Raw genomic sequence first — 243,793 nt, 5'->3', positions numbered from 1 at the left:
ATGTCCTCTGTGTATGATTCTTTTTATATGTTTTCTGCTAACATTTGTATCTGTGAATGTTTGTGCATGGTGACATTTGTAGAAAGATAAAGTGCGGTGCTGGTCCTCATGTGAATATGGACATGCTTCTGTAACTAATGTTGGTCAGCCTATGGTAGACTACATTAAGTGCTTGGTAACAGCCCACGGTCAGAGAAAAATTAAAAAGGACCTTTATAACTGTTTTATTGAAAATTATAATACACTAGACATACAGGTATGGAAAGCAGTTAGTTTTATAAAGCATCTAAGTTAATAAAATAAAAATAAATAATTAAAGGCTCTTAACACGACATCAGTTTTTAAGCAAAATTCCTCATTGAAATCAATAAGGAGTTCTGCCTAAAAACTGGACAGTATGATATCGTCATAAGTAATTAAAAAAAAACTCTTTAGAATAAATGATGCTTGAGAAAGTCAGTGGTCATTAGCTCTTAATCTTGTTGGAGTGAAATGTCACACTGGTGTCTCATCTTATTTGCAACTTTTTTTTTTTCATGGAACACACTTAGAAATATATTCTTCCTTCAGAGCTGGCCACAGATTTTTGTGTATGTTGTCTCTAATGTCCTCATCCCTCTTCAGAGAAATGGATCAATAAGCTTCCTGTGATGTATTCCCAGATGAGATCTCCTCAAGGAAATAAATTACTTTTTCTTCTTTTTCCCTTTCTTTCCTCCCTTCTTTTTCCCTTTATTCTTTCCTTTTCCTTTTCCTTTTCCCATTTCCTCACCTTCAATCAGTGCTCTGGCTCGTGCTTTCCCCAGAGGTGTCTTGGCATACCAGACCTGGAGAATCAAATAAGTGGTTAGAGGGGAGGAAAAAAAAGCATGAAAGAACATTTAAGTAACTTTTGCATGTATGATGGAGTGTTCCTAACAAAAACCTTATAATCCTGGCTGGCTCGTGGACAAGCTGAAACAAGATCCTTAGAACTCTTGAGAACACCATTATAACAAGAAGTGTAGCAATCCTCTGCTTTCAGAGTCCCTCATTAACATGAACACTTAGCTGTGCCACTTGTGTTGCTATAGTTATGGGAGTGTTAGAACTTCTATGATCAGCCCTATTTCCAAGGGTATGTAACTCTTGTCAAAATTACCTCTGATTGGAAACTTGGCAGTATAAAGAGCATATTTTTTGGTAGTTCTTAAAATCTGTTCAGTTGTTTTTCATTTCAAGGGGAAAGTTAAACAAATCATAATTTTTAAAAAGCTGTTTATTGGTTTCATGTGCTTGTTCATAGTTTTGTGTCTCGTAAATGGTTTTGTTTTGGTTGCTTTGCAAACTTGCAAAGTTCTGGGACTGTAATGGCAACAAGGCCTCTCTGGGATAATTAAAATAATTTAAAAGGGCTGAATTGGTAATATTTGAAATCAGGTGTGCACAGGAAATAACCTTTCCCCAAGCTTGAAGTATGTGCGTCTGTAGTAACAATGTCATGGTCCGTTCTGCAGCTCAAGATGTGACTAGATATTGGTGTGCATGATGAAAAACCTATTCACTATGTTCATCTCTTTTGTTATGCCAGGAATGAATTTGGCTTTTTCCCTCTCAGATGCCTAAGGACCGGTACCCTGGTGTCTTGACTTCTGCCTCTCACCTCAGAACCCTACTTAGGCCAGCTCCCGTCTCTCTCTGCTCCGCTCCATCCACACTTACACCTACACTATCTTCATTCACAATGATGTTGACTCTGTTGGGGCTTGTAGTGTCTTGTGGATTAAATGCTTTAAACAGGTAAACAAAATGCATTAGTAGCAAAATGGCCAACCAGTTGTGGAACAGCTATAATAATGTGACCCGCAATCTAACTCTTCTGATTTAGCTGAATACCTACTCTTCAAACCTCTCTATCTTACCCCCTCTTCTAACTCTGTATTATACAAAAATCCCACCCAAACTTAGGTGGGTTTGAATAATTAGGCTGTACTGTACTTGGGTCGGGGATGAGGAGGGGAAGGGGCTAGTGATGGTGCACATACATTGTGAGCTAGGTACAAACTTTTGAGGCGTTGCACCTTGAAACCATAGGGCTGTTAGACTTCTCTGAAGAAATTCTGCTTGGTGATGGAACTCTTAGGAACACATTATTAAGGACTAACTAAACAATGTGGCAGCACGTGGTAAATGTGAGGGAATATTGAGACCTACTCCAACCCCCTCTCCATATTGCCAGCAAAGGGTTTGCCTTATGTGGCAGCGTGGGGTTAATGATTTACAATGTCATAGAATCATAGAAGATCAGGGTTGGAAGGGACCTCAGGAGGTCATCTAGTCCAACCCCCTGCTCAAAGCAGGACCAACACCAACTTTTGTTGGTGTCATCTATTGTTTCCTTTTCCTTACTTTTGTATATTCAGTTTAATTAAATAATTAACCTGTTTACTGGCATGTCCCCATAATAGTTTCTTCACAGATTCTGCAATGAGTGGAACTGCTCCAAGATATTACTGAAGCCAACCTCTTAGCAAGAATCAAAACCAGATTAGATTTTCTCTAATGAATAATAAGATACACAGGTTTCTGTTTATAAGAGATTTGAACCCTGAAATTTCAGGGCATAAGTCAACAAATGACTTCCTTGAGTTAAGAAAAAACTTCCCCTGGGGGCATGCTGATCTATAATTTTCTTGCACCTTTCTCTGAAGTATCTTGTACTGACTACTGTCAGGGAGAGGATGCTGGACCATTGGTTGATCCAATAAGGCGATCTGTTTGTTTCTATTTAACTATTTTGTATCAAATAGGTGCAGTAAGTAGGTCACTTTTTAAATGGGTGTATATAACTGAATTTAAGAAATCCTATTATCACCATTTTCCATTATTTATATTCATTTTGGGAACAGTGGCAGAATATAACCACATGTCAAATGGGGAGATTCATGTTCAGAGGGAATAGAAATCAAAGATTCATCAGTGTACTAATCCTCACTTTGAATACTGGTTTAAGTTTTAGTCACATCACTTCAAAAAGGACAAAGCAATACAAAAGGTCCAGCAAAGAGCAATGAAAATGATTAGAGGCTCAGGGTATAGTCACTTCCATGTGAGGAGAGATTAAAAGACTTGAATTAATTAATGTGAAAAAGAAAGCTAAGAGTGATCTCTGAACGTTACAGTGAAGGCCATTTTGGCAATCATTTCCCCTGTGCCATGACACAAGAACAGGGGCTGCAGTACGTGACATATAAAGGAAACGGGTTTAAAACAGGTAAAAGGAAATACATTTTAAAGAAGGATCTATTTAATGCAATGAAATCATTGCCACGGGATATTGAGGGAAATATTTGAGCTAGATTCAAAGTTATTTGATTGCTGCCAGCATACTCGGGGCTGTGCCGTTATGTTTGTAGGAATAACATTTGCTGTTTCACTAACTGAGTTAAAAAGTAACAACAAATACCAGGCCTCACACCTCAGGGCATTAGTGGGTTGCCACTTGGAGTTGGGGATGAATGGTTCCTGCTATGGTACAACACTGATCACACCTCGAGGCAAGATACTGGGCAGATAGTAAGGGTGAGCAAAAAGACTAAAATGCCAAATTCAAGTATTCAAGTACTGACCATATTCATAGAGTCAAATGTTTCGGAATAGAAATTGGAGACTGTTCAACTGACTCGGGGAGTGTGTGCACCAAAATGAGATTAGAAGTTAGAGAGAGAGATGTAAATGTCTCATGAGAGCAATCCAGCCAATCAGTGGCTTGGTTTAGACTCAGGTGATCGGTGATCAGTGTAGTTAGAGTCATTTTTATGTGTTGAAGTTGCTGGAAATTCCATACTGCTCGTTGCTGGAGAAGTAAAGAAAGAAAACCAGAGTGCAGCACTGATAGCTGTTAAAAGTTCCCCCTTCCAGCCTACATAGTATTTTATTGTGTGTACATAGGATAAGTGAGAGGCAGAGAGGGGCACTTACATGCTGCTATTGGCTGCAGTGTAAGGGCGCAGTCTGGAACGGTGCAAGGTACTCTCAACATCCATTGACTTCACCTTTGCTCAATACATGATAGGACTGAGCCTCTTGTACAGTGGAGGGGACAGCATGAGCAATTAGTAGACACAATAGACCTAACCCAGTGAGACACTCGGCACCAATCCCATTCAGGTGCAGATACCTTCTAAAAGATGCAGCTTACTACAGCTAGTCTGTAGCAGGTCATGTTTTGGTTGTAGTTAGAGGACACACATGTGGGAGATGCCTGAGAACACTGAAAGGGAGAGTGAAAGTGACATTGTTTACATAGATGTTAATTTCACCTGATAGGTTTCTTCTTCCTCTTTGTACACTGGGTCCTGCCTGGCCAGGGAACTCAGGAACTCAGCAGCTGTCAGCGGCTTGTTAGTCATCTGCCTGAGGCGTCGTTCACTGAGGACAGTTTGCACTGCACAAACGATGTGTCCCTGGGTGAAACCATCGGAAACCTTTGCTAGGCAACTTATGTTCAAAGATTTGGTGACAGCCCCTCCATTCTGCAGGATGATGTGTTTCCATAAGACTGTTTATCACCAACAGAAGAGGGAAGAGAAACCCGAAAACATGTATTAAGGAGACGGAAAAGCAATCTGAGTGACTTGGCTAATTCCTTTGAACCTAAAGTTCTTTCTGAGAAGGAAAATGAAAATATAGGACATCAGTACAATCAGCAAACCAAAAAGATTTGATTTTATATATATATAGATATTTACATTTGCACCCTGTACATATGGGGGAAATACACAATTAAACTAAGCATATTTTAATCTACTCTGTATATATCCATGTGTGTCTGTATATATGCATAAACGTAATTTGGCCAGATTTTTAAACCAGGGTGCCTAAAGTTAGGCACTTACATCCATGGCATGAGTTTAATAGGTGCTGAGCAGGCAGCTTCCACCACAGTCAATGAGAGGTACAAGGGCTCACTACTATGTTTTAGGTGTCTAAGACCCTGATCCTCCAAAGACTTGGGCACACGTTTAAAATGATAGGTGTATGTCTTTACAGGTGTAGGGCTATGTCTGCAAATACTACGGTGCATTAATCTCATGCCTTTGTCTTTTAGCTTGCAAACTCTGGAGGACAAGGACCACATTTTTAGAAAGTGCCTAGTGCTTTGTGGGTGCCACAAAAAAATCTTAATAAATAAGACTAACATCCTTCACCCTTTGTATGGGAACGCATAGATCCCAAAGGCATGCTGATTACAATCTTTATCAAGATTTTACAATCAGATGTCAAGAATTATAACATTCATAAACCAGTCGGAGAACACTTCAATCTCTCTGGTCACGCAATCACAGACATGAAGGTCGCTATCTTAAAACAAAAAAACTTCAAATCCAGACTCCAGCGAGAAACTGCTGAATTGGAATTCATTTGAAAATTGGATACTATTAATTTAGGCTTAAATAGAGACTTGGAGTGGCTAAGTCATTATGCAAGGTAGCCTGTTTCCTCTTGTTTTTTCCTAACCCCCCCCCCCCAGATGTTCTGGTTTAACTTGGATTTAAACTTGAAGAGTGGTCAGTTTGGATGAGCTATTACCAGCAGGAGAGTGAGTTTGTGTGTGTATGGGGGTGGGGGGATGTGAGAATACCTGGATTTGTGCAGGAAATAGCCCAACTTGATTGTCATGCACATTGTGTAAAGAGTTGTCACTTTGGATGGGCTATCACCAGCAGGAGAGTGAATTTGTGTGGGGGGGTGGAGGGTGAGAAAACCTGGATTTGTGCTGGAAATGGCCCACCTGATGATCACTTTAGATAAGCTATTACCAGCAGGACAGTGGGGTGGGAGGAGGTATTGGTTCATATTCTCTGTGTATATATAAAGTCTGCTGCAGTTTCCACGATATGCATCTGATGAAGTGAGCTGTAGCTCACGAAAGCTTATGCTCTAATAAATTGGTTAGTCTCTAAGGTGCCACAAGTACTCCTTTTCTTTTTGCGAATACAGACTAACACGGCTGTTACTCTGAAACCAATCTTTATACTACCACAGATTCCACAGATTCTTAAACATGTCTCCCTAGAAAGTCTTTTTAAAAGTATTTTCTTTGTCTGAAAAGTAAAACAAGTGAAAATAGTGACTTAGACAAATTGCATATAGAGGATTGAAATTGTAGTAGTGTAGCATGGCAGTGCAGTTTGTGCCACGTGAGTGATCTGTGTCTGAAGACACAGTATATGGCATAATAATATGCATGGGGAGAGTTACAATTATGAGACTGTTGCAGCATCTAGTAATAGTCTTTGTGTAAGAGAAAAACTGCTTCACCTTTCCTTCTACTGTAATGTAGATATTATGGACTTTTACTCATAACCACTGACTTCGTTTTTCATTCTAGAAAACAGTGTTCTTCAACTTGATTTATACCTAGTCTCAATAACTATTGGCTGAATCACTGATTCATAATAGGGAAATTGATACATGCAGCGGTGAACATTTATTTTGTGTTTCCCTGTGTTGTGCAGTGTAGCTTCCACTGCAGTCGAGGATCGTGGATAAGAAGAGAAACTGATGCACATCATGACTAATATCAGATCTCCAGATGCAATGACTGCCATTGTGTGTTTGCTGTACCCATACTGGGTATAAATGAAAGATCTTGTGCTGTAGAAAAGTAGAAGGGTTACAGGCTACGTGTGCAATGTGGGCAGCTGTAATTATCAATGTCTGGTGTTTTAAGGCTGTTAGAAATCAGCTATAAAAATTCGATTTGAGTCTCAAACTGGGGGACTGGCCATGATAGGTGCTGAGTTCCTCATGTGAAGGAGTTAATGGGGAGTTAAGGGTGCTTGGCACCAAGAAAGTGCTCTAGCATGTTGCAAGATTTTCTACAGTTTGTCAGTCTGATCTCAAGAATAAACTTACTGTTTGGTGAAAATGTGTGTGATGATTTTAAAGGGGCAGTGTCAAATAATTAAGGCCCAAATTTTATGCACCTTAAAATTTAGACAGTGGTGACTTTTCTTTGCATGCTCAGATTAAGGATTTAATCCCTTTTGGTTGTAACTCTCTTTTGGATTCTAAATTAGTGATGAGTAATAAAATGGCGGTTAAGCCCCCAGCGGCTGATCTGAACTATTCAAACTCACTTTCTTCCATCTCCCTTCTCCACATCCTAGTCATGTCTCACTCCCCTAATTTAAGAAGAGCCTTATCTGTTATTAACTTGTCAGGGCTGCAGCATGCATGTCCTACTGTTGTTGTACAGTCTGGTTCTGTCTAGAGGCTAGTGTTCTATCTGTACTATGGAAATGATGGCATGTGGGACAGAGTTGCAACAGAGTAGCCCCTTAACACAGTTAAAAATTTGCTGTTTCTTGCAGCAAACTGCAGTGAGCAAGCTCCTGAATACAATGCTGGACTTCCCAGAGCTGTAGTATGAGTTGGTAATATGGTGAATGTATGATGCAATCCTGTGTACTTTGCTTGGGGCACAATCATGTTGTAAATAAGTGCCCCAAAATGACTAATTGTGGTACAGCTGGGACTTAAGTGGTTTGTTTTAATTCTGTTTTAATTCTGCCTGGGACTTCAACCACAAGTGATAAAATAGTATGAAGAAAGTCTGTTGTTTTAGCAATTGTGAGCAGCTGAGGTGCTTATGCTAACAGCCCCTGGCTCAGATAGGAGGGGATTGGTGGCAGGATATCCTCAGTGAGGAGTTTGATGAAAGATCCTTAATTTTAGACCTCTAGTTCACCACAGCACCTCATTCCAGACTTTTTCAGGAATGCAAAGGGAAACTGATTGGCCTATTAAGTTCCCTGGGGTCTGTAATTCAACCCAAATTGACCTAAATTAACTTAAATAGCTTTCGCAGTTTTGAAAGTCACTAAGTCTGGGCTCTTCTGAACCATGGGGAAGTGATTTCAAAAGATGAAAACACATAATTGAGAATGCTCTGCTACCAGTCCGTTCCCAGTTCGATCAGGCACCTATCAACTTACGTGGCTCAGCTGCTCACAGCTGTGCCAAGATATCAAAGGAAGAGAGATGATCTTACCAATAGCTAGTGGGACTCAGGAGTGAATGATGGGGAGCAGATTGCTGTGGAGTTGGGCAAGTCTTTTAAAATGTCTTAAAAATGTCAGTTTGATTCTGGTTTGTGGTTTTAAACTGTGTGAGTGCCCACAGAATTGATAGCCACAATGTATGGCAATGAATAGGTAAATAACAAGCAACTTTAAGATTTCAAGGAACCAAAACTCCAGGAAATTAACTGTTAAAGATAATACTTTGTTTTGGGTGTCTGTGTGGCAACGGGAAGAGTTGGGGTGCAGAGAAGTCTGAGATGACTGGAGGGCTTAAATCTTAATTGTGACTTTTCTGGCATCTGCCAAGTTTGCCTTGGAATCTTAAACTTGATCTATAAACCTAAACAAAGGATTTTTGATAGTGATAAAACACAATATTCCAAAAATGAAGCAGTTTATGAATAGAACCTAAATTATGTTCTTTAAAATGTGGAACCCAGTTAGAAATCATAGCCGTTCAGACTCTACTTCCTGTAAAAAGTTGGGTTAAAAATCAAAATGAGCACCCAGATGGGTTCTGGTCATTTATAGAGCCAGAAATAATAGTCCAAGTCCAGATTCAATGTATCTCAACCCCAAATACATAACGTGAAGTACAGCCACAGGAGAATAAAACTTTTTTCTTCATTTTTATGAGACTGATTTTGTTTTAACTTGTCTTATACCATAACATTAACTGAAAATTTCAGGTGCCTAGGTGCACACAGTGTGTGAGTTCAGGTTAAATTGTGTTTTGACAAAAGCCAGATAAAGGGATCCCTCCTGTGGCATGTTCTTTTTTTAGCATGTTTTCATATAAACAGCTGATCTTGTTCTGCCATGATGATTTAATATACTTGCCAAATCTTGAAGCATAGTCTGGCCTGGGAATCAGAATGATTTTTTTGTAAACTTTGCAGAAAGGTCGGAGGTCAGCATCAAAGGGACGTTTGGTAGTCCCCACAACCAGGACTCTGTCCTCTGCTTTCAAACTCTTCAGGATTTTGGGGAGATTCTTTTTCAGACGTTTAGGTTCCATCTTCAGGAGCAGATACATATATGGAAAAAAGTGAAATGTTAGCACCCATCCTTTAGAGTTAGGCAGGTGAAATAACTCCTAAAATAACACCTTCTGAATGCTCTATATAAAGCTTTATGGCTCTCTGTTGTCAGAGGTACACTTACATTTACACTTAGTGTAAAGAGAAGAGATACTCAGCATAAGTGGGACTAAGTTAAGCTTTTGCCTTCTGGGTCAAGTCTGCCTATTGCAGGTTGAGTCAGCACTTAATTTCTATTACGAATTCGTGATTTCTTTTTTGAATTCCTGTGTTTCCCTGTTTCATCTGAAGGCCCTGACTAATGCAAAAGAACGAAGGAGGAAGATAGCTTCTTTTTTTTTTTTTCTTTTTAAATCCCTTAATATCAGCTGGATAATATCAGTGTACTTGGTTAACTTCAATACCAAGAAAACTGCTAGGATTTGTAATGTTTGCTCTTGTATCTTGGAGATCTAGATTTACAAACAAGCAGCTGTGTTTTCAATGAGATAAGTGGGTTTCTCACATTCTGCCATGATTTTTGCTTAGCAAAGTTCCAAGTGCATAAACTTAAACACTTGGCTGTGTAAACTTAGTACTTATTTATTTGCAATAGTTTGCAGTCATATTTCATCATAGATATTATATCACTAGTTAGCAGGGCCCTGCAGAGGTTATATGTTGCTGTGGTCTTATTGTATCTTTAAAATTCAAATAAACTTGATGCATGTAGATAAAAAATAATCAGCTCTGCAAAGCAATGGATTGGGGTAAAAATTTTAAAAGGGCCTAAGTGATTTGAGAGCCTAAGTTCTATTTTCAAAAGACACTTGGAGCCCAATATTTAAAGGTATTTAAGCACCCAAAGGGATTTTCAAAAGCACTTTGGTGCCTAACACCTATTGAGGTCAATGGGAGTTTGGTGCTTAGATACTTTTGAAGTTAGTGCCTAAATACCTTTAAAAATATGGCTTCTGGCATTAGGAGCCTAAATCTATTGAAAGTCAATGGGTCTTAGGCTCCCAAGTCACTTTTGGGTCTTTTGAACATTTTACTTTGTCTTATTGTTTTTACTGTATGTCAGGCTGCAACATGGGAGACCTTAACTTAGCTCTGGACTCAGCCTTCCATAGTGCAAATATGGAGGAAACTATGTACTCTGAGGTATCTGAGCTTCAAGGATGGACTATATCCTGCACTGTGAATGCCCTTGCCAGGCAAAGTTTTTCATCTGCTTGTACCAGCAGTTGCTGAAAGGAGGGAAGTGCTTATTCTTTGGATTAAAGAGTACAAAGGAGGAGAAATTAGAAATGAAAGAAAACTCTGAACAATCAAGGGGAAGAGGAAATATCCTTTTCTTCCAGTTTAGTTAGATAAAATATATATATTCTCTCTTTTTCTAAATCATTCTTCAAAGTCACACTGAGAGTCTAGTTACTAGATTGCCAATTGCTTAATAATATTAGAACTGACGTGTTAGTGGGCAACACAGTTTAGTGGTCTGAAATAAGGACTTCAGACACCAGCCTCCTGAGTGCTTTACCCCAGCTTTGCCACTGGTTAGTTAGGTAGCCTTTGGTGAGAGATTTCACTTCTCTGGCCCTGTTCGTACTAGCCAGAGTATCACTGAAAGCACTTTTTAAAATAAAAGTTTGTGCTACCGGTGAGGACTGGCCACACACAGTTGTGTTAAAAAGGGTGTGTAGCCAGTTCATACTGGCAGCACAACTGCCCAATATTTAGGGAGACATTTGGATTTTTACTTGCCTATTTTATAAGGATGTTGGAAGGAGTCCTTAATGTGAGTAAAGTGTTTTGAAAATGAAAACTGTTATTTGAGAGAATTATCATTATTAAATGGCACTAATTAGGCTCCAAAATTAGCACTGCGCTGAAATAAATGGTACAGGTTAAACTATTGCTGCTGATTAGAGATCCTAGTTTATAGGCCACTAATACATCCCTTCTACTGGAAAGGGTATCTTGGCAACAGGAACTGTCAGATAATTAACAAAAATAAAAATTCTCCTCTGCTCTTTTCCCTAGTCTTTGTGCTAAGTCCTAATTCAGCCATTACATTCTGAGCAATCCATTTTTTGGTAGAGGTAGTAGCTTTCTGTATTTCCACAGATCTAGAGTCAGTTACAGTGAGAGCTCATACTGTCAAGATGTAGGAATCTTGATTTTAAAATCTAAATGACTGTACTAGTGCCAACCTCCCACCCCCCATCAGTGCCTACGTTCGCATCCGCTCCAGTGTGGAGCCTAGAAAGCCATTTTGGCATTAGTGTGTCTACAGCTCCTGTTGTATATTTGAAAATAATATTCGACCATTGTATTGTAGGGATATATCCTGAAAGCTAATAATACTCCCATTCACTTTAAAAGAAAAATGTCTGTAGCAAGAAAGGCCATTGAACAGGGGACCCAGGGTTTCAGCTGTCTTCCAAATCTGGATTGGAGAAAGTGGGGGGTATTGTGAAGGTGCCCCAGGTTTCTGAAGAAAGACAGTGACTATTGCTTGCACCCCCAGCAACTGGGTTACCGTGACAGATTTAATACTTGACTATCTGGCTGTCAATTCTGAAAAGGCAGGAAAGGGCTGACCTGAAAAGAGGAGGGCAATGGAGGCCAGTTTTATAATGGGCCTTCCACAAAATAAAAGGTTTTCTATTATCACAATCTAAGCCATTGTGCCAAAATCATTGCCTGGGGAGGTGTACAATTGGCTCTCAGTGACTGTGTATGTATCCAAAGGCAGAATTTAGCTTACCATCTCCAGCTACCTTTCTGCTTTCTGTTACCTATTTTCCTTGATTCCTCTTTCCCTATGCTGCCATTACTGTTGGGGGTTCTCTAATTGAGGCCTGCTCAGACTGCGTGTTAATGCTAATCGGAGGAACACAGACTCCTTTCGCTGGTTCAGAATGTTGGATACAGCTTGTGTTATTTGTGTAACAGTGAGACTAGAGACAAGCGAGCTCAGCCATGGAGCCCATCTATTTTCATCAAGGAAATATGTGAATTTCTACTACGTGTGAACAGACCGGAGTGCAATTTATACGACTGTCCCTAGCATTGCATTTTGGAAGTTATATCAGAGCGAAATTCTGTCCTCGGATGCACACAGACTGCTGCTAAGGAAGCCAGTAGACAAAGGCTATGAACACTCAAGGCAATATTTGTCCCACAATCTTCGTTACAATAGCAGTTGCAACCAAGATTTGAGAATTAGGGAATTATTTGCTTTCAGTATGGTACGTCAGCCACCAGAGGGCATCAATCACCACATACATAAGTCATAAAATAAGTACTCTATACAGCTTGTGAAATGACAGGCTAATTCAAGACAGTATGTCGTCAGTATCTTAAAACTATTGCATTTGTGTCCGGACAAAAAATATAAACTGCCTTATAAAAAAAAATTAAAAATGGTTCAGTCTGACATAGAATCAAAAGAATCAATGGGGGCTAAAGTCCTGAAAGCTTTGTGAATTGAATGAGTATGTCCCATGTGACCCTGTTTGCTGTTGCACAAGTTGCTTTATATGAAATGCAGTGTGTTTCTGCATGTTTTTACTGTTCTTTACTAGTGGGAAATTGCTGGTTATGGGAAGGAAAGAAAATAATTAAAACAGGAATTCCAGGAGGTAAATAAAAACCTGTAAACTTAACTGTTTGACCTATACTCTTGGTTTTTACAGTGCAGATTTGTCCTTGTTCCTTTATTATTGATAAATAAAGCTGAATAATTTAAGCTCGTCTTCAGTCTTAGTTTCTTCCTTTGTATTTTTTAGGTCTTCCATTTTTCTTTCATTGTTATTTCTCTTGCTGTGCCATCAGCACTCATGAGCACTGGGCAAATTACTTTTAAATAAGGCCAGTTTAGGTGATTTCTTCAAGAGCTTGTGAGAGGTCATGAGACTTTCTTTTAAAAAGTGAAAGTGAGGCAAGCTATTATAAAGTGAGCATTGGCAGGTCTGGTCGTAGTGGTACATGTTAAGCTGGGAAATGCCCCTGTTTCTTTGGGTCAGGTCTACTACGGTATGTGAAATTATTATAGGTTTAGAAATCAAACAGGAGCCCTTCACCTCTTTTTCAGATTTCGGCACTCTTTTGTAGAATGTTTTTTCTGTGTCTCCGATCCAGATGACTGAAGGCTGTAGCTGCTTAGCCACCTAGGAGAAATGAGAGGAAATATATGAAGTTAATTAAAATGGCTAAATTTCAAACCTGCCCTGCCTGCGTTTACTGTTATAGTGGCTATATCTCACCAAATCAATTCCCTGCCATTTGCAGGAGCCTTGGACATTGGTGCACCTTGGTCCCTCCTAGTCTCTGCCTGTGGCACACAGTAGTTTAGTCTCCCAAGGGCGGTACTGCTTTTGTCTAATCCAGGGATAACTGGTGGGGTAGAGTGGCCTGTGATGTGCAGGAGGTCAGAAAAGATGATCTTTAGTCATAGATGAACTCTGACTCTACATCCACGTTTAGGGATCAAAGAAGACTGTTTTCTTCCCCCAGAAGTGCTGAGTGCTTGTAGCTGCCATTGGCTTTATTGCTGAGCACTTTTTGGCAAATCATGCCTCTTTTATTTAGGAATCTAACGTAATGTACTGAGATGTGGCTTGAAAATTTTGGCCCATATGTTTATCTCACAGTAATTGCACAATCTCCTGGTTTAAATTCGATACCAAACTCCTAGTACATTGTCGTGACATGCTATATATTTTATTTGTGCAACAGGAGGTCTGTACTGCAGCGTTACATGATGTAGTTAAGCAAAATAGGCTGATGTGAAATGTCAGCATTCAGAAGGCATTGCACAATTAGCAGCTTAGCTAAGAACTAAGACAATATATTAAGATTTGGTGCACATATTAATGTGCTTTCTACATCAAAACTTAGATGGACTATACCTCTGGCTCACAGCAGGATGGCAGCAATGCAGCAGGCTTTTTCACAACTGCACTTCCTATTGCTATAGTAACCCTAGTGGTTTAGGAATTCTGCTGCCAAGTATTAATCACATTGCAGTTGTTGCTGTCCGAGCTCTGTTAGATTGCTCCGTGACGGAAGTGCTGGCTGTAAATTGTAACTAGGATTAGTTTTTCTGCCGTGCTCTTAGAATCATAGAATATCAGGGTTGGAAGGGACCTCAGGAGGTCATCAAGTCCAACCCCCTGCTCAAAGCAGGACCAATCCCCAATTAAATCATCCCAGCCAGGGCTTTGTCAAGCCTGACCTTAAAAACTTCTAAGGAAGGAGATTCTACCACCTCCCTAGGTAACGCATTCCAGTGTTTCACCACCCTCCTAGTGAAAAAGTTTTTCCTAATATCCAACCTGAACCTCCCCCACTGCAACTTGAGACCATTACTCCTTGTCCTGTCCTCTTCTACCACTGAGAATAGTCTAGAACCATCCTCTCTGGAACCACCTCTCAGGTAGTTGAAAGCAGCTATCAAATCCCCCCTCATTCTTCTCTTCTGCAGACTAAACAATCCCCGTTCCCTCAGCCGCTCCTCATAAGTCATGTGTTCCAGACCCCTAATCATTTTTGTTGCCCTTTGCTGGACTCTCTCCAATTTATCCACATCCTTCTTGTAGTGTGGGGCCCAAAACTAGACACAGTACTCCAGATGAGGCCTCACCAATGTCGAATAGAGGGGGACGATCACGTCCCTCGATCTGCTCGCTATGCCCTTACTTATACATCCCAAAATGCCATTGGCCTTCTTGGCAACAAGGGCACACTGCTGACTCATATCCAGCTTCTCGTTGACTGTCACCCCTAGGTCCTTTTCCGCAGAACTGCTGCCTAGCCATTCGGTCCCTAGTCTGTAGCTGGGCATTGGGTTCCTCCGTCCTAAGTGCAGGACCCTGCACTTATCCTTATTGAACCTCATCAGATTTCTTTTGGCCCAATCCTCCAATTTGTCTAGGTCCCTCTGTATCCTATCCCTGCCCTCCAGCATATCTACCACTCCTCCCAGTTTAGTATCATCCGCAAATTTGCTGAGAGTGCAATCCACACCATCCTCCAGATCATGTTCCATTCCACTTCTTTAGGTGAAGCTGTTGCGACTGGAAAGGGGGATGTAAATATCAGAAGCTTTTACGCATCGTGCTAATGTATGATTAATGACCATTCCAGGATTTACAGCCCATGTACACTCACTTGGGATGTGGGAGACCCACGTTCAAGTCCCTTTCCAAAGTAGACAGAGCAGGGATTTGACCGAGGGATTTCCCACATCCCAAGTGATTGCCCTAATGATCAGGCTATCAAGTACGACTTTTTTTTTTTCCATGTAAAAATTTGAAAGGTCTCATTTTCACTCTGCACTGGAACAAAAACAATTTTCAAAACCTTAAATTTTTTTTTTCTGATATGGAATTGTTGTTTTCCAGCCAGCCCTAGAAATAAACATTCTTTTGAAAGTACTCTTAGCTTGGGTTTAGGCATTCCAGCTGCACTAAACAAACAAAAAAAACCACTAGAAAGTAGTCATTTTAAGTGGATTTCTAAACGTATGCTTGCCCTTTCTCACTGTTGATGGTTCCAAGAGGAAGTGATGCAATTTTAGACATGCAATACTTCAGTGGAAATAATCCATCAATTCTGGAAAATATCCAGTGGTATCCCTCAGTTTGGTACTTGACTAGAACTGTTTTACCTGAGGAAATGAAAATCTTCACTAATATTGGAAGGCATGAGCTAAAACGTTGAGTTATAATACTGAAGATTTATTTAAAATAAAGAGACTGGATGATAAATGACTATATGTGAACTCTGCCAAAATTGCATGTGTGCAGATAGGCAGATATCTGCATCTCTATTTACCCGTATGTATAATTAGAGAGATGAAGTGTGAAGAGTGATCAAAGAGCATATGGAGTAAATAACCTGGATTAATGGCTAAAGGTATAAAATTATGCAACAATAAGGCCACGTGGTCTTAAATTTCAAATAATCTGGTTTCTACATTTTCACAGTTATATTTTGGGCACCTCGAAACTTTCACACACATTGCTGGGATAAATTTAGAAGGCACTCTTGAAAATTTGGTCTTTATTATTTTGTAGCAGAATGGCAGACTTTTATCTTTATTGTATTGGAGCTGAATGGCAGATTTGGGGATGCAGGGCTCTTCTGCTGAGTCATCTTGTTATCAGGTATTTGAGACCTCCAATGTAACTATTGCTGAGTCATACTAACAGGTAGATTCTGTTAGCTCCAATCAGGGTATGAGAGGAGTTGGGTTCTCTTCCTCAGGAGGCGAGGGAATGAAGGCCTGGGACAGAGGTCATACATTGAAAAACCTTATGTTTGGCCAAGCTTGGGGAAGAAAACTTAGGCTGGAGTCTAAATTGTTAAGTTACCGAGAAAGTCAAAGCTCCTTAAAGGGTTCAGACAGTATATGTATATAGTCTATTCAGAGAAGTGCGGGAACGCTGCTTGCTTGCATATATTGCTTGGAGGGTTAGACTAGATGGCCTTTGTGGTCCCTTCTAACCCTATGGTTGTATGATAAAGCACCTTTTATCCAGAGATCCCCAAATCCTCAGCAAGCTCTTCACAACTAACAAACCTTTTGTCATCTAGCACTTTATGGTCCCCTCAGGGCTAGCTTGTGCTCCAAAGCACAGAGGGAGCTCATGGACTGCTCTTTCCATACACCCTTGAGTATAAAGCCAGGGAGACCACAGTGAATGGGAGTTTGCGGAGGGATTGTGCTTTCCCTGGGGTGGAGGGTTACCTCCCGGTCCCCTACTCAGGACTGGGGCTAATTGCTACAATTTAGTCTTCTATTAATTTAGTCTAATTATAGGATATGCACATACACATCAGCCCACCCTACAGATTAGATTTTGTTGCCTGATATACAAGGGGTTTTCCATACTTCTTTCATTTAGGGGTCTGTGCTGCTGTTGCTATATTTATGTGTCTCCCATTAGTTGTTCAATCACTTGCTGCAATGGGTCACTTCGCCCTTAATACTTACACTAATTGCTAACATTAATGCGAAGAGGAACTGCATGTGAACATTGAAGGGGGACTAGTTCCTTATGGATGTTTTTGCTTTCCAAGGTAAATCGGTTGTACTAAGCTGATAGTTCAGTCTTTCTGATGCCCAGGGAAAGGTTACGGGGAAAACATGTTCCATACCTGTTACCCGACATAGTGGATAATGCTCTGCAGTTCATGTGGAGAACAAGGGTGGGGATTTCCAAGAGCACCAGGCCGTGGTATAACTCTGTTTCCTTTGAAGTCAATAGTGAACTCCCATTTACATCAATGGGAACAGGATTAGGCTAATGCCGAGTTCTTCTGAACATCCCCTGCTAAACATGGTATGTTGTGTATGGACACACTCACTTAAGTTGTACACAACATCCTGTTCTTTTGCGGGTATTCTCTGGGATCCCACTATGGCCTTTTCCTCTAGCAAAGAAGGCTGCCTCCGAATCCCCATCTCCTCAATATTGTTTCAGCAATGGGGTTGTTAGAGAGGTCTGAGGCACTTGTCTTCCTTCCTCAGATGGCTCCAATGCTTAATTTGGGACCTGTACCTGTTACAGCACTTTGCACTGCTAACTAGGCTATGGGTCCACTTTTATTCTAAATAACATTTACCCTTTTTCTTTCTTTTGGTACCCCTGTTCCTCTTTTCTTTGCTATATTTCCCCATGGTTGAAGCTAACTGAAAACAAGGTAGAGAGTGAACCTAGTTTCTACCAGCTCTTGAATAAAGCAGATGCTTCAATGATCTCTGCTTTCTAATTCACAGCAATGAACTGTGAAAGAACAGAGGAGCATAGCATGGAGCAGCAGAATTCCACATATATGCTAATATGACATGATCCAACACACTGCTTTTGTCCTAATTAAAAAAAAAAAATCAGACACCCATAATCCATTGGTATCTAATTTAAATTGTTGGCAGATACAGAGCAGACTGTATGTTCCCCTGAAAGTGCTTTATTTGAATTATCCATGGGTAGTTTGAATCCATGGATAATTAAATGCACTGTACATAATTAATTTATAATTGAAATTTTATTAGCATTGCTGCATTCAACAATTTGTTGAAGTCACCAGCAGATGGCTCCTTAACCCTTCTAATACTGCATTAAGTTAGCAACATTTGATAAAAATTGATCTTCACTGTAGTTTCAGCTACTAATCTGATGTACATTTATGACAAAAATGTTCTTTTGCTGTAACTCTTGCTCCTTCTGTCCATCTCCATTCATCAAAAATGCATACAATCTGCATGTGCTGATCTGACTTTGTGTTTTTCATGGCAAATTCTCTTGCATGTGCCCAATCAGGACTAGGTTACCCTGCATTTCTGAATTAAAGCAGAACAGAAAGTAACTACTAAGTGGATTTTGTTAGGTATAATGGGTGATAACCACCGTGGTTCTGCCGCTCCATGGTTCTGTTGTCAACATTTTGTCTTAGAGCTATTATTTCAGTTACTCTCCAGACTGCTTTGGTTCATGTTTGGAAGGAACGATATAACTGCAACTGTAAGAAACTTAAGCTAAAATTTTCAAACTTGGGTGCCAATAAGCACTTAATGCCACACATGGGCACCCAAATAAACTGCCTGATTTTCAGAGTTGCGGAGTATCTATAGCTCCTCCAAGCTCAAAGATTCCAGCCTTAATTTAAAATGAGAAAATAAAGTTAAGTTTCTGCAGAAATTGACGGTTCAGTGAAAATCAGCTCAGTCCAGCCCCTGATCACTGTATTTTCTACAGTTGCTATATTGATAGCACAAGCCTAGATAAAGCACTTGTGAGATCAAACTGATGAAAATCATAAATAAATATTTGGTCCAAATGTGTGAGGTTGACTAGAACAAGTAACAAGTAGAACAAGATGTCAGTAAGAATGTGGAAAACATAAAATTGAGTTCCTTTAACAGATATTGGTTTTACAGATAATATATTTTGGCTTGCTATAGAGACAGTATGATAATAAAATCCTCTAACAGATTGACTTTTATTACATTTTAACTTTAGGAGATAAAAAAAGATAAATCTGCTCCCTTCCTTTGAAATGATATTATACATTTATTTCATTGGATATTTGGCAATAATCATCCTTTCATGAATATAACCTTCTCACAGGTTTTCCTTTTAGGCAGGCTTCATTGCACCATGCATAAGAGAGTACACCTTCTGACTGTTAGAATAGAAGTCTGATCAGTATTTCAATCAGAGTAGGGAAATATTTCACAGCAGCAAAATGTTTAACAAAATTTGCTTTTTACCAACATTTTAGGGTAACTTCTTATTGATCTTTTTCCGATTTCAGACAGACACAACACAAATGTTCTGAAAGGACTGATTTATCTTTGCCTTCGGCTTTGGTAAATTTCATAACCAATATCCTTGTTACTCAATCTTCCAACACTGATGCTGTTTGAAATAGAATGCAGTATGTTTCAACAGAAGGAGCACTATTGTGTCCACTCTTCAGTCTGTCTGGCTTTGTGTCTGAGCTAAATTGCTTGTGTGCACACACATACAGCCTGTATTTCCTCCTGGCCACTTTTCCAACCCTTTAGTCTGATCAGTACTGTACCAGTAGCCCTTTCTCATCAGTGGCTCCTTGTATGATGCCTTTTCCGTGTCCTGCTGCCCTGGGAAAGATGTTAGGTGAGGTGTGTCTGTACTTGTGATTAATCTGATTGCTGCCCTCTTCAGTGTTGTTGCCTTGCCAGTTATATTTTTTGCCTCAGAGTTGTGGCTTACAAACTACCTACATTTTTATACCTCCATGCCTGAGAGAGTTATGTCTTATAGCTTTTTCCCTTGTTCTTCTCTGGATTTGTTGCTACCATTTCTAGGCGGCCTCCACTAACCTTTTATTTTGTCAGATAAATCAGACTCTTATTTCTCCCACGGAAAACTTTGTATAAGGTACAGTTTGCTGAAGCGCTGCTCATGTATTTAAACAGCATCAGTAGAAACAACTGAGGCCCAGCTCAGCTGGCATAAACGGGTAGAGTTCCACTGACATAAGTCAGGCACAATGTATGGAAAATGGTTATATGCAGAATACTCCCCATGTATGTTGGTTTCTATGTGAAGCAGTTGCGCCAGAACTGGTGGTGGTGGGGGGCAGCGGGACATGGCATGTCCACTTTTTGCTGGGGCAGACCCCGGCCCCTTTCCATCCTCTTCCCCCTGAGGCCCCAGCCAGGCCAGCGTGGAGCCCGGCTGGGGAGGGGAATATGGGCAGTTGTGGGGTGCGGGGGGGCTGAGAGTAATCCCCAGCCCATGTCCCCACCCCCGGCCTCCCCGCTCGGCCCAGGACAGGTGGCAGGTCTGCGACTCCACACCGGCTCACCACAGCTGCCCAGGCGGCTCTATCCCCGACCCGGCTCCAGCTGCGGGGGAGGGCCTCAAAGCCGCAGCCCAGTCATGGTAAGAGCTGCGGGGGCAGCTGTGGATCCTCCACCTGCCCTGGGAAGGGAGTCTGGGGGGCGGAGACATGGGCTGGGGGTTGCTCTCGGCGGGTGCCCCACACCATGGGCAGGTGGAGGGTCCCCTGCGGTTCCCCCACAGCTGCCCGTGCAGCTCTTACCATGGCTGGGCTGCAGCTCTGAGCCCTCCCCAGCTGGAGCCGGGTCGGGGAGAGCCGCGTGGGCAGCTGTGGGGAGCCTGGTTTCCTCCATCTGTCCTTGGTGGGGGGGCCCAGGGGGCTGCTTTTGGCCCCCCCCACCCCGGAGGTGGGGAAGATGGGCTCCCCAGCCCCTCTCCAGCTTCCAGCTTGACTGGGGGCGGGATCTCCAGGGGAACAGGAAGGGTGGGGGTTTGCCCTTGGGGGAAGGAGTGGGGCCTCAGGGGTGCGGAACCCCTGGTTCCCCACTTTTGAGAAGGATCCGGCACCCTTGACGTGAAGAATCAGATTCATTTCAGGCACTACTGGGACGCCGTTCAATATCAGATGGAGACCCTTCCTCTATACTCTGAAACAGATCATTGTGCTATAGGACTTCTCTGTGAGAACACACGTGCTTATTTTTTGACACTCACAGCTTCCTTCAGTAATTGTGGTGTTAAATATTAATCACTCATATGTTTTTCTGGAAAGACAGAGTGAAATTTCAGTGTTTTTCCAGAAAGGTAAATAGGTCATTTCCTCTAAATTACATTAAAAGTGACAGTTTTTAATACCTTGAGTCCCTTTTTTGTCAGAGCTGGTTTGTATCTTGCAACAGAGCCCTCCAAAAATAATTATATGAAAAAAGGATTTGGATTTTTGCATCTGAAACAAATTAAAGTCTCATTTTTTTTCCAACGTTGTTCTCTTGTCTAAGATGTCTCCTGTGAAATAACTGCCATCAGTTCAATTATGGATAGAAAGTTTCCTAATGGTCATTTAATACTCTCTAGAGTTTAATTTAGTTACCAAAACTCTTTTTTGTTTGTTGAAGTGATTGGTAATCAAGAGTTCTAGGTTACTTCACCTTCATCATAAGGCGTCATAAATATATATTTAGTAAATCTCATGGTTTAGGAATGGTTACATAGATCATATAATAACATGAGAAATAACTATTGCAATGTTTCCTGTAATTTACTTACAATTATAAGTACACAATCTTTATTTTGTTTGGCTAACTATAAATAAGTATCTTTGGCAATACAAATGCCTTCTATGCCAGTCTGACTAGGGCAACAGTTGCTGTTGCATGCAAAATTTATAATTGAAACTATCTGTTATTGAGACCTGTGAATCTACACACAAAGAAAAATGTAACGAGGTGAACTATTATGTGTCAGACAGTGAGATTCAGAGAGCTGTGAATATAAATACCACATGTACGCTGCCATATACTGAAATCTTTTATGTCAAGAATTATACTGTGAATATACTCTTGCAGTGATCAGATACATTACCTGTGCATATACGTGCAGTGATCAGATATTAGTCTACCATGGAGAGAGGAAGAAACCTTTGGTAGGAACAAATAAGCTTCCCTCCTCATGCATTGTGAATGTGTGTGGAGAACAGAGGGAGTTTGCCCCAGAGTTCGGTTGGAGGGATTTCCCACAGAATGTTTTTGCCTTTCACGTGTCTGTGAGCAGTAAATACAACATTTGAAGAGGCTCTTAGAAGGAAGACAATGTGGATAGTGAGCGATCAGCTGTTGTGACCTGTACGGGATGTGCCATGTTTGTCTTTTTCCCAGAAGACAGAAGCGACTTTGTCTGTACGAAGTGCAAGCTGGTCTCCATATTGGAAGACAAGGTTAAAGGACTAGAGACCCAAGTATCAACCCTGCGTTGCATCAAAGAAAATGAAGATTTTCTGGATAGAAGTCAGCGTTTGGTACTTCAGGCACAGCATGCTGAAGAATCAGAGAGGGCAATGCAGAACGGGAAGAAAATTGGCAGTATGTGACCTCCAGAAGAAGAAAGAGGAGAACCCATGTACCCCCAATGCAGATAGAGGTAAGAAACCATTTTCAGGCTCTCTCCACAGATACTATGGAGGAGAACGGTTTGGAAGAGTTATCTGAGGGAAGGGATCAGAAGGAGACCCCACTGACTGGAAGGCATGGGATGCATTGTCCTCGGGATCGGGGTTCCATGACCACCATTCCCAAGAGGAGGAGATGGGTGGTGGTGGTCGGGGATTCCCTCCTAAGGGGGATGGAGTCATCCATCTGCCGACCAGACCGGGAGACTCGAGAAGTGTGCTGCTTGCCTGGAGCTAGAATTCACAATGTGATGGAATGTCTGTGTGATGGAGTGTCACAATGTGATGGAGTCAAGCCCTCAGACTGCTACCCCTTCCTACTTTTCCCCAAGGGCACTAATGATACTGCCAAGAATGACCTTGAGCAGGTCACTGCAGACTACGTGGCTCTGGGAAGAGGATAAAGGAGTTTGAGGTGCAAGTCGTGTTCTCGTCCATCCTCCCTGTTGATGGAAAAGGCCCAGGTAGGGACCGTAGAATTGTGGAGGTGAATGTGTGGTTGTGCAGGTGGTGTTGGAGAGAGGGTTTTGGATTCTTTGACCATGGGATGTTGTTCCAGGAAGAAGAATTGTTAGGAAGATATGGAATCCACCTAACAAAGAGAGGGAAAAGCATCTTCGCAGGCAGGCTTGCTAAGCTAGTGAGAAGGGCTTTAAACTAGGTTCGCTGGGGGATGGTGACCTAAGCCTGGAGGTAAGTGGGGAAGTGGGACACTGGGAGGAAACACAAGGAGGAGGGTGCAACAGGGAAGGCCTCCTGATTCATACTGAGAAAGTAGGGCAATCGGCTAGTTATCTTAGGTACCTGTACACGAATGCAAGAAGCCTGGGAAACAACCAGGAAGAATTGGAAGTCCTGGCACAGTCAAGGAACTATGATGTGACTGGAATAACAGAGATTTTGTGGGGTACCTCACATGACTGAAGCACTGTAATGGATGGGTATAAACTGTTCAGGAAGGACAGGTGGGGGAGAAAAGGTGGAGGAGTTGCACTGTATGTAAGAGAGCGGTATGATTGCTTAGAGCTCCAGTATGAAACTGGAGAAAAGCCTGTTGAGAGTCTTTGGGTTAAGTTCAGAAGAGAGAGCAACAAGGGTGATGTTGTGGTGGGTGTCTGTTTTAGACCACCAGACCAGGAGGATGAGGTAGACGAGGCTTTCTTCGGACAACTAACAGAAGTTTCCAGATCACAGTCTCTGGTTCTCATGTGGGACTTCAATCCCCCTGACATCTGCTGGGAGAGCAATACAGCAGTGGACAGACAATCCAGGAAGTTTTTGGAGCATGTTGGGGACAACTTCCTGGTGCAAGTGCTGGAGGAACCAACTAGAGGCCGTGCTCCTCTTGACCTGCTGCTCACAAAGAGGGAAGAATTGGTAGGAGAAGTACAAGTGGGTGGCAACCTGGGCAGCACTGACCATGAGTTGGTCGAGTTCAGGATCTTGACAAAAGGAAGAAAGGAGAGCAGCAGAATATGGACCCTGGACTTCAGAAAAGCAGACTTTGACTCCCTCAGGGAACTGATGGACAGGATCCCATGGGAGGCTAATATGAGGGGGAAAGGAGTCCAGGAGAGCTGGCTGTATTTTAAAGAAGCCTTATTGAGGGTGCAGGAACAAACCATCCCGATGTGCAGAAAGAATAGCAAATATGGCAGGCGACCAGCTTGGCTTAACAGAGAAATCTTTGGTGAGCTTAAACACAAAAAGGAAGCTTACAAGAAGTGGAAACTTGGACAGATGACTAGAGAGGAGTTTAAAAATATTGCTTGAGCATGCAGGGCTGTAATCAGGAAGGCCAAAGCACAATTGGAGTTGCAGATAGCAAGGGATGTGAAGGGTAACAAGAAGGGTTTCTAGAGGTATGTTAGCAACAAGAAGGTGGTCAGGGAAAGTGTGGGACCCTTACTGAGGCAACCTAGTGACAGATGATGTGGAAAAAGCTGAAGTACTCAATGCTTTTTTGCCTTGGTCTTCTCAGACAAAGTCAGCTCCGAGACTGCTGCACTGGGCAACACAGTATTGGGAGGAGGTGAGCATCCCTCAGTGATAAAAAAACAGGTTAAGGACTATTTAGAAAAGCTGGACAGGCACAAGTCCATGGGGCCGAATCGAATGCATCCGAGGGTGCTAAGGGAGTTGGCTGATGTGATTGCAGAGCCATTGGCCGTTATCTCTGAAAACTCTTGGAGGTCCCAGACGATTGGAAAAAGGCAAATATAGTGCCCATCATTAAAGAAAGGGAAGAAGGAGAATCTGGGGAACTACAGACTCACCTCAGTCCCTGGAAAAATCATGGAGCAGGTCCTCAAGGAATCTATTTTGAAGCACTTGGAGGAGAGGAAGGTAATCAGAAAAGGTCAACATGGATTCACCAACAGCAAGTCATGCCTGACCAACCTGATTGCCTTCTATGATGAGATAACTGGCTCTGTGGATATGGGGAAAGTGGTGGATGTGATATACCTTGACTTTAGCAAAGCTTTTGATATGGTCTCCCACAGTATTCTTGCCAGCAAGTTAAAGTATGGATTGGATGAATGGACTATATGGTGGATAGAAAGCTAGCAAGATTGCTGGGTTCAATGGGTAGTGATCAATATCTCAATGTCTAGTTGACAGCCAGTATCAAGCGGAGTGCCCCAGGGGTCGGTCCTGGGGCTGGTTTTGTTCAACATCTTCATTAATGACCTGGATGATGGGATGGTTTATACCCTCAGCAAGTTTGTGCATGACACTAAGATGGTAGTGTCTACCACTAAGAGAGGTAGATATGCTGGAGGGTAGGGATATGGTCCAGAGTGATCTAGACAAATTGGAGGATTGGGCTAAAAGAAATCTGATGAGATTCAACAAGGACAAATGCAGAGTCCAGCACTTAGGATGGAAGAATCCTATGCACTGCTACATGCAGTGCATACTGCATAGTGCATAGGTGCATACACCTATTCGACATTGGTGAGGCCTCATCTGGAGTACTGTGTGCAGTTTTGGGCCCCACACTTCAAGAAGGATGTGGATAAATTGGAGAGAGTCCAGCGAAGGGCAACAAAAATGATTAGGGGTCTGGAACACATGACTTATGAGGAGAGGCTGAGGGAGCTGGGATTGTTTAGCCTGCAGAAGAGAAGAATGAGGGGGGATTTGATAGCTGCTTTCAACTACCTGAAAGGGGGTTCCAAAGAGGATGGCTCTAGACTGTTCTCAATGGTAGCAGATGACAGAACGAGGAGTAATGGTCTCAAGTTGCAGTGGGGGAGGTTTAGATTGGATATTAGGAAAAACTTTTTCACTAAGAGGGTGGTGAAACACTGGAATGCGTTACCTAGGGAGGTGGTAGAATCTCCTTCCTTAGAGGTTTTTAAGGTCAGGCTTGACAAAGCCCTGGCTGGGATGATTTAACTGGGAATTGGTCCTGCTTCGAGCAGGGGGTTGGACTAGATGACCTTCTGGGGTCCCTTCCAACCCTGATATTCTATGATTCTATGATTCTATGCTTGGGGACTAACTGGCTAGGTAACAGTTCTGCAGAAAAGGACCTGGGGATTACAGTGGATGAGAAGCTGGATATGAGTCAACAGTGTGCCCTTGTTGCCAAGAAGACTAACGGCTTATTGGGCTGCGTTAGTAGGAGCATTGCCAGCAGATCAAGGGAAATGATTATTCCCTCTATTCGGCACTGGTGAGGCCACATCTGGAGTATTGCATCCAGTTTTGGGCCCCCCATTACAGAAAGGATGTGGACAAATTGGAGAGAGTCCAGCAGAAGGCAATGAAAATGATTAGGGGTCTGGGGCACATGACTTATGAGGGGAGGCTGAGGGAACTGAGATTATTTAGTCTGCAGAAGAGAAGAGTGAGGGGGGATTTGAAAACAGCCTTCAACTACTTGAAGGGGGGTTCCAAAGAGGATGGAGTTAGGCTGTTCTCAGTGGTGGCAGATGACAGAACAAGGAGCAATGGTCGCAGGTTGAAGTGGGGGAGGTCTAGGTTGGATATTAGGAAAAACTGTTTCACTAGGAGTTGGTGAAGCACTGGAATGGGTTACCTAGGGAGGTGGTGTAAAATATCTTTAGAGATTTTTAAGGCCTGGCTTAACAAAGCCCTGGCTGGGATGATTTAGTTGGGGTTGGTCCTGCTTTGAGCAGGGGGTTGGACTAGATGACCTCCTGAGGTCTCTTCCAGTGCTAATCTATGATTCTGTGATCTTTTCCTTTCTGGAGAAAGCCATTCTGAATCCATAATCTCTCCTGGGGATTCTGGCACTGGGAAAGGGAGATCTTGTTTTTTTTTTTCTTCTCAATTTTAAAGGATTCCTCCTGGGGCTGTAGGTTTGCACCCTTTCTCATCGGAAATGTGAAGATCATGGAATAAAGAACAAATTGGGCCCTGACTATGTCCTTAAGTAAGGGGTCTGGTTACATTCATAATTAATACAGAAGGTTTAATTTCCAAGCCCACCATATATTATCTTATATTTTTGTTCCTGTAATTCTAAGCTAGAATTTCTTTTTCAAAATGATAACTGCAGGTAACCAGAGAGCTGTGTAGCAGAGAACAATTTGTAGTGACTCCTGTGCAAGAAATATACCTCCAACAATAGCGAGCATTATTTGACTACACATTGCATCTCAAAGAAATATTCCTGATTGAAGTAAACAGAAACACAGAACAGAATTTTGTTTTATATAATGCTTTTCATGGTGACATGGAAAAACCTTCTTGTATCAAGTGATTTCTCTTGGGACATTAAATCCTCCACAGTGGTGAACATATTGGTTGTCAGAACATTGTTTTAAGGAAATTTGAAAGCCATGAGACTTGTTTTGACCTTGGACAGCTGTGCTTTCTTTTTGGTGTACTCTAACTCTGGTTCTTGGCTTTATTTTAAACGCAGAGCAACTGGCTTGTTGAAGATCTTCTCTTTGAAGTTGAGAAAATGGGCATAAGGTGATTTATCATCCACAAGGGGAAGGGGAATGAAATGTGGACATTTCAAGGGCACCATACACTCTTATGTCTTACAGATTCATGGATTTTAAGGCCAGAAGGGACCACTAGATCTTCTAGTTGGACCTAATATAAAATGCAAGCCAACTAATTTCACCCAATTACCCCTGGATTGAGCCCAGTATCTGAAAAGTGGAACTTATTTAAAAGAAAGTAGGATATGATTCCACAGGAGTTTTAAGAGAAGAAATAAAAAACACACAACAGACTAGTGAGAATCAACTGTCAAAAAGTACAGTACCTTGAACACCATGTGGAGCATCATTTGCAGACCACTCTTGCCTGGGTATTTCCTAGCAATGTTAGAGGCAGACAAGTTGAAGAGATTGGCTCCTGTTTCTGTGCAGATGGCATGCACCAGCATTTTCTTTCCTACCCCTGTGGGCCCAGCTAGCAACAAGGCCTTCACCAAAGGAGCCTTCTCATGTACTGCTTGAGAACCTATAAAAAGTAATAAGGCACTATTATTGCTTTCATTTAAGTCTGCCATAAATGTAATGGTGAATGATTCTTCAGTTTTTCTTCCTGATAAATATTTCATAATGTGAACTCTTCATCTCACTAACATAGAGCAAGTGGTGTAGAATTCACTTTACAGCTGTAGAATACGTTAGCCTTTCTTCGTGGTAGGAAAACCAATAGTACTGAACTTATTTTAATTGTGACTTTTAGCAAAATTCTTCCCCGGTCCAGGGTGACCGTTTCACTTTGCTTAATATTGGATATGGGCTGTAACAGGCTAAGGAGCATTGAAATGAAAAGGAGACACACAGTTACATGCAGAAGACAAGCCTGACACCATGCACAGTACACATCTGCCTTCAATTACACCTAACTGTTAATTGACTGCCTGTTGGCTGTCAGGCAGATGTATAGTTGTAGGTATACCTGTGGTCTAATTTAAAAGAGGAGACAAACATTCTGCCTCAGAGCTGTTCCCCACTTCATAATTGGAAGGGGGAGGAAATTCCTGTCATATGTTAAAATAGCAGAATCCCTTATCTGCGCCAAAAATGACACTTTCCAACTTCCATAAGAAAACAAACTAATTGGAGTATTTTCCTGATCAGCATTCTTCTGTAATTTAAAACCAGATGTCATCATCAGTCTTTCTTTTGCCCCTTTCTTCCCTCACCACCCTTTTTTTGGAAAATTTTCTCTTTATAATATTTCTGCTTTTAGTACGTGTGGGAGAGAGTCTGATCCCTTGATTGTAGGAATGGAATTTATCTGACTGAGCTGGGTGATGACAGCACCCAGGGGTGGGGTTGCTGTGAGTGTTGTCAAGTCATCCTCCAACAAGGAAAGATTAAGCCCTATATAGAACTCTGCTACTTCATTTATGAGGAGAGGCATAGTATATACCCATTTAGTGGCTAATCTGCTTTTTGTTCTCTACTTTTTTAGTTGAGACAGTGCAGATGCTGGGTTCCTCCTCTTCACTTGCTCTGACAGGGAGGATGATGACCAATCACCATCCAAGATTTCACTGCTCTCTACAGCTCTCTCCTTTGCTTCTCCAGTTTAAATGCTTCGGATCTGAAAGAAATGAGGTTGCCTGTTCTACTTGGATAGTCGGATCAGTGAGTCTTGTCGAAACCTGGGCTTGGAAAGCCCAATGGGGAGGGTGCCTGCACTGTCTTAACAGAGCCACAGAAAGCAATTTCGCAGATAAGGGGCAATATTTTGTGGCTCTGGCTGTGACTGCACAGATTGGGTTCTGTATAGTGGCATCCTATGGAAAGCCACCCTAGAGAGGGAGAATGAGAGACTGAAAAGAGGGAGCCTGAGGTCATGAAAAGGAAGGGCCAAGCACCTCTGACTCCTTCACAGCTTCCAGTGTCAAAGGCTGGTAGCCACCCCAGACACTTCTTTGAGGAGAACCTCTCCTTGAGGTGAACTTCTCTCCCTTCTAAGCAAGCTGAGCTGTTTTCTGCTGCATTTCTGGACGTTGTTTCAGCCACTGCTTTGCTCCACTGGCTGATTGGAGAGTTCCTCAGTGAGAGAAGGGAAAAGTGCTTAATGCTCCAATGAGAACGTGCTGCTGCAAGAGGTGCAGGTAAGATTTCTCGTTGACAGCCAAGTGGTGCAAGATGCAATGGCACAGAGGTTATCTTCCTCTGCATTGCTCATTACTCTTAGTGAGGGATGGACTGGAGAAAGGAGATGTAGAGAGCTGAGAAATGCTGAATGGTAGTTGTCATCATGCCTGTCAGTGAGAGGCAGGACCCAGTATCTGTGCTGTCACGGACAAAGCCACAAAAATATTTGTTAATATAGTATGGTCAGCATCCCTCATAATAGAATTTGGAAAGTAGACAGTAAACTTAACAGCAAACATATAAATTGCCTCTCCCTTGATGGTCCAATAAAATCAGTGCCTTTTACTTGTCACATAAAAACATGCCCTTATCTTGATGTAGTGATTACCACTCCAAAGTAACTTGAACAGTTATGCCTCTCATCACGTGCTGAGGGTTTGCAAACTTTCTGTCTGCCAGCTAATTGGTAGGGGGAAAAAGTCCAGAAGGTGAGAGCCCTTTGCGGGAGCTTTGCCAGTTCTGGAAAAGTTCTATTCCAGGTACTAAGAGCAAGAGAATCTCCGACTCCTGCAACCACCACAGAAGGAGAGGCGATTGTTTAGCTAACCATGCTATTAAAAGTAAAAACAAACCCATCCATCAATGTGTTAATGTGTTAAAGTAGCCAAATAAATTACAATGAACAAAGTATTAAGATGAATGTCATCGTAAGCCTTTATTCCAATACCATGAACCATGCAGTGAAGTTACCAACCTCTCAGGTTATATGAATATTTTTGGTCATTTAATACCAATTTACTACTATTATACATTGATTATAATGGAACAGTAGAAACCCCTCGAGAGAAATGTAACTTCCATTAGAAAGTCTCCTTTCAGCTGCTTATAATTTTCTCAGATTCCTTTTGGGCTGACATTTTCTCAATCAGGTGAATATTTTTGGGAAAGCTTTTACTTACTCTCTCTCTCTCTTGCTCTCACTTTCATACAATGATTAACTAGTTCTGAGGCCAGTTAAGTAAAATGTCATCCATAAAATACCACCCAAAGGTGAAATTATTCCTGAGACTTTTTGGCTTCAGGCAATATATTTTTAACACACATTTACAAATACAGCCTATATTTGTTTTACTGGTTGAGGGTATTTTTCCTCTCTCTCATTTTCTCTCCAATTAATGGGAGGAGGTTTGTGGGCCGCTCTTACCTTGGCAGGAACAGTCTTTGGGCTTGATTACCCTAGAAAATTAGTTTAAAGCATGACCTTGCAGTGTAGACAGGGATGTCATGTTTATCTTTGTATCAGCTGGTTAAACCTATGGTTCTAGTAGAGTTAGCCAATGACCAGCTGACATGGTCTTAAAGTGAAGGTCCCTGTCTACGCTGACTGCAAAGTTCCATTTAACGTAATGTTAGAACTCAGCCTTGAGGAGTCAACTAATACAACCTAACTTGCTCCTGAAGGAGAAGCCCTTTGAGGGAAAGCTCTCGCTCCCTCTTTTCCAAATTCCCATAGTTGTAGGATGGGAAGAGTCTTCTGTATGGTGCAGCCTGCTCCCCATGGTGCACTGTGAGCCCGTGCAGAGGGGGCTGGCACCATGAAATGCACATGGTGTGTTCCAGTGTGTACAGAGAGAGCAGCCCGAGCACAAGGATTGCATTTGTCCCTGGTCTTTGTTAAAGGCACACAAAAGGGAGGGGAAGGAGAAGAGAAGGCTCCCTGCTCCCCTCCATCCTAACACCAAAACAAGAGCCAGGGACATTCTGGCCTGAGGAGGAACAAGTGGACTGAGTGGCAGAGAATGAGGCTACATAGGACTGAGTTGGCTGGCCGAGGACTTGCCTATCCTCTGACAGAGGTCTCCCAAAAGTGAAAACATTATGAAATAAAACTATAAATAGCAGAAGCAAAGCCCCTTTATGTAGTAAGTGCCTGGATTCCTCATGGCTGGCCTACAGTCATCCTGTCAGTCTTGAGAAAAATATCGGGGCAGACAGTATGTTTAAAAAACCCAACTAAGCCTTGTTTCATATTAATAGTGGCTGGCATTTAAAACTACAAGGACATTTAAAAGTGCTCTCTTTCAGCTATCTGAAATCTACTCAGGCTAATTCCTTAACTGTTCACCTTGTTTGGTTCCAAGTAACATTAGCCAGCTTGTAAAAGGTAAATTGCAGCCTTAGCCCTTCCCTTAACTTGATTGATTTTAACCACTGGAGCTTGTTTTAGCTATTATCTTTCCCATGTGATTTTCTTTATATGCTGCCATTCACAAACTATTAAAATGCAAACAGAGATGGCAAAGAAATGCAATACCTGACAATAGCATGTGCATGCTCTTTTATACACTATTAAAATGATATGGCCTTCACTGAGAATGCTTAATTGAAAAACAATTATACTGCAAAATGCTTTAGACTACAATCAATCAAGCACTGTCAAAGCTAGTAAAAATGTATGTTACTGGCAGGAAGCAAACCATCATATTCTGCCCTTTAGTAATTTTTGCTGTGCTCTTACCTAATGGCAATATTCCATACAGTGCTATTAGCTGTCTGACATCTGTGAGAGAGGGCATTGGCTCTATATCTACCAGACGAAGCGTAGTCCCCAGATAGCTGTACTCGCCTGCAGGGAGGAAGCATGGGCTTAATAAATGTGACACTGTATTGTTATAAAATGCATAATTCAAATAATGAAAAACTACCACGGAATACAAATTTTGCATGCTCTGAGCAAACCCAGTTCTGTCAGGGGTAAGGGACTCAAGTAGGGGAATGTTGCCATGGAATACAGGCCTAGAAGGAAAAGGAAGTTAAGCATACATTCCTGTGCTGACTCTCCCTACTAAGCAGGTTGTGGAAGGCATTCAGCAGAGAAATAAGTCTTAAATAACCTTTTAAAGAAACTTTGTGGTTCACAAAAGAATCATTACTGACACCATAAATCACATCAATAGCAGAGAATTTGGGGAGTTGAGATGTCATATTTTTGGAATCACCAATGAACCAAGATGTATCTAAGGGATTTCAAAGGGGGAAAAATATATTGTTTAAAAGGTTACTTAATTTTTTTTCTGAATGCTGCCTGCCCCCATAATTCCCACCACATCTTAGTTAGTGGGGACACTCTGCACTGCAGTCTGTGTTCAGTTCACTGTTTGTTTTTTTTGCATCGCACTTCACCTTTTTTATTTAAAAGTAGAGTGAAATGCACTGCTGCAGACTGAAGCAGTCTAAAGCTAGAGTCCTGCCTCATCTTGTTAGAGAGCTGTAATCACATATAGGACATAATGGGACAAAGATCCAGAAGGATGGGACACAAGCAAGAAAATTAAGGCTACGTCTACACTGGATCTGTAGAGGTAATTTCCAGCTTGATGCATGCAGTAGATGCATGTTAGCTCACGCAAAATAGCAGTGTAGTGATGGGCTGGGCTAGCCGCACCAAGTACATTCCTAGGGTTTCAGACAAGATTGTACCCATGAAGCTAAGACTACGCTGTGAGCTGGAAATGTCACCTCCAGCTCCAGTGTAGACACACTAATAGTGCAGGAAAAATACATTCAAGAAGGATTAATTTCTTTAGCATAAATAACATGTTCTGTACCGAATACTATTTTGTATTTTGATGATGATAACTTCCAAATAGGAAGGAAGAACATCCAGCTTGTCTGGGATAGATGTAAAATTAGGTATAAAATGAGAGAGATTTGAGAGATATAGCATAGTCATAGTTTGGGCAAGGAGATGGACAAGCACTGGCATAGCCTCCCCTCCCCCTTTGAGGGTAAAATTCATTTCAGGTTTTATCTTTTATTTAAGGAGAAATCAAAAGAACTGGCTAGAAATTAATCTTCAGAGATTTAATTAGAAGGCATCAAAGGGTTTAATTGCAACTGGCCATAAATCATGATGGATATTCTCTGACTAATTTAGATAAGGTCACCAAGAAAATTAGTTCAGCAATGTCGGTTTGTCATAGGGACGGACGTTTCAGAATCTTTACTCATTGTGTGGCTTCTTGCACATTTCTGCCCTTTGTCTTCTCCCCAAGAACGGTGAGTGAGAGAGCGACCTTTCTAGGATTTCAGGACTCAGGGCTGAGGGGCACTCATTTATTTCTCTATGGGCCATAACTCTAACCTTGCAACTTTAAATGTTGCTTTTGACTTGATATAAAGCCAAAGATTTTAGGCCTCGCTCCTGGGAAATGCTAAGTACCGTTTGCCTCACTCTGACAGTGCAAGTGGGACTTAAAGCTGCCGTAAATGAAAAGCTGAGAATTCCCTGAACGTGAGAGAATCTTCTGCTGGGGCAGGGCTGGCTTTGACAGCTGTATGCCTCCCCCCTGCCTACCCAGAGTAGGGGCTATGTGGGGATGTGCTGGATATGAGCACTCTGTGTTACAGTGATCCCCCACCCAGTGTAATGGCTCCTAGGAGGTCAGTGCTGCTTTTATGTAACTTAGAGCAGCCCTGAGGCCACCCTAAGCTATGACAGGAGTCAAACTGACCCCTGAAAGCTTCAGGATCAAGGGATTACAAAGATGGCTCCAAGCCATCATTGCCCCCCCCCCCCACCTCTCCAGTTGGTGCACTTGAGGATTTGGTGCTGAGTATTTTATTAAAATTGTGAGAGGATGTTTTGATTTTTACAAAATTCTACAATGTTACCAGCCACTAGCTAGCCTATTGCCCAAGATGGTCTTTCAAAGTGTCTGTGATGGAAATGTCTGTCAGCCATAAACGACCTTGGGAAGGACAGCTGGTAGTGGTTGGGCGAGTGCAATAATAATGAAAAGCTTCCATTACTACTCTCAGCACTCTATGCTCTTTAACGAGTATGCAATGAATAGAATACCAATACCAGCTCATTCTCTAGAGTGGGCAAGCACTCTGTTGGCAATAAGTGCTGCTTTTAACAGTTTATAAAAACATGGCACTTACAGCCGATATGAAAGACTCCCATTTTTCCTGCTTAGATATATACCATATTAATGGCCAGATGCACTGTACGTGCTAGGTACTGACAAGCTCTTTAATTGTGGTCCTTCAAATTAGTGGGTTTTCCCCCTGATATATTGCAGCTTGTTCAGTTTTAGTGAATGTCCCAAAACAATCTCAGAGAGTGTATCAAGCCACTGTGAGATTGCATTTCTTCTCTGAACACTAGCCCCATTGCACTCAGATCTTTCTATGGTGCTTTATCTTGGGGTTTTCTATTTGTGTATGTGAGGCTGTATAATATTGGCTACTATTTTATTTTCTGGAAAATATTTTGGACACAATATAAAACACCATGCCGCTATGCCTTCAGGTTCCATTGTATTGCCTAGCTCCATAGATAGGCACTTCAACAGTACAAATTGTAGATACCGAGCACCTCTGAAAATCAGGCTTCTGTTGATTTGGGTGCCTAACTTTACACACTCAGGTTTAAAAATTTTGTCCCAGAATCTTATTGAAATTGCAACTGTACTTCATTTCATCCTTGACTTGACTGGTCATAGCGATTAGTGAACCTTGGAAGGTTTGCATGTTTCATCAGATAAAACATACAAACACTTGGATGTTCCAAATCCAAATATCTTTGAACTGGAAAACTCCTAGGAAAAGGTTTTCCTGAAATCTTGGTTATGTCTGGACTGTAAATAACATGAGAACAGCTTCTTACGATATTTTGGTACTTCTCTTTCTGGCACCTGACAAATTCAGGAATGACAAAGTAGTGGCATGCAAACATGTTTAAAAATGCAGAAAACAAACCCATATTTCAAATCTTAAAAAGAGGGTTGAATTTATTCTGACTTGCATTTTTGGTCAACTGTTTCATTCAATCTATTTCATCCATCTTTTATAAGCAGCCAAACTGGAGTGCACTATGGATGAAGTGTTCTCATAATATTCAAGATATACATTAGCTCTGATATGTAAGACATTTAAAAATGTATACATTACCAACATAATCAGAGAGTTTCACTGTCTTGGGCTTTATTAGTAATCCTTCTTCTACTAGTTCCTTGTACAGAGAATCAATGGTCCTACAGACAAGATACATAATTTCAGAAAATTCTAGAGATCTGCAAAAACAGTCCAATCCGTCAGTAACAAAACTAAATGGAACATTTACACATCCTTAGCTTTATAATATATAATTTTTACTGACCAATATATAATTTGTTGCTGTGAATATTTAATCATTATTGACTTTTATGTGGCATCTGTTATTTGTTCTCCTTCCCCGTTAAGTAATAGTCCTACACTTTTATTTCCTTATATACCACATGATTTCTTATAGCAGTTATGACTACCTATTTCCAGGTGATGAAGATCACTGACTACTGTTGTACTCATTCATTAATACCAATTACTGAGAAATTATTTTAAAATCCGAATAACAGCATATAATGTTATGCTTCTGCAATTAGTAATTCATTAATCTTCCTAGAATTTATTCTGTTTTCAATAGACCAACTTCCACTCCTTTAAGAACATCACATCGTTTATTATACTGGATCAACCAATGGTCCACCTAGTTCAGTATCCTCCCTGATGGGGGCCAGAGCCAAATGTTGTAGAGGAAGGTGGGGAAAAATCATGAAGTGGACAATTATGGAATAACATGTTCATTGAGGAAGTTTCTTCCTATCTCCTGTCAATTTGTGGGTGTCTTTTGCCCTAAGAAATGAGGATTTATACCCTTGAATTTTTTTATCTGTCTAATGTAAATGTGGATTTCTCATTATCTATGTAACTGTCCAATCCTTTTTTCCCCCTTTGATATCCAGCTAAACTCTCGGCATCAATGATATTTTTTGACAGTGAGATCTACAGATTAATTAAAATTGCTTCGAGAAATAATTCTTTGCACACTATAAGTATATTGCCTTCCATTTTAATTGAAGGTCATCGTCTTATATTTTGAGGGTAAATAAGAGTGCCTAACTTGACCTTCTCAAGATCTTTCAATATTTTGTATACCTTTAACATCATCTCTTATTCATCTCGTCTTCAAGCTAAACAGTTCCAATCTGTTCAGTGTCTCATAAGGAAGTCTTTCCATGCCTCTAATAATTTTGGTCACCAATCCTAACTGAGGCATTTCAGTACTACTAAAAAAATACAAATATTTAATAATAGGTATAAGTTGGCCAATAATTTCATGTCTCGTGTGTTTTCAAATAGACATTTAATTCTAAATGTTTGATGTCCACACAGTGCATAATTAATACATAAGCAGTAATAAGGAAATGCAAAATTTAATGTGCCTACAACATTAACGCTGCCACTCGGGTTCTTGTTTTCATAGTTGAATGTGTAACGTGATGATTTTTATGTTAGGTGTATATCACAAAATGTTCAGCAGGCATAATGTGGACAAATAGCACTGCTGTAAGAGCCATAACTCCTGCATTATTATTTTAAATGTGCAAATTTAATGATGCATGAACTGAGTCTCCTCCATGTGGAAGTGTGTTACGCTCAGTCCCTTCTATCAGTTGAAGCCCCTGTGTTTCTCTACCACGTAACAACACACAAAGATAGACATGAACCCTTTTTAGCTATTTCTGGAATTTTACCCCTTCTTCTGAACAGCAGGCAAGACCAATGTGTGAAACTTAAAGGCCAAATAAACTACCATAACAAGCTAGCTACTAAAAAGCATATCATATAGTATTAAAATAAGTCACTAATAGCATAGTATTATAATAATTACATATTTTCTGAGTAAGCCAAGCCTAATAGGTGTGGCACCCTGTCCCCCCCATAGAGGTGGGTAGGTCAAGTAGACGTTGATTGTGCTTGTTACAGCCTTGGCTAAGAGAGCTGGGTGTTTTAGATCAGGCAGCAGAGCCTCATGCATTAAGATCTAGAGTCCCAAATTCAATCCTTGATGCTGCTGACCCACCCAGAGGCATCAGCATTACAGCTGTATAAGTGTATGTTTATATATGTGTAAATAAGTATAATAATTGTAAACGTGCATATGCATTTAATTGATAGACCCTGGAGCTGCTATATGGTATGAGAGGTCATCTTCCATACACTTCCATGAAATATGTCTTCAACACTTACTTATTTGGCTTAAGAGATTTAACATTTGAAGCCAAAATAAGACACCATTCTTGATCGATTGTATTGCGGTAGTGCCCAAAGGGCCCAGTTGTGCTAAATCCTATACAAGTGAATAGGACTGGATCATAATGCAAGGCACTTCTTTCCACCAGTGCTGAGCATACTTGTCTCTACAGTGCTCTTAGGCCCTGCTGCCTAGGAGCGCAATCTGTCCCTGTTCCACGCTGCTACTAGATAAATTGGTGCTAGCTGTGATAACTCAGCATAGGTTTTGTATTATATGTACATGTGAAAAATGGGCAGCTTCTCAGTAGATGTATCATGTGAATGTTGAAAATGCAGGTGTCAAAACATGGAATTTGCTCAAACCCCTCAAGTAAAATAAACTCTGCCCTCAGAACAGAAATATTTAACAAATTGTAAGGTGCCCTCAAGAATTTATGTTGGTCAGACGAGAAATAAGACTGATCTATGACATGTACTTTTTACATGAGAAACAAAGGCTGCTTTATTGCGGTATTTCACTAGGGCTGGCTACAGCCTCTCTTCTCAGGGACTTTAAATTGGATGGAAAATCTGTAGACATCTGAGACTGCCAGGTGTTCCTGCACCTGCTGGTGAGGGGCTGGGGGAATAAAAGTAAAAGGGTCTCGTTAAAGAACTGGGCCCAAGAGCCTGCGAAGACTTACATGCATGCTATGTGTATGCACTGTGAGTAGTCCTAATGGTATCAATGAAGTCTGGGTGTTGAAGTACATGTGTAAGTCTTTACAGGATCAGGGCCTTGGCTTGTACAAACTACTGAAAACAGCATAATTAAAGGGAAACATACACAGCACAGGTCATTATTGTACAATGTACACCATCAAAGCAGCATTTGTTTTGTAATGGGTAGCACTACAAACCTATCAGTCAAGAGGTCATGTAGCATTTACAGACAACACAGAACAAATTTTACTTTGAAATATTGCAAAGAGACTAAAATGAACATTTTGCAAATTCATGATGGGTTTGTTTTATTTCTAGACGTCTGTGGATATTTATAGCTGTTATCCAAATGGTTCTGTTTATTGTAGGGTTCCTCATGAGTGTGAGGCTGTTGGCACTGGTAGGTTGAAATGTAAACCTACCAGTTCTGACACTGTCCTTTTGTAATTAAACAAAACAAAAAGGGTTTGGCAGTGTGGCAAATATAAAGGATACATAATTTTGTCACAATGTAACTCTCAGGATGAACAGGTGCATTCTTTACCTGTCGGGAGTCAAATCTTTCTCCTTCTTTTTCTTCCCACTTTTCTTCCCTTTTTTCTTTTTCTAAGGACCATAAATGTAGACAGTAATTAATGACATAAGTAGTTGGGATGTAGAGCTGAATGCTATTGGAACTGATACGAAGGCCAAAACTTGCCGATCCAACTTTAATAAACCTAAATATGTCAGTATTTGTATTTTCCACTATCTATGTACTTTTATGTGGTCCTCACCAATATAGTATCTGAGGAATAGATTGTATCCTTGCAGCACTCTGTGAGATAGGGAAGTACTATTTCCATTTACAGATGAGAACCTGAAGCACAAAGGAGACCAAGGGTATGTCTACACTACGAAATTAGGTCGAATTTATAGAAGTTGATTTTTTAGAAAGCTATTTTCTACAATCGATTGTGTGTGTCCCCACACTAATGCACTAAGCGCATTAAGTCAGTGGAGTGCATCCACAGTACCCAGGCTAGTGTCGACTTTTGGAGCGTTGCACTGTGGGTAGCTATCCCACAGTTCCTGCAGTCTCTGCCGCCCATTGGAATTCTAGGTTAAGCTCCCAATGCCTGATGGGGCAAAAATATTGTCGCGGGTGGTTTTGGGTACATGTAGTCAGTCACCCCTCCTTCCGTGAAAGCAATGGCAGACAATCATTTCGCGCCTTTTTTCCGTGCGGGCGCCATACTGCTTTCAGCAGATAGTGCAGTAGGACTGATATCCGTCGTCGTCATCCACCACTTCCACTGTCACTCTGCTCTCTTGCTCTCCTGATGCTATGAATGCGCCTCGCAGGTCCTCTATATGACTGTTGTCATCCACCGCTTCTGCTGGCACTCTGCTCGCCTGGTGGTCTCACAGAGCCGCTTCTGCTGTAACTCTGCTGGGCTGCTCTTGTCTCACCATACCACAGCAAGCATGCAGCCCGCTCAGCTGTTGTGCCCTGGCAGCAGACGGTGCAGTAGGTCTGCAAAACTGGTCATCCAACCACCGCTTCCCCTGCAACTCTGCCCTCCTGCAGATGCCATACCACGGCAAGCATGGAGCCTGCTCAGATCACCGCAGCAGTTATGAGCATTGTAAACACCTCGCGCATTATCATGCGGTATATGCAGAACCAGAACCTGCAAAAGCAGGCGAGGAGGCGGTGGCAGCGCGGTGACAAGAGTGATGAGGACAGGGACACAGACTTCTCTCAAAGCACAGGCCCCGGCAATTTGGCCATCCTGGTGGCAATGGGGCAGGCTCATGTAGTGGAATGCTGATTCTGGGCCCGGGAAACAAGCACAGACTGGTGGGACTGCATACGTCTGGGATGATTCCCAGTGGCTGCAAAACTTTCGCATGCGTAAGGGCACTTTCATGGAACTTTGTGACTTGCTTTCCCCTGCCCTGAAGTGCAAGAATACCAAGATGACAGCAGCCCTCACAGTTCAAAAGTGAGAGGCGATAGCCCTCTGTAAGCTTGCAATGCCAGACAGCTACCCCGTCAATCAGGAATCAATTTGGAGTGGGCAAATCTACTGTGGGGGCTGCTGTGATCCAAGTAGCCAATGCAATCACTGAGCTGCTGCTATCATGGGTAGTGACTCTGGGAAATGTGTAGGTCATACTAGATGGCTTTGCTGCAATGGGATTCCCTAACTGTGGTGGGGCAATAGACGGAACGCATATCCCTATCTTGAGACTGGAGCACCAAGGCAGAGAGTACATAAACTGAAAGGGGTACTTTTCAATGGTGCTGCAAGCACTGGTTGATCACAAGGGACGTTTCACCAACATCAACGTGGGATGGCCGGGAAAGGTACATGATGCTCGCATCTTCAGGAACTCTGGTCTGTGGGAGCGGCTGCACCAAGGGACTTACTTTCCAGACCAGAAAATAACCACTGGGGATGTTGAAATGCCTATAGTTATCCTTGGGGACCCAGCCTACCCCTTAATGCCATGGCTCATGAAGCCATACACAGGTACCCTTGACAGTAGTCAGGAGCTGTTCAACTACAGGCTGAGCAAGTGCAGAATGGTGGTAGAATGTGCATTTGGACGTTTAAAGGCACGCTGGCGCAGTTTACTGACTCGGTTAGACCTCAACGAAACCAATATTCCCATTGTTATTACTGCTCGCTGTGTGCTCCACAATATCTGTGAGAGTAAGGGGGAGACATTTATGGTGGGGTGGGAAGCTGAGGCAAATCACCTGGCCGCTGATTACGCACAGCCAGACACCAGGGTGGTTAGAAGAGCACAGCAGGGTGCGCTGCTTATCAGAGAATCTTTGAAAACCAGTTTCATGGCTGACCAGGCTACGGTGTGACAGTTCTGTTTGTTTCTCCTTGATGAAAACCTGCCCCCTTGGTTCACTCAACTTCCCTGTAAGCCAGCTGCCCTCCCTTCCCCGCTTTGATCACTGCTTGCAGAGGCAATAAAGTCATTGTTGTTTCAAATTCATGCATTCTTTATTAATCCGTCGCACAAATGCGGGGATAACTGCCAAGGTAGCCTAGGAGGGGTAGGGGAGGAGCAAAGCACCGGGTGCGGTGGGGGAGGAGAGGAGGAGGGAAGGACAAGGCAACACTGCACTTCAAAACTTATTGAATGCCAGCCTTCTGTTCCTTGGGCAGTCCTCTGGGGTGGAGTGGTTGGGTGTCCAGAGGCTCCCCCCGCCCCTGCATTCTTGGGTGTCTGGGTGAGGAGGCTATGGGACTTGGGGAGGTTACACAGGGGCTGCTGTGGCAGTCTGCTCCTGCTGCCTTTCCTGCACCTCAAGCACACGCTGGAGCATATCCGTTTGATCCTCCAGTAGCCTCAGCATTGCATCCTGCCTCCTTTCATCACACTGCCACCACCATTCCTCTTGATCCCGCCACCTCTCCTGTTGCTCCAGCCATCTATCCTCTCGCGCATCCCTCCTGTCCTCTCATTCATTTTGTGCTTTCCTGGACTCTGCCATTGTCTGCCTCCATGCATTCTGCTGGGCTCTTTCAATCTGGGTGGACTGCATGAGCTCAGAGAACATTTCATTGCGAGTGTGTTTTTTTCGCCGCCTTATCTGCGCTAGCCTCTGGGACGGAGATGCTAGTTGCAGCGTTGAAACATTTGCAGCTGTGGGAGGAAAAAAAGGGAGATTAAAATTGAAAAAGACACATTGGCCATTTAAAAAGAGGGGCTGATGTTTTCGGGTTAACGTGCAGCACAAACCCAACAAACCCCCCCCACCCAATTCTCTGGGATGATCGCTTCACCCCTCCCCCCACCACGTGGCTAACAGTGGGGATGATTTCTTTTCAGCCACAGGCAAACAGCCCAGCAGGAATGGCCACCTCTGATGTCCCCTTAATAAAATTCCCCTATTTCAACCAGGTGACCATGAATGATATCACTCTCCTGAGGATAACACAGAGCGATAAAGAATGGATGTTGCTTGAATGCCAGCAAACACCGGGACCACACGCTGCCATGCTTTCTTATGCAATGATTCCAGACTACGTGCTACTGGCCTGACGTGGTAAAGTGTCCTACCATGGAGGACGCAATAAGGCTGCCTTCCCCAGAAACCTTTTGTGAAGGCTTTGGGAGTACCTCCAGGACAGCTTCATTGAGATGTCCCTGGAGGATTTCCACCCCATCCCCAGACACATTAACAGACTTTTCCAGTAGCTGTACTGGCCGCGAATGCATCCCAAGTCTTCCGGGAAAATTAATAATTAAACATACTTGCTTTTAAACGGTGTATTATATTTACAAAAGTACACTCACCAGAGGTGCCTTCTCTGCCTTCAAGGTCTGGGAGCCCAGGTTGGAAGGGTGTTGGCTCCAGGGTGATAAACAGTTCCTGGTTGTTGGGGAGAATGGTTTCTCCACTTGCCTGGTGTGCGCTCTCTTCAACCTCCCCCTCCTCATCATTTTCCTCGTCCCCCAAATCCTCATCCCTGTTGCGTGAGACTCCCTTGCAGGAGTCCACGTACAGTTGTGGGGTAGTTGTAGGGGCACCCCCTAGAATTGCATGCAGCTCATCATAGAAGGGGCACGTCTGGGGCTCTGACCCCGAGCGGGTGTTTGCCTCTTGGGTTTTTTGGTAGGTGTGCCTGAGCTCCTTAAGTTTCACGCAGCACTGCTGCGGGTCCCTGTGATAGCCTCTGTCCTTCATGCCCTTGGAGATTTTTTCAAATATTTTGGCATTTTGTCTTTTGGAATGGAGTTCTGATAGCATGGATTCATCTCCCCATACAGCGATCAAATCCAGTACCTCCCATTCGGTCCATGCTGGAGCTCTTTTGCGATTCCATGGTCATCTCTGCTGATGAGCTCTGCATGGTCACGCCATGGTGGCCAAACAGGAAATGAAATTCAAAAGTTTGCGGGGCTTTTCCTGTGTATCTGGCCAGTGCATCTGAGTTTAGAGTCCTGTCCAGAACGGTCACAATGGAGCACTGTGGGATGGCTCCCAGAGGCCAATACCGTTGAATTGCGTCCACACTAACCCAAATTTGACCCTGTGATGTCTATTTCTGCGCTAATCCCCTCATCAGGGAGGAGTACAGAAATCAATTTTAAGAGCCCACTAAGTCGACAAAAATGGCTTTGTTGTATGGATGGGTACAGGGTTAAATCAATCTGATGCTGCTAAATTCGACCTAAACTCGTAGTGTAGACCAGGGCTAAGTGACTTGCCTAAGGTCCCATAGGATGGCTGTGGTTGAGCCAGGAATTGAATCCAAGTCTCCTGAGTCCCAGACTAGTGCCCTAACCAGTAAACTCCTTCCTGCCTCCTCTTTGTAATGCCTCAGGGAAGAAGTAGCATGAGGTCAGGATAACTAGAGCAGGTCTTCTCTTGGGATTTTCTCGACAGTAACTGAAGCATTATGAGAAGACTACATATTGTGCAAATGGCTTCCTCACAAATTGCAAAACCCCATGGAAAACAAATAAACACAAGTATGGGAATCACATATGCTAGCGCTCTCCGTAGTCATTAGAAGTCACTAGACACAAATATACTTATCAACATAACAATTAACTAAGGACAGCACTTGGTTAATCCATGTGTGTAACACACAGTGAACTTAGAGCTTGGTGTAGTAGGCCCAGTCCAGCAAAGCACTGAAGCATCAATGTGATTAGTCATGTTGAGGTCAATGAGACTACTCCACACATTTAAAGTCAGGCATGAGCTTAAACGATTAGTTTCCTCAACCCTTGGGAAGAAGAGACTATATAACCTCCTACTCATGCATTTATTTATTATTTTATTGAATTATTCACAAACCCTTATGCAGGACTCCAGTTTAAAAAAAAATCCTATCTAGCTATCTGGAAAATGCTGTGGTTCCCGAAATAAATCAGCAATGATTAGAAATGAGTCTGTTATACCTTTCCAAAGACCGGATCATACTTTAGACAATCTGCTGCTCATATCATCTGTTATTGTTCATAATACAATGTAAATAATCTAGACGTACCCAGAGCTATATAGTTAAGAGACAACTGGAGAAAGCTAATATTTGTAATGGACCTGCATTAGAATAATACAAACATATCCAAATATGCAGAACTATACCACAGACTTATTTATGTAAATAGTCCTAGCAGTGTGTATTGTTTTATAGGACAAGGAACGTTACGCAAACATCTTTAGTGACGGCGTCAGAAAAGTATGTATCACACTGTAGTAGCAACTGGGAGATTGTGGAGATACTGGCTATAATGGGTTATTGCCAGTGCTTCTCTAGCATTGTTTCTTTGTATTTTTTAGGAAATTGGAAGAAATTATAACATCATGGGTACTTATTGGGAAGACAAGATGATTTTTTTTCTTTATAAAGACACTGAACATATGCTGAATTTATTGGCCAACTAGTAACTTTTTCAGGGCATTTTCACCAGTAAACTAACTCAAAAGCTTAAAAAAATATTTGTTTTATGGAAAAAATGTGTTTTCCTAATTAACATCACTGTTTCTGGGAAATCTGGCAAGCACTGAGATAAGAGAGAATATGAATTTTAGACTGTGGCTTTCCTACAAAATATATCTTATTGACAGCTGCTTTTACTGTATAGTAAATGCAAACAGGCTAATCAGTTATGAAAACCTATTTGATTTTACCTTTAAATGTGTCCATCTATTCCATCCCCTAACCTATGTGTCCATCTATTCCATCCCCTAACCATCTATTCCATCTATTCCATCCCCTAACCTATGTGTCCATCTATTCCATCCCCTAACCACTTTGTAGGTGTCCCATTTATTCATGGTTATTTTCCACTTTCTTGCATATCCTTTACTGTATAATAAAACTGCATTTAGTTCTGGCTGATCTAATGGTGCCTCATCTCCATTCCTAAGTGGGGTGCACTCAGGGTCTTGTCTCTTTAATGTGTGATCACTAACCGGGTTATGAACAGTTCAGGTGTTGCTGTAAGCATACACAGAATCAGTCTGCAGCAGGATTCTAGAGCACAAGGTGGAGGAGATCTTAATAGAGACACTTTCCCTCCAAGTCAAAATTGCATTGGCCACTTCCCCTTCATTTGCAATTGTACAACGTACCTGTGGAAGGTACATCAATTGCTTATGTGGACAAGTAGCATGGAGAAAGTACTTCCTGGATTTTTTTTAGCTCTCTTTTAAGTGCAGTTCAGGGCCTGGAAAGGAGGGGAGCATCGCCATGTAACCAGCTCTCTCTGAACCATTTGCAAGTGTTTTATGGGCTGCAACTGATCCCTAGATGGCAGGTGAAGAAGCCTTTTCTTCTCATGGAGGGCAGCATGGCAGCATGCTCACTAGCATATTTGTACCATGTCATATTATGCTAACTCACAGGGGACATTAGAGAAGAAGGCAACTTTTTAAAAATGATAGAAGCAGATTCTGAAAGTAATCACAGCAGCTAATGTATCTCCTTTACAGATTGCAAATGATACAGCAATGGCCTTGTGCTACTGCACATTTTCATAAGTAGTGCAGGGAAATGTCTTCACAGCTCTGTACCTAAGCACTGAGTATCCTAAGGCTATGTCTACACTGCCCCGCAGTTCAGACTATGGGGTTGTGCACCAAAGTGCTGTATTTCCCTTGTGTAGATGCTGCCGGTGCGAACTGAAAGGTTCCTAGTTTATACAAGGTAGTCCTGTCTGAAGGAGGATTACATTAACGGGAACTATGAACTTTTTAGTTCATGCCCATGATGACCACACTGGGCAGTTACAGTGCAGCACTTTGGTGTGCACTGCTGTTCACACCCCTATAGTTCGAACTGCAAGGCAATGTAGACAAGCCCTTAGATGTATCTCCAGTCTTTCTGGCTAATGCTACTGTGGTATGTTGCCACCCAATGTGTTATGTCAGAGATCAATTATGAAACCCTTTTGTATTAGAAATATGATACAAGTAACACATACACACACAATCTGAGCCATTTTCTTTCCTCAAACTTTACAGTAGTTTCTTGCTCATTTTTCCTGATCTTTGTTCAATGAATTTGTGACAAATGTTTACAGTATTGGTAAGAATTGACTAACAGTGCCTAGAGAACATGACTTGTGAGGCATAAATGCCCATGAAATAAGAAAACCAAGGGGAGAAGGCAAAGCCAGGACTTGTGTATGCAGCAAGTGTGCTATGTTGGTATAGAGGGCCAGATTCTGATACCCTTACTTGCACTGAATAGCACCTTCTTCCACGGTAGTCCCAATTTCTAAACCTTGCCACTTTTTCTTACACAATATCTCTAAAATCCTGCTTTTCTTTTCTGCCCATGCAGCCAAAGCCCTCATTATTACCACAACTTCCTCTTTTCTGGGCTTGACTGGCACACCTCAAGTCTATTTAGTATGGGTTTTCAATAAGTCACTTCTGTACTTCTGAAAATTTTACCCCTTGTTAAGGTCTTCAGATTACTAGGGCAGCTACATAGGATGGGGCTATTAGAATCCTAATAATGTTGACTCTTGCCTTTGCTCTACCAGCGTTCCCAGCCTGCACCATCCACCAGTCAGCTTTTCTCTCAAACATCTCCATGGCTTCTCCCATGCTGCCCCATATGCATGGGGCAAATTCCCTGATAAAGTTAAAACAGCCAGTATCTTCCTTTAAATCCATCCTTAAAACTCACCTCTGCCCTGCTGCTTACAAACCTAGTCTGCTCATCATGGCTGCACAGATGACAAGGTGCAATTGTGCCTTTTTTCCACCTCCCCACCTCTACAGCCAATTAAAGAAACCCAACCCTCAATCCATTTGACTATTAAGCTGGATCAATTGTTCAAAAGATTAATTTGCTTGAATGTTGCATTCTCATCTCTATCCTCCACCTGTTGGTGTGTTTAGATTGTAAGCCCTTCAGGGGCTCAGGAATGATCTCTCTTCAGTGTTTGTACAGCACTCCGCACAATGGGGCCCGCAATCCTGATGAGAGCTTTTGGGTATTACTTTAGTATAAATATTTAACAGTAATAAAATACTTTCATGGGACTGCTTATGCAGTAAGGCGCTGTTTAGCCTGAGAAGGGTATCTGAGTCTGGCCCAGAATAAGAGGTGATTTGGCTTCTTACCCATCAGGCCCAGCTGATTGATGTATTTTCCTCACAGCCTAATGGCTAATATTCCAAAATCTAATCCACCTGCTCTTTGTCTGTGAGGCAGCGGGTGAATATTTAGGTTCCTTCTGGAACTATTGGGCCAAATGAAACCCTGGTGTAACTCCACAGAAGGGATAAAATAGCCTGTTATCTTCTGGGGGAATGTAAGTGATTTTTGCTCATTTTTCTTTTAGAATGCTAAATGGTATTTAAAAGTCCTGAAATCAATGGCAAGGCTCTGCTTAGAGGTAAACTGTGTGAACTAAGAGGGCTGACAGCTTCCTTCTGGATTTTAATGGGATGTCTGAAAGAATCAAACTTTTAAAATCCAGGGTCATATTTAAGGGCACCTTTGCTGTAATGGGAAAAAAAATATATGCAGCTAAACAGTTTGACAGTGAGAAACAGTCCATTTCCTTACAGTGGCCTTCCCAAGAGTTCAATCTCAATGGTGCTTACACATCTCAGCACATGTAAAGCTGAGCTGCCTCGGAAAAGGGAATTCTGGGAATGATCTATGGCAGGAGTTTTTCCTGATGGATTGAGATCTTTTTTTTTTCTAATTCTTTGCATTTTTTTAACCTCTGACTACTTATTCTAATATGCCACTACAGAGACTGCAATGGGGCTTTCGACCTGCACATCAATTCCTAGTGTGTCTATTCCCTAGTGCCAAAGAGGAATAGCACTAAGATTGGTGGGCTTGCAGTGAATGGTAGTTGTAAAGCAAATAGAAAAAAATCTTTCTAAAAGCTGCAGTAAGAATTCTCAAGAAATATGGCCTCACAAAAATGGAGTGTGCCCCAACAACCCCTATTGAAAAATTTGTTTTATGTCTGGCATCACTTAGTCTTCACTGGCACCATGAAATCTACAAACATTCCCTAGTTTGTATCACCTGCTTCAGAGGCCCTGGCTCCTCTAGGAAAAGGACTGGATGGGTCTGCCAACACTGGCTCTTGATCAAAAAGAAGGGTTACTACTGAATAATTAAGTACTCTTCATCAGCAAGTTGGCAATCTGCTTCCTAACTGCTCCTAGTCTACATTATGCCAATTTCAGAAATCCAAATTCTCAAAAATCCAGTCTAAGGTCCATATGCTTCACTACAGTGACTCAGTGTGTATGAACTGTGGGATATTGTGTACACAAATGAGAACTGAGGTGTCTTAATTGCCATGTGTCCATGCAACTATCCATTTTGTGTGCTGAGTCACTTTAACTGCACGTGCATTTTTGTGCATTGCCTTCCTTCTCTTCAAAGTTACCCCGGCATTTTTTAAATTGGGTCCATATAGTATTCATATATAAATTTTCAAAGATGCCTCAACCTAGCTTTATTAAATTGCCCTTGTAATTTTTTTTGTCAGGTGCAAAGAGCATTCTAAATTTCTAAAAGGGCTGGGATCTAAGTAGAAGTGCTGCCGATAAAGGTATTGGCATGCCCAAACAATTCCAAGAGTGAAACTTCAGCACAAGATTAGGGTTTGTTATTTGCCTTTAGCATTTTAAACTGAAGTGCTGATTCCATCTGTAAATGCTGAATGCCTGTTGTACAAATGTTATCTGGAATTTAAATTCTTGGGTAAAATAAAAGTGCGCATGCAATTCAAAGGAACATGCAATTGTGAAGTTCTTTGCATGCTGTAATGCTGTGAACTACATGTAAACACTATATGTCAGCACTCAAGTTGTACTAGAACATTTCAGAATGCTGTTCTGGTACTTTTTTAGGAGCTGGAATGGTGTTCTGGCACTTCCCTTGGATCTGGGCCAGGCATTCCCTTCTCAGCTGCAGCATGTCAGGCCATCAAGTGCCATTGGCAGGCCCAAACAGGGGGTGCTGGACAGTGGGTCAGCAGAAGGAGCTGGGGACACTACAGCCAGGAGCGGGCAAAGGAGCATAGAGGTGAGGTGGGAGATGTTGGGAGCCGGGTATCAGGGCCACTCAGACAGCAGAACCCACCATGGGGAGCAGGAGTCAGGCACAGCTAGGAGAGGTGGGGGGCAGGACAACTGCAGGGAATCAATCTCCTGCTTCACTGGACCTGGACCTCTCCTAGCTCCTCTACTGCCTTCCTCCTAGCTCCCCCGCTCCCTCCTGGGGCCTCCCACTGCCCTGCATTCCAACCATTCGTTTTTAGGACTCCAGTACTGCTATATTTGCTGCATTTTAATGGGTCAAATACACTAAAGTAATTTATGCCGCTAACATACTTCCTTTTCCTAAATAAATTTGGTTTAAATTCTCCAATGGTTAGCAGAATACATTTAAATAATATTTACTGAAATGCATACATTTGTGTGTCAGTCAGTTCAGATACTTGACTGATTAGACCAAGATTTCCAAAAGTGACTAGTGATTTTGGTTGTCTTCGTTTTTGGGTGTCCATTTGGAGACAACTTAAAGGGACCTGCTTTCTGAATGGAGGATACTCAGTCCATGGAAAATCTACTAGCTCCCAGTCCCATGCCTTAATTACAAGACCATCATATTAATCTGGATCAAGCAGGCTCAGAATATATGGTCTGATTTTCAAAAGTTCAGAGCACCCTCCATTTCCGTTGGCTTCAGCTGGAGCTGTGGTTTCAGAGTACTCTTGAAAATCAGATCAATATTGTGGGGTTGTTCCCTGAGAACGGTTTGCCTGGTCCTAAAACGTAAAATAAAATAAAAAGTATAAGGGTTGGTCAACACTGAAATCTAAAAAAAACTACAAAGAACACAAAACAAAACTGCCTAAGAAATCAGCTTACATGTGAGGTGGTTTTGACCTCTTGTGACCTGAGATTCACCAAACACTCACAGAGGGAGTTTCACTATTGACTTTAATGGGGGTAGGAGATCTTCCTTGGTATTTAGGGGCAGCAAATTGTGATGCATGCTGGCTTCCCCTCCCTTGCTGCACTCACCTTCTTTCCACCTTTTTTCCCCTTTGTCCCCTTTTTCCGTTTTTTGTCCTTCTCTCTGTCCACTGCCAGTTTCAGATTCTTCAGTTCCTGTCGCATCAGCTCATCAACCTATTCAGACAGGCACAAGGTTAAATTTTTTTTCTTAGTTTTTCCATGCTGGAGCCATGCAACCAAAATCACTCTGAGGACAAATATTCAGCCAAACATTTAAGGAAAAGAATGGACAGGGCAGCTCCAAATGGATCCAAGGTCTAGATGTCAGGGCCAGTTCTTACAGCCATAGGGAAAGCCATGCCAGCAAGAACCATTCTTATAAATGTCTTGTTATTATTGTAAGCACACCTGCACTCTGATCTCCTCCTCCACTTCTTTCCGCTTCTCCTCTTTGATCAATTCTGGGTCATACTCCTGGGGGAAATTCCATTGCTCATCTCTGTTCTGCCAAACGTCTGTTATCCAAAAGCAAAGAAAGGGGGCAAAAAGTTATAGAAGACATTGGTTTTCTAGCTGTTGTTGAAAAAACCAGGATGGTTGAAATTATTATTAATTATATAAAAAGAAAAGGAGTACTTGTGGCACCTTAGAGACTAACAAATTTATTTGAGCATAAGCTTCCGTGAACTACGGCTCACTTCATCGGAACTTAATTATATGTATGTAGCAGATGCTAGAGACCCCAAGCAAGATCAGAGCACTATTGTGCTAGGCTCTGAGATACTCAAGGTTAACCTTCTTTGCCTTGTACTGTAGTTCGGTATTGGATTTCAGGGGGATAGTAATGGATATTGAGATTATCACTTATAGGTTGCAAGTCCTAATCCCTAGAGCTTATGTTTTTCACTTGCAACCTTAAGGAGTAATGATATAAAATGAGTTCGACCATGTCACTTTACTTTGGAATCCCTCCACTGACTCCCTCTTGCTTACTGTATCAAGTTTTAAAATGTAGCCTGGGAAAGTCACTAAAATAGCTCCTACCCAAGGAGCATACAGTCTAAAAGACTGACACAGAAAAGATAAGACAAGTTGGGGGACCAGAGGCACAGGTTAATCTAAAACATTAACTCCTCATCATCCTCATTCTTCCTTGCCCAGTTATATAATACAATGCTGTATTAAATACAATAGAATGTGAGGGCATTTGACTGATGTGGGATAATATTTTTGCCTCACAGAAGAAGTGAGTCTTGGGAGTAATTTGAATGAAGATGAGGTGTGGGCCTGGACCACTGGCTTGGGAAGCCATTCCACACATAAGGGACCTCATAGAAGAAGGCATGAAGATGGGAGTGGGAGATGGAGGGGGCAGTGAGGCTGGCATCATTTGTGGGACAAAGGGGAACAAGATGAAAATTGGATCCAGCACATACAGGTGCAGCAGAGCTGGGCAGAACTTTGAAGGTGAGGGCAAGAAGTTTGAACTTTATATAGTAGGCAAGGGGGAGGCGGTGGAGGGATTCCAAAAAAGAGTCATGTAGTCCAACTGACATTACATCACTACTTTTTAATGTTGCATGGGTCAAACACAAGCAATAAGCAGACTACATTTGAGGGAAGGAAAGTGAGAAGTGCAAGTCTATGGCAAAATTTCTGTTTATGATAAAGTACCTAATGATTTTACTTTGTGAATATTTTTATTTTGAATGAAAACTACTTTTTGTTTTCCAGAAAAGTAAACTGAAATTTATAAAGCCCTATATTTGTTTGAATTCTGTGGTATTAACGAAGGAGACACATTAGCAAACGAAACTGCTTATCTCCTCTTTCAATAGATCGAATTAATTTTAAAAGGACAACTCCATACCTCGAGTTTCCCTACATTCCAAACCCTGGTAGTATCTTTATAATGACAGCTTATCTCCAGCAGTATGCACTGATTCAGTTTCCAGATGATTTAAAATTACAGTTTTCTACCTTAAAACATAGACTCCTTTATGAAGCTGTTTTTCATGGACTACTCTTTTCACTACCCTCTGCAGTGTCTAAGACACTATAAACTGAGAAAGATATTCATAGCACTGACAGGAGATCATGCAAGATTTAGTCTAGTTAATATACACGCTGCTATCTACTGCTTCTGAGAATTCTCTTGGATTCCAATTATGTGCAAAGTTTGTGTGGTTTTACACATAGGGAATAGTTTTTGCAGATGAAGAGTCCTAATTTTATAACTAAAAATGGTAACGATTAAGGAGGACAGTGGATTTTTGGTAATAAGGAAAGGAACACAAAGGTATAGACGTCAATTTCTTTAAATGACTCCAGGCCTGTCAAATAACATGACAGATGCCACATAATATTTCAACGGGAAAGGTTGACTTGCCCTAGTTAGAAGGCACGTCCCCCAGGGTTACCCTAGTTTGGAATTTCAGCCTTGGGGAAAGGGGATATTACATAGAAGAGATGTGAATTTTTAAACACTTTCCTGGCTGGGTCAACAGGTTGCAAGTGCTATGTTTTCACAGGAGCATTAAGCTTTAGGTATTTATTTTTCATAGACTAGGCCACACTTTTTATTTTATTTTTCATAATTGTTTGTCATTCTGTGCATGGATTAGTGGGTAATAGGCAGTCCGGACAAATCAGTGACAGCCTCCTTCCTGCATCTTAGCCAATAGGCTTTATTGATATTACTTGGCAACTGGCTGCTGAGGACTAAATTAGTCACTAGGTTAGAGGTCTCTAATTTTAGAAGATAGATCAGTAGCTTGTAGATATTAGATGCTATGTTATTTTTTTCTAGATCAAAAAATGTTTCTCAGTTCTTTTTAAAGCAAGGTCGGAAGGTTAAGGACATTCTGTTTTCACTGAGTGGTCAAAAGTGCACGGTGTTCAATTACATATAGGGCCATTTACCTATGGGAGTGTGTGCATGTTTTTGTGACATGCAGTTGAATCACCTCTTTTTGAAATGCATATAGCTTTCTCGAGATTCATCCTTTTTCTCTGTCTTTATATGGCTGCTAGCAGGCTGCCCTTTGGGCTAACACGGCTGTCAGCATCAGCAGTTACAGTGCACTTGCTCAGACTCAGAAAACTTAGCCTTTTTAATGTACAAAACATTATTTAGTGTTAATATTTTCATTGCAGAGAGCAGCCAGTGATCAATACAGGGGGATGCTTAATCGTCACACTCTTATGGAAACGTTTAACTGCTTGGGGACAGGGTTTGAGATCTTTCAACGTAAGATAAACATGAAGTCATGTCACCACAGCTTACAGCACTGTCAAACATATAGGAAGCATGGTCTAATGGCTAGAGGCCTGTGATGGGATGGGCTATAGGAGACCCAGAGTCAATCCTGCTCCGCCACAAACATCCTGTGTGACCCTGGGCAAATCATTTAGCCTGTAAAATGAAGGTACAAGCCCTGCCCCACAAGGTCTCGTGAGGATAAATACATTAAGAATATGAGGTGCTCAGTGAGAGGGGCCACATAAGTACCTTTAGTAGGTAGAATATCACAAGAACAAATTATTGCTTGTGCCACAATTGAAGTTGTGCAAGCCGTACATTCATGGTGTTCTGGACGAGGTTGCTTTCCTCTTACTACAGCATAAGGGGAGATTGCATATATACATGTTGTGTGTGTGTGTGTGTGTGTGTGTGTAAAATATGTTTTAAGTGGCTATCACTTACAGTTAAGGTTCCCTAGACGTTTCCATTGTAGGCATCTGCTTTTGGTCACTCAGAATAATGCTTACTTATTAGATTGAAATTTTCTAGGCTTATTCACTGCTAAAGGTGAGTTTTCTTCAAAATGTCTATAAACAATAGTCAAGCACTTTCAAGCAAGGGGAGAGTGAAAAAAAATCCAATATTAAAATATTATGGCCTTTTCAGAGTCACTCTACCATCTATCTGATTTGATTCTTGAGATTTTGAAAAATTGCGCTTCACACGTGAGCAGTACATTTTTGGCTAGTAGTAATTTAAATGAGAATTGCAGAGCATACTAAGTGAAGGTAGAGTACATTATGCATATCTGTAGAAGGATATAGCTAGGTAATAAACTATACTGAATCATAGAATAGATCGTAGGACTGGAAGGGACCTCAAGAGGTCATTTAGTCCAGGCCCCTGCACTCATGGCAGGACTAAATCTTATCTAGACCATCCCCGACAGGCGTTTGTGAAGGTTGGTTGTAAATGAGGTGGGGGATGTGCAGTTTGTAGAAATTAATAATTTATTAAAAAGCAGTGAAATGTGTGTGATAATACCCAGAATATTGGTTCAGATAGTCTCAATCCACAAGTGCACAGATAAAAGAAGTGAGGCAAAGCTGAACAGCTCTGGATACTTTCCTGTGAATACGTTCATCTTGGACATACCCATTGCTATCCTTTGAATCTCATTGGAGTTACTGTTCCCTCTCTAATGATTTCTGGATGTGCTAAATATTGGTTAAATCTGAATCCCCGGCTGTAGTTTCAGTTTACCCCAAATGGATTCTAGCAGTGTCTCTTGCCTACACAAGCTCACTGTTAAGTGCTCCTGGAGATATTTTCAGTGCATAGTGTAGTCACAATGTGTCATATAATTTATCAAGACTCTAAACCTACATATTTGGAGCCCTTACAAGTGTATCCTGTTAGGGAGGATTTAAGAAGGAAGGAACATACCTTGGCTACATATACAATTTATGGCAACATGTACACATCTGTTTTTAGTTACACTTTTGACAATTAACTTGCCCCATCAGCTCTCAAGCAGAAGTAATAATAAATGGACATTTTTTTGAAAGGGCTAGCTGTGAGATTTGGGAAGTCTCTCTCCCCACATCCCATCCATATCACGGAGTCAGTACTCTTAATCCAACCATGCATATTAACGTAAATATTTTAAATTATTTAACTCCTCCCTCACCTCTCCAATGATGAACACACCACTTACAAATATATGTGAATGGAGCATGCCATTTTGTATTTCTACCTTTTACACTTGTAGCTGAGGAATTTTTTCAGTACAGCTGTAGACAATCAATGTACACAATTTCTGGGGGATTAACAAGTAGTATTTGGGGCAGCATGGAGCTATGTTGTTCCAGAAGGAGTGCCAGGACACCTTTTGGCCCTCAGGGGTCATTAAGGGAGTACTGTGTATGCTCCCCCTCAAGCCTGGCAGGCAGTGCTAGCCAGCGTGGAGCCATCCCATCTTCTCCCTGCCCCCTATGCAGAGGCTGGTGTCGGCAGCGCTGCTAGCCCTGAGTGCAAGGAGTCCCATTGTTGTTGCAGGATGGGGAGGCACTGCTTGTGCCCTCTGCCTCCATTTTGTGCCTATGCAAGGACAAGACCCAGAGTGGCCCCAAACATGCTTAGCAGCACACATGAGACATTCCTTGCAAGTTAAGGAGCAATTTCTTCTGTTCTCACATCTGTGTATCTCGTGTTGATTTCAGTGGGAGCTGTATGTGTGTATTCAAGGGCTTTGAGCCCTCCTTTGAGTCTTACCATGAAACATAATTTACAAAAGAAATTCCATGAGTTTACAAGGTAGAGGCTGGGCAGTACTCTGCTGATTACAACTAATTTTCAAATTGATAACTTGCTTTTCCCACAGCTGACCTGAGGCAACTCAATGTGAATGACTGCATAACAACAAAGGATTTCAGGCGAGGAATTTAGCAAGTCACTTAACACTGACTGTACAGTGTTAAGAAGAAGAGATTAAAAAAAAATAACTTTCTCATGAGGAGCATAGGCATGGAAGTAGTGACAGCGAAACTCAAAACCTTTACTTCAGAGTTTGGTCTCAAGCTTTCCAAGGTCAGATACTTGTAGCTTATTTGCACATTTGAGGCCTTACACTATGGCTCATGAACCATACTTCCAATTCAGCCTCTTACCTCAAGAGACTCTTGATCGTTCTGGTTGCGGAGTACTGGGGTATGTCTGCAAAGCAAAGAAAAACCTGCACCTGTCCCACGCTCACTGGGCTTGGGCTGCACGGCTGTTTCATTGCTGTGTAGACTTCTTGTCTTGGGCTGGTGCCCAGGCTCTAGGGACCTGTGGGTTGGGAGTGTCCCAAAGCCTGGGTCTAACCCGAGCCCAGAAGTCTATGCAGCAATGAAACAGCCCTGCAGCGCAAGCCCCGTGAGCCTGAGTTGGCTGGCCAGCCACGGGTTTTTCTTTGCTGTGTAAACAGACCCTTGCTAGCTCCTTTGAGTAGTTAGGGTATGGATTGCAGAGCTTTGGATAGGGAAGAGGGGAAAAGGGGACAAGTGTGGAGGATGGGGTAGAACAGAGCTGGCTGAAAATTTTCGAAAAATACTGGAAAATTTCAAACTCTCTTTTTTATCAAAAATGCTGCTGAAATTTTTCATTTACCAAAAGCTGAGTTTTCTGTAAACAACAAAATGGGATGTCTGTTTGAATAATGGTTTTGACTTAAAAAAAGTTGCAAAAAATCTTTGCAGGAAGCACAAACATTCAAATCAACTGCTTTTTGGACAAAAATCTCCATTTTGAAAAGCTCTCTTTCTAGAACCAGTCTTTTCATTCAGAAAATGCTGACCAACTCTAGTGTGGAAGAGTGTGTATCAACAGCCTTGTCAGTGAATGAGAGGGCAAAGAGGGTAAGAAATTTAAGGAATGTGGCTGTAAGCTCAACTGCTAGATAGGGCTTTCCATTTAGTGGCCAGTCAGTACTATATATAAGCACAGATGACTTTTCTGAAATAAAAATAACAAAAAATTAAAGCACTTACAGAAGCACTACAAATACTTTGGGCCAGATTCTGCTACCTTTCCTTGCACTGAGTAGCACTTCGCTTTAATAACTGTCCCCTTGAATTCAAAGCATCTAGTCACAGAGTATGGCCCTGATATTGTACCTATTGTGAGAGCAACTGCTTTGATTGCATATTGTCAGCTATATGATCGGAGCCAAAGGCTTGTAAGGGTACTGGAATCTGGTCCTTGCCTTATGATATCCTAATGTTACCAGAAAGGTCAAAAATAAATTACAGGGGCAGGAGGAATCTCCTTCCAAATTTTACTTTGTCTAAAGCTTGCACTTATGTAATGTTCCATACTTTAGTTTGATGTGACATGGATGGCATCCAATCTAAGTTTAATTAGAGAATGCTCCAACTATGATAATTATCTCCCTCTACTGACCTTTGTATCGGTTGTTTCCTTCCTCCATTATAGGGAGGAAATTACTAGGAGCCATTTTCCATCCCTCCTCTTCTTCCTGTGTGAAGAAAATATAGAATATCATTGTATTAATCACGAGATAGAGAGCCATTAAAAACACAGGGTGACAGTATAATGAAAAATGGGGTCACGTGTTGTTTTAATTCACAAGTGATTATCAAAAAGTTATTTGGTGAAAATTTGTTGGATAAGACCCCTGAACTAAATCATATTTTTCAAGCTGATCATATGGTGGAACTTCCTCCACAGAGATTGGGGCAGTTCATGTTCAAAACCAGTTGGGTCACACTAATTTAAAAGTTGTTAAACTACCTTGCTTTTGTAGTGTAGATGGGACCTTCGAGCATGGCAATCTATTTACCTTCCAATCATTTTTCTTCTTCACAATGTGCTAAGCACTTTGGTGTCATGAAATAAGGATTGCTTTTAAGCAATTAGAGGATTATTGTTTGAGGAAAAAAATGGGTTTTGAGAAGAGAAGTGTGCTGTGAAGGATCATAAAGGATATTGCAGGTACAGGGAATATGGCCTGGGAGACGGCATGGAGGTGATTTTGGGGCAAAAGAAGAAAGGAGGCATGAAAGAATTTTAATCAGTAGAGTGCATGACTTGACAAGGAGGTGGTGAGGACTGGCTGGAGGGGTATGCTGAAGAATAATGCAAGCAAGAGGATTCAAGGGTGGAACTCAAATTCTCTGCTGCTTCTGCTGCACTTCCACCTTCTGCAGGGGCTGAGATTTCTGGGGCCCATATCTGGATCTCCTGCAGTATGCGATATACTGCATTTAGACTATCAGGCCAGCCCTGTTGCATTGCTTTTAATTTTTTAAGTCAAACTTTTTACACAAAATGACATTTAGATGATTAGAAGTTGCATTTATAACAGACATACATTTATATTTTGTTCATGACACAAATATTGCTGTGAAGCATGAAAACTCAATCGCTCCCCATTAATTTATTTAGCCAGTGAACATCATAGCGCATGTATATTCATTATTTCTTTTATCCTTAGGAATAAGCAAAGCAGTCATTTTGATGGCTAACGTCACTGATTTTATACGTTGAAGTAAAGAGTATTTCTATGCCAATACAGTTCAAATATACAACATATTGAAATAGATTTTTTTTTTCAAAATAATTAAGTATATAGAGAACAGCTCCAATAAATATGGGCCTAAATTCTACATTAGCAGTCAGTGTTTTTCATACAGTGTTAGAAAGATAAAGGAATTCTTTTCTTGATATTTTCCCTACATTCAGATGATAGAATAGCTGAGTCAGTGTAGTGTGAACTGTGGTGGGGCACCTTGAACCGGTAATACCAGTTTTAATCCAGCCACAGATACGGGGGTAACAGCTGGATGAACACTAAGCATGTGTTTGAATCTTTCCACAGACTGATCTGCATTCGGAAATCCACACTTCGAGGCTGTGAAGAATCTGAATTGATATCCACAGTGCTGTTTGGCTACATTTGCCTGATCACAGTGAAGAGGTTCTGCCTGTGGATCTCCTTGATGGCAGAATGTTGCTTTAAACTCAATATGGCTGGATGAAATTTGCAGAGAGATCACCACCATATTTATGTCTTACGAGCAGGGGTCAGTACACAGTATATTACTATATTAACTTGTTCCAAATGGTTCAACATATGTCTTGAAAAGTCGCAGAAATAAAAGGCTTGTGAAGAGAGATTATATTGTGCTAGGTTTCTGTTATTTCTTTCTTAGTACCCAATGGGAAACCACATCAACACTTAACAGGGAAGAAAATGAAGTTACTTTGATATCAAATGCATATTTCTAAAGATCACTATCAGACTTAAGGAATATTTAAATCTCCTTCTGGGATCATAATGTTGTTTTCTTAAAAAACTGAACTAGGAACAAGGCCTTGTTTGACTGCGTCACTATGACTTATAGCCTACACTTATTTTAACAAGGTCCTTCTGTTAGAACTTTTCAGAATACTTCTGAACCATTCCAAGATGATTTTTTTTCAGTATTACAAGCAGGGAATAATGTTCTCTTTGTTCTATCTCAATGAGCCACAGAACACCTGATAATAATGGCCTTGATTATTACTTTACAGAGGCTGGGGCATCAGAAGAGAGGAGAGCTACAAAAAATTGTAAAGCCCCCATAGTTCTGTACTGTTGTTTCTTCACAGATCTTCAAAATTTCATACCAAGACTCAACTAGAGCTGTGAGAGGACAGTGACACATTTTTGGTATTGCTGTTTATCTACTGAGGGATACAAAGCAATCACCTTACCTCATGAAAGACTGGAAAGTTGGGTTTTTAAGTCAGGGGAGTGAATTTCACTGCAATCTTTGAAGCTCAGATCTAGCTCAGAATGTTCAGTGGATCTGAAGCTATTTCCTCCTGACCTTTTCCTGGGTGACTTAAAAACTGAAGTATTGTTAGGTTACATTTTTGCAGCATGTGTGGAAGGACCCAGGACACAGACATACTAGGGCTTTGTTTTGGGAGGGCCATTTAGGAAGAATGGGGGAATTAGAAGCAAGGCCTCAGTTAACAGTACAAGGACATATTGGTAAATGCTTCTCAGGCTGAAGGGAACTGCTTAATATCCTAGATTGCATGGCTCTGTATGATATCGTCATTTAACCAGTGTAATTCTAATAATGCCTTTAAACCCTCACTTAGGTAGAGATGTACAATGACTGTTAGTTGATTCTTCTCTTAGGGCTATATTGTGTCCTGCACTGAGGGGAAGGGCAGTGCAGAGGTGCTCTGTACCAGTGTGAATCAGTGGAGGCATTCTGACTTAGTAACGCAGGATGCAGCGGGTATCCTGATAGCTCAGTAGTCCTGGAAGGAGCAGTAGGGGATGGGCCATAGATCTACCCTTCACCTATTGAAGTCTAGTACAGCTATTGAGGCTGTACTTTCCTGGTGCTTGTGTAAAATCATAGAATCATAGAATATCAGGGTTGGAAGGGACCTCAGGAGGTCATCTAGTCCAACCCCCTGCTCAAAGCAGGACCAATCCCCAACTAAATGATCCCAGCCAGGCCTTTGTCAAGCCTGATCTTTAAAACCTCTAAGGAAGGAGATTCCACCACCTCCCTAGGTAACGCATTCCAGTGCTTCACCACCCTCCTAGTGAAAAAGTTTTTCCTAATATCCAACCTAAACCTCCCCCACTACAACTTGAGACCATTACTCCTTGTTCTGTCATCTGCTACCACTGAGAACAGTCTAGATCCATCCTCTTTGGAACCCCCTTTCAGGTAGGTGGTGATGTGCAGGGGCAGAAGTTGAGGAAGGTTACTTATATCCTCTCACAGCTACTATCCCTTTGTAATTAGTTGTTCAATATGAGTCTACAAGAGTTTGAGAAAATGTACTTTTGCTGCTTCTTGCAGATAAAAACTCATTTGAAAAATTACCTTAGGTGGAGGTTATATAACATTTAAAGTTCTTCAGACCATCCACTTAGTATCTTTGACATACAAAGTCAGCTACCTACAATATACTGTAAATGGATGATCCCACGTTACAGTGTCAGAATCTGATAACCTCTAAATTAGAAAGATTGATACTTATTTATTTCACTTAGTTTAGTCTCGTGGCCAGCTGTTTCTATTGTTTCAGACAGCTTGATGGACATTGCCTAAGAAACCCTAGTCTTCATGTTATGTGAGTGTCCCACAGTTAGAGCTAAACATATAACTTCTCTTCAGAAGACTTTACAGTGAGGGAATGTCTGGGCCTCAAGAGTCCCCTCCTCCTAACACTCAGTGATAATGATCACTAAAAGATTAAAGATTAATGGTATCTACAAAAAACAAAAATACTCTAGAAAGTTCACAAGCAACAAAAGTTGCTGTTACAGCAAAAGTCAAAAATTCTGATTGCGCAGCATGATTTAGAATTAAGACAATGCAGCTAAAATCCATCACAACCTTGTGGTTGGCATATCATTTGTCTGGTGTGTTCTTCCATGAACCTGCTATTGAAAAAAGCTCATTGGAGCAACAGAATCTCAACCTTTCAAAGCCTTCAGGGAGGATAGCTTTCTAGTAGTTTTGTTAGCAAAAACATAAATTTGGCCTACAAACAACTTGAGGTGAAAAGAGCTCATACTTTAGGGTCATTTTAAGTAAGTGAATTGAAAAAACATGGCCACTATCTACAGAATCGCAAAACACTGGTTTAAATTATAAAATAAATGGTTTTCAGATAGTAAATTGTACTTAAAAATTAGTCTGAAATATAAGCAAGTGTGCAGATTGGATTGGTAAAATGTTAGCTTCAGGGAGAGAGTTTGCCTGTTTCACAGTGTTTGGATACATAAGGGCAGGCAGAATGCTGGTCTTTCCACCTCTTGAGTGAAAGGGTGTTGGTGGCTAACTTTGCCCAGTAATCCATGCTCCGAAGAGGTCATGCTTGGGTGATAGCCAGCATTCTGTCATCTGCACACCAAGGGTATGTCTACGCTGCAGTTAGACACCCCTGGCTAGCCCGTGCCATCTGACTCAAGCTTGTGGAACTAGGATTAAGGGGCTGTTTAGTTTGTAGCATAGGTGTTTGGACTTGGACTGGAGCCTGAGCTCTGGGACCCCTCCCACCTGGCAGGATCCTAGAGCCTGGGCTCTGGCCCAAGCCTGAATGTCTATACCCAGTGCTTAATTTGTTATGAAAGAGGTGCTGGGGCTCAGCAATATTTTTACATTCATAACTGATGCAGCAAGCCCAGCAGTGCCAGGACTATGAACTGCGAAGCCTAGAGGTCCTGAGGCTCAGTCCTGGCAAGCCCTGGCACAAATTAAGCACTGTCTATACCACAGTTAAACAGTTCCTTAGCCCGAATCCTGCAAGCCTGAGTTAGTTAACATTGGCCAGCAGCAGGTTTGGAATAGCAGTATAGATATACCCAAAGAGGCCTGTGCTTGGTGGAGAACACATCATACTTAAAGCATTGTAACAGCCTCTAAGCATATTCTTTCCCATCCATACCCCTGGAGCCAATCCTCCCACATCAACATTCCACAGGCAAATGTCCTCCAGCTATTGCCACAGATACAGGCAGCTTCACAAACCCCCACCCCAAGCCTCTGGTTTTGGAAGCCTAAATAATGTCTCCATGGCCATCAAACTTAGACAAAGTAAGATGCATGAGGATCTCATCCACTTCCAACCCTCCTGTAAGTGAGGCTGAAGCAATGGTGGCAAGTCAAGTTTGTCTACACGCGGAAACCCAGTGATGCCACATGGTTTGCACAGGCCTGAAGCTTACGCTGCTTTAACAAACTACTGAACAAATTCACATTTTAAAATGCCTTACAGTATCCGTCTTTCCTTTTTTCTCTTTTCCTTTCCCTTTTTCTTTCCCTTTCTTCTTCTTTTTTCCTTTTTCTTTTTTCCCCTTTTCTTTGTTTTTTTTCTTTAGAGCTCCTTCTTCTTCTTTAGCAGCCAGCTCAGCAGCAACCTGGGAGAGAGTCAAAGTAACACATACCATTATCTTTATGTTTTTAAATATAAGGAATATTAAAGTATAGGAAGCAGGATAAGGGATGTTTCTGCCTACTTGAAATACATTTTCACTTTCAGAATGGGCCATGATTTGATATTTCTCTCCGTCCTTCAGTTTCACATTCTTGTGCTTTTTTCATTATTTAATCTCTATTTTCAAAAAGTCACCCATTGCTAAATGGCTGTTAGTTAGTATAAATTGACTGATTTTATTTATTTTACACATCAAAAATGTAATGGTAAGCACTCAGTCTGTGCTCTGGACACCTACCTCAATGGTTAAAACCACAAAATCAGCAAATGATTTCCCATAAATGTAACCACCTCAACCCACTCCCTTTACAACAGCCTTGGAGAAGAGAGGTAAAAGATGGGTTTTGTAGTGTGCCCAGAAGGCTACCACATCTAGGTTTTGGCAGACCCAGGGGGTTGAGAGAGCAAGTTCTAAAGCACAGCACCACTCACTGAGAACACCCTGCCTGGCGCTCCCTTTCATTTACGCTGAGGAAGCTCCAGCTCGAGAACTTCTGTTTATATCAGCGATGGCAATATACTGTAGAAGAGGGGTGATTTCTGAGGTAACTAGGTCCCAAACCATTCAGGGCTTTATAGACTGAAACATCTTGAATTCCACCCAGAGCCATAACATATCAGTGGGCCCAGAAGCAAGAAAAAGATGCATAGACCCCTTCTAGTCTTGGACTCGCCTCAGAATCTGGCTCAGTGTTTCCAAAGCAGATTGGTTTTATATAGATGGATTTTGAGATGTTTCCTTCAGGGATGTAGTGGATGTCTAGCTTCAACATCTGGCTGAATATTGGAAATGGTATTTGTCTGAAGCCAAACACTATATAGGACTGTAAACTCAGAGGTCCAGATTGTCAACTGGTATAGCTCTGTTAAAATCAATAGAGCCAATTTCTGACAGCTAAGGACTTGGCTCATTATATTTTACTAGTTGTAAAGGTGTTGGGTTCTTTGTTTCTTTATGCCATTCTCTCTCCCCTTGCCCCCTTTTATTTCCCACTCTTATGCATACGTTTTATATGCAACTCTTTGCCTTCTAAATCATTCTTTCTATGAGTCTCTCTCTCCCTTTATATTTTCTTTCCTGTCCCCATGTTTTTCATTTTTAATAGTTCCTCTTCCCCACTCCCCTATATTTATTTCTTTACTGGTTCTGAGTACCCTCCATACTCCCTTCATCCCCCTATTTGAACTCTCAGGTGAAAAAGGGGCATCTGGCCCGTGCTTTCCGAGCTGAACTCCCAGAGACGCCAGGAATCATTTGAGGCCTTGCCTCAGGCTTGCCCCGGACAATCACCTCGCTTGTTTTCTCCATCTTGACAGTGTTCCTACTGTCCAGTGTAAATTGGTGGAGGTCATGGCTTTCTAATCTGGTTGTTACAACTCTTCTGCAGTGTGCTGAAATCTAGGACTGCTGCTCATTCCAAAAATACATTGTTCCAAAGCGTCTTACAAGGCACTTTACAATGTGTCATCCTAGACTTCTGTCAGCTGCAGCTACTTTTTGGCTTCAAATAGGTATTGAAAAACTGACTTGCTATAGCTAAATAGAATAATTTCATCCAAAATTCAACTAAATACTTGCAAAACCAAATTCTGATACAGCCATACATGTACAGTAGGAGTAGGATATGCTAAAGAAAGGGCAACCACAAACAAAGAGTAACTATTAATGGAATGCTGTCAGATTGGAAGGAGGTCTCAAGGAGTGATCTGTTCTGAGTCTGGTGTTATTTAACATTTTTATTAATGACCTGGATGTAGGAATAGAGAGCATCCTGATCAAATCAGCAGATGACACAAAGCTGCGGTGTGGGGGTGGAGTATGGGGAGGGGAGGTTGCAAACACTTAAGAGGATAGAGTTAAAATTCAAAGGGATCTTGATAAATTGGAGAACTGGGCTATGGACAAGAAAGTGAAATTCAAAAAGGACAAAGACACTTTGTGCATTTGGTTTTTCTTCCCTAATATAGAATGGGGGATATCAGGCTTGGCAGCAGCACTGCTAAGAAGGATCTGAGAGTTGTGGTGGATCACAATCTCAACATGAGTCAGCAATGTCATGCTGTTGTGAAAAAAGCAAATGCAATTTTGGGTTGCATTAACAGAGGCAAGTCATGGGAGCTGATAGTACTGCTCCACTCGGCGCTGGTTAGGCCTCAGCTAAAGTACTGTGTCCAGTTTTGGTAAATAATGTCTAGAAAGGATATAGAGAAACTGGAAAGGATCCAGAATTGAGTGACAAGGATGATCAAAAGGAGTTGGCAGATGTGATTGCAGAGCCATTGGCCATTATCTTTGAAAACCCATTGTGATCGGGGAAGGTCCTGGACGACTGGAAAAAGGCTAATGTAGTGCCCATCTTTAAAAAAGGGAAGAAGGAGGATCCTGGGAACTACAGGCCAGTCAGCCTCACCTCAGTCCCTGGAAAAATCATGGAGCAGGTCCTCAAGGAATCAATTCTGAAGCACTTAGAGGAGAGGAAAGTGATCAGGAACAGTCAGCATGGATTCACCAAGGGCAAGTCATGCCTGACTAATCTAATTGCCTTCTATGACAAGATAACTGGCTCTGTGGATGAGGGGAAAGCAGTGGATGTGTTATTCCTTGACTTTAGCAAAGCTTTTGACATGGTCTCCCACAGTATTCTTGCCAGTAAGTTAAAGAAGTATGGGCTGGATGAATGGACTATAAAGTGGATAGAAAGCTGGCTAGATTGTCGGGCTCAATGGGTAGTGATCAATGGCTCCATGTCTAGATGGCAGCCGGTATCAAGCGGAGTGCCCCAAGGGTCGGTCCTGGGGCCGTTTTGTTCAGTATCTTCATTAATGATCTGGAGGATGGTGTGGATTGCACCCTCAGCAAGTTTGCAGATGACACTAAACTGGGAGGAGAGGTAGATACGTTGGAGGGTAGGGATAGGATACAGAGGGCCCTAGACAAATTAGAGGATTGGGCCAAAAGAAATCTGATGAGGTTCAACAAGGACAAGTGCAGAGTCCTGCACTTAGGAGGGAAGAATCCCATGCACCGCTACAGACTAGGGACCAAATGGCTCGGCAGCAGTTCTGCAGAAAAGGATCTAGGGGTTACAGTGGACGAGAAACTGGATATGAGTCAACAGTGTGCCGTTGTTGCCAAGAAGGCCAATGGCATTTTGGGATGTATATGTAGGGGCATTTCCAGCAGATCGAGGGACGTGATCGTTCCCCTCTATTTGACATTGGTGAGGCCTCATCTGGAGTACTGTGTCCAGTTTTGGGCCCCACACTAGAAGAAGGATGTGGAAAAATTGCAAAGAGTCCAGCGGAGGGCAACAAAAATGATTAGGGGACTGGAACACATGACTTATGAGGAGAGGCTGAGGGAACTGGGATTGTTTAGTCTGTGGAAGAGAAGAATGAGGGGGGATTTGATAGCTGCTTTCAACTACCTGAAAGGGGGTTCCAAAGAGGATGGATCTAGACTGTTCTCAGTGGTACCAGATGACAGAACGAGGAGTAATGGTCTCAAGTTGCAGTGGGGGAGGTTTAGGTTGGATATTAGGAAAAACTTTTTCACTAGGAGGGTGGTGAAACCCTGGAATGCGTTACCTAGGGAGGTGGTGGAATCTCCTTCCTTAGAAGTTTTTAAGATCAGGCTTGAGAAAGCAAAGCCCTGGCTGGGATTATTTAGTTGGGGATTGGTCCTGCTTTGAGCAGGAAGTTGGACTAGATGACCTCCTGAGGTTCCTTCCAACCCTGATATTCTATGATTCTATGAAAAGGATGGAATGCAAGCAATATGAGCAAAGGTTATATTTAATTTGGAAAAGAGGCCTATATGTGGGGGACATGATAGTGGTCTTCAAATATGTAAAAAGCTGCCATAAAGAGACAGAGAAAAATTATTCTCTCTTGCCACAGAGGGCAGGACAAGAGGGAATGGGTTCAAACTACACCATGGAAGATTTACATTAAATCTCAGGAAAAACTTCCTAACTGTAAGAACAGTAAGACAATGGGACAAACTATGTAGGGAAGTAATGGAAGCTCCTTCATTGGAGGTTTTCAAAAGAAGGTTGAATAACCATCTGTCTTGGATGGTTTAGACACAACAAATCCTGCATCTTGGCATGGGGTTCGACTTGATAACACCTGCAGTCCTTTCTAACCCTATAGTTCTATAATTTTATGATTCTAAGGGAAAAAACAGGAAAAACGAGGAATCCTAATAGGAAGTACGAAAGACAGGTTCATACACAAATGCATCCTAAGAGAGGGTATTAAGGCTCAAATTTGTCAAGGAAAAGCAGGTTATTTCAAAGTGAACAAACATATGAGTCATCACAATCAAGCATTTATTTGCAGTGGTCTTGCTTTTTTTGTTTGCAACATAGGTAATGTAAGCTAGTCCCTTATAACAAGACTAGGGTGACTATACATCCCAGTACAAAGGGCTTTGTCTTATATATGCCTGAAAAAAAAAGCGTCCTGATTTTTCACACTTGCTATCTGGTCACCCTAAACAGGACTAGCATGAAACTCAAAGGAAGAAGATGACATTTCCCATCATGAATGGTAATGTCCCAGATGGCTGGAACTGTATAGAATGTTAGAATAATACTTATAGACCAGGGATCAGCAACCTTTGGCACGTGGCCCATCAGGGAAAGACACTGGTGGGCTGGGATGGTTTGTTTACCTGCAGCGTCCACAGGTTCGGCCGATCGCAGCTCCCACTGGCCGCGGTTCACCGTCCCCAGCCAGTGGGGGCTGAGGGAAGCAGCGCTGGCTGAGGGATGTGCTGGCCGCTGCTTCCCGCAGTCTCCATTGGCAGGGGACAGCGAACCATGGCCAGTGGGAGCTGCAATCAGCTGAACCTATGGACACTGCAGGTAAACAAATCGTTCCGGCACGTCAGCGGCTTTCCCTGATAGGCTGTGTGCCAAAGGTTGCCGATTCCTATTATAGATAATGTTGGAGATTTACTTCTCATGTCAGGTAACCAGTGGTAATGATGAAATACAAGCTCTGTGACACTGATGTTTAATTGCAAAAATACATTTTAAAAATGCTGACAACACAGGAAAAAATAAAATAGGGAAGACAATATATTTCTAAGGCTAAAACAAACATATATAACAGTAAAATATATTTTCTGAAGAATGCCTTTTAAAGATGCATTAAAGATCTCACAGCGGAAAGAAAGGGAGGAAAATAGACATGGCTATACATTGCAGTCATTGGAATCTCATTAGCGGATTTCCCCAAGCATTCAGTATCTTACATTTAATTAAATATGGTAATTTAAACCCCAAGCACCATTCAGTCATATCTTGCGTTTATAAGCAGTGAAGCATTTCATTCTTCTGGATAGATTAACAGAATGACTAGAGTTCAAAATGGGTGTTTATTGTCCCAGCTGGGCTGTTGTATCCAAAACCAACAGAGGTACTCAATATTTCTTCCTAACTGAAGTGGTAGTACGATTCCAGAAGTCCAAACTACTTCCACCTCCTCTGACTGATAACTAAAGGAGGGGGAGAGAAAACCTTTTGTAGTGATAATCACCCATTTTTTCATGGTTTGTGTGTATAAAACATCATCTATATTTTCCACAGTATGCATCCGATGAAGTGAGCTGTAGCTCACGAAAGCTTATGCTCAGATAAATTGGTTAGTCTCTAAGGTGCCACAAGTACTCCTTTTCTTTTTTCTTGAAATGTTTTAGATTGTCCTTCCACTTCTGATGTTGCCAAGGCCTCCTCTTCTGGGATTGATGCTGGAAACCTGAAAACACCAGGTAAGGTTTCTGATACTTGATAGAAGATATTGATTCAGGCCAGAAAAGAAAGACAGAAGTAGTCCCAGAAACCTAGAGGCACATTTTTCTTAGTGTCTTGTCCATTTTGAGGCTGAAAAGACCTTCCCTTTCTAATAGGAGGTCCTCCACACAGGCCTAAAGGCCTTGACTACTCAGGTTGCATCAGTTTTAATTAAAATAAATATTTAAATTGCTGTAGTTAAATCCGTGCAAACCCCTTAAATTGAGCTAGGAGTACCAATTCAAATTGCTGACGCCAGTGTATGAGTCAGGGTGTCCGAAAATCCAAATCCACCTGTAGAAATTGCTTGAATGCTAATGTGCTACTAAGCCACTAATCCTCAGGAAACTGGTTGATTAAAGGCAGCATCTTTCCTGAAGGTGAAACTGGCCAAACAGATATTTGGCATAGACTTTCTGCTCCCTAAATGTAAATCTCTTTGGCATCCTTCTTGATGAGAAGACCTGACCTGCCTTGGACTTCTCATCCCTTCATTGACTGATACCACCAATGAACCAAGAATAAGATGGGGTAGGAAATAATGATGCTGTGGCACCTGAGAAAGGCAATCTACCTCTTAAATGTGGAACTTAGATTTATAGTAATTAATGAAGAGCCAGATTTGCAAAAGTATTTAGGTGCCTAAAGATGCAATAGGTGCCTCGTGGGATTTCCAAAAATGCCTAACTTCCATTCACTCTCCTGGGCCCAATGAATATTTAATTAGGTATACATAGTAGAACAGCTCCAACAGGAGAGATTGAGAGGTACCTGCCCCAGAATACCCCATAGCCCAGTGGTTGAGGCACTCTCCTGGGAGACCTAAATTCAAATCCCTGCTCCACATTATTTCCCCCCTTCCCCCCTCGTTTTTCATGAAAAGCCAGTAACCTGGCCTACGTACCTAACTCCAGGAGGTTTATGGCTGTGAATTCCAAGTAGAGAGAGGCTTCTAACTACTTTGGAGGGGTGGGGCTTAGGCCATACCCCTCTCCTTGGCATTTCCTACTGGGTCGCTCACCATGTGAATCCCTGTCTCCATGCATTGTACAAGGATCCCGGGCCTGAACTCAGGCTTGTGAATTCCACTAGGCAGCAGGGTGCCTAACAGCTAGGTATTGCAGTGCCTAACCCCCCTTGTGAATCCCACCTTCAGTGACTTGCCCAAGTTCCTCCAAGAAGTCTATGATATTGCAGGGATTGCCTAACTCCCAGATTAGTGCCCTACAACTGGACCATCCATTCTTTCTCTTGTATTTGTTGTATGTAATGTACAGACCCCTGTTAATGCTTCTTTTGCTTAAATAAACTAAATTACAGGTCCTTTTATATGCTGAATATTCCTGTTAAGGAATATTTCCATTAAGTGTGACAGAATTAGAAGCCTCAAAATCCCATCATGCTGCTTGCAGTTAACACTTTGGATTCACTCCATTTGAGAAATGAATTCCCTTAGCTATCTTTAAGTTTGTTTTCTCTTGGTAAGGCATGTTTGAACACTGTTTACACTCCAATGTGCATTTACACACAAAACCTAAGCTTTTAAACCTTTAAAAGCAGCCACAGGGATTTGTACCTTGCAGGAATGGATCCAAGATGATGTGTGAGATTCTGTGGGTCTCCATGGACTTTGCAAAGTCTTTGTTTTGAGGGTCTGCCACACTTTGTGATCAATGGCAGATTAACACAGTAGTCTAGTTTTGCAGACACTGTTCAAATCTGGTTTAACTCACAAGCACAGCTAGCTTAGTCCTTTGCCTACTCCCCAGTAAACAGTTGAAACTTTGGGTAGCTTGGTTTCTGTGTGGTTAACTTGAGGTACTTAGGTCCTGATGTTCTGGGGTGCATGATCAGCACCTCTGAAAATCGCCCAAGGTTTCTTAAGTTGGGCACGCATAATTAGTGGGAAAATCTGGGCCTATGTAATTTGGCACAATTTTCAGTCTGTGTTCACTGCCTGAACCTTTCGTGAGCAGTGTGTTGCAGGTCAGGACTAAGTGCATTTGCAGAGCTATAGGAAGCTCTTGTTCTGTAGAAACTCCAGAATCTGTAAAAAGAAAAGGAGTACTTGTGGCACCTTAGAGACTAACAAATTTATTTGAGCATAAGCTTTCATGAGCTACAGCTCACTTCATCGGATGCATGTAGTGGAAAATACAGTGGGGAGATTTTATAGACACAGAGAACATGAAACAATGGGTGTTACCATAGAATCATAGAATCATAGAATCATAGAATATCAGGGTTGGAAGGGACCCCAGAAGGTCATCTAGTCCAACCCCCTGCTCAAAGCAGGACCAATTCCCAGTTAAATCATCCCAGCCAGGGCTTTGTCAAGCCTGACCTTAAAAACATACAGACTGTAACCAGAGTGATCAGGTGAGGTGAGCTATTAGCAGCAGGAGAGCAGGGCAGGGGGGAAACCTTGTGTAGTGATAATCAAGCTGGGCCATTTCCAGCAGTTGACAAGAACGTGTGAGGAACAGTGGCGAGGGGCGGGGGGGAGAATAAACATGGGGAAATAGTTTTATTTTGTGTAATGACACATCCCCTCCCAGTCTTCATTCAAGCCTAAGTTAATTGTATCCAGTTTGCAAATTAATTCCAATTCAGCAGTCTCTTGTTGGAGTCTGTTTTTGAAGGTTTTTTGTTGAAGAATTGCCACTTTTAGGTCTGTAATCGAGTGACCCAAGAGATTGAAGTGTTCTCCGACTGGTTTTTGAATGTTATAATTCTTGACATCTGATTTGTGTCCATTTATTCTTTTATGTAGAGACTGTCCAGTTTGGCCAATGTACATGGCAGAGGGGCATTGCTGGCACATCATGGCATACAACCGCATTTGCTCCAACCCTCAGACAGAGACAAACACCTACACAACACAAGATCTCTATCAAGCGTTCTTACAACTACAATACCCACCTGCTGAAGTGAAGAAACAGATTGACAGAGCCAGAAGAGTACCCAGAAATTACCTACTACAGGACAGGCCCAACAAAGAAAATAACAAAACACCACTAGCCATCACCTTCAGCCCCCAACTAAAACCTCTCCAATGCATCATCAAGGATCTACAACCTATCCTGAAGGACGACTCATCACTCTCACAGATCTTGGGAGACAGGCCAGTCCTTGCCTACGGACAGCCCCCAACCTGAAGCAAATACTCACCAGCAACCACACACCACACAACAAAAACATTAACCCAGGAACCTATCCTTGCAACAAAGCCCGTTGCCAACTGTGTCCACATATCTATTCAGGGGACACCATCATAGGGCCTAATCACATCAGCCACACTATCAGAGGCTCGTTCACCTGCACATCTACCAATGTGATATATGTCATCATGTGCCAGCAATGCCCCTTTGCCATGTACATTGGCCAAACTGGACAGTCTCTACATAAATGAATAAATGGACACAAATCAGATGTCAAGAATTATAACATTCAAAAACCAGTCGGAGAACACTTCAATCTCTGTGGTCACTCGATTACAGACCTAAAAGTGGCAATTCTTCAACAAAAAACCTTCAAAAACAGACTCCAACGAGAGTCTGCTGAATTGGAATTAATTTGCAAACTGGATACAATTAACTTAGGCTTGAATGAAGACTGGGAGTGGATGTGTCATTACAAAAAGTAAAACTATTTCCCCATGTTTATTCCCCTCCCCCACTGTTCCTCACACGTTCTTGTTAACTGCTGGAAATGGCCCACCTTGATTATCACTACAAAAGGTTCCCCCCTAGCCCCCCCCCCGACTCTCCTGCTGGTAATAGCTCACCTTACCTGATCACTCTTGTTACAGTCTGTGTGGTAACACCCATTGTTTCATGTCCTCTGTGTCTATAAAATCTCCCCACTGTACTTTCCACTACATGCATCTGATGAAGCTTATGCTCAAATAAATTTGTTAGTTTCTAAGCCCTGGTCTACACTAGGACTTTAGGTCGAATTTAGCAGCATTAAATCAATGTAAACCTGCACCCGTCCACACGATGAAGCCCTTTATTTCAACTTAAAGGGCTCTTAAAATCGATTTCCTTACTCCACCCCTGACAAGTGGATTAGCGCTTAAATCGGCCTTGCTGGCTCGAATTTGGGGTACTGTGGACACAATTCGACGGTATTGGCCTCCGGGAGATATCCCAGAGTGCTCCATTGTGACCGCTCTGGACAGCACTCTCAACTCAGATGCACGATTGTTTGCCGTTGCTCTGATGCAGGGAGGGGCGACTGAGGACACGGCTTACAGGGTTGGCTTCAGGGACCTAAAATCAACAAAGGGGGTGGCTTTACATCAAGGAGTATTTCAGGCAGGACTTCACGGAGGATTCCAATGAGAAATGGTGCACCTAAGTTATTGTTCTTATTGGAACAAGGAGGTTAGCCTGGCCTCTGATTGATACATGGCTAGATTTACCTCGCTGCACCTTCTCTGTGAGTGACTGCAGTGTGACCTAGAGGAATGAGTCCCCTAGACAGGGGAGGGGGGGAAGCAAATGAGTACAAAACAAGTCTAGTCTATTTCTTGTTTTGATCCACTCCATCTATCTTTTACATCTTTGGCTGGCAGCAGACGGTGCAGAAGGACTGCATGTCATCCACATCTCATGGCTGCTCGGCAGAAGATGGTACAGTACGACTGCTAGCCATCCTCATCTCTTGCCTGCCTGGCAGAAGATGGTACAGTACGACTGCTAGAAATCCGTATCGCCTGCCTGCTCACCATAAGACGGTTCAATAGGACTGACTGCAGGACTAAAGAGAATGACCTGGTCAAGTCACTCCAAATTTAGTCCCTGCGCCCATGTCTGCCCAGGCGCTCCCAGCCGACGTGGCCAGGAGCACCTCGGACACGACGAGAACGGCTACCAGTCGTATTGCACTGTCTGCTGCCAGAAGGCAATGGGTTGCTGCTACTGTGTAGCAATGCCGTACCGCGTCTGCCAGCACCCAGGAGACATACGGTGACGGTTACCTGAGCAGGCTCCATGCTTGCTGTGGTATGGCGTCTGCACAGGTAATTCAGGAAAAAAGGCGCAAAACGATTGTCTGCCCTTCCTTTCACGGAGAGAGGGAGGGAGGGAAGGGGGGCTGACGATATGTACCCAGAACCACCCGCGACAATGTTTTAGCCCCATCAGGCATTGGGATCTCAACCCAGAATTCCAATGGGCAGTGGAGACTGCGGGAACTGTGGGATAGCCACCCACAGTGCAACGCTCCGGAAGTCGACGCTAGCCTCGGTACTGTGGAAGCACTCCGCCGAGTTAATGCACTTAATGCACTTAGAGCATTTTCTGTGGGGACACACACACTCGAATATATAAAACCGATTTCTAAAAAAACGACTTCTATAAATTCGACCTTATTCCGTAGTGTAGACATACCCTAAGGTGCCACAAGTACTCCTTTTCTTTTTGCGGATACAGACTAAGATGGCTGCTACTCTGAAACCTGTCATTATCCAGAATCTGTCTTTCACATTGTAGGTATTACAGTTCAAAGTATTAATTAACAAGTGAACAGAACATTCCATATGGGGTGTATTTGAATGTTTCAATATATGATTACATTAACACGTACACAAATAATGTGGTTCAAGATACCTTGATAAAATATGATGTAACTCTCCAAACTGAGTCTTTCATAGGTATAATGGGGGTATCTAAAGCATTGCTATTTATACCTGTACAAACTGACTGTCTGAATATATGAACTATTTTAGTTTCATGGTGCTGATTAATAATAATTATGATAATTTGTATTGTGGTATTGCAAAGCGTCTCCAGTCAGGATGACGCACATATGTTTGCACAGCAGACAGCACATAATCCCCCTGCCCCATTACTGCCTTCACATTATAAAGCTGAAATTACAGTAATTCAGAACTGACGTTCTATTCTTGACACACACATTTAATTTGCAACCAAAAATCCCAGGAAGCAGATTCTTTCATTTCTTAAGCTTCTGAATGTTGGAAGTAATTGGAGGGATGATGTGATTTCTAGACAGCAACTATAGTGGGTTATTTCTAGTGAAGAGTCATTTATTTAAAAGGATTAATTGCAGAAACAAGTTGTCATTTTGTTGGCAGTAGTATAAAAGCAAAGGCAAAAAACGTCTTCATAGAAGGATATAAAAGACATAGGGGATAAAAATCTGAAACAGATGCAGTAAGATTATATTGATTTTCACCAAAATCTTAAATTATTTCCTTAAGGGACAAAAGCCTCTTGTCAACAAAGAAATAATATATTTTTCAGTATAAATAACCAGAAAAATTCCTACAGGGACACCTTTTGCACACTTTATTTTTAATTATTATTATTAATAATAATATTTTTTATTATTTATATTTTAGCGTAGTTAAATATATGCACAAAATTACCCTCAAAGTACAAAAGCATAGTTTGTGCAGAAGTACCAGGCTATATAATAAAGTCAAATAAGGTCATAGTCATCGAAGGATAAAGAAATATTGAATTTGTACTAATGTAGCAATGGTTTGAGAAATGATAAATTTTCATTTTATTTTCCCTGAAGTGTCTTTATCCAAGGCTTTATCAAATGTTCACTTTTAAATACAATCCTGTCTTCATTTTTCATAGAGTTTAACTTGATAGTAACTGGCCTATTCACGGAAGGTAATACATACAAGAGGTGAAGTCCTGGCCCCATTGAAGTCAATGGGAAAACTCCCATTGACTTATATTACCCAGAATACCAAAGTTGAACAAAAACAGTTGCATAGTAACAGGTTTCAGAGTAGCAGCTGTGTTAGTCTGTATCCGCAAAAAGAAAAGGAGTACTTGTGGCACCTTAGAGACTAACCAATTTATTTGAGCATAAGCTTTCGTGAGCTACAGCTCACTTCATCGGAATGCATCTGATGAAGTGAGCTGTAGCTCACGAAAGCTTATGCTCAAATAAATTTGTTAGTCTCTATGGTGCCACAAGTACTCCTTTTCTAGTTGTATAGTAGTTGTTCTTCCGGCATTAACAGTATGTTGAGTCAGACAAACAGAAGATCCTTTACTTATATATTTGACAGGTAAGTAGGAAATTCATTAACATACGTCAATACCCTCTCTATAGGGCAAACATATTCTGAATATCTGAGAGAACACGGGTCATATTCTGATCGCAATTATACTGATCTTAAGGAGAAAAATGGAGGCAGAAATTATGTCAAATTGGATAATTTTGATAATTTTGCCAGCAGAAATAGGTGTATTTTACTTTTGTATTGTTTTCCTTTAGTGCAGGGAGAAAACAGATAGTAACACAATCTCTCAAACTGTTGTTCCAGGTTTTAGAATTCCTATATTTATAATGTAGTGATGAAGCAGATGCCCAAGAAACATAGCAAAATAAATGAAGATAGGAATTAAAAGCTGGGGAAAAAACATACTCCAAAATCTACTGCAAATCAGTATTTCTTGGTGGTACCATTTCTTGTCATATTTTCTTTTTGTTCTTTTTGTTGGCAGGGGCAGGTCTAATTACCCTCATGTCCCCTGAAGGTATCTCTAATAACAAGCAATACCTGCTGGGCAGCTCCCTGCTGCTTAGAACAGCCTACAAAGCCCTCTTGACTCCAGCATATGTTTCTGCTTTAAAACCTGAAAAACTTAACAAACTGTTTTTCCTCATTCTGTCTGGGACTGAACAACAATGAGGTTTAGATAGACTGGCAGGCTGACCCTAGCAAACTGTGAGCTAGAGTATGCCAAACTTCAGTTTTGGTGAGACTCAGAGACCCACTTCTTATTATTTTCCTTATTCTGAGCAAAGTAACTGACTTTGAGAGCACTCTGCCTTAGGCTAGGTGAGTCAATATTTACACTTGTGAAAAACAGAAATATTTACCATTGACCTATCCCCCGCTCTTTTGTTGGATTTTCCAGAAAACAATTACATTCAAATCATGTTTCATTATAGTTTCATTAAATAAGATAAACAATTGCATGCAGTTAATAAAGACAATAATCTTGAGGAAAGGGAAACTTTATTTTAATAACCAGACATCAAGTTGTATTTTTTCCCTCAGCCCACTAGTAGCCAGCCAGTCTGGTTCGCTTGGTGGGTCAAATTCTACTATCATGTACAGGAGTTCCCAAAGGTTATTTCCCCAGCAGATTCATCATCCAGCTAAGGTCACTTTTGATGGAGGAAATGGCTCTGAGTGCCAACCTCTGCCTTTGCTATACCAACTGAGCTTAATCACATTCTCCATGTGACACCTTGATGGTCAAGGAAAGAGATTACAAGCTGCTTTTATTAGTCAGAGGGGCCAGAAAAGGGTTTTAACAGGCAAAGCAACTGAGAGGGGTTGCAAAAAGGTGTAAGATAAACTAAGCCTCTTCACTCACTTTAACTTAAACCTTTTTATTGGCCAGTGGCAGTAAATTAAAGCAGCTTAAGCCTGGTGTATATTAGAAACCTTTATCTGGTTTAACTAAATATTTTAAAATCAATGTACTTAGACTAGTGCAAACACCTAATGTAGAGGCATACGAGTCCTTACTTAAAATGATTTAGCTTAATTTGGTACTTTACTGATGTGACCTAAACTGCTTAAAACGAGGTTTAAAATGGATTAAATGTACCTACATTGGGGGTTTGCATCAGTCTAATTGAATACATTTTAAAAAATTCATTGAGGTAAACTGGTTTAACTCTTCTAAGAGACTTCTTTGCCCTTAGACTCTCTTACACTCACTTATCAATGTGTAATTACATACTTTACATATCACCTTCAAATGTGGCTTAGTAGCTATATATGCTATATGGGAATGAATCTCTGCTTATGAAGGCAAAGGAGTAATGGAAACTCTAAATTTACTTGCTTAAGAAAGTAAATAAGGAAGTGTTATTTCCTCCTTCTCATAGCACAACAACTGGGGGTCACCAAATGAAATTAATAGGCAGCAGGTTTAAAACAAACAAAAGGAAGTATTTCTTCACACAGTGCACAGTCAACCTATGGAACTCTTTGCCAGAGGATGTTGTGAAGGCCAAGACTATAACAGGGTTCAAAAAAGAACTAGATATATTGATGGAGGATAGGTCCATCAATGGCTATTAGCCAGGATGAGTAGGGATGGTGTCCTGAGTCTCTGTTTGCCAGAAGCTGGGAATGGGCGACAGGGGATGGATCACTTGATGATTACCTGTTCTGTTCATTCTCTCTGGAGCACCTGGCATTGGCCACTGTCAAAAGACAGGATATTGGGCTAGATGGACCTTTGGTCTGACCCAGTATTGCCGTTCTCATGTGCTTTGAATACATACCCATTGCCATCCCAATAACAAGTTTAATTAAAAAATTTTAGAGCAGTGGAGACCATTGCTATAAAATCTCACTTGGGTAGGTGTGGACACTTTTGTTTCTCTTAATTTCAACCTCTAAGCATTTTATCCCCTTTTGAGGGGGGAGAGGCATTAAAATACCTGATCTGGGGTTTTTTGAGAAAAAATAGCAGTTGAACCTCCCTCCTCTTCATTAGGGTAGTCAGGAAACTTGCCTGTAATATGCCTGCATGCAAAACAAAAGAAGAATCAATTAAAATACAATATCTGCCAATCTTGTTATTAATCTGATAACACCAATGTGTTATGGAGAGTCATTCCATCCCATCATACTCAAGATTGAAGGAATAGCATCACCTTCTAAGGCAGATATTCACGCAGCAAATTCATTGTCTTTCTTTTATGTTTGTACAGTACCTTGTCTATGATTGGAGTCATTAATTGCTATTGCAATGAACATAACGTATAAAAATACATCCATTATAATTGCAGGCACTTTTGCTTGCATACTGAACAATTTCTATTTGCACATGTATAAATAGCATCAGATGGACAAACTGGTTCCCTGCATTTGCAATAAATCAACATACATGTGCAAAAGGATTTTCTCACTTATACTACAAACAGTTTTTAGAGGCCAGTTGAAAAATGGCCCTTAGAACCGAAAAAGAAGCATAGATCATCTGTTAGGTTAAATGTTAGGCCACATTTGATTTTACAAACATGTTTTATCTCTAAGATAAGTAAGGATTCATTCAAATTTTTGACTCAGTGAAAAAGTTTAATATTGTATTAGATGCAGCTCCTATGTTTACATAATGCTAAGAGTTTGACTTAAAGCTGATAAATGCCAGAGCATTTGACATTAAGGTGGTTACTGCTTTATTATTAATGCTAGTTGAAGGGAAAAAATGACAATGTGAACTAAAGGTGAAGAATCAGACTGAACTCAACCCCTTTAAGCAATTTACTATAAACGTGTATTACAAAAATGTTTTATTTTGGTATTTTTGTTTACTTTTTATTTAAAAATAATTCATAGATACAAATGGATGTTACTTTCCTGAGAGACAAAAATTCTGTTTCCTGAGCAATAGACTAGGTAGGTTTTCAAAAGCGTTAACTGTGAGAGGCATTTTTTTTTGTTAAAAGTTGCAAAAAAGTCTTTTTAAGATAATTACTGTGTGCTGAATCCAAATATGGTTGTTACCAATCTGTATGTTGTGTATAAAGGCCTCACAAACAAAGAAACATGGAAATGGCTGGAGTGTAAATCTTTATTTTCTTTTGTCGAGGATTAACATACTTCAGCTGGACCTTAATGAACAATACGATGTAATGAAAGTGAGCAAATAATATGCACAACCTTTTTATAAAGCTATTGGATTTCAGTTTCTTATTTGTAAGATGTGCTAGAAATATTTTAATATGTTATACAACCATGAAAGAGCATATTTGCATGGCTCTTATCATTTGAACATTTGCACCTTGAAACAAAAGCATTCAAGCTAATTTAAAGATCAGAAATACAACACATAATCTGAAAACACCCATTTTTAAAACAAGTGAAAATATTTCTTGATTCAACCTTAAGTAAACATTTTAATGCACACAAGTTAAGCACACATCTTAATGTACTATTCCAAGAAACGTTGGTATGCAGTGGCAGATTGAATCAGTCTTATTAGGTCACATATTATGGCACAGCTATTTATTTGATAGTACTGTCCTGGTGAACTGTCATGTACATTGACACACCCTTGTTCCAGTTCTCTACATTTGCAATCTCCTGTACAAACAAGTTGCACTGTCCTGCACCTGCATCACTGACTTCTACACCCCGTTGGGCAGCCACAGAATATTGCCTCCATGAAATCTGCTGGCATTGGTGGCTGTTACATGAGCTGTCCTCCAATTTCCAACCCATTGTATCTGGAGGAGGAAATATAGGATTTTGGGGCAGTGGGCCTGTCTCCAAGCTAGTGACTGGTAGTGAGCTCTCTGCATGAGAACAAAAAGATCCTCACTTGTTGGAGGTAAAGCGTCTTATAACGACATGTCTGTAACAAAATAACATGTGCTTTGTCAGTGCTGTGGACCTCTGGCATGCCATACATTTTATAAATAAACTCTTCTGCACTTTTCACCTCCTTTGAGTCTAGGTCACATTGTACAAGACGGTTAGAAGCTGATGGTGTTGTTGAAAAACTTTACATGAGGTCTTCTTGCTTTGTCCGGCAATAAAAGAAGTACCAGTCAGAGCGTGAAATGGGAGCAGAGTTTCCAGAACAGTGGGTCCATATTGTACTTTCTCACAAATGGCATGAATAGGAAAGTACTTTGGTTCCTTTGATGTACCAGCTTCCATCCAAAGCTGCCTACATGTCATTTTGCTGTAGCGACCCCCACCCAAAAAACCCCTACATCAGTGTCCCTGGCTGTGACAACCACACTGTCAGCACCACTGTGGACAGTGTAAAATCATTCCTGTGTCTGCTTCTTCCTGATGAGCACACACTTGATTAGTGTCAACTATTGCTGTTGAGCACTGTATTTCAGCCTCATCCTGAAATCCACCAGCCAGACTGATGATTTTGTCATACAGTTCTTCTGTCATTAGTTGCTCTTATAAAAATGTTTCAAGGTCCTCCTTATTTTCTGGAAGCTCAATCAAATGCATCCAGTTACTTGGAAGACACACATATTTGACTTCCACCACTCTTCGGATGGGTCTTGTACCTCTTTAGCATTTTTCTGTTGTACCACCCTTAACAGATTCCTTGTAGTACCTGTCAAACACAATGTCTATTCTGTGGAAGTCTGCTCCAGTCCTAAGTACTGTTTTTACAAATGTGCCTGCAAGGTCTCCAAATGTTTTGGATGGCTCCCGATGACTTCCCTGTAGCTTTGTCCCAAAGCTTGTGTATCTGTCCCAAAACAGCATCTCCCAAAAGGGGTAACTGATGGTGGGCAGCTGTCTGTACATCACCAAGTACTGCTTTTGTGCTTGTTCTTAGATCGCCATTTGGATGTGCTAATTGCAAAGGGACAGGCATTAACTCATGTTTTAAAATATGTTGCAAATTCACAATCCTGCTGGCTTCATAGTCTGTGATAAGTTGCTGAAAAATATTTCTGTCTGCCTTCATGCTTGAGGCTTTTTCTTTGACTTCTTTCCCTACCTCATATATCATGAAAAAATTTGGAGCATTATTTTTTGGCAGTGGATCATGAATGTGTACACGTTCAGGTTCTCCCTCTTGTTCCATAAGCCATTTCTCCACAAAGCTTTCCAATTGCATTTGTTGTAGGAGCTATGCCTTCAACAGTGTGTCTTGTATGGCTTCAGCAGCCAGATTTTTTGTTGCAATATTTTGCAACGAAAAGTATGATTCCTACCTGGAGAAAATCTTGAACCTCTGAAGTGTTCATAAGAATGCACTCTCATCTTCTTTGTCACACTGCTTGTTTGGCTTTCTTGACTCTGTAACAGGTGAACCACTCGCTGCTAGGGCACCTCCTAGCTGGCTGTTCTGGGGATTAGCTCCATCCAGGTCTGGTACCCCCTCCGGTTGGCAGTGCAGATGAATGAGCAACCCTCTCTCTTTTTCTGTCTTGGAGACTCAGGGTGCTCTCTCTTCATGGCTTGGCTGTTTGGCTAGGTCACTGTGTGTTTTCCCCTTCTGGGAAGTTATCAAAACCTCTTCATCCAAAGTGGCAGTCTTCTCCCCCACTGCCCTGACTGTGCCACTTCCTCAGTGGGTGGTAGGGGAACCCAGGCCTGCCCTCTACTGCAGGTTCAGTTCAGGCTCTCTCTAATCAGTGACCAAGATCTGCAATGTCCCACCTTGCTGCAATTTTCCTGAGCCTTTTCCTGCTCCGCCTCTCTCAGGATTTTGCTCCATCACCCTTCTGAATAAACTATTCCTTCATGGCCTAGCTCCCCTGGGGTTTTTACTCCCCTGCTGAGTTTCCTTCCTTCTGAGTGTCCTCCTGACATCCAGAGAGTGGCTGCAGGCTCCTTCACTGCAGCCCTTTCCCATTGCCAGCTTCCTGGGTTTATACTAACCCTACCCGTTCCTTCTCAGTTGGGTGGCTTCATCAACGATTCACGAATAAGTTGGTCATCCAAACCAACATGGAACATGACTCTGGTGTCCGCTGTGATAGGGACTCTCAGGTTGTAAGAAAAGGCAAGTCTGCTGAGGGCTGAGTGTTGGCAATGCCTACAATTCCACGTCCTTTCTTTCCTGTGCCATTAAGCTACTCTTGGCTCTGATCAGGGTTCACTTGATTGAACTTCTGACATGATCTCTTGACAACAAAGTTCCTTTGCAGGAACTCCTCGAGCACTTCAGCTAGTAGCTGATGCATTTCTGCAATGCAGGTGGTGTCCCACTTTGTATAATTTGTGTGGTCATATCACATGAAGAATGGCAGTGTACGCTTGAAGGTGAAGAGGTGTATCTCCCAATTTCTTTCTCTCTGGGCATGGGGGAACATGAGCAGTAGGGCCACCATTTCCATGTACTGTCACCAAAACCTGAAGTTCACACTACCTTGACCTTTGGTGCTCAGAAATGTGGATGTGAGATTTCAAACTCTTTCAAGTACAAATGGACGTGATCTCACTATAAGAATGTGACTGATGAGCTTTGACAATATCCTCTTTGCACTCTTGATCGTGCACTGCTATAAACTCCAAGAGTTGTGAAAGAAGCAGGTACCACAGTAGCTTGAAATGTCAGTTTGTGGGCCCGTGTTGCCTTAATGTAAGACTTGCCATTCATAGCTTGCTCTGCAGAGTTTGGACCAAGAACTCCACTTTCAATCTACTGCAAGTCCTGAAGCCTGTGTGTGCTGTCCTATAAGTTCATCCCTCCTAATCATGGAAAAGCCACTCTCTCTACTCTGGTGTGGCCCATTTTAGTTCCATCGGTTTACGGTACAGTTTCATCAACAGTTAGACCCACAAACTGCAGCCCAAGCACAAACATGTGAACATGTTTGTATCTCCATACAGGAGTACTGAGGGTGTCTAGTTTATGGGAAGGAGCTTGACTGATTGGCAAGTATCCAGTGGCAGTTATTTCTGGTTCTGTTGTGTACAACTGGTTGCAATAGGTCCATTCACCTCTTGGGTTCTCATTTTGATATTTAATGATAAAGCTAAATATCAGAAGCTCTTGTCTGCACTGCAGTTTTGCACTGTACTTCAGAGTCTGAGTACCACTCTTTGCAAACATGGTCCTTGAATACTGGTTTAGGTTTACCATTTCTCACGTTGGCTGCTTTGATGGTGTCGATTGCATCAGGAACATTGAGCGTGCTGCTGTTTAGATCATTCAACATTTAGATAAGGGGTAGATTCTCTTTGCCAAGCAGCAACTTGGGTTGCATGGAATATGTTCTTGCCATTCAGAGAAGCATCATTTATGGAAATATTGGTGGCTTTATAGTGAACAAACTTCCTGGGAACCAGGCTGGGGGGGAATAACAGTGCCATTCTCAGCATTCATAGTTTGTATGGTTTTCTCTGCAAGGGCTGTCCCCACCTTTAGGATTTCTTCATAACTAATACTGTGGACAGCCTTATGGGAAAAGCTGAACAAGTTGTTTTGACATTATTGCCTGATGGGAGGTACACCCAAGACCAATATGCTTTGGTGTCCCTTTCTTTCCACCACTCACGCCATATACAATGTCTTGTGCTAAACTAAGCACTTTGAATTTCCCTAATTCTTGTTTCTCAAAGTTCTCTTCAACAGCATCACAGTCAAGGAGAAATTGGCCTTATACAGCAGGTGAAGGAACGTGTACAGCAGCTGAAGGCTATCTGGAGTGCAAGCAACTGCGTCATCCTCACTGACATTGAAACCTTTGTGGCCAGGATCTGACAAAGTATCTCCCCGAATTTTCAATGCAACATGTACCAGTGACAGAAATATGTCGTCTTGGGGCTGGTAAATGCAGATGGCCATCTCATCGTCATGGCAGGAATCCATCGTTTGTGAGATGGATACATATTTATACTTGGATGGAACTAAGAGTGTTCACCTTGATCGATCTCCTGTTGAGAGACAATGAAATAAATCACCCAAGTGAACGTGGAGTTTTCCCTTGAATGATGATCTACGACTGAAATAGGAATGTGGAATTTCAATGCCAGTTTCCTTTGCAAGATTGCTGTAATGATGCCAAAACTCAGATACTTTCAAAATATGGCTGCATGCTGAAGCTCATTTTGAAGCCAAAGTATTGCTGTGCCAGTAACTTTGGTACTCTCATTCTTTTGCATTACAGACCTCATAAATGGGATGTAACAAGTCAGGTAGTACCTGCCTTCAGCAGCTATGGGGTCATTTACTCCAGTAAAGAAACACTCATTTTGTGGTCAAATACAGCTGCCTTCATTATCTGTTCACTCATTTTGAATGTAGTTATGAAGGTAAGTCTCTGTTTAGGGCACGCTTCTTGACAAAACAGGCAGCATCGCCAGTCCATAAGTTTCACAGACCTGGACTGTCTTGTATTACAGACACTGGTCTCTTTACTGGGATCACTACATCTTGCCACATATGATACAACAGTTGCAGATGGTTTTGCTTTCTGTAACCTCTGGATTTTGCCTTTGTCAATGTATTGGGCATAGAAATTTCTGTGCCAGATGACTGATAGTGTCTGTTCTGAATGAAAGCTGGACTCACTTCTGTCAATGGCCTCTCTGTATTTGACATCTCGCAGTTTCTTTCTAATGGCTCTTGCCCTCCTTCTTGTTCATGGGCTTCATGCACATCTTTTTTACTTGATTTTTGGCAAATAATGCAGACACTGTAGGAAACTGGTGCAGCTCTCTTGAAGTTTACTACCAGTTCCATCGTTTACTACAACTTGGAACAATATGAGTGCCATAAACCACCACCTCCTCTAACTACTGTTGCTCTCTCTAGTTGTTAAAAACAAAACAAACAAACAAAAACAAAAAAAACCATCACCATCACTTCTATGTTAATTCTACTCTCCAAAGCATTATTACTATAAAACAAATATTAAGCATGCAAGAAAATGAAAAAATGATTTCACATATTACAGGAAAAATATCATCTGTGTTATGATTAACTTATTTCTACTATTACAGCATATGGATGACTAAATGTTATAGAAGTTGCAACAGGCGTAAAAACCATGCAGTGTGCCCTCTCATTTCTTTATTTAATAGATGAAAAGGACTTGGGCTCGCGGGACTTGAGCTCTGGCTCTGGGGCTGAAAATTGCTATGTAGGTGTTCGGGCTCAGGCTGGAGCCTGAGCTTTGAGACCCTGGGAGGGTGGAGAGTCTCAGATCTTGGGCTCCAGCCTGAGCATCTACACAGCAATTTTTAGTTCTGTAGCCCAAGCCCTACAAGCCCCAGTCAGCTGCCCCTTGCCAGCCGGAGCCATGCCACGGGGCTTTCATCCCTGTATAGACGTACCCTTAGTACGTACTGGCTGAGGGGTTTATTCTACCCTTTCTTGGGGGACAGAGCCCACTGCACATACGGTCCAATATCCATCCTGATGGGCCTGGGCAGCAGTGGAAAACTTCTACTGGGCACACAGCATTTACTGATTCAGAATGGAGCGGCATGTGTTCTGGCCTGCCTGATATGTGCTAAAATGCTAAGTAGTAATCCTCCCCTGCTTCTGTGCAGCTGTACTTGGTAGGAAAGAGGCTCCTTTCTCCCTTTCCCCCAGTGCACCCATGCAATATATACAGGGTGGCGTTTGGCAATAACTGCATATTCAAATAAAGTTTTTCTTTATCTGAAAGATAAGTGACTCCAAAGAAGTTGCTTGGTCTGTTACTTAAATACATATGCACATAAATACTTTTACAGACATATGCTTTATGTAATTGCTGCTGCTGTGTAATTAATTCTAAACTGACACCTGCTCTGAAAATTCTTGGAAACTATTTAATATTCATGACTATAACAGGATTTTTAAATGCTAAAAGCAAGTAAACCAGAATACATGAGATGCTGTGTCAAATTTCAGCCCAGAATGAACTTTTACTTTCTCCCTATTATGAACTTTGGCATGAAAAGGCTTACTATGGGAATCCTTCTCCGTTCCAATTCCATGGTGCAAATGGCATGGCTATGTTGTTAGCTAAGTATTTCAGATGATATAGCAGCAGACACCTCTAATAAGCAACCAACCCTGATAATCAGAGTGGTGACGAAAAGGACATTACTCTGACTCCCACAGTGTTTCCGTCTCAAAGAACTGGGGTATGACGGCATTTATTGCAGGCCACAGCCCATTTGTGGAGCACTGGAGATTAATTGAGAACTTCAAACTACTTGCTGTCAGCAAGATCACTCTTCATTAAGAATTTCTAAAAAAAGTATCTGGTCCATGTTTCCCTCTAGTCTGTTCAGTGCTCAGTTCCCACAGAAATATCATCTGAATGTTTTCTCTGCATGCACAATGGTCTCTACGTCTGGATGACAGACTGGTCTGGACTAAGACCTTTAGAGGCCCTGAGCACTGAAAAGATTATGGTGCCACCACATATATAATTCAAAATAAAAACAATACTATACCGTAAAATAAAATTTTATTTTTTGAAATGACACAAAACTTACATGTATGCTGAAATTAAAATAGCTTCTTTCTAGATTTTCTGATTGCAAAATTCTGGATAAGTTCATCGAAGCTGACTCGATGAAGCATGTCCGCTTCCATACACAATAGGGAAAGTGAATCAAGTCTGTCCTGACACGTTGTTCTCTGAGGGTTTTTTATTCTTTTCAGCTGAGAAAAAGAGCATTCTGCGGAGCAGTTAGTAACCATCAATGTTAGAAAAATCCGTCGTGCGATCTCTGCATTTGGAAATACACATTGTATTCTGTCTTTCAGTATTGTGTCATGAAGATCAATGTGACTGAATTTCATTTTTCCTGTTTCATTAAACTTTGCGCACATATAACAGTGGAACTGCCGTACTTCTCCACAGAGATTCATGTTCAAGTCAACTAGCTTTTGGGAACCTTGTGAATATTGTTCGTCAGATAAGTCCATATCGTTTAGAAAAGAAAATCTACTTGATACTTCTTTGTACACTTTACTTCTTCTCTTCATATGAGCTTCAAGTGTATTAATTATAGCGCAGTAAGTAGATACGTGAAATTTGTCTCTAGGATTCAATGCTGTTTCTGTTGCACTGCTATCATTTGCTTGTTTTTTCCTGATTTACTTGCGGGACTGGGCTTCTTTGTAGTTAGTATCAGGCAAGATATCTTTTGATATGTCTTCAAATCTTTCGAAATCATTCCTCAAAGTGTTCAAGTGGTCTGCTAATGATTGACAGAGGTCTGCACATATTTTCAAATCCAGTTCTTTTTCTTGGAGAGCTTGACTTGTGTGGTAAAAGTGTTGTAAAATTTAATTCCACATGGTCAACATGAATACAAACTCTAGTTCTTGCATCTTGTTCACAATGTTTTCTGCCTCTCATATAGTTTCTCCCTTTTGTGATTGGTCTTCAGCTAATGCATCCACAATCTTTGAGTAGGACTCCAGAATTGCACTTGTTGCCACTGCATGTGCCTCCCAGCGAGTATTAGAAAGAGATTTCAACACACGATCATTGCCCAAATATGTTTTAAGAACTGCCCATCAATATGTTGAGGCAGAGAAAAATGTATAAAGTAACTGGGCTGTTGAGAAAAAACTTACTGCCACCAGACAGCAATCAACAGCACTGCGGCCAGCAGCATTGAGAGAGTGTGCAGCACGTGGTATGAATATGGCATGTTTGTTCTGTTCTAGAAGCTTCTTCTGCATTCCTTGATAACGCCCTGACATGTTGGCAGCGTCGTCATAAGATTTGACCTCTGCACTTCGAGAAATCTATTTTGCAAACTTGGCACAGATAATGCAGTACTTGATTTGCCATTTCTTCACCAGTATGGCTTTTAAAATTGAGGAATATTACAAAATCGTTCAACTGGTTTTCCATCGGTGGGAGACACATATCTTAGTACAACACTCAATTGATCAATACATGAAAGATCAGGTGTAGAGTCGACAGATAAACTGAAGTACCCAACAGTACTTATTTCATCCACAATAGCTGAATGAACTTTGTTGCTCATTAGACCAATGAGTTCATCACATATTGTCTTGGATAAGTATGATGGGTTATCTTTGCCAGCATTCTCATATTTTGAGATATGGCCTGCTAAAAAAAAAAAATCTCATTTTTTTTGGTGCCCCCTGCTTTGCTGGTGCCCTAAGCACGTGCTTAGTCTGCCTATTGGGTAATCCAGCCCTGATGACAGATCACTCGCAAAATACATGGGCCCTATGGCCTTTTTGCATTTTTGTTTGTCAAGGAAAGGGGAATAGTGTCCAAAAACACTGTAGTCAGGTAGGTCTTAAAGTAACCAGTTACATAGCGGGGCTTGGGATGGAAAGCTTATACTAGGGTAAGAAGAATAACATTTTGCTTGTACTAGAGTGAGTAATGTACTCAGGAGAGATACTGTATGAATGTAAGACTTTGAAGAGTTGCAGTGGGGGAGGTTTAGATTGGATATTAGGAAAAACTTTTTCACTAAGAGGGTGGTGAAACACTGGAATGCGTTACCTAGGGAGGTGGTAGAATCTCCTTCCTTAGAGGTTTTTAAGGTCAGGCTTGACAAAGCCCTGGCTGGGATGATTTAACTGGGAATTGGTCCTGCTTCGAGCAGGGGGTTGGACTAGATGACCTTCTGGGGTCCCTTCCAACCCTGATATTCTATGATTCTATGATTCTAAGAGGGACCTGATTCAATGTCAAGACAAAACTTAATGAATGTGGCACTGTTCTTGTTTTCTCTACATTGCACAGAAATGCAAACTTGCTTTACAGCATCTCATAGAAATGTAAAGACCTCCAGAATTGGATGAAGCAACTCTCATTTTTAACTTGATGATCATATCATCAGGCAAGAATCAAAGAAAGCTCAAGGAAAGTAAGAAAGCAGCGGCACGTGCTACAGTATACTATCAGAGTTTCATATATAGCATACAATTTATTTGTAAAACTGTTTAAAATGAATATGATTGGGAGACATTGATTTGCAAAGAAAAGTTTCCTAGTATGGTCACTGGGTGGGATTGGGTTCAGTGGCTGCAGCAGAAGCCAAATGGAAGATGCTACAGATCACGGTTAGGAAGAAATCACTCTCTGTCCACAATATCTGAGGAGACTAGCAGAGGCAGTAACCTAGAGAATCCCTTGTGCTCACAGGAGAATAAGGATTACCACTTTCTAGTCCTTGAGCAGGGACACAGGCAAGATACCTTGTGGCCCCTCCCTCCACATTGTGCACTTGCATAGCGCTGGGCAAAATGAAGCCTCAAATGATCAGGATTTTTCATAAATAAACTGCTTCTGATCAAATCGATGAGTTCTAGAGAGCACCATAGGCAAATATCTTTCCCTCAAACTAGTGAGTCTGGCCCAAGGAACTATGACATGTTTCTGCTGCAAAAGATGGTGCATTTCTCAGGGACTGTGGAGAAAGGGGATCTTGGAAAATGAAATAGGAGGGTGATCTGTAAGAGAGCCAAAGCACTTGAGAAATTCATTTCCTTTCTGGAAAGCAGTGATATGCTTGCAGCAGGAATGTAGTACATTTGGCAATCCTTATTTCAGTGAATAGACTTACAGACACATGCTTCAAAAACAGACTCCAGCGAGAAACTGCTGAGCTTGAATTAATATGCAAACTAGATACCATTAACTTGGGTTTGAATAGAGACTGGGAGTGGCTGGGTCATTACACATATTGAATCTATTTTCCCATGTTGAGTATCCTCACACCTTCTTGTCAACTGTCTAAATGGGCCATCTTGATTATCACTACAAAAGTTTTTTTCTGCTGCTGATAATAGCTCATCTTAATTAATTAGCCTCTTACAGTTTGTATGGCAACTTCCACCTTCTCTGTATGTATATATGTATCTTCTTACTATATGTTCCACTGTATACATCCGATGAAGCGGGCTGTAGCCCACGAAAGCTTATGCTCAAATAAATTTGTTAGTCTCTAAGGTACCACAAGTACTCCTGCTCTAAACATTGGGCATTGTTAATCAACAAGTAAGTTAAAATAGCCAATGAGAAAGTTAAAGCAAGGACAAAATGAAAAAAAGAGGGATCTCTTTGGGTTAAAGAACTGGAAAAAAGGCCTTATGAGATTCATCCATCACTACTGTAGACATCTCCATATATTTTTGTGCTCATCTGCCCGCTTCACTATTGTGTTACTCTTCCCTTTCCAAAAATGATTCCTCTTATTACTTAGATCTGACATACTAGAATGACCTTCTCAGGCCAAGGGCATTAGCTTTTCACCTAGGGACACGTAGGGTGGACTCCCTGGCCCTATTTATGTCAATGGAAGTGACTTCAATAGGGCCAGGATTTTACCAGTTTTGTCTTGGGGCACAAAGTGAAATATGTTTTTGGTTTTAACGAGGCCTGAATGCTTCTTTGACATTACCACGGGAATTGGCACAAATCAGTGTGATTGGAAGTCTGCATTCAGGATAGGCCCAAGAGTTGAATGTCAGTGCACTTCAATTCTGACTTACAACAAATTCCTACCATACATGAGTGAGAAAACAGGAAGATGCACAGTGGATACATTTGCTCTGCTGGATTTAAGTCAGTGCACTTTCATGAGCACTACAATGTTAATATTTTCCTCTCTATTCTGTATTGTTCAAAGATGGTTATAGTAAAGGCCCAATATGGATGTTGATTTATGAGAACACAACATTAACTTAAACATTTTCCTAGTAATAGACTCAGCAACTTACTACCTACTCTCCTTACTCTGGCATGGTTTTACATGTATTATTCTTTCATCTTGGCCAGGACTTCTCTATCTAATTGCATAAAAGGCCCTGCCAGAAAAATGAAAAAAAAATGGTTCTTTTGAGGAAAAGGAATATTTAATTCTTTTCAGGGTAAGAAAGCATGTGGGATTTGTACAAAAGAAAACACAAGAATAATTTCTGTGCACTCTAGGCAGAAGTTCAGTAGTACAGACTACAGCAAATAAAGGACAAAATACAAATAAAAATCCTTTAAAGAAACAAAACCCTATTTGTTATCATTCCTGCCAGTTTCTAAAATCCCACCTGCTATGGGCTCAGTGTAACAACTTACATGGTTTATTTTAGTTTTCTTAACTATGGTATTTTCCTACATTTTCTTGCTTTTTTTGTTTTTCATTTTTTAAAAAATGCTTTGGAAGCTGCTTCTAAAATAAATCACACATCCAAATGTCGCTCAACAATATATAATGCTTAATTTCCTCACAGCACTTGCCATCTCTAATGGTATGGTATAGGAGTGTATTGTGGATAGCATCACCATTTATGATGTAAGGCCCTGAGCCTCCAAATGCTTACATGAGTAACATTATGCATGCAAGTAGTTCAGCTGATTTCAATGGCACTATTCACGTATGTGTTTGGAGCACTGGGCCTGTACTTACTATGGTATTTTTCATGTGATGTTTTAAGAAATGTAAAAGGTAGTGTTACCAGGCCAGCGTAACAGGAATAAAAAGATAAAATACTGTCACAAGGGGGGAGCCACAGACACAAATGGACTGTGTGGTGATTAACTGCCAGTATTTTATTAGATGCAACCTTCCTAGAAGTGCCCAAGAAGATAGTTCTTGAAAGAAAAATTTAAGGAATTTTTCATGATACTTTCTATTTGACCCTCCTATTGGGTCCCTTTCCTCAGTCCCACAGCTAGCAAGCTGGACTTTTGTTGATGCATAACAATACTCCTTTAAGATATGTCTGTGCTTTGAGCTGGAGGTCTAGATTCCAGCTCAAAGAGACATATGCAAGCTAGCTCTGACTGAGCTAGTGCACTAAGAATGCAGTGTAGCTGCAATGGCAATCCAGGATAGCTGCCCCGAGTCTGTACCCATCTCAGACTCTAGGCATGTACTTGCGGCGGCTTGCCACTCACACGGCAGAGCCTACACTCTGATGTTAGTGTGCTAGCTTGATCAGAGCTAGTGCAGGTATGTTTCCTCATGCTGGAATTTACACCTCCCACTTTAAGTGTAGACATACCCATGTCCCCTAATCTTGCAGTGAAATACTGATTCTCTCCCACCAGAGTGTGAACTCTCCATTTAAGGGTAGCTCTGGGTCCAGTCCGTCCCTGCTCCTTCTGGCCCTTCAAGGCCAGGAGCTAGGATGCTAGGACATCAGAGATAAGAAGACCCATGGCATCCCTTTCAGGAAAACCCCCCTCAAAACCCTAATGGTGGTCTTGTTTCCCAGCCTGTCTTTCCCCTGCCAGGAGTTATGGTTTCCTTGGCCCCTAATCACACCAGGACTGGAAAACAATGATTTCCTGTCCCTTGTAATGCCTTAAACAAGCCAGATGACCTAAACCCTTTTCAAGGGCTAAAAAGCCAAACTCATACTGCAAATTTAGACAAAACCAGAGAAAACTATATTAACTTTATGAAGAAGTGAATAGAAATAAAGTGAGATCAAGCGAGATAATCCTTCCCTCTTCCCTGGCAGGGTGTTGCACTTCCTTATGCTCAGTCCTTGCAATACAAAGTTGTCTCAATCCTACTCCCATTAACTATCAGTGATGCCAGATCAAGCGCATTACAAGGTTCTTCACAGTGCATGGTTTTCTACAACCATACATTGTAACTCTCACTCTATTCCAAACAGAATGCAAACTCCATACGCTGGACTTCAGGACTGGTCAGTGTCAGCAGGATAGCCTACTTGTACTTTGTATTTTGGTGAGAGGTTGTGAGAAGAGAGCAAGAGATGTAATTGTGCTGTAGTTTCCAATGGTTTCATTGTCAGCCAATCAGTAACTGCCTTGACAGTGAAGCACTCATCAGTCTCGGGGTTCTGAGAAAGTGAGTTTCTGAGACCTCCCTTGCAAGAACCCCTGGAGAGGCAGAAGACCTCTCTTTGGTTGCCCCTCTAAAACCCACAAAAAAGCATATCCCAGAGGCATTGTTGTTGACGACGATACAATAGCTAATAGTAAAATATATATGCATACTGAAAAAGCAAAAGCAAACCACAGATCATTTGTGGTCCATCCATGCTATCACTTACCTGATTTGAAATTATTCCAGTTTTGGCTGCAGGTTAACGATAATGTCAGAAATTCTGCTTGTTGGGTCTAAACCCTCAGCGAGTAATATCTTGCTATACACCATGTTTCATGTAATTTGCTTGAGTACTCCTTATACTAACTTCAACCCCCGCCGTTCTAAACCGGACTGATCCTGAAGGGTCAGATCCTGATATGTTTGTTCATGGTCCCATTGGCCCTTCAGTGGGACCACCCATGAAGAGAGATGCTCTTTACCTTTTCTCACATTACTGGACTCTGTCCCAAGATTACTGGAAATTGTTTTTGTCCTTTCTATGGGCCAGCCTCTGACAGCAATACTTCATTTGGACTGAGTGCAGAGTAAGTCTTACTGAAATTGAATAGCTCCTATCAGAACCTGTCTTTAATTGTCTGAAGGACTCTACTGTGTTGGAGCAACATGTATGTTGAAGCTCAAAATTCTCCTTAAATTCTCATCTGAACTGATTTACTTTTATCTTCCAGTTCCCTTGAGGCTGAGGTCAAAAGTGCGGAAACTGGCTCCATACAACAGCAGGCCAAATACCCCTGTACTTCCTGAATATAAAAAAACCCTCTCACCCTCAGTCAGACCTATCAACCAGATCTTTTCAATTATATGTGCATGAATAGATCAGTGACATTTCTGTGTGGCTACTAAACTCAAGACGGGGAATAAAACAATTATGGCAAGTCTTGAGAAAGATAACTTCAACCCAAACTAGAAGCTGCAAGTACAATTTTTATACAGATTCTGACAGAGGAAGCCGATAGTACTTTAATACAAGATTCTGTAAAAAAATAAAACACGCAATATTTGAACAAAGCTAGCCAAAAGAAATAACCTACCCACTAACATCACTGATTCTTTGGCAGATTTTAGTGGAATGAGGTATAAAGAGTATATTGATTTAAAGGTTCTCTGTGAGAAGTATTTGTGCTCCTAGTAGTTAAGGTGTTGTCAGCTATGGAAACTGAATACACCGCTTTTAAAAAAAGTCTACAAGCCAGGTAGAGACAGGCAGTTGTAGTACGTCTCTTTGCAATGCCCCACCACTGACCTCCCCTTTGACCTGAAGGGATTACTTTCTTTATGGGCGAATAGTGCAGCCTGGTAGACCCACTTATGTAGATTATAAAGACACTAGTCACACATTGACTCTGTCAGCTCGCTCAGATCCATGACCCTCCACTTCCTATAAAATGTTTTTGCATAAGTTTAATTTCTTTCTCTATCAAAAGGTATCAGATTCGATCTCAACAGAAACCTGACTGCAAAAAGTACTCCAAGTATTTCATGGGTTCATTACTTTAGTGATAGATTTCATGGCCCCAATCCTTAGGTCTTCCTGAACTCCAGTCAAGGCAAGGATGGTTGTACTCAGAGCTGGTCAAAAATTTTCCAGAGGAACTGTTTTTAATACAGAGGGGGTGGGGGGAAGCTGATTCAACAAAATTGAAACATTTCATGGGAATATATAAATTTTGTTGAAATTTATTATGGGAAATACTGAAATGTTTTGATAGTGTTGAAATGTTCCTTTTCACCTTTATTGTTTTTACTTTTGTTAGTTGTATTATAAAAGTCAAAAAGAAATGAAACATTTTGACTTGTCAAAACAAAACTTTTATGGACTATTTTGTTTCATGAAAAATTCCAAGATTTTGACTTTTTGTCTCAAATTGGGAAGAAACAAAATTTTGAAAATTTGGAAATTTTTTGGGGACAGCAATTCTGTTTTTTGGCTAGCTCTATTACACAGTAAATGATGCTTGTGTAACATTAGTAATTCTTAAATAATTATTGCAGTGAAAATATGTTGTCATACAAAGGTCTCTTAAGTTTGTAGCTAAGTTAGGCCTTGTCTACACTAGCAATGTAAGTCGATCTAAGTTATGCTAGTTAAGTAACTTACAGCAACCTAACATGGTGTTTCCACCATGCTATGTTGACAGGAGACGCTCTCCCATTGACATAGCTTCTGCCTCTCATTGAGGTGGATTAATTAAGTGGACAGGAGAGCGCTCTCCCGTTGACTTATTGTATCTTCACCAGACCTGCTAAATCGATGCCTGCTGCATCAATTGCAGCAGTGCCGATTTAGCCTGTTGTGAAGACAAACCCTTGGTGTTATAATGATTGGTCTTATACCCTCCACTTCACTTAAGAAAAAAGATGCTAATGAGTAGGGAGAGTGTAGAGTACATAGGGACTGACAAATTTATAAATGCCATTGGGATAAAAACTTGTCATATGAAAATGCCTGTGTCAATGAAATGAGATCAGAGTGAGATCAGATTTACACCTGTAATTTAATTCATTTGAATTAATTTCAGAATAGAACTACCAGTGTAAGGAAAAGTAGAATCAGGCCCATTGTGTTTGTGATGTAAGCAACACAATATCACCAAAAAAAACTCAAAAATGAAGTGACTTTATTTGATTTTTAACTGTTAACATTGTTTGAAAGTTGGTCTGTGTGGTGAAGATCTCCTTAGGCAGGCCAGAGACAAAGTCACAGATGATGTTTAAGGTGTTGTTAGACTCCCCGTCCCATTTCACTACTAGACCCCTGTATGTTGTTAGGCTGTCTTAGGCCTACTTCAACCCACTTTACCAGTAGGAAAGGTAGTCTACATTGATGTATCTTTATCACACATCATCTTCTGGCTCCTTGGTGTTAAAACAAGATGAGGGCTTGTGTTCTCCATGCCAGCAACCCAATTATGGCTGCCCCATGTGTGGCTCACTATGCCTCTCACCCCTCATGTGCCCACGATCTGGCCCTAAACTTTTATAAAAGACTACATATGGTCAACATCTATCAAGGACCACACTACTGCTCTGGAGAGTGGTTGATTGCTACATTTTTAGACCACTATCATAGTATCGTGCTAATGACGCTATATTTATGGTTGAGAAGACACTTCCATTAGAAGTACTTGTGACATGCAAGAAAAAATTTGATTGGGGAATGAGAATTATAGCAATTATAAACACCAGAGTGCAGAAGAACAGTATATTATTGTTAATTTTTAAACAATCCATCAAGGTATGATTCTTCATATTTTACTATTACTAACATTCTCATCTACTTCACTTCCAGATATCCAGTTCACTCTGTGATCTTCTTGAGTTTTTAAATAAACTATTGTATCATAAATCTGATGCAATTTCATGCATATGAAAACAGACACAGTGACTGAATTTCAGTGTTCATTCCAATTGGTTTTTGGGGCTCTATTTGAATAAATCATAATCACATTAAACAGAATATAGAAAAGGGGACGGAAAACCTAGATTGATATTGATAATTTTTAAAGAGAGGCTGTAGAAACAGTTAATTAGAGAGGTTTAGAGACTGTTGGTCAGTTCTAATTGCAAAATACCTAGCTTTTTAGTTGAAAGTGACTAACATGTGACCCTTAGCAATATAAATTGTCTGAAATCTCTACTTTATTTCCTGTGATTCCTAAAGTGTGAAAGAAGATAGGGAGAAATATTTCAAATGAGTTAAATTAAAAGCCAGTCTCAGTGCAGTACTAAGCCAACCAATTTATCAACATTGCTAATTGAAAAACTCAGTCATCTTTGCAGTCCAAAAAACACATTACAGTTCTGTGATGCCAAGTTCATTAACCCACTCTCCTGTTTGTAAAAGGAAAACTGAGTGCCAGATTTTCATCTATTGGGCATATCTGGGGTATGCGGCTGTATATTCTTCTTAAACTGGCTGACAATTTTGATACTCTGAAAGAATAAGACATTCAATGCTGTTTAGAGCACTCTGGCCCTACCCTTAGTATTGCTTGAACAGTTTGAGGTTTGTCTATATGAACACTTAATTTGTGGCAAGCTGGGATGTAAATATACCTCGCACTAGCCTGCCGCGCATGAAAAGTTCTGTAGTGTGCTTTGCTCCAGTCTGCTTTGAAACAGTAGATTAGAACACACTAAGGAACTCTGAGTGCATGACAGCAGGGTCCACACAGGCACTTAGTGCACATCAGGTTAGTGCGGGGTAGATTTAGATCCCCGCTTGTTGCAAACTGAGTATTCATATAGACAGGTGCTAACTCTCCTGCACATGCTACTATATTGAATTCCGAGGGATTTCATTCAAATCAAGTGCAGAGAATGGGCCCTGAGTTTGACTTCTACAGGCTCTGGTTTAATCAAGTGCCTTTCAAACTTACGTTTAAGATGGAGAGACTATTACAGCTTTTAATTCAGTGCAGTTCTCCTTATCAGAAAGAGTAATTAATCAACAATAGATCTGACATTTATTCCTACATACAGACTTGGAGCTTGGTTGTGCGCCTGGGAATCTCTGCATAAAGATCTTCCTCCTCTTTTTGCAGAAGATTAATGGTCTGTGTCCCCACTTTCCCAGGGTCTCAGCTAAAGAGTTCTGGGGGGTTGGGATTCCTGCACTGGGTGGGGATTAGGGCTAGGGAAGATGAGTTTATCTTCCCAACAAGATCCTTGGTGACTACCTGAGAACTTGGGGTGGTATTACCTTATCCATGGAGTCCACTCTGCAGTGGAGAACTCCACTTTAGGGGTTTCTTCACGGACTGGGGACAGCTGTGGCCAGCTGAAGTCATTGGTGGTGAGGCTCCGGTGGAGCCAGATTCGAGGCACTGTGTTTCTGTGGGGATTGCTCTCTCTGTGATTTGGGAATGCACCTATGGTCAATTCTTGTGGGAAATAGGGTGTGCACTGGTAATGTCCTCCTACAAGAAGATGTGTGAGTAACTATGTCAGATGAGTGATCCCTTCCTGTGGATTAGTGCAGGGTGCATTCTGAGCCTTGGATATTTCTCGAGAGTTATCTTCCAACCTGCACTGCAAACTACCCGCTGTGGTTTCAAATACAGCTAGGCCAATTAATATATTTGCTTCAAATTGTTTATGTGTTAAAGTCTGCCACATAGAGTCTGAATGCTTTGAGTCTTGAATTCTGTAAAGATTCTTAGATGTTGGCAGGGGCAGTGCTGAATACCATGAGCTTCCAAAACCCACTTCCACATTCCAGCCTCCAGTTATATGAGAGAATGCATCATCAGTTCATCGTTTGTTAGTCTGCTGCACAACACTGCAGCCTTATTTCTTCTTTTAAAGAAAATTATGACATCATCAGGAGGTGGGGCTTTAAGCTGCAGGCTCTCTGCAGAGTGACTGCAGAAGAGGATTCTTTACTGCAGCCAGGAAGCGATGATATTTGAAGGGAAAGGCATACTTGCCTGCTGAACTGAAACTGTAAGGGAAGTCTTCTATGACACTGGAGTCAATCCTTGCTTACATATCTCTCAAGCCAAAATCCAATTGCTTCACACATTCTCAGAACTTGGAAAGATTTACACGCAGCACCTACAATGGATCGTTTCTCTAGAGCATACTCCTTATAGTGAAGCACATGACAGAAACTTTCCTGGGAGCAAAGTGTAAGGATCGGACTTGGAAAACATTACCAGCAATAAGAAAAGGAGTACTTGTGGCACCTTAGAGACTACCAGCAATGCATACATGTGAAGAGGCTACAATGCGCTTCCTCCCCTCCCCCGCATTACACTGCAGCCCCAGCATTGAGGCCAGTCACAATTTCAAACTTCACACTCTGTGCACATCTAGAATTGTATGTCATGCTAGACTCCCCAGAAGGGTGTGAGGTGAGAGCTGGGGCATGGCCCTACCGTCTCTGCACCAGCCCGTAGGGCTGAGCTGATGATAGGGGAGCGTATATATGCAGTATAAGAGATGGCAGAGCTCCTGCTGTGACATTTGCTCCCACAGAGGAATCAGGATGTTTTAGGGGATGACTCCTGCTGTGTGGCACCCCTCACCTTCTCCTGCTTCTCCTGTCTTACATTCACAGATACTGGATTTGACATTTTCCAGAAAACCTCTGGTAATGAGACAGATTTCATGCGTGATCAGGAATACAAAATGAGGAAGTAGATTTCCTTTTCAAGACATGAAAGGATTATTTTATGAGTATGACTCTTTAAGGAGGGAGACAGAGAAGGACTTTTAACAGATTTTTGTCAGTGTTGCAGTTTTCTTATCCTACATAGGCATTTTTTCAAAATGTATGTAACTTTTACATTTCAAATCTTTTTGCTTCAGTGAAATTATTTTTCATACTTTGTAGAGATTTTATTAGTGGGACTTAATGCTCCTCTGATTTGCAAAAATAGATGCCAACAAGAACTAGCAATTCACAAAGGCTCATTGTCAATCACTCTGCTTTATGTTAAAATGTTAACTTTTAACATTTCATCTGTGTAAATCCTAGCAATGATTGCAACCACAGACAAAACATGGCTGGTTTATGAAAGGTAATGGCTGCGTGTGTTTAAACTAAATTATTGCAAATAATTAGATTTTCAGTTGTATACGCACAGCACTGAAATACAGTGTGACTCAAAAGCCATGGACTCTGACCTGGATAATAAAAACAACCTTCTTGGTGGGGTTTGTCTAATCCAAACGGATTCTGAAAGGAGTAGATGAGACTCAAATTTCACCCAAACTCTCGTTCCACCCATAGAAATACAATCTTCAACCTTCCCTGTAAACTTGGATTCAACTTGAATATGGGGTTCAGATGAATCAACTTTTGTAGCTAACTTTGCACTGAGAAAAGTTTAAATTAAATGCTTGCCGAGCCATGCAACATACTGTTCATCCAGCAAAGGGTGTTCTAAGGGTGTATGACCTGTTTACAGGAAAAGCTTTGCCTCGCTTAGCATACTCTTGCCAACCATAGGGGGAGACCTAGTTCAGTGCCCTGTCAGTACTAGGCCTGTACCAGCTGTTTTACTGCAGAGTGCAAGAGACCCCAGAGTACTCAGTTATGGGATAACCTAGCCACCCAGGGAAAGTTTCCTGTTAACTTGGGATAGAAATTGCCCTAGATTGTGAGTGTTCAGATCCTGCCCCAAACTCTTGCTTGTTCTCTTAATATTTACAATTATTGCTCTGGATAATTATTAACCATATAAATGCCTAATTACTTTTTGAAGTATTGCTGTGCTCTTGTCCTTATCGTGATATCCGGTGGCAATGAGTCCCACAAGCTAGTTGTGTGCTGTAGCAGTTGGTCTTTATCAGGGGGCAAAGCACTTTATTCAAAGTACAAGCAAGAGCAGAGAAATTGAAGTGCAAGGCTTGGGGAAGATATGTCTCTTGGTAATTTGAAATACCAGGTTAAATTTCCTGCATTTTAGAACCATGAAACAACTCCTGCTATCTCATACATTCCCATTGGCAGTACTGTGAACTCTATGCCATCTCAGATAGAGAGTAACCCAGAGATGTTGTATGTTAAATGTTGAACACGTTATTCGTCTGAAATTTTGTTCTAGAAAACTTGTGATGGGCTTGTTAAATAATCAAAACCACACACCAAAACCACAGACCTTCCCAAATTAGAAATATTTCCCATCAGACAGATACCCAGGCACCCACTGTGGAAAAAAGATTCAACAATTTTATTCTAAACCAAAAATGTTCCCCATAACCCAAGTTACCTCCTGGCTGGCTCTCATCCCCACCTCATGTCAACAAGCATATATTTCAAGATCTCAGACACTATGCAGACAGATACTCTGACTTCTCAAAAATAAATTATATGCAATCAAACATTTCTTTATATTTTAGTTCAATTTTTTTTGCTTGCTGTAATGGATCTTCAGAGGTTTTGAAAAATAGGTTAAACAAACATCTGCAGAGATGATCTACATATACTTAATATTGCGTGAGCACAGCGGGGACAGACTAGATCTGTGGTTCTCAACCTATATACCATTGTGGGCTGCATCCAATACTACCTGTATGGCCCTGAGGGTGTCACATGGGCTGCAGCTGTGTGCTGATGGACCGCAGGTTGAGAACCACTGGACAAGAAGATCTCTTAAGGTTCCTTTCAGTTCAGTTTTTCTATGATTCTGTTATATTGAGGTACTGTTCTCTGTGTTGTGCTGTGTTCTTCGAGTGGTTGCAGACATGAATTCCAGTCCAAAGCTGGACAACGTTGTTTAACAGTTACCTGGCTGTATAAGGGTGGTTGCGCTGCCCTGACCCCTCTTAGTTCCTTCTCTCCACTATGCCTAGAGTCGGAGCATTTGGTGTAGTATTTACCGCACAACTTTTTAATCTCAGCCTGAGATTTTGTTGTAAATAGTTTATAGTTAATTAGTTAGTAGTACCCTTAGTAGTAATTAGTTTAAATAGTTATCCTGGTAGGATGTCCTATCTGCCCTGTCTGTCCTCCCTATAGCAAGCCCCACACACAATGTTTATTGTGCCTAGAAGAATAGCGCATTAAAGACAGCTACTTCTTCTGCAAATCTTTTGAGAAAAGAAGGCCGATGGCAGGGATATAAGCAACACTTTATAGAACGGGCCAGGAGGCGCACATCAGCACAGGGGACCACCACAGAACATCGAGCCAGAGTGAGCCAATGTTCCTCAGCCAGACTCTGCATTCCTGATTCAATCCACCCTGATTGAATTGGCCCTGGTTCTCCACTTGTGAGGTAACTCCCTTCTCTTCACGTGTCAGTATAATAATGCCTGCATCTGTAATTTTCTCTCCATCCATCTGAAGAAGTGGGTTTTTTACCCACGAAATCTTTCACCCAAATAAATCCATTAGTCTTTAAGGTGCCACCAGACTCCTTGTTGTTTTTATGAGCAACTCTGCATTCCTTGGGGATTTATACCCCCGCAACAAAGCCATCATTTTGTGGGTCAGCAACAGCAGCTCCAGTACAGCCCCCAGCAGTATGTCAGACAGACACCTCACCAAGTCTAGGTACCAAGACTACTCCAGAAAGGAGTCACTGTTTCTTCAGCAGGTCTAGACTCTGTGTGTCCTGGGAGCTATAGAGGACTTTATCCCGGTACTTCCTGATTCCCAAGTCCAATAGAGTGATGAGACCAATCCTCAGTCTACATGGTCTGAACAATTACATCAAGTATATGAGATTCCATGTGGTTATTCTGGCTACTATTCTCTCCGCATTGGATCACAACGACTGGGGTACTGCTCACAATCTTCAGAACACCTGTTTCCATGTGGCGATTTTTCAGGGTCACAGGAAGTTTCTGAGATTCCTAGTCACTGGACAACATTATCAGTGCACAGTTCTTCTCTTTGGCCTGTCATCAGCCCCATTTGTCTTTACCAAATATATGATGGTGGTAGCAGCCTGTCTCAGAAGGAGGGGAATTCATGTCTTTCTGTACCTAATTGATTGGCTAGTGAGGGGCAGATCTGAAAAACAAGTCCTCAGTCACATCCACACTGGACCTCTTTGATTGATTGGGGTTGATTTTGAACAAAGTCGACACTGACTCCAACTAAAACAATAGAGTTCACTGGGGCCCTACTAGAGACTCTGAATTCAAGGGCCTTTCTCCCACACAAGTGATTCCAGATGATTTGGCACCTTTGTCTGGACCTCCAATCTCATTCTTTGACCAGGGTCTGTGTATGCCTATAGTTACTGGGTCATATGGCTGCATGCAGTTACGTGGTTCAGCATACGAGACGGCAACTTCGTCCCCTTCAGCCATGGTTGAAGTTGGTCTGTCACCAAGCAGCCAGTCATTGAACAGGTTTGTCTGAGTGCCTCCAGAGATACTGGAGTCTTTACAATGGTGGGCAGAACAGAACAGTGTGTGCCACATTGTTCCCCTGGCCTGGCCTCAGCCAACCAGAACTGTGGTCACCAATGCCTCCACAATAAGTTGGGGAGCACATCTAGGGTTGTTAAAAGTTCAGGGTTTGTGGTTGGAGGACCAGGCCCTCCATATACTCAGGTTTTCAAAGACAAAGTGTCCTTGAGGCGACAACCAAAGTTTTTGTTCAAAGTGGTCTCATGGTTTACCTTAACTAGGTTAATTACTTGCCTTTATTTTTTCTGAAACCACCCTCAAATGCAGATGAACAGTGTTAGATATGAGGCAATGCTCGGTGTTCTCTCTGGAAAGATTAAACCATTTCCTTCATCACCTTGACTTTTTGTCTCCTATGTGGATAGAATGAAAGGTCAGCTGGTCTCCATGCAGATAATTTCCAGGTGGGTAACTTCCTGGATTACCATGGCATATGAAGTAGCTCAAGCTTTACCTCCACAGACGTCACAGGCTCATTTGACAAGGGTCAGTTGACATTGACCTCATTTCTCAGCGATGTTTCAATATTGGAAATGTGTAGGGCTGCTACGTGGTCTTCTATGCATATGTTTACCAAACATTTTGCTATTACCGCAGCATCTAGGTCAGACGCAAACTGTGGGAAGGCAGTTCTGCAATCATTGTTTAGGTAGGTGCCAAGCCCCACTGTTAATATTGTCACCTGAGTAGAATACATATCTGCAACTGCTTGAAGAAGAAAAGATAGTTACTGACCTGTATTGTAATTGTTGTTCTTAGACATGTGGGTGAAGATGTGTATTCCATGACCTACACTCCATCCCCTCTGTATTGGAGTCCCCAGCCTTAGATTCTGGTGTGAAGGAACTGACGGGGGTCAGGACAGCGATGTCCATGGGAAGGCCTGATGGTACAAGTGCTGCCCTGATGGATGTTGCTAAGCAAGGATCTCTGGCTTTGGTGTGTTGGGCACACACACACCTGAATGGAACATGTCTGCACCCACATCTAAAGAACAGCTGCTAGAGTACAGGTAAGTAACCGTCTTTTTTTTTTTTTAACCACCATTAGCCTACTTTATCTATCTACTATTTTAAAAATATGTTCTTTTCCCCCTACACATTCTTCTTTCATCCCTCTTTTCTGATTCTGCCTCTCTTTCTCCTCACTCGCTGTTTCTCTTAATTCTTCACTCAGGTTCTCTTATTAATCTTTGTCACACTTCTTTCACCCTCTAGCCCTGGGCTTCTCCAATCTTTTCATTGCACGGACTATAATATAAGAGCACCATCTCCTTCCCAACACCCTATTATCTCCATTCCTTTGTTCTCAGAACATTTAATTCTGTGAATAGGTCATAGTTTGAGAAATAATGTTCTTGCTTCTCATTAATATATTCTCTCTCTCTCCCTCTCCCTACTTCAGATAAGCCATCTCTTTTCTACACCCAATCACACTTGGACTTACCTCTCCATTACCATCCATTAGATCCCCCAGTCCTCCCCATCTTGCAAGGAGACATTGGTGACATCTTATACTGATGCATTCTGAAATGTCTCTAGCCAACCCAAAAGAGCAACAGACTTTCACAGAGTGGGAAGGGAATTAAATATACGTTAAAAATAATTGCTCCATCCCATGCCCATACAATGTCTCATTTTTCTCATATTGCAACTCACTATAAGCGGGTTGTTTACATGATGCAGCAATGCATACTACAGAGTGTGATTTCTAAAGTGTATTAATGTGCACTAATGTAGCACCCTTACCCTAATGCATACAAGGCAACTTTTAATGCACACTAGCTGGGTCTACACATATCAGTAAATGTGCAGCACATTAGTATGCTTTAGAAACTGCGTACACAGGGCCTTAGACATCGCTAATCCTTTCTCCCTCTCCATCAACTGGCAAGCCCCCAATCCCACATTCCTATCTCCCCATTGTACCTCAATTCCCTCTCCTTCAGTCTGCTGTCACAAAGTGAGAAGAGGAAGAATCAGTTCCTTTGCACAATGTTTCCTGGCTTTCAGTGGAAGACAACTGTCATATCTTTGAGAACTCATGGAGGACAGGTGAGGTCCCAGAGAAGCTTGTAGTCTAAAGGCCCAAAAGTTTGAGCACTCCCTGCAAGGTGCTGAGCTCTCAATTCCAACTGAAAGTACCCTGTAAGATCAGACCTTTGTCTACACTGGCAAGTTTCTGCGCAGTAAAGCAGCTTTCTGCAGTGTGAATCCCGAGGTGTACACACTGCCAAGCCACGTAGTGCACAGAAACTGCACAATTGCAGTGCTATTAAAAAAACACCCTGATGAAAGTCGTACAGCTTTCTGCGCTGGGGCTACAGTGCCGCAGTGCCAATGTAGATACGCTGGTCAATTACAGCGCCATGACTGGCCTCCGGGAGATGTCCCACAATGCCTGTTCTTGCCTCTCTGGTCATCGGTTTGAAGTCTACTGCCCGGCCCTCAGGTGACCAGCCGAGAGCCCTACCCCTTAAATTCCTTGAGAATTTTGAAAGTCCCCTTCCTGTTTGCTCAGTGACACATGCAGTGGTCTCAGCGCATCTTTCCATGTGACCAGGCCTGCTCCACGCACCAGGTGATCCCCTGCTTGGAACAAAGCCGAGCTGCTGGACCTCATTGGCATTTGGGGAGAGGAGGCTGTCCAGTTCCAGCTGCTCTCCAGCCATAGGAATTATGATACCTATGGACAGATTTCATAGAATCATAGAATCATAGAATATCAGGGTTGGAAGGGACCCCAGAAGGTCATCTAGTCCAACCCCCTGCTCAAAGCAGGACCAATTCCCAGTTAAATCATCCCAGCCAGGGCTTTGTCAAGCCTGACCTTAAAAACCTCTAAGGAAGGAGATTCTACCACCTCCCTAGGTAACGCATTCCACTGTTTCACCACCCTCCTAGTGAAAAAGTTTTTCCTAATATCCAACCTAAACCTTCCCCACTGCAACTTGAGACCATTACTCCTCGTTCTGTCATCTGCTACCATTGAGAACAGTCTAGAGCCATCCTCTTTGGAACCCCCTTTCAGGTAGTTGAAAGCAGCTATCAAATCCCCCCTCATTCTTCTCTTCTGCAGGCTAAACAATCCCAGCTCCCTCAGCCTCTCCTCATAACTCATGTGTTCCAGTCCCCTAATCATTTTTGTTGCCCTTCGCTGGACTCTCTCCAATTTATCCACATCCTTCTTGAAGTGAGGGGTCCAAAACTGGACACAGTACTCCAGATGAGGCCTCACCAATGCCAAATAGAGGGGAACGATCACGTCCCTCGATCTGCTCGCTATGCCCCTACTTATACATCCCAAAATGCCATTGGCCTTCTTGGCAACAAGGGCACACTGCTGACTCATATCCAGCTTCTCGTTCACTGTCACCCCTAGGTCCTTTTCCGCAGGACTGCTGCCTAGCCATTCGGTCCCTAGTCTGTAGCTGTGCATTGGGTTCTTCCGTCCTAAGTGCAGGACCCTGCACTTATCCTTATTGAACCTCATCAGATTTCTTTTGGCCCAATCCTCCAATTTGTCTAGGTCCTTCTGTATCCTATCCCTCCCCTCCAGCGTATCTACCACTCCTCCCAGTTTAGTATCATCCGCAAATTTGCTGAGAGTGCAATCCACAGCATCCTCCAGATCATTTATGAAGATATTGAACAAAACCGGCCCCAGGACCGACCCTTGGGGCACTCCACTTGATACCGGCTGCCAACTAGACATGGAGCCATTGATCACTACCCGTTGAGCCCGACAATCTAGCCAGCTTTCTACCCACCTTATAGTGCATTCATCCAGCCCATACTTCCTTAACTTGCTGACAAGAATACTGTGGGAGACCGTGTCAAAAGCTTTGCTAAAGTCAAGAAACAATACATCCACTGCTTTCCCTTCATCCACAGAACCAGTAATCTCATCATAAAAGGCGATTAGATTAGTCAGGCATGACCTTCCCTTGGTGAATCCATGCTGGCTGTTCCTGATCACTTTTCTCTCATGCAAGTGCTTCAGGATTGATTCTTTGAGGACCTGCTCCATGATTTTTCCAGGGACTGAGGTGAGGCTGACCGGCCTGTAGTTCCCAGGATCCTCCTTCTTCCCTTTTTTAAAGATTGGCACTACATTAGCCTTTTTCACGATGCATAACAGAAAGGGGCCATACTGCAGTGCAGGGTCAAAGTGAAGGAGCTGTGGAACGCCTACCACAAGGTGCGGGAGGCAAACTGCCACTCCAGTGCTGCGCCCACGAGCTGCCGGTTCTACAAAGAGCTGGATGTGATACTCGGTGGCGACTCCACCTCCACCGCGAAGGCCACTCTGGATACTTCGGTGGCTCGCATGCCAGTTGAGAGTGGACTGAACCAGGAGGAGGAAATCTTGGATGAGGAGGGTGACCCAAAGCAGAGGGCGACTTGGAGGTCAGAGATGCATGCAGCCAGGAGCTCTTCTCTACCCTGGAGGAGGCTAGCCAGTCACAGCTGTCGGAGCTTGCGAAGCGCAAACAGGAGAGGAGGCCCCTGGTAAGTGGCTTTGATTTTGGGAATCGCTGAAGCGAGTTGTTGGGGGCAGGAGGGTTGCAGAAAGCTGGCTTGTGTCTGTATGATGCATGTACCACCACATGCCTAGTCTGAGTGGTGGAACAGGGTGTTGATTGACTCCCTCACTTCCTGGGAATCTGCCTCAGTGATCTCCATGAAACTCTCATGGAGATACTGGGCAATCCACTGCCATAGGTTCTTTGGCAGAGCTGCTTTGTTTCTTGCGCCATTAAAGGTAACTTTCCCATGCCACTGTGCCGTCATAGCCGGGGGACGACCATTGCTGCACACAGGCAAGCTGCATAAGGGCCAGGGTGGAAGCTGCAGTCTTGAAGAAGACCCTCCCTTGATTCCCTGCTCACCCTCAGCAGCGAGATATCTTCCATAATGAACACAGCCTGTGGAAAATGTGGGGACAGGAATGTTTATAAGGCCCCCCCTTCAGTGCTGGCTCTCCCCAACAGCCACATGCCCAGTGTACAGCAGGGTCCAGGAAGAGTGATTTCCCCTGCCCCTGCAGTCACTTACCATTCTGGGGGTCTTGTGGCTCATGTGTGCTTGCCTGGGGTCAGCCATTTAGTGACAGGTATGTGAATAGTGGCTGTGTTTTAAATCACTGAATCAGTGGCCTGTGTGTTGCAAACAATACTACTTCTGTGAAATGTTGCATTTTGACTTCACAGGTATGACCTTGGGAGCCCAGCCTCCCTCTTTGTTATCGCCGTCTGAACGGCTGCATAGAATTATAAAGCAGCCACGAAGAACTAAAGAAGACTTTCTGCGTGATGTCATGATGCACTCCATGGCCGAAAAACAAGACTTGAAGGAGTGGTGGAACAGCGAGAAGAGGGACCAAAAGGAGAATGCATTGCATCAGAACGAAGCCACGGAGCGGCTCTTAAACATTATGGAGCTAATAGCACTGCAAACCAATCAGCTCTGCGCCTACCCTCCCCTGAAGCTGCTGTCGCTTTCCTATGCTCTTTCCTATGCTCCCCCCAGAAACTGCCAACATACTTAACAACCTCCTGGCTTCAGTCTGTACCCGCTGCATTCCACTCCTGCCCTGTCACCGTGTATTTCTATACCCCTTCCGATTAATGTAATTGGTGGCTAAGTGGTCTGGTGCCAGAATTGGAATATGCATGCCATCTATCGCCCCTCCACATTTGGGAAGCCCATTTGTGCAAAGCCATCCACAATGTCATGCACGTTGCCCAGAGTCATGGTCTTTCGGAGCAGTATGCGATTAATGGTCCTTCACACTTCCATCAAGAAAAGGAGTACAAGATGAGTCCAATGGTCGATTTTCCACTCCAAACTGATTAGCGACCAATCGGTAGCAGTCTGGAGCAGCCAGCTTCCACAGTGCAATTGCCATGTGCTTTTCCAATGACAGGGAAGCTCTCATTCTGATGTCCTTGTGCCACAGGGCTGGGGCAGGCTCATCACACAGTCCCAAGAATGTGGCTTTCCTGATGCGAAAGTTCTGCAACCACTGCTCGTAATCCCAGACGTTCACGATGACGTGATCCCACCACTTAGTGCTTGTTTCCTGAGCCCAAAAGCAGCGTTCCACTGTGATCAGCACCTCCATGAATGCCACAAGCAATCTCATGTTGTAGCTAATATGTGTGGCAAGATCAATGTTGAACTCCTTTTGCCTTTGTAATTTAAGGAATAACTCCACTGCCACTCGTGATGTGTTAGTGAGAGCGAGCAGCATATTGGTCAACAGTGCGGGATCCATCCCTGAAGACCGAAGAATCATAGAATCATAGAATCATAGAATATCAGGGTTGGAAGGGACCTCAGGAGGTCATTTAGTCCAACCCCCTGCTCAAAAGCAGGACCCATACCCAATTAAATCATCCCAGCCAGGGCTTTGTCAAGCCTGACCTTAAAAACTTCTAAGGAAGGAGATTCCACCACCTCCCTAGGCAACGCATTCCAGTGTTTCACCACCCTCCTAGTGAAAATTTTTTTCCTAATATCCAACCTAAACCTCCCCCACTGCAACTTGAGACCATTACTCCTTGTCCTGTCCTCTTCCACCACTGAGAATAGTCTAGAACCATCCTCTCTGGAACTACCTCTCAGGTAGTTGAAAGCAGCTATCAAATCCCCCCTCATTCTTCTCTTCTGCAGACTAAACAATCCCAGTTCCCTCAGCCTCTCCTCATAACTCTTGTGTTCCAGACCCCTAATCATTTTTGTTGCCCTTCGCTGGACTCTCTCCAATTTATCCACATCCTTCTTGTAGTGTGGGGCCCAAAACTGGACACAGTACTCCAGATGAGGCCTCACCAATGCCAAATAGAGGGGAACGATCACGTCCCTCGATCTGCTCGCTATGCCCCTACTTATACATCCCAAAATGCCATTGGCCTTCTTGGCAACAAGGGCACACTGCTGGCTCATATCCAGCTTCTTGTCCACTGTCACCCCTAGGTCCTTTTCTGCAGAACTGCTGCCTAACCATTCGGTCTCTAGTCTGTAGCTGTGCATTGGGTTCTTCTGTCCTAAGTGCAGGACCCTGCACTTATCCTTATTGAACCTCATCAGATTTCTTTTGGCCCAATCCTCCAATTTGTCTAGGTCCCTCTATATCCTATCCCTGCCCTCCAGCGTATCTACCACTCCTCCCCGTTTAGTATCATCCGCAAATTTGCTGAGAGTGCAATCCACACCATCCTCCAGATCATTTATGAAGATATTGAACAAAACCGGCCCCAGGACCGACCCCTGGGGCACTCCACTTGACACCGGCTGCCAACTAGACATGGAGCCATTGATCACTACCCATTGAGCCCGACAATCTAGCCAACTTTCTACCCACGTTATAGTGCATTCATCCAGCCCATACTTCCTTAACTTGCTGACAAGAATACTGTGGGAGACCTTGTCAAAAGCTTTGCTAAAGTCAAGATACAATACATCCACTGCTTTCCCTTCATCCACAGAACCAGTAATCTCATCATAGAAGGCGATTAGATTAGTCAGGCATGACCTTCCCTTGGTAAATCCATGCTGACTGTTCCTGATCACTTTCCTCTCATGTAAGTGCTTCAGGATTGATTCTTTGAGGACCTGCTCCATGATTTTTCCGGGGACTGAAGTGAGGCTTACTGGCCTGTAGTTCCCAAGATCCTCCTTCTTCCCTTTTTTAAAGATTGGCAGTACATTAGCCTTTTTCCAGATATCCAGGACTTCCCCCGTTCACCACGAGTTTCAAAGATAATGGCCAATGGCTCTGCAATCACAGCCGTCAGTTCCTTTAGCACTCTCGGATGCAACTCATCCGGCCCCATGGACTTGTGCACGTCCAGTTTTTCTAAATAGTCCCTAACCACCTCTTTTTCCACAGAGGGCTGGCCATCTATTCCCCATGTTGTGATGCCCAGCACAGCAGTCTGGGAGCTGACCTTGTTCGTGAAGACGGAGGCAAAAAAAGCATTGAGTACATTAGCTTTTTCCACATCCTCCGTCACTAGGTTGCCTCCCTCATTCATTAAGGGGCCCACACTTTCCTTGGCTTTCTTCTTGTTGCCAACATACCTGAAGAAACCCTTCTTGTTACTCTTAACATCTCTCGCTAGCTGCAGCTCCAGGTGCGATTTGGCCCTCCCAATTTCATTCCTACATGCCCGAGCAATATTTTTATACTCTTCCCTGGTCATATGTCCAACCTTCCACTTCTTGTAAGCTTCTTTTTTATGCTTAAGATCTGCTAGGATTTCACCGTTAAGCCAAGCTGGTCGCCTGCCATACTTACTATTCTTTCGACACATTGGGGTGGTTTGTCCCTGTAACCTCAACAGGGATTCTTTGAAATACAGCCAGCTCTCCTGGACTCCTTTCCCCTTCATGATAGTCCCCCAGGGAATCCTACCCATCCATTCCCTGAGGGAGTCGAAGTCTGCTTTCCTGAAGTCCAGGGTCCGTATCCTGCTGCTTACCTTTCTTCCCTGTGTCAGGATCCTGAACTCAACCATCTCATGGTCACTGCCTCCCAGATTCCCATTCACTTTTGCTTCCCCTACTAATTCTTCCCGGTTTGCTGAAAGAGGCAGAGCGCGCAGTACACAAACCGTTGAAAGATGGCGCAAAATGCAGACAGAAGCACAGGGATTTCTGGGATGCAAAGCTATGCATCACAGGGCATTGGGACAGGACCCAGGATGCACTGTGACCCCCTCCGCCTTCCCACAACTCTTAAGTTGTAGGAATCTTTGTTTCCACCTAAGACATATTTTAGGCTCCTCGATTACTTCAAAGTTTTGACATTAAATTAAAGAAATTAAAGAATAGTAGCAGAGTCCTTTGCATATGTTTCAAATCACCTGGTAGAACTGGCAATTGTTTTAATTTGAAGTATAAACTCAGAAGCCTTATGCGAATGTGAAGTGAAATGCTTCACAGTTAGTAATGTTTCAGAAAGCAGAGCTAGTGAAATTATCAATTTCTCTCTGGAGGCCTGACACTGGGCTTCAACTGGTGTGTTTTAGATGCATGCCACAAAGATTTATCTGTTTCACCAAGTATGAAAAATATATGAACCACAGGGCTTCCGGCAGATCCCCCCCAAAAGCCATCAAGCCACCTCCATTAATATCAGCACACTCATAAATTTTCAGAATGCACTGAAGTAGGCAACTTTTGCCACTGCACAGAAGCTTCCAAAGTGTCCCCTGCCCCCTGTAAATCCAGCAACACCCTATAAAGCAGGTTAGCTACACATGGACTGAATTTCACATGACACTCCTTTTAGAAATAGAGGGGTTCACACTTTTAAATTGGACAGGGAGGAGAGGGGTGTCCAAGCAACCAGAAAAGACAACTAAATTTGTCATTGTTTAAATTGCTAACAAATCCAGAGTTTTGACTCCCATCAGTGGGAAATGGCCGGTATAATCATGGCTACAGATTTGGCCTCTTCACATGTTGTTCTTGCTGGGTGAATCATGTGAATCATCTTGCTGGGTAATTTTCATCTTGCTCTTTTTTTCCTGCCCCACAAAAACAATACTCACATTTATCATAATGTTACTTTTCCTCTGTTCAAAGGAACATTACATGGGAAGTTGGGCTATTGATTTTGGCTTCTCTTCTGCTGAGAAAGTCATGCATTTGCACTCCATTTTCTTTGGTCTTTCAAGTCCTCAATATTTCTACCAAAATTAGTACATGTAATAACTAGATACGCTTATGGAAGCTTATTAGACAAGTGAGGGAAGACCCATACATTGCCCATTAGTGTTTACATTTCCTTAATTATAAAATATTCTTAGTTTTACTCTTCCTTTTGTAAAGGAAAAATCCATCCATGTTTCAGCTTAGCAGCCTGCAAGCTCAAGTATTAAGCAGTTCACACCAAGAATAAATTGTCAGACTTTATTTTGAAAATATAATACTGCTGACTCTTCAAGGCCTGCTCCTGGTGGTATTCAGTATCTCCAGAAATATATCCTGTGGTAGAAAGGCCATTGCTCTCATGGAGTTGATGGTGCCTCCTGTGGAAGTTACCATATGGCATGGTATGATTGTCTGATTCAGAGATACAGTGACTGAAACAGGAAGTGGGTTAAGGCACCCAACGTGACAGAGCTGGTCCCCTGAACTGAATTCAAGAAAATGTGCAGGATACCTGTTGATGATTTTATGGTTGCTATGGATAGGCCAATGGGGAGCACTTTGTACTAGTAGTGATTCTTGCCTATGCAAAATCTTAGTTTGTTACTCTCTTGTATCTGAAAATATAGATGAACCTGTTGAGGCTTATCCAAGTCAAAATATAATTAATTCCTCTTGTCTTTTGTGAACAAAGATGTAGCAGGAGTAAAGCCCTCTTTCCTCAGTACTGATGAGGAACATCTTCTATAGGTTCCACTAGAAAAAGCGGAGTTTACTTAATCTCTCAGCAAATGGGAAGGATACCTGAAAAAAGGTGAGGAAAGGGGCTGGAGAGTGACCGAAAGTGGAACTGACTGAACTAACCTCTTCATTTTTTCTGGTCTGTATGGAATAGAATTATTACGGGTAGATGTGTTTAAGAAGTTACCCAGATATTCCCCAAAACAAAAAGAGGTGAGTTACAGGCTTCCAGGTGTATCTTCTAACTCACTGGGTAGCTGAAGCAGGTGCAAAGGATGTACCTGGTTCAGGGAACCGGCAGCATCTTCTGGTGTGTGGATTTCTACTTCTCCAAAACACACAGTTCATGGAAAGACTTCTGAGGACATCCGTAACAGGCCCTGCTCCTGTACCAGCCTTCTTACAAGAAAAATCTGATCCTGTTCTCAAGTCAATGAGAAATTTTCCAACTGCTCTTTAAACAGATCCAGTGTCTTGAATGGAAGGCCCTCAGTTATAAACCTCCTGTGACAGATCATACCCATGGAGCCACAACCATCTCTGCACTGCTATTGCATTTGTCTTGATACACCTGTAGTAACATCCCAGGCTGCCCAGACAACAAGCTTTGTGTCTCTGCCAATTGATAGACAGGACTTAAGGGAGTTGTGTCCTCATCACTTGCAATGATTGAACAGATCTGAGGGGACATGGCAATGGCTTCTTCAATAGCCTTGCTCTGAATTTTTGGTTCTGTATGGGCTGGCACATGCATGTGGTACCAAAGACCTGTGAGTATGTGCCACCATCTCCTCAATCAGAGCGAAGGACATACTGGGAATATTTATAAGCTGGAAGAGTGGGAGGTGGTGGTTTCTTTGAGGATTCAAATCTTGTGTCTGCTGAATTTAAAGGGCCAGCTATCAGAAAAGCAAGCTAGGAAAGGTTCCTATAGAAGAGTAATACTAAATGGCGGACCAGGGGAGGTGAGTAGTGACCAGACAGTTGTAAAGAGAGATGACTGCGATGAACAGGCTGACCTCCAACTTTATCTCATGGCAAGACATCCTCAGGATGTCCAGGTTGCAGCCTGTTGTTAAACAGCTGTCTTTTTTTAATTATGTTTTTTATAGTAAAAATCGGAGAAGCTATTTTGCTATTAGTTGCTTTCTGCCTTTTGTGTACTATCATCCTATTGCATGGGTTATTCATAGCTAGAGCATTCCAGCCAGGGCTGACGATGTGGTGTACCAAGAAGTCAGGCTTTTTTCAGACTGCTTGAAAGAACGGGTATGTCCTCTTGGACCCAGAGAAGCAGTTACTCCAAATCAGGGATGAGGTACAGTGCTGGGGCCACTGCTCAGCATTACTACGGCTCAAAGCTATCTCCATCCCGTGGGCAGGACTTCAGTTGCTGAAGCTGTCATCCAGCACCCTTCACAAACAGTAAAATTACCTTTAGAAAGAGTAATGAGTACAGAATGTGAAATGTAATATGGCAGCCCCAGCCTTACACAAATAAATGCTTTCCCTAGTCTGTTGACTTTCAGTATGAAAAAACTCTTCCTCCATTCATCTCCTTCCCGCCTTTTTCTGTTCCTCCCTCTCTGCTTCCCATGGAGTCCTGTGAACAAGCATCTTGGCATTAATCTCAGCCCAACAAAACAGTCTTATGAAAAAGGAAAATATAACGTGATCACCTCCTATTTCTTTTCTACTCCCCTCTTGATCAAAGGCTGAGCTGGCAGTCAGGAATGCTTAAAATGAATCAATAAAACACAGGAACCGCCTGCTTTAAAATGAGTCTCATTCATTCACAGTGAAGCTCAGATGGTTCATTTTGACAGTACTCAAGTCAACAGGCCGAGAAAGAGGATCTTTCAAAGCTAATCAGTAAAGTATAAGCCTATTATGAGAGCACATTTATCCCTGGCTGCCTCCTTCCCCCAGAAAAGCAATCCCCAAATCTGTGGGAATAACACATAACATGTACATAAAAGTTGCTAATACTTAGCTCCCCTGTTATTAGGTCAGCAATGCCACTGATGAAATGTTCCCTGGAGCACTGAGCCGAGACATATAAATCCTCCAAGAAATTCACAAAATAATTTGTTACAGCTAGAGGGCATAAGATATATTACAGCCAATCCTGTATATTAGGCTCTCCCTTGTGACTCTTGAGGCTATCTCAAGTAATAAAAACCTCATCTTGAGTTCTGATTTTTCATCTTGACTTCCTTCCAAAATGAATCTAAATTCATTATCCCAAGAAATTTGACAAAGGTGTTACTTTTTTTATTCAATGTACACAGGAGCTCTTTCATGTCTTTTGACTGTTTAGTGCTGACTGTAGCTTGGGTTTGCAGTTATCACACACTAAGAGGTAGTTACTTTGAAGAACTACAAGCGAGTGCTGCTGTTGTGTTCAGGGTTGTGGTTTTAGGTTTAAACCAGCAATAAAAAGCATATAAGAAACACTATTTTTCATGTATCAGAGGGTAGCCGTGTTAGTTTCTATCCACAAAAACAACAAGGAGTCCGGTGGCACCTTAGAGACTAAGAGATTCATTTGAGCATAAGCTTTCGTGGGTAAAAACCTCACTTCTTCAGATGTATGGAGTGAAAATTACAAGGGAGAGTGTCTCCCTTCTCTTCATGTGTCAGTATATTTATGTCTGCATCTGTAATTTTCACTCCATGCATCTGAAGAAGTGAGGTTTTTACCTACGAAAGCTTATGCTGAAATAAATCTGTTAGTCTCTAAGGTGCCACCGGACTCCTTACTATTTTTCATGCTGCTTCTGCTCTCCCCACCTTTTTGCAAACTTTTCAATGGAGAGAGAAGAGTGGCAGTTAGTTCATGGTGCACATGCATGTGAAACCCCAAAAGGACTCAATTTGCAGAAAAATGCTTCCTACATCTTGAATAAAACCGAAGCCCTAGTTATGTAACTTCTAATTTCCATAACAACATAAACCTCTGCATTGTCAATGTGATGTGTGGGGGCTTCTCTGGGAGTTGAGTGGCTGAAACCTGGAACAACTGGGAGGGATTTCATTACAGATGCTATTAAGTTTGGAATATTTGTATCCTTGTTCCACAATTCGTAAGGACAGTTGTGATAAATAAGAGACCATTATGCACACTGCATTTCTCTAATGTGAGTGGCTATACTTCTTTAAATGATTTTAAGCTTTTAACAATTACCCTTATTTTCCAGGGTGGTTCGCAGGACCCAGACAAAACAGAAGCTTTGAAATTTTCAAGTAAATGATTCACCCGGCAGAGAGGTACAGATTCAGGCAAATAAGCACACAAATAGATAAGCAGAATGATGCATAGCAGAGCTAAAGCCAGGATCATAAAAGGAAAGAAGTTATAAAACAAGAAATGTAGAATTCTCCAGTAAGACCCCAGTGACAGGGCTACAGCAAAAAACAGACCTTTGCATTTATTTTATTCTGTTGGGAAGGTTTATTAGGACCTCTATCCCCATAAAAACTGTCTTGGATTTAAGAATGACTGACGCCACGCTTGGTCTTTTCTGCAAAGAAAGAGGGTAAATATTTATAGCAGCACTGCCTTTTACAAGTGGGGAAATTCAATATCTGCCCATTGTATTTATAATACAATAACAGCTGTCTTGAAAGACAACACCTGCTAATTGTACGTGCTGTCACACCCTTTGCCAATTGAATATAAGGCATGGGAGGAATGAATAAGCTTGGGTTTTATTTTTTTAGTATATGTAACATAATTTATCAGAAAGAAAAGGACCTTTGTAAACCTTCTTCAGTTATTGGATTTTTAATAGACAATGGAAGATCATAAAATCAATCAAAAGTTTTAGTTAAAGGACAATTTATAAGCAACATTTAAAAGTTTATCTTGTTTCTTAATTTTAAGGCAATTAAAAATATATCCTGGCATGTAATAAGAAACGTAAATCTTGGCACTTCAAATGTTCAGCCTCTGATCAGTGAGGCATGCAAGGAACAGGACACAGAAATTTTTCTACTATTAGAAGGTTCATCATGCCAACAGTTTAGCTCTACATGTTACACAACCCTTCCATGTTTAGAAATCTGCAGATTCTCTTCTTACCTATTTAGATGGAAATGAATATGTCTGTGGGAAGCTTGTTTTGGTCAGTTACGTGAAGCCTCCCATAGAGAGCAAAAAGGAGGGCAGATAATTCATTGTGACTTATGGAGTGGCTGAAGACCACTTATGGAGTGGCTGAAGACTGTGAGTGCCAACCTCAGGGCAGACTGTCAAGAAACAGGGCATGAACCCCAAACTGGTTGTGTGTTCTATACTTAGATTTCATCAGCCAAGTATCAAGTGTGAACTTCTCAAGCATAACCCCCTTAACATGGAGTCACAGACAGTCCCCTTGGGTACTCCGATCTATCTTCCCAGCCAGGCAAGCTGGACTTAGTGATAGATGGTCCTTGACACCAAAAATCACATCAATATTTAGGTTACTCCCAGTCCCAAAGGACCAGTCATCCCAGCTCAAGTGTACCCTAGATCTCTGACCAAATGCTTGTAGCCAGTCCTATAATAAACTAACTAAAGGTTTATTAACTAGGAAAAAGAAAAGAGAATTATTTACAAGGTTAAAGCAGGTAAACATACATATGCAAATGAGATATAGTCTTAGGTTCAAAAAGATGAAAGTAGTTACTATAATATGCAAGCTTTATATGTCCTTTAGGGCACTGATTCTCAAACCTTTTTGGACCAGGACCCATTTATAAACATTGATGGCCAGACCTGACCCAGTAAATATCTTAAGTAGAAAACACACTAGTATTTTGCCCCCAAAATATTTATTATCCACTACATGTAACAACAACAACAACAATGATACTAAGTTAAAGCAGCTCAACAGTCAGAAAGTTAAAAGCAGAAATCAACATCAAGAGGAACACATTATCAACAGTATAATAAATCCTAGGTTCCACTTTATGAGAAACTTGACCTTGCTTCTCTTTGATGAGTTTATCAAAGTTTGGTGTAATTGTAGTCAGCACAATCTGAAGGTTGTGTTCAACATCCAGTCTGTTCCTGCTTTTATTCTTTAGTTGAGTCAAGGCAGAGAATCCAGTTTCGTGCAAATATGTTGTACTGAAAGGCAAAATGACTCCAATAGCATGGAAAGCAAGAGAAGGCTATTCTCCAGGAGCACTGCACAAAAATTGGGGAAGGGTCATTTCGGTATATTTTCTTTGTATATTGCGATCACAAGATAACTCGACCAGTTGAGATTCTTGCTTCATAGGTAGACGCATGTTTTCCAACACAACTTCAAATGGATCCTGTACCCATTCTTCTCCCTTCAGTTGCTCATCTGAAAAGTAATCACAGAATCTTGTGTGTTTAACTAATCTTAGTTAAATGATTACTGATAATTTTCTTCAGTGCTTCTGGGCTAGCAGAATATTTCCATTATTTTGTTTCTAGAGACACGTTACGAAACATGTCCATCCTATCATTTGAAGCATGTTTGTTCCACAGGGAGAGGGTATTTTTGAATGCAGCAATTCTGTCAGTCTACTCAAAGCAATTGTGCCCTCTGCCCTGTACAGACAAATTCAAATCATTCAGCTGATCGAATACATCTCCCAGATATGCAATTCGAGCAAGCCATGTGTTGTTACTGAAGTGCTCTGCCAGGTGACACTTTTTTTCTTTAAGAAAAGCTGCCAACTCACTTTTAAGTTTGTATACATGAGACAACACTTTACCACAGGATAGCCAATGAACCTCAGCATGGTAAAGCAGATGTACATGTGCACTGCCCATTTCCTGACTGAAAACTTGTAAGCATTGTGAATTCCTGGCATTTTGTTTGATGTAATTCACAGTTTTGACAACATCTTTAAGAGTTTAGTGATGCTCAGGTACATGTCTTTAGCTGCTCATGCCTCCCTGTGCAGGAAACTGTGGTCCCACGTTTCACTGGATGCTTTCAAAAGGATTCTTTGAACAGCTCCTGAAAGTTTCCCTACTGGTCACTGAAGCAGCCCCATCATTTGTAATACCAGCACACTTTGACCAGCTCAATCCCACCGACTCCAAGTCATTAGCTAGTGTAACAAATATATCAGCAGCAGTAGTAGAAATAGGCAAATCCGCACTAAACAAGTACTGTTCTTGAAAATCACTTTCCCATACATGCCTCACATAAACCACCAAGGTAGCACAGTTTGAGACATCTGTAGATTCATCTAATTGTAAAAGAAAACAGTCGTTTACTGAAAAATGATCAGTTGTTTGTAGTTTGATGTCTTCTTCTTATATATCGCAAATTCTTCTCTGTATTGTGTCATCGGAAATAGGGATTGTTTTTAATTTTTTTCCAGCTGACTCACCCAACATTTCAGTGCACATGTCAATAGCAGAAGGTAAAATTAACCCCTCAGTGACAGTGCGAGTTTTTTTACATTTCGCAATGGGGTATACAACAAGGCAAGAGGCATGCAATGCTTGCTCCCAGGCAGTAGATACACATTCAAGTGTTTTTTGTGATGTTTCCAAATCTTTGCTTTTTTGTTTAAATAAATCAAGAGGCTTGTCTTTATAGCTAGAATGCTTTGTCTCCAAATGGCTATATAACTTTGATGGTTTTAGGGTTTCATTTGCTAACAGTTTACTGCAGATGACACACTGCAGCCTGTGTTCATCATTTTGGTCCTCAGTAAATGAAAACCCAAACTTTAAGTAAGCAGGGTCATACCTATGACTACTTTTCTTCTCAGGTTGTGAGGAATTCCTACTATCACTTGTACTTTCAGTTGCAACGGGACAGTTTAAAAATTTATCCATTTCACTGACTAAAGACTCACTTTGTGGTTAGTATGCAAATTCTTCACTGGAAGTTTTAGAGAACACTCTTTCCCCATAACTCTTCACATGGTGCATTCAACTGGCTAATCATTTACACTACGAGTGGGTCACTTCCACCCCACTTCTGCTGAAGCCCCTAGCCCTGGCAGGTGCCTCCGGCAGGGCTGAAGGCCCTAGCCCCACCACCCTGCTGGAAGGCAGAAGCCCTGAGCTCCCCCTGCCCCAGTCTGGTAGGTGGAGAATGGGATGGGGATATGGGGGGCTCTGCAAGGCACACTTTAACACTAGTTGTGTTAAAGAGCTGTGGTTTGGCCACCCCTGCCTTATAACATGGGATACAGACATCAGTAAGGTGAATACATGCAGCATCCTACAAGCATTGCAGAAATTCAAAATACTAAAGACATTCATATAACTCTAATATCTATTTCAGCAGTACGAACATATAGGCAAGCCAGAGTGGTTTCCATCTATGCCTTTGTAAGTGTTCAGTGAGGCCCAGGGGACTTGGCATGAGATGGCACCTGGTCTGTCAGCGTCACAATCACAACCACAACCCCCATATCACTGAACCAGATTCAAATTAACTAAAATATTGGGTGACGTCCTGGCCCCATTGAAATCAATGCCAAATCTCCCATTTGCTTCAGTGTGGCCAGGATGTCACCCATTGTGTCTATAGAATCTGATTTTAAGTGTTTATGCATCTCAAACCCGGTTTAGTGATGGGACCCCTTAATGACTGCTATAATTTCTTTTCCTATATTTAATGTTATTCCCTTTTCATTTTCAGATGTTTAAAACTCAGCAGGTACATACACAGGTCTTTTAGGGCCTCTTCTGTGCCCACTGAAGTCAATGTAAAATTTCACCATAGCTTCCATGGGCTTAGGACCAGGCCCTTATCACTTTATTTTGTTGAGATAATGTTCAGTGTACTGCAGATCAATAATGTCCTTTAAAATATTCCAGGTTTTCCATTTAGTTTCACTGCTCATATTCCACATACTCTCTTCCTCAAGCTTTTTAGGTCTGTCTTTTTGAAGACTATCATCTGAATATTTTTGCCTTCACTCTTGCAGATTCTTATGGTCAGACCCTGCCATTCTTGCTCTCAGTGAGTAATCCACCAGCAGCCCCATTGTTCTCAAAGGTACTACTCATTGTAAGTAAGAGTGGAAAAACTGCTCAACACTATAATGCAATGATCATTGGCACCAGTTATCTACAACTTCCAGGCTTTCAACAATTCATACGCACACTTACTGTTATGTACTAAACAGAAACTAAAGGAAGTCATGGAGCACGTAGACACAAGCAGAGCAGGATTTAGAAAATTTGTATCTTAGAAACACATGAAGACTCACTGGTGATATCAGTTTACAGGCAGTCCTCGGACTTATGACAGAACTGGTTCCTTACAATTGCGTCGTAAGTCAGAACATTGTAACTTGGTACTGCGACCTATTCCATTGTAGGACCGAGCGTCATAAGCTCGAAACCTATAGTCGTAAGTCGAATCAGGGTGTCAATGTAGAAGCGTCGTAAGTGCCGTTTGTTGTAACTCGAATGTTGTAAAGTCAAGGACTGCCTGTATTTGTGACAGTTGAGTACCACATGAAGGCACATTGTAGGGAAGTACAACCAACAAAGCAAAATATGACCAGGAATGTAGATGACACAGTTCCTGAAGTTAAACTACCATTTGTCATGTAAATTGGGCAAACAGTCAAAATGGCAAAACATACATTAGTAATCATGAACAGGTGTGCAAAGCAGTTGAAACTCGACTGATAAATCCCTGGATTTGCCATTTGAATCTGAATTTTCTTTTAGTTAACAGATCTCAAAGATTGGTACTGGAGATTAGTAGTATTTTTCAAGCAATTTGTACTTCCTTATTATGCTATTTCACAACAATAATACCATGTTAGAGCTGAACATCTAGAATTTCATCAACTAAAGAATACTTGCCTGAGCTGAACTTGCTCAGAAGTCCATATGTATCAGTGGTCTGAGCTTGCACACACTTACGTAGGTGCTTAACTTTATTCATGTGCTAAGTTCCGCTGAAGTCAATAGGAATGCACACAAGTAAAATTATATATGTGCTTAAGTGTTTGGAGGATCAGGCTCCTTGTGGGATTTTCACACTAGCTATTGGACACTGCCAGTGGCAGGAAAAGGGATCTAAGTACCAGTTATTTGATCCACTCTGTCAAATCCCTGTTCCTTTGTCTGATGGGAGGCTTGACGATTCCTCTCATTCCCTAAACATTCTAACAGGAAGCATTACCTTACACCTTGTAAGTATTCAGATGTAGACACAAAGCTAGGACACAAACTGAAGTGGAGTTTAAACGTGTCCTGAATTTTAATCTCTCTGCCAGATTCTGTGATCCTTACTCACCCCGAGTAGTCCTTCCTCTATGAGTAGTCCAACTGGAACTAAAGATGCTACTCAGAATAATGCTGGCAGAATCAGGCCCTCTAAGGCAAATGCTATTGCTACAGTGCAAGTATTTTCTTTCTTCTCACCGGCACTCAATGAACCACTGGCGGATCTGCTCCTGAAGACTTTCCTTGATGTCAGGACCTTCTATTTCTCTCAGATGGGTCTTGATGGATACCAAAGCATTCTCGTACTCAGTCTCATGTCTCCCCTGGACCTCACACCTCTTGGTTTCCACATTCTGGGCACGTGCTACTGAAGCACTAATCCTTTGGAACTGAGGAGGTGGGTTCTGAAAATGAAAAGGGAGAACGAGATTCAAAATAAAAGGTACAAATTAAAGAAATTTAACGTATGTTGGAATGCTCGGTTGATACTCATGTTCTCTAAGCCTCGTTTTATGTGTGAAAAATTAAAAAAAGGAGAGAGAGAGAAAAAAAGAAAACCTGCTCATAAAAAGTGCCTGGATACACACAATGGTCTATTGTTAGTGTTTCAACCTTAATTAACAAAATTGCTATGTACAAAAACAATCCTTCCAGCGTGGGATCCTGGGATCTCAACGAGACAGGTGAGAAGACTGCTGTGCAGCAAATGCCAACTTTATCCATGTCAGAAGGGTGCCAGAGATTTTTTTAATTGAATTTTCAAATGTTTGGATTTCCCAGTGGTTCTTTTTAATTAGACAGCATTGTTTTTAATTTGTTCAGTTAACATTTTTTATATGCACTGTTTGGTCAGTTGTTTCCTGGTATTCTGTGGCAGCTGGTAAAACTCCTTTAGGAAATCCACTTCCCTTGAGTAAAACATATATTCATAAATAAAAATCCAAACACTGTAATAAAAAAGGAGCTCCCCAAATTTCCCATGATTAGATAATCCTGCCAAGGAGAACTTTAGGTGCTTAGAAGTTAGAATAAAGTGTTACAAAAATAAATAAATAAGCTCAGCTTTCTGATTGATTTTATATATGCATTTTAGGATAGATACAAATGAAAGTCTTTCATTTGTGCAATCGAAGAAGTATGAAAAACATCAACTGTGGGGTTGAAATAAAACTTTACTAGACTTTATTTTCCATTGTGTAAACTGAAAATGTGTTCCTACTGTGTCAGTAAGTATTTTCCAGATCAGTTCCCTGTGCTGTTCTCAAAGGCGACCTACATGAGTAGAAGTATTGGCCAGGGAAATAACATCAGGCCTGGTATTGTGTAGCTAGGCCAGCAAAACTCTACCCTACTGCATCCTGCTCTTATAGATTGCCATAATTGTTTCTGTGAATAGACAGGCTTACAGGTACTGTTTGGTACAACACAGTGGGTATCCTGTTGGAGAGTGCCTTTCGAAAAGGAGATTCTGGCTGGACCCTCACTAGAGGTAATTTTATTTGGAATGATTGTTTATGTCTCAAAGTTCTCTTCATCCATGAGCAGTGAGAAGAAAGGTGGTAGGAGAGAGAACTGGGAGTGTGAGTGGAAAATAGTTGGGGGTGTGAACCCCATGAATGGAGGAATCTGGGGCTATGGTTGAATATTTCCCAGTGAGCAGAGAGGGGTTCTCCTCTGACCCTTCTGAGCATAAGGATTTGAGAGGAGAGAGAGAGAACCACACATGCATTTTTTCTGACCTGGGGCAACTTAGTGTCTCTCTTTATGAGGAATGTGTGTTAGCGTATAGTCTAAACCAGCTGGCCAGGCCTTGGCAGACTCAGTCCATGAACTGGCCTATAGGAGCAAGAGGTGGAGGGCAGTGGGAAAATTCCTACTTTATGAATACAAAGGGCAGCCAGTGGCAGGGAGATCTGCTGTGGCTGCTTCTTGCTGCAGGGACTATTCTGTTATCTCTTGTTAATTCTTAGGGTACTATTTTATTAGAAAGTAACAATATGTGCCACTTATACCAAGGAGAGTGTGAGCATCCTCTGTACGTCTTGATAATAAATGAAAGAAAAAAGGGGGGAAATTATAAAATTTACTTTCATTAGATGTTATGATATACGCTAAGACCATCAGTCCAGATTCCTTTCTTTCTTTTCTTAATATTTCCTAAATTAAATTACAGGAATTACTTATGTGAAAATGGTGTATTTAAATGGGGAAAAAGGCAGCAGTTGATATGACATGTTGCTGCTTGCTTGTTTTCATTATGGAGAAGACGGAGCTAACTCAAATATGAAGGGCCAGATAAGCAAGAATTACAGAAGAGGCGTGGGAGAGAGATTCTGAAATAAGAAGCAACAGGAGCTAGGATAAATGACTACTGATGGATTCATGGCAGTCTGATGTGGTACACACATTATGATTCTGCTTGTGAGTGAAGACTGCAAGGTTTACACATGTCAGAAATACAAGCCAGCTTCTGTTCTCAAGGAAAATGAGGAGAGTGATGAACTGCAATTTAAAAATCATGTAATGCGTATTTGGCTTTTAGTAAAACGTTACATACATACATCCAATAGACCTGCGTCACCATTGGGTTACTCCTGTTGAGATCAATGGAATTATACTGAGGGGGAAAAAAGGGGTGGGGGGAGGCAAAGCACATGGTGAATTAGGCCCAGTAATATGTCGCAGGATCTTTCAAAATGAATTCAGATTGGCTTAAATATGGAAACTAGCAGAAGCACCACAACGAATATTCACACAGAGCAATATATCAACCTAGGTCCATGACTAGCAGGGAAAGGGATTGACACAAAAGGAAAGGGGAGGAAAGAGCTTGTTATGTACACCTTGGCTAAGCAATAAGTAAAATTGAGACATAATCTATATAAAGTTCATTTAATCTTGGTGTCTAAGTACTAATCACAATGATGACAAAATGATAAATTTACAAATATGTGAAGGATATAAACAACAAAGAACAGAAATTAGTTGATAGGGTAAAACTAAGGATGAAGGGATGAAATAAAAAAAGAAAATTAAAGCTGAACATGAAGGAAAAAACTCCTGGCATCGAGACTTACTATGATATGAATAAAGAAAAGGAGTACTTGTGGCACCCTAGAGACTAACCAATTTATCTGAGTAGCTCATGAAAGCTTATGCTCAAATAAATTGGTTAGTCTCTAAGGTGCCACAAGTACTCCTTTTCTTTTTGCGAATACAGACTAACACGGCTGCTACTCTGAAACCTAAGATATGAATAGTCTCCCAAGTGAAGTGTTAGAAACCCCACCACTTGGGTCAATTAAAAAGAACAGTGTCAACTTAACATAAGTGAGTTTTAAAAAAAATAAACCCACTATAGTTTTATATACCATCCTGTTCCTGAGTTCAACAACCAATTTTTTTTTGCGCATTTACAGTTGTATTTCCCTACTTTCTTTAAAAAGGGTTTTTCTTCTACTCTTGCTTTGTGAAAGACTCAGGCAGCTAACAAATGAAAATGACAGACTACACAAGGAAACAGTGCTGAGTATCTTGGTTTTTTACACTAGTCACAAAAGTATGTTGGTTTTTTACACTAGTTACAAAAATTTTAGCTACTTTTAAAACAAAATCTTTAACTAGGATCTCCGGCCTTCTCAAATTGAAATGAAATGAAAGGAAAAATGAATTGAACATTGCCAATGATGATACAGTTGTGAATTAGAGAATAATTTTTTTGTCCTCTTGCTTTATAAAGAAACAAAGCCAATAAGATGGTACATTACTGGAGCTCTGTTTCTGTGGTCCTTAGGCTGTTCTCTTTGTATTGAAAGTTTTGTTTTTTATGTCATCTTAAATGTCACCTGTTTGAGATAGTATCAGGAAACCTATTTTCAAACTTTGGGGCCTACATATGTTCCTAAATCCCACCTAAAGGCCTCACTGACCTTGGAGATGACGCAGCACCTAGAGAACCCAGCAGGGTGAGCCCTGCAGAGTTTTCTTTGCATGCTCCTTTCAAAGAGGGAGATGTTCAGGGGACTACAAAGGAGACATGAGGCATGACATACACACCTAGAGCGTCCCAGGATGCAGGGGAAAGTAAACATTAACCTGATAGAAGGGTTGCCCTGCTTTCGTGGTGACTGTCCTCCAAGACAACATGACTTCAAACAACCCCAGCTACTGCAGTATTCAGATGACAATCTTTGAATACTACCAAACAATATTCCAGATCAATATTCCATTGACAGTCCCCAGGATTCTTAAAGTTTTCATAGATATCATCTATATACTTAATACACATGTTAAAAACAAAAGCCAATTTCTTTTCTATGTTGTTTCTCTGAATGCTTTTAATGTGGTTGCTTTTGACTCCTAGGGAGGTACTCTGCAGTCAGACACTAATAAATACCTTTTCCTTGGGGCAGAAGCATTTTTCCATCTTAAAGAAATTTCTCTGGCCATGCAAAATTCAAATTTGTTAACTCGCCTTATAAACAGCAACTCATTTAAAAACAAATTACAAATATTAGACGGAGACTCTGAATTCAATAATGCACTATAGCCACATCAGCTATAGAATAATGCATCTTAATGAAGGCTTCCCATGTGAATAAACCATTATATTTACAAGCTTTCCATAGTTAATGACCCAGAACTGGATAACGAAACTCACATTTTTAGCGAGGTCCTCTGTCAGCAAAAGTATACATATTAATAATTGATGGTGCTGTAAAAATAGGACATAATATGAAGCTTCCTGAGTTTGTGGGAAAATAGGACTACATGGCCCATTAACTTAAAATGCTTATCTAATGTTTGATGGGCTTTGTCTTTAAAATCCTTGTTTAAATTAATAAGGCAAAATGGACATTTGTCTAAAAGAATGTTTTTCCAACTCATCAGTCACAAGTACACTGAGCGAGATGCTTGCTGTTGTGTTCTTTGTGTTTTCTAAAGAGAATTTAGGTTTTATGAAAAGAAAAAGCCGAGCAGTAGAAGTTCCCTGCATTTTTCAAGGTAAGCCAACATGAGGAAAGCTCACTCAATGGTACGGGTTTCACTTGAGAACTGGCTTGTACAGACCACCGTCTCAAGGTGGGAAAATCGCACTCTTTATGCTTAGTCAGCTCAACAGCTCTTTCCAACACAGGCTGCTTCATTGTTCATTACGAAGCACGTAGAAGGGTGCAGGCAGGCTGAACATGCTTGAGGCTATAGTTCGGCATCTAGGATGCCCCATGCTGTGGAACTAACTGCTCTTCAATTGTTCCATTAAGATTACATTTAAGAGGGAAAATAGTCGTAATTTCAGTAAATAAATATATTTTATTTTATTTAATATTTTAGGACTATCGTGCCTGAAAGGTAAATTTACTGTACTTTTATTATCAGGTATTTTGCTCAGGACACAGTATCTTGGACTCTTTTTGCAGACCTCAAACCACACATTTTTGTGGGATTTCTGCTGTATGGATTCTCTTTTGGATAATTTTCTCCAAAATTGTATTCTTTAAACAGAGCTGTGTACAACAAATACCCATTAAACTAGTAACCCTGCAGGACTGAGCAGTGCATCTCATGCAATCCATAGTGAAATCCACACATCAACCCTGGTTTCAAATAGTCCCTGGGTTCCTATACAGCGACTCCACATTTACATTGTTTTATAATACACTTTTGTAGCAGAAGAGATATTTCTCAGCAGAATATATATTTATTCAGAGCCCGATTATAGGCGCCTTTACTCATATGAGCAGTTCCACTGAAGTAAATGAGGCTACATGTGTAACTGCTTATTAGTCAAAGTAAAGGAGTTCATGATTCAGCCTTCTAGAAGTCTATTCTTTTCTCATGTCAGTTATTCTATTGAATTTTAAACTTTGGTTGTCTGGACATTCTTTTAACAAGCTTACTGTATCATTGGTTATTTAGGGTTTTTCTGTATTTCTCAATATATTTTGCTTGGAGGAATGGATAATAGATTTTAAACAAGTCTCTTATCTTACTAAGCATTTGTTCATAGATCTTCCATTTTAGCACAATACAAAGCACCATATAAATTTATATGACTGAAGTCCCAAATTAGGTACAAAACGGAATCACAAAGCAAAATGTATTACATTCATTAAAGCTTGCCACTATATGATTCACTCCAATAGCTTTGCCAATTAAAGTCATTGTCACATGCATTCAAACAATGGTATTTATTTGTAGTAGGAGGTCTTGGTAGAAAAATACTGAAAATGGCTCAGTTTATGTCATTATGAAACTCACAGTACTTATTAAAAAGATAAAAGGAACATTACATTTGGTGTGGAATTTTAAAAAAAACCTTATTTTTATTCATAATGATGTTATCTTGTACAGTCCTGGTTGTATTTATTTCAGATATTAATCCCAGGCATGCTGCCAAATTTCTTTTACTAAAGATGATAATGCATGTTTTTGATTGTAAAAGCCAATTGTTTAAATATTAGCACAATTTCATAAAAAGAAGGAGCAATAGCAGAAAATAACAGAGATGACTCTGTGTTGCTTTCCAATATCTTACAAGTTTGACACTAAACACATTAAAAAATCACATTAAATCTAGGATAGCATTCTTCAGATTTTGCAAACACATAACTACGGGGAAATAATACAAAACCCCCTTTGTGCTGACTTCTCAAACATAATGGTAGGCTATAAATCAAGCCAAAATAGCATTTTAGATTTAGGTTTAATAAAAACAGACTTTTGGGCACCCTTCAGCTATCCTGTTTATCCACTTCAGGAGCTGGAGAATTATTTTATGCTCTACTTATTTATACAGTTTGCAATATCCAATCAAATTATTTATTTAGCTACAGACTCGAATGTTTACTCAGAAGGCTATTCTGGGGAACACTGATGCTTTATTTTATTTTTTTTTGGACGGGCTGAAATGTTATATATTTATTAGGAATTCAAAGGGTAAAAAATTGTTTGGAAATTCCAGACTGTTTCCTCAGATAGAAATATAACCCTTTCCCAAGCCAACATGCCTAAATTAGGGTATGTTTAGAAGAGGTAAGGAGGAGAGAACATAGTTATTTACTGAAGAGCACATAATGTCTTTCAATTGAAAATCCACATGAAAGGAGGGGAAAAAATCCTCTAAAACTATATGGAAGAGCTGTGTATTAACATATATTATACCTTAGACTCCCTTTGTATAAGAGCATAAATGATTGTATAAAAGCAGAGTGTCAAAGTTGCCTAGCAGAGCACAACATATAAATATGTACATGTCCAACAAATAAGGCCTCAGTCCTGTAAACCGCTTCAGCGTGTGAAGTACTTAACTTCAGTGAGACTGACTCCTTGTGTTTGAAGTTAAAAATGTATTGAAGAGTTTTGCCAGATTGGGGCCAGCATGCATTGCACCTTACAGGATTGAGCCGTTCATCTCATGCAATCCATAGTGAAATCCACACATCAACCCTGGTTTCAAATAGTCCCTGGGTGCCTATATAGCTACTCCACGCTCATATTCTCTACTGACAAGATGCATAGGCTGTCGAGCACCAATTGCTGCTACCAAAGACAAAGCAAATTTGCAGCATGGAAGTTTGTTGAGTTTCCAGAGTGTGTACTTTGGTTTTCCTTCCAGCCCTCTCCTTCTCTGACTCCTCCTCTCTTCCCATGGACCAGACTTGTGTAGAATTAGTCAATTTGCAAATAATTTTTAATAACTTTTTATGTTAACAGATTTTCCTCTAAGCTAGCCTGTGTCTTGAGACTATTGAGTACAGGGGGAGCCCAATATATCCTCACTTAAGGACCAGTCCTATTAGGAGATGGGAATCTCCAGAAATGTGCTGGATACCCTCAACTCTCGCTGACTTTTAGAGGCACGTAGCACCTCACAGGATCTGGCTCTATTCTGAGCACAGCTCTCATTGATTTCAATGGAAGGCACATCTGTGTTAGCAAAAGAATTGATTTAGGTTTAGCATTGTGCTCTGGCTGCTTTGCACCACTTTAGTGAAACAAAGCAGCTGCAGACATTAAGCTAAGCTGGGTTTGTGGCTGCTTTGGATCACTGGACCAACACAAACCAACCACAGCACACTGGTGAATCTGGCCCCTGATGACTGAAGTCTTAACATTAAGCTGTTCTTGAGTTATCGATAAACAAGAGAAATTAGCTACTAGTTTTAAAAAAATCAGAAGCACGGCATATGGCTGGCCTGTAACTTTAGTACGGCTGGAGGAAGAAAATAAAGGTTTCTTCTGGACGAGGCATGTACATTTTCAGGACAATCTAATTATTATGCCAGAGTCAGAGTGGGTTAAACGTAGAATTTAGAATGGAACATTGACTGCTGAATTAGCTGTGGAGCTGCTAATACACAGCTCCATGGCAGGAATATGAGGAAGACCAGGAAGCAAGTCAGGAGACAGTTATAAAGATATATGTGTTCCTGGTTAGGCCTGCTTCTTTTTACAAATGAAGCAGGTTTTTCAGATCATGATTTATCTGAGATTTAGAAAAACGTGCTGAGGGAATCATGCTGTTTCGGTATAAATAATAACAATAACAACAAGACTTTGTACTAGAGCCAAGAAAAATCTCTGGAACATGGACTTCTACTCTGTCATCAAGTAAAATAAGAAATAGGCTCAAACTCAAGAAAACTGACAAAAAGTGTTTCTGTCAGCACGGAGACATAAGCACTGACAGCAAATTGCATGAGCACTGTTAATTCAGAGGCAGTTAGGATGGCTCTTGGACTATCTTTGTGTATATTCTTGTTAGGTCCATATAACTGAATGGCCCAAAAGTCATTACTAATAATTTAAAGTTTTTCGATTCCTTCTGCAAATTGTAAATTACAGTGCTTTATAAATAAGTTTAAAATAATAATTTAAAGTGAATGTATATTTCTTGCAGTATAAGTCCTGACTCATCTGTAATGGACTTAAAATAATAGATGGCCATGTCTTCTAATTTATCTAAGTCTTAAAGTATTAGAAAAGCAAATTCAGCATGTTTACAGCATGAAGACCTGTGATCATTTTTTAGAGGGCTGACATGATCATACATCAAAGGGGCTTGACCTTTGGTGCTCTCTGCTGATCCATCAACGAGATTTGATGCCTGTTTGCTACTTGTTTCCTTTAGAGGCCGTAGATGGGAATGTGACATTAAAAATGCAGGAAAAACACAAATCCTAAATATGAAAACATTGGAAGACAAAGCAGTTTTCATTTCCTCCATCTCCCCCGATTAGATATTTGATGTCAAATAATGGCTCTATAGAGAACAGTGTTGCAAACATCAATTCTATTGCTCCTAAAAAACGGTCAGAAAGTGAAGAATCTGGACGTTGTGTTAGGTTTTAAGCCCTCTTGTCCCCATGAATGTATAGTTTTTCCCATAGGGTATAATATATTGCTGTCTTCACACCCATTATCAGTGTGCAGGCCACAGTGAAAAGAGGATGCAGCTGTATACCCGATCACACCTGTGACCTCCACTCCTCCATCATCTTCTAGAGACTAGAGCCCTCTCTAAGACTTTTAGGTAACCAATACAGAATATAACAGCGAATGATCCCTTGGGTTCTGAAAGGCATCATTTCTAAAACATTTATGTTCACTAAATCTCAGTGTTCCAGCATTTTAGTCCTGCCCCTGCTGAAGTCTAGGGGAGTTTTCTCATTGAATTCAACAGAAAGCAAAATCAGCACTCACTCCTCATCTGCCACAATGAGTGTTCTTTGGAACTGCACAGGAGAAATGTTAGAAAAGAATCCATAAGAGAGGAATTTCCCATTCATCTTCATATAGCTTAGGGCAGTGGTTCTCAATTTTTCCAGACTACTGTACCCCCTGAGTTGTCTTGCATACCCCCAAATTACACCTCACTTAGAAACTACTTGCTTACACAATCAGACATAAAAATGCAAAAGTGTCACAGCACACTGTTACTGAAAAATGACTTTCTCATTTTACCATATAATTATAAAATAAATGGATTGGAATATAAATACTGTACTTATATTTCAGGGTATGGTATATAGAGTAGGATAAACAAGTCATTGTCTGTATGAATTTTTAGTTTATACTGACTTTGCTAGTGCTTTTTATGTAGCCTGTTGTAAAATTAGGCAGATATCTAGATGAGCTGATGTACCCCCTGGAAGACCTCTGTGTACCCCCAGCGGTATGTGTACCCCTCATTGAGAACCAATGGCTTAGGGCACTGGTTTTCAACCAAAGGTCTGGGGCTCCTTGGGGGGCCATAACCAGGTTTCAGGGGGTCCACCAAGCATGGCCCGCATTAGACTCGCTAGGGTCCAGCACAGAAAGCTGACGTCCCACTGCGCAGGACTGCAGCCTGGGGCCCCAAGCCCCAACACCCGAGGCTGAAGTCAAAGCCTGAGCAACTTAGCTTCGCAATGCCCCCTGTGGGGTGTGCCCTGGGCAACTGCCCTGCTTGCTACCCGTTAATGCCAGCCCTGGCTTTTATATGCGGAAAAACAGTTGTGGCAGGAGCAGGTGCATGGAGTTTTTATAGTATGTGTGTGTGGGGAAGGTTCTCTGAAAGAAAAAGGTTGAGAACCACTGGCTTAGGGCAATTCAACGTTCTTTCTGTAGGTTAGGTTTTGAAGAACATTCTTAAGTAATGCTCTTTTTCTGTATGTTGTTGGGGGTAGACTTAGTTTTCATAAAGCAATGACCTGCCTAATTATAACTTCACTGTTGGATAAGAAAATTGTCCAACCCATGTTTTGGGGCAAGCAGAAGGTATGCTTCAATGATGGAATATTGATTTTGATTGTTTTAGATGATATTTTAATAGCTCTAGAGTACAAAAAGTCATGCATACATCTAAAAAAATACATGATGAGAATGAATATTACTGTAAGGGCAGTATTGTAAAAGACTGTCATTTGAACACAGTACCAACAGTGCATTGTTGTAGTAGATAAGGGGACCTGGAGGGCACGGCACTAATACTGTGTCATATAAAATAAACACTACGGAGTGGAGAGGGCCAGGACAAATGCATTTGAGGGAATGGATGACAGCTGGAAAGGTATGGGGAGATTCTATCCCGTCTCCCAGCTAGCTGCTGGGAGCACTATAATTTACTGCACACTTATATTCAGCACCAACAATATGCATAGGCTACTGAGCACCAGTTGCTGCTTCCAAGGACAGATCAAATTTGCAATATGGAATTTTGTTGAGTTTCCAAGGAATGAAGGGAATGGCTTTCCTTCGTGTCCTCTCCTTCTCTGACTTTTCCCATCTTCCCACAGACCAGACTTATGTAGAATCAGCTGCTGCTTCCAGTTGCTTGGAGAAGCTCTATAGCCGAGACATGGAGAGGCTGGGGGAAACACATACTTCCTATTTCTGCAGGGAGGAGACGGTTTACCTTCCCTGATTATGGGAGAGGGGGAAACTCCCCTAGGCTGTCCTTCTATTCTCCACCACTCGTGGTCTAAAAGATCACTGTGTATGTTTATTTTCCTCTTTTGCCTCCCCATGCCAGGAGCTCTGAGGTGCTGTTTTGCCTCTTCCCTCCCACGTGGGCCTAAGGGATATATTTATTTGGCAGCTTTTTACTCCCCTTCCTAACCACACACACAATGGGAGAGGGCCTGCAAAATGGTGTGAGGAGAAGACTTGACAGGTTCAACTCTGCTTCAGGAATAAAGCGTCCTGAGGCATTATGAACAGAAGACCGACTAACATGAGTACCTTGCTCTACCATGCCTGGATCATATCCCCCAAATCCTGGAGCAAAGTCTGTCTGTTTCCACATCTGCAGTAGATATGGCACTAATGTATATCATAAGAGGTTATAGCAGAAGTGAGATTGTCCTACTGCCACACCATTAGTCATTTCATTTGAGTTCTTTGGTCTTAAAGACCTCTTTAAAATATGTGGAGAGTTTTAGAAAATGAATGTCTTGTTCTCCCCTACTGTTAAATTACAAAAATCCAAAGGGAAAACAGAATACAATCTTGAATGCATTTTATATTCTTTGGGAAGCAAAACTTACCATCCCCAGAAATATCATTTCCTCTTCTCTCATTTTCTCTGTTTTCTTCCACTGGGTAAATCCACGCCAAACCTGAATTGTAAACATGACTCTAATGAGATAAATGGGCCCTGTTACTGCTTCCTTTACTGCAGGAGGCACAGGAAAAAACAAATAGAGGAAGGAAAAACAGAATATACAATTGAAGCAATTACTCCTGAACAGGTTGCCATCTGCTGTATTATTTTAAACAAATTCTGAAGTCTGCTCTTCCCCCTCCTTCCAGCACATGTTAAAAGCATAATTGTAGAAAGCTTGTTTAGATCTAGGTCCATTCCTGCTCTCACTGAGCTCTGTGGTCCTGCCAACACACAGGAGTATTCACCATGTGGATCCTAGCTAGAAATGGCCTGCCGCTCAACTTCACACTGACTACACTGTCTCAGTTTTTGCAGGGTTACTTTTTTCTATTTAGGGGCAAACTCTCTTTTGCCCCAGAGAAAGCAGCAAGTTTTACTCCCCAAACACATGAATCACCAGTGATACACTTGGATCTTGGGGTGTGGATCAGAGAGGACAGTTTGGGCCACTGAAATCAGAGGACTGCCCCTGCAGGTCTGTTCCCTTTACTTTTGTTTCTAGTGCTTTGTCCAGTCTTGTTTGGAATGGCCCACGTAATGGGGTTCCAACCAGCTACACAATTAGGCTAATGCCAATTCAGAATGTTCTGTATCATGAGGTTCATTTCTGTTCATGCTGCTCTTGTGAACAAAACACGTTGTCAATTCTGCCAGCACTGTTCTGACAGAAACAAGACTCACCTTTTGAATACGTAGTGCAGCAGCATCCAAATTTGGACCTTTTGCTCCCTGAAGTTTGGCTTGTCTTTCTCTCTTTTCTTCCAGGTAGATTTGCTTCATGAATGTAGCCCTTAGGCGACCCTGCCGAGCCCTCTCAGAAATCTGGATTACTCTAATGACTTCTTCAAGAGGCAAGGGCTTTACGTATTTCTTCTGTGGTACAGCGAAAAACAAACAGATAAATGGGCCTGTTATCAGAACATGTAGATCCCAAGAATTACTTCCCTGAATCATTTTGAAAATTCAGATGTGTCTTTTGTTAACTCTACTTTAGTTGGCAAATTGAATAACTAACAATATCTTAGTGGAATCCATCCAAGACAAAAGTAGCCCCAATGCAGAGAGGGTGAAACCCATACCTCAGGACCACCTAATTTTAGTTTTGACAGTTTGGCATTTTGATAATTGTACCAGGATCTTAATTTTAACCTGAAAAGCATTTTAAGGAGAAAGTGAACCAGACATGCTATAACCATCATACCTTTTGGTAAGGTAGCATTTTGAGGGGGCAAGGAGTTCCTGATGACATGGAGTAAAAAGTAAGAATCGTTCTTACTGTAGTTTCTGTAACAAAGAACTTATCCCTTTTATTTTGTTTGAGAAATAAGCCTAAATATCAGTATGGCTAAATTCTATTAAACTAATAGCTGTATATTGACTTCCTCTTATTTCCCTCCTAAATTCTGAAGATAGGAGCTTCTGGATATGCCCATGAGGTCTAGAGTTCATCTGCTGGAGAGGCAGAATTTTTCCCCCTCTCCTGTTATTGACATCCTCAATTGGATACAGTTCTGTATACAAATATTGAGTTGGGCTCACTGTACTAAATTTTAAACTTGGTTTTCCCTACAAGGAAAAATACATAATCTATGAGTACACAAAAATGATATCCATAAAAGTCCCCTGCTGAACTATTTAATTTTTAATGCATGCTCTTTAACAGTTTTTTGTTACATGCATATGGGAATACAGTAGCTTGTTAGCAGACAGCCAGAATTTTTGTTTGTTAATTAATTAAACATTAATTAAAAATTGTTAATTAATGTTTGTTAGCAGACAGCCAGAATTTCCTGAATGTATATGGTTCACTATGATGCATACTAAAGTGCAGAAGACTCAACAGCAATCTCAGTGGTAGTAGTTGAGCACAGGAAATAAGTAGACAGAATTAACTGGAAGCAGAGCACAGAGCACATATATAAACTGTGTTAATAAAAAAGATTATTCAGCTTTACAAGCCTCACAGGGTGGTAGCATGTCAAGAGAGACCTGCCCTTCAGTTACACTAGAGTACACGATGTGTAAAGTCCTCACTCCCATGTAATCTGGCTCCACACCAGGCAGATTCATCCTTAGTATGTCACTCTTGGTGAGGGAGGTGGGCAGAGCACAGGTAGGCAAACACACTTTAAGATAAAAACGAGGAGTCCGGTGGCACCTTAAAGACTAACAGATTTATTTGGGCATAATCTTTTGTGGGTAAAAAACCACTTCTTCAGATGCCTGGTGTGAAAATTACAGATGCAGGCATATAATAAATAAATCTGTTAGTCTTTAAGGTGCCTTGTTGTTTTTGTGGATACAGACAAACACAGCTACCCCTCTGATACGTGACACTTTAAGATGTGCAGGGATTGAGACTAAGGAACTGCCTATGAATATTTTTGTTAGTTCATTATGAAATGCACAGGAGCCCTCGCTCAACTCCTTATTTTCACTGTCCAGATTAGTTCAACCACAAATTTTTGGTGTTGAGAGTCTCACGTACCTAGTAGGGAAGAATAATTTCCTCCACTGCAGGGTGAAATTCTATGGCTTGGGTGTTGTAGGAAGTCAGATTATATTATCATAGTGATCTCTTATAGCCATAAAGTCTATGACTCTAAATTAGCCAGAATTAATGCACAGTTGTGCACTTTAGTAGTTTAGAGGGCAGGAAAGCTTCCAAAGAGTACTGCACATATGCAGCACTCTATTTGCAAAGAGTCTTAACTCCATCAGCTCAAAACCAGTTTTCACCAGGCTGTTCAAAGACACTTCTCCGCTCTACGGATTGTCTCAATGCCAAATTTCAGTTTTCTTCTCCTAGCTATTGCAGCAGCATAGCTATACAGAAAAGAGCACAGGAATTTTTCAGAATGTTATAAACAATTAAAATGGGAGATTAGAATGCTAATAGTTATGCAACCTTCACTGTGATTTCTGTTCTTGTTATAGATCCTGACTCAGCACAGTACTTAAGCATGTACCTAAGTTGAAATCAGTGGGACTACTTGTGCAATAAAAGTTAGCCATATGCTTAAGTACCCTGCTGAACTGGGGCCATAATGCTGCCCTTCTATTACTTTCACAGCATAAAATGGAGCCAGATTATTTTGCAAAGTTACCATTGTTAATATTGCTCAGATTGAAGACATTCCTTCCTGGTGGAAATGTACATTATGTTTCTTTTCAGTTGTGCTTCACCCATCAATGCAGTTTGATTAAATATATACTACAAAAATATTTCTCACTTCAATGTTTCATTATAGATTGGTATGGGGAAAATGTATCTGCTTCACTCATATGTGTGAAAAAATGTTCAGTTACAAGGTAAAAGGGTAGGCAGATGACTGGATAATTACGGTACCTATGGTATACTAACCGGTTTGATGTCTTGCAATCCAGCATTAATTAAAATCTGAGCAAGGATTTTCTCCCTCTCTCTCAGCACCTTCAGCTTCTCCTTAATAAAATACCTTGGAATAGGGATTTCTATGTGTTCCTAGGGGAGAGAAATATTCATGGGACACTGTTAGAGCTTTGTTTAAAACCATGTTGCTTATTACCTTAACACCTTTCCTTTACAGACTAATTAAGTTGGCCTAAAGATTCTTGAATTTCCAGGAGTGTTGTGTGACTTGACCTATGTAACAGCTGCTGTGCTATTACTTTGCAATTACTCAAGGTCTAAATCAACAACAAAAAATGAATCCAGTTTCATACAGATTTCCGCAGCATTTTTTAAAATTGTGCAATTCCAAATTAAAAAATTAGCAACTATTTTGAACATTTCAGGGTTTGCCGGTATTTAAAAAATGTACAGACAGTGACTTCCACTTATTTTAATAAACTCATTAGTATGATCCTCCCACATTATTTAATCAACCTCTTGGAAAACAAATCAGCTGTATTGCATTGATATTATTACAAGGAATTAATACCAGGTTAATTATCTAGCCTCTTCAGTATTTCTAAGGTGCTTATCCCCTGTAGTATCTAATCACCTCTCAGCATCAAGAATGATTGGAAATGTCTACACAAAGTCTGCCTTTACTCACTTGTATCATAAAAATTACAACTGTCTCACATTTCCATTGATTGTTGTCTTACAGGATTATTCACTGATGCCGAGAAGTGAAAGAAGAGGGCTTCTTTGAGAGACATGCAGAGAAAGAAGAACCCCCAAAAGATCTACGAATTAGCAGAAGCCAAGGCATTACTGAGTAGCACAACTGATTGTTAGAACCTTGCTTATGAATAGAGGCAATTCTTCCAAGAGTACGCTATCACTAGCAGTCCTTAATGGCAAGTACAAATTAATGAAAAGGCATGAGAGAGACAAGATGGGCGAGGTAATATCTTGTATTGGACCAACTAGTTATGGTGCAGAGACAGATTTTCGAGCTCACACAGAACTGAAGAAGAGCTCTGTGTAAGCTTGAAAGCCTAACTCTTTCATCAACCGAAGTTGGTCCAATAAAAGATGTTACCGCATCCACATTGTCTCTCTAATATTCTGGGACTAAACATGACTACTGTGCCGCTGCAAACATGAAAACACATTGACAGCAGTCTCTGTTTTGGATTCCTGATAGACCTGGAACATAATGGTGCCATTAACAAAGATTTTATTAAAGAAATGGCTAAAATATTCACTCAAGCAAATGGACTGTTGCTTTTGTTTCTACAGAACCCTGGCTATCACTTCAGATATGGGCAACAGTACAGTGCATAAGCAGCGAGGTGAAAAGGCATTGGATGCCCACTAAAACAGCACCAATGTCTAGCTAAAGATCCTGGGAGATACTCTATGTTTCTATGCTTTGTGAACTCTAAAGTGCGAGAGTGTGATGGAAGGCTCAAGTGCTAAGGAAAACAGTTTCTGTAAATCAACATCTTACCACATGTGAGTAGCAAGCCCATCTAGCTTTCCTGTTAGTGGCTCCTGTCCTGGAGCCCAGGCCCCCCTGTTGTGGTAGTGTATGTAAGGGAAAGCTCAGGACTGGGTTTGTGTCATGGCATAGAGAGTTTTTGCCTCTTTTTACATAATTGTCTCTATCACAGCAGAGGCCTGATTTGAGAGGTTTTCTGACTACATTGTTGGCCTAGTTTTCTGCTTCTTCCATCTTAATTTTTGACTGCTCTTAATAGCATGCTGTGTCATAAGTTGTTCTCTTGGTTTTCCTCACCTGTTCCTATATGAATATCTCACTTATGCTCCTTTTTTCCCAGAGAAGGGAAATGTATGCACTATTATTTCCAAGTCTGTCTGCAGATTTCTGTCCTGATGGCCCCAGCAATGATGAGATGAGCCTGTTCCATTTAGCAGTTTCAGGGAGCACTTTCTTGCTTCAGACATGAAGCAATGTTTAGTTGTAAAAATCTGAAATGAGATGTGCACTCCATCTCTATGCTGGGAATGATGAGCTACTCCCTAGAATGATCAAGAAATCAACACAACGTCAGTCCCGGACGACTGGAAAAAGGCTAATGTAGTGCCCATCTTTAAAAAAGGGAAGAAGGAGGATCCTGGGAACTACAGGCCAGTCAGCCTCACCTCAGTCCCTGGAAAAATCATGGAGCAGGTCTTCCAGGAATCAATTCTGAAGCACTTAGAGGAGAGGAAAGTGATCAGGAACAGTCAGCATGGATTCATCAAGGGCAAGTCATGCCTGACTATTCTAATTGCCTTCTATGATGAGATAAATGGCTCTGTGGATGAGGGGAAAGCGGTGGATGTGTTGTTCCTTGACTTTAGCAAAGCTTTTGACACGGTCTCCCACAGTATTCTTGCCAGCAACTTAAAGAAGTATGGGCTGGATGAATGGACGATAAGGTGGATAGAAAGTTGGCTAGATTGTCGGACTCAATGGGTAGCGATCAATGGCTCCATGTCTAGTTGGCAGCCGGTATCAAGTGGAGTGCCCCAAGGGTTGGTCCTTGGGCCGGTTTTGTTCAATATCTTCATAAATGATCTGGAGAATGGTGTGGATTGCACCCTCAGCAAGTTTGCAGATGACACTAAACTGGGAGGAGAGGTAGATACACTGGAGGAAGGGATACGATACAGAGGGCCCTAGACAAAATAGAGGATTGGGCCAAAAGAAATCTGATGAGGTTCAACAAGGACAAGTGCAGAGTCCTGCACTTAGGACGGAAGAATCCCATGCACCGCTACAGACTAGGGACTGAATGGCTCGGCAGCAGTTCTGCAGAAAAGGATCTAGGGGTTACAGTGGACGAGAAGCTGGATACGAGTCAACAGTGTGCCCTTGTTGCCAAGAAGGCCAATGGCATTTTGGGATGTATATGTAGGGGCATTGCCAGCTGATCGAGGAACGCGATCGTTCCCCTCTATTTGGCATTGGTGAGGCCTCATCTGGAGTACTGTGTCCAGTTTTGGCCCCCACACTATGAGGGGGGATTTCATAGCTGCTCTCAACTACCTGAAAGGGGGTTCCAAAGAGGATGGATCTAGACTGTTCTCAGTGGTAGCTGATGACAGAACAAGGAGTAATGGTCTCAAGTTGCAGTGGGGGAGGTTTACGTTGGATATTAGGAAAAACTTTTTCACTAGGAGGGAGGTGAAATGCTGGAATGTGTTACCTAGGGAGGTGGTGGAATCTCCTTCCTTAGAAGTTTTTAAGGTCAGGCTTGACAAAGCCCTGGCTGGGATGATTTAGTTGGGGATTGGTCCTGCTTTGAGCAGGGGGTTAAACTAGTTGACCTCCTGAGGTCCCTTCCAACCCTGATATTCTATGATTCTATGAACACTTCCACAGTTTTTCAAGGATGCAAGACTCTTTATGGTTGATTATAAGACAATCCCACAGCCTAACTGACTTCTACCCGGTACGAGGAGGTAAAGGCCTAGCACCAAGCATTAGGCAGCCAAAAGAGGACAGCCTTCATTCTCAAGCACTTTGTAGGACACAACATTGTGAAACAATAGGCTTGTGATATTTGTCCACAAACATCAAGTCACAGATGGAGCCTTTAACCATACCCTACCTTACATAGGTGTAGTAAGGATAAATACATTAAAAAGTATCTGTATAATTACCATAGATAGGTAGATTCCATGTCTGAAGGTGAACTAGAAAAAGGTGGTACACAGATAACTGGAGAAAAATAAAGCTCAAATGCTTGAATGGCATACCAAAAATAAAACCAGTGCACCTCAGAATCATCCATCAGATGTAACATGCCTAAGAGTTAGCAATTCTGAATATTCCTCACTGTTATCATGATTATGCTGGACTACAAGCCCTTCACAACTGATGAAAGTAAGGGCCCTGGTGCAAAGATGGGGGAAGTCCCATCTAGATATATGGAGTTTGTTGTGTGCATTGACCAGGACCTTAGTACTGGAGCCAAGGATGTTACAGAGAAAAATATAGTCAAGTCTATGTTGTCATCAACTGTTGAGAATAGTTCTAAACCAGCCTCCCCAAACATCTCAATGCTATCTTCACTCAGCAGGTACACCATGCCTTGTTAGTTCTAAGGTGGGGCAGAGGGACGAGAATTCGTCTTCATTTTTTTAATACCTGATGTTAAAAATGTTACATTTCAAACTCATCAACTTTTCTCTCTTGGTTGATTTACCTATAAATCATCAAAATACAGTGATATTCATAATTGTGGTTTTTACAAAAATCTAATACATTTTGAGTTATCAGATTCTGAATGATGCCTTTATATTCTCCAATATGTCTTCTGATGGTCAAAATAGTTCTCTGCTATGAATAAAATAGCAGAAAGATGGTTGATTGAAATAAGTAGCGATCACTGTACTATACATATTTATATGGCAAAATAATCAGTTAAAAGCTGCAACATGTTTCATATCTAAAACCCGAAGAACTAATTCTACAATATGTTAAGATACCACTAGGAAATTTCTTTCACATTATAACCAGGATCCAGAAAATAGTATCATTTAAACAATACCTTTGTTTACTTTTCCATTAGAAAGCTGTTACCTACAGTACCCAACTTTGACAACAGGTAGAGTTGTCAGAAACAAAAGGAATTATCAATCAAATCACCATTATTTCTCATCTGGTTTTTATACCTTCAACCTTCAAGGATCCATATTATGGCCATACAGTAGAACCTCAAAGATACAAGCACCAGAGTTAGGGACTTAGCGGTCAATGGGACACCGTGTGAATCCGGAAGTAACCAATCAGGTGGCAGCAGACACACAAAACAAAACAAAAAAGCAAATACTGTACTGTGCCTGTATTGCATCTTAAAGATAGGCACAGCTGGACTGCTTGTCCCCCATGCCCGGAGCCAGCAGAGCAGGAGCAGTGCTGGGGTCTGCGCAGCTTTCGCCCGTCGCCAGGTGGGGGGGACGACACTGTTTTTATGCCCCCCTCGGCTAGGAGGGGGACATACTGTTTGCACACACACCCCCTCCCCCCCCCGCCTGGAGGGGGATAAGCTTGCAAATTCATGCTGGAGCTGAGTAGGGGGCTCAACTGCTGTTGAATCCTGGCCTGGAGTGTCAGCTGCTGGTTCTGGAGCCCAAACTGTGCTTTGTTCAGAGTTATGAAAATTTCAGAGTTACGGGCAACCTCCATTCCTGAGATTTCTGTAACTCTGAGGTTCCACTGTATTTACTAGGGTTGAGGTTTAGTTGGGATGTCCTTCAGACAACTGCTCTTAAATTGGATAGAAGGGTTACTACCAGGCAATCCTTTTCCCTAGACATTGAATGTGGTCCCAGCCCCTTCCTGTCTTGCAATGAGAGGGCAGACTAAAGTTTCTCAGGTGGCAGTTTGGAGAACTAACCACAGGACCAGTCTATTTCCCACCTAGTTTTATCTGTAACCTCTGAGAGAGTCATGAGCTCAAACTGATTCATCTTGAAGCAGAAGGCAAATCAAACTGAACTCTGACATCAGCTGTGGCTTGGTCCTGAGTGGACCATCCTATGTGACCCTACAGTAAAATCAGGGTGGATTTGCAATGTTGCATTATTAACATAGAAGCTGTTATTCTAGCATGAATTCACTTTAGGACCAAGCAGAACAAGTCAGACATAAAGGAAAGACATAACCTTTATTAAAAACTATACATCTTTGATAATATTCCAGACATATTGAAATATAACATATTGATCAAGCAGATTCATTTTTAAAATCATTCTCCCATGTGAAAATCTCACTTGCGAATGAATATATTCTGTGTAGTTATTTTTAACAAAAATACATGACTATGCAGTAAACTAGTGAGCATATAGTAGGCCAAGTTCTCGGCTGATGTAAATTGGGGCAATTTCATTGAAATAAATGGTGCTGTGCCAATTTACACCAACAGAGAATTAGCCCAGTGCTGTTAAATAGTATTGACTTTCTGGTAAATACTAGGCTAGATCCTCAGATAATGTAAATCAGCATAGATTCATTGACATCAAGCGATTTACATTAAAATATAGAATATACAGAATATATTCCTAACTTGCTTATGATAAAAGTATACCTACAGGGGACAGCTTAAGATCTTGCAGGATATCATCAAAGTAATGAAACTCCGAGTTCTCCAGCTCCACCATTTCATTCTTTAGCTCCAGGATACGGCCCATCACTCCGTCCAGCACTTGCCGAATCACTAACCGTTTTTGTGGGTGAACGATCTGGTCGTAGGCAGTCTCCAAGTTACAGAAAATTTGCACATATTTAATGTAGAAGGTGGCTAACATCTGGAACACTGTTATGCGATCCTTCTGTACCTTTAGGAGCTTATCTTCTATCTCCCTCTGGAGCAGACCGTTGAGGGCTTCTTGGGCTTCTGCCCACATCTTATTATAAGTGCTAATTGAAAGGAGAAAAGAATATCTTAGCTGCAGCTATATGCATTGATTAGCACACAATTGGTAGCACAGGTATTGAGTGTCTCTATGACTCCAGAAGTGTGGCTAGCTGACAAATGCAAGCACTGAAGTGCATTTTAATTCCCAAAAGATTTTAAAAAAACTTAGCTAAAATGTATTTTAAAGCAGAGTTACTGAATTAAACCATAGTTCTTTTTTTATTGTCTCTACTAGTAAAGCAGCTTTAGAAATAGGAGTTTCAAAATTATGCTTTAATAAAATTAAAAAGTTAGAAATTCTTGGCGTTCACCACAAAATATAGTTGTAACAACAGCCCCAGTCTAGCAACGAGCTCTGCATAGGCAGACCCCTGTGCCTATGTGAAACTCCACTGAAGTCAATGCAGGATCAGAACCTAAGGCATGTACGTCAGGCGTCACAACCCTTATTGCATGATTCAATGTCCAGTGGTTACAATTTAAAAAAATAAAATGTTAAGCTCTCCTTTTTATTCTCCTGTCAGGAATTGGGCTGCAGCAGCATCAAAAAGGAGTTTAAAGGTTACAATGGTGGTGATTTTTTTTTTCCATTGGCAATATGATGCAAAATGTGGACATGGAATTTATATCACCTGCATCTTGGAAACTGTAGGTTCTGCAAGGAATTGCTTGTATTTCCACAGGCTGTGACAATAACAGCAGGCTTCTCTTACAAGCCAGTCTTTCTAGGCTGGCTGCAACAGCAATGATTGTGGGGGGATCAAGGAAGGTAGTGTGGCCTAGAAAATAAGTGCCTGGTTCTAGTCCCAGCTCTGCCACTGGCCTGCTGGATGACCTTGCATAAGTTATTACACCTCACTATGCGTCAATTTCCCCATCTGTAAAATGGGCATAATGATACTCACTTCCCTTTGAAAAGTGCTTTGGATCTACTGATGAAAGTGCTATATCAGCACTAGTTGTTTGTTTTTTTTACAGTGCCAACATAGAGTATATTGGAACATGCTACTGTAAGATGGAAACTGGAACATAGGAATGGTTAAAGAGGTATTCTAAAAAGAGCACTCAGTCTCAGAGCAATGCTGGAAATCCTGAACTAAGAAAGGAACTGCCATGTACAATGGGTTGGAACTCTGCTTTCACCGTTCATCCTAAGTCTCTCAAATGTTGATGCATGACAGCTAGTAAGGTAGGAAAATAATGTGAGAAAGGACCTCAGATGACAGAATGTATAGTTTTGTGGTTAAGGCCATGGGCTGGGACTCAGGATATGCATCAGTTCCTGGCTCTGTCATAGACTTTCTGTGTGACCTTGGTCAAGTTACTTAAACTCCCTGTGCTTCAGATACCAATATGCAAAATGGGGTTAATAATGCTGTTTTTATCTGTCTTGTCTATTTACACTGTGTTTTCTTCAGGGTAGAGGCTGCCTCTCACTATGTGCATGGTATAGCACCTAGGAGAATGGGGCCTCTGAGTTACTGTAATACAAATAAATAACATGGTTTAAATCTCTAAGGTAAGTAGAAGTGGCAACTAAAAAACCAGACCTGACTCCCTCAGAATTCTGAGGAGATTTGTATCTAAAGCTGAAAGTAAAGTTTTACTTCACCCAAAAACTAAAGCAAGCACCCTGGCTAGAAAACCTAGAGGGATGGAGTTCTCTGTTCCCTCTGTTGGGGAGAAGTGGAAAACTCAGCTCTGGCTAACTTCATTTACATGAATTGTAATATTGTTTACCCATAATTCCACTATTGAGTTTTTGTTGTTTTGGTTGGAAATGTTTGTTTTCATGTGTAAAGGTGATAATAGGTTGTTGCCGGTACTGTGCTCATTAAAGGACATAGAACTGTGCAAGATATGCCATGGGTGAGGAATCACCCTGACTGAACAAGAAACAGACTTTGGTTGGATAACAAAGCTTGGCCTCAACAAAGAGATAGGAAGTTTTGTCTTGAAGAATTCTTATCTAGAGAATAGGGATTTTAACCTAGGGTCCAGTTCTGCACTGTGTTCCCCATGTGGTGATTCCCTAACCTCAGTGAAAAACTCCATAGAGAGGTCTGTCTGGAGTATCATAGAATATCAGGGTTGGAAGGGACCTCAGGAGGTCATCTAGTCCAACCCCCTGCTCAAAGCAGGACCAATCCCCAATTAAATCATCCCAGCCAGGGCTTTGTCAAGCCTGACCTGAGTAGTGATGGAGAAGCAGAGCTGGCTCTGTGCAGAGGCCTCACTGGTAGCAGTGGAGTAGAGTTGGTTCCACAGGAAGTCCTGACCAGACCAGTGGTGGCAATAGTGAGCTGACTTCACAGTGTCCTAGCTCACTCAGCTGGTGCAGGCAGACCTGGAAGCACTGGACTGGCCTAGGTTGCTGCTCATTGGAGACAGATCTGGCAGAATAGTTCTCTGAGGTCTAGAGCTGACAAGCAGAGGAGAGCCGCCCCTGGATATCCTTTGGTTACCACTGAGACTAACTCAACCTGTGAGTGGGGTTTTTAGTGGGTGGAGTTTGTGGTGATACAGGGTTCTGGAGTTCCATAAGCTGGACTGGGAGATGACCAGACTCTTGGTGTATTCATTTGGGTTGTTCAGGTTCTAATATATAAATATATGTCATTGTTTTGTGTCATGTTTCTTTTGGTTGTGTTCGCCTTTTTCCCCAAATTAAAGATTCCTGTGTTCCATATTTCTGAATGACTTTCGAGCGCTTGTGAGTGGGGAAAAAACTTCCTGTAAGCGTGACAAGGAAAGTTTTATTTTTATTTTCCAGAGACAGAAACAAGAGTACTGTTCTGGGTGGGGTTTGAATCATATATCTATTTATCTTAGAGAAGGACCCCTAGTTACATTCAAACTGGCCCTTGTTGCTGTCACTGGTACCTAGCAGAAGGATTATTAACACATTCAAGAGTAAAGGAGCAGGACAAGGATACAACTGAATTATGTCTGTTACATTTTATAGAACCATTTTGGACCTGTTATCTTGCTGGTCTGATTGGGACTGAGAATGCAGTTGTGTATTAATTTTCTGTTGTGATGAAGAGGTCAAGCAGCTGTAACCTGTGTGATTTTGTCATCCATAACTGTGTGGGTTGGAATCTTTGTAAGCCAATCATATTGTTCCCTCATGCCTATGCATTTTATCATACTGAATGATATACTTGCAATTGTAATGAGGCTATGGAGATGACAGGATAATATTTTAGTAAGGTCTCTCATCATGGACATAATGGCTTGAGCTCTCTATATTTGTTTATTTCTTCAGGATATTGATGGGGATGTTCTGACTGACTAGAATGATCAGCAAAAATTTTAACAATTTGAGCCTGCTATTGAATTTACATGCTTTATTTTTTTTTAAAGTGTATACTATACTTTTCAGCTTCAGCAGGAAGCAGCTGGCCCTGCTCTTCTTAATGCATTAACAGCCCACCCAGATATTTCCCCCTTTCTTCCGACTTCATTTACATCCCATTGCACCAAGTGACTCAGTAGATTGCAGCAATTAACCCAGGTGCAAGAGATAAACAAAATAAAACCACTGGGATAGGAAAGATTGGCACAAACAAGAACACCATTAGCTGTGCCCTGACAGCTCAGCCAATTGATCAATGGGGTTTTGTACACTTTCTTAGAATTGGGGACTCAGATGAACGGAAACCAATGAGACTCATGGGGTACTCCAGCACAGAAGAACACAATACGCTGTTGTACTTTCCTAGCTGTGTGTATCTAGAATCAATTTGCAGTGGGGAGGTTATAAATCTTTTAGGATGTCTGGGCCTATAGACTGTACCCCAACTACAGGCTTGATTTATGAACAGTGGGTTTCCTCAGGCTACAACATTTCAAATGCAAGTTGTTTCAGAGCTGACAATAGGCATCAGTGCAACCAAAACTGCCATGCAACTGTCCACTACATTTTACAATAACCTCTTTCTCTCTCCCCAGTCTGTGGAGAATGCCGAGTGTTCTCCCATTGTGCCAGCTACTATTCAGTTTCTTTTTATATTTTTGAATCTTTTTTAAAAAAAATTAAAGCATGTTAACGTAAGGCAAAATAGTATCAGATAAGTGTAAGATAATGACAAATTACTGCAAGCATGTTGTTATGGATCGGTTTCATGTCTGTGGAGATCATGAAATGTTTCTCTGTTTTTTCAGCATTAACATTCAATCTAACGAAAGGACGGGAAGTGTGTATGTGGGGGGAATAAAGTATAAAACATTAAGGAAGAGAAAAAGGAGGGAAAAGAATGACATCAAAACAATGAAGGGCAGATTCTCACATGGTGTAAGTCAGCATACATACTGTAAGAGGCTAATTAATATATATTATCGCTCATCTTAATTAATTGGCCTCTTACAGTTTGTATGGCAATTTCCATCTTCTCTGTATGTATATATATATATATCTTCTTACTATATGTTCCATTCTATGCATCCGATGAAGTGGGCTGTAGCCCACGAAAGCTTATGCTCTAATAAATTTGTTAGTCTCTAAGGTGCCACAAGTACTCCTGTTCTTTTTGCGGATAGACTAACATGGCTGCTACTCTGAATCCTGTCATTAGTTTCTACAGTCATTCTCCCTCTGTCAGAGTGGCTAATGCTCCCTGTGTGCTAGAGGGAGCAACTTCTGTGCTGAGGGGAGTGCCTGGCCACAGCCCAGGGACCATAGGAGAGGTGTGAGGGCCTTGAGCCATCCCCACCTTACTAACCAGGCAGCACAGGGCCCTTAACTCACTTTTCATTTTGCCCATTTGCTACAGTTTTCTTCCCACAAGCTTGAAAGGGCACTGCACCCCTGTCTTCTAGAAAAAGAGGGACCTGTGGTAAAAATGGCTTTGAGCCACCAAGGAAAGAGTGAAACAAAATCCTGACTGCTGACTTTTCTTTTAATCTTAAAGGAAAATCTTTGCTAGTTGTGATATATACTAGGAACTGTCATAAAGACATCATGAAGACTGGCTCCCTTTCCTTCATTATTAGGCAATGGTCATTAGGGTCATATGTACTAGCGTGTGAAGTTATATCAGAAGTGGATTTAACCCATTAGGGTGAAGGTCATAATTATGACCCTGATCCTGCTGATACTCATGCACATACTTAACGTTACTATCCCAGGTAGTCGCATGGAATTCAGTAGGGCTACACATGGTAGTAAAATTAAATATGTGTGTGACATTCCCCACTGGTGTTATCCGGACTGGTGAGCTGCTAGTTCACTCCAATCCTTGACTCTGGGAGACGAGCCTTACCTCGCTCTACTGTAAAAAACCCCACTCCTGGGCTGTTCATGCCCAGCCTCTGGCATGTAAGCTGCTCCCAGCTACTTGCAACTGAGTGACACTAGCCAATATTTCCAGTCCCAGACACAACCGTAGGAACCTCCATCTTGCGGTGTCCAGTTAAATCTTCTGGTCGCTGCAAGCTTATATAAGTTCATCAATTTAACAAAGAAATTGATATGTACCAAGGGGAGCCTCTGACACACTTCAAACCAAATGCACTGCTTCAGGTAAAATAAACAGATTTATTAGCTATAAAGATAGATTTTAAGTGATTATAAGTCAAAACATAACATGTCAGATGGTCAAATGCAATAAAATCAAAATGCATTCTAAGCTGATTTTAACACTTTCAATGCCCTTACAATTTTAGATGCTTCTCACCACAGGCTGGCTGGTTGCTTTTCAGCCAGGCTCTCCCCTTTGATCAGTGCTTCAGTCACTTGGTGTGGTGGTGTCTGTAGATGTAGGTGGAAGAGAGAGGAAGGGCATGGCAAATGTCTCTTCCTTTTATTAGGTCCTTTCCTTCCCCTTGGCTTTGCTCCCTCACTTCCGAGTCAGGTGAGCATTACTGTTGTGTCCTCATGCAGGTGAGTCATTGCATTGTAGCTCCCTTGCTGGACAATGGCTGTTGATGGATTGTTTGACATCCCACCCAGGCGTTGGTTACTTTCCTTGCTGTTGCCTCTGGGGAGCTAATATCTGGCTGATTCCCCCAACTTACAGCATGTGTTAGTGACAACCATACTACACAATTCTCATAACTTTATATGCATTAATGATAGACATATATGGATAGAGAAATGACTTCTAGCAGATCATAACCTTTCCCCTGATACCTTACAAGGCATGCTTTATATGTAAGATCAGGATTATATGAAAATGAGGAATATGGAAGTTACAGCACGCTCCCCCAAGGTATAGAACATCACAATGTGCATGAGTGTTTTCAGAATGAAGGTCTATAATTGTTCCTGGGGCATCCAACATGCTTACTCAGTAGTGGTAGGAATCAGTGTCAGGAGTAGTAGCAATTGCAGTTAACTATAAAGAGTGTAAATGACTACATTCAAATTTTGAAAGTGTGATTCAAGTGATGAGGAGATGCAGGAAGGACGAGTATTTGGAGGTCTAACCTACTCTATATTAAGTGTTTGGGGGGGAACTAATGCAACTGAGTGTAATTTTCATACTTCCAACCTTAGAAGAAGAAGTTCAGGGGAGGGCAAGAGCCCAGGTTCTCAAAGTTACACACACACACACACGAAGTATAAGCAGTACTGCTGATTGCCATAGCAGCTGAAAGGCAAGGAATGTTACAGGGGAAAATAAGCAACACTGAGTAATGGGATGAGAAAAACATATACACTCACTTAATTCCAAAGGCCCTGAAGTGCATTCTGGCAGCATTTATGGCTTTTGGGGTAAAAGAGAGTCCTGCCTTTCTGATCAATGTGTTCCTTTAACTCTCTATGCTCCCGGGGAGAGTAAACAAAGTCCAGATACTAGTAGTCAATCAAGAATACTTTATTAATCATCCAGCCTTTGTGCCATAGTATGGCTTCTTCTAGGTTGAACTTTATTTTTATTACTCAGAATAAAATATGACCTACTCATTTAAAAATGAGGCTTAAAGATACATTTCTGTGGTCAAACTGACACAAAAATTATTTAAAACACTGTCAATTTATTTTACACTTATTTAATATTCCTGTATCGTCTGAAGCCTGACAATACATTTCCACCTGACATTTTGTTTCCGGTGTGGAAAAACTAACTTAAGTGCTGTTTTCAACAAAGCTGAAATTAATCTGGTTATTTTTGTTGCACCAATTCCACATTCATGCTGAAGTGTTTACAGAATTAATGTTAAGCATGGGAGTTGTTCCATTGACTATTTGCAGGATTGAGGCCTTAGTGACTTATGTCAACCAATTTTTGTGAACCAGCAACAATTAGTTAACTTCTGCTGCAAAGCCAGCAGAGGGAGATCAAAATACTTTGGGCCACACTGTGATTTACTGGAAGCTGCAACCCACTCTGTGGGGATGATGAGGACAGACGAGCTATGCTCCAGCAGATGTCACGGAAGATAATTTGGCCGACACAGAGGAGTGCAAACTGCAACAGCCGGGCTGTTACTCCACTGCAGGGGACAGCTCACACTCTGTGCAGTGGCCTTCTGCTGATCGGTATACACAAGCAGAAGTGTGGCTCCCCATTGGCAGACTTCTACCTCAGGGTAAAGGAAGAAAAGCCCCCTCAAGCACTCTCACACAGGGCTGGACACTCAAGTACGGAATGGGCTGGAGATACCTTAAGGACACCAACCTCTTTCTTGGGATATTTTGGCTTTTGATCACAGAAAGAATTAGTAGTTCCTGAGGCCCATGAGAATGAAAGGTTAGCTGACTTCCAAAAACATTATCCAAACCTGTTCTGTTCTAAACCTTTCAATTCCAGTTTTGGACAAAATTTTGGGTCAAACTTGCTCACTATCCCTAAAATTAAGCTTGGTTTTAAAATTCTTCCCAAGCTATTCCAGGATGAGGGAGCATACAGTGGAATGACATGAATTGCCTTAACTATTTCCAGGCCAGTCAATGATTTTCTATAGATTCAGTAGCAAAGGGGCAAAATAAAGGAGGATAAAGCTTGACACACTCTAGTCACCGGAAAAAGTAAATACAGCATTGTTAACAGGAACAGCCTTGCACTTCTACCTTCTCCGATTTCATTCTTCAGTAGTGTAATAGAGTGAACACAGGATAAAAGATTGTGTGGCACAAACGTAATGGGAAACCACAGCAAAGACAAGGAAGCCTGCTTCACTAAACACCAGCTGTAACACTGCACCTCAGTAGCTTTCAAGCACCTGCTCTTGCCCAAACTCACAAGGCTGATGAAAAGATAGTTCTTTGGTCAAAGAAGGGTATTGTGCTGGTGAATTTTAATACAACAGCAGGAATAGAAATTTGAGTAATTTACGTGGAGAAGAGATTACCATATGCTGAATTTTACCTTACCATGCTCTAAGGAGCAGCCTTTTATCTAACTATTGCAGCTTCTCCAGCCTGAGGGCAATATAATGCCCTCTGCTTTGAGACGAGGAGGGAAGCAAATGCATGCTTTCCCTGGCAAAATCAGAAGAATATCCCTGTTGTCTGTGGCTGCAAAGTGTGTAAAGACAGCTCTGCAGTATGACAGTAGTACTGCATCCCTATCAGATAACCACCAGTAGCTATTCCATATCGAAGATCCTGTATTGCATTATGCATGTTGAGTGGATGAATGGGATATGGCTAGCCAGAAAGGGTCCAGAGCTAGGAAGTAGTTGTTCTCCACTGTATGCTCCAGCTCCAAGATGCCTTAATTTACACTGCACTGTACCGGGCACGGTAATGAGATTTATTACAGCATTAACTCCCTCCACACAGTTTCTTCCCCCTTGGAGGGGGAAGTAGTATCCAGCTATGCTGCTGGCTGCACTGCTGTTGCTGGTGAGGGGCGGGGAGGACTGCAGACACAGGACAGGCACTCTGCTCACATGTCCCAAAGTCCGCAAGCGGCCAACATTTCCTATTAATGCTTAGGGTTCATGTATGTAAACTGCTGTACAACTCTAACCCCTTTCACACTGATGAGAATATGGCCTATTTTCTAGCATAACTGTCGTTGTAAATTTCCCCCTGCCAATGTTTATTTTTTTCTTTCAAAGCAGAAGACCATGACCCTTAATCCAGTGACCCTCTCCTAAATGGAACCTACAAACTATTCCAAATTCTATAGGTCTAATAATTATACAACGCAGTCTTTGAATACATGAAGGATGGCAATACAAATTGTTTCCATGATAACAGAATGAACTCCAACATGCAAATATTTTATCTGATAAGTATACTTGATCCCTCTTGAAAGAAATATGATTGACTAAAAAGTAATTTGCTACAAGTGCTCAAGGAATATCTTCATGTGTGTTTATAAAACGATCTAATTCTTCAGTCAGCCAAAATGCTTCTTTAGCAACTACAGTGTCATCTAACTAATTTAAGACACTTCAGTTCTTCATTTACTTCCGGGAGGAAGCACAGGCAGGAATGTCTGTGAGGAGAGGGCTCCTGCCTCATACTGGCAATGAGGGGCGATCAACAGGTTATCTCAAGTGCTTATATACAAATGCACAAAGCCTTGGAAACAAGCAGGGAGAACTGGAGGTCCTGGTGATGTCAAGGAACTATGACGTGATCGGAATAACAGAGACTTGGTGGGATAACTCATATGACTGGAGTACTGTCATGGATGGTTATAAACTGTTCAGGAAGGACAGGCAGGGCAGAAAAGGTGGGGGAGTAGCACTGTATGTAAGGGAGCAGTATGACTGCTCAGAGCTCCGGTACGAAACTGCAGAAAAACCTGAGTGTCTCTGGATTAAGTTTAGAAGTGTGTGCAACAAGAGTGATGTAGTGGTGGGAGTCTGCTATAGACCACCGGACCAGGGGGATGAGGTGGATGAGGCTTTCTTCCGGCAGCTCACGGAAGCTACTAGATCGCATGCCCTGATTCTCATGGGTGACTTTAATTTTCCTGATATCTGCTGGGAGAGCAATACAGCGGTGCATAGACAATCCAGGAAGTTTTTGGAAAGCATAGGGGACAATTTCCTGGCGCAAGTGCTAGAGGAGCCAACTAGGGGGGGTGCTTTTCTTGACCTGCTGCTCACAAACCGGGTAGAATTAGTGGGGGAAGCAAAAGTGGATGGGAATCTGGGAGGCAGTGACCATGAGTTGGTTGAGTTCAGGATCCTGACGCAGGGAACAAAGGTAAGCAGCAGGATACGGACCCTGGACTTCAGGAAAGCAGACTTCGACTCCCTCAGGGAACAGATGGCCAGGATCCCCTGGGGGACTAACTTGAAGGGGAAAGGAGTCCAGGAGAGCTGGCTGTATTTCAAGGAATCCCTGTTGAGGTTACAGGGACAAACCATCCCGATGAGTCGAAAGAATAGTAAATATGGCAGGCGACCAACTTGGCTTAATGGTGAAATCCTAGCGGATCTTAAACATAAAAAAGAAGCTTACAAGAAGTGGAAGGTTGGACATATGACCAGGGAAGAGTATAAAAATATTGCTCGGGCATGTAGGAATGTTATCAGGAGGGCCAAATCGCACCTGGAGCTGCAGCTAGCCAGAGATGTCAAGAGTAACAAGAAGGGTTTCTTCAGGTATGTTGGCAACAAGAAGAAAGCCAAGGAATGTGTGGGCCCCTTACTGAATGAGGGAGGCAACCTAGTGACAGAGGATGTGCAAAAAGCTAATGTACTCAATGCTTTTTTTGCCTCTGTTTTCACTAACAAGGTCAGCTCCCAGACTGCTGCGCTGGGCATCACAAAATGCGGAAGAGATGGCCAGCCTTCTGTGGAGATAGAGGCGGTTAGGGACTATTGAGAAAAGCTGGACGTGCACAAGTCCATGGGGCCGGACGAGTTGCATCCGAGAGTGCTGAAGGAATTGGCGGCTGTGATTGCAGAGCCACTGGCCATTATCTTTGAAAACTCGTGGCGAACCGGGGAAGTCCCGGATGACTGGAAAAAGGCTAATGTAGTGCCAATCTTTAAAAAAGGGAAGAAGGAAGATCCTGGGAACTACAGGCCAGTCAGCCTCACCTCAGTCCCTGGAAAAATCATGGAGCAGGTCCTCAAAGAATCAATCCTGAAGCACTTGCATGAGAGGAAAGTGATCAGGAACAGCCAGCATGGATTCACCAAGGGAAGGTCATGCCTGACTAATCTAATCGCCTTTTATGATGAGATTACTGGTTCTGTGGATGAAGGGAAAGCAGTGGATGTATTGTTTCTTGACTTTAGCAAAGCTTTTGACACGGTCTCCCATAGTATTCTTGTCAGCAAGTTAAGGAAGTATGGGCTGGATGAATGCACTATAAGGTGGGTAGAAAGCTGGCTAAATTGTCGGGCTCAACGGGTAGTGATCAATGGCTCCATGTCTAGTTGGCAGCCGGTATCAAGTGGAGTGCCCCAAGGGTCGGTCCTGGGGCCGGTTTTATTCAATATCTTCATAAATGATCTGGAGGATGGTGTGGATTGCACTCTCAGCAAATTTGCGGATGATACTAAACTGGGAGGAGTGGTAGATACGCTGGAGGGGAGGGATAGGATACAGAAGGACCTAGACCAATTGGAAGATTGGGCCAAAAGGAATCTGATGAGGTTCAATAAGGATAAGTGCAGGGTCCTGCACTTAGGACGGAAGAACCCAATGCACAGCTACAGACTAGGGACCGAATGGCTAGGCAGCAGTTCTGCAGAAAAGGACCTAGGGGTGACAGTGGACGAGAAGCTGGATATGAGTCAGCAGTGTGCCCTTGTTGCCAAGAAGGCCAATGGCATTTTGGGATGTATAAGTAGGGGCATAGCGAGCAGATCGAGGGACGTGATCGTTCCCCTCTATTCGACATTGGTGAGGCCTCATCTGGAGTACTGTGTCCAGTTTTGGGCCCCACACTTCAAGAAGGATGTGGATAAATTGGAGAGAGTCCAGCGAAGGGCAACAAAAATGATTAGGGGACTGGAACACATGACTTATGAGGAGAGGCTGAGGGAGCTGGGATTGTTTAGCCTGCAGAAGAGAAGAATGAGGGGGGATTTGATAGCTGCTTTCAACTACCTGAAAGGGGGTTCCAAAGAGGATGGCTCTAGACTGTTCTCAATGGTAGCAGATGACAGAACGAGGAGTAATGGTCTCAAGTTGCAGTGGGGGAGGTTTAGATTGGATATTAGGAAAAACTTTTTCACTAAGAGGGTGGTGAAACACTGGAATGCGTTGCCTAGGGAGGTGGTGGAATCTCCTTCCTTAGAAGTTTTTAAGGTCAGGCTTGACAAAGCCCTGGCTGGGATGATTTAACTGGGAATTGGTCCTGCTTTGAGCAGGGGGTTGGACTAGATGACCTTCTGGGGTCCCTTCCAACCCTGATATTCTATGATTCTATGATTCTAAGCTCTTATCTTGTGGTAGCTGGACTGTGTATCATTTTGGAGGAACGATTAACACTGTTGTATAGGCAACCTTGTAACACCCTGCCCTGCCCTGATTTAAGCTAAATGATGTTCAATAAAGAATTGTATCAGAGGCTATTTCTTCATTGCAGAGTTAACTCAAAATATATACACTTGACTTAACTTCTCCCGAGTTAGCCTAACTTGAGTGAGAGAAGCCACTCTACAAAATAAAACTCCAGTTGCAAAGAGTAATTAAATTAGCAGCATAGAAAGACAGTGTTAGCAGCTGATGAGTTATACTAACTTGAACTGTAGCCTCGACCCTCTAACAGGCAAGTCGACTTGAGTTTAAAGCACACCCCCTCCATTAGTTTGTGGACTAATCTGTGCGTTGATGGGACTTGCACTAGGGGAAACGTTTGTGTTATAACTCGAATTAATTGCAGTGAAGATGAGCTTTAAGATTACTTCCTAAAAGGGTTCAAACTAGTTCTTACTATGCCTGTTAATTACTTTAAAAGTTGAAGTTCGGATACTCTTAGTGAGAGCTAGAGTGCTAAAAAATAGAATGTAGCCATGGCAACACAGGCAGGAGGGGCTAGCTGCCCAAGGGTGTGCCTGTCACAGATATTAAATACCTACTATGGTGGCTAGCCCCTCCTGCTGCTTGTGCTGTCACAGCTATGCGATTCTTAGCATGCTAGTTCCAGTGGAGCTAGCCCAAATATGTCTCCTTGAGCTGGCAATCAATCCCCCAGCTTGAAGTGTAGGCACACGCTGTAAATCAGGACCCTTAAAGTTGGGCACCTAAAAACGGAGGCATCTGAAATCACTAATCCCCCTTGAAAATTCAGCGAGTAATAGTTAATACGTTGCCTGGAGTGCTTTTACAAAACAATACAAAATAATATTTTCGGCTTGAAAACTAGTCCATTTCAATTTTTCCTTGTTTATATTTTTATATGATTTTCTCTTCTCTCTTGATGGTTGATAATCAACACAAACAGGAAGGGAAAGTGACTAATTATAGAAGATAAACCGTGAAACTGACTATACACAAAGTGAACAAAGTAAACAAACTGGAGGGAAAAGTTTTTCTCTCTAATTCCTCTCAGATAAATTTTAGGTGTTACTTTTAACAATGATATGTTAAAAAAAATAAGACATAAGCATGATTTGCAAGTCGACAAAATGCGGCAATGTCCCCTTTAGCTCCTGGTACTGGCAATACTGCGAAGTAACCATAGAGAAAGGATGGAAACATCTTCCTGGGTCCTTGCACAGCAAGAAATGGAACTGGGTTAATTTATTCATACACACTCTCTCTCTCTGCAACTGGGTTAATTTACACACACACACACACTACATCCAGGTTTTTCAAATGGGTTAATTCACACAAACACACACAAACAGTACATCCAGGTTTTTTCCACTCGGTGAATTTACACACAGATACTCCTTCCCCATCCCACCCCATCCAGGGTTTTCCACAGCACTAAACTTTATGAGCCTGGTTCTTTCCAAACCTGCCTTTCAAACAAACCATTCCCTGAAAGCTCCCCAAACCACCAGGTGAGATGTTTACTTACATGTGCGACATGCTTTCGGCTTTTCCTCTTGTCTTGACCTCACTGCTTTCCCATCCAAAATACCGCGGCTGTGTTTATTGCCGGAGGGGGGTGAGTGGGGGTGGAAGGGGTTGCCTGCCCCTTAATAAACAATAGAAAAGCTGGTGCCACAACCTCTCTCTGGTGGCTCTGATCAGAAGCCACTCGGGAGGCCCCAAAGCCCCATGATTTTGGGCCCCTTCTTGGGGCAGTCTGACCCTGCACTATGGGGCCAGTCTGAGGCTGCTGCTGAAGCCTATCATCACACCAGCATGGTGGCTTTTGTTTCACTCCTTGCAGGTCAGACTGGCTTGGCCCAGGCCTGCTGGAGGCTGCTTGTTGTGCCCAGAACACCTAGTTACAGTGGTTGTCAGCCTCCTCTCCTTCCCTTAGCAACTGGATGCCAAGCCTCCCCGCGCGCCCCCCCCCCACGTCGTTGCTATGGAAGCCAATGGGCCTGCGGCTGCCGCCTATGCCTGCGTTTGCCCTTGTGCTGCAGACTTAGGGTGACCAGATGTCCTCATTTTATAGGGACAGTCCTAGTTTTGGGGGCTTTTTCTTATACAGGCAACTATTACCCCCCACCCCCCGTCCCGATTGTTTACACTTGCTATCTGGTCACCCTGTGCAGACTAGGGTTGCCAACATTGTATTTTGAAAATGCGGGACTTTCCGGGGGCAGAGTACCCTGGGCCCATGGAGACCAGGGGTGGGGTGCCCAGTACCACGGGGCGTGGGGGGTGCTAACCATGCTGCAGTTGAGGAAACCTTCCCCTCCCTGAAGCAGTCGGGCAGTCTTGGCTGTCAGGACCCAAGTCTGGAAGTAAACAGGGCAGCACTGAAGGTCCCGGGTTGGGGGGGGAGTGGAAAGATACACTGGTGAGTACTGACCCCCTGCTGGACAGGGCCCCCTGCTGACTCCAGCCCTTGAGTGCCTCACAGGCTGTGTCTGGCAGGACAAGTGGCCAGGGCTGTGTGCCCTGGAGCTGTGCTGAAGGGCCAGGGTCCGGAAGGGGCTCTGTCTGGCAGTGGGGTGAGTACTCCCGGGGTGTAGCCTCCCTGCTCGCAGAGTCTCTGCCAACATCCCCAGCAGAGGAGCATAACTGCTGGGTGGTGGCTGCTGCAGCAGTGGGGGAGCAAGGTGGGCAGGGAGCTGGTCCTGGCAGCCGAGACCACCCACATAGAGTCCTGTCCGCTTCCTCTGCTGGACAGAGTCCCCTCCTGACTCCAGCCTTTCATGCCCCCCGATAACCTTATTGTGCTTGCCCCATAGTTTGGGAACCTCTGCGCTACAATTCCATTGGTTCAGTAAGTCGTGGGACCGATTCTGCATTACGACATTGTCTAATTTTACAAACTTTAGATCATCGGAAGGTGAGGTAATAATGAAACTGGCTTTGTATAATGATCATAGTTCTAATATGTTGAAATACAGGATAAAAGGTGTCCTGTACTGATTTAGCATGGGACAGGCAATTTCCTATTTAAAAAAGACACGTCCCCCGTAATATGGGATGGTTGGCAACCCTTCTGCAGACTCATGTGTCTGCTAGGGCTGGCAGAGCTGGAGGCTGCAGGGCCCTGTTTTGGTGCCTCTCAGGCCAGGTATGTGGCTGCTCTTTCTTTTCCCTTGAACAATACCAGCCTCCACTCCATGGTGGGGGAAGGGGGTGGTGGTGTGCGCATGGCACGGGGGGAGAAGGAGGCTGCGGGGATGCAGTTCATATACACTCAGGTGGTCTTTGCACCGTACTCTTTGGCTAGCCTGGAGCTCTGCGGCTGGGGCTGGCAGCTGGGGGTGCATGTGTGGGGATGTGTGTGGAGAGAGATGGGGATGAGGCATAGAAGGGAAGGGAGTGCGGTCATGGCCAGTGAAATGTATGTGTGTGTGAGAGCAAGCGCGAGCAAAGTGGGGTGTGTGAGAAAGGAAAGGCGTGGGGGTGTTTGTGTGTGAGACGTGGGAGCTATGTGTGAGGAGTGAGTGAGTGTTGGGGGGAGTTTCTGTAAGAAGTGTGTGTGTGGAGGGGTGGGGGGAATGAGATGCCCTGTGGGCATTCTGTGTGTATTGCGGGAGCATATGTGTGTGACATGGCTGGTAGGTGTGTACGGTATGTGCACATGTACATATACTGGGCAGAGCAACTTTCGAAAACCCCGGGATTAGCGCAATTTCTAAACTATAGCAGTCCAGGGAAGAAAGGTTATTTCAAGGAAGCTATTCTGTTTGTGTCCAATTTTTTCTGCATCAGTGACAGTACAAATATCAAGACTAATGTCTTTGGTGGTTTTCTGTTCACTTCTTACACAGAAAATAGAAACTTTTTTCAATGTAAAACCAAAGGCGTTTTCATATATTTTTTCCAGTATCATTCCTACATAAGTATACTCATAAAGGATTCATTTCAGAGTGGCTAGGAAGTCTGGTAAGAGTTTTGAGACATTTTCCTTCCTTTAATTCAAAAAATGCTATACCTACCTGTCAAGTCTCCATCATTTATACTGAGACTCACTCATTTTGGCTTCATTTTTTAAGCATCTCAGTCAGCAATTAAGGACATGGTAGTGATGCAGAAAGGGAAAGTACATTAAAAGCACTGAAACATTGTTTCCAATACTAAGGCAGGGTTAGAACACATCATTCTGGAAAAAATAGATTTCCAGACCTCTCTTAAAAAAGTAGAAAAAAAGAATGAAAGGACAAGTAGAAGGTTTGGGCACCCACCCCAATTTATTATTTTTCCAAATCAGATGATTCCAGTGTCAATCTTGTGATTTTGGGGAGCTTGACTAATGATTTTGAACAGTTGGGGTTGGAGGTTATTTACATCTTATTGCCAGATAAGGCTTGTAATTACGCCAGTTAATTCCAGAGCAGCTCTGTTGAAACAGTGCATCAGAAGCTGGATCAGACCCTCAGATGTTCTCAGACTCATCCTCATCCTTCTACAGTAAAGAGAGTCTCAAAAGCAGCATCCAACTTCAGACCAAATCTAGTTCATAGTCTTCTTCGCCCCTAGTCATTCTTCAGATCCCTAGTAGTGGATTACTGTTAGAATTCTTGCAGTATATTTTCTGTCCATTAATGTAGCCTTTTTGACAGCTGTCTCTTTTTGCATAATTTCAGAGCAGTTCTACATCTTCCATAAAAACATGTGGGTTTAAGTGCTGATTTGGCCTTAATTCCTAAGCGATATACATTTTTTTCGTAGGGCACAGAACATCTACCATCTACCATCCCTCTTCCCAGATCCCAAACATCCAAGAGAAAAGGAATGACGCTTGTTTAATGAGCAACTAAAACGTATATAAAGCTCAAAATCCTTCTAAAATCCTACCTCAGTATTTTTCTTTCTAAACCCTAAGAGTCTCAAGGAAAATGTTATTTAAAATACTGATAGCTAAATGACTCAAGCGTGCATGTGAGAGGCTAGAAAGTGTGAGTCCTTAAAAGAGAGGTGACCAGATCACTAGATACAAGATGGATTGAAAAAGGCCGTGTTTCACATGCAGTCTGTATAAGTTTCATTATTCAGAAAATTTTCCTTCCAGGGACATGCACAACTCTTGCAATCCCACCCAATGAATGGCAGACATGTTTAAGATGGAGAAGGAGGGGAAAAAGTCTTAGTAGGTGATTGAGCTCTATGGTCCCTTATTAATGATTTGTATTACGTTTGTGCCTAGAAGCCCCTGCAGAGGTGTGGGTCTCATTGTACTAGGGGCTGTACATATTCAGGAGGCAGCCCTTACTTTACGCAGTTTACCTCCTAAATAGATAGGACAAAGGGCAGGAGAAGGGAAGTATTTTTAGTCCCATTTTACAGATGTGAAACCGAGGCACAAGAGGTATGTCTGACTACACTGCATTTGGGAGCCAGCCTCCCAGCCTGGGTAAACAGACTTGCATTAGTGCACTAAAAATCGCAGTGTGGACTTTGTAGCACTGGTGGCAGCTCAGTCTTGCCACCTGAGCTCAGACCCAGGGGTGGGGTGGGCTTCAACCTGGGTGGCTTACCCAAGCCTCTGTCAGTACAGCAATGTCCACAATGCTGTTGTTAATGTGTTAGAGTGAAACAGGTCTGTCTACCTGGTCTGGGAAGCTTGCTCCCAGCTGCAGTGTAGACATACCCAAAGAAATTAAGTGACTTACCCAAGGTCACATAGGAAGTACCTGTCAGAGCTAAGAGTTTGTTTTTCTTTTATGTTTTGATGTGAAACTGAAAATGGAATCATTTGAGTGGAAAAACGTGCTTTAGTGTTACACTTTGAAAAGAAAATCTGATTTTTCCCATGAAAATGAGTCTGGTTATAAACACAAACAGGCAAGTGTTTGAGTGACAAATGGCCCATTTTCCCAGCAAAGATGGCTATTGGACTAAAACCAGGGAAGTTGGGTTTCTACATGTTTTCACTCTGAAAATTAGGGAATAAAGCAAGGTTTGAAAGAGAAGTGGAACCGCGCAGATTGTTATGTATCATTCTGGACATTGATGATCTCATCAAACTGCTCTCTACAGTTTTTACTCTCAATGTTCTTTTTCCACTGCTGATTGGCTGATGGCTCCAGCTCCCTTCTGCCCCTTCCTTCACAGTCTCTTCACTTCAGGCTCAATCCAATTTCCCTCTGTGTCACACTCCATCTTTCTCTCCTCATTCTTTCCTTCTCATCCGGCCTGATCTCCATCCTCTCACCCACTATGTCTCTGAAATACATTTAATACAAACAAAACATACTCCAAAATTATTCTCAGAAAGAACCCCAATCCCTCAACCAAACTAAAAAAAACTCATGGAACTCACATGACCCCTGCAAATCATCACACTGTTCACTCTGCTTGTATGTTCTATTCCCTTTCCCCTGCCCGTTGCTGGTTATGTCTATTTAGATTGTAAACTCTTTGGTGGAGGGGATAACTTGTATTCTGTGGTCTCGTTCCTGCAAAGACTTGTGCGCATGCTTAACTTTATTTGAAGTCAGGCTACTCATAATGTGCAAAATTAAGCATGTGTGTAAGTCTCTTCAGGATCAGGGCCCATGTATGTAAAGTCTAGCATAAGGGGACCTGGAAGTGCTACATATTACCACAGTACAAATACACTAATAATTATAATAAGTTCTTCAAAACAAAAATCATGTCTTTTGCACAGCTCCTGCAGTGACCTCCTCCTCCTCCTTCTCACCATTCTGTATTACAAAAGAAAATAGTCTATTTAATGTACAAGACTTAAATGCAAGGGTAGTTTTTAGAACATATTACTTATGAGTGTCTGTCACCTGTTAGCTTCTTGTAAAAAGAAGTTTAAAAATTCGGCTGGCTAGGAAACTACTTGCCACCATGTTCACATTGGTCTTTGTTGCAAGTTTAATAGGTTACTGGTGATCTTACAAGGAGATCAATTATGAAAATGGAGGCTCTTGTTCCTCCAAAGTCAAACTTCTGGCAAACAGCTGTCCTAAAAGGGGAGCTGTGGGGTGGGGTGGGGGGCCGGGTAGGGAGGGTAGGGTTTGGAGGGGCTGAAGGTAAAGCATGGAATATTACAGAAATAAGTATGCAATTGCAGCTCAGATTTCAAAGCATTTTATGAAGGGCTGGATTGTGCCTTTAGGCCCAGTCCTGAGCAAGGAGTAATTTGTAAATTGTACCACCCCAGCAGGAGCCCCAGAAGGCATTGTGCCTCTGAGACTTTTTTCTCCCCTCTGGCACCAACCCCTAGCAAGGAAGACTAGTCTAGCAGTTATGATGTTAGTCTGGCACTTATGAGACCTGGGGGGTTCAATTTCTTGCTCTGCCACAGACCTCCTATGAGATCTTTGGCATAACATTTGGCCCTTGAAGATCCTTGAAGGCAGCTAAGCAGGGGCATTGAAAATGCTGCCTTAGTGGTGTATGTAGGCACCTAAATCCCACAGGTGCTTAGGTTTACAGCCATTGGTATTTGCAAAGCCACCTAAGTACTGATGCCACACCACTGCTAATGAGCTGCTCGGGGCCTAAGCTCAAGTGACCCCAAAATGAGATTCTCAAACTAGGCAGAGGATCACCTATCTCACGAGGGCAGTTTGATCCTGTAGGCATGCCCAGAACATGCCTAACACCTGATACCTGCCAGCCATTGCACTGGAGGGGCAGCAGCGCACCCAGACAAAAGGCAGCTAGGGGCACAGGGACATGTAGGGCGAGCATGGAAGAGGTATTGAATGTGAGCAGGAGACAAGGAGAGAGGGCTTGCTGCTAGAGCATGGGTTACCTAAGTGGCTGACCTGGCTTAGGTGCCGCACTCCAGGAGAGAATTCATAGATAAAGATCTTGAGCAGAGGGAGGCACCTGTCCCTGGCCTCTCAGCCAAGTGCACCAGGTCAGCTGGCTGGCTTCTGAAAATTCTTTCCTTAGGCATCAAACTCTCCCTTCATTGTATGGGAGCTTGGGTGCCTAGTTTGGGGCTGAAAATTCCCCTGGGCAGCAGGCCGCTTAGGACTTAGGCATTGCAATGCTGAGCAGAGCAACACCAAAGTACCTGTAAGGATCTGGGCCTGAGTCTCTGTGCCTTGGTTCCCTATCTGGGAAAATTAGTACTGCCTTACCTCAACCAAGGGAAGTAAGTAGCCTTACCCTTGTGTGCCTGGACCTAAGATCGGGCAGCCCATTTAGGGAGGTGAAGAAGTGTCTTTTCCCCCTAGCTTAGGCCCAGTCCAAGTCAGAATCTAGCCCAAAGTAGTGATTTAGAGCCTGATTCTTTACCCTTACTCATGCAGGTATCCCCACTGAAATCAACAGGCCAACTCATGGAGTAAATTACTAGGCAATATGAGCAAAGGTGGCAGAATCAGGCCCTTGTATAGTGGGCAAACAGAACAGCCACGTTGCACTCAGCACTGTAAAGAACAGCACTGGACAGGAGAGTGGGTTGTGCAGAACACAAGGGTTATTCCCTAGGCTCTCCAGAAAGTGCCAAGGATGCTTATTCCTCATTCTGGGCATTCAACAGAGGGACTTCCATGGAACAGCCCGTTAGAATGACAGCACCTCCAGCAGTGCAGTTTGTCCCTATGGCCTCCATCTTGCAATAAGCGCCATGCAGACAGATCCCCCCCCCCCCCCCAGCACTTATGCAGGTTCCTCCTGAGGTCAGTGGATGCGTTCTGGGCAGGTGTTCACTGGAGGACTAGAGTCTAAGCAGTGTCAGCTGGATTTGAGTTCAGGCACTAGTGTGCCTGTTCCCCTGAATCCAGATGCAATGGTGCTGCAAAATAAGCTGTAGTGATCAGTTTATGTAGTCCTCAGGCTAGTTGTCCATGCGAGGGAGTGGCTGCTGGCTAACATGAACTACCGTGATCTACAGTAAGATTGATGCTTAGTTCAAGGCTAAGTGAATGGGATTTGACAGGAGCCAGGTCTATTTGACTTTGATACAGTACCAGCATGTTCATCAGACCCAGGCACAGTACATGGAGGAGGAGGATTGGATGAGAGTTAAAAGGTATAAAGTTCAAATTTAATTTGAAGAATTTTCCTCTGCACTTAAATGTAGGAAACTGTTCCTGTGGTTTCAAGTATAAAATGTCATACTTCATAAGGAGTGTGAGTTTTAAATCTCAGCCAGATATTAAATACCATGCCACACTCTACTACTTTTTTGTTAAAAATGAAACCCCCAAATGATGGCTTATGAAATAATTTGCTCAATAAAATTAAAGCCTCTAAAAGAGGTAGTTCATAGTATATATACTCTCTGTTCCCTATCATTAGGAACAGCTGGTAGAGAAACATCTATTGATTTTTATTCTGTATTGAATATTGCTTATCAGCATTCATTTATTTAAACATCTAGGACCTAAATCTTACAGTCAATACAGACTGTAATTAACATAGACCAGATGTTTTTGGTGAGAAAGACATAGAACTAGGGATTGATTCCAGGCTTCTGGCTATTATCCAAGTAATTTGTTAGCAGAGGTTTTAGAAAACTGTTTGGTTTTAACATTTGGCTTGATCCAGCATATTCATAATAAATCAACACAAGTATAGTGTCAGGGATTAATCAGTTCGGAGGATAAAGGTCGCTTTTATATTATAGTGGAAAAGAAATATCAGAAAATTAGAAACTAAATTGCGTTAGCTCAATATGAGCAGTGCAAAAGATTTATTTCGTACAATCCATGAAATAGCGCTTTCAGAATCTGTCATGTTTCTATCCTTTTAATATGAATAGAAACTATATCCATCTCTTTGCTCTAAATAGAGTCACCAGACAGCAGTATTTTATCCTTTTCTTTTTAGTGTTCATGCTAATTATGAATACAGAGGGCAAGATTCTGCCACTCTGACTCTTATTTGAGTATTACCTTACTCCTCAAGTAACCGTGTTAATTTCAGTGGGACTCCTCATGGAGTGAAGTACTACTCAACTTGAGTAAATGTGGCAAAATCTGACCCAGAACCACAATCCTAGCAAGTGTTTTTGATTCTATTTTGCACGCTTTTCGATAACAAATGACGTAAATTTCCAATAAAGTAAATTTTCACATTACATTTCTTGAGCTAGAATGATATCAGATCTTGCAGGTACCATAAACAGTGAGAAAAGAAAAGAGAGCCGTGTGCATATGGACAGTGCTTCAGTCCTAAAGAAAGAAGTCCCAGAGCGCTCTTCTGGTAAGTGATAAAGCCAGAACACCATTTCAGCTCCCTAAATATTTATAGTTTAATTTATTATCAGCTAAAATATAATTTGAAATTTCAACATCTCTTGCAGTCTTGCTCCTTGTAATAATTGTTTTGAAGTCCTGCTCTCTTTGAGTTACTCACTCACATTGATTATTTTCTGGAATCATGTTTGCAAATATCACTCTCACTTTTTGGTGGGGCTAGGAGTGGTTAAAGGTGGAGAAAGCAGGTGAGAAAGGACAATGACTCTCTTTTGTGAGCAGCTGTAGGAAGGAAAGTTATTTACATTGGGTTGGGATTTGTGAAAGTTCATTAAAACAAGATTCAATGAGCTAAAATTCTGCCTAGTGCAACTCCATTGTCTCCACTTGCGCTGGTCCAATATATTTCACAGTATATATATATTTCAGAAACAGCCTTACAAAAGCATTGCTGCCAATAGGAAGTAGATTTTGCTAGTTTGAAGGGAGCATGCTGTGAGCTGTCTTAGGTGAGATCCAGATTTGGGAGCTCTGTGGACAGCATATTCCGCCATTCTTTGGAGCTGTTCAAATGCCCTGAGCGGCTTTGGACACAAATACCCTAGTTCTATCCTCAGACATGTGGGTGCACCTCCCATTGTACTCAGCATGAATGCTTCACCATGGGGAAGTTGAGAAGCATCATGAATGGGATGAAGAGGGCTGTGAAAAATCCATAGTGTTTACTAGGCTGCTGGGAACTTTGGAGACAGATATGCCATCCTCAGTGTTTGGTGCAGGGAGAGTCTAGCTTGTTTTAGGGTAAGCCCTCACAGGATAAATTGTAATGCTTTAGATACTGTATAACTGAATGAACTGTAGTGTAACTAGATTCAGCAAGAATTAATGTTTTACTTATTATTATTTGACTACAGTGACAATTACTGGGAGACAGTGCTGCCTAATGGGTAGAACTGGGGGGTTCTGAAACAATGTGGGGGCTCTCTTTCTGACTGCTGACACTGGGTGAAATTCTGTGCTGCACCTCTTAAAGGTTCACCTCAGAACTCATAGCCCAGTGGGAAGGAGTCTAGGGCCAGTTACAGTATAAACGTACATTGGCATAACTATGTCACTCGGGTTGTGAAAAATGCCCCCCCCCGAGCGCCGCAGTTGTACCGATCTAACCCCCGGTGTAGACAGGCTTCTCCCATCAACATTACTACCGCCTCTCGAGGAAATGAACTAACTGTGCCAATGAGAGAAGCTGTCCTGTCTTCACTGAAGTGCTACAGTGATGCAGCTGCAGCTTATTAAGTGTAGACCTGCCCTAGGGCTTGTCTACACTTATATCTCTGCCATGGCGCAGCTGCATGGCTTAGTGAAGATGCTGCACTGCCAGGAGAGCTTCTCCCATTGGTATAAGTACTCCACCTCCCTTAGAGGCAGTAGCTGTGTCAACAGGAGAAGCCCTCCCATCGACATAGGACTGTCTACACAGGGGGTTAGGTTGGTATTACTGTGTCACTCAGGCATGTGGATTTTCCACCCCGTGAGCAATGTAGTTATACCGACATAAGTTTGTAGTGTAGACCAATCCTAGAACAGTTTTAAGCCCTCTTTCCATACACCTACCATTGCGCTATTCCAAGAGAGGCTCTTGGCATAATTAATAGTCTTGGCAGGGGGAGAAGGGGAGCTGTCTAACAGCAGTGCTGCTCAGAATTTCAGTAGTGATGTCTGCTGTGGTCCCACCCCAACATGTCCCTTCCACCCCAGCTCTGCTGTCTGGTCTGGGACTTCAAAGGGTGTCCTCAGAGGGCATCCTTACACCTATCACTGCAGTACTTGCAGCAGAGGAATCCGTCCCCAGCTGGGTGTGGACTTTTAGGGCCCCTTTATGCCATTCTGGTTCTTTTACCTGGTGTAAAGGAGCTGGAAGGAAGGGAAAGATCTCACCCATTGACTATGCCAAAGCCTTCAGTGACCAGAGAAGTGAATGAAATGTGAGTGTGCACAGCACCTTGCTGAATCTGGCTCTCACTGTGTGCTCTTGAGAGAATCACCACCATTGTGTGCCATAGTTTATCCATTTGTACAATGGCTCTTCCCAACCTAAATTATGGGATTTAGAACCAGATTTGTCACTTACAGTATGTCACTCCCTAGTATGTCCCCAAGCGAGCTAGATTACAGCTAGTTCAGGTAGGTCTACCCAAGCTGCGATCACACTCTGTGATTGCAGTGTTGACATACCATTAGACTATATCTACACTACAGACTACAGCTGGCATAGCTATGTGTGTCAGGGGTATGAAGAAGGGTGATCCCTGACTGACACCGCTGTGCTTTTACTGGTATTGCTTGCTTCTTTTGTGTAGGGTGGTTGTACTATAAACTGGTGCAAAGTGCATCTTTGCCAGTGTATCTGAATTCACACTAGGAGCACTTTGCCATTACAGAAAGCTGGTATTCCTATACTGGTAAAGCACTCCTAGAGTAGACATAGCCACTACAGAAGCACTCCTCTGTTGGCATAGTTGTGTCTACACTGGAGGTTTTGCCACATACCTGTGTCAGCTAGGAGGAGTGATTTTTTTTTTCAAATTCCTAGCTGGCCTAACAATGCCCACAAAATGTTGTATTGTAAACCAGGCCTCAATAGTACCTTATTCCATGAATAGTCCCATGGATTTCAACGGGATAATCCAGAGAGTAAGCAATTATTCAAGGTAAGGAAAAGTGGCAGAATCTAGCCTTTAACAAATGTTTGTAAAGGGCTCTGAGGGCCTCATGTGAAAGACACTAGAGCAAGCATTATTTGATTCTTTGGTATTCTGTTTTCACTGTTTCCATTTTTGTTTTTTCTCCATTCATTTCTTTTACTCCTCTCCACCTTTTTTTTAGTGGCTAAAAGGGAAAAACAGGAGATGTGGGTTGGGAACACCCAAACCCCAAAACAAACAAAAACATTTTCAGTTTGGTTTTTGGTTTCACATTTTGGGAGGGAGGTTCATTTTTTCATAGAAAAATTAGAAACCTTCAGATGTTTCATAGACAATTTGAAAAATTCTCATGTTTTTTTTTTTAAAGAAAAAAATTACGTAAAACATTTTTACTGTTTTTTTCAATCACCTCTAATTATTACTATTGGGGATTTTAGTGAAGCTAAGAGTTGACTGTCGTATGAACGGTGCATCAAAAATGAATATCAACTATTGCTGGGGACTTGGCAATACGCTTCTCCCCCCATTTATTATTAGAATCAGAAATGGGCCTGAGTAAAGAAATCTGGATCAGGAATGGGGGAGCATTCAGAGCTTTCCCAAAGCTTTGTTTGGGACCAGAGGAAGGATGGATCCACAGTTCCAATTTCGGGTGCATCTTAAACTAGAACATGTTATTTCAAAATAGTCATTTTTAAACTCTGCAGTGATAAATATTTTCTTGAAGCTATTACAACAGAATAAGATATGCCAAAAAGGTAGAAAATCAACCAGGTCATTGCATCACAGAATAATTCATTTAAAAGCACTGAATTATTATGAGCTACTGCCTCAGTGATACTGAAACTTGAATGGTGTGTCTTTGTTGTGCTTATCTATCAATATATTAATAGATTTCCCAAACCAGAGGTTTCTAGGTGCAAGCAATGTTAGATGCAGCAACTCCTTCTTTGTCTTGTTGAGAGTATTCTAATCTGAGTTACAGGCAGTGAGATTCATTTGTATGGTGGTGATGAAAAAAACCCTGTGCCTGACTTGTTAAACATTTAAAATAACAAGTGAAAGGGTTAACAACTTAATTAGAGTTGGAAGAACAATACAAACTAACCACACGATGAAGTGCCCCTCTTTACGTTGCATGTGTGTCACTTCCACGTGGAAGTGAGAATGAATTTCTTTCTTCCTCCTGCTTCAACTGTGTGTTCTATAAATAAAACTGTCCAGTGTGAGAAAAAAAGAATAATAACAAGGAACTGCAGTTTCTATGTGCCAGTGGCAGGATGTTTTTTGATTATTCTGTTTCTTGTAAACACGGAGACAGCTTTTGTAGCACAGATGCAAAGGAGGCTGCTGTTCATTGTTTTAACACCTGCTATCCTTTAAAGTGGACCTGATTTCCATAAGCCATTGATAAAATTCAGACTCAGAAACCTGCTATGCACACTGACCTATCACGGATAATTTGATAAACCTCCTGAGAATCTAACATCCGCCCAATTTTATTTATATTTGATTTAGGGTGCTGGGAGGGGAAGGGAAACCTCTTATTTTTCTTCCCTTGTTCTCACAATCGTTATACAAACAATACTTTCAGGCTTCAAGGTGGTGACCTGTGAGAAATAAAAGCAATAGCTATATTTGCTATGCTAGGCTTCAGCCAACTTTATGAATGAAGCCACCAGTTGCATTTTTTTTCCAGAACTGGACCTACTGCTGAGACAAAATGGAAAATTGCATTGCCAAATGGTGTGATAAATGAGTATGGACACAATTTACAACATTCTCCCCTCTAGTGACACCCTTGCAACCCCCACTGGTGTAAACGAGAGTAAACAAGGGCAAATATTTCACTTCATTACAACTGCACCAGGGATGTTCGTGGCTTTGTATTTATTCATCTTGTCCATCCCCTTCCCAGTACAGGATTGTTCCTTATAGTTTACTTAGTCCAGACTAATTCTCAAAGACTCAAGCGGTGGAACTTCCATCATATCCTTTATAGATCTATTTTGCAATATCATGAAATAAATAGCAGCAATAATCTACATGTATATAGGTGGTTTTGTACTGATACATCCCAAACCACTTTGAAAACTACATACTCTCAGAGGTGATGGATCAGTTTTTATAATAGGGGTGCTGAGAGCCATTGAACTAAACTGTAAGCCCTGAATATAATGGAATCCACTTCAAGCCAGGGGATGTGGCAACACCCCTAAGAATGTAAGAATGGCCATACTGGGTTAGACCAAAGGTCCATCTAGCCCTGTATCCTGTCTTCCGACAGTGGCTAGTGCCAGATGCTTCAGAGGGAATGAACAGCACAGGTAATTGTCAAGTGATCGATCCCCTGTTGCCCATTCCCAGCTTCTGGCAAACAGAGGCTAGGGACACCATCCCTACCCATCCTGGCTAATAGCCATTGATGGACCTATCCTCCATGAACTTATCTAGTTCCTTCTTTAACCCTGTTGGCCTTCACAACATCCTCTGGCAGAGTTCACAGGTTGACCCCTAATTCCAGCACCTATGCATACTATACATAGCATGCCATAAAAATCAATTCACCTCTGGGATACCATGACAGCTCAATGGCACATAAGTGTTGTGGGAAGGAGCCTCCTTCAAGGAGGTGAAAGTTACATCAAGGACACCAGTCAAATTTCCATTGTGATGTGGGATTTTTATAGGGTAGTTATACATCTTAATCACACATTTGTGTTTATTTAGGACATTAAGAATAAAATCAGTGATACTGTCAGTATATGTTGATTGTTAAAGTTCATTTTAGGATTGTGTTTCTTCGGGTTTGTCCACACACAGTTGCACTGGTTTAATTTAAATTGGTTCAGCTAAGCCAGTGCTTTTTTTTATGTGCAGACTCTCTTATGTTAGCTTCAAACTGGTTACATGGGTATAACTTGTGCCTATAAATTTACTGAGGCATGTTAAACAGATATTAAATCAGGTTTAAACTGATCACCGCCCACCCACAAAGTTACACCAGTTTAACTAAATTGATATAAAATCACTCCTGTTAGTTAAACCAGGATAACTGTGTGTGCAAACCAGGCCTTTGTTCACACAGCTCCTGCATTCAAGTCTGGTGGAAGGTGGGAACTGGGCTATGGGATCTGATGGATAATAACAGGAGAGGAATCCATGTTACTTTGTAAAGAGGCAGTTTATTTTTGGAGGACTATTTATAACAGTGCTTCAGTCCCCCCACTGACTGGCATTTGGGGACCAAAACCCAGGGCGGTAAGACAGAGGTGAAATAGTAGAACAGGGCAGTGAGAGTCCTGTGATAGGGGACCCTTTCCACAGCTCCACTGAGAGCAGGAGATGCATAAACTTTTCCCAATCTGGGACCGCTTCCAGGAACAAGCTCCTTCACTCTAATGCACACCGCTCCACCACCCACCCATGTCTCTGGCTGGAAGGAGATGGGCACACTAGGAAGCCTACACCTCTTGCCAAAAGACGAGGAAGTCAGATGGTGGCTGTGATTCCATCCCAGGGTCACTTCAAAGGTTTTCTTCCCTGGAAGTGAAGACTGTGGTTGTAATCAATGAAATCCTGAAATAATCACTTTGCTCTACATTTGTGGTGAGGTGGAGACTTAGATCTCCACGCAAGGAGGGTTACATCCTCCCCGTGCACAGCTGATGCAGAAGGCCGCCTGGCAGTAGAACCTTGTTTGCAAAGCTGGTAGTAGGATCTGAAGGAATGCACGGGGTCGCTCATCTGTGCAGGAGCTACCTTCCTGACCTCAAATCTCTAGCCATTTCCCCTGCTATTGAGGCTCAACCACAGCTCACTGAAGGTGAGGGAAAGGCTCCCATTGACTTCACTGAGCATTGGCTGTTAAGCTTAAATTTTAGTTTACTCCCAGTCATCCCATTCCTTCTAGATATACCCCCTTGGGTTGCTTTGAACAGTCCCTTTTCCTCATTGGTGTTTGTACCCTTCAGATGTTCGTAGGCATTTGTCAGTGGCAGAATCTTGATCTATGCATGGAGGGGGCAGATAGGTACCAGATGATATGATCATGTGACAAACAAATATTTACACAATTAAAATGAAAATTAAAATAAAATTACAGCTAGAATTTTCAATTGAGTCTCAGGGAGTTAAGCCCCTAAGTCCCATTGGGTTTGGGTAGGGTGACCAGATGTTCCAGTTTTATAGGGACAGTCCTGATAATTGGGGCTTTGTCTTATATAGGCGCCTATTACTCCCCACCTCCTGTCCTAATTTTTTACACTTGCTGTCTGGTATTCTTAGATTTGGGGACCCTGATACCTTTAGACTCCTCTAAAACTATTGTCTTACATTGTCAGAGGGAAGTCTTAGACCTGCTTATATTTTTTTAGTTTCTTGCGGTTTCTTTAAATTTTCTTTCCCTGGCCTCATTTACAAACAAGACAGAGAAAGTGGACAGAATATCATCCTTAATTTTCCTTATTACATGTAGTTCAAGAAAAATGTCCTTTGCCCATATCCTCTTTTATGGGAAAATCTCAGTGCTTTGCTATGATATTTACCAAGAAATCTTCTAAGGAAAGCTAACCACATGAAATGGTTGGTGCATTAATTTGTCATGCCTCGTTAGATGTCCCTGATGACCTTTCATGGTAATTACACTAGGTCTGAGATATTTGTCTCAGACAGGAAGCAAATGCCCTCTTCAGATCTTTTTAGCCAGGTGCAATTTATACTGTTTTCTACATGGATCATCGGGTGAGTGCTCTGGCTGTACGCTGTCTGTTTGTTCCTTAAAACTATAGATTATTTCTCAGAGGTGGTTTAAGTGGCTGAGTATTTTCACAGAGAATCTGATATGATCTTGAGGAATCATCAGCATTGCCCTTTATACTGTACATCCCGGCCCTTATTCCAGAAATTTTCTATTTTCCAGGAAAACAAATAAATGCATGTTAAAGTCCCATTGAAATTGCACTGTTGTATTTCAAGAATTGGTTTTTAAAAAAATAAACACCAGAAAAAGGCAAGTTTCCTTTCAAGGGATTCTTAGCAGAACTGAAGCCTTGTTCAAGTGGCTTACTATAAATTACAACCTGTTTTACTTCCTGTTCCTGCTCTCTGCAGCTCGCTTCTTAGGCACACCTAATTTTCTGTGTGGTTAAATACAGGGAAATCAGCAGGCAAACAAGAAATGAAAAGTTTTAAAAATAGTCTTTATTTAGCACACTGCTAATTAAGCAAATTTCTGCTTAAATGTATGCAATTATAGTTCAAATACAAACTGATTTTTTTATTAGCTATAAGAAATTAAAATAGCCCAAAATAAACACTGAAAATGACTAAAAATAGAAAATGAAATTGACCATCCCCATTTAATTATGGTCCACATTGTGTGCAAGAATATAAGGTTTTGTCTATTCTTGGTATTCAGCAATTGGCAGCGAATAACTAGTGTAACTGTCGCAGTGCAAACCCCAGATATGCACATGGGAGTTGCTGTGATTTCTTGTGCAGGAGGTAGTTCAACCAGTGTAAATCACAGCTTTCCTTGTCTACACTTGGAGTTTGCACCTGTGCATCTGCAATACAGATGAGGCCTAAGTGAGGAAAGGGTCTAAGCAGCCTCTCTCCCTTGTGCTCTTGTACAGGGGAGCCAGGCACAATTGGAAGGACTCCATGACACTGTGCTATCTCTCCAGACAAACTGGGAGGGTATGTGTGCTGCACAGCTCCACTGAAGTCAGCAGAGCTATGCCAGTTTACATCAGCTGAGGATCTGAACCTATTTCACTTGATTTATGTACAGTTAGGGCAATCTGAACCCTTTTTGCATAACTGTAATGTGATTTGCCCAGGGAGGATTCTGAGTCTGAATACATCAAATGAGGGAACGACATTACATGCCTTCTTTTTTTAAAGTATGTGAAAATCAGTATTTTGCTGCACTCACCTGGAGACTGAAAAAGCACTGGCCTTAAAATGTATTATTGGGCTGAAATTGTTCTGGCCTTAAAGTGTTTATTCCATTTTTGGCTCTATCAGCGAAAGAGAGCAAAAGCAGAGGATGCTAGCTAGGAGATAAATTAATTTTCAAAAAAGCCAGCATGCTGCATGGTATATCTTTTGTTCTGTACATAACAAAAATAATGTGAAGAAACTATAAGGGCACAGTTAGGTCCCATGTAATAGTATTTTACTGATTACACAGAAACATACAGGATACATCTACACTGCAATAAAAAACTAGGGCTGTCAAGCGATTAAAAAAATTAATCGTGATTAATCATCCTGTTAAACAATAATAGAATACCTTTTAAATATTTTTGGATGTTTTCTACATTTTCAAATATATTGATTTCAATTAGAACACAGAATACAAAGTGTACGATGCTCACTTTATATTTATTTTTTGTTATAAATATTTGCACTTTAAAAAACAAAAGAAATCGTATTTTTTCAATTTAGCTAATACAAGTACTATAGTGCAATCTATTTATAATGAAAGTTGAACTTACAAATGTAGAATTATGTACAAAAAACCCCCTGCATTAAAAAAAAAAACAATGTAAAACTATAAAACCTACAAGTCCAATCAGTCCTACTTCTTGTTCAGCTAATTGCTGAGGCAAACAAGATTGATTACATTTGCAGAAGATAATGCTGCTCGCTTCTTGTTTACAATGTCACCTGAAAGTGAGAACAGACGCATGGCAATGTTGTAGCTGGTGTCGCAAGATATTTACATGCCAGATGCGCTAAAGATTCATATGTCCCTTCATGCTTCAATCACCATTCCAGAGGACAGGCATCCATAATGATGACGGGTTCTGCTTGATAACAATCTAAAGCAGTGCAGACCGACGCATGTTCATTTTCATCATTTGAGTCAGGTGCCACCAGCAGAAGGTTGATTTTCTTTTTTGGTGGTTTGGGTTCTGTAATTTTTGCATCAGAGTGTTGCTCTTTTAAGACTTCTGAAAGCATGCGCCACACCTCATCCCTCTCAGATTTTGGAAGGCACTTCAGATTCTTAAATCTTGGGTTGCATGCTGTAGCTATCTTTAGAAATCCACATTGGTACCTTCTTTGCATTTTGTCAAATTTGCAGTGAAAGTGTTCTTAAAATGCACAACATGTGCTGGGTCACCATCAGATACTGCTATAACATGAAATATATGGCAGAATGTAGGTAAAACAGAGCAGGAGACATACAATTCTCCTCCCAAGGAGTTCAGTCACAAATTTAATTAACCCATTTTTTTAAAACGAGTGTTATCAGCGTGGAAGCATGTCCTCTGGAACAATGGCCGAAGCATGAAGAGGCATATGAATCTTTAGCACATCTAGCATGTAAATATATTGCAACACCAGCTACAACAGTGCCATGCAAATGCCTGTTCTCACTTTCAAGTGACATTGTAATTAAGAAGTGGGCTGCATTATCTCCTGTAAATGTAAACAAACTTGTTTCTCTTAGCGATTGGCTGAACAAGAAATAGGACTGAGTGGACTTGTAGGCGCTAAAGTTTTACATTGGTTTGTTTTTGAGTCCAGTTATGTAACAAAAAAACTGCATTGGAAGTTGCACTTTCATGATCAAGAGATTGCACTACAGTACTTGTATGAGGTGAATTGAAAAATATTATTTCTTTTGTTTATCATTTTACAGTGCAAATATTTGTAATAAAAATAATATAAAGTGAGCACTGTACACTTCGTATTCTATGTTGTAATTGAAATCAATATATTTGAAAATGTAGAAAATCTCCAAAAATATTTAATACATTTCAATTGGTATTCTATTGTTTAATAGTGTGATTAATCACAATTAATTTTTTAAATTACGATTAATTTTTTTGAGTTAATCGTGTGAGTTAACTGCGATTATTCGGCATGGACTCTGCTGGCCCATGGAGGTTGAATCGGGCTTGCAGGGCTCAGGCTGCAGGGTAAAATTTACAATGACATTCAGGTTTGGGCTAGAACCCGGGCTCTGAAACTCTGCAAGGATGGAAGGTCTCAGAGCTCAGGCTCCAGATGAACCCTGAATTGCTGCAATTTTTAGCCCCACAGCCCGAGCCCTGCGTGTCCAAGTCAGTTCACCTGGGCTCTGAGACTTGGTGCCACAAGTTTTTTATTCCAGTGTAACAATACATATGGTCTGGTTGTTTCTGGTGGCTTCTAAAAAACTGGAATACAGTAAGTGCCACTAGAGGGCTCAAAAACTATTTAAAGGGATATTCTATATAGTATGCTGAGTTCTTTTAAAAATCTAGACATAGGTGTTACAGTGAGAGAGTCTGGATGCTAAGCTCGTTTCAAAATCTGACCAGGGGTCTAAATAAGATTTGAGATCTTTTGAAAATCTGGTCCCAGGTGCATAGAAATCTGATACTGCACCCTTTTGAAAATTTATCTCAGTGGAAACTGGCTGCAACCTAAACTATACAACCTAAATTATACAGCTTATGCTCAAATAAATTGGTTAGTGTCTAAGGTGCCACAAGTACTCCTTTTCTTTTTGCGAATACAGACTAACATGGCTGCTACTCTGAAACTATACAGAGACACCCTTGCCTTTCTGCGATACAGTACAATGCATACAATAAAATGTATGTACTGGTAATTAGAGAGACAAGCTGGGTGAGGTAACATCTTTTATTGGACCAACTTCTGTTGGTGAAAGAGACAAACTTGCGAGCTACGCAGAGGTCTTCTTCAGGTCTGGTACTGTTATCGGTGTTCATACACTGAGTGGTTCGCAGCATTTCAAAATAAAATAGAACAGAGTAGCTGTTTTGGGTTATGAATTAGTAGAGAGATTAATTTGGATATCATACTTTTCTGATTGTAGCATTTTAAGATGTTACTGCCTCGCTGAAATACTTGTCTTGTGAACAACGGGCTGTTTTCAATTAAAGCACGGCTCTTCGTGTGTCTGTCAACATGGCAAAAAGAAAATCCACAAATCTAATTCTGAGAGTTCAATATGGAAAGGAACCAACAAAAAAAAAGGGCTATTTTAAAAAAAACGTTTTGGTATTTATTAACCTCAAAACATCCTCGTTTTTCAGTGCCAAATTTTGCAAGTAATTAACCTTTCCCCAAAAAGGGTGATGCCACTGCAATGGATTCCTGTCTTTCATGAAGCTGCGAAGAGAGGAACTGAGAACAGGTCCCTTTATAACAATGGAAGATTCATTTTTCTATACAAATCATTCAGAAATAGGCCTGGGACTGCAGTGAAAACATTTGGAGCATGGTTCTTGGTTAGGCATGACTCATCCCGGAGCTACGGTAGTACAGGGGGAGTAATTTATTTAATATGCAACAGTGCTAAGAGGGAGACCTCTCACACCTGCTTCTATGCAAGCTGCTGTCTGGGGACTGGCCACATACTTTCAGGGGAAATAGTAGAGTGTTGCTGAGGGACTTCCATGGAGCTGTACAGAGACAGCCCGATGCTGCAGCAGTGTTTTTTGGAATGCTTATTTGGATCTTCTAGATGTATAGTCTCCTGGCACCTTCACTAGAATAATTAGAACTGGGATTTATTTAACATTCAGTTGTTTAAAATGAGCTGATTATGTGCTGTTCTCCCCTTTTCAGCCTTCAGTTTAGGACTGTACAGGGACTTGAATAAGGAGCTTAAATAGCATTATAACTGTGTGGCCTAAAGGCTCCATTCAGCACTCCATTTTCACTCCTTACCCAGCCTTCCAATTCCTACTGCAGTGGGTTCCTTATCCAAAGGCCTTTGAAGACCATGGCAGGCTTGCCATTCACCTCAATTATTGTTTAGTATTTGTACTGAGGTAGTGCCTGCGAAGACCAATCACTGTGCCAGGTGCTGTACAAATCCAAAGCAAAAAGACAGTCCCTGCCCTGAGAGCTTAGAAATAAGTAGGATGCATATCTAGATCTGGCAGTGAGTGAGAAGAGTGCTGAATATGGCCCCAAAAGCTGGAGTTTATATTTCTAAAGGTGACTGGAAAACAGGAATTAAAAAAAGCTCACTTTTTCCACAATCTTCCCATCCCACTGCCTACTTTTTTGTTCAAATTTTTTGTTCAATTCAAAAAGTAAAAAGAGTTGAGTAGCTTTCTAGTTGGTTGAAAAATGGGAGGGTGAATAACAAATATTTAATCAATCCCTGGACTCTCCACCCCTTGTCTTTTCATGGTCATGTTTCAGACTTTCAGCTCTCCTTTTTCATGAACTTTTTTAAGTGGGAAAAGTGTCACCAGCTCTACACAATGCTCATTGTGGGCCAGAATGTAAACCCCCCAATTCCACTGGTAAGCACTGACTCACGTGACTTCAGTGGGGCTCCTCACATGAGTAAGTGCTCACCTGCGTGTGTAAGGGTGCCACAAGTTAATTGCACATAATTAAATTCACACCTGTCTCACTGTAATATTTATCAAGGCCTGGTCTACACTTAAAACTTACACGTGTGTAGCTATGGTGATCAGGGGAGTGAAAACAACATACCCATTAGTGTGCGGACAAAACTCCCAGTGTTGAGTGCTTCTGTCGGCTTAGGTAATGTCGTTTGGGGAGGTGGTGTTCCTACACTGGCAGAAAAACTCCTTTTACACTAGGGGGCTACGCCAGTATGAACTCTGTAGTTTAGACATAGCTTTAGACACTTTGTTGGGTGGTTGGGGAGAGGAATGCAATCTTAACTGTGCTAGTAACATTTTCTTTATTACGGTATTTACGGATTCAGGAAAGCATGGGACTTAAGCACATGCTGAAGTGCTTTTCTGAATCGGGGCCAAACCGATTTCACATTATTTCTCTTCTCCTTTCTCTCTGCTGCTGCCAGGCCCCACAGGTCTTGAAAATGGGTACATGGAGGTCCTGCAAATCATCACACTCCAATCCTTCACCCAGCAGCTCACAGGAAGCAGCTGGGACTGGAGTCCATGAAGCCCAGCTCAGGCACAAGCCCTGCCCCTATCTTCTGATTGGGAGAGCTCCAAGGCCCCTGATTGGGCTGCAGCCCCTATTTAAGCCACAGCAGGAAACAGAATGTTGTCTGTACAACTGGGCTTCACCCTGCCGTGGACGGCTGGTCTGGAATTTACATGGTCCTGCCTTCTGATCTTGATCTGGTAGTATCCTGACTTGGGCTGGCTCTTGGTAATTGCACCCTGGTTCCTGCCCTCTGGTTTGTCTCTTGATTCTGATCTCCTGGCATTCCAGTGCAGCCTGGTTCCTGGTAATTGGTTGCTGAACACTGGACCATCAGCTCACCCCCCATGCTATCCCCTAGACCAGGCCACTCATGCCCTGGTCCTGACAGCTGCATATTTATTCATTGTAGCTTCTCGACTATTTATTGCAAGAAAAAAATCACTTTATTTAGTTACATGTTGCTGAGGAATTAAGAGTAGACTGTGCAGAACGATCCTGTATTGGCAAGAGGGGAGACATATGACCTAGTCTTTTCTGTCTCGCTTCTACAGTCCTAATTATATTCTAAATGGATTCTTTTTGTTTAGCATCTCCCCCTCTCCCCAGCCCTTCATGAGCTCTTGTCTATACTTTTAGATCTGTCAGTGTGGAATGTTACAAATAGTTGTTGAATGATATTATTAAATGTTAACGTGCTTGGCTGCATTGCACTAATGATGGGGCCTTGGGGATATGTAAATCAATTAATTGAGTGTAATTGATGTAGTAGCTGTTTGGAGGAGCACCTGCAGACAAAGAGGGAGAAATTTGGAAGCAGTGAGGGATGGGGATATTGGAGAGCTGGAAGTCATGGGGTAGAGGTGTTCATTTGTAAAGGATTTGTATTCTACTCTCATAGGAATGTTGGGCCTGATTTGTCACTTTGAGAATCAGTCCCATTGTGTCCAGTGGTTTTGTCCTTAAAAAAATAAAAATGTCACAGGCCTGATTCTTATTTACATGATGGCCCCTTTACATTACTCTGGAAGTGTAATGGAGCCTTAAAATGGGCAGAAATGTAATTTAAAGCTTCTCTACAGCTCATTGTATGAGAATCAGGCCCTACAAGGCAGATGCTACAGGTTGCATAGGAAGAAGCATTTCCTGATTCCTCTTTCTGTCTGTCTTTCCTTCTGTCTGTCTGTCTGTCTGCAGTATTATTTTATATTCTTTTTTCTCTGCTATGCACACATTATCTGTAGAAGCCTGGGCACTATGGGGTGAATTTTCAATGTGCTGCACAGATGGTGCTCAGAGAAATTCTGTTTAATGGAATTTGTGCAAAGAACCTTCTATGCATTACTTTAAAATGTATGTGTAAAGGATGTCTAGACTACTCATTCATCACACTCAGCCTGTGAACTATTCTCTCCATTGCATCTGAGAGTCTAGCGTTTCTTTCTTTGGGACTACTCTCAGACTAATTCCGGCAGTAGGGTTGCCAGTTTTGGTTGGACATATTCCTGGAGGTTTCATCACATGACATAATCTTTAATTAAAGATTAATCTTTAATTCCTGGAGACTCCAAGACAATCCTGGAAGGTTGGCAACCCTCTCTATTAGGGGGAAAGCAATTGCAGAGGCTAGGCTGCACTAAGAGGTAGAGATCTCTTCCTGTGTGTGGCAGGGTCTACTGCCACTTTAAGGGACAGTTTCCAGTTCACAAAAGCCTGGGTATAATCAAGGAGTCCTGCCTTACACTGGGGCAGACTGTATAATGAATGTTGGGATGTTTTAGAGGCTAGGAGCTAAGCTGGTTGCTACAGGTTGCAGGCTCCAGGCCAGTAGCCTGACCTAGGCCCTATAGACTTTGTCTTCTGACTAAGTTTAGTTGCTCTGAAGTAGGAAGGGCCTTATAAACTGGGTTAAGCATTTTCTCCCCTCAGCCTTATGCCTAAGGGAAAAGGAGAAAGCCTCCTAAAACATTAAGGAAGCTAGGAACTTGGTTTGGAGGCCTTTTTAAAGGGACATGTTTGTTTAGTGTGGTGTTGGCCTCTTCTTCTGAGCTCCTGTGCAAAAAGGAATTGAAATTCTAACTACCAAATTACATATTAATGGACAGATGGTCTCTTCCAGCTCATTAAAATGATTAATCTGTGGAAGTGTCATGTCCCCATCATATGTCACAGCCAGATCTGGTGGGGCACTGCACTTCCTGGCAGAGAGGGACCATGGGCCCCTCCACAGGTTTTGTATCATTCTGTAGCAGGAAGTGGCCTTTTAGCCTCCCAGTGGTGATAAACTAAGCAAGGCCCGAGAAGAGCCAATCTTCTGCTAAGTTGGGTAGTTATGTGCGAGGTGTGCCGCTCCCACACACCCCATCTTTTATGAACTGCTTGGCATTGCTGACACATTGGCTGCTAATTTAGTATATGTTAAATTTCAGGCAGTGGCATGGTCACTTGAGAAGAGATGGAGGCTTCAGCAGCTGCAGTGACTAACAGACGGTTATGATACAGTAAAGATGTGTTTCAGGAAATTCAGTGTCCATATGTTTACTAACTAACCCAACACGCATCCTCCAGATGCTGTTCCCTGAACTCCTTTTCAAGCATGTATGCAATGGGAAGGTGAGTCATACAGCGTAGGCAGGCCACTGCATCATCCTCTCTTACTGTGAAGAGGTGGCAAGTGGCTTTCTCTTTGAGGCTTACCTTCACCACTAACATCAGAGGCTCCTCAACCTCTCCCCCGCTTCCCCCAGTTTGGAATGTATGCCTAGCTATACATCAGGAACAGAGCATAGAATGTACAGTTTCCTTTGAGAGAATGAAACATGACCTGAAACTGACTGATCTTATATTTGGTGCCTAACAAAAAGCTTCTCAATAGCCACATCAAGCTAGGATAAGAACATACATATCTGTGCCCACTCAGCCCCAGGCTAATGGCCGTCTGCCTCTTCTGATCAGTCTTGGAAGGTTAGAAACAGAGTTCCTCTCCAGACTGGATGAGGTTTCCATTGACTGCACACAGCTGCCACCAATTCTCCCACCCAAAGCACACTGAAGAAGGCTGCTGCAGAGAAACAGCAGTTGCTCAAAGCTGAAGATGCATGCGCTCCCCAGTGGTCAGAGCAGGGACCGAAGCAGCAGCTTGATTGTTATTAGGCTTTTACTGCCACCCATGCATCTCTGAACCGCCGTCTCACCATGCATTGTGTTACAAAGCTCTGGCAATGGTCACCACGGCCTCTCACCTTCCTCTGTAAAAAAATAAGAATCTGCTCTCTAAGCAGGAGAGATGTGCTAATATACAAAGTGGAACCTTGGCTGGCCATAGACATCACCACCTTCTGGATTTGACCCTCCAAGACTGGCTTGAGGCCACCGTGCCCACGTTTTCCTTGGGAGGCTATGACCCTGGTGGGGAGTTCTTGGGTAGCCAGCTAAGGCAGCTTTGTGGCTGCTTTGCACTTCCAGCGCAGCCTAGAGCAGAGTGGAGGCCCCTATCTGACTTTTTGTGTTTTATCTAATTTTCTTCCAGAGGTAAAATGTGGGCAATGATGACATACAGACGAGCCTGTGGAAGAAGGAAAATAATCTGTATAAACACTGATCCATGATAACATTGTAATGTTTTCTACAGGCTGAAATTCATCTAGAAAAGCAACTCTTCTGAAGCAGCAGCCCTCCCTCCCCATTGCCAAATATCCATTTGTACAGTTTCATAGCTGGCTCAGTTCTGCAGATTCTATTACATTTATAATAAGGCCGATTAGCTCTGATTTGTTTAAGTTATAGTCTGGCTGCTTTCAGCTCATGCAGACACAACACTATTGCTCTGCACAAGAGAATGTGCTGTGGTCACACCAGTCTGCTCAGCAGAGGGGGAGCCATGTTTTATTGCTATTGATGTGTAGCAGATGGGATGGAAGTACCAGGCCCAAGTCTGAAAAAGCAAGCAGAGCCAAGGTAAAAGGGCTGTGCTTATGTGAAACTGCCAGTGCAATGGAGCTTGGGACTGGAGCTCCAGCCCTGTCCTGATCTGGGGCCATGCGGATTTGCTCCATCCCCCATCTCATGTCTGTATTCCCAATATTTGTGAGCGACACCTCCACATTTTCATCAAATTCTCCTGTGGATTACTCTCTTGCAACTCACATCCAGATTCCACATGGAGGTGCAGGGACCTACTGCTTTGCTCTTTGGAGCAGCAGAAAAGCTTCAGTACTTTGTCCTAATAGCACCTGTTTAAAACACTTCAGGATTTGGGCTTTTCAAATCAGCAAGCAGTTCAGAGCCCAAATCTATACTCTTCAGCTGCTCACTGTAACCTTCTGCAGTAAAGAGTTGTCTTTCTGTAGCATGAAAGATGTAATTATACTATCACAGAGTTGCCTCCAGAAAACTGCAAACCATGCCTCCCTCACTGGACTCAGAAACTGTGTTATTTTCTCTATTTTATTCCTCTAAAACTTTCAATACTATTGTTTTTCAGTCTGAGGTCTTTTCTCTGTTCCAAAGAGAGGCCAAGGCAAATAAACCAAAGTACATACACTGTCCATTGGTCCGATTCTCCTCATTCTGGAAGTATAATAGGTGAGTACAGTGGGGTGGAAGTAGGCCTAGATTTCGTTGAAAGCCCATGGAATTCTTTTTCTTTTCATTTTTAATTTTTTTTAAAGAGGTGGTTATTAGAAAAAAGTAGGCAATTAAACCTCAAAAAACTACATTAAAGAAATACTAAAGGTCTCACGAAAGCCCACCAAGCCAGGAAATTTCAAGTTAAGTTTGAAACCCTATTCTCTACTCCACTTTAGTGAGGTTAATTGTTGCAGGGTTCAAACAACGGGTGATCTTACATGCAATATGGACTGCAATACCTAGCCATAAATGTCAAATTGATCCCTGGAACAAGCTGCTGTTTACAATGGGCTCATAACCAGAGTTGACTTTGATCCAATACGTTGAATTAGGATGGAGTTTCAACCTTAATTCTGAATTTCCTGACTCTTGTGGATTTAAGTCAGACCTTTAATGCTAGTTGAATGTCATTTTTTCTTGTGGTTGGATATAATAATTTAGCTCTGTGAAATAATTTGGGATACAGTTTTTATGAAAGGTACTTGGCACAATAAGGCAAAATATGTCAGTGGGCTCAGAAGAGTAGCAGGATCAGGCCTGAAAAACAAATCCTAAGATAAATGTTAAGAACTCGGCACAAATTTATAGAAATTTCCTTAGCTTCAAAGAGCCCTCTTCTGCCCAAGCGCCATTGCACTGGAGAAATTCCCTCACTTGTTGCTTAATGACCTGTTCATATTTGTACTTCAGCAGAACCAGGGAGATTGGCTTTCGGGTACTGGATTAGCCATTGCCATGCGTGAAGCTGCACTGCTGCTGTTCAAGATCCCTTTTTTACTGGTCTCTGTGTTTCAGTCATGTAGTTCAGTGTATTCTATGGTAACTGCACACAAGTGCACTATCCAAGTGGTTGTTGCTGCATGTATTGTAGTGACAAATTGTTAATAAGAGTATTAATTACAAAATTAAATAATAATAATAAAAATAATAATCAAAAAATAATTAAATGATCATGATGACTATTAAATATTGCAGTACCACCCATGCAGCTAGATGCTCTACATACATATAGTAAATGATACTCTCTGTCCCAAAAAGCTTCCATGTCAATGAGCCATAATTTCCGCTGGCTAGGTTAATTTGAGATACAGTAACGCACAGAAACATGGGTTATGCCTGGGATCCCTGCCCTGCCAGGGCAAGTTGGATGAACTGCTCAGTGGCTCAGTTTACCAAGCTGTAAAATGGGCATATCAGCATTCCATTCACCTTTGGAGAGCACTCTGAGAGCATTGGGTAAAAGGGCAAGAGGCCATTTTTGAAGAGAAAATAAAAATGACTTCTTTTCTCATTTGCTGCTGTTTTTATGAGACTAGTAAAACTGTCCCACATAATAGTACAGCACTCATTATTATTATTATTATTTATTTGTATTCGTGCAGGCAATGAAAAACAGTCTTGGTTTAGGAAAAAAACATTTCCACAAGAATCTGAGTTTCAGAATGTTTTCCTTTTTTATGAGGAATTAAACCTAACAGTTTCAGCTCTTTTTACTGAAAAAAAGAAAAGAAAATGCCCATGAAAAATTAAAACAAAAATCAATTTTTAAAAAATTTGATTTTGAAATCTCTGTGACAATATTTACCATTTTCTGACCAGCTGTATTGTGTTACATTGTATTAAAATCTTAAATGATAAACCCAAATATCACACAGTTTGAAGTGGGGAGAGAGACACTGTACCAAATTCAACCATGAGGTAGACCAGTGCAACCTGTATTGAAATTTCACCAGTTTACGCCAGGACTAACTCTCACCCATTTTCTGGCCTGACTTCTTCAATTTATCCTAAGAATACACCTTCAAAACTGGCATGAACAATCCTATATTGGACAGATTTTGTCATGAAGGTCTGTTCTGATCATACATATGTTATTAATACCAGGGTCACTATCATTCTTGGACTTCTCGTGATACAAGGCCCAGTTCAGCTCCCGTTGAGAGGGACTTGGCACTCAGGGGTTAATAGAAAGTTTGTGGAACCTTTTACTATCAAAGCTCATCATCTTTCTAAGGGATACTAACATAACTGACTGACACCAACTAGAACTTCAGTTTGCAAACACTTATGCACATGAATGACTTTATATATGTGAGGTCAGTGAGAATACTTACATGCATAAAGTTACTCGCATGCTGAAGTGTTTGAAGAATCAGGACATACAAGATATCCTTACATATAGAGATCCTACTTCCAGTTAAACAAAACACCAAGCACTGGACCTGCATCTGTTCAAATTACCTTATATTTGTAACCAGCTGTGGCTGGCTGTTGACTGGAATCATGAATCTCCGTTCCCTCTGGCCCCTTCTCTTGTTATAGGAAGTGTTCATTTCCTTCCTAACTCAAGCATACCTAATGTGCCTAGTTCGTATGAGAAAGCTTCATAGGGTGCAATTGGAATTTAGCTGAGTGAAATCTGACCAAGATTGATTTTTCACAAATTGGATCACTAAATTCTGGCAAGGAAACTATCAATTTTCAGCAAGGAAAGGAGCAAATGAAAAGGTAGTGACATAAGGCCTGCACTAAGCCATGTCAGTGAACGGGCCAGTAGATGTGGCAGCATTCTCCTCATTCAAAGTGATGAGAACACCTTCTGTTGTAGTAGGTTCTAAAATTAGTAGTAGGCTAAAATTATTTGAAATGGATGCAATTAATTTTCAGTGGATCGTTTCTGAAAGCCAGTTAGGTTCATAATGATCCCATTGTTGGATTTGTTACTATGTATATTTAAGAAACATGAATCCCCATTCCTTGCTGCATTCTGTCTTGGCACTAAACCTTTGTGTAAGTATCAGATCTTTGGCAGCTACTCACTGACAGTGCTCTCCTCAGATTCTTATCTTCAATATTTCAGAACTCGATGGTGCTAACCAGGTCTCCTTAACCTTAATCTTATATATAAGATAGCCATCTTAAGTTAGAATGACTTCTTTAGAGACAGTCTCATACCTTAACTATGCTTAAAGTATTCGGCTTATTTACAGCCCAGGTGTGATGTGTACAAGACAAGCATTTTTTCAGATCAGGTTAAAACCACCTCAGTTGAAAGCAGCCATAATATAGGGCCAGAGCCTCAGCTGTTCTAAACTGGTGTAGCTCTTTTGACTTCAATGTTGTTACACCAGTTTACATCAGCTGAGGATCTGGGCCAAGACACTCTCTGCTATTTGATCACTCTGAGGCCTGGTCTACATGGCAGTGCAGTGGCTTAATTAAAGTTCTGATTTTTATACTGGTTTTGTTAAACTAGTGCAACTGTGTTTGGACGCTCTTAAATCACTTTAAGCCTGGCTTATAGCAGTTTAGCTTGTGCTGGTAAAATTTACGGGCATAAGTTGTACCAAATATTCATTGATTCATAGATGTTAATGCCAGAAGGCACCATTCTGATCAGTTAGTCTGACCTCCTGCATAACTCAGGTCACAGACAAAACAAAGCGTGTCTTTTTGAAAGACAGCCAGCCTCAATTTAAAGGATTCATATGATGGAGAATCCAACTCATCTCTAGGTAAATTGTTCCAATGGTTAATTACCCTCACTGCTAAAAATGTGCATCTTATTTCTTGTCTGAATTTGTGTAGCTTTAGCTTTCAGCAACCGGATCTTGTTATGCTTTTATCTGCTAGATTAAAGAGCCATGTTCTATCAGACATCTCTTCCTTATGTAGGTACTTATAGCCCATGATCGAGTCTGCAGTCAAGGATATAACCAGTTTTAAATCAATATCTGAGTGTCCACACAGGGGTTTACTGTACCAGTTTAACTAAATCACTTTTTAAACCAGATTAAACTACTATGTGCAACTACGTCGTAGAGATAAGCCCTCAATGTGGGAAGATTGGTAGAATACGTTAACTGTCCATGATACACTAAAGAGGACTTCATTGCAAAACCAATCTGGCAAACCTTGGAACTACTTATTAGGATACTGAACAAACCCTGCTTTCTGAAGGAGGCCATTAGCATGTCAACAGTACATTTAAATCTGGCATTCACATGGATAACGGGATTTCAGTGACCCATCTTGCTTCAATGCTTCATGAAGACTGAGTACTGCATAACATTAATGTATCTGAAGGAAGTTATGAATAACATGGGAGCAGTTTTTGCAATCTGGTGCCTTTTCATGTATTAAAATTAAGAGAGGCATGTCATTTATTAGACTTATAAAACTAAGAGACACAGCTCTTAATTATTTGTTTTGCTTTAAACATTCCCATGTCCTTCTCATTAATTTATATTCCTGATGCCTTTGGCTACTTCAAAAAAGTCATATGTTAAAGTTAAAATGAAGCAAATCTCCATCAATGGCAGAAACGTGGTTTTGTGCTTCCAAATCTCTTTTTCAACACTTAATTCTTGAGTGCAGTTTTTAAAAAAGTAGCTATGGGCCTAGGCTATAAAATTAGGATCCAAATCCAGCTTTGAGACCCACAAAGTTCAAGAGTGTGAGATTCAGCAGTGAAAACATCACTCCCACTGGCCCTTTATGCCACTTCAAAGGGCCAGGGTGGTGTAAAGGGGTCCTAAAAGCTTTGAATCTGGCCAGGGGAGGATTCACCAGGGTCAGGCAGTGTGGAAACAGCCACTGGGCTGCCTTCTGAGGACCCCTTAAAAGCCCTGATATAGGAGATGTTCCAGGAGTGGGACTAGGAGCAGGAGGTGCGTGCTTGGGCAGAGGTGCAGCACTGACTCTCATTTGCAGGGGTTTGGTTCAAGCCCAGATTTGGATCTGATGGAGATCACAATCTTCACATTTTCCACAAATATTAGCAGTCTCCGCAGTGCAGTTCTAGCCTTGCACTTATTATCAGCTGATGTAACCAATGCTAGAATTTTCTTTCTTTCTTTCTTTCTTTCTTTCTTTCTTTCTTTCTTTCTTTCTTTCTTTCTTTCTTTCTTTCTTTCTTTCTTTCTTTCTTTCTTTCTTTAGCAGTGCTGGGGATGGGTGGGGTGGGGGGGGAGGTACACATATCACTTACATCTCAATAAACTATTACCAAGAAATTTTTCTGGAGTCCTGAGTATTATCTTCAGTCAGTTCAGTTATACATTTTTGTATGTTCTTCTTCAGTTTCAATTTTTTTAGGGACGAATAGTCACTGAGAGCTTGATCCAGCCATATGCTGGCCCTGAGCCAGCAAAGCATTTAAACCCATGTTTGACTTTAATGGGACTAGGCCGGGGCTTAAAGCTAAGCACTTGTTTATGAGCTTTGCTGGATCAGGGCCAGAGTGCTCAGCACCTTGCACAATGAAGCCCACACTGGGATCTGGTGGATACCACAGTCTTCCCATTGTCCAGGAATATTAGCAGCTTCCAGCACTACAGTTTCTAGCTCTGCGATTCTTATTAGTTGATGTAATCGATACTCCAGTGCTAGAGTCAATTTCCAATACAACACAGTTGTATGTCTTGCAGCATGGTATACAAGATGTACAAGACCTCTCATGAGCCTGGCTAATTCAGTAGGTAGTGAGCCTGGCTAGCTCAGTGGGTAGAGCATCAGACTTTTAATCTGAGGGTCCAGGGTTCAAGTCCCTGGTCAGGCAATGAACTATTCCCCAAGATCTTAAAAGTCTATCTCTTTTTTGGGGGGGGCGGGGGCAGGAAATAGCTCAGTGGTTTGAGCATTGGCCTGCTAAACCCAGGGTTGTCAGTTCAATCCTTGAGGGGGCCATTTAGGGATCTCGGGCAAAAATTGGGGGATTGGTCCTGCTTTGAGCAGGGGGTTGGACTAGATGACCTCCTGAGGTCCCTTCCAACTCTGATATTCTATGATTCTATTGATCATTGGGTGAATATGGACCTGGTGAAATCAATGAAATCTAGTCTGATCCCCTTCACCTGCAAATAACTGAGACCACCTCCTTCCAAAAACCTCAAAATACTCTCCCTCCTCACCAGGTGTGAACATCTGCCTGTCCTACTCTCCAGCACTTGTCGAGCAGTGGGGAATAGAACATCCTGTAGAAAAGGGGAAAATGGAAGATTTGATGGAGCAAATTTAATACTGTCCCATTCTTTTCCTGTAAGTAGATTTTTATGGGCATTTAGTAACATTCTTTCCCAGTCTTTTAGCTCTAGTTACATCCCTAATTGATGTTGATCAGCGCTGGTAGAAAAAAAAGGGGAGGGGGGGATTAGGAAAATTTTGACTTTTTTTGTCCATCAATGTTCAAAATTTCAATCAGAAATTTCATCAGACATGTGAACTTTGAATTTTTTTCATTAGCCATATTGGCAGCAAGTGCCAGTAGAATTTTGAGATTATTTTAGGATTTAGCAGCTGATCCTGCACTATTAAAGTCAATTGGGAGTTTTGTCATTGACTTCACTGAGTGCAAAATCCCTTAATGACCTTTTGACCAAAGGTGACTGCATTTTATCAAAGTGGCCTGAAGAATCAGCTTTTTATTTTAATTTCATAGATGCTTAAGGCCAGAAGGCACCATTAAGTATGTAACCTGACATCCTGTATCTCACAGGCCATGGATTTATTATATGTTCCCTATTAGCAAAACTCAAGGCACATGCAGTAAATTAAAAAACAAATCCCAAATCTACACTTTTTAATCACATTTGGGCTACTTGAGTAATCCCTTACTTCCCTACATAATCCTGTTTGTCACTGAACTACTCAAGGAATAAGGAACCAATCCGTCTGAGAATCTGGCCCAGTATAAAAGGATACATCTTCTCTCCAAGCAAAGTAAACCCCAACCTTTCCTCCCCTCTCTCCTCTGCCAGGCAAAAACCTTGCACAAGTGATGGGCATAAAAGCCAAATAAATCCATTAACGTATCTTCTGTGCACCATGTAATTTATTGCATCCAATGAATCTATGTAATAAAATCCATGAAGACAGTTGATTTAAGTCTTTCTCTAACAGTTGCTAGACAAAACAGCTTCATACATGAACTAGTTTCTCAATTTCCTTCTTGTATTCTGGTTATTCCTACTCTAGAATGACACCAAAATGGTAGAGACTGGAGCTGGCCAAACAATTTCTAAACTTGAAAATTTGTTGATCAAAATTTGAAATATTGGAAAAAATGAATCTAAAATGACTATATAACTAAAACTAGTAAAGAGCAGGCAATGAGGTCTCTAGAGACAGGATTTTATACAGGCTGGGATAAGCATTCTCCAACCGTCCACCAACCAACACCTTCGCCCCCAAGTAAAACCAAACTTGCTTGGCAGTTTATAGAAGTTGTTAACTTGAAAAAAAAAATCTCTCTTTGCACTTTTTGCTTCCCACTAGCCCCAGAAGTGGAAACACTGAAGTCCCAGAAGAGGCATTTTCCATGGTATTTCTGGGATACCCAGAGACAAAAGAACCAGAAATGTTTTAAGAAAACCTACTGGAAAATTTTCAGGCAAGTTTTGCCAAGTGAAGATGTTTGGATATTTCAGCTAAGCTTTGGATAAAACATCTGAAGTGAAATCCTGGCCTCACTGAAGTCAGTGGGAATTTTGCCATTGGTTTCAGTGGATCTGTGAATTCAATGATGGAATCTGATTCTTTTCATTTACACCAGTGTAAATCAGGAGTGACTCCACTGAAGTCAACTGGTTTGCACTGGTGTAAAAATGATGTGAGGAATTAGCCCCTGGACTCCTCACCTAACAAGGGGTTTAGACTTGCAGTCCTTGCTCCGGCACAATTCCCATTCCCCTTGACTTCAGTGGTAGTTTTCCTGAAAAAGGAATATAGGATCAATCTTTAAACTTTTGAACTTTGTCCTCTACTAGAAACAATTTGAGTCTGAGTAAATGTTGAAGCTTTTTAGATGAATGTCCAAACCAAATCCAGCAGTCCTTATTCAGGCAAAACTCCCATTGGATCCAGCGTAGTACTGGCTCGCATAGTGCAGTTCCAGTATGTTGCTTAGTGGTGCTGTGCACCTGCGTGGATAGAGAATCATAGAATCATAGAATATCAGGGTTGGAAGGGACCCCAGAAGATCATCTAGTCCAACCCCCTGCTCAAAGCAGGGCCAATCCCCGACTAAATCATCCCAGTCAGGGCTTTGTCAAGCCTGACCTTAAAAACTTCTAAGGAAGGAGATTCTACCACCTCCCTAGGCAACGCATTCCAGTGTTTCACCACCCTCCTAGTGAAAAAGTTTTTCCTAATATCCAACCTAAACCTCCCCCACTGCAACTTGAGACCTTTACTCCTCGTTTTGTCATCCGTTACCACTGAGAACAGTCTAGATCCATCCTCTTTGGAACCCCCTTTCAGCTAGTTGAAAGCAGCTATCAAATCCCCCCTCATTCTTCTCTTCCTCAGACTAAACAATCCCAGTTCCCTCAGCCTCTCCTCATAAGTCATGTGTTCCAGTCCCCTAATCATTTTTGATGCCCTCCGCTGGATGTTTTCCAATTTTTCCACATCCTTCTTGTAGTGTGGGGCCCAAAACTGGACACAGTACTCCAGATGAGGCCTCACCAATGTCAGATAGAGGGGAACGATCATGTCCCTCGATCTGCTGGCAATGCCCCTACATATACATCCCAAAATGCCATTGGCCTTCTTGGCAACAACGGCACACTGTTGACTCATATCCAGCTTCTTGTCCACTGTAACCCCTAGGTCCTTTTCTGCAGATCTGCTGCCGAGCCATTCGGTCCCTAGTCTGTAGCAGTGCATGGGATTTTTCCGTCCTAAGTGCAGGACTCTGCACTTCTCCTTGTTGAACCTCATCAGATTTCTTTTGGCCCAATCCTCTAATTTGTCTAGGGCCCTCTGTATCCTATCCCTACCCTCCAACGAATCTACCTCTCCTCCCAGTTCAGTGTCATCTGCAAACTTGCTGAGGGTGCAATCCACACCATCCTCCAGATCATTTATGAAGATATTGAACAAAACCGGCCCGAGGACTGACCCTTGGGGCACTCCACTTGATACTGGCTGCCAACTAGACATGGAGCCATTGATCACTACCCGTTGAGCCCGACAATCTAGCCAACTTTCTACCCACCTTATAGTCCATTCATCCAGCCCATACTTCTTTAACTTGCTGGCAAGAATACTGTGGGAGACCGTGTCAAAAGCTTTGCTAAAGTCAAGGAACAACACGTCCACTGCTTTCCCCTCATCCACAGAGCCAGTTATCTCGTCATAGAAGGCAATTAGATTAATCAGGCATGACTTGCCCTTGGTGAATCCATGCTGACTGTTCCTGATCACTTTCCTTTCCTCTAAGTGCTTCAGTGGATCTGTGAATTCAATGATGGAATCTGATTCTTTTCATTTACACCAGTGTAAATCAGGAGTCACTCCACTGAAGTCAACTGGTTTGCACTGGTGTAAAAATGACGTGAGGAATTAGCCCCTGGACTCCTCACCTAACAAGGGGAGAAGTTCATGTGTGATCCCTTAGGCCCCTATTCTAGAAGAAACTGAGTGCCCTTTACTCCTGTTGTCTTCAATGGGAGTTGAGGGTGCTCAGCACCACTGGGTTTGGACCCTGTGTTAGCAACTGCAATTGATCTCATAAAATGAACTGGAACCACATGGTTTAAGTGGGAGTTCCACGTGCAGAAGGCTTGCAGGTCAGATGCAATATTTCTCTCCAACAGCAAAGTCATTTATTAAGGCTTTATATTTGCACGTCATGTACCTGTTCATTTATTCCACCACTGCATTTTTCACTGTGTGACATATAAATTATATGCTGCAACAATAAAATAATAGAAAGAGTTACCACAAAAAGAAATAAAACTTATGCAGCTCTCCCATCTGATTATTAATTATTATTTATTTATTTATTTATTTATTTGTGGTAGCACCCATAATGTGTAAGCCACTTTCTGGGCATATAAGAAGCATATGGTCCTTCCTCTGAACAGCCTAGACACGTGGATAGTTGTCAGGGAACTAACAAAAGGGATTTTCCAGACAAATCAACAGGAGTAACTTACAAGCAGCAGAGAAGAAGTGGATTTTTAAGAAATATTTAGTGGAGAAGGTAGGAGGCTTATGGATGAGCTCAGGGACATCCAATCACGTATAAGTGGCTGCACTTGTTTGCCTTTGTCTTGAACATGCAAGCAATAGGGGGTAGTGGCGGAGTGCATGGGATGGAGGCAATGCAAAACTTAACAAAGAGAGAGAAGTAGAGAGGAGAACAGATTTATACAGAGCCTTGAGGGAGGTGAATATGGGTGAAATCCCACCCTGTTGAAATCTCTGGGATTTTTGCCACTGAGTTGAAAGATGCCAGGGTTTCATTCCAGTAGGTTAACAAGGATGGGGAGCCAGTGGAGGGAGTCCAAGGGGAGAGAGACATCTTCAAATCTACGAACAAGGAATCTACTCACTTGTCTACATGACTACCATTTATAAACCACGCAGAGAAATGTAATAATCCCTTCCCCCCAAAGCCAACACTAGCTCATCACAATTTCCCCCTAGACTAAAATATGAAATGTTTCCTTTCCGGTCGCTGATCAGATCTATACACCAAACTGTACAAGACCGTGAAGTCCCATTGCACTGCTTTGGCAATGTGGCAAGCCTCAGGCCTTGTGGGAGAAGATGGGGGTAAGTGTTTTAATTTGCTGCAGTGTGATCTGCCATCTCTTTCCGCTAATTTAACATTGCTGTGATTTAAATGCTAGCTAAGGAAGAGACACCGACCATTAAATGAAAGCAGCTGGATTCAGACAGCAGACCTCGCCAGGGCACTAACTTATGTCTGTGTAGAGTGGCTGCCCCGGTGGAGCACACCTCTTTCTTTTTATGACTGCCTCTTTGGGTCTGCCAGAGCGAGTTCTGAGGAGTTCAGCTGGGTACCACCTGGGTCACAGCGTTCAGAAATGGAATCAGCATGGAAAAAGAGAAGCATCCACAGACTTATTAAAATGCATTCTTCTGGCATCCCACCTCACTTCTCAAGCTGACATCCAGCCCACATGCTGCAGAGTTGTGCTTCACTGACGTTCCTTCTCCACCTCCAGTTGCTTACACAGCTGGTCTAAGTGAACTCAGGAAAAACATACATTTCATACAACTATTATCCTGATCCATTTTGCCCACATTGTGTGAGATCAGCAGTTACAAACTGTGCTTAAATACCGGAAGAGGACAAGAGCTACCAATAGTTTGCAGTTAACATTTAAAAAATCTCTTTCACTGTTCCAGGTACCATAGAAAGCTCTAGTTCCATTCAGGAATTAATTCAGGGAAGTCCTATGGACTGTGTTAGGCCTTGTCTACACTACCGGGGGTAAATCGATCTAAGCTATGCAATTTGAGTTACGTTAGTAGTGTAACTCAAGTTGACGTACCTTAGATCTACTTACCATGGGTCCCACACTACGCTATGTTGACAGGAGATGCTCTCCTATCGACTCCCCTTACTCTTCTCATTCTGGTGGAGTACAGAAGTCAATGGCAAAGCGATCTGCGGTTGGTTTAGCGGGTCTTCACTAGATCCACTACATCAACCATTGATGGGTTGATTGCCGCACGTCGATATAAGTGTACACAAGCCCTTATATAGAAAATCAGACTGCATGATCACAGTGATGCCTTCTAGTGAAAACAAAGATTGTTTTATATATATAAAATGTTTCAATGCAGCAGGGAGGGAACTGTACAGAGTTAGTGTCCCAGGTTTGAGAAGGCTGTTACATTTCTCGGTGTTGATTATAAATGGCAGCACTATAGCTGAGTGATATTGGCTTCATCTTCACTGTGAAAGGAGGTGTTTTTTTACATTGAGTCATTAACGTGAGAGAGCTGATTTGCTGTAAAATTCTAAGGGAGACAAGGCACAGGTAGTTCTTGACTAGCTACATCAAGGTTAATTCCCATATCACCCACCAGGGTTCATCTTGACTAGTGTCACTGGGGTTAAAAAAATTACCCCAAAACAACCCCCCAAAACTATATTGCCTTGTTCTCACTAGGGTTTCACACTGAAATAGCTATCTTGAGTTAGCTGTCTCAATGTAAAACCACACCATTTCTCAGTGAAGACAAAAGCTTAGATATCCTTGCTGAAGCAGACTACGTTTTCATGGAAAATTATGCCTGCCATTTTTGAGAGATGTGCCTATTGACAGGTCTCCTGGGATAGTAATATAGGCTGCAAGAAAAAAAGAACTTGAAACAGGTCCAGGTCATCCAGTCTCCCTTACCCAGTGGTGCAGCTCAGTAGATCACTGTATTGTCTTGCCTAGAATCATCATAGAGCAATAAAGAGAGACTTGTTTCCAAAGGTCGTTAATAGTGGAGGAATGTTGCCATGTGTAGTTAAAGTTCTGAATGGCTTTGCATCCCTGACCAGTGCAGATTAATCAGTATTAAAACAGTTTACTTAGGAGTACCTTTCTCTAGTAGCTTCACTGTCACTTACTTGGCTTTGTTTTTAAACACCATCACTACAAGGTACATTTCTTAACGACTATATTTGTAAAGTGAGTTTAGGGCTTGCAAAAGGTATTGGACTGACCAGACATGTAACTGATGCCAACTGTTTATGCACAGAAATCCATCAGAGGGATAGCTCTCTAAACTGCTCTACCAATCTGCGCCATTGCTACATTGGGGGGACCATAATTCAGTCTCCATGAGCATTCTTGGCCTCTCTGATGGGGGCCAGGTTTGAACTGTTGACCTACAGGTAGAAAGCTCAGTATTGCATTACCAGTTCCCTTCAGCCCCCTTCCTTATCTTCTTGTGGTTAGGAATGAACCTATCACCATGTTTCCTATCTATACATCTTCCCCCATATAAAGGATGGACATAACACCTGTGCCTGCTAACATGTCCCTACATTCTTCACTTATTTAGTGACAATAATGCTGTAAGTCCCCTGGCTGGACTGTAAGTGTGGTAAGTATTGAGTTCCACTTCAGAAACATTTAGCTTTGAAAGGATGACATGGGATAAGTACTTTGTCTGCTGCCAAGGACTCACTGTCATCAGAAGTTGGAAGGGTATATTTTCAGAGCTTCCTTTTCCTTCCATAGCAGTTGAGGAGTGTGTGTGGGAACATGTACAAGTTCTCAGGCTCTGGTTTATGTGTACATCTCTCTCTATCCCTTTGTAGGCTATTTTCTGTATTTGATATGTCAACATAAAGCCAGCAGAACTGAAGAATGCATTCAAGTTGATAGGTGTGCACCCCACAGATTTAACTGAAGATCATAACCCACTCATAAACCCAGAGTGCCAGCAACTCTGAACCAGCTCTCTTGCATTGATTTACATTTGCTTTTATTTCTCTGCAGAGGTAGTAATTCTTTAAAGGTACAAGGGATTTGTTAATACAATCGTAAATTATTCTCGTAAATACCTTAAGTGCATCGTGGGAATGCGCCATCACTTAGGACAGCTCATAATTTACTACTTCTCATGTTTTAACAGTGCAATAAAACATTTGTAAATGTCCAGGTGTGCAGGTCCCTAAAGATGTCATCAACACCCGCACAGCTCATATGATACTCCTGCAGGAAAGTGTAGAACAGGCTAGCAGTGATGAGGCTGAAAATCCTGGCCACCTATTCCGGCAATGTGGCGTTAACACAGGTGAAGATGGAGTGAGGGGCAATGATTTTGCTGCATGGGATAGTAGTGGGCTCTCCATCCCCACTCTGTGGAGCTGTGGCTCTGATGCTGTGTGGTAAGATCCCCTTGTGACCCAATGACTAGCCAAGCAGATAGCCATGTGGGAGATAATGTTCCTGAGACAGATTAGTATCCTCTGTGTGTCTCCATCCCCTCCAATGAAGAGGAGGCTGCACAGGTATGGGCAGAGAAGCCAGTGACAACACAGCTCCTTTAGGAAGAAAAGAGATGGCATTGTGGAAAGGACCCCGCCACAAGGTTAGCGTTTCCTTTTATCTTGGATTCTCATGATTGGCCAAGTACAAACGCCTGCCCCCTGTGGGTACATTAGTGGTTAACTCCTCTTTTCCTTACTCAGAGAGGTAGCTAATGGCTCAAAGTAGTTATAATGTTTTGGCCCCACGACCATGTAAATGGGTGTTTAGTTGCCTGCTTATAACCCATGGGCAGCTGTTACACAGAAGGATGGTTCTAAGACCAAAGGAGACCAAAGCCCTGAGGTAAGTGGGAAAGCAGGATACCGGGAGGAAGCACAGGCAGGAATGTCTGTGAGGGGAGGGCTCCTGCCTCATACTGGGAATGAGGGGCGATCAACATGTTATCTCAAGTGCTTATATACAAATGCACAAAGCCTTGGAAACAAGCAGGGAGAACTGGAGGTCCTGGTGATGTCAAGGAACTATGACGTGATCGGAATAACAGAGACTTGGTGGGATAACTCACATGACTGGAGTACTGTCATGGATGGTTATAAACTGTTCAGGAAGGACAGGCACGGCAGAAAAGGTGGGGCAGTAGCACTGTATGTAAGGGAGCAGTATGACTGCTCAGAGCTCCGGTACGAAACTGCAGAAAAACCTGAGTGTCTCTGGATTAAGTTTAGAAGTGTGTGCAACAAGAGTGATGTAGTGGTGGGAGTCTGCTATAGACCACCGGACCAGGGGGATGAGGTGGATGAGGCTTTCTTCCGGCAGCTCGCGGAAGCTACTAGATCACATGCCCTGATTCTCATGGGTGACTTTAATTTTCCTGATATCTGCTGGGAGAGCAATACAGCGGTGCATAGACAATCCAGGAAGTTTTTGGAAAGCGTAGGGGACAATTTCCTGGCGCAAGTGCTAGAGGAGCCAACTGGGGGGGGCGCTTTTCTTGACCTGCTGCTCACAAACCGGGTAGAATTAGTGGGGGAAGCAAAAGTGGATGGGAATCTGGGAGGCAGTGACCATGAGTTGGTTGAGTTCAGGATCCTGACGCAGGGAAGAAAGGTAAGCAGCAGGACACGGACCCTGGACTTCAGGAAAGCAGACTTCGACTCCCTCAGGGAACGGATGGCCAGGATCCCCTGGGGGACTAACTTGAAGGGGAAAGGAGTCCAGGAGAGCTGGCTGTATTTCAAGGAATCCCTGTTGAGGTTACAGGGACAAACCATCCCGATGAGTCGAAAGAATAGTAAATATGGCAGGTGACCAGCTTGGCTTAATGGTGAAATCCTAGCGGATCTTAAACATAAAAAAGAAGCTTACAAGAAGTGGAAGGTTGGACATATGACCAGGGAAGAGTATAAAAATATTGCTTGGGCATGTAGGAATGATATCAGGAGGGCCAAATCGCACCTGGAGCTGCAGCTAGCCAGAGATGTCAAGAGTAACAAGAAGGGTTTCTTCAGGTATGTTGGCAACAAGAAGAAAGCCAAGGAATGTGTGGGCCTCTTACTGAATGAGGGAGGCAACCTAGTGACAGAGGATGTGGAAAAAGCTAATGTACTCAATGCTTTTTTTGCCTCTGTTTTCACTAACAAGGTCAGCTCCCAGACTGCTGCGCTGGGCATCACAAAATGGGGAAGAGATGGCCAGCCCTCTGTGGAGATAGAGGTGGTTAGGGACTATTGAGAAAAGCTGGACGTGCACAAGTCCATGGGGCCGGACGAGTTGCATCCGAGAGTGCTGAAGGAATTGGCGGCTGTGATTGCAGAGCCATTGGCCATTATCTTTGAAAACTCGTGGCGAACGGGGGAAGTCCCGGATGACTGGAAAAAGGCTAATGTAGTGCCAATCTTTAAAAAAGGGAAGAAGGAGGATCCTGGGAACTACAGGCCAGTCAGCCTCACCTCAGTCCCTGGAAAAATCATGGAGCAGGTCCTCAAAGAATCAATCCTGAAGCACTTGCATGAGAGGAAAGTGATCAGGAACAGCCAGCATGGATTCACCAAGGGAAGGTCATGCCTGACTAATCTAATCGCCTTTTATGATGAGATTACTGGTTCTGTGGATGAAGGGAAAGCAGTGGATGTATTGTTTCTTGACTTTAGCAAAGCTTTTGACACGGTCTCCCACAGTATTCTTGTCAGCAAGTTAAGGAAGTATGGGCTGGATGAATGCACTATAAGGTGGGTAGAAAGCTGGCTAGATTGTCGGGCTCAACGGGTAGTGATCAATGGCTCCATGTCTAGTTGGCAGCCGGTATCAAGTGGAGTGCCCCAAGGGTCGGTCCTGGGGCCGGTTTTGTTCAATATCTTCATAAATGATCTGGAGGATGGTGTGGATTGCACTCTCAGCAAATTTGCGGATGATACTAAACGGGGAGGAGTGGTAGATACGCTGGAGGGGAGGGATAGGATACAGAAGGACCTAGACAAATTGGAGGATTGGGTCAAAAGAAATCTGATGAGGTTCAATAAGGATAACTGCAGGGTCCTGCACTTAGGACGGAAGATCCCAATGCACAGCTATAGACTAGGGACCGAATGGCTAGGCAGCAGTTCTGCGGAAAAGGACCTAGGGGTGACGGTGGACGAGAAGCTGGATATGAGTCAGCAGTGTGCCCTTGTTGCCAAGAAGGTCAATGGCATTTTGGGATGTATAAGTAGGGGCATAGCGAGCAGATCGAGGGACGTGATCGTTCCCCTCTATTCGACATTGGTGAGGCCTCATCTGGAGTACTGTGTCCAGTTTTGGGCCCCACACTTCAAGAAGGATGTGGATAAATTGGAGAGAGTCCAGCGAAGGGCAACAAAAATGATTAGGGGACTGGAACACATGAGTTATGAGGAGAGGCTGAGGGAGCTGGGATTGTTTAGCCTGCAGAAGAGAAGAATGAGGGGGGATTTGATAGCTGCTTTCAACTACCTGAAAGGGGATTCCAAAGAGGATGGCTCTAGACTGTTCTCAATGGTAGCAGATGACAGAACGAGGAGTAATGGTCTCAAGTTGCAGTGGGGGAGGTTTAGATTGGATATTAGGAAAAACTTTTTCACTAAGAGGGTGGTGAAACACTGGAACGCGTTACCTAGGGAGGTGGTAGAATCTCCTTCCTTAGAGGTTTTTAAGGTCAGGCTTGACAAAGCCCTGGCTGGGATGATTTAACTGGGAATTGGTCCTGCTTTGAGCAGGGGGTTGGACTAGATGACCTTCTGGGGTCCCTTCCAACCCTGATATTCTATGATTCTATGATTCTAAGAGAAAAAGAAAGACCAGGACAGAATAGGGTCAGCCAGGAGACCATACTTCACTGAGGTGATAGGCTCAATGTCATCTAAAAAGATTTGCCTTATGATTGGCAATAAGCATTTTGCCAAGATCTAACTCCTATGCATTCAGATAAACAGACTTTGTGTCACTCGGTGTGACTCCCAACAATGTTACATTCACTACTTACTAACAACCATTTGGTGGCATGTTTGACATGAGCTAGTGGTCTCCATTCAGGTCCTAGTGAACAGGTTTACACACCTCAAAAATGATTACCCTGACTAATACATTTTTCAGGCAGGCTCAACAAGGAAGTCAAGGACCAAATGTACATGGCAACTGCATTGGCTTTGTGTCCCCATAGCTAGTCCCTTCCACAACATGGCTGAAGCACATTTGTGAGTGTGGGAAGCTCGTACCAGTTCTGCCCATACGGTACCAGTTCTATGACTAAATAGATGATTTCATTCTCCAGAGCTGTCAAGGTGGGATCTATCATCAGCATTCAGTTCACGCTAAGTGTTTTCCTGCTTCTTGGTGCCATTTCCTCTCTTAGAATGCCTTGCTGAGCTCTGCAGCATGTACCAACCGTGTGCCCGGACTAATTTACCAGTTATGTGAAAATTATTTTAAAGAAATGCTACCTTATGTGACTCTACTATGCAAGCTTCGTGAAGGTCACTCTTCCTGTGTAAAGACTCCATACATTATTGATGACTGGGATGCTAAGGGAAGTTGGCCTGTACCGCACTGTTTCATTTTCAGATCTGTTCTTGTAAGACTCTACTCTTCCTTTCCGGTTCTGTTCAAGATCCCTATTATACAGTTTGAACCAGGGTGGGCTGTAAAGTCCTTGTAACTTCTTCGTCTGGCTGCATTCCCTAGTTGAAATGATGGAATAATCTATGCTGATTTCATACAAACATCCATAGAAGCACACTTTTTTCCTGAATGAGAAGGCTCCAGAATTGCTGCACAGTAAGTAAACACACCGAAGTGGTGTGTTTCTCTTACTTGATATTGGGGTTTCTAGTTAATTCTGCTTTCAGATGCACATGCTTAATGCCAACAATTTTTTTGGAGCAATGCATGGCATGGCGGTCTTTTGACAAAACAGATCTTGAAGGGTTGAGATATCAGCATACCACAGTCTGCTTATATTAGCTCATGCAGAACTGGCAGAGGTTATATTGCTCATGGCATAAAATAAATACCAGCCACAGGGGAACATTAATCTTCTTTATGTAGGAATTGTTCATGGCACATTGACCTGTCCTGAACTTGCAGTAAATCAAAATGTATTATCAATAGTTTAGCTGATTTTCAAGATACAGCATAAACACAGTAAGTGTTACCTCGACTCTGTGTAAACACAATGGCTCACACTTTCAATAACAATTACGAGTCTTGTCCCTTTTACTGCCCTAAATTCCCTCTGGTTTAGTTTTTTACATCTCAGCATGGGCTTTACTGGTATAACAAGTTGTAATGAAACTGACTGGTCATTGGCTCCAGATGCTTATCCAACCATGGCTAGTTCTTGTCTGTGGAAGACTGTCACTGTAAACCAAACAGAGATCAGTGCCAGCAAATAGTTTTGTTCACACACCTTGAAGAATAAAAAAGATGCCTCCCTAGAAAATATAAAAAAACTCATGAAAAAAAAGCATTTCCCATGTTTGTTTAACAAGAGCAATAATAGTTGAGGAGCAGGCAGGCCTCTTCAGTGGTCACTTAACTACTCAATGGATCTCTTTCAGTCCACTTGGATTTGACTTGTGACCTTGAACTCATCCATCTGGCCCTTAATTGTTTGATAAAGGATCCAAATGGGGAGCAACGGTGGTTTAGGATAAACAGCATAAGTGACAGTCAGCCTTGTTGTATATACCACTGCTAATGCCCGCTGCTTTGATGTCCCTTGATTGTATGTAGAAATTAATAAATAACCCCAGATGGTTTTGGGAACTATCTGTGGGGGCATACCAGTTACACCACTACAATTGATGTCAGCATTTTAATGTGATACACCCATATATTTAGGGCTTTCTAGCCTACTCAGAAAAACTCTGCTTGAGCATTTGGCCAGAGAACTCAGTTCCCCCTCTGCTTGTATGAGCAAAGAGCATCGGATCCAGACAGAACCATGGGAAGAAGATACCAGCCATGCATTGCATTTGGAGCAAGAACCATATCAGCCAAGGCATGAGGGGACAGGACCATGAGATGAGCCAGCCACTCTCTGCAACATCATTCCCACCCTTCAGTCCCACAGGGCATACCCAAGTATATTCATGCTATGCTGGGCCAGCTTGGTTCTCTTGCTGAAGCAGGAAACCACACCCCAGATGGAGAGTTCGGAGAGCTGGTGGGGGTATCCAGGGATTATGGCTTTGCAGGTGCAATGTAGCTGTGGGAGGGAGTAGACTTGTAACCAGTATGGAGGTACAGGGGCTCTACACTGATGGCTCTGGAGTCTGGAGCTTTCTTGAGAGCTGCACTGAACTTGAGAGAGAATTAGATGCTCGTGCCAACCTTCTTCTAAGTAGGGTTGTTTTTATATAGCATCTATCCCTGTGGTAACTAAACAAGGGAACACAAAAAGTGTGTGTTTTTCTCTTCATTCCACCTGGGCAGAGGAGTGACACTGTGTGTTAGGGATAGGGTCTGTACTGAGCCCAGTCCTATTCAATATATTCACAAACGATCTGGAAAAAGGGGTAAACAATGAGGTGGCAAAATTTGCAGATGATACAAAATTACTAAAGATAGTTAAGACCTAGGCAGACTGCGAAGAGCTACAAAAAGATCTCTCAAAATTGGGTGACTGGGCAACAAAATGGCAGATGAAATTTAATGTTGGTAAATGCAAAGTAATGCACATTGGAAAATATAATCATAGAATCATAGAATCATAGAATATCAGGGTTGGAAGGGACCTCAGGAGGTCATCTAGTCCAACCCCCTGCTCAAAAGCAGGACCCATACCCAATTAAATCATCCCAGCCAGGGCTTTGTCAAGCCTGACCTTAAAAACTTCTAAGGAAGGAGATTCTACCACCTCCCTAGGTAATGCATTCCAGTGTTTCACCACCCTCCTAGTGAAAAAGTTTTTCCTAATATCCAACCTCAACCTCCCCCACTGCAACTTGAGACCATTACTCCTTGTCCTGTCCTCTTCCACCACTGAGAATAGTCTAGAACCATCCTCTCTGGAACTACCTCTCAGGTAGTTGAAAGCAGCTATCAAATCCCCCCTCATTCTTCTTTTCTGCAGACTCAACAATCCCAGTTCCCTCAGCCTCTCCTCATAACTCATGTGTTCCAGACCCCTAATCATTTTTGTTGCCCTTCGCTGGACTCTCTCCAATTTTTCCACATCCTTCTTGTAGTGTGGGGCCCAAAACTGGACACAGTACTCCAGATGAGGCCTCACCAATGTCGAATAGAGGGGGACGATCACGTCCCTCGATCTGCTCGCTATGCCCTTACTTATACATCCCAAAATGCCATTGGCTTTCTTGGCAACAAGGGCACACTGCTGGCTCATATCCAGCTTCTCGTCCACTGTCACGCCTAGGTCCTTTTCCGCAGAACTGCTGCCTAGCCATTCGGTCCCTAGTCTGTAGCAGTGCATTGGGTTCTTCCGTCCTAAGTGCAGGACCCTGCACTTATCCTTATTGAACCTCATCAGATTTCTTTTGGCCCAATCCTCCAATTTGTCTAGGTCCTTCTGTATCCTATCCCTGCCCTCCAGTGTATCTACCACTCCTCCCAGTTTAGTATCATCCGCAAATTTGCTGAGAGTGCAATCTACACCATCCTCCAGATCATTTATGAAGATATTGAACAAAACCGGCCCCAGGACCGACCCCTGGGGCACTCCACTTGACACCGGCTGCCAACTAGACATGGAGCCATTGATCACTACCCGTTGAGCCCGACAATCTAGCCAACTTTCTACCCACCTTATGGTGCATTCATCCAGCCCATACTTCCTTAACTTGCTGACAAGAATACTGTGGGAGATCGTGTCAAAAGCTTTGCTAAAGTCAAGATACAATACATCCACTGCTTTCCCTTCATCCACAGAACCAGTAATCTCATCATAGAAGGCGATTAGATTAGTCAGGCATGACCTTCCCTTGGTGAATCCATGCTGACTGTTCCTGATCACTTTCCTCTCATGTAAGTGCTTCAGGATTGATTCTTTGAGGACCTGCTCCATGATTTTTCCAGGGACTGAAGTGAGGCTGACTGGCCAGTAGTTCCCAGGATCCTCCTTCTTCCCTTTTTTAAAGATTGGCACTACATTAGCCTTTTTCCAGTCATCCGGGACTTCCCCCGTTCGCCATGAGTTTTCAAAGATAATGGCCAATGGCTCTGCAATCACCGCCGCCAGTTCCTTTTGCACTCTCGGATGCAACTCATCTGGCCCCATGGACTTGTGCACGTCCAGTTTTTCTAAATAGTCCCTAACCACCTCTTTCTCCACAGAGGGCTGGCCATCTATTCCCCATGTTGTGATGCCCACTATCCCAACTATACATATAACTATACATATAAAAAGATGGGGTCTAAATTAGCTGTTACCACTCAAGAAAGAGATCTTGGAGTCATTGTGGATAGTTCTCTGAAAACATCCACTCAAGGTGCAGTCACAGTTAAAAAAGCGAACAGAATGCTGGGAATCATTAAGAAAGGGATAGATAATAGGACAGAAAATATCATGTTGCCTCTATATAAATCCATGGTACGCCCACACCTTGAATACTGTGTGCAGATGTGGTTGCCCCATCTCAAAAAAGATCAATTGGAACTGGAAAAGGTTCAGAAAAGGGCAACAAAAATGATTAGGGGTATGGAATGGCTTCCGTATGAGGAGAGATAAATAAGACTGGGACTTTTCAGCTTGGAAAAGAGATGGGTAAGGGAAGTTATGATTGAGGACTATAAAATCATGACTGGTGCAGAGAAAGATAAGGAAGTGTTGTTTACTACTTCTCAGAATGCAAGAACTATGGGTCACCAAATGAAATTAATACGCAGCAGGTTTAAAACAAATAAAAGAAAGTATTTCTTCACACAACACACAGTCAACCTGTGGAACTCCTTGCCAGAGGATGTTGTGAAGGCCAAGACCATAACAGGGTTCAAAGAAGAACTAGATAAATTCATGGAGGATAGATCCATCAATGGCTATTAGCCAGGGTGAGCAGGAATGATGTCCCTAGCCTCTGTTTGCCAGAAGCTGGGAATGAGCGACAGGGGATGGATCACTTGATGATTAAGTGTTCTGTTTATTCCCTTTGGGGCACCTGGCACTGTCCACTGTCGGAAGACAGAATACTGGGTGAGATGGACCTTTGGTCTGACCCAGTAGAGCAATTCTTATGTTCTTATGGCTTTATTCAGAGATTATAAAGCCAAAAACAAAGCAAAAACCCCAAACCCCCTCCTGTAAGCCTCTAGCCTGACATCCTGAATAACACAGGCCAGAGAAATTCCCTGAATTCATTTCCCGTTTGAATGAGAGCAGATCTTTTAGAAAAACCTGCTGTCCTGATTTAAAAATTGGCTGTGATGGAGATCCACCACAAACCGTGGTAAATTGTTCCAATGGTTAATTACCTTCACTGCTAAAAGTATGCTCCTTATGCTTAGTGTGTGTTTGTCTTGCTTCAGCTTCCAGACGTTGGAAGTTGTTATAACTTTGTATGCTAGATCGAAGAGCCCTCTGTTATCATATTTCTGTTCCCCATGCAGTTACTTACAGCCTGTGATCAAGTCATCCCTTAACCTTCTCTTTGTTAAGCTAAACAGATAGACTCAAGGAGCTCAGTCACTATAAGGCATGTTTTTCAATCCTTTAATGCTGAACCTTCTCCAGTTTATCAATATCATTCTTGAACTGTGGACACCAGAATAGGACACAATACTCCAGTAGTGGTCACATCAGTGCCAAATGTAAAGATAATACAGCCTTTCTACCTTCCTATTCAATATTCCCAGGTTTATGCATCCCAGTATCTCATTAGCCCTTTTGACCACAATGTTGCACTGGGAGCTCATGTTCAGCTGATTATCCTCCATAACCCACAAGTCCTTCCCAGAGTCACAGCTTCCCAGGGTAGAGTCCCCCATCCTGTAAATATGGCCTACATCCTTTGTTCCTAGATGTATGACTTTACAGTAGACTGTAGTAAAATTCATATTGACTGCTTGAGCCCAGTTTACCAAGCAATCCAGATCACTGGGTATCAGTTGAAGGAGTGTGTTTCATGCCATGACCTGAACTCTCTCAGGCTTGGGCTGATCTTTTGTGGCAAGGAATTCCATAGCCATGTACCACCACTAAGAATGTTCTGTTCCAGTTTGTTTGATCTGCATTTCGAAGTGAATGTCTTGATTTACTTGAAGCATGTGCTTAGAGCCCACTGAGCTCCAACTTCTGCAAAATTTCAATTTGGAAATTTTGAAATATTTCATTTCAAGTCAGTTTGGCATCTGAGCTACTGCCGTGCCTTGTGGGAATTGTAGTTCTGGTGCCTAATGCCCAGGGCTGTCCCTAGCTATTCTGGGGCCCTATGCAGCCTCCCCATGGAGGGGGTGTGTGGGGGGCCTCAGGCCGCTGTGGGGGGGGCTGGCTTGGGGGGCAGGGGGGAACCACTTCCCAGCACTCACCGGTGATGCAGCTGGGGCCGGGTCACTGCATTTCCTGCCGCCGGTAAGTGCAGGCCCGGCCCTGCTGCAGTCCTCAGGGGAGTGGGGGCAGGGCTGGGACAGAGCAGGGTGGAGGCTTTGGGGAAGGGGTGGAATGGGGGCAGGGCTGGGACAGAGCAGGGGCGGGAAGAGGCAGGGCGGGGCAGAGGATGGAGTGGAGGTTAAGGATAATCTAAACACTGAGGATGGAGTGGAGGTTAAGGATAATCTAAACACTGAGGATGGAGTGGAGGTTAAGGATAATCTAGGCATGGCCCAATATCTAAACAAATATTTTGGCCTCAGTCTTTAATGAGGCTAATCAGGATCTTAGGGATAATGGTAGCATGACAAATGGGAATGAGGATATGGAGATAGATATTACCATATCCAAGGTACAAGCAAAACTCGAACAGCTTAATGGGACTAAATCGGGGTGCCCAGATAATCTTCATCTAAGAATATTAAAGGAACTGGCACATGAAATTACAAGCCCATTAGCAAGAATTTTTAATGAATCTGTAAACTCAGGGGTTGTACCGTATGACTGCAGAGTTGCTAACATAGTTCCTATTTTTCAGAAAGGGAAAAAAAGCAATCTGGGAAACTACAGGCCTCTTAGTTTGACATCTGTAGTTTGCAAGGTCTTGGAAAAAATTTTGAAGGAGAAAGTAGTTAAGGACATTGAGGTCAATGGTAAATGGGACAAAATACAACATGGTTTTGCAAAAGGTAGATCGTGCCAAACCAACCTGATCTCCTTCGAGAAAGTAACAGATTTTTTAGACAAAGGAAACGCAGTGGATCTAATTTATCTAGATTTCAGTAAGGTGTTTGATACGGTGCCACAAGGGGAATGATTAGTTAAATTGGAAAAGATGGGGATCAATATGAAAATTGAAAGGTGGATAAGGAATTGGTTAAAGGGGAGGCAATTGGTTAAATTGGTTAAAGCTTCCAAGGGAAGCTGTGGAGGCAAAAGACCTATCTGGCTTCAAGATTAAGCTCGATAAGTTTATGGAGGAGATGGTATGATGGGATAACATGATTTTGGCAATTAATTGATCTTTAACTTTTCATGGTAAATAGGCCCAATGGCCTGTGATGGGATGTTAGATGGGATGAAATCTGAGTTACTACAGAGAATTCTTTCCTGGGTTTCTGGCTGGTGAATCTTGCCCACATGCTCAGGGTTCAGCTGATCACCATATTTGGGGTCGGGAAGGAATTTTCCTCCAGGGCAGAGTGGAAGAGGCCCTGGGGGTTTTTCACCTTCCTCTGCAGCATGGGGCATAGGTCACTTGCTGGAGGATTCTCTGCACCTTGAAGTCTTTAAACCATGATTTGAGGACTTCAATAGCTTAGACATAGATGAGAGGTTTATTGCAGGAGTGAGTGGGTGAGATTCTGTGGCCTGCGTTTTGCAGGAGGTTAGACTAGATGATCATAGTGGTCCCTTCTGACCTTAAAGTCTATGAGTCTATGAGCAGGGCAGAAGCTTTGGGGAAGGGGTGGAGTGGAGGTGAGGCTGGGGTGGAGCGGAGGCAGGAAGAGGCAGGGTGGAGGCTTTGGGGAAGGGGTGGAGTGGGGACGAAGCAGGGGTGGGAAGAGGCAGGACAGAGGCTGGGGCAGCACGCAGCTGTGAAGGGCACCAGGAAATTTGGTGCCCCAAATTTCCTGGTGCCCTATGGAGCTGTGTACTTTGCATATGGGTAGGGAGGCCCTGCTACTGCCAGCATTCTCCTCAAACAGGTAGGCTCCCCAGCTGCACTACATTGCCTATAATGCACTATGGCAGCTCAGCCAGAGGGCAGACTGTGATTTTCTTGAAGCAAAATAAAAACATTTCAGCAGATTCAACATTTTCTGATGTTTCAGAAACAACATTTTCTGCTGAAGAAATGTTTTGCTGGAAAATTCCTGGGCAGTTCTACTCTTTGGGCCAGGGAGTTTTCCAGGATTAGGACTGTAGTTTGCATTTAACTATGTAAGGTTATTTTGTTAGCCAGCCAAGCAAAAACCTGCTAGATCTTTAGAGACTGATTCTTGCCTGTAAAATTCTCTGCAAAATGAGGCAGCATTTCCAGAGCTATTTGTAGCTAGCTTTTACAAATATGTTTGCTTGACTCACCAGAATAGGCGTTAGTAAACTGGTTTGTGGTTTCCTTTTGGATACCTAATCAGTGATGAATTTATTTCAGAAGAGCCTTCTTAAATGCATCCTGCAACTCTGTAAATCTAACCTTTCCTTCCAATCCTTAAAATGCTGCTGTCTCCTTTCTAACAGTATCCAAAGTTCAAGTATCTGGCTTTAACTTTTAAGCAAGTATCTTAAATGGGCCTGATTCTGACTGTCACAATTGTAACTTCACTGACTTGTCTGGAATTACTGCAGATTTCCATTTTTAAAGATTATCCCTGAAAATTAAACACAGATCAGTGCCCCCCCCCCTCCACACACACACAAAGATGCCTCTGGTGTAGCTGAGATCAGGATTCTGGTCTTTTCTTTTCGTACCTTCTAGTGGTGGAAAATGATTTGGCTCCTACAAGACGGAAATAGAGCTCCTTGGTTGAACCTCTCCTGTTTGATATTCATTAGTAATATTGCGCTTTGAAAACAATTACATTCATTTTTATTTTTTTCCTCCCAAGTGAAGTTAGTGCTGTTGAGAAGTGCTGGATTGGCAGCCCTGGAAGCTGAACTCTTCTACTTGTTTACAGAGCCCGGTGGGAGAAGCTATTTCCTAGCAGGACAAGGTGGAGCCCATTTGCTGACATAAAGGAAGGTGGGTGTTTCATGATCTCTTTTTAGTCCTTGTGTGCATCCTGGTGTGTTGTACAGGTAAGAGACACAACCCCATCTCCCGTAGGTTACATACCCATCCTTCTCCTTGCCATAGCAACCTGTGATGGCGTGTGTATCCCCACACAGGCTTTGAAGGGGTTAATGTGGGCCTCAGAGGCCAATTAACATACTTGGCTGCCCCGTGTGACAGAGAAAGCCCAGCCTAATTGATAATGTAGCCTAGCTGGGGAGGGACTGGGTGGTGATTATAAAGCCATGGAATTTGAAGCAGAAAGGGTGCTGCAGGGAGAGAGTCTGTAGTCACTTTTTGGGGGAGAGAAAAGGTAGGAAGGTGTCCAGGGAGGCAGGGAGAAATGTGAGGGAGTAGACCTTGATTGCCAGATACAGGGCCTCTGGGCTTGAACCCCAGAGTAGAGGAAGGGCCTGGGTTCCCTGACCAGCCACCAAGGAAAGTGGGGTGAAACCCCCTTGAGGCTTGTGTAAATGGAAATCATGCCTCACCAATCCATTAGAATTCTTTGGGGGGATAACAAACACGTGGGCAAGGATGATCCAGTGCATAATGTGTATTTGGTCTTTCAGAAAGCCTTTCACAAGTTGCCACACTAAAGGCTCTTAAGCAAAGTAAGCTGTCATGGAATCAGAGAGAAGGTCCTCTCATGGTTTAGTAGCTGGTTAAAAGACAGGAAACAAAGGGTAGGAATAAATGGTCAGTTTTCACAATGGAGAGGGGCAAATAGCAGGGTCTCCCAGGAATCCGTCCTGAGACCAGTGCTGTTCAACATATTCATAAATGATCTGGAATAACTGAAAAGTTAAACAGTGATGTGACAAAGTTTGCAGATGATACAAAACTAATCATGATAGTTAAGTACAAAGCAGACTGTGAAGAGTTAGCGGATGACTCTACAAATGTGGGTGACTGGGCAACAAAATGGTAGATTAAATTTAATGTTGATAAATTCAAAGTAATACACATTGGAAAACATAATCCCAACTAAATCTACAAAATGATGGGGTCTAAATTAGCTGTTACCATTCAAGAAAGATCTTGGAGTCATTGTGGCTAGTTCTCTGAAAACGTCTGCTCAATGTACAGTGGCAGTCAAAAATGCTAACTGGATGTTAGGAATGATGAGGAAAGGGATAGTTAATAAGAAAATATCATAATGCCAGTATATAAAGCCATGGTAGGCTCACACCTTAAATATTGTGTGCAGTTGTGGTCATGCCATCTCAAAAAAAGTTATATTACAAACGGAAAAATGGTAGAGAAAGGAAACAAAAATGATTACCAGGTATGGAACAACTTCCATATAAGGAGAGATTGAAAAGACTGGGACTGTTAAGCTTAGAAAAGAGACAACTAAGGGGAATGTGATAGAGATCTATAAAATCATGAGTGGTGTGGAGATATGAATGAGAGAGTGTTATTTACCCCTTCACATAACACAAGAACCAGGGATCACGCAGTGAAATTAATAGGCAGTAATTTAAAACAAACACAAGAAAGTACTTCACACAATACACACTCAATCTCCTGAATTCATTGGCAGGGGATGTTGTGAAGGCCAGAAGTATAACTGGGTTAAAAAAAAATTAGATAAATCAATGTAGGATAGGTCCATCGATGGCTATTAGCCAAGATGGTCAGGGATGCAATCCCATGCTCTAGGTGTCCCTACAACTGATAAGAGGAAATGTTTTTTAACACTGGGCCTAATTATCCAGTAGAACTCTTTGCTGCAGGAGATCAATGATGCCAAGATCTCAGCAGGATTACAAAATGGTATTTGCACAGGGAATAAGACTATCAAATTATGATGATGAATCAAAGAGTTTTGCAAGGAATGTAAACCCTCATACTTCAAGAGATAAATCACCCTCTGGCTCATGGGAGTTGGGAAGAAACATTCCCTGGGGGCAGGTTGTCCCACAATTGCCTGCTGCAGGGCTTCTTGCACCTTCCTATGAAGCAGCTGGAACTGGATACTGCCAGAGACCAGATACTAATCAGATAGGTCTGATCTGGACTGGCAAACCCTGTGATCCAAGTGTGACAGACAGAGTTCAGATATAACTAACCAGTGTTCAGATATAACGAACCAGTGTTCTGTAATGGGTTCTAAAGTAACTCTTTGCTCCAAGCATTGATGTAGCATTGCTTCCCTCAGAGTAAATAATGCCCCGTTGAGCTGCTGGTGAGGTTGTAGGGAGGATGCTAGTAGTCTCCATTCCGTCCATCCCTGGAGGAGAGATTTGTTCTGTGAATTTCTTTACTGAAAAGCTTTTGTGAAATTGCACTGATTGGCTGTGAATATTCATGTACATGTACATAATGTACAGCGGGAGGGAAGCAGGAACCGTGTAACACTGTTAATTGCAATTTAATGTGTTAATTCTCACACTGTTTTCTCATTGGTAGCAAAAGAATCCCAATTAGTTACAATTTCGCTTGATTCAGGAGTGAAGTTATCAACAGTTTAAAATATGCAGACCTGTGAAATGCTGAGTTTGAATATTGCATCCCTTATAAATATTTTATCTTATCTGCAAGATTCCAAGAGTCTCTGAGGCGTTACTTTGGCAATTCCACCTTTTTTCGTTTAACAAGTGAAATCCTGACTTAATGTTCAGCTCTATTGTGTAGCTTATTGTATACGTTTCAGGATCAAGTGCTGTACTATCTAACTAGAAATCATGCAGTGGCACACAATGGGGAAAACCAGTGGAACAATTCACTTTTTAAACAACAGATTCCCTGCTCAGAATTTGAAAGTCTGTGCACGGTAAACTAGAGCTGTGCAAATAACCATTTTTTTTGCTTCAGTGGCCAAACTGACAAATCATGAAATCATCATGAAATCTCCGCAAATCAAAAAATTTGATTTGGGGAGATTCAGAACAATTTTTTTTTTAAATTTTCAGTGACCCAAAAGAGGTTTAGGGTTTTTTTTGTTTTTTGTTTATACATAGATTTAGGTCAAATGTTTGAGTTAAAAAGAAACTTTTTGGTTTTTCCTTTTTTTAAAAAAAAAGTGTAATAAAATCAAAATAAAATTGGAAACAAATGTCATTTTGCATTAGACTTTTTGACTTTTCCAAATATATACACGTAAAATCAACGGAACAATTCCATGAATTCACCACAAATTTGCAAAATATCTTGGTCAGCCTGAATCTGCATTTATTTTTTTTTTTAAGCAGAAAAAAAGTTTTGTCTGAAAAGTTTCACCCAGCTGAATAACAACCAGTTTTACAGACCAGATTACTAGGTACTAGCGCAGTTTGTAAGATGGCCACATGCTTGGACCTTGTTTATGCTATCATTTTCAGAGTAATCTTCTCACCATTGGATCGTGCAGCTCCACAGATCGTAGGTAGATGGGACACGACCATGTTACTTAGATCTACCCTGCAGAGAGTTAGATGAGATGTTGGTGAAAATGTCTGTGCCCTATTTGCACTAGGACTGATGGAGCTGCACCAGGGGTAGTGCAATGGTGGCAGATTCCCCAGGAAAGACACAGTCTTTTTTGCTACCAGGGTCTAGAAGTATACAGGGCACCATTCACCATTGCCCTATCCCTAATGTAGACATTGTCACCATTGCAAAATGAATATAAAACACCACTATTCTGATTTGATAGTGTTTTACATCCATTTTGCACTGGTGACAATGATTACACTAGGGGCAGGGCAATAGTGAATCGGGCTCATGTGATCTTCACTGCAGAGTTAACTCAGGTGATCAGCATTTGGGTGTGAACGATCACACTGGAAAGCCCTGCTTGAGTTACTGAGTCTTTACTGGTGCTGCACTCGCCTGTGTGTGCTGCTAGGAATTCTGGGAGCATATCCAACGGTTCTGTGTGTTACAGTAACCTGAGATGCTCTGTGATTCCCAGTGAATTATGGGAGAACTTCTCTGTCCTTCTTGGCAAACGGAGGGTGAGGGGAATTGTGGGAAGGAACTGGAGGATGATCAGCATTTGGGTGATTTAGCCTGCACCCTCACTTCAAAGTGGCTGAGTTAATAGCCCAAGTGAAAGCCTCAGTCAGGCCTTAGCCTACAGGCCCAGATGAGCCAGCTAACCTGGGTTAAAAGTGCAACTAAACTCCAGTGACAAGGTTTTGTGTGTGGACAAAATGGGAGGGGGGTTAGGGGCCACAGCCTGGTAAGAGCCCAAGTTAATGCTGCAGTGAAGACATACCCTTCGTAGTCTCTGCAATTTTTTCCTTATATTTCTGGGGCTTGAGTCTTCTCCAATTTATCACAGTTTTACACCAGTGTAACTTTGTTTTACACCGTGTAACTAACCTCAGCAATACCAATTTTACACCAGTGTAACTGACCTCAGCAATATGACTCCTGACTTACACCCATGTAAGCAAAAGATTTTATATTATGCTGCTTTTGTTCATGAACTAAATGATCCCTTAGAATTCTGTCAAATTTATAGAAGGTGAAACATTGAGATGAATATCAACATCATTCTGAGCAAACAGAAAGCAAAAATGGTGGTTTGAGACACCAGTTTTTCCTGAGATCTTACAAATGGAGGGGGAAAAGAAATCCTCTTTCTTAATTTTACATTATGTTTCCCCCATACATCCTTTCCCTCCTTTGCAGTATGGGAATAGTCAATGTGGGATGATTTACAAATAGCTTTATCCAACAAAAGGAAAAAGTACAATGAAGGAGGGGAAATCCTGGTCCCAGTGACAATGGTACATCTCCCAGTGACTTCATCAGGGGCAGGATTTCATCCTAGAATTGCGAATAGTGCAGTTTGCACTTCCCTCAACCATAAACCACAAATAATGCTTGGAGAGTTATTACTTTCATGTGCAGAGTTGTGCTTAGAGCATGTCCTCTGAGATCTTTCCATGGGGATCCATATAAAATACCTCTCCTGAAAGCTACCTGGTATGCAAACAAAGGAACTCCATCCAATGCCTGTAACAAAAAGCCTTCACATATGCATACAAGCCCAGACCTCTCATTGCCAGCCTGTGTAAGACATCTGTGCGATTAAACAGGATTGAGATGCTTTTACCACATGGGACACTGAGAATGCTACTTGGTGAGCGTCTTTCTCAGAATTCTGCACCAATGAAAATTGTCCTCTTTGTCATGGAGTGAATGAAAATTGTTGTTGTTCCCTTCTCCTTGGATTTATGTTAACACTGGGTTTAACTAGGCTGGATCCCTTACTTTATTGTAGTGCAAACAGTAGTCAGTGGCTTGTCAGTTGAGATCGCCTGAATTTGTTTTAAGGTTGAGTCAACTCTCCCTGACCCAAGGCTGAACTAAATCACATTCCCTGAAGATTCCCCCACAGGATATCAGATTCGAAGACAGAATGACATATATAACGAGCTCCTGTATAAATCTCCCCACTGTATTTTCCACAGTATGCATCCGATGAAGTGAGCTGTAGCTCAGGAAAGCTTATGCTCAAATAAATTGGTTAGTCTCTAAGGTGCCACAAGTACTCCTTTTCTTTTTGCGAATACAGACTAACATGGCTGCTACTCTGAAACCGGTTCAGTTCAGTTACAACAGAGTCCTTGTTGAATTGAGCAAGGCAGCAGAGCTGTTCCTTTGCTTTTGTAGCAGGGCCCTCAGTTGGGGAAACTCAAGGACAGGTTCCTATGCCTCCCAGTGACTTCTCCCCATACAGTGGAATTATCAGTTGCATTCCTTGTATTTGCTGTCCAGAGAGAAGTGGTTGATGCCTTCTTGCATGGATATTTATGTAGAAAATATTAGGCTGAGGTCTAGTGTGACAGCTTTGTGGGACTCTATGTAAGAGCTGAAAGAAACTAACAGAATTTTTATTTCTGTGCTCTTTTTAAAAGAGAAGGAAAAGTGGGGAACCCCTGCGATACTGCCCATCTCCCACAATGTCATTATGGACTGATGTTGCATTGAAAGGTATCAATACTGCATCAGAGAGTAAGGACACAGACACCACAAAATTTTGGCTTCATGAATTTATCCCGGAGGACAAAGCTTCTAAAAAGAAGCCCGCCTTCTTGGTGTAAAAAGACTGGGTGCGTTTTTTATTAAGTGCAAAAAAAAAAAAAAAAATAACAACAAAACTATTAAAAGCTGCCCAGTAAATGTTGCAAAGGCAGGAAATTGGAATGCAAAGGTTTCTGCAGCAACAATTGACTTGGTTTTGTTGCACATAACCCAAATTCTCAGCTGGTGTAAATAGCTTTGGAGTTCTGAGAATTTACATCAGCTGAGAATCTGGCCCATGTAAGGTTTATTTCTACTGCTGTTTTTCTTGTTAAATGTGCAACTAAATATATTTAAGTTAATCATATGCAATCAGCACTCAATGGGAATGACTTAATATTTCTCTGTTAACCTTAGCGTTTGCATCTGTTGCTTTCGTTATTTTGGCTGTGCATGATGAACACATTTTTTGTAGTTAATCTCTTGTTTAACAAAATATATCTGCACTTAATAAATGGTCCTGATTAGATGTTGAATTTCACCCCTGACTGGGTTAAAGGGGCGAGTGTTTACTATGAGGACTGAATTGGCAAACGAAAAGATAAAAATGAAATCGCTTCTGCATGCGTGCGACTTTATTTGTGCAACTAATTTCATTAAAATTACCAGAACTATTCGTGTGCAAACATTTGTGCATGTGCATCCTGATTATGGGATTGGGGCCTTCATTTAAAAAACCCATATTCTTATGGTTTAGAAAGTATTGCAGAAACCCTAAAATTATCCACAGCTCTTTCATGCCCCCAATTCTCTCTAGTTCGTTATATTAGCCTAGGCCTACTGAATAAATTAAACTCCTAATTGACCGATCAGATTAAAAGGACACCATCAATTTGAAATCTTGTCAGGGTATGTCTTTACTGCAGAGTTTAATTTGAGTGTAGAGAACTTGAGTGAGTTAGCCTAGCTTGAGTCAGAGCAGCCACACTGCAGAATGATACTGGAAGAGTTGTAGGGTGACCAGACAGCAAATGTGAAAAATCGGGATGGGGTGGGAGGTAATAGGAGCCTATATAAGAAAAAGCCCCAAATATTGGGACTGTCCCTATAAAATCGGGACATCTGGTCACCCTAAAGAGTTGTGTTAGCAGTTGATGAGTTGTGCCGACTCAAGCTGTAGCCTACACCCCTTGGGGAGCCAGCCAACTCGAATGAAAAGCCAGTTCGAGTTAAGGGTTTTTGCATGAGGATGGGACTCATGTTAGGGGCAACACCCACATTATAATTTGAGCAGCGAAGACAGGCCCTCAGTTTCAAAGATAAAAGCACCTGCCTCTGAGGCCTCGCTACCAATTTTAATGGTTTTACAATTAAACATACCTACCTTTGTAAATGTTTTTCTGTTCTCTTTTGCTTATGTTAAAGACTCATGCAAACACAATAAGGCCCCAGTCCTGCAAGGAGTCCCCATGAGAGGGGATGATTTGGGCCTATATAATCCAGTGTATTTTTCCCCCTCAAAGGTGGTTGTGCTGAAGCACTGAAGTCAATGGGAGCTGCAGGTGCTTAGCACCTTGGGGAACCAGATCACAACATTGCTGGATTTGAGTACTATGTAGAAAAAGCATTATTATTTTTTTTTACATTATGGGAAATATTGTTAAGGTGGGAGGCACCAAGTGGTGCTGTTCCCTAGTCAAAAAATGTCCATGTTTTGTGCAGGGACTGTTCAGTCTCTGAAGAAATGTTGCATCATTGTCAGTTTACTTTGTAATTCAGATTCCTTGTTGGGTGGGGTGGGGTGGGAACAGAGGGGGGAGAAGAGAGCAGGGGAGCTATGGCAAACAGCAAGAAAGCTGTTCTCTGCTTTAATCTCTCTAACTGGAATCAATGCTTAGTGCAGAGTTGCTCCTTTGGAACTGGGCATTGGTTTTTGATCTGAGATTTGAGAAAGGGTTTGCCTGTGTGCCATTTGTGACCACCTCTGTTCCAGGACTGGTGTATATGATACACTAACAAAAAAAAGATACCCTGACTTTATGTCACTGATTTCTCCTCCACCAGGAAGCTAACATGCAGGGCTGTAATATCTGCTACCACTTTGCAGCAGGGTGACAATATTTCCCCTCCCAAATCTCATCCCTGGCTCTTTCGAAGAGCTTGATTCTGCAAGGTGCTGAGCACACTCATGGACCCAGCCAAGCATGTAGGCATGTGCCAAGTGTCTTGCTGGATTGGGAACAGTATACCAAGAATCTTGGAGAATTGAGCCCAGAAACAAGAACATAGATTTTCCTCATTGTGCAAAATAACTCACATTGCAGCTGAAACCAAGCATGGCAAAGGAGAATTATTCAGAGTATTATGATTAAGGCTAAGATTTTGTCATGGATATTTTTAGTAAAAGTCACAGACAGGTCATTGGCAAAAAAGAAAAATTCATGGAAGCCGTGACCTGTCCGTGACTTTTACTAAAAATATCCCTGACAAAATGAGGATCTGTGGGTCCCCACGCTGCCTGAAGCGGAGCAGCTGTGCAGGGGCTAGGAGTCACCTGCAGCAGCTGGGGGCTGCGGGGTACCCCTGCTGCCTGCTGCTCTGGGCATCGCCCTGCTACCCATGAGGGCTGGGAGCTATGGGGCACAGTAGCTTGGAGCTCCAAGTCCTCGCAGCTCCCTGCCCCTGTGGTGGTGTGGGACCCTGCAGCTCCCGAGCACCGCAAGCTGAGGTCACAAAGGTTGCTAGAAGTCACAGATTCCGTGACTTCCGTTACTAAATTGTAGCCTTAATTATGATCAAATAAAACTGGTGGGGAAATAACTGGAACAGTTTTGTAACCTTTCGCATTTGCAGCATTTATTATCAAACTAGAGCAAATAGCGTCATGATTAGCAATGAAAAATTACTTGGTGTTAGAGTTTACTTAATGTTGTCAGTAAGTCACATATGGAACATTATTAACCTGATTCTCAGCTTCTGTAAATGGGTTAGCTCCATTGACTTCGGTGGAGCTGTGTCGATTTACAGTGGCTGAGAAACAGGCCCTATTTCTAAAAGCGCTTAATTATAATTTTGTCATTTTCCCCTGCCAAGGATATATTTGCTTTTCTTCCTAGAGGACTGTTTAAATATCCTACTTTAAAACAATGTCTTTTTCCTCCACGGAGAAAATATGATATGCCACTGTTGAATTAATACCTCCATGAAAGAGGAGTATGTTCTCTCATGATGTATCCGCTTTCTGTGTGATTTATGATTTCACGCATTTTAATTTCATGCAGGCATCTCTTTTTTAGTTATTTACCTCCTTACATCACTTTCTGCCCATTTCCCCCACTTTCTACCTCAATTTAAACTTCCTTTTCCAAGTGACTTTTTAACACTTGTTGCTAATGAAAGTTACAACCCAGCTTTCTATAGGCAGGGTTTTGTCAGAATCTACTATACTACTGATGCAAATATACCAGATTGCTAATCCCATTGTTCCCACAGAGACAATTCTTGCATGGAGGGGAAATTTTTTTAAAAACAGTGCTTATATCAAAATCAATATATCTGAAGATTTAATTGCTACTTGCAGTAATTGCTGAAGGCAGAATTCTTGCTCAGAATCCAATTTTATCTCCCATGTGGTCACACACTTGTTCCTTTTCAAACAAATTACAATAATCTCTTTGACAGTAGATTATGAAGCCACAAATAACATATACAGGTGCCACCTTTATTTAGTGGAGGAAGGGTAAAATGGAAATGGACTGTGAAGGAGACAGCCATCTTAAATAATTATTAGCTACATGGGAAATATTCTTAATTACAGGGATATAGATTTTTCTTTAAAGCTCTCTTTGCACTGAAGACAGTATGTCCATTTCTCTGCCTTCCCCCCTTTCTTGGCCTACTGCAGCAAGTTGGAATGCAGGCTACACCTGGTTTGGGGCTTTCTGGAAACTTGCTAAAAATGACATAATTGCAATTCTTTATGTGATTGATAGAAGGTGTCCTGTGAGGTAGCTGGATCCAGATATTAACCTCTCTAGTGTGGTTAAGCTGCAGCTGCTAATGTAATAATACCTAACTCTTATACATCTCTTTTTTCATCTGTAGATCTCAGAGCTTTACAAAGGAGGTCAGTATCATTGTCCCCATATTGCAGATGAGGAAACGGAGGCACAGAGCGGTGAAGTGACTTGTACAAGGACACCTCTCAGGCCAGTAGCAGAGCTGGGGATAAAATTCAAGTCTCTAGTCATGGAGAGGAAGCATTGCCAAGTTATCAGGAAAGAACTGAACAGTGCAGCCAAAAACTGGGCTGGACCATTGATTTTGACAGACACATGTAATACACTCCATGGCATAATTAAATTCACATTGTTCCCTTTTCCCCATTAACCCTAAAAGGACAAATACTGAATACAGAGGGAGGAGTTAATGCCTGTACAGGAGGTTCAAACCTCACTGTTGACACACATTTTTTCACAAGTGTCGCAGTATTTTTTTTTCTGAAAGCTCTAGCTCTTGGAGTCCTGGGATTACATGAGAACTTAGGCTTTCATTAAAAAAAAAAGTTTCTGTGTTGTTTATTGCTGAGAACAGCTTGGAATGTGACCCCAAGGGCTCCCAGATCTAGAATTCAAATAGAAACCCTCTCCAATTGATCGTTTCGTGGAACCTGACTACTGACATGTAATGCTTGGGTTTGGCAATAGTACCGTCCAGCAGTTTGAGCGCAGACTCTGGCCACTAGGGGGTATGGCTGCTGTTCCCAATTCTGCTACAGACAGGGAGTCAGTGCCTGCATTTTCCCCTTCAGTAAAACTCACTTTCCCTGTTTAAAAGCAATCAGGCCCTTTCTTGGTGACCTTTGGCATTTTACTTTATCTGCTCTGTGCCTCAGTTGCTCCATCGATAAAACAGGACTAATACCTTCCACACAGAGAGCTGTGCGGCTTAAATGTTAACATTTTCTGTTAATGATCCTTTAGCGCCTTCCATGGGAGGGTTGCATGGAAGCACACACCGTTACTACAAATAGCTACTTAGCTCTAGCACCTTATAGCAAACAAGCGTTCTTCTTTAAAGCTGCTCATAGGTAAAAAGAGCCCACCACACCTTCGAGAAACATTTTACTTAGGTTGTGAGCTCTCTGGGGCCAGGGCCGGGTGTTTGTTCCATGTTAGGTCCTGCTGGGGCCTCCTAGCAGCTACTGACATTCAAATAATAATATTTAGAAATCATTTTGCTCATCTGTGATATAAATGTCAAGCAACAAATTAGGCCAGCAGGCAAGGTCCATGTGTTGGGAGCAGATGAACTCGTGGGGCCCATGTGGCCACATGCTCAGTGCTCTCAGTTGGGGCCAGACTCTCAAAAGCAGCTCAGCTCCCATTGAAGAACCTAAAGCAGGTAGGTTTGGAAAAGACCTCAGCACTCAGTAGCTCCTGTTGTGACGCCTATTGGCAGATTTTCATGTGCATCCAGAGTGCTCAGCTCTTTTGAAAATTTGGCTCCGACTGCAGGGGGAAGAGTTCTGGTCCAAAACCCACTGGAGTGTTCTAGGGCCTGGCCCCATGACTTCAAGGGACTTTGTTCCCTAAAGGCCTGCTCCACAGATCCAGTTTTCACACCAGGTGCCATGACTATCTATAATAAGGGCAATACAGACTACACATACCCTGCGATAAACATGGCTGGACCCAGGCCTGCTCCACTGGTGGTTCTGCAGTTGCAAAAATTGCAGCAGGAGCAGGAAGAGATATGGCCTTATCTCCAGTAGATTTGCTTTCCCCTTTTGTTACTCCACTGGTGACAGAAATATGTCCAGTGTAGGCAAGGGACAGGTGGCCACCAGCCTTCTAACTGCCTAATGAAGCAGCTTGGTCTAGTGCACAGGGCACTGGGGTAGGGCTCAGGAGAGCTGGGGACCAGGCCTCGTCTGGAGTCAGCTGTCATAGCTCCACAGTCAACAGAGCAATGACACTTTACACCAGGATCTAACCCCCTGGGGTCTAATCCTAGCTCTGCTATTGACCTGTTGCACAACCTCTGGCAAATCTCCATGCCTCTCTTTCCCACCTCTTGTCTACTTCAATTACAATCTCTTTAGGCAGGGACTACTTCTCAGCACATACAGCACCTAGCACAACGGGGCCTCAGTCTCTAAGTGCTGCCGGGGTACAAACATGATAATAATAATAGATATACTCAGAGCAGGGTTAGACCATAAAGGCTGCTTGATGGCCTTTGCTAGAATTGCCACCATCTGGGAAGCTGCGCTGGTGATTGGAGCAGTAGGGAATTTTGGGGACAAAGCCTGGAATGGAACAGGAATGTGTCTAAAGTTGTCCAGAAGGCATCAAGCAAGTTCGTAAAGTCTCTATATAAATGAACAAAAGCCAGGAAATTAACATTTACTGCGGACACGCTGCCTTTGCTTCATGCTTTTGTGCCTCTTTTTATCCAGAATGGTCTGAGTGAGAGAGAATAACAGCACTAACTTTGGATTTCCTGACTTTTGTTGGTTGCTGCTTAACCTGATTTAGATATAGGCTTAGTGTGAGTATTTTCTGTTGTAGAGAGTCAGGTGAAACTGAAAAGCACCACAGCCATTCTTAGCCCAGATAAAGTTTACTTATTTTTAATTTCTATCTTCAAAGAACTTCACAGAAATGGGTCTGTAAGTAGTGATTTTCTTTTTTAATTAGTCTGGTCATTTGTATGGTTCTTCCATCCATCATCACAATTACGTTATAATGCCCATGTCAGGGAGAGAACAGAAATCTAGATGGCTTATAAGAGAGAGGAAATTAATATTGATTTTTTGGTACTGACTCTCATTATGAAGATCATAGTAGGTTATATTAATTCTGCGTACCTGCCCCAATCAGAGCTTGAGTTGAGTACACAGAGTTTACAGTCCGTCGTTGTGTCTTCATGCTCGCAAAGGCTGTTGTTTTGTTTTGTTGTCTGAGAGAGACCTGGGCATGTTGCTGGCTGTGTTTATGCTTTGGACGACAGTAACAGGGCTGGCCAATTTACTGTGTTATGACACTGGATATATGATGATGTCTCTCTCCGAGACCCACTCTCACAAATGTGTGACGCTGTTCAATCTTGCTCCTGCTTCATGCCAAGTCTCATGCTGTGCAAATTACAAATATTTCCATGTCTCTTTTAAATGTTTTTGTGCTCTTGAGACAACCCCTCCCCTCCAGTTATTTATCACACCAAAAATCTTTCCAGCACTTGTGGCTGCCAAGTTACATTTCTGTACTTGATTAAGCAGGGCTGGGATTGAGTGCCCATATACTGGCCCATTAAAAAGGGAAGTTTAAAGAGAAAGCAACATTTCCAGTCCGTGTTTCTAATACAATCAGAAGGTGGGTGCTTTCTGATTTGCTCCTGTGCCTAAACATTAGTGGCTCATACTGACAAGCAGCGTATAGTATAAGCATTAGACTGGTACTCAAAATACCTGAGTTCAATTCCCACCTCTGCTATGGTCTCTCTGTGTGACCTTGGTTGAGTGGCTGTAAAATAGGGGTAATCCTCCCTTTGCCCAATTTCTATATATTGTTAGCTCTTTGGGCCAGGGACTGTCTCTTAGTACATTTTACGTACAGTGCATAGCACAATGGAGCCCTGATTTCAGATAGGAGTTTCCATAACAGTGATGATGATGGTTTGAGAATGGCGGGGTAAAAGAGCCCCTGTAAAAGGCCCATCGAGAGTCAACTGGGCAACGCCTGATCTGTGTGAAACCAAATGGGATTATCGGCTCTTACCATTCACTAGCGGCTAGTGGTCACACTCACAACAGGCTAGGCACTTTCCACATTAAAATAATGTCCTGGAGATTACTGTTTTGTTAACTGAGGTCATATGGATCTCACAAGCCTGAGAGGAAGGAACGGGGGAGTTGCGGGGGCGGAAGGGGGCTGCTGTCACCTTGGGGGCCCCACATGTAATCTAGACGGCAACCTGCAGCTGCCTGCATCTTTCATGCGTAGATGGAGCTTGTGGATATACAACTATTCGACATTGGTGAGGCCTCATCTGGAGTACTGTGTCCAGTTTTGGGCCCCACACTTCAAGAAGGATGTGGAAAAATTGGAGAGAGTCCAGCGAAGGGCAACAAAAATGATTAGGGGACTGGAACACATGAGTTATGAGGAGAGGCTGAGGGAGCTGGGATTGTTTAGCCTGCAGAAGAGAAGAATGAGGGGGGATTTGATAGCTGCTTTCAACTACCTGAAAGGGGGTTCCAAAGAGGATGGCTCTAGACTGTTCTCAATGGTAGCAGATGACAGAACGAGGAGTAATGGTCTCAAGTTGCAGTGGGGGAGGTTTAGATTGGATATTAGGAAAAACTTTTTCACTAAGAGGGTGGTGAAACACTGGAATGCGTTACCTAGGGAGGTGGTAGAATCTCCTTCCTTAGAGGTTTTTAAGGTCAGGCTTGACAAAGCCCTGGCTGGGATGATTTAACTGGGAATTGGTCCTGCTTTGAGCAGGGGGTTGGACTAGATGACCTTCTGGGGTCCCTTCCAACCCTGATATTCTGTGATTCTATGATTCTAACCACCCGCCCGTATCAAGAGGCAGCATGGCATACAAGAGCCGCTAGTCTCTAAGTGGTGGCAGATGGAATGTTCATGCAAATTAGATGTGGCCCCCAGTCTCGTGGCATGTTGCCAGCATGGCGCCTCTCCCCTCTCCCTCCGCCCGTTTCCCCCCCCCCTCCCCCGCCAGGCTGAGCAAAATTTGGGCCCTGACATCTCGGTGACTCTGCCTGCCGCGACCAAGAGTGATTTAATGTTGTATCGTTTTAAAGTTTTCCGCCAAGCATTTCATCTGTGAGTGCCAAGCACAATCTGGCTTTCATAAGGGATGTGTTCGCCTGCCCTGCATGAGGAACGCAGTCCCTGAAAATGATAGCTCGAGGGAGGAGAGTGGAAAATTAGGCACAGCTAGGGCTGGCTGGAGTGTCTGAAGAAGGCTGCCAATGATTCGTGAGCGGCAGCCAGGCCAGTGCTGGGTATTACTGGGCAATATATTCAGCTTGTTTTTTTAAAAGGCTAGAACACTTCCAACAGCGGATCTGTCTGGTTCCTAGCAATCCAGGGAAGGAGAGTCTGTGCTCTTTGCTGAGTGCCTATGGATTCCTTTCCTGCCAGGATATTTTTTGTGTCAGGCTTTTGGGCCCCCTTTCGGCAAGGCACTTAAGCATGTGCTTAGTTTTACACATGTGGCTAACCCCATCCCTATTCACCAAAGCACCTAATCACAAGCTGAAGCCAACAGATATAAATAAGCGCTCAAAGTTAAGCAGGTGCTGAAATGCTTTGCTGCATAGGAGCCTTGGAGATTAGTAGGCTCCTCCGTGCCCGCTCCAGCAACAAACCAAGGAGGGAAAGGGAAACTAAATACATTTAATCAGAAGTGCCCCATCTGTGAAGCAGAGGTAGGGCTGCCCCCTCACTCAATGGGTGTATTGCATGTTCTGAAGAGCTCTGCAGGAATAATGGGACACCGGCAGGTCAAGGATCTCCACAGAGAGAGCTGGTGCCTCTACACTACACTCCGGCTCCTCACAGCCTCATTACAGCATGGCTCCTTCAGCCTCTGTACGGCCACACAGCGCTTGACAGTCCCTGTCCCCCAAACCTGCCCCAGAGGGGTCTAATGCCTGTGGGCTCTGCCCTTTCCCCAGTATCACCCCCTTCTGATCTGCAGGGCCCTGCGAAGTGGCTTCCTCAGGATCGGAAAATGGGGACGATGACTAGGGTTGCCAGGTGTCTGGTTTTCAACCGGAACGACTGGTCGAAAAGGGACCCTGGCGGCTCCTGTGAGCACAGCTGATCAGGCTGTTAAAAAGTCCAACTGGCAGCGCAGTGGGGCAGGCAGGCTCCCTGCCCGGCTCTGTGCGGCTCCTGGGAAGTGGCAACATGTCCCTCCATGGCCAATGGGAGCTGCAGGAGTGGCACCTGTGGGCCGGGGCAGTGCGCAGAGCCAAGTGGCTGCCCTTCCACTTAGGAGCTGGAGGGACATGTCACTACTTCCTGGGAGCCGCCTAAGGTCAGTGCTGCATGGAGCCCACACCCCGAACCCCCTCCTGTGCCCCAACCCCCTGTCCCAGCTCAGAACCCCCTCCCACACCCAAACTCTCTCCCAGAGCCTGCCCCCTCCTGCACCCCAACTCTCTGTCCCAGCCTTGAGACCCCTCCCTCACCCTGAACCCCTCATTTCTGGCCCCACCACAGAGCCCGAACCCCAAGCCCAGAGCCCATACCCCCTCCTGCACCACTACCCCAGCCCTGAGCCCCCTCCCACACTCCAAACCCCACAGCCTAGGGCCTCCTCCTGCACCCCAAGCCCCTCATCCCCGGCCCACTCCAGAGCCCATACCCTGCCCCACACCCCAAACCCCTGACCCAGTCTTGAGCCCCCTCCCTCACCCTGAACCCCTCATTCCCGACCCCACCCCAGAGCCTGAACCCCAGCCAGAGCCCTCACCCCCTCCCACACCCCAACCCCATGCCACAGCCCGGTGAAAATGAGTGAGTGAGTGAGTGTGGGGGAGAGCGAATGGGGGGAGGGGGGGATGGAGTGAGCAGGGGCGGGGCCACAGGGCAAAGGGCGGGACAAGGGTGTTCAGTTTTCTGCAATTAGAAAGTTGGCAACCCTGACAATGACACTATGTGGCCAGTGTTTCTTCCCACTGCTCCGCCCAGCTCCACCCACACTGGCCACCCTAAACATGCAGAGGTGGAGGGTATAATCGGACCAGAATTGTGGGTGGGGGAACAGGGCAAATTTTGCTCTCCTACAGGTATAAATTTGGAGTAATTTCACCTCCTGCTGAGAGTAGAATGTGGACTTATGGAGTCCTGATTGCTGGGAAAGGAAGAGGCAGTAAAAAGCCCAGTTAAAACAGAAATGCTTTTTAAGGAGAACGAAGATGTCCTGGTGGTTAATAGGATGTTTTTAGCCAGAGGCTCTGTATATACAACAGTAAATAAGCTTTTCTTTCCCATGGACTTTTGTTTGGGGTACTCTTCTTAAAAGCTCCTTCTAGCATTACATAAAGTAACAGAGTCCCTTTCTCACCCTGTGTGTCCTGAAGGAGTAGCTGCTGTCCCCAGAGAATCTCTTGAAGGTGGAGGGTTTCATTCAGGCTCTTTCTTGAGCAGCAAAATAGATTCTGGTTTAAGAACACGTTGGCCAACAGATTTTAGCTAATGTTCTTCATCACTAATGTAGATAGGGTGAAACATCATACAATATATTTGCTGGTGGTGGTCACCCCCAGGGTTTAAAGGTGCTAAAACTTGTCTACGCTAGTGTTTTTAAAAATGCACCGGTTTAAATGTCTTAGCTAACCTTTTTAGCTACACTGGACAAGGGCTCAGGTACAGAGCCACTGGAGTAACGGAGAAGAACTTGGCCCTGCGGTTTTGAACTTCACTTTCCTTTCTCCAGCTGTGTGTGGCTCATTAGGAAAAAAAGAGAAGTGCAAATACATCATTTTACTATGCCTATTTTAGGAATACATAGGACTGCGTGAATACCTGAGTCAGATCATTTTTAGCTCTCAGCGCTATTTTCAAGCTTCAGCAGTTGTGTACTCACATTGCACAATTTATATTTTCACTCAAGGGAATTACTGCTTTGTTGGCAGGTAGATTACTGTCTAGTCCTAGCATCTACCCCCAGGAAGGAAAAAGATCAAGCTGTGTTGCAGTGTTTTCAACTGAGCTGTAGAACTGAATCCATACAAATGGCTTTTTATACTTCGCTTGGGCATTGCAAAATGCAGCCTTTGGTGCCTAATGGGACATTTTCATGACGTGGTTTCATTTTAGTAACAGGGAGAGTGATGAGGTGAGTTAGCAAATCTTACACGTTGTCATCTTACTTTGGTCAGGTGTTATTTTTTCTTGCTGTGGGAGCAGGAAGAACGGTTGTGAGTTTACTGCCTCCTATTGTATAATCAGTTCACAATTTTCTGGTGTCAGGAGAACACTTGTACATTTTTTTTTCTGACAAAAACTTTTTTCCTCTCCATTGCTGCTTTCTTATGTTGGAGGCATAGGTGCAGGAACTAGTGGTGCTGGGGGGGTGCTGCTGCACCCCTTGGCTTGAAGTGGTTTCCATTGTATACAGGGTTTACAGCTTGGTTCGATGGCTCTCAGCACCCGTACTGTACAAATCGTTCCAGCACCTCTGCTTGGAGGCTTTCTAATCACATAATGCCTGAACCTTGCAATCTCTGCGGTTAATTTTAGTGGATGTATAAAAATAACTTTTTTTTTGGAGGTGGGTGTGCTTTTTTTTAGGAGCCAAAATAGAATTGGATGGCAGTTTATTTCAGAACAGCCCTACAAAGTGTTATCTAAGTAAGGACTGCTTTGAATTTTATTTTTATCTTCATGTTAAAAAAAAAACCCCAATCATCTTGTCTGAAGAGCTTCCGTGGCTTGATTTTTTAAAATGCTAAATTATAGATTCTCCGGTCTAAATTTTTAAGTGACTAATGATTTTGGTTGCCCATTTTGGGATTCCGTAAAGGAACCTGAATTTCAGAGGAAGGGCACTGAATACTTTCTGAAAACGAGGTGTCTTTAATTGGGCATTCAAAAATTAAAGCAAAAAAAAATCACTTGTTGGAATATTTTGCACTTGAAATTATGGCTCCAGTCCCCAAATTCGTTGCTTCCTATGGATGGAAATGTGAATTTTTTTAAAGCTGAAGTATCTTGGAATAAAATGTGAAGAAAAAAAAAAATTTGCTGAACAGGAAAAACAAATATGCAACAATAACACAAATATTTATCCTTGATCAGCCAGGGAAAGAACATTAGCATTAGAAATTAGAATTTGGGCTCCTTCACAGATGAAAGAATACAAATGTCTTTCAGGTTTTTTAAGGCTGTTCCCTGAAGTGTGTTTCGAGCTGTACTGAAACTGTAAATGTGATTTGTACTTTACACAAGTGGTGATCCGTCAAATAAATTAAAAAAAAAGATATTGAAAAGCCACACAATACAGTGGGCTTTGAAGATTTCAAGAAATTGGCCTTAAGATCAAAGTCTTCAGCAGAGTTAGGAAATACACCTTTTCGTGTGTGCGTGTTTGTTAAAGGGATCAAAGATCTATAGACACCCAAGACAAGACAAATATTTGATAATTGAAGGAGACAGGCTAATGTTGGCTTTGGGGCTTTTAGCAGGATGCAGGTGACAGATCCCACTCAGAGGGACCCTGGCTCAGCTGTACTCGGCTTTCCCAGGAAGGTGATTGTGCAGAACTGCCCAGGCAGGAAACAACAATCCTGCCTCAACTTTCCACCTCCCCGCCCCAAGGATTTTGGGCAGGAACCTACTTACAAAGCTGCCACCTAGAGGCGCTTTTCTGCGGTGTATATAACAGCGAGGCAGCTGGAAAGAGCACTCAGTCTCTTGAAAACGGCTCTGCGATCAGGGTCTGAAGGCAGGAGGAGGAGGAGGGGAGAAGCCCGGCCGGTAGGTAAGGAAACGAGCTCTGCTCAGCGCTGTAGGGCAGGGCGAGAGAAAGGGAGAGCGTGGGAATGCGAAGCAGGCTGGGCTCCTGGGGCCCAACGCGTGCTTGCTCCTGGGGGGGAATTCACCGAGGCTGGGAAAGGTGGGGGCATTAGAGAGCTGCCTTGAAATGAGCATTAAACTGCAAACGCGGGCTGCTTTCGCTCGGTGGGGCTGGGGGGGTTGCCCGCCCCCGGGCGGAAGGCAAACCCAGTGGCCCGGGGCAGAGATCCTCCCAAGTGGCTTTGTTTTGCATTCGAGATTAGTCAGCGTGGATCTTGTATTGGAGAGAGTGACCTCTTACTCCAGTGCCGACTCCCCTCCTCGGGCTCTGACCTCCAGACCTAACCCCGCGGCTGGGGCCGAGTCTCGGGACGCGGACAGAGACAGCGCCCCCCCGGGCCACCGACATGCCTGGGTCGTTTGGGGGAGGAGAGCAGCGTGAGCGAGCAAGTTCCCGAGACTTGCTAGGAAAACCTGCCGCGAGTGGGAGCCGCGATTCTTTCCCCCGGGACTGGCTCGGGCTGGATCGAAATGCGCAACGTGCGTATTGCGGCCGCGGTCGTTAGCAGGCGTATTGGTGGGTAACTAACTGATGACACCCTCTGACCTCCCCTACAATCCCGGGCGGCTCAGCTCCGGGAGCTGCAGATCTCCAGGTTACCTAGAGTCCTGTTTCTGGAGGCCACCAGGGCGCCTCCGATTCGATCTGTTTGTCTCTCACTCTTACCTGACCTCTCCTTGGAGGCGAGAAAACGGAAGGGGAGCGCAGATGCCTTGACCGCAAACGCCCCTGTTTTAGTAAGCGAAGCCTTTGAGCGGGGCGAGGAGAGTTTGTTGAACCGTCGGCATGGGCTGTAGTCGGGCAGAGCCCCTTAAAGGAAGCCTGGGATGGGTGCGCAATAAACGGGAACTTCTGGGGGGTAATGAGGCGCTGTAAAGTTATTCCAGCCCGTTGTTAAAAGCAGTATAATGAGGTTTAAAAATGGGAGAGTGCCTCATTAAAGGGTTTATGGAGGCATTTGGTGACATTCCCCAAAGCTTGCATTCTGCCAAGATCGAAGGGCCGCGGTGGTAACTTTTTTGTTCTTTCTCTGACGCAGATGTTGCCTTTGTGTCTGTGCCTTTCTGAAGGCAAAACGTGGAGCTGAAGGAAGGGTGCATTGCATTTTATTTGCATGCCTAGCAAAGAAAGCACAGCCTGGCTGGAGTCTCTTCGCAACTTTTCACCAGCAGGGGGCCCGATTCACCTCCTGTTGAAGTTCGAGTGGGCAAAACTTCCACTGATCTGAATGGGAGCAGGATCGGGCCCGTAAGAGGGAACATATATATATATATATATATATTTTTTGCAATTCATCCTTCGCCTTAGGAATGTTTCCAGGGAAAGTCATTGCCCGGGCTTCTAAATCAGGGTTAGCTCTTCTCTTCCCATTTTTGGGGTGAAATGTTTGAGGAATAAATACATCAGATATTGGATGCAAAAATGTAAAATGATGTTGCAAACCTCACCTATTCCTCCCATCCTGGGTGTGCGTGGGAGTCCCCCCCCCATACCCCTAAAAAAAATCCTGTGGAATAAAAAGCATTCCCCCCGCCAGACTGATCTTACCCAAAGATATATGATGTTCTGTGAAATAATTCACACGATACAGAGAGAACGGCCCGAGTTAGCAGCAATCCTCAGAGGATCTATAAATATCTCCTAACGGGGGCCCATCAACTTTCTGGATTTGAAATGCCTTTAAATTCTGAACAGTAGCTTTTTGTGAGACTGTTTCAGGCATAAAGTCAAACTGTTTTCATCCATCGAGAGAATGTGGGAGCTGCTTGAGTGTAACACAAGTGGAAGAGAACGCAGGCTATCAGGGTAGGCAAAATGAGCAGCATAACTGTATCTAAGATGCTTATTTGTGCTCCAGCATCTCTCTCAAAACTATTATGCATAGCCACTGTCCATGCTTGTCTGAGAGGGACTTTAAAGGCCAGGCGTATTGATGGTGCAATGCAAACATTTGGCAGAAGAAGAAACTCCCTCTCCCTGGGTTTGAAGAGGTGGTGGTTTGCAACAATATCTTCCTGCCCCTGTTAACTCTGCGGCCAGCTCTGCTTTCAGTTCTACTCTGGGTTTCCCTCAGTGTACCTCCAGGGAAGTTAATGGGTCTCCTGTGGATTTCCACTGGTGTGACTGGGAACAGCTTGATTGTTTGGTAAGCGTTGGCAGCATGCTTTGCACTTCCCAAGAGAGGGTGCCTGCACTAAGAGTTCACAGGTGAAGGGCTTGACCCTGCAAACACCTACCGCTGAATAAAGTGCTGGCCTCAGACTCCGTAAGTGTTCCTAGGATCAGGCCCTAAACACCAAACCAGAAAAGACCCTGGGAAGACACAAGAAGGATTAACATAATTCTATTACATGCATACAGTAATGGCTGAGGGTTTTCAACACCACTGGAACTCACTCACCAAATAACATCTCATGATAGATTACCCCTATCAAGTGGGACAGCAACAAGTACTTACCTTGTCTAAATGCTTTTCGTAGCAGATAGTTTTTTATCAGCTCAAAGAAAGAGAGAGGAAAGAATGGGCGGGGCTAGGGAGTGGAGTGTAAAGCTGTCTGGAATTGGTTGGTTGAGACCCAGATAGTAGGAATGATTGCAGAATTGCAAACCAGAGTTAGCTTGGAGAAACCTCAGAACAACTCTTTGTTAGGGCTCCAGTGTATAGTGATGGGTCGGGTAGCTACTCTTCTCCTGTACTGATCTCTCTAATTTAAAACAGATTGTTCCTTTAAATGCAAGGTTACATCTGTTATCAGCCTTCCATGCTAAACCACCATCATGTCTAAAAAGCGAGCTGAACACGGAAAGAGCCAAATTGCTTTAGGCAGCCACACTGAGGGGACTGATAGGCTTTTTTCCACCCCCGAAACTAACCTGGGTGGGAATCTGAGCTCTTGTTACACAGCCAATCCCAGACTACAGACAGACTGGCCTTTGCATGCTGTAATCTCTGAATGAATATAGCTGTCAGGATTTCAATTCCAGCAGCTCCTCCCTGGCTGGGGATTTGAGCACAATGGACCATATCAGCTTTCTGGATGGAGTTCTTTTATCACTGACTGGGTGTGTGGGTTTATATAGAATCACACATGGAGGTACTCACACACACAGAGTAAAGGGATAGTGGCCTGCTAAGATTCACCAGGTGTACAGGATGGCCCTAATTTGCATGCAGCAAGATCACAAGAGTCCTTATTTAATGAGTGGTCAAGATTGCATTGTTTTTGGCTTAGCTGGCTCACCAGACCAGACAGCCTTGCTATTCTAGGCTCAGTGCTGGCAGGTGGCCAGAGTCCTCAGGTCAGTTTAAGCTCTCTGCTTTCAAGGGATATTATGCTCCCATTTTTTGCATACATTTCACCAGGGAATAGTTACACAGTATGTTTTCTGTGACCCTGATGACCTAACACCATGCATTGCCTTGGTTTGTCTTAGATTACATTTGCTTACAAGTAACCTTAGAGGATTCCTAATGGTATGAGGATGATGTCTTCACCTTGATAGTTAACTTGGATCAGTGTCTTTGTTTGTGAAGTCAACAGTTCATTCAACTATTAATATATCTCCCTAGATCAGGTGATGCCCTTCCAGTTTGCAATTAGCATCCAAAGGAGAGGGGCTAGTGTTACAAAAGGGGTAAATGTGACCCAAAGGGAAATACTTTTGAAATGCGGCAGTATTGTCAGTCCCCACTCTTCCAAAATCACAAGTCAGACCCCCCTTTGAATCACATGATTGGCTTAACAATCATGAGATTTTTTTTAAAAAATATCAGGGTGCGGTTTGCTTCCTGGGTTTTGAGGTGCTAGAGCATACAGGGGTCACATTTTCAAACTCTTCTGCACAACCATGAGGCCTTGAAGTGTTTTATTAAAAAATGAAAGTGGAGAGTCTCCTATAATCCTGCTGGCAACTGCAACTTTAACATTTTGACTTGGAACGGCAGATCGCTGAAAATAAACTGCTTTTTTATTTATAGCCCTCTCCCTGAGATGTCCCTGGCTAAGATATGGTTGGTGCTTTATTTCTTGAGCAATCTTAACGCCATTCACAGCCCTCGTGCTGACGACAAGATAGCCTCTCTATAGTACGTTTTATATGCTGATTTTTCCACATGGGACACACTGGAGCATGTGCCTTTAAGCCAGTGTTGTCTTAACTGAGCCTTCTAGTCTCCTCAGACCAAATACATTGCTGTTGTAACTCCCCTGATCTTGATAGCATAACACCAGAGAGGGATTTGGCCCATCTTTGGCAGATGGCTCATAAGCACACAGCACGCAGGTGGATAGTTTTGGCAGATGTGGATGAGAAATCCTCAGCAAAATCTCAGAGGCAGATGGGCTCAGAATGATTGATTTATTCGAGCAGAGACTGGCCTCTCCTGAGATGCCATAACAGCAAAGTGCAGGGAAGCCTGTCTTGTGCCCTCTGACTTACACGTCAGAATAAATCAAGAGGTCAGCATGAGCCTTCTCCCTGTGCTTTGCTCCAGTAACAGCAGTTATTACAAAACTCTGGTGGCCTGTTCTGAGAATTGCTGAGCAGCTGGAAGTCCAGCTGAAGTCAGCAGAAGCTACGGTTGCTCAGCACCTGGGAAAACTCGAACCCAATGTCTCCTGTCTATGGTACTTATCTGGCCTCCATCACAACACCTCGGTCTTTAATGCATTTATCCTCAGAGCACCGCTATGAGGCAGGGCAGGCCTATTCTCCCCATTGTACAGATGGGGGAACTGAGGCCCAGAGAGACTTGCCCAAGACACACCGGAAGGCTGGGGCAGGGGATTGAACCCAGGCTAGTGCCTAACCACTGGACTATCCTTCCCCATGAAGGAGAAGGAAGAATATTGAACGGATCGTCTTCAATCCATTCTTGCTCTGTGACGAGTTTAATTCTCTTTGTGTGAAATGAGACATGTTCTGCCTTTAGAGTGAATGGGACTTGGGCCAGATCCTCAGAGGGTTTAAATTGATGTCTCTCTATTGACTTCTGGGGTGGATCTGGCTCACTGTGTTTTGCAAGCTTCTCTGTTTGTTGTGGCTGTTACGCTACAGGAATCAAATAACGCTTGTGGGAGCTAATGCCTTTGAAGTGGGAAGTAAACCTGAGTCGCCCTCCCCCCCCCCCCGTGCCGGTCTAACTCTTTCATAGATTCATAGATATTTAGGTCAGAAGGGACCATTATGATCATCTAGTCTGACCTCCTGCACAATGCAGGCCACAGAACTTCACCCACCACTCCAAAAAAAGACCTCACACCTATATCTGTGCTATTGAAGTCCTCAAATTGTAGTTTGAAGACCTCAAGGAGCAGAGAATCCTCCAGCAAGTGACCCATGCCCCATGCTACAGAGGAAGGCGAAAAACCTCCAGGGCCTTCCAATCTGCCCTGGAGGAAAATTCCTTCCCGACCCCAAATATGGCGATCAGCTAAACCCTGAGCATATGGGCAAGATTCATCAGCCAGATACTACAGAAAATTCTTTCCCGGGTAACTTGGATCTTACCCCATCTAAAAACCCATCACAGGCCATTGGGCCTATTTACCATGAATATTTAATTACCAAAACCATGTTATCCCATCATACCATCTCCTCCATAAACTTATCGAGTTTAATCTTAAAGCAAGATAGATCTTTTGCCCCCACTACTTCCCTCGGAAGGCTATTCCAAAACTTCACTCCTCTGATGGTTAGAAACCTTCGTCTAATTTCTAATCTAAATTTCCTAGTGGCCAGTTTATATCCATTTGTTCTTGTGTCCACATTGGTACTGAGTTTAAATAATTCCTCTCCCTCTCTGGTATTTATCCCTCTGATATATTTATAGAGAGCAATCATATCTCCCCTCAACCTTCTTTTAGTTAGGCTAAACAAGCCAAGCTCCCTGAGTCTCCTTTCATAAGACAAGTTTTCCATTCCTCGGATCATCCTAGTAGCCCTTCTCTGTACCTGTTCCAGTTTGAATTCATCCTTCTTAAACATGGGAGACCAGAACTGCACACAGTATTCCAGGTGAGGTCTCACCAGTGCCTTATATAACGGTACTAAAACCTCCTTATCCCTACTGGAAATACCTCTCCTGATGCATCCCAAGACGACATTAGCTTTTTTCACAGCCATATCACATTGGCAGCTCATAGTCAACCTATGATCAACCAATACTCCAAGGTCCTTTTCCTCCTCCGTTACTTCTAGTTGATGCGTCCCTAGCTTATAACTAAAATTCTTGTTATTAATCCCTAAATGCATGACCTTACACTTCTCACTATTAAATTTCATCCTATTCCTATTACTCCAGTTTACAAGGTCATCCAGATCCTCCTGTAGGGTATCCCTGTCCTTCTCTAAATTAGCAATACCTCCCAGCTTTGTATCATCTGCAAACTTTATTAGCACACTCCCACTTTTTGTGCCCAGGTCAGTAATAAAAAGATTAAATAAGATTGGTCCCAAAACTGATCCTTGAGGAACTCCACTGGTAACCTCCCTCCAACTTGACAGTTCACCTTTCAGTAGGACCCGTTGTAGTCTCCCCTTTAACCAATTCCCTATCCACCTTTCAATTTTCCTATTGATGCCCATCTTATCCAATTTAACTAATAATTCCCCATGTGGCACAGTATCAAACGCCTTACTAAAATCTAAATAAATTAGATCCACTGCGTTTCCTTTATCTAAAAAATCTGTTACTCTCTCAAAGAAGGAAATCAGGTTGGTTTGGCACGATCTACCTTTTGTAAAACCATGTTGTATTTTGTCCCATTTACCATTGACTTCAATGTCCTTAACTACCTTCTCCTTCAAAATTTTTTCCAAGACCTTGCATACTACAGATGTCAAACTAACAGGCCTATAATTACTTGGATCACTTTTTTTCCCTTTCTTAAAAATAGGAACTATGTTAGCAATTCTCCAATCATATGGTACAACCCCTGAATTTACAGATTCATTAAAAATTCTTGCTAATGGGCTTGCAATTTCTTGTGCCAATTCTTTTAATATTCTTGGATGAAGATTATCTGGGCCCCCCGATTTAGCCCCATTAAGCTGTTTGAGTTTCGCTTCTACCTCAGATATGGTGATGTCTACCTCCATATCCTCATTCCCATTTATCATGCTACCATTATCCCTAAGATCCTCTTTAGTCTTATTAAAGACTGAGGCAAAGTATTTGTTTAGATATTGGGCCATGCCTAGATTATCCTTGACCTCCACTCCATCCTCAGTTTTTAGCGGTCCCACTTCTTCTTTCTTTGTTTTCTTCCTATTTATATGACTATAGAACCTTTTACTATTGGTTTTAATTCCCTTTGCAAGGTCCAACTCTACTTGACTTTTAGCCTGTCTCGCTTTATCCCTACATATTCTGACCTCAATAAGGTAGCTTTCCTTACTGATCCCTCCCTTCTTCCACTCCCTATATGCTTTCTGCTTTTTCTTAATTACCTCTCTAAGATGCTTGCTCATCCAGCTTGGTCTACAACTCCTGCCTATGAATTTTTTCCCCTTTCTTGGGATGCAGGCTTCCGATAGCTTCTGCAGCTTTAATTTAAAATAATCCCAGGCCTCCTCTACCTTTAAACCCATAAATTCTTCAGTCCAATCCACTTCCCTAACTAATTTCCTTAATTTTTGAAAGTCAGCCCTTTTGAAATCAAAAACCCTAGTTGCAGATTTATTTTTGTTAATCCTTCCATTCAGTTTGAACTGAATTAGCTCATGATCACTTGAGCCAAGATTATCCCCTACAACCATTTCCTCTATGAGATCCTCATTACTCACCAAGACCAAATCTAAAATGGCATCCCCTCTAGTCGGTTCAGCAACTACTTGTTGAAGGAATCCATCAGCTATCGCATCTAGGAAAATCTGAGCCCTATTATTATTACTAGCACTCATCCTCCAGTCTATATCTGGGAAGTTAAAGTCTCCCATGATCACACAGTTTCCATTAGTATTTACTTTATTAAAAACATTAAAAAGGGCTCTATCCATATCCAAATTAGATCCCGGCCGTCTATAGCACACCCCAAGCACTATCCCAGGGGAGGCTCTAATAGCTTTCTTCCCCAATTTAATTATTGCCCAGACAGACTCAGTCATATCCATTTCATCGCTTCTTATTTCTTTACATTCTATCTCATCATTGATATACAGTGCTACTCCACCACCTTTACCTTTATTTCGATCTTTCCTAAACAGCACATACCCTTCAATACCTGTAGCCCAGTCATGACTACTATTCCACCAGGTCTCTGTTATACCTATAATATCTGGTTTCACTTCCTGCACCAGTAACTCTAGTTCCTCCATTTTGTTACCTAGGCTCCTTGCATTAGTGTACAAACATCTTAATTTTTGCTGTTTGGCCTCACTCACATTCTGTACCCTATTAGGCACGGTTATTTTACTACCAGTATAACCTATTAGACTTGTATCTACACTGCCCTTCCTCCTACCTACAGCTGTATCCACTCTTACTTCATTTTCTTTCCACTCTATGCTAAATTCTGGCGTGGAGATTACCTGGACATCTCCCAACCATCTCCCCCAAATTCCTAGTTTAAAGCTCTCTTAATCAGTTGTGCATCTTGCACATCTTGCCTTTGCATCCTATACAGTGCCTGTAGCCGTGCTCCCAGGATACCTGAACACGCTGATTTCCACAGCGGACTGGCTTTTCCTTTTGCTATAGATCATTATGAGTCTGGAAGATGAAATCCTCATCATTGCGTAGGTCAGATGAGATTTCTCTCTGCGCTTGTATTTAAACGCTACTGCTTGGCACATGCCCAGAACTGAATGGAAACCAGCAAGGAATACAGCTCTTCAAATAAGATCCTGGCCTCTATGATTAGCCACAAAGAGCAGTTCCTCCAGTACGGGGCATGAGCTGAAGCAGCTTCGTTTTACTGAAGCGAGGCTGTCCTTATTAAAACAACTGGTTACTCTTTTATTTAACGATGCCCATTTTGCTCCCAAAGCTCTGACTTCAGACTGTCAATGGGCTAAAAGGATGATGGTCCACGTGCACTTAAAGTGAGGATCCAAACCATGTCCCAGGACAGTCTGTTCACTCTTTACAGAGGGGTCTGATCTCTCCCGTTATTATCACCACTAAGTGTCCAGCCAAGGAACAGTGGACCCGTTAATACTCGTCTGTTATTGTTTCCCCTTATCTCCCCTCTCTCTTCCTCAGCTTGTATCAACAGCAGCACCTGCTGTTGGGCTTGCCCAGCACTAATCATGTAAATTGGAGCATGCCACTTGAACCACGCTGTGTACGCAAGCAACTACCTCCCTGCAAGGCCAGGCTCGCCTCATGCACTCCTTGCCATTTCAGTTCCCAGCAGAGTAGTGCTTTGAGCAGCCTAACGTTATGTCACGTGGCGCTGATTTTCCTTGTTCGTTCTTGCAAAGTAGCAGGCCCCACAAACCCTGCTGAAGTGTCCTGTGTATCCGAAAGATTCTTTAACGAGGAGAGAGGGAGAGCGGGACTGTGCACAAATGCAGACTGCCATGTAAATGCTTTCTTTGGCGTGGCAGCGTAACAGTTTGTTAAATCAAATTAATATTGTCCCAAAGGCAGCAGCAGAAAGCAGAAGGAGTGGGTCATAGCTACACCCTTTTCCTTTTAATGGGAGAGGCTACGTATGTGTAAAAAATAAAAATAAATAAACCCTTGTGCCTGGCAACCATCCAAGATGTCTACATTTCAGAAAACAGTTCTATCCTAAGGGGGAGAAGAGGAAAGGGAACCATAAAAAAAGCCATGAAGTGAGGCAGAGATTGAGGAATTTCTTGTCCAGTTGACCCCTTGTGTACCATCCCTCCAGGCCTGCCCAGGAGGCCTGCTTGTAAAGCCTGGCCCAGTGGGCAGAGTGAGACAAGAGAAGAGCTCCATGCTAAGGTGAAGGGACCAGGAGAATAACACTCTTTTCCGCAAAGCCTGGGCCAGAGTGTGGGAGTGAATTACTGCCCCGCCCTGGAGGGGAAGCATTGCATGCCCTCCCTCCACTGACTCCAGTTCACTAGGAGGGAGTTTGTACCATTTGTATGGCATCCGGTGGGTTGTACCATTTTCCTCTTCTCAGGCTGGTATGTAGCATCCCTATGGCTTGAGGAAGGGTCTGTTCCCTTGGGACAGCACAGCGCTGTGATTTCAGAGCACGCTCAGCTGAGTCACACCGGTTTATAAAGTGGAGGTAACTCCACTGAAACCAGTGGGCCTGATTCTCTGCTGCCCTGCTGCTTGTGTTGTCATTTATCCCAGTGCTAAGAGTGTATATGATGCGCCCAAACTGGGACTCCGTGCTCCCTCTCACCAGTGTTAGGGTTTCAGGCTCATTTTGCACTATAACTGCAGGCCATGGGGAGTCAGGTCCAGTGGTGTTACACTGGGGTGAAACCAGAATGAGTGAGAGGAGAATTGGGTCCCGATTGCCCTTAACCCCTCACTCCTTCTGGCTGATCCCAGGCACAGCTGCTGTTCCTGGTCTTGCTTCATACTTGTGGCAACTAACCAGAATGGTTTCATTTTAAAAGCCCCAAATAAAACCTGGAGCTCAGAGCAAGAATCTATAATCACTTTGAAGAGCTCCAAATTCTACCCACATAAGCCTTTGCTTCCAAGGAATTTGTCCTCAAGCCTTCTGCTGCTGTTACTGCATATTCACAAAGGTGGATGAGGGCTAGTATATCCAGTAAAGACCTGGGACATCTCATTAAATCCCTATTCACTTCTCCTTGTGGTGACCCTTCCCTACTCATTTCCTGGCGGCACATTGATACAGTTCCTCGATGGTGAGATACGGCTTCAGCAGCCTCCCAAAGGTCTTGTCTATACTTGGAATTAGCCCCGATTTCGGCCATTGGTATTGCGCACCAGTGTGACCCCCTAGTGGAGAACAGGGAAACTACAGGTGGATTTAGTCCTTGAAACAGAATTAGGTGTACAGGTGCAAATCATGTCTACACTAAGGGTTTGTATTGGTGCAACAAAATACAAAAACAAAAAACAAAACAAACACAAAAACAAAAAACATTGGTGCCTGGCTGAAACTGGGGCTACATCTAAGTGTAGTGTAGGTGTTACACACTGATCTGCGTTTTACATGTCTCTCTCTGCCTGATCCACAAGGGATGTGAGACTGTTACAGCCCCCACCTACTGTGCCTGGTCTTTTAGCGCATGCTGTAGATACTCATACTTTTATTTCCTGAGATCCCTGGTTCAGTCCCTGATATTGTCAGCCACGTTGGCAGCCCTCACAAAGACAAGGTCTTAGAAAGGCTGACTTGCTGCTGTGGGTGGTATGGTACCGTCCACAGGGTGGTGGTGGCTGTTCGCCACTCCCAATGGGTAGCAGTAACTGCCACAATGGGTCCTGGATTTTGTGGGAAGCTGTAACATTCTGTTGGTTCCATCCTTCTGCTGGCAATACACGTAACAAGTAGCTCACCTCTTTATCTCCTCTCTGCAGACGGAGGAACTGTTGAAGCAAAAATAATAATAAAACACATATATAGAAAGTGTGTGTTGCTGAGAGAGAGGCTGAGCTTCAGCAGCTGGGGTGAGGGCATATTCTTAAATCCAAGCTCTCTTCTAAGAAAGAAAAATGAGTCTTGCTGCTCTCAGTTACACAGCAGCCAGGCTCCAATTCTCTCACTGCGACATCATAATTGTTAAACACAGAGGGATGCTTCATTAGATGTAATTGAGAGGGTGGGGAGCAAGAGCCTGGATTGAAATTGGGAGGAGAGTACAAAGGTCTTAGGTCTACACTTCTGTTTAATGCATCTGGAGCTGTACTTGATGTGATGCTTAACAGAACCTGTGGTAACTGTTTTACAGTACTCTCAGCCAGATCAATTCTACTATGCTTGAGGGAGTGCAGATAAAATGGCTTAAAGATTTCCCTGCTAAAAGCGATAGCATCGTCTTTTCTGTTGCAGAAGACAGATTCAGTTGCGTGACATTTATTTGGCCATGGTGTACTTTGTGGATTTCACACCCAGGGACTACAGCCAACCTGATGATGTCATACACAGACTAATAAAAAAGCACACAAAAAGCCAATGTTGTTTCTCTTTTGCAGACCACATGAGTTTTGTTTTGTGTTCCTCAG

General features: G+C 42.3%; 2 protein-coding genes and 1 non-coding gene across 16 annotated transcripts in view; 2 read left to right on the top strand and 1 right to left on the bottom strand.

The window, feature by feature from the left end:
* Positions 1-300: 300 nt before the first annotated feature.
* DRC11 (dynein regulatory complex subunit 11) lies at positions 301-158,989 on the bottom strand. Of its 2 annotated transcripts, none has more exons than XM_073306791.1 (19): positions 158,589-158,989; positions 144,368-144,695; positions 138,254-138,373; positions 135,571-135,762; positions 134,771-134,842; positions 122,940-123,145; positions 78,437-78,521; positions 62,953-63,096; positions 57,597-57,672; positions 50,819-50,925; positions 50,477-50,584; positions 38,978-39,039; positions 35,608-35,690; positions 32,168-32,275; positions 27,849-28,048; positions 13,180-13,266; positions 8,910-9,087; positions 4,302-4,540; positions 301-827 (listed from the first exon to the last, which is right to left on the bottom strand). In XM_073306791.1, exons 1-19 carry the CDS (start codon positions 158,597-158,599, stop codon positions 687-689), a joined length of 2,547 nt encoding a protein of 848 aa, XP_073162892.1. In that variant the 5' UTR covers positions 158,600-158,989; the 3' UTR covers positions 301-686. The 2 variants fall into 2 exon arrangements, with proteins under 2 accessions (XP_073162892.1, XP_073162893.1); XM_073306792.1 differs by lacking the exon at positions 158,589-158,989 and adding an exon at positions 150,372-150,447.
* Positions 158,990-190,982: 31,993 nt separating this feature from the next.
* On the top strand, positions 190,983-191,055 carry TRNAK-UUU (transfer RNA lysine (anticodon UUU)). Its single transcript has one exon. It is a non-coding gene; the product is annotated as a tRNA-Lys (tRNA).
* A 40,343-nt stretch (positions 191,056-231,398) lies between these two features.
* Positions 231,399-243,793, top strand: part of ACKR3 (atypical chemokine receptor 3) — a 14,512-nt gene continuing 2,117 nt past the window's right edge. Inside the window, exons 1-3 of one of the 13 annotated variants that reach the window (XR_013634443.1) lie at positions 231,399-231,564; positions 231,858-232,139; positions 232,700-234,449. The gene's annotated coding sequence lies outside the window, so the exon portion shown is untranslated. The other 12 variants (XM_073306788.2, XM_073306786.2, XM_073306783.2 and 9 more) reach the window with 12 other exon arrangements.

Source organism: Lepidochelys kempii, chromosome 11 (assembly GCF_965140285.1).
Source record: "Lepidochelys kempii isolate rLepKem1 chromosome 11, rLepKem1.hap1, whole genome shotgun sequence".
In the NCBI taxonomy this organism is placed as follows: domain Eukaryota; kingdom Metazoa; phylum Chordata; order Testudines; family Cheloniidae; genus Lepidochelys; species Lepidochelys kempii.
This window is presented reverse-complemented; position numbering and strand designations above follow the sequence as displayed.

Excerpts from the sequence above, each read along its gene's own strand:
- DRC11 (XM_073306791.1), bottom strand. Across the intron at positions 134,843-135,570 it reads CTGCACTACGTATTCAAAAG|GTTTGGCGTGGATTTACCCA; the intron begins GTGAGTCTTGTT and ends TTTACAATTCAG. Across the intron at positions 63,097-78,436 it reads CTCAAAAAACCCCAGATCAG|GTTGCTGCTGAGCTGGCTGC; the intron begins GTATTTTAATGC and ends ACTCTCTCCCAG.